Below are 255,510 nucleotides of genomic sequence, written 5' to 3' on the forward strand. Positions count from 1 at the left end.
CAGTTGTTTCTCATTCTGTTTTCAATAATCCCGTATTACATACTGGTTAGGGATTCCTTGGCTTCAGACACATGTTATTGAGATCTCGTGAACCACTATAACTAACAACCTTCTCCAGAAGATCAACGGGGAAATTGGAGCAGATTTTATGAGAACTTTGATATTAAAGTTCACTACTTTGGAATTGTCACTTACAAACTTTGTCTAGTGTACAAAAGACTCTTCTTAAGTGGTGCAAGTTGTATCAGGCATGAACATTCCAGAAGATGGGGGGAGGACAATTAATTACACATAAAATCTTCAGACTTTTTCTTCACTCTGTCTAAGAACTTCCTTCTTTCCCTTCCTTTTAGGTGTGTCCAAGAAAAGGGGTACAACTTGTAGTCCTAGGATTTCATGCATACCTCTCCAAAGCTTCAGATGTATAGTCATAGTTCCTTCAAAAGTTAAAATCTGCAATGTGACAGAAGGGTAAAATTATAAAATACATGGTGAGTAATCACATTAACTGCAAATTATTTAATTTACATTCAGTTCAGTTTATTGAAATTAAATTGTTTGACCCTCTCCAGTTTTTAGTCTCTGACTCAAACCCCAATCTACTCTCCTACCTCCAAATCTTGAAGCAATCAAGACGGTGATTGAACTGTTTCTCTTCTTTACTACTGACCCTGTTTCTTGAATCATCCCCTTTTTCTATAATTAGTAACAGTTAGTAGTAGCTTAATGCATACCACTATTTTCCATTTAAAATATATTTCCAAACTATCCAATCTGTACCATTCTGATAAGGATAGAAATTTTGTTGGATAATTCTCCATGACAGCCTTTCTAATCTAGTGCACTCTAGATGCAGTGGGATATAGCTCCCAGAATTCCTGTTTCATTTGATCATGGTGGCTGAGAATTATGGGAATCTGGAGGACACCAGGCTGGTGAAGTCTGTCAAATAAAGCATGCATGTTGGCTGATGCAACATTCTCTTTTTATCTTCCCCCAATTCTTCTTTATTTATATCCTCTTCTACTACTTAGAAGGAGCCTGATTATTGAACCACTGAAAGCATTCACTTTTGCAATTAATGCTGGATCAGCTACTGATAGTAGGTGGCAGAGTTATCTCTCTCCATTTTTATTTTTAAAAGTTCAAATTTTAACAACTTCATACCACGTGACAAGAGTTTTAAAATTAAAACATGACTGAATCTTTCGGAGTACTACTTTAGTAAGATTTCAGAGACAGTCAGTTCCTGTCAGAGAGAAAAAAGAGTGAATGGAAATTTACTGCATTTGTGTATGTGTGGTTGAAGTCGTAGCATCTGTTTGCATGGCTGCCTGTTAACATATATTGTGCACCCGTGCATGTGGATAGTATATCAGAGAAGTGCGAAATGACAACATTAAGATGGGGAAGAGTACAAACAGATGGTGTGTTCACTTCAACATGTTCTTTTCTCAAGCTTGGAAGAACAAATGCTGTTGAAATGTTGTAATTTGTTAAACTAGTTGAATTGTGTATACAAACCATCCAAAAACGGAAAGGACAAGTCTGAAAGCCATACTGGGACTGGTTAGGTATTGCCCAGAAAATAAATCCAGGAATTTCCTTTTAGCAATAAATTACAGTTCTTGCATGGCAGATTCATTCAAACTTGATCTCCCAAGTTTAGCATTTGTAAGTCATTACCAATAATAATTAGGATGTAGCCAAAGGTGATGTGAATAGATGGATGGGATATATCTGTTCGTGGCCTGGCATTTACTTAGGTCATTTTATTTATTTATTTATTTATTTGATTTATAGTACTGCCCCTCTCCCCTAATGGGGGACTCTGGTCATAAATATTCTTAGTTACATATAATTAAAATATAATAAGGGCATTTCCATGAATTGAAAAGTAGAACACTGGGCATATGTAAGTAACTTTGGCAATGCCACTTGAATTTGAAAACTGATGAATTTTTAAAAATAAATATATTTAATAAAGGGACAGCAATAACATTGATCATATAAAATAGCAATATAGTCTAACAATACATACACACTAGTAATTAAAAAATCTTGCGTGCTCAACAAATATCATTCCAGAAACAAGCTGATGTGTACAAAGAATATAAACAGGGACCACATTTTGATAAAAGTGTCTGATTGGTTTTGCCCAGTTACTGAATTGAGTTCATTTATACATTATTCCATGTTGTCAGTTACCCCACTGTTTTGATAACTGTTTCCAATGCTTCCAATACTTTACCACTTCTAACTTAGAATCTTCTGACCACCAATGGAAATTTTAATTTTGAAGCAGACACATCTTTGAACACTGCTTAGTGTAGCATGGAACATTGAATTACTTCACAGGGCAATTGTTGCCAATTCTAATCCCTCCCAAAGTGAAGTCATTATAAACAAATCGAGGTGAATATTCATAAAGCCAAGTTTGCTTTTATGCAATAGCAGTGGTAATTTCTGCACTAGTTGCTTTCTCCTTCAGAGCAAAATTGAACTTGATCCAGATTGCATTTGTTCCCATTGCTTTTTTGGGGTGTCCCACAAGTGATTTATGCTCAGTCCAGGAGAAATAGGTTGTTCAGAACTACCTGAGCACTTTTTCTGTCTGTTTCAAGCAGAAAATCATTCTTCTTTCTCTTTTGGGACTGCTTCTGAAGAATCTTTGAATAAATCCATACCAAATAATGTTGAAAAGAGATTTGTACTTCTGTGATTAACTTCTCTAACTTTACTTATAATGATTTTATAATTTATTCTGTGATAAAAGTAAAGCATCTTGTAATTTCAGTCTGTTGAATATTTCATCCCATGAATTATTGTGGAAGATAAGTGGATACACAGGGAAGAGAAAGTTGACTGCCAATGATCTGCCTCTGTCCTAGGGATTAAGGACCCCCAGCAGGCTTGTAATAAACACACACAAACTTTTCTTAACTTTAATTTGTTAATTTAATTTTTACAGGGACTCTGTCTTTGCATTTCTGTAGGTTGCTGTATATAGTCACACAATGTCTGCTGTAGCTGTGCTTCAAAAGCTGCACTGAGAACAAGGCACAGGAGATGCAGAAGTTGCTCCTGCATCAGAAGTTCTGGAGTCCTCACTTGGGCACTGAAAGGGAATTTGGGTCAGAAGAGGTCTCATTAAACTCAGGAGGATCTCCGTCTGAATCAACAGAGCTGCAAAGAAGCACAAGACTGAAATCCTAAATGTAATTATTTGCATGCACACCTTCAAGAAATAGCCATAACACATATCGTTATAAATATATTGCACAAGTGGACTTTAAAAAAAGCCAAGTGATATGTATGTATGTATGTATGTATGTATGTTTTAAATGTTATTGCTGGATTTAGAACCAGTAACCTTCTATGTGTCTGGCGTATATTATAACCATTATAACTATTACAGTATGCTGCTGTAATACTATTGGTAACAGGAGCTGCACAGAGACCTTGGAGAGCTGCAGGAAGTGACTATTAACCCAAGGAATGGGACTTCCCTGGCACTGCACGCTGTAGTCAATCGAAGTGTAGACATTTGCATGGAATAAATAAAGCAGAGCAGGTAAACTGGACAGCAACACTTGTACTGGCACATTCCGGAAAACATTATTTTCAAGCTGGGACAAGCAGAAAAACGTAGGCAGAGGGTGCATTCATGGTGGGCTAGGACACATAGAGGATGCCTGTCTCCATTCCTGCCCTCCAGGAATGGTCAGTGGCCCATATGATGAAGTGACTTGGCAATGCAGATACGCCTATGTTTTTATTTAGAGAAGCTTAAAAGGATAAAATGTACTTGCCACTTCAGGATTTAAATTTTGCTTCCTTTGACCATATAGATAATACACAAAGCTGGCATGCACACACATTCACTCACACATCCCCCAGAGAGTGAAATCCTACATCATATGAACAGAATTCACGTTGCAAAGCAGATATTTCCTCTTTCCTCTTCATTTCCCTTAGAACTCCTGATATTTTCTCCAGCTCAGCTTCAGAGAGTTCCCAATCCTATGAGTCAGTTTTTGAGGGTAGGGGAGTGGGGGAGAACATCCCCCTCTTCAGTTCTGTTAATAGGAAGCATGATAGCTAATTGAGGAGGAGCCAACTGAATACTGTCCTTTAAGATTAAATTTCAGACACACATACATATACACAGCATGGTTAAAAGCATATTAACTGTGCAGCAGAAATGGACAATGACCCTGTGATCTTTCTTTTTCATTCCATTTTATGTAGCTCTTCTCTCTGCTTTTCCCCCTTCCTTTCATCACAGCATCACTTGCACTAGAATTCAGCAAAGAACTGCATTACTTCATATAATTGCACAATGCCTATGTATCCTTTTGGGAAGAAACCCTGGAGCCTGTTGAGCAATATGTTAACCCTGGAGAGGAGGACTAATGAGAAGATACAGCGCATGGGTTAAGAGTCTGGGACAGGAATTACAGTAGATTCAGGCCTCAGTTTTGCTATTAAGATACTGGGTCATTGTTGGCAGCCTCTCAGCTTCCATTTCCATTTCTAATGGGAGTAAAATAATTAAATGAAAGTTCTGACCATTATTGGAAGGGAATACAGGAAGTGCCTTGGGCAATGAGGAAAGCAATATATTTGTATTATTTTGAGTCACAAGTAGAGGCCGATCATGCAGAACATTTTCTCCTTTGTTCCTGGAAGATCTGCTTCATGTTATATTAGAACTTTCTCAGATTGGCACCTTGTTTTAGAGAGAGGTAAATCTTCTGAGAGCCAGCTTGGTGTAATGGTTAAAGCATCAGGCTAGAAACTGAGAGACCATGAGTTTGAGACTGATTTGAAAATGGACTTAAAAACGACAGGCTACAAGAATGACCTAGGAAAAGATGTTACACTGGACATCCAAAAGAAACCAGCTGATTTCTTAATAATTAAAAGGGATATACAAATAACAAACCAAGAGAGTGACTTGGATAATCCTCCTATATTGGATTTACAAAAGAGGCTTGTTAAAGCTTTGAAGAATTTTGTGAGAAGGGACAAAGAAAAAATTAAAAGAAATCAAATCCTAGGACATTATTTGAAGAGACTAAAGATCAAGATTGCTGGAAGTAAAAGGAAGGAATGGACTTGATTTATTTGATCAAAGTTAAAATAGATATGTTGTTGGAGTCCTTGGTGCTCTCTGAGCTTTGTTGTTTTCTTGCAGATGTTTCATTGCCAGACTAGGCAACATCTTCAGTGCCAATATATGTTGCTATCTCAGGTAACCCTTAATGGACTTTTGCTGACATCAGGACTGAAATGTTGAGGCTTTAAGGATTTGTTTATAGATAAGAGATGGGATATGGGAAGAAGAGATCATTTGTTGTATTTTAAGAGGTGATACGTTACTAAAATTGTTTATACTTGTGATGAAGGGGGAAGTCATTTCTTTATATATTTCTTTTCTTTTTCCTTACTATATTCTTATTTTTCCTTCTTTTCTATTTTTTTCTTTTTTCTATTTTTCTTTTCTGCGCCTCTATTTTTCCTTTTTATTCTTTTATGTTTTTTAGTTTGTAGTAGTTTTTATTGTTGTAATTGTAATTTTTAATAAAATTATTATTTAAAAAAAGGAAAACCAAACTATTTCCTTCCTTAGCCTGTTGGGTAAACCTGACCATTGTGTTGTTGTTTATTCGTTTAGTCGCTTCCGACTCTTCGTGACTTCATGGACCAGCCCACGCCAGAGCTTCCTGTCGGTCGTCAACACCCCCAGCTCCCCCAGGGACGAGTCCGTCACCTCTAGAATATCATCCATCCATCTTGCCCTTGGTCGGCCCCTCTTCCTTTTGCCTTCCACTCTCCCCAGCATCAGCATCTTCTCCAGGGTGTCCTGTCTTCTCATTATGTGGCCAAAGTATTTCAGTTTTGCCTTTAATATCATTCCCTCAAGTGAGCAGTCTGGCTTTATTTCCTGGAGGATGGACTGGTTGGATCTTCTTGCAGTCCAAGGCACTCTCAGAATTTTCCTCCAACACCACAGTTCAAAAGCATCGATCTTCCTTCGCTCAGCCTTCCTTATGGTCCAGCTCTCACAGCCATATGTTACTACAGGGAACACCATTGCTTTAACTATGCGGGCCTTTGTTGTCAGTGTGATGTCTCTGCTCTTAACTATTTTATCGAGATTTGTCATTGCTCTTCTCCCAAGGATTAAGCGTCTTCTGATTTCCTGACTGCAGTCAGCATCTGCAGTAATCTTTGCACCTAGGAATACAAAGTCTTTCACTGCTTCTACATTTTCTCCCTCTATTTGCCAGTTATCAATCAAGCTGGTTGCCATAATCTTGGTTTTTTTGAGGTTTAGCTGCAAGCCAGCTTTTGCACTTTCTTCTTTCACCTTCATCATAAGGCTCCTCAGTTCCTCTTCGCTTTCAGCCATCAAAGTGGTATCATCTGCATATCTGAGATTGTTAATGTTTCTTCCAGAGATTTTAACTCCAGCCTTGGATTCCTCAAGGCCAGCTTGTCGCATGATGTGTTCTGCATACAAGTTGAATAGGTAGGGTGAGAGGATACAGCCCTGCCGTACTCCTTTCCCAATCTTAAACCAGTCCGTTGTTCCGTGGTCTGTTCTTACTGTTGCTACTTGGTCGTTATACAGATTCTTCAGGAGGCATACAAGATGACTTGGTATCCCCATACCGCTAAGAACTTGCCACAATTTGTTATGGTCCACACAGTCAAAGGCTTTAGAATAGTCAATAAAACAGTAATAGATGTTTTTCTGAAACTCCCTGGCTTTTTCCATTATCCAGCGGATATTGGCAATTTGGTCTCTAGTTCCTCTGCCTTTTCTAAACCCAGATTGTACATCTGGCAATTCTCGCTCCATGAATTGCTGAAGTCTACCTTGCAGGATCTTGAGCATTACCTTACTGGCATGTGAAATGAGTGCCACTGTTTGATAGTTTGAACATTCTTTAGTGTTTCCCTTTTTTGGTATGGGGATATAAATTGATTTTTTCCAATCTGATGGCCATTCTTGTGTTTTCCAAATTTGCTGGCATATAGCATGCATTACCTTGACAGCATCATCTTGCAAGATTTTGAACAGTTCAGCTGGGATGCCGTCGTCTCCTGTTGCCTTGTTATTAGCAATGCTTCTTAAGGCCCATTCAACCTCACTCTTCAGGATGTCTGGCTCTAGCTCACTGACCACACCGTCAAAGCTATCCCCGATATTGTTATCCTTCCTATACAGGTCTTCTGTATATTCTTGCCACCTTTTCTTGATCTCTTCTTCTTCTGTTAGGTCCTTGCCATCTTTGTTTTTGATCATACCCATTTTTGCCTGGAATTTACCTCCAATGTTTCTAATTTTCTGGAAGAGGTCTCTTGTCCTTCCTATTCTATTGTCTTCTTCCACTTCCGCGCATTGCTTGTTTAAAAATAATTCCTTATCTCTTCTGGCTAATCTCTGGAATTTTGCATTTAATTGGGCATATCTCCCCCTATCACTGTTGCCTTTTGCTTTCCTTCTTTCTTGGGCTACTTCTAGTGTCTCAGCAGACAGCCATTTTGCCTTCTTGGTTTTCTCTTTCTTTGGGATGTATTTTGTTGCCGCCTCCTGAACAATGCTGCCAACTTCTGTCCAGAGTTCTTCTGGGACCCTATCTACTAAGTCCAGTCCCTTAAATCGATTCCTCACCTCCACTGCATATTCGTTAGGAATATTAGTGAGCTCATATCTAGCTGATCTGTGGGTCTTCCGTAATCTCTTTAGTCTGATCCTAAATTGTGCAAGAAGAAGTTCGTGATCTGAACTACAGTCAGCTCCAGGCCTTGTTTTTACCGACTGTACAGATGTCCGCCACCTTTGGCTGCAAAGGATGTAGTCAATCTGATTTCGGTGTTGTCCATCTGGTGAAGTCCATGTATAAAGCCGTCTCTTAGGTTGTTGGAAGAGAGTGTTTGTTATGCAGAGTGAGTTGTCTTGGCAAAATTCTATCAGCCTATGTCCTGCTTCATTTTGTTCTCCCAGGCCATACTTACCTGTAATTCGAGGTGTCATTTGACTGCCCACCTTAGCATTCCAGTCTCCTGTGATGAAAAGAACATCTCTTTGAGGCGTGTTGTCCAGTAGGTGCTGCAGATCCTCATAGAACTGCTCTACTTCGGCTTCTTCAGCATTTGTGGTTGGGGCGTATATTTGGATCACTGTGATGTTAGATGGCTTGCCCTGAATTCGAATTGAGATCATTCTGTCGTTTTTTGGGTTGTATCCAAGCACTGCTTTAGCCACTTTACTATTAATTAGGAAGGCTACTCCATTTCTTCTGTGATCCTCTTGTCCACAGTAGTAGATCTGGTGGTCATTTGATGTGAAGTGGCCCATTCCAGTCCATTTCAGTTCACTGACACCCAGGATGTCTATCTTTAATCTTGACATCTCACCAATAACCACATCCAATTTGCCCTGGCTCATAGATCTTACATTCCAGGTTCCAATGGTGTGTTGATCCTTAGAACATCGGATTCGCCGTTCACCACCAGCACCGTCGGCCGCTAGCCGTCCTTTCGGCTTTGAGCTAGCTGCGTCATCACGTCTGGGGCTAGTTGAGCTCATCCTCTGTTCCTCCCCAGTAGCATTTTGACCATCTTCCGACCTGGGGGTCTCATCTTCCGATGGTATACCGACATATCTCTGGTTGTACTGATCCATTTAGTTTTCACGGCAAGAATACTGGGGTGGGTTGCCATTACCTTCCCCAGGGATCGCATTTGGTCTGACCTCTCTGTCATGACCTTCCCGTCTTGGGTGGCCCTTCACGGTTTAGCTCATGGCATCATTGAGGTGCTCAAGCTCCAGCACCACGACAAGGTAACGATCCTTTATAGTTCATCTGTTTGGCAAAGCATATTATCTGAATATAGCATTTTGTTTAGGTTTTAATGTATTGTTCATAGTTCAGCATGGTCAGCATAGTTCAGAATGTTGTGCAAACTGAGGCATTTATTTCAAGAAAGAAAATTAAAGATCCATGGCTTAGTTCAATACATGAACTTTGCAGGGAACTCTCCAAGATCTGAGACACCCAATTTTTCAAATCGGGCTGAAATCTCTTCTACTTGGAGACTGAATCTGGGATCACACACATTCAATGAAGGCATTCTAGCATTAAGCTAGGACCCAACCTAACAAGGTTGCCTCACGTTATCTAACGACTACTCCTACACTGCAAAAACAGCCTCACGTACAGCTTCTAGAGTTACAGTTAATCACCTTGTAATAAGAACTTGCATTCTAATTTAAACAAGTAGGATAATCTGGAACTGAATCCTTGCTGTATTCCCAGCTCTGGGTAAAGTAAAGCTTGTTTTTGCTTTCTTTATACCAAATAGATCTTATAGCAGTAAAACAAAGTGGTGTGTTTGGATAATGCTACGGAAACTCAAAGAATGTGCCAAACATGTATGGCATTACCAAGCTTGTAGAACCAATTTCTTCCAATAATTTTTTCTTAGGAGGTTCTACAGAATGAAATCCAAAGCCAAATCTGCTGCAGACCGCAGATCTCCAGCTAAACCAAGCTTAACGGCAGATGGGCACTAGAAAACTGAGTTTGAAGGCACACAAATCTGTATTTATCAAACCAAATGATCAAGAAAACTTGGGGGCAATTGTTTGTACAAGCTTGCTTGCTTGAGCTTGAAATGAAATTTCAAATGCCAGAGCCATGACCCAATGAAAAATTGGCTTGCCTTGTCCACCCAGTAGGCTTTCCAGTCTAAACCACCTAACAGCTGCTTCATGAAATGGAAGGAAATCATCAAAAGCAATGTGTTACAGGACATAGGATGGGAAGGCCAAAATTATGCTGGGCATAACAAGACCATATGTTGTTTAAATGAGTTTTACTGGATGACCCAAGTCAAGGGAAGAATTTGAACATTTAGCTTGTTCCTAAGCCTGATGTCATATTTAAATATGAGAGTTCTGTCTATTGTGTGTTCCATGGAGTCTGGCATGGATACAATTTGCTAATCTACTTTCTATAGAGTGACAATTACACTTCATATTATATAATCACACTCTTGTCTGCTTGCCTCAATTCCACATTTTTTCACAGGATCTTAACAAAAATGAAATTGAGGAGGTATTAGAGGTGGAACTGTTTCGTGTGGCCACCTGACTGTTCTTGAGAGTGGGAATCTAACCTGAGTAAGGATTAGTGAAGCAGGTTTTGTACTTATAACAGGAAGAAGATTGCTTTCCAGGTAAGTAAATTATTGGGATAGGCAAAGTGTAGCACCCAGGTAGCTACATCCTACCAGAAGGAGAGTCCAAGAGCATAAACTCCATGCACATGGGCTTGGGAGAAAAGGCAGAAGGGAGTGACCTCAGTTTAGCAAATTTAGGAATATAAAGCTAGAAGCAAAGACATCTCTGAGTTACCTCTTTTATTTCCAACTATCTTTCCATTTTTTAATGGTGAATGCATTATTTAATACAGCCAAAGGCAGCAACTTAAAATAGCCCTAATATAGCATTAAAATGTTCAGACAATAAACAATAGATGATAAAACAGAACTACATTAAAAAAAAACCCAGTGAAAGATTGCTAGCTACACAGGTAAATAGTTACAGTATGACCCTGACTTTTGCTCAGAAATAATTACTGCTGTTCAGTGTAACTTACTCCCTAAAACATAGCATAAAAGTGCAGTCATGCAGCTCGATTTTCGTGTATTTGTTTCCAAAAATAACCACAAACACACTCCCCTCACTGTGTATAATCAGGCTTCTGCTTCAATGAGCTTCTGTATGATTTGGATCCAGTCTTAAGCATACTTACCTGGAAGTTCACCATCTTGAACATTAGGAGACTGATTTTTGAGAAGACATACAGAGTCAGACTTTGAGCTTTACTTAAGCACATGTACAAGAAGTTAAATCTCATCTAGTTCACTGGACTTTCATTCTTAATAAACTTCCCATTTCATAAGGCAAAGTATAATGCCGCAATCTTGTGTACCTTCTTTTGAGCCAGATATACTTCTGACTAAATAGGCATTGAATCTGGCTGCATTGATTTCAAGAAAGTCTCAGTTCTATCTCAACACGCTGATCTTACGCTATCAAAAACTTTTGTGAAATTGGGTAGGAATGAAGTGAAATGGCAAATGATCTGCCTAATATTACTGTAATTGGGAAAGAAACTCACTCTAGCAGATGGCATAAAGAAAACATTTATTCTTATGTACAGGGAAATATATTCAAATATTGTAATAGAAAGTTTCCTCATTTCCCTTTCCACCTCAAACATCTCCTTCAATGGCATCAGAAATTTGCAGGACATTGTGATGATACTCTTTTAACCTGGACCTGGCTTAGAGGAGCTATTAACATTCTTCCAATTGATTTCCATTACATCAGGGCATCTTGCTCTGATAGCAGTGACAGCAGCTGCAATGCTTTCCTTTGTCTTGAAAGTGAAAGTATTACCCTTCAAGATGAACATTTCCACATGCAAATATACATCTTTCACATGCCAAAGGTCACAGAAGCCCCTTTCATTTCTCAGTACAGAAAGACATAGGCATATGGAAACATGTGCATATTTTGACTTTAATTTTTATTTACCATTTACTATTTTCTTTGTCAAATTCAGTGGTTTTTGGGTTTTGTGGGGGGTCTTTTTGGCAGAAAGTTTTGATAGAAAATTGGAGGTTCTGGGCTTGCATATTGCTTTTTCTTGTACTGGTCCACTGAAGCTGATAAACATGAAAGAACTGGAATGAAGCACAAACACAATGGAATATTGCACCTTACACAATATCCGAGGTGCAGTAGAGTATCAGTGACCAGTGTTCTGGCATATGAATCATTGCAGAACTTGTCCTCAAGTACAGCCGTATTAGTCTACAATTGCTACCGTATTATACTCCTTCTCAGAAGAGGTTTTCTGGTCAATTCAAAGAGCAGAGGGATCAAGAGAGGGACAGGAGTGCACATCCCGACTCTGCTGTTGACTTCACACACTTCCAGGAGAAATGCTAGAAGGGGAAATCCTTGCCTTCATCTGAATTGAATGCAACTCCTCCCTCCACTAGAGAACTGTGATCATCTGGAGATTTTTAAACACATTCTTTTGAACGCATGAGAAAGTATTTATTTATATGAAGAAGTTATATTTCACTTCAGATAAGTAGTAATAAAATCAAGACTGTTCCCTGCCTTCTGGCTTTCAATTTAAAATATACATATGATATCAAAGAAAAAGGCGAAAGGGGAGAGCATAGGAAAACTCAAGGCATCTGCCTTGGATGGGACAGGGACCCCAGATGCTTGTTGTGGTTCATAATACTTTGCTTAGTTTAATGTCCAACTTTGCAACAATTGATTAGTCATTTCCCAACAATTTCCAATCAAACAAATGGTAGCCACACAAAAATTATTTAAGACTTGGGTGAAAATCCCATGGCTGGCCTTGGTGATGGCTGGATTCAATGTATCTTTTCATTTCTAAGTAGTAGCCAGGGGCTCATGCAGGTCAGAAAAGTCAAAATGGCAGCCACAACTGCTTGATCAAAGCCTTAACCCCCTTTTTACATGCAAGACTGTGTTCCAATTTCAGGGTAGTGTGGAAATAACCTGTTCAAAAGCCAAATCAAGGATATATTGGAGCAATTCAGAGGGCCACTATTTTACACTAGAGATGATTCTAGGCACTGCCTACAGAAACCTTTTGACAGGTGTTCTGCTGATGGTGATCAGGCGATAAAGCTCAAGAGATCGTTCAAATGATGTGATTGCAGATGCCTTTATAACTTAGCTCTCTTCCTGCTGGAACTTTTAAAAGAATTAAAAATAAAAAGTGAAAGAAGTATTTGCTGGCAGGGAAATGTCAAGAGGAGGAATTAAAAACACCTCATTTCATAAGCTACAATGCTATTTCTTCTGGACTTGAGGCAGTTTGGTGTTTTAGAAAAGTAGATTGTACACAAGTACAGCCCACTTGTCCTCATACTGTGGGAGATAATATTGGTGCATATACAGTAATGTAATGGTCCTCTTCAAACTATGAAATCCAACTGCTTCTCTTCTTACCAAATAAACACTTCCACTTTTATTATCATGATCTCTTATAATGAAACTCCCATCACAACCCTAGAGCCTGAATGCTGCATTGCTACTACTACTATTACTATGTTGTTAAGATTTCTTTTTACACTGCATTGCATGAATTAGAGCTAAATATAACTGGGGAAAGAACTTGTACCGGCTTAGAACAAATATATTACTTTTTATACTTGAGCACACTGTAATTCCTGTTGGGTGTCAGGGATTTTCCTCTGCTTCTGATTAAACATGCCATCATCTCCCACAACTGAGTGTCCTTCAGGTGCAGAGGATACAATTCTCACTACTCCCTACTGGGGATGATGTGAGTTATAGTCCAACATTGTTGAAGAATACAGAATATGAGTTTTGTTGACCACCTTGGAGCAGTAACAGAGATTATCAAAATCTGCAAAGAGAGTATATAGGGTGGGCACTTATATACTGCCAACAAAGAGAAAAAACTTCACCCAAGAGAAGGGAAGTCATTTGTATTCGACAATTTCCATGTTTAGTTGCCTATTTAGTAATAATTATTACTTTTCCAAAAGAAACAGTGCACAGTTGGCCATAGTGGGTGAAGCTATAATTGGAAGATCTAGATGAATCATAGATTTGCAAGAGACAATTAAGTCCACTGAGTCCAAACTCTTATACAGGACAAGAATCCAATTAAAATATCCTCAACAATGGATGTCACTGTCCAACCTTCTGCTTAAATACAACCAGTGAAGGGGTGTCCACTACTTCTCCAGGCACTTGGAGTTGGCAGATTGCTGGGAAAGCCTTTGGCCCAGGAGAGATCAGAAAAGTCACACACCAGGCATTTCTATAAAAATAATTTATTTACAGAAAGCAAAATGAAAGCAAAACATATTTAAAAGTCTTGGGCTCTCAGTGAGAGCAGCTTGACTCTCTACATGTCTGCACAGAAGAGAAAAAGAAACTTAAACAAGTCCGGGCAAGTTCCTCCCCCCCAGGTGATGTAACCATTAACACGTGAAAAGGAGACAATTAAATTCAACCTCTTCACCCGGTCAAAATGATTAGTTACTATAGCAACCTTAATCTGTAGTAGGAAACATTAACACTTGGTACCTCTGTAAAATGGGTTTTGCTGTTAAGATGCTTTTCCTAACATTTAACTTCTGTAACTCTGGGAGATTAGAGAAAAGACTGTAGTGTTTTTCTGTGTGTGTCTTTCAGGTGTCTGAAGAACATTATCATATCAATCCTGGTCATCTTTTTTATGTTATATAATCACCAAGGGTATATAGATTAAATAAACAAATATTTCGTTGTGGCTAAACATTCTCTGTAACCTCAATCTCTCTTTGTATGATTTGTTTTCAATCCCCCGATCATCTTGTTTCTCTCCTTTGCACCTGACACTGGAATTGAAAACAATCCAAATGTGATGCCCTTCTTGGGAGATGACAAACAGAGAACAATTACTTCCCTTGATTGGGACATTATATTTCTTTTGATGCATCTAAAATTCCATTTATCTTCTTTGCAGGCATGTCACACTGCTGAATCAATTCAGTTTGTGATCCAGTACAAGTTCAAGACACTTTTCACCAAATAGAAGAATCCTTCTATTTGATTTCTTTTTCCCAAGTGACAAACTTATTTGTCTCTCTTAAATTCCATATAGTGATCAGATTTATATATATATTTGTCTTTTCCCTCCTCAGTTGCTTTTAGCTTCTTTTGCCTATACTACTTTCTCTTTTTCTGTACTTTGCATCATCTTGCATAACTGAAAGGAAGCAGCATGATGGATATGGATTATTGCATGAAGCATGATCATTATTTTTCATCTACTGGACATGTGACTTTTTAAGAGAAAAAAATGGGTTGAACTATTTGTTGAAAATGGAATGCTCAGAATGCACCACTGGTTTAAATGTTGTGGTCATGTTCCATTTTGGACTAAATTATTTTGCATATTAATATTCTGGAACACTTATTAGTTTCTTTTTTTGTTTTTGACTTAAATACCAATGATTTCAAAACCACTATGAGAAAGATGGAAATGAACATGCTACACTTCTAGATTGGGAAAAATACAGATAATACAAATCCCAAAGGACACACATTCTTCATCTGTTATTTATTGATCTGAAGAATTTTGATTTCTGTCTATAATTTGAATATACATTTTATCTGTAGGGATTCCATTTTGAGGAGCTATTTAGAAATTTGGAATGCATGTATTAGTTTATATACTTGATTTCCTTTTTTTTAATTGTTAAATCAAATGACCCAAATTTAATAATTGTATAACAGGACATACATTTATAGGTTAGCTTAGCTTAGCTTAGTGTATAAGAAATGCATGATTTATTGGTCTTTCCTTTCTGTCTTTGGTCGATGATAAAACTTTTTTTAAAAAAATAATAATCAGATTATTTAGGGCCACAGAGCTGTATGCAAAAAGACTTACAAAAATCAAGGTACATTCTCTACAGACTTCCAAAAGTTTTTGTTATAGCCTAATTTTTAATATGGCAGAAATAAAATACTTAGCTATTAACTATATTCAGTTTTAATTAAGTTACAGATTAGCTGTAAAAACTAATGTAAATTAATTTTTCGCTTAGATCCATTCAGTATTTTATGGCAGCAAATTACTCTAAATGCCATTGAAAAATAAAGGGCAGTCTCAGCATGGAAGAAGGCACACTCCTGATTCATGTAAATTGTTTCTCCAAAGAATGTCTGAACTTGGCCAGAAGACACTTCTTCAACAACTTTTCCAAAAACTAAATAATTGGTTCAGAAAATACAATCAATAGGTTTGTATTGAAATGTTTACCTAAAATACTGTGCTATCACTACATGGTGTCTTCTTTTTTCTTCAAACAGAGTGAAATTCCTTTTAACCTTTCTGTTCTTTTCAAAGTTCCAGACAGCCAAAGTGATTCAAATGTTCCATTTAGCTGTGATTTTCCAGATCTCATATTCTAAAGCAGTATTTCACTTGACAGAGGAAAAAGGTTAGCACAAAAAGGTCAAAAAGAATTGTGCTAGGTTTTGTGTCTCATCTATAAATCATTGCTTGTCCTGTTTAACTTTCCCCACTTCTTGTAAATGGTGCTTAGCATAAAATGAAACTCTAATATAAAAGGTACAACCAATAGCTGCATACACATAAGAAAATTATTTTGGGATATCATCATATTGATTACTCAGATAGGACTTTTCTCACCCAACAAAATTTTTTTCAAGCTGTGTTCATCAGAATGGCAAATAACCCAGTTGTAACTTCCAGGTGGCTTTCAAGGGCAGCCTTATGTGGAATACATTGCAGTAATCTAGTTGGGATGTGACTAAGACATGAATGGCTGTGAGCAAGACCTCCCAGTCCAGGAATGGGTGCAACTGGCACACAAGATGATTTATGGAAAGGTCTCACTGGCCACAGCTGCCATCTGCTCTTCTAGCAGGAGCCACAAGTCAAGGAGGACCCCCAAACTGCACACCAACTCTGTCCAAGGAGTGCTACTCGGTTGAGAGTCACAGATGACAACTCACTGGTTCTGGAAGGCCAAAATCTCAAAGCCATCCATCTGGCTAGGGTTTTGTTGTAGCTGGTTCCTCCCCATCCAGGCCCTTAAAGCCTCCAGGCCCTGGGCAATCAACTGGACAATCTCACCTGCTGTATAATTATCATCTGCATACTGATGATACCGCACCCCCATGCTGCCAAATGACCTCACCAAGACCTGCCCAACTCAGAGCAAATCTAAGTGACTTTGTCCAACAGATGCCAAGAATAGTCCTCACATCAGCCCTGCAGGCACTTCCATATTTCTCCTTACCCAGAAAGGATCAGGTCACCTGAAACAGGGCTGCTGGCTGCCTATCTGCAGACACAGTAAGAGAGGAGATGTAAGCTCTTTACCACCACAAGATAAGTCCTAATAAAGGTTCTCACCTGTGCCTGCTCTTTGTCTTCTTCCAGTGGCACTCTAGGGGTCTCTTGTGTTGTTTCATCTCCTGGAGATGCCCTGTAAATGATGGAACTCTACAGGAGCTACAATCACAGAGAATCTGCATAGGTGTGATCCAGTCCAAGGCTCTTGTCTCATGTTCATTCCAAGCTACAACCAGGACCTTGGGAATAATCTCAAGCTCCCTCTGAAACCCTACTGGGTTCATCAGTAACTCAGGGCAGGCAGACTAAGTAAGCCCTACCCCCCAGCCACAGAGTACAGGAGCTCAGGCATGTCAGCTACCACACTGCATGGAGACAGGTAAGTGAGCAGCAAGCCCAGCTGATCCTTATGCTCCCATTTCACAAAGAGGGTCTCACACCAAGCTATGTCTGGGGCAGCACCCCTAAAGGCCTCCAGAGACTCTCAAATAACAACAGCCATACCCCCACCCCACCCAAACTCAGGAGGGCATATTTCAGGGAGGAGAAACACCCACCCAGCCAACCAGCTTTCAATAATACAGGCCAGGTTGGCCCTGTCATCCATAACCAAATCATGGATGAGGAGAACTTTATTGCAGGCTAATCTGGCATTAGGTAGGAATAACTACAGTCCATGGCCTCCAAGGCTCTGGAGACCAGGCTTTGGGGCCGAGCACAGCGGACTGGAACCTGCCCTCTTTCTCCTGCCATATCTCCCCATGCCCATCACCACCTAAATGCTGCCAGCCACCCTTTTCCCCTGACTCCTTTCCCCCACCCCTCATCCCCCTCCAAGCAAGAAGGGCCCATCACAATCTGACTGAAACTCTCCAGTCACAGTGCAGGAGGGTACCCCAACCCAATCACCTGACCTTTCTGCCTCACACTGGGCAATTCCTCCCTTCCAAATCACACCCAGCTCAACGCCATCTGCATTCCCCAGCCACCCTGCTCTCACCCGTGTCGCAATGGGAAAACCTCACCCTCAAAAGGCCCAGCAGGCAGGACCTACCCCCACCCCAATTTCTTACCCAAGTGGAACAGGCCAGCCAGCCCCACCAAGCCACCACTCCAGAACAGCCTTAGCTGAAGGCAACAACCCAGTTCTCCTTCAAGCTGCCAGAGCCCCTGGTAGAATCCTCTTGAGTCTGCCCTACCATCCCAGTTACCAGGTGGAACCCAGTCCTGGTTCCTGGTTTCCAGTCCTGGACCCAATTCTGAGTAACAGGAAGAAGTCAATGGAGATGGCCAATATGACCACTCACCATGCATCCAGTTAAGCAGCAGCTGCAGGTCTCAGGTCAATTTTCTCACAGGACCACCAACTTGATCCCACTGCCACTACCCATCTGGCTTCTTACTGCCAGGATGCCATAGCCACAGCCACTCTGACATGTCCACCAAGTTCTGCCAGCTTTTGCTCTGTCCTCAGTACTAGCCTCACAATGAAGGATGAAAAGAGATCCTCCACTCCACTTCCTCCCCTGAGCTGCAGTATTTCCTGGCTCTGCCAGATACCACCCATCAGCTGAGCCAATATTAGCTGGTCTGCCGTGTTCCTTTGGTCCTCAGACACTGCCAGCTGTCTGCTTCTTCCCTATGAAGGTGCCAACCTCAAGGAAATTGCAGCTAGGATTTGCTGCCAACTGCCACATCACCTCTAGGAGGAAATTTTGACTTTGGCTCCTGCCATGTCAACACAGTCAGGAGCTCAGTAAGTTCCTGAAAATAGTTCTGACAAATGCCATCCCATCCAGAGAAGATGTTATCTTTATCATTCAGTGTTCCAACATTATCTGATAGCTGAACTCCTCAGACCCAGAAGAGTGTGAGACTTCAGAAAGTCCCACTGCATTTTAAGTATAAAATTAGTAGCAGGCAGGGATAAAGCTAAGGGATAGCTTGCCTTGCATAGGACTCAGTTACAGCCACAGACAAATGCTGAAACTCCTGAGAGTTTACCTAAACGATGAGCTTTGCAGTGATTCTTCAGGTACTTGACAATGCATTGCTGTGCCAGATCCAAGACCTTATTTGTAACTCTCCCATACTCCATGAGTATTCAATCCATAGCTGTCTTCCCCAGATTCCTAGCCAGGATAGGTTGGGTCCAATCTAACAATATATATTTATATATTATTCAAAATGTGTAATGACACTCAACGTTTTAAAGGAAGTTGTATTGATTTTATTTTGGATGCTCTACTCAGAATTTGGGGCTCTGTAATTATTTTTCAAAAGCTGCCAAGCGTATCTCTGGAGACTGGATATTGCTAAATCATCTGGGATTGCTGTCCATTATTAAAAGAAACAGAAAACAAAAAACAGCAAGCAGAATTGTGCAGCTTGACACAGCAGTATAATTTTGGAAGCATCCCACACAGACAGGCTACAGACTGCTTTGAAAATTAAATAAAATGCACACACACACACACACACACAAAACACTTCGTTTTCTTCACTTTTCTAAATAAACAGCATATGTGGTAGGTCTGCTATTATTCTCACTATACAGATGGAGAACAAATGTTGAAAGTGGATAAATAGTCCATAGGAGAACTGAGATCTGGAAACCTGGAAGACACATTCAACTCATTCTGTTGGGTTTTTGGTTTTGGTTTTTGTTCTTTGTACAGCCCTTTGTTTAGTCTGTTAGTTCTTAACATACAAATGAAATATTTTCCTGGAATATGTCAGCAAGCATTCAAACTGAATGAAAAATATTGTGACATCTAACCTTTCAAAACTAAGTCCATATTGTGGCAACATTATTATTTGTCCAGATGTTGAGTTTCCAGTGTAGGTATTATAATTTGACAAGTGAATGAGGACAACCCAAGGTTAAATATTTAGAATCAGATCAGAGTGACATCTACTGTCCGTGGTATGTGGTGAAGTCAAGAGTTCAGCTGTAAAACCCAAATCTAGGAGTTCTGGCTCACACATGAGATGAAGATAGCCCTTCCATATTTGCTGGATATGTATTCCTTTATGATTCGCTGAAAGTTCCAATAACTTGTTACAGAGCCATCAACATTCTGGAGCATTATTTCTGTCATAGCGATGGCGAGGGACTATAACTCAGCAATGGAGCACTTAATTTGTTTGAGAAATGTCCCTGGCCTCTTTAATTTAAAAGCTCATTGAAGGAGATTAAGTGAAATATCTCTAATGCAGACCCTGAAGGTAGGCAGTATTGACTTAGCTGGAAAGATATTTTGTTTTGGCAAGGTAGCTTTCTACGTATATTCCTAGCATTTCTGTAGATGCTCTATGACAGCAGTGTGAACTATTTTTGGCAAGCAGGTCACACGTTGATTTACAATGGCATGCCAGGGGATGCACTAAAACAGTGGGTTGGAACTGCCTTTAATTTAAATATAAATTCAATTGTATGAGATTTGAATTAATTAAAACAATTAATATGACTGTGACTCATGTATTTGTAATGTTTTCCTTCGGTCACATTAAAATTTGCAAATTGGCACCAACTTTTGGAAACACTTTAGAGTACTTACCCAGAAACTTTGGGCAATTATTAGATGATTGCACCTCTGACCAGTTTCATGTAAGCTTTCAAGTTTGCTTGGTCCGTTTTGTTTGCTTGCCTTCAGAAAGGGTTTGTACAGTATTTACTGATGCAAGGCTCACAGCAGCACATGTCAACTCTTTTAATAAACAAACAAAAGTGAAAGCTTACTAGTGCATTTGGCTAGCTAGCAATAAAACAGAGGTTTGAATGGAAGCATCCAGCAAAAATGCATGATCTCTGTACTGATCAAAACTGATGAACTAGAAACAGATAAAAAATAATTGATTAAAAATTGAAAAGAAATTTCCAGCATAACTCATTCTGCAAGTCAAGCAACACATGCAAATTTTTATGCCTGAAGAAATTAATTATAAAACACCCAGACGATTGAGTTTGACTTGCTTCTTCATTAACTTTTGATAAGATGTGGATGATAGACAGGAATTTTAAATGTCTACATGGCTTATGATCTGAAAGGAGTTCTGTGTATCCCTCCCTTTACTTTTCTAAGAAGCTCACTCCTAGTATCTGTGTATGTTCTCTGTCTCGTCTTGCTCTCCCTGTCCTAAAAAAGCAAAAGGCAAACCTGTAAATATGGGTGATATGCATCTCCTGGAGCCTGCTCTAATAACATTGCCAAATTTCAGTATATGACTTGCTGCCAAAAACAGGGAGCATTGTCTGGTTGGAGAAATAGACAGATGTATTTAACCACAGGATAGGCTGAACTCTGTCTATCATCTATCTATCATCTATCTCTCGTCTCTCTCCCTCCCTCCCTCCTTCCCTCCCTCCCTCTTTGTATCTGTATCTGTATCAATCTATCACATTTGGAAGCATACTGAAGATCGTGCCATAGTTGCTAAGAGCCAGTATGGCTTTCTGAAAAGCATGTCATGTGAGGCAAACCCCATTTCCTTCTTAAGGTAACCTCTTAAATGGGCAAGGGGAATGCTGTGGATATAATCTGATATCAGCAAAGACTTTGACAAGGTTCCATAGACATTCTCATTGACAAGCTGTGGTTTGATGGTACTAAGGTGGGTTTGCAAGTGGCTGGTTAACTGCACTCAGACATTCAGCATTAATACTTCCACACAGAATTGGAGATCAGTAATCAGTGGGGTTCTTCAGAGATCTCTCTTGGGGCCAGTATTGTTCTACATTAACAGGATTGGTGGGCTGTTTCTCTACTCTAATTTGGTTGCTATCTGCCCCATCTTCTATCTTGTTCCGATTAGATTGCAGTCTTGTTCTGTGATTCTGAGTGTTGGCCAGACTTCTGAATTTTATGTAGTTCACAAATTTGATAAGGAAATTTAGCAAATTTAGCTAGGAGGGTGAATGCAGTTCTGGGCTGCATTAAAATAATCACTGTATCAAAGATGAACTAAGTCCTTCTTCCCCTCTACTCTGCACTGGTGAGAACACACCTAGAGGAATGTGTATGATTCTGGATACCACATTTCCAGAAAGATATTGAAAGATTAGGACAGGTTCAGAAGAGAGCGGTGAAGATGATACAGGGACTTAAAGACATGCCCTATAAGCACAGGCTGAAGAGACTTGTTATGTTCTGTCTGAGAAAAGAAGACTGAGAGGAGACATGATATCAGTGTTCAGATTCATAAACAGGTTCCACGTGGAAGATGGTCAGGACCTGTTTTTCATTGCCAGAAATACTAGGGCAAGAAATAGTAAGTTACAACTACCTAGATTTCTTTCTAGATGAAGAAAACTTCCTGTGATAAAGTTTGTACAGTGGAAGGATCTGCCTATGAGTGTTGTAAGCTGTCCATTTCTGGAGTTAAAAAGAGACGCTGGACAGCCACCTCTTGAAGAGGGTTTTCCTGCACATTGTGATCCCTTCCAATAGATTCAGTGGAAAACTTCAATCCTATCCATGTATATGACAAACTGAAGCATTCTCCCTCCCTCAAAATATTAAGTGCACTCCCTGGCCACCAAAAGATGCTGTAAATTTCATTAAAACAAAATAGAGACCTAAAGCAGGTAGCTTCTCTAAATTCCAGAATTAGCTGACCAAGACAATTTGCTTCCTGAGGCTAATCTGCAAATGAAGCCCCAGTTACTCTTCTTTCCTTATTCCTCCTCCACTATTTTATAACTGCTATGGGGTGAACCATGGAGCTCTCCCCTTTATTTATAAACAAGGAGCAGATTGTTTAAGGCAAAAACAGGAGCATATCAAAGGGGTCAGCAAAGAAAGCAAGGGAAACCCTAACAAATAAGTTTGCATTTAGAGATTGGAAGCCGGGAAGAGCTTCATGATAATGAGAGTGAGGATGATCACACCTCCATCATATTCATAAATCAGAGCATGACCTTGAACGAGCTAGGACTTCTAATTTTGTAAAGCCATTTCTGGGCTTAGCACATAAATGGAAGACTATCATATGACATCAGGATTGTAGGCTAGACAGGGAAGTTAAAAACATCCCAGAAGAAGGCAACGTCCAACCAGTCTCACACCATGGCAGTCACCACTAATCATGTTGAGTTGTAGAGCTTGAAGAACTGAAATTGAAGAGTTGAAGAGCATGTTTATCTCCTTTACCGCCCATCTGCTCTTGGGGGGACATGGGCAGTAATAGAAATTTGAAAAATAATTTATATATATATATATATATATATATATATATATATATATATATATGATATGTATATAGCCACTTCTCAACCCCTTTCTGAAATCTGTTATAGGGCCTTTGAATTTGAGATTATATGAGGTAAAAATGTTTTCCCCCTTCCCCATGACTTTCTTTCTCCATAATATAGCCAGAATCTAACTCTCTTGGCACCTTTCCACTTTTTTAAAAGTACAAGCCTTTTTCTCCATCCAAATCCCCTTCATGTATTTTCCTCCCTTGATAATCTGCTTTTATTCAAGGACTGTGCAAAGAAGAGTGACAGAAAACTTGGTGTAGGTATAATTTCCCATTTAAACAAATAAACTGTCAAAAAGCAGAAAGCCTGTAATATGATTCAAAACCCTTGCTCCCCCTCTCCCTAAATAAAATATATCTCTGAAAATGCAAAGTTCTTGGCTTCAGTCACTGTTCTTCTCTAGGACAAATATTCCACCTCTATTTCCTGGAGGAACTGATAAAGAATTTGCATGTCTTACTGACAGATACAGCTCTTCTAGATATGAAAAAAGTAATTCTTTAGTATGAAGCATAAATACCACTGTCTTCTGAACAGAAGAGGAAGTTATCTGAAGGATAAGAAGATGTGCTCTAAAATTCACACAGGGTCCTTCAGTGGAAGATTCAGAAGGAGCCTACGCTATGGCACATTCACTTTTGGGGGCATGAAGAATTGTTTTGCTTTGCAACAAGGATAATTGACAGTCTGTCAATTCTGTCATGACGTTCTGTCATGCTGCCATAATGGATGGTTAGATTAATGCTTTTTTAAGTTTATGAGTCTCTAACTGCTGTTTCTCTGTGATATCATGATTTGGATTTAAAATAACTCTCTATAGCGCAATCAAATGGAAAGCATCTACATGTAGAAAGAGCCATGACATTGGCCCTGTCCTGAAGTAGCACAGGCTCTTGGAGAAAGAGAATCCAATGGAATCAAGGCTTCAAGGGCAGCACAGATGGGGGAAAGTACATTTCAGGGTGGGCAACTGTACCTGATGTTACATTTTTGGAAGAGAAATAATGAGTTACCTTTCGTTATCCTAAATGTGTCCATATGTGTAAGGAATGCCTAAGACCAAATAAAAGACTCAGACTCTAAATCAAGTTTAAGCTCTGGCTTTTATTCAGAATAGAATGCACACCAGTAAAAAGCTGAGAGTGAGGGAACTGTGCCAAAAGTTGAATTAAATAGTCTCGTGCCAAACAGCGCTCCACCCCCACACTCCCCGGGTGTGCCCCACGTGTTCCACGGAGTGACAGGCCATCAAGACTTGATAGGTGAGAGGTCGTCCAGCCCCATTCGCCCCGGGCATCGCCCTGTTTATCTTCCTGCAAGGTAATGGTCCATTACCGGGCGATTAGACCTCGATATTCCTCGAAAGCCCAGATGCGCCTTTCCGAACCTCGCCCTGATTCTCTCTTTATCAGGGGCGTCAATGGCCGATTACCGGGTGATGGGACCTTGTTTGTTCAGTAGATCTCCCAACCCCATTACCTTCTTTTGTCCGGTTTATCGCCCGCACCTCTCCAGCCATTGACACGCATCCGCGCTTTGTCATGCGAGCCGTTATGATGTCGCAAACATCGCAACGGCGATCATGACATACCGCCCCCCTGAAGAAAATCAAGCCAAGGGCTTGGAGGGATATGCAACGTGGAAGTTGCGGACTAGCTTGGGGGCCTGAATGTCACGGGCAGCGACCCACTTGGGGTGGGGAAAGTGTTTCCAGCGCACTAAGTATTGGAGAGAGCCACGAAGCTTGCGAGAGTTGAGAACCTCTTTGACTTCGAAGTGCTGCTGTCCGTCGATCATGACGGGTGGAGGGGGGGGGAGTGCATGGATGCCACCGGGAGGAGTCACTGGCCAGCTTGAGTAAGCTGCAGTGGAACACAGGGTGCAGCTGCTTCAAATTATGAGGCAGTTCCAAACGCACCGTGACCAGGTTCACAATTTGTGTAACCTGAAAGGGGCCAATAAATTTGAGGGCCAGTTTCTTGGAAGGCTGAGGGGACTTGATAAATTTAGTGGAGAGATAAACCAGGTCCCCTACTTGAAAAGGCGGCTGTTGGCGTCTGTGCTTGTCAGCCTGAAGTTTGTATGAGGTCTGTGCCTCATTGAGAGCGTCCTTAATGATGAGCCAGGAGTCTGCGAGTTTAGAACCCCAATCACAGGCCACCACTACTGGAGACGGGGGCTGTGGGAGCTTGGGAATGGGGATGAAGTCCCGACCTGATACCACCCTGAAGGGGGTTTGTCCCGTGCTTTGATGCACAGCGTTATTGTATGCAACCTCCGCGAAAGGAAGCAAATCCACCCAGTCATCCTGGTGGTAGTTGATGTAGGAGCGGAGGAATTGTTCAAGGGTGGCATTGAGGATCTCAGTAGATCCGTCAGTCTGGGGATGCCAGGAGGTTGACAATGCTTGCTCGGTGCCAATTAATTTCAAAAAAGCCCACCAAAACCGTGAGGTAAATTGTGTGCCCCTATCGGTCACCAAGCAAGAGGGGCAGCCGTGAAGGCGGTACACGTGCACCAAAAAGAGCTTCACCAGCTGTTGCGTCGATGAGATAGAGGCACAGGGGACAAAATGAGCTTGTTTGGAAAAGTAGTCTTTGACTACCCAAATGACTGTTTTCTTTTGACTGGGCAGTAAATCCATGATGAAATCCATAGAGATTTCATCCCAAGGGCATGAAGGGTTAGCCACGGGCTGCAGCAGCCCCTGGGGTTTACTGGACGGTCGCTTAGACATTGCGCAAACAGGGCAGGATGCCACATACGTTTTGACATCTTTCCTCAGTGAGGGCCACCAAAATTGGCGTCGGGTCAAGTGGAGGGATTTGAGGAACCTGAAATGACCAGCCTGTTTGCTGTCATGAGACCGGCTGAGGATAGTTGATTGTTGCGAGTCAGGGATGTATAAACGACCCTCCACCCAGGCGAGGTCTTGTTCCATGGAAACCTTGTCAGGGTTAGCAAGGAGCCAGGGATCAGACTTTAATGCGAGGGCAAAATCTGCACGCAACCCACCCGGCATCTGTGGTTGCCTGCGGCCCGGGGCGGGCTGCACCGGAGTCATTTGCAAGGGGAGGGAGGCTGTTCCTGAGCGTGGCTCCGGGTGACAGCGGCCAAACCCAATTGAGACTCAGAGAGCACAGTCCCCACAATGTCGGAGACAGGCTCCGCGTCCTGAGGCAGTCGGGAAAGTGCATCTGCCAAAAAATTCTTCTTCCCTGGAATAAACTTCAGCTGAAAGTTAAAACGGCTGAAAAATTGAGCCCAGCAAATCTGCTTAGGGCAGAGGTGCCTGGGTGTGCGGAGCACCTCAAGGTTGCAGTGGTCTGTCCAGACCTCAAAAGGGCAAGTTGCCTCTTCTAAAAGTGACACCAAGCCTCCAGTGCCACTTTTACTGCAAATGTCTCTTTTTCCCAGACATGCCAGTGCCTTTCCATCTCGGAAAATTTCCAGGAGAGATAGGCACAGGGCTTCAAGAGTCCGGCAGAATTCTTTTGTAATAGGACAGCCCCAATTGAAAAATCAGAGGCATCAGCCTGAACGACAAAAGGCCGTTCGGGGTTGGGATGGGATAAAATTGGCTCCGCTGTAATCCAGGCGCGACTTATGGAATTCGCACTTGGAAAGCTTAGCATAAAGTTTAGCGTGCCGGAGCTTGGTGAGAACCTGTCTTACCAATCTTTCGTGTTCTCTCTCAGTTTTGGAGTATATCAGGACATCGTCCAGATAAACCAGTACTCCTTTAAACAAATGGCCATGCAGAACCTCATTAATTAGTTGCATGAAAACCCCCGGGGCCTCTGCAAGACCAAAAGGCAGTACCTTATACTGGAAGGAACCCAAGGGACAGTTAAAAGCTGTTTTCCATTCGTCCCCCTCCCTGATGCGAATGTGGTAATATGCCTCGTGGAGATCAAGTTTGGAAAAAACCTTTCCAGTCGACAAGTGTGCCAACATGTCTTGCACGAGGGGAGGGGGTACTTGTTTGACAAGGAGGCTGAATTTAACCTGTGATAGTCTGTACACAGTCTTAGGATACCGTCCTTCTTCTCGTGGAACAGAACGGGCGCTCCAACCGGTGAGTTTGCCAGTTTGATGAAGCCCCACGCAAGGTTTTTATCGAGGAAGTCCCGCAACGCCGCCAATTCCTTTTGTGTCATTGGGTAAATTTTTGGCTTAGGCAATGGGACATGAGGGAGCAGTTCAATGGCACAGTCCGTCTTGCAATGGGGGGGTAACTGGTCTGCCTCCTCCTCCCTGAAGACGTCAGCGAAGTCTGCATATTGTTCCGGCAACCCCTCCATGGGGGAAGCGTGAACTTGAGGGTCGACAATCTCAGCCCTCCCTACAGTCAAAGTGAGGGATTTCCCCTTAGCAGGTGCCTGGTAGAACCCATCCTCAAACGTTATCGTACGGGTCCTCCAGTTAATGTAGGGATTGTGGTGAGTTAGCCAGGGGATTCCCAGAACCACTATAGGCTTGCCCACTGGGGTGACCACGAATTCTATGGTTTCCCTGTGCGTGCCCATTTGTAGGGTAATGTTCCTTGTACCCTGGGTGGCCGGCCCACCCCCCGCTGTGGAACCATCGAGTTGCTGGAAGATCAGTGGCTTCGGGAGAGGGAAACAGGGTAACTTTAGCACAGCGACTAGGTTGGGGTGGATCAGGCATCTGGAACACCCGGAGTCTACCCAAGCCCCAACTTCGATGGTCTTGGAGCAGTAGCTCAGTTCAATTTTTACGGCCAGGATGGGACAGTCCGCACTCACCCTGGTGGTATCGCACTCATTCTCCACCACCTGCCCAGTGGCGCTGTTTAGGGCAGGTGGAAGGCGTTTTCCGCTGGCTGCTTCAGGGCGGCCAACCTGTCCCCCGCGAGGTAGACATCCTCTTCTTTGTCCGGGGTTGCTAGTGCCCCTGTCAGCCATCAGGGAGGGTTGGGCGATTTCTGCAGAGCCTTCTGCGTCAGTCTAGGTGGGCGATCCGCTGTCCTAGCCTTGTGGCATTCTGCCGCACGGTGACCTGCCTTACCGCACTTGAGGCATTGCCCACGGGCAAAGCGATGTTGTCTTTCGGCGTCCCATGTCAGGCCCGACTGTGGCACTGGCCCTTTCCCGCTGGGAGGAAGCCTGTCTCTCTTAGTCGCCAGCATGAAGGTGCGCTGGGCATGTTCAGCCTTCCCAGCAAGACAGATCCAGTCATGCAGTGAGTCCGGATCGTCTCTGTACAGCGCCCATTGCAACACCTCTCGATTGAGGCCATCCTTAAACATATCGATCAGGGTGGCCTCCGACCATTCAGGGACCTTCCCTGCCAAGACCTTAAATTCCAGGGCGTAATCTGTGACCGATTTCTGCCCCTGATTAAGTTCTTTCAGAGCGCCTTTAGCCCTCTCTTTCGCCAGGGGGTCTTCAAAGTACCGCTTCAAGGCAGTCAGGAAGGTGTGGAAGGTAGCCAGGGCTGGGGCTCCGGACTCTGACATTTGTATGTACCAGTCCGCGGCTCTGCCCTTAAGTTTTGTGGCAATAGCCGAGATTTTAGCCCCTTCCAATGCAAAACAATGTCTGTATAGCTGGATGTAGTTTGTTGCATTAGTTAAAAAGAATGACAGGTTCGTGGGGTCACCATCAAATTTTACTGGAAAGTCTTTAGCGATCCCACCAACTGGAGAAACCCCAACCTGTGAGTGAGTAGGGGAAACCCCCACCGGAACAAAACCACAGGGCCCTGGGAAAAAGTCCTGTGCCTGGCCCCTTCCTCTCAGGGCCGGCGATAGGGTGGGTGGGATGCCAAGACCCCTCCCTGTACCCTGCGCAGCAGCACTCTTTGTGAGCTCACTCACCACAGTTGACATGGATCGCAGCATGTGTTCTAATGATTGCACCTTGGACTCCAGAGCCCTGATCCTGTCCGGTGTGATGGGATCATCCATCCTTGGTGTTGCCAGTTGTTGCCCAATTGGCAGTCCTGCGAATTCCCTCTCGGGTGTCTGGGGGTATTGGAGTCTCCAAGTGGTGTGGGATGTCCCCAGCCAGGGGTCCACTACACCGTCCCACCTGAAGTGTTGTTGACTCATGACTCCCTCTTCCATCAGGGCCCTCCACTCTGGGCTGGGGCTCCAGGATCCAAACTGGGGTGCGGTGTGGGTAGGGAGGGGGCTCGTGTCCCATCTCGGGAGCGCCGATTCCAGAAGCTGTCTGGTCGCCTCCCCCACTCGCGTTGAGTCCTTTGCGTCTCCGCTCTGAAGCGCCGACTCCAAGATCGTCCCCGGTTCAGTCATCGCTAGCTGCTTCTCTCACAAGAAAAATTTCCTGGTAGAGACTAGCGAGGTTCGTTCTTAAAGAGTCTCAGCTTTATGTAAGGAATGCCTAAGACCAAATAAAAGACTCAGACTCTAAATCAAGTTTAAGCTCTGGCTTTTATTTAGAATAGAATGCACACCAGTAAAAAGCTGAGAGTGAGGGAACTGTGCCAAAAGTTGAATTAGTCTCGCGCCAAACAGCGCTCCACCCCCACACTCCCCAGGTGTGCCCCACGAGTTCCACGGAGTGACAGGCCATCAAGACTTGATAGGTGAGAGGTCGTCCAGCCCCATTCGCCCCGGGCATTGCCCTGTTTATCTTCCTGCAAGGTAATGGTCCATTACCGAGCGATTAGACCTCGATATTGCTCAAAAGCCCAGACGCGCCTTTCCGAACCTCGCCCTGATCCTTTCTTTATCAGGGGCGTCAATGGCCAATTACCGGGTGATGGGACCTTGTTTGTTCAGTAGATCTCCCAACCCCATTACCTTCTTTTGCCCGGTTTATCGCCCGCACCTCTCCAGCCATTGACACGCATCCGCGCTTTGTCATGCGAGCCGTTACGATATCGCAAACATCGCAACGGTGATCATGACAATATGTGATAGGCAATGGCGAACACATTACTGGCTGGGAGATACCTTAGCTACCTTGGTCTCCTCAGGCCAGGCCTGATTCCAACTTCTGTAAGTCTCAGCACAGATCCTAGGTCCAAGGCCAACTCACTATTCCTGGGCTGGTTTCCTCTGAACATTGCTTTCAAATGACAGGAGAAACTCGTTTTATCAGGCAAAGAAAATCAACTGTATGTGATAGAATATTTTTAGGTCTAACATACCCAACAGCCAAATTCTCAAGTTTAATTCATACATCATTTAAGAACCAGGTCTGCATTTTATCTATTTTCTCTCCAATAACCCAAACAGGCAGAAACAGAGGAAAAGGGAACAGATGCTTCAGAAGAAATCATTAAGCCCATAGCATGATTATCAGCTTCACGCCTTTTTGCAAATCTTCAGAAGTTAGGGTCAGTAAAGGCAGTAGCTCAAATCTCCTCTGGCATGCACACACTAATCTTAATAGTTGCCCCTTTTCAGTACCTCTGCTTATCAGAACATACAATTCAGAAGCATAATCTTACGCTTAATCAATAATTCCAATCCATTCATCTTCAAGGTTGGAAAGCAAGAAAAGGTTTTAGAAAGTAAGCAAGAGGGGGAAAAAAAGGAAGAAAACATAAATATGAAACTGTTCTGAAGTAGGATAAGGCATAAATTGATAATGTGCTGTGAATCTGGAATTTAGAGATACAGCAAAAGGTAACTTTTATATTAAGCTTGGTCCATAATCACATTGACATCTGGTTGACAGCAAGAAGCCATTTCAAATAAGGAAACTTGCAATCAGTTAGGGAGGAGCAATCATTTAGGGAAGAGCAAAAAGGGCTAGATTCAGACGTATCAGTAATACATCAAGCCTGTAACCAGTGCAATAAAAGGCAGTGCTAGAGGTATCAGTAAATAACTTCCAGAAGCACAAACAACAGCAGATTCTGTCTTGAATACTGTTTGTTCTTCCACCTTGAGACATCCATGTGTTGAGTGCAAATATCTGCAGAGGAGAAGTCTATGCCTTAAGATCAAGGACTCTGATTGCATAAACTTCCTTAGGATTGTAGACTCCAATTTTCAGACCACTCTGTTAACACAGGGCCAAGGAAAAAGTATAATGGTCAGTGGTGCAATGCTGTTGCCTTTAGTCTTCATCAGCCTTTGGTATGTGTGATATATGCAGAGACTTTCTGTTTGGGTACAAACTACCTCAATACTACTTGTGCCCTCAAACTGCTAATCAGGTTTCATTGACGGGTGCTTTGTCAACTCTATTTTCAAGGTTTAACTTCGTCTTCCTCTCAGAATTTTATTTTTAGCAGATGGTCTTCTGTGTAGCAGGTGGTCCTATAGCTAGAAAGCTCTGTTTCATCATCCCTTCGTGCATGTAGTCTCACACCAATGTGCCAGTTCAACAGGTGACACTACAGATACCTCAGCAGTAAATTCTGTGCAAAGTGTGCATGAAGAGTATGACCCACCTGTATTTACAAGCCTCCCCTTAAGGGGAAACCCTGTTTTAGCCAAGTTCCCTTGTAAAAATTTTGTAGCTGCATTAAAAAAACATGTGCCTAGACCTCCCTTTCTTTTTACAAGGTATTGTGGGCAGTGTAAAAGATCTATGGAAAAGCAGGGCTCTTGTAGCAGGGTAGGCTTGCCTGAATGCCTTACCGCACCTGGTCGGGGGTCCTGGTCATCTCTCTCTCTCAAATGGACACTTCTCCCCTTTTCATCTTAGATATACAGACACTAAATGGGCTCTTGGGTAATGCAATTCCTTAAGACTTTTTCTGCCATCTTCTATTTCAAAAGCTAATACATAAAAAAGACAGGAACAATGTAGAACAAACAATAAAAGCTTAACCAAACAACATGAACAGCCTTCTGCAGTACTTGTGGTGCCAGAGTATCTCCTAGTTCCTCCTTATTCGGACATGCATGGATATCAACCTTTTAATATGTAAGGCAGCTTTTCTAGCAGAGTAACTAAATCAGAATTTTGAATTTTACACATTAGGTTAAAGCAACAAACAAACAATTTAAACGTTTTTCTGATATGGATTCTTTTATGCCTCTGTTTCTCGTTCGGAAATAAATATGTACCTTTTTATTAGAACTGTGCAGAGTGTCCAACTCACTTTGAGTTGTTCCAGAAATAGTCTGCCCTAACAAATCATTTTATAGCCATCACTGATAAAATATTAATACCAAAAAACAAACTTGCAAGTATCTTGGCTACAGGAGCACCCAGGGACTTACATATAATCCTAATGGGAGACCAGGATATTTGTTTTGTGTATGATATAAAGTTCAGTCTTTGAAATATGTAATGGCACTGTTATTCAATTTAAATTATTCCTGAAAACCTTTTCTGTGGCAGCAAAGAGCAATGCCATTAAAGATTTATTTACTTGCCATATCTATATCCTGCCTTTATTTTATTCAGCTCAAGCCGGCGTAGGTTCATTGCATTTTTTTATCTGAGTTTGGTCACTTTTTGTCCATTTCAGTTACCAGTGAGATCTACCTCTCCTCTTCCACCTTCAGTCTACAGGACTTGGCAATGCTGGAACTCTTCAAAATAGATTTCCTGATACATATAGGCCCATCTGGTGATGTTTTCAGAGAAATCTGTATTATCTGAATACTCCTCAAAAACCAGGGATGTTCTTACAGCCATTGCCCAAAGACTGGACTTTCGGGGGCTTTTTTGTGATCTGTTAGGTCCCCCGCCCCATGTGAATGAGAGACAGAGACCTATAGGTGACAAACCACTCCTATTTCTACCACTACCCACCCGGGGGTGGGGGGGAAGCCACCCAAAAAATTATACCACCAAAATTTGACAGTGAGAGAATTTCAAGTGTCCTATTCTCATTCCCTTTTGGAAAGAAAGGAACAAGTATCTCAAATTTGCTAAACTTGTTTTGTTCATCTTTTTTTCCTTATATTAACATGTATAAAAAACATACATCCATATTTATACATATACATATACTGAACATATACCAAGTAACAACACGATGGAGATTTTAATATCAAATAATTTAGCTTAAGACCAAAATCTTTATTTTAAAACAAATATCTTGATGTATACTCTTCCTTCTTTTTTTATTTCATTTCTAATGTTATATTTAATTCTGAAAAACGAGTCAAATAATCATAAAACTTGTAACATTAATATCTGAAATTGTATTTAATATTGATAAGATATCCATTTTTCTTTCTGGTATCTATATTCGATACTCTAAGTATCCAATAATAGAATATTAAGAATCTAGGTATAGATTCTAAATATTCTATTATTAGAATATTAAGAATCTATACCTAAATAATAGGATATTAAATATTAGAATATTGACTATTCTAATAATAGAATATTAAGAATCTAAATAATAGAATATTAAGAATCTAGGTATATTATATAAATATCATTGTACTGAAATAACATATTGTATCAGAGAAGATGGAGCATAGATGGTTTATATGGCTAGATTTAATAATATGTTAAAGGGTTGAACTATATTAAAACTTTATGGATATATTTTTAGTTTCTTCAGGTGTCACTCATTTAATCGCTACTGTATTCTGCAGACTCTCTTCTGATTTTATAAGCATTCATATCTTCTGGTTGTTATATTTCATCAATAAAATGTTTTTCAAAATGCATAGTCAAATGTATTTTTCATTTCTTTGAATATTTAGAACTTGCTAAAATCATATCAAGTATTATTCAGCTTCTGATAAATGTGTTTGTGTTCGAGGATAAAAGCTGAACAAAAGAAGTTTTACTCAGAGCCACACTCAGACATACAGTCAATAGATAACCATGCTGAATTTCAAACAGTAACCAGACATGTATGATTTATATTTACCTGCTACAAATTCTAAAAACAATTCCTTTAATAAGCAAAGTATATCTGTCTTGATTATAGACTGAATTTATTAACTGTGGAGTCCTTGTTGCTCTCAGGGCTTGATTGTTTGCTTGCAGATGTTTCATTGCCCAACTAGGTAGCATCATCAGTTACCTAGTTGGGTAATGAAATGTCTACAAGCAACCAACCAAGCTCAGAGAGCTAGATATATTCTCTTTTATTGAGTTTATTAAGAAAAAATACATTATTTTATTCTTGCCCTCCTTCTGAAGCCTGAATGCAAGGGCTATATTAAATTGTGGAATAAATAAATCTTCAGTCATGCATAATTAATACTCAATGATTTCATTTGACAGGTTTGACTTCACCCCCATGAGTTAAAATTTACATTTTTATTAAAAAAAATTCAGACACTTCTCAGGAAAGAAACAACTTCAGAGCTTTAACTAGTTTTTGTTTATTTGAAAGCCCATCCTACCAGACAAGCTGAATTCCAATTCTTTTTTAAAAGAGATATTAGCATTCAGGGGTCAGAATGTGAAGGGTTTTGACAGTCTTTTGACTCAGACAAGCTTTTACATGACAAGAGAGGCAGAATAATGTTTGAAAACTTGTTTATTTATTGTTAGCATTTAGATCTGTTTTATTTCCTTTTTCCAGACTTTGTTGTACCCTGCTTAGAGTTGGCCAGGAGTGAGGCAGGCTATAAATTTTGTAAACCAAATAGATTAATTCATTGACATTAACACAAATACATTAAGATTATCATTTCTATGAGCAATCAACATTGTGCAAGCATGGCTCTTTCATAAATTAGAATTTCCAACATGTGAAGGGTTATTTTTAATTATTATACATAGTTTTAAAATCTTTCAATCATGTTGTCTAGAATATTTCACAAAATGAATATAAAACGACAGAGCACATCTCTTTTCTCAATAGCAATATCAACTCCCCCTCTTCTGAGCTATTTCTCTGGGAGTTCTCTGCAAATGAGAAGATCCTCAAAGTTAGTACCTTGGTTGTAGAATGTCCTACCCAGAGAACTTGCCGGGCGCCTTGTGAATGCCATATTCAGTTAACTTTTTAAAAGATTTCCTACAATTTTAGGAGCTTCTGAAGATAGTCTGGACTGTGGTATTGGCTTTTTAAATTTTTAGATCTGTCATCTGGCTTTACAGATGTATGTCTTCTTTGTGGTTTATTGTGACTATTTTATATTTTTGTACAATTTTGTTTCTAAAAATATTACAAACACTGTTCAAAGAACTTTGGTGGAGAGTTATAAAAACACCATAGAATCAACAAAAAATAATGAAAGCCTACATCCATTTAGTTCGCGTAGACACTACATAAAGTCAGGTTGATAAATACAAAATATGCATCCTTTTATAGAATCTAATATCTCAGTTTTCATTTGATGAAAACTCAGATGTCTGGACCTAATGATTATAGGAAAAGTATTAGGAATCTAATAAAGTTGTAGAAACCAGAAAAACTCTTTGTGGAGCTTAGAAAGGTCAGGAAGCAGGAATTTTCATTTCTTCTTCGCCCTATCCTTGTTTGCTTCCTATGTGTACTTAATTTCTCCCTTCTCCAGCTTTCTCACTCATTCAACAATACCATCTTACCAATATTTCCTAAGTTCAGCTACTGCAAATAGATTTCAGCTTTCCGAACTGTGTGTCCTTAGATGTATTTGACTACAACTCTCATATTTTCCACCCAAAATGGTCTAATTTTGGTAATTTAGCATTGTGGGAATTGTAATCTGACAGGAAAGTACCAAACTGAGGAAGAGTAGAATAAGTAAACTCTAAATTCTGTTTAGAAATCAAAACCTCTACAGTTTTTCTACTACCAGAATGCAGACACTGTGAGAATATGCATTTTATTGCACAACCTGAGGGCCCAAGGTAAATTCTTTTATATGAGCTGAGGTGGACCCTGCAGATGCCAACTTGGAGGGAAGGAAACATGGAGTACATACAGCAGTACGCCAGTCTTAAACAAGCAGCTATCTCCCCCATTATGCACCTGACTGAATCTTCTACATCAAATATCTATCTACTAATTTATCTACCAATCTACCTAAGCCAAATGCAGGGACTGGATTAAGCCAGAACCTTACATCCACTCCTTGTTTAGTGACCAAGTTCCATTCCATCAACCAGGTTGTTAAGTAAAATGGTTGCTGTGTGTGTGTGTGTGTGTGTGAAAGAGAGAGAGAGAGAGAGAGTGAGATAGAGAGAGAGACTGTGAAGATCACTGGTTGGTGCCATCTCATGCAGATAAAGTTCTCTCATACAGCTATGCCAGCGTTACTCTCACTCTGGTGCACGTTGTTGTCAGGTGCAGAAATTTGGTTGTAAATGTGCTTATTGGTCAGAAAATGAATTTTGTATTACAATCATATTTGCAAATGGTTGCTAACCGGGGTAGTCACTAAACGAGGAGAGGTTGTATTTCTGACATGTACATGATTATATAGTGAGTTTTGAATACCTGATGTTCCACTTTTTTAAAAGTCTAACACTTTTTGAGGAGCAGGATATGAGAATATGAACTGCTAATTCACAAGGCTTCCTTTCTCTCCAAGATGCATTCTTTATTCCAGAATAAATGTAAGATGGCATTCAGTTCAACTTCTAGCAGCCTTTCTTTGATAAATGTAATAATTATATTCTTTCCCTCAGAAAAATGAAGACTTTTCTAAAGAAATTGTGATTATTTCCTTTTCCCTTCCACCATTCATTTCTCTGTCTCTCTCACACTTGTCACATTACTGCTCCTTGATTTAATTTTAAAAGGAGATCATGACAATTATCAGTTTTCAAACTCAGCAAAAGTATAAGCCTTGGAAATAGATCATTATAACATACAAATTGGCCTTCCCTGGACAACAATCTTGGCTCTGTTTATAAATATATACAAATAGTTGTCTCATGACTGCCTATTGAATGTCATGACTGTATAAAGTACTCAGTGGTTTTTTCAGACCTCAGTTGTGCAGAATTCCTTTAGAATATCAGCAGAAACTACTTTAAAAAATCAGTATTATCCCTATTAATATTTCTTTTATACACTTTGGAGAGGGGAAGAGAAGAAAACCTTAAGGCATTTATTGCAAAACAGGAATTCTGGCAAAAAATAAACCCAAGGAGCTGTTATAGAAAATATAATCTATTTTAAAACCACTTGTAAGATTTGAACATGTCATAGAATTTTCAAAGGCACTTTGGGATTCTATCATGCATCCTAATGTAAAAACTAGATGTTAATAAATTGTTAAGTAATTAGAGAAGACAAGCATGATGGAAATGTGGAAGCAAATATTCCAAAATGAATACCAGTTACGACAAAATAAGAGCTCTTAGTTCAGATCCATCCTCAAGGGCCACTTCTTTTTTGCTGCCTTTGGCTTAGAGCAGGGTTTCTCAACCAGGATTCTGTGAAGCCCTCGGGTTCCACGGGAGGTCACTCTCTTCCCTGGGAGACCACGATTTATTTAAAAAATTATTTCAAATTCAGGCAACTTCACATTAAAGAAGTAAGTTTCATTCTTTATTTTAGTTTAAGAGCACTGTTAATGAATATATACAGGCCTACACATGAAACAAATATAATAATTTTGTAACTTGTGGCCTGTATTTGAGCCTGAATGTGCAGGGCTTCCCCGAGACCTGAAAAATATTTCAAGGGTTCCTCCAGGGTCAAAAGGTTGAGAAAGGCTGGCTTAGAGGCTCAGCCCTTGACCTTTCTAAATATAGAATCAGGCCAAACATTTTCTGCTTCATCTCAGAGGCCAAACATTGTGCCTTTAGAGTTTTTTCCTTGAAACTCTAAAGGGGCAAAGTGCTTCTGTGACAGCCTCTTTCTCTGCCATTTCTTTGTTGGAGATGTTTTCTTTCTCAAAATAATCACTTATGTCAGGATCAAGGATCACCCCATCCACCCATAAATACCAGAAGACCACATTGTCTGGGCAGTACCATGTGTGGCCATCTTTTTAGAGACCGCCAGCAAGCTTAGTCCCTTTGGTAGGGTGTCGTGACATCAATTGCAGCTATGAGGGCAGAGCTTGCATCATGATGGCATGGCATTGCTTTTTGTCATTTTAACAAAAGCCTCCAATCCTGTTAAGCGCCTCTAATGTGTCGGAAACCATGACCATCACTTTTTGCCACTCTATAGCCAAGTGGTATTGGGGGGAGGAGTTCAAAAAAGCCAAAATGGCAGCCACACCATGCAATCAAAGTCTTGCCCCTTTTTTGCATGTGCTTCATTGCATGGTTGTGACCACCAACTTGACCTTCCCTGCAGATACCCCTGATGCAGCAGATGCCGTCCTCCTGTGCTGCTCTGCATCACTGCTGCTCCACCATTGTCCGTCTCTCTCTCTCTGTGGCACTTCTCATTGCTTTTTTGCCCTTTTCTCCCACTCTGTCCTTATTTTTCCTTTGTTTACCTGCTGTTGAGCAGAGAAAAGGAAGTGGTTTTGGCTGTTTTATTGCTGTGTTGTCCCCCACCCTTACTTTGCTGGGGCTTCTCCTCCCCCCAACAATAAAAGCAGCAAGAGGGGGACATTCCCTGCCCTCAGGGTGTAGCTGCAACAGGATGCAGCCAGACTGCTAAGGCCATCAAGTAGCCTCCAAGGACCAACTCAGAATTGCCCTGTTGCAGCTGCTGGTGGTGATTTTCTAAGCCATGCCCAATTATGTAAAAACACAATTCAGCTTACTCAAAAGTCAGGAGAGGGGAAATGATATGCTTACTTATTCTAGGCAGGCCCGCTTGATTTTGACCATAGCTGGAGCATAGGCTGGTCGCTTAACGTACTCCACAAATTTCCTATATGATTCCCTGCCTGGAAAATAAGCCCCCATGGGGTATGGATTTTGATGACAGTCTATGATGTCATTAAAGACAATCCATCCTCCCTCCCTGCATTGGGGAATGCTTTTCAGGGCTTTCAGAACCATTTCCCACCAAATTGTGGAAAAGATAGTGATGGGGAAATTTGTCATTGGCATAAAAGTTAACCAAGCGCTCCCCGTGGAAGTTACTTAGTGATGCCGTTGTTGTCACTGAGTCCAAATATAGGCTCAAGAGATCATATCAGGCAGAAAAGACTAAAGGTTTTGGTTCCATCGGGTTTGAGACCCTTATTCTATCTTTACCCCTGCAAGTTACTTTTTCAAATATGTATGTATGTATGTATGTATATGCATTTATGTATATATAATTGCTAATTGTGGGAATTGCATTGTATCTTGTTTTTCTCTAAAACAGTAAAACAGTCAGATTTATCTCACCCCAATAAGATACAGTTACATCTGATGTACACACCATGAATTTAACAGATGCATATTTAGGATAATATCTGGATCGAAACAATCAACACTACTGCTAGATGGCAGCACAGAGATACGTAACATTTAACCTTTTGCCACTATCTCATTGTCATCCAGATTTTTGCACTGACGGAATTCATAGCATAACTGTACTTAATTGCACAGCAATACAGCTTAGAACTGGATTCCTCTACAGTAGTATATTCCAGTAATTCACCTGTTTTTTAAAATTATTATTGAGAGTTCTAGAAAACAATAAAGTTCTACCAGCTGACTTTTGTATACAGTATATGACAGCACTGTACAAAAAAGGAGAAGGTTTTTTTTAATGGAAATCAGTAGCTCTATTATTTTGCTTTCCTACAGACATTTAGTCTGGGGCAGAAAAAAGCATATCTATGCTTGGTGTGTGATAGCAGCCAGAATAGTCTTTGTTAGACAATGGAAAGCAGTGCCCAAATTTGTAAAAGAAAAAATAAATGAGTAGCTAAATAAGATATGGAATCATCTTGAATTAAGTTAATTATCAGAAGACAACTAAGCAGCTGATTTGTTTGCCACACATGGAGAACAATAATTTGTTATGTTAGATTCTGCTTGATGACTACATCTGAATGTTCTTTTGGGTCTTTCTATTATGCATCATATATATTTAAATATTTAATTTGTGTTTTACTTTTTTGTACTTGAAAGACAAAGATGATCAGGTCAATCCTGTACAGTATAGATGAAAGGAGGTCCCACAGAGTTCACGGAGCATATTCTCAAATTAATGTATGTAGAACTGCAGCCTAAAAGAGTTTTCACTGATGTCTGTGGCCTGCCTCCATCCCCAACTTTATAAGAAAATAAGTTATCTAGCTGGAGAATTAGAAACACATTTTAAGAGATGGAAAGACTGACAAAATTCTGATGCACTGCTCATTAGAAATAGGTCATACACATTTGTCTCTTTTAAAAAATTTCATGAGTGCACATTTCAGTGTCAGAAAAAAGACTATCCTCTCTCTTGCTGAGATTACACATAATAATGTCTTCTCCAACTAACAGATAATTGTTGATTTATATTAGAGCAACGGTTGCCATCCTGCAACACATTTCTAGTGTCTTCTTAGAACTTTGGGATGTTTAATCAATGAATCAGTTAATATGCTGCCCCCTTGCCAAGCGATATCAAGAGTTAAAAACACACAGAAAGAGAAAACAGTAAAACAATAAAACTTATCTTAATAATAAAATAAAACATACTGTGCTCAGGTCCAGACACATGACTCATATCCTACAGCAGGCTTTCCTGTCTTCCTGGCCCAGCAACTTGGAGGACAACCTTAAGGGGCAGCAGGGATAAGCCGAACCCAATTGGAGGGGTGGTGGTTATTGTATAGGGCAAGCACACAAACACAAATACAAATCTTATTATGATCAGCCTGAATCAATATTTATTTTAAACTGGGATGTGGAAGAGAGCCGGGAATACTCTACATTCTTGGATTCCTTATTTTTCCTTATCCACCGCATCCCACCACACCTTGGAATCCAATCCCTCTTGGTTCCTTCTTCCTTGGATTCTAGTGTTCCATACTGCTCTGGTCCTTTCTACATAACCTTTGGAGTGCTTTTGAGCTCAAGGTCACCTGACTCCAGAAAGCACCAGCACCATATGGTAAGGGGGAAGGAAAGTGGGCCAGTGTTGAGAATACTGCCTATGTTCTCAGACTGGGGGGAAATGGATCAAGTTTATGGCTCCTAAGATGAAAAAGAGAGAGAGCTGACAGACAGACAGACAGATGATAGATATATTTGTGTACAAGTCAAGTCCCTTAGGCCAATCACAGTATGTTTTATTTTATTTTATTTTTTTCAGATAAAATATTTCTGTACTTAGGAATGTTCAATGGTCATTTGTCAAATGAGTAAAGAAGCATTTAGAAGAAAATGTTTAATGATAATTTATTAAATAAATTGTCCATGGGGCCAGACTTGTGGTATACCTGTTATATATCTGTTTAAAGGTTTAAACATTGGGTTTTCTCCATGGTTCTGTATCCCAGCAGGACCCTTCGATTGCTTTGATTCCACATCAAGGAAAAGAAAACCATGTGTTGGGTGCTCTTCACAATTTTAAGATAAGCAGAGTATTCATCCTATACATTGCTACCCATCTCTCCAGGTGAAGCACTGAATATATAGGAGATCCAGTTTCCTTGAAGCTCACCTTCTTGGCTGAGAAGCTTAAGGAAGAAGTAACAGTGACAGCCTTTGAAATCGTAGTAATTTTCCTTGGGAAACAAGGCAGAGACAACTACTTTTCTTTGCCTTAGTCAGCAGGCAACAGAGCTCTCTTGCCTCATGTTGTTCAGAAACAGAATGCATGCTGCTCTTTAGGAACTGCATGAAGAGACCTGTTCTGATATCAGTTTAAGTTCCTTGGCCACAGGAAACCCACTTCAAAGCTATTATCCTTTGGGCTGTGAGTCTTTGTGCATTAGACTGCTGCTGGCAGACCTGTGGCATGCAATGGTTTGGTGCCTCAGGGCAAAAGCTGTTATTGAGCACCCTCCCACCAGCACTTGTCTATGCATCCTCATTACTGCCATATCCCATTGAGGAATGATACCATTTCAGAATCTCTTCTGTCATTATCCTCATGACTCTTGTGCACAAAGCAGCCACTCACCAATATTGTGAGCGCCTTTTGTAAGTTATGAGATGCAACTGATTTTCGACACTGCTCTAAACCGCCTGTATTTTGCTGCTATTATCCTCTTTGGTTTTCTCAGTGAGGGACTGACAAGACCCCAAACATTCCGGAGTTGGTGATAAATGGCTGCAGCAGGTGCTTAAAGCATTGGAAGGGAAGAGAAGAGAGAGTTGCTAAACGAAGCTCACTGCTGGTACAAAAAAGACATTTGCATTTGGATGGAGTGTAATGTAGCATCACCCTATAGAAGCAAGAGAGACAGGAAGATATGCTTCTAGATTCAGCATTTTTTTTAATACTCTGGCAAAAGCCTATCAGAAAAATATAAATAAGTATGTGATTAGATGTGTTGGACTACCACTCTTAAAATTCATAGATAGCCTGATTATGGTATAGTCCTAGTTTAGTGACTGCCTCATTTAGCAACCATTCACAGTTATAATGGTGACGAAAAGGTAACTTTATGGCCAATCCTTGCATTTACAACCTTCGTAGGTCTGTAAAGCAAAGGAAAGCTGAAGTAAGATCAGAAGCACAGTTGCAGTTTCACTTAGCGACTGCTTCGCTTAATGACCAAGTTGCCTAGGACTATCTGTATTTCAACCCATCTGGAGAGTGCCAGATTGTGGATGGCCAAAAAAACATAATCCTCAAAAGGCAGGAATGAAAGGTTTGTAGCACATGAGATCTGATTCAGATCTTACTGCTGAAGGCTGGTTGGTTGCCACCAAATAGAACTTCTGTGCTGCCTCCTTCTTACAGCTACATCAGAGACTGGCAACCTCTCATAGATTGCAGGGAAGATTTTTCCTTGAAAGAGAGAGAGACGGAAACAGAGAAACAGAGAGATTCAGGAATGGGATATCTTTTTGTAGTCTATGGTTGTCTTCCTACCCAAAAATATTACATTGTTGATGTCTAAACTAGGTTGCATTCTTTAATTAATGTAATTATTTCTCATTTTCATATACCTTGAGAATCCAAAGACTCCTGGAACCTGACATCAGTGAAAGGCTTATATTGTATGCTTAAAAACAAAGAAAACCAGTATAAAAATAAAATCTGTTATAACTCTATTATGTACAAACCAGGCAGAGCTAATTGGCATCAGATAGCCTTAGCTTCCAAAGCCTTTTGGAAAAGCTCTGTCTTAAGCATGCTCTGAAACAGAGTCAGGATAACCCCCAATCTAATCATTGTAGAAAGCTGTTTTATAAGGTTATAAATTATAAATCCCTAAGCCACCATCACTAGGCAGCAAATATTGGTACCATGTTTGGTGTTTGTGGAATGGAATAGAATGGAAAGAAACTGAAGTCTGTAGGGAGAAAAAGAGTTTTTATTGATAGAATGATAAGCAAGGAGAATTCAGAAAAATAATGGGACTTGTTGAGAGATGTTTTATTTGACTCGGTAGGATTTTGATGCTTCTAGTATATTTTCTGAAGGACAAAGTGCAGCTTACAGGTTACAGTAAATAGGATAGAGGTTGTAGACGTGTGTGCTTTTTTCTGTACTGTTATCTATCTGACTTCCAGGTAACAAAAGAGGAAAATATGTGTATCTTAATGAGCAGCATGAAGAGTAGAGAGTTATGCAATTCTCAGCAACAAAGTGCAAAAATAATGACTTTTACTTCTGAAAAGCTTCCTATGCTTTCATCTGGTGATGAAACAAAGAAGGAAAAAAAGTGCAGGTTTTCCTAATACATTGATGTGATGGGAGTAAAACTTTTGGCTGCTGACTAGCTGTTTGCCATATAATTAATTTAAAAAGGTAGAAATCCTAATTATTATAAATAAGTTTACTTTAAAATAACTACAAGAAAAGTGGTAGACATATGGCAACTCCAAAATACAAAGTATACAAATACATTAAGAGAATCCAGATATAGTGCAATCCTGTGTATTTTTATTTGGACCCCTGCTGTATTTGAGCAGATTCCAGTTAGCTTCCATTAAGTAGGTATTACATGCAACACAGTGCTATCTACAGAATATGATTAAAATATGTGTATTATTATCTTACTATAGGCCTACTTGAATAGTACTCTGAACAGATAAAAAGAAGGAAGCTCAGTTGAATATTTAAGAGCCAGTGTTATGTTTAGCTTTAATATTGTATGAATTATGGCTACTAAATTCTTGGGAAAAAAACCTAATCTGTTTGAATAGGATCTGAAAGAATTATTCAGTACAGGTCAGGCCACTTATGGTACTCCAAATGTTCCTGAACTATGACTCCCAGAATCCTCTCTATCCGCCATGCTTCCTATAGATGCTGGGGCTTGTAATTCAGTAAAGCTGGAAGTTCCTCATATTACCTCTTCCTAATTTAATAGTTGAAAGAAGCAAAAGCATTAAAAAGAATTAAGCTGTAAGCAGAAGTGTTATCTATCTAAATCAAATCTTTATTACTATCATAGACCAGCATCAGGACTGTTATCTAAATTAGATGATAACCAGTTCCTATGCTAACTGATCTTATTAGCCATTCAAAAGTGAGAAGTATCAAAGTACTTAATAATCAGGATATACCAATATGTCTTAGAGAAACCAATATTAATTCAACAAAGATTTTTTTTAAAAAAACGAGAGAATAAACTTACACTTTGCAATTTCCAGACATTGTTTATAAACTGGCTGTATGTCTTCTTTGGCTTAAAGAGCATATTGCTGATGTGGTACGCAGATGGTAAAACATTTTTACAGGCTATATGAGTTAAGAAGCATCTTCTGCAATCCTAAACTCAATGGCCATACTTCTGGGTTGACGTACTGTAGTACATACACTCCTACTGAATAGGCACATGTATACATAAAAAAGCTGGAAGAAACTTTTGTTCTTAGACCATCATTTAAGACATCAGATTCTATTGAAAATGGTTAGGGTTAGATTAGGAAAGAGAAGAAGAGGACAACCAGCATCAAGGTGGATGGACTCAGTTACAGTGATGATGAGTGCACCATTGGGAGACTTGAAATGACAGGTTGGGGATAGATCTTCATGGAGAAGATCTATCTATGTGGTTGCTAGGAATCAAAAACGGCTTGATGGCATATAATCAGTCACTCCAGTTTCAAATAGACCAGAGTAGAGCTAGAAATAAACCAACTCAGCTTCCCAAATCAGCCAGCATAATGAAACTGGACTAATCTAAAGCTGCTTCTGAATTGTTGTATTTAAGTTCATTTTACAAAATTTAAATTGCTTACACTGTCAAAGGGAAAATAGTGACATGTAGCTGCTTAATCATGCTAATTGTTGAAGCATAGAAAACATGAATTAATTTGTAATGCATCTCAGTTTGAATGACCTAAATATTAAAGTCAATTAGATCAAAGTCAGGGGACTCATTATATACCTAGAAATTATGAGCACACTTGATTTGAGTTATGAATTTACTATTTTGGCAGCTTTGCTAGAATCAGCATCTTTTCTGAAAAGCAAGAGTAGCTATCTTGGCCTTATTGTGTAAGGGTGTTTGTGGGAGATAATGAATTTGGTTTATCTTTGCTGTCACTAACAAACAGATCAAGTCCTATCACTGAAGAGAATTCTGGAATATTAACAAAATATTGGCCACCCAGATTCTTTCTTATTTTGGGCTGTATTTGTGTGAGCCCTTTGAGGTAGTCCAGACAAGAAGCACAAACCATGAGTACTAACACTACCTTTATTGTTAGGTTACAGTAACAGAATCTTGCAAATCTGAAAGCATTTCTCCCCTCCTTTACTTTTATTTTCCAGAGAACTAGGAAGGGTCCCTTCTGAGATGCTTCCCATGACCCTTCTGCTGCGATAGGCTGAGATACCTTTTGCCTGACAGTTGTCTAGGCTGCAGCTCTTCCTCCTCTCTCCCAAGGTCATTCCCACATACCCTTACAATTTGGGAGCAAAGCAAGTTTTAGCTGTATCAGATAAGAATGTCTTGTGTAGCACTGACAGTTGGTTCAGTGGAATTGCTGTTGTGAAGATTTTGCTTTTAATATAGAATTATATTAAAGTAATTGAAATTATTTTATTAAAATATTGAGCTTCTCCTTCTAGCCCTCACTCAAGCTGAGAGGCACAGAGATTAGCTGATCTTAGAATTAGATGAGCCCCAATGCTTGAACTTGCAATCTCTGCTTGACTAAATGTCAGATGTAAATAATGTATGTGCATCTCCCTGCTCTTCAGACATCTGCAGCCTCTGAGACAGAGAAGCATAGTTTGCTTTCAAAATTTTTCTACCTTTTAAAGGGGACAAAATGGCAGCTTTCCACCAGACTTAACAATAACTGTGGATATACATATTTGGACCTATGGCTTAATTCAGCAGGGAGTAAGAGGGAAAGAACAAATTAACACTTCAGAGTCTCTGTCAGCCAGGGCTTTATGAGATCGACCCCTCTACAAAGATTTCACGTACTATCCTTACGACTGTCGGGATAAGAATAAGAATCTGACAGATGTGTTGAGTTATCTGTATCATTCAACCCAGCAATGTACATTCTGGAAACCCAGTAATTGGCTCCTTTCTTGTACAGGATGCTTGTCAGAGTGCATTTGCTATTCAGGGAATCTCAACTAAATAGCTTTATGAAGAGTGAATCCAACCAGATCCAAGAGACAGGAGCATAGACAGGAGTTCAATGGAACTTATTTTCTCTCCTGGAAAGGCTGCCAGATCTATTTCTTTTAAAGTAAATGTGAAAATGAAACACCTTGACCAGTACAAATTACGATTCAAACTGATTGTTGAGGACTATCAAAATTCTTCTGTCTCAAATTCCCAGTTTTGCAGCCTGGGGTGAAAAGGAAACTATAAGTGACAGGCATTTCAGAGAGCCAAACTCCTCTAATTGCATTATTTTCCCATAAAATTTGTTCACTGATTTTTAAAAACTCCAGATTGGTTTCAAGGATTGTGCCTGATGAATGATATATTGTTGTAAATTGTGGATGTGAATTTGTGTGGAGGGGAAAATGCACCTTGTGAAAACTGTTATTTTAAAGAGAATTATTTTAAAGGGAATTTATTTTAAAGAGGCTGCTGATCTATCCAACATTACGTTTCCCACAGAGAAAAATGGATGTTTTGAAAACTTCATGACATGACAGTAATACCATTCCTATTACTTTCCCCCCCGAGCTTGTCTTCAGAATTTTGTTTCTGGTTCTGGAAGTATTAGAAAGTAGCCATCACGACCTAGGCAAAAATACTTAGACTGTTCCAGTTAGGAATTTCCTATGGTAGGAACATTTCAGACTTTGCCTTCACCCTGCCAGTTTGTAAAAATGCCCTAGAAAGTAAATATTTGTATGTGGGAGTTGGATTAGCTAAGGAGTTGTTCTTCATCCACTGAATAATCATATCTTACAACAAAACCAAAGCAGAACTCGCTCATGCCATACCCATTTCTTTTGCAACATGCCTAATCGGCTTGAAATATGAATGAGCCAAAGGCATCGCTCATTAACCTCTGCAATTGAACATAATTTCTCCTTTGACTAAAGCTGGCCAGCTAGCCTTGAAAAGAAACACAGATAGATATACACATGCACATAGACAGTCATGTCCTGGGCTCCAGCTTTTTTCAGCCTGGTGCCTTCTAGATCTGTCACATTCACTCAAACCCCATCCTCCCCCAGGACTCACATAGCCATGCACTGCACACTTAAGTTTCTCCTACCCTGTGCTGATGCTGGGTGGATTCTAAACTGATTTAAAGAACTGATTGGCTACCAAGGCCCATCAGTGGATGGTTCCCTGACACTGTCCCCTGCCACGAAAACAGCTGCCAGTTGATTTCCTTTCTGTGGGCTGGTCTTACTGGACATATATACTTTTGTGTGCATGTGTATGCATGTGTACACACACACACACACATAAAATATGTATACAAAGATACGTATAGATATAGCTATATAGATATAGATATATACACACACAACACACACACACAGAATGTTAAAGCATCAAAATGCACATACTATATATGTAGGGATAACAATCAGCTTCAAATAAAAAAATCCTTTCTGGCATTTTCCTGAATAAAGTGTGCTGCAGCTTATAACAAACCTTTCTCAGCAATGTAATGGTTATAAACACTTGGCATGCAGAACTTCACTGGAAGAAAGCCCAGCAAGAACTTTTTTCAATTACTATTTTTCTTTCACTGAGCTTCTCACTTTAGTGGCTGTTTTAAAAATCAATGGTGCGCCATTTAATTATTTGTCCAGTCATTTGACATAGAAGCATTTCTCTTTTACCTTTCTGTCTCAAGTGATCAGGAAAACAGTGAAACAGTGGACTGGTGGACTTCTTTAAAAAGGGATGAAAAAGCCCAGCTTAAAACTAGGTCACTCAGGGAAAGAAAAACAACAACAACAACAACAACAACAACAATAATAGCGGCTGGATTTCAAACTGAGATGTTCAGTATATCAAGCAAGTGTTATAATCATTATACTACTGAGAAAAACCTGAAGCCAACCTTATTGAGCAAAGCTGGGACAACCCAATGGGAGGGCTTTCCTCCCACTGCACAGTAGCCAGTAAATGCAGAGCTTAGCCTAAAAGAAAATCAAGTACCACAGGCAAACCAAATGACAATACTTGAGCCAGGCACAAGCCGGGGGTGGGGGGAACCTCCTTTCAATTCAGAGTAAGAAGAAATAGATAGAGGTTGCATATGTGGTGGGTGGGTGTTGAAGAAAAAACTTGTATGAGACTTTATACCCCTTCTCCATCATTTGGTCAGTGGAGAGGTTATTTTTGCCTACTCAGTCAGGACACAAAGTAGAACAGTCTGCAAATGCTTTATTAAGGGTCTGCAGAGTTTGGTCAAGCACACTAGGTGACATTCACAGTGAAGACCCTGAGCACAGATACAAGCAAACTTTTATACTGTAGTCATTTTCACACAAAGAGTTATAGGTGCTACAACTGCATACCTTGATTATTCCATATTTGTTCATCTTCTAACTAATCTAGAAGTTCCCTGCTTATTGTTTATCTTGCCCATGCATAAGAAAGTATCTGTAATGTCATTATGACATATACAGTGGGTAACAATGGACATTTCCAGGTATCTACAACTTCTGCGTTGGTAAAACTAGTGTTTTTCTAAGACTGAGACTTTTTCCTGGAAGAGGGGAACTTGTGTTAACTGGCTGAGGAATTCTGGGAGTTGAAGTCCACGGATCTTGAAGTTGCTGAGGTTGAGAAACACTGCTCTAATATGCTCCCCTCTTTTCAAACAGATGATTGAAGGGAATGCGTTTAACTGAGGAAAAGGATTGGCAAAAATGCACCTCCTGCTTGGGCTCAGCATTAGAGTTTTTTTCTGCCTTTGCTAATTTTCCTTCTCCCTCTTGCTGCTTTTTATTTAATGAAGCTTAGTGAGTTCCCCCAAAGCCCTATTAATTTCCTTGTGCTAGTTCTGGAGAGAGATTATATACCTCACTCATCCTAAAAGGCCTCCTCTTCTTGGCCCCAGTTTGAGAAGCAGCAGCATTTCTCTAACTTACTCAGTGAAACAGATTAGCCTTGAAGGAAATAATACAAAACAACACACGCAACTCATTTGTGCTGATATACTGCAAAGGCAATGCAGACATAGTTTAAGATCTATGGCTTCTGCCATATTTATCTGGATTTGTACATGACACTGCTCGGATAACTCTATAGACATTCAGGAGTATAAACTATATATCTGATAAAGTCAAGGTTTCTGGTTTTTTTCCCTGTCAATTTGTTATAGCAGAGAGAAAGACTTAATTTTTTAAAAGTTCCTTGAGCTGATATGTCATGTAAGGAATATTTATATGTCTATTTATTTATTCATTCATTTATTTATTTATTAACCGTGTAGGCTTTGCGAAACCCTCATGGTGGCAGACTATTAAAAATCGTCTTTGAACCTTGAATTCAATCTAGAAAGATACCATTCCTTTTCTTTTCAAGACACAACAAACCTGACCTTTACTTTGCTTTGATGTTCTGTTTAATCCCTGGTAGTTAAATTCAAGGCCAAAGAAACCATGTCTTCACACAGGAACCACTCGTAATTCAGCTTTTAATAGTTAGCAAGACCTGCACACCAATAACATCCGGAAGGGTTAAACAGGTGTGTTAGGTTAATTTTTCAGCCTTGTAAACACTGACAGTGATGCACGTTTGAAGCTGAAAAGGTCAGTTTTCTTACTTGGCCTTTTGTGAAAGGTTCACTTTGTTGTAGCTCAGGAAAACAACTCAGACAGGGCTGCCATCAGTAGCTGCTCACAATCAGCCCCATCCCAGGATGGCAAGTTGCCAGGTATCTCTTAAGGCCAAATTAGATCTGAGCCACGTTTGTCTTCGCAATAAGAAAAAAATCAAACAGCAGCTGTTGGAGGGGTTCTAATAATGGTCAGGATTACAGCAAACAGGAATTCAGAGGAAGAGGAAATCTCACCCTGAGGCCAATGCAGAAACTGCTTTTCAGAGAGACCTAATTATATTACATGGAATTACGGTAATTATGTTACTCCTGTCTGGCTGCTTGGACCAAAAAGGAAGACAGGAGCACACAATGTGACTTTCTCCTTCCTCCCAGCATCTTAAAAAAACCACAAACCAACCAACTTCTTTTCATTTAAGACAATAGTAGAGGAATTGTTTATATCAGGTCTCTTGTATTACCAGCTCCACTTTGTCTAAAAGTAAGTGATCCCTTGAGTCTTTCCTAAGCAGATCTTAATGCTTTATTTTTAAAATTAATACTTACATTTTCTCATGATGGGAAAATGAATGCTAGCCACCCCCCGCCCCCCACCTGGGATAACTGACAGCTATGCTATTATACTGGATTCATTGTCATTATGCCCCTCCTTCCATATTAGAAAAAAATAACTTTCTTTGGGGTTTAACTGTTTAATAAATAGCCATCTATACATTTTATCTGTAATGCCTTGCCCATTCCCACTGCATCATCTTTGAGAACAATTTAAGAAAGGTCCAGAAATTCTAAAGGTTAATAACCCATTTAGATTCTGGAAGCTGGAACAGGTACTATGGAATCCTAATTATAGGCTGTATAAAACTATTCTGATTTGGTCAAACAGATTGACAGGGTGTAAAACAATACCTATCATTTATTCATCCAGCAAAGCTTAAGTAATGGATTTCTTCAAATAATTCATAAGTTCCCATAGATTGGTTTTCAAAACAAAGGTCTTCCCAATAACCTGGTTTATATATAACCTTTTCAGTTAGCCAGAGACAGACAGGACTGTTTCCTATTGGGGTAACTTATCACTATCATTTCATATTTCCTAGGAGCACAGTTCATAAAACCTGATGTAATCCTCTTGACTTTAACAGGACAACCTACAAGAAGGTAAGTGTTTATATAAATTGCTGCCTTCAGTTTCTTAAATGGTGCCCATGGATGAAATGTCCACTGGCTTAACTGGGAGAGCTTTCCCTCTAGCTTTCATACAAATGCTGAATTTTTGTTGCTGGCTGCATAAATTTCAGCCATGTAACTTATGTCTTACTACTGAAATCATGGCTTGCCAAGGAAGCAGCGGTGTCTGCAGGATCTTTGGTCAAAACGACAAAAGCAGCAGTGCTGCCATAATGCAAGTTTTGCCTCTTATGTAATGTCCCTGCAATATTATGACATATAAACAAAGGGGTGCAGTTTGCATTGCAATGGTATGGGGCTCTTTTGTTATTCACTGTGCCCACCCCCGACCTTCCTGCAGACATCCGGAAAGAAGAAAGGCTGGACTTTATGCTTGTTTTGTCATTTGCACCCCCCACCCAAACAATTCCTTCTGGACTCCTATTAATATTATTTTAGAAGGAGTAGTTTTACTTGTTATATCTTAGATGACTATTTATGAATTATTGTTATGTCGTTAACTGCTTGTTAACAAATGGGAAGATGGGATATAAATTGAAAAATAAAATAAAATGGAAAGCAGACAGCGTGTCACACTATTAACAGGAACTCTATATATAACACTGATGGCTATGCCTGTTGAGTTAGCCTATTATACTTTGATGTTTGGAGGATGCTGAAATATAATCCAGGAACTAGACTCTTTGGCTTCTCTACATAAAATGAGGATGAAGAGGGTAGGGATTGGCTACCTTGCCTTCCATAGAGACTTTAAAAAGTCTCTTTTGGTTGATCTCATAAAGATTGCACTAGATTTTCTCCAAATTTTGTGTTTATCCAGCCTACTAGCTTTACTGAAGAGGTCATGCAAACTCTTCTTATTAGTACGGGATACAGGCAAATGAAGTATTTATTTTTCTACCTATTTGTAAAATTTATCCAACCATTTGAAACTCTAGGTGCTTATAGCAATTAAGTGTTAAAAAGAAGATACAAACCAAAAATTATATTAAGATACAAAATTATTTGCATTTTAATCTAATATGACATTGCAACATTCAGAAGTGGTGTCATGATATGTCCATCTTCGAAGACCCTTAAGAAGAGCAATGTTTTTATCAGCTCCTGGAAGGTGGGATGTGGGATGGGGAATACATGCTTGTGGAGGTAAGCTCCAGAGCAGTGGGGGCTGCTATAGAGAAATGCAATATCTTCTGGTTGGTGGGGGGTCTCAACAGGTGCTCCCTAGTTTTCTGGGTAGGACAGGCAGAAACTATTGGGAATAGGTGATTTTTAAGATACCCAGGCCCTGAGACATATAGGGCTTTATAGGTAACAAGCAGTACCTTGAATTGCACTTGGAAACCTACTAGTAGCTCACATGGCAAAGGTGTAATGTGGCAGTACAGACAGCAACCATAAGTATGTATGCCACTGCATTCTGGAGCAGTGCTGAAGATTCTGGGTGAAATTTCAAGGACATCCTCATGTAGAACAAATTGCAGTAATCCAGAGATGACAAGGATATGAGTTTCAGTGCTTTCAATGCACCCTGTTCCAGGTAAGGCTGCAGCTGGTACACCAGCTGAGGTTGTGCAAAAGACACCTGGCTGTAGCTTCTACCTGCTCTTTGAGCAGGAATTGTGAGTCCAGGAGGACCCCCAGATTATGAATCTGCTCTTTCAGGGGGAGCATAACCCCATCAAGAGTCAAAGATGGGGCAGTCTTGGAATCAGCTGTGAATCAACAGCTACTCTTTCTCAGTTGGTTGACTCTGAGCCTTTTTCACCATCCAATTTGGTCCCTAGTTCCTCTGCCTTTTCTAAACCCAGCTTGAACATCTGGCAATTCTCGCTCCATGAATTGCTGAAGCCTACCTTGCAGGATCTTGAGCATTACCTTACTCGCATGTGAAAGCATATCAGCATATTAATGATACTTCACTCCAACCCAGAGGATGATTTCTCCCATTGGTTTCACGTAGATGTTGAACAGGATAGGTGAGAGGACTGAACTCTGAAGTACTCCATAATGAAGTGTCCAGGCAGGGCCACAACTGGAGGGGGCAAGCGGGGCATATGCCCCGAGCATCGTGTTGGGGAGCACCAAAATAGCACTGGAGGGTGCCAAAATGGGTGTGGAGTCCATGTTTGCTCTGGGTGACACAGACCCTAGTTGCGGGCCTGTGTCCAGGGGTCCAACCTCTCTTCCCTCCCACAAAAACCCTCTGGACTCATGCAATCAGGAAGGAGAGGAAATATCTCATCACTGTGCTTCCAATTCCTAGCCCTTGCAGAAGGTCCAGAAGGATACTCTGGTTGACAGTATCAAAAGCCATAAAAAGTTTTAGGAAGGCAAAGATGGTTGCACCACCTTTATCCAAGCTGTGTGAAAAGTCATCCATGAGTGCAACCAATGCAGTTTTTGTCCCATGCCTAGTTCTGAACCCAGACTGCCATAAATCCAAATAATCTGTATTGTTTAGAGCTCTCTGCAACTCCAGCTCCACCATGTTCTCAAGAGGACAATAGTTGTCCAGTTTTGGTGGATCCAGGCCTGGGCTATGGTTTCATGTAGCCCTCTGAGGAGTGGACAGACCTTTTTAAAGACTTCTGGTAGTACTCCTTCTCTCAGAGGCATATACCACAACACAGATCCATTCCTAGTCCTGCCCCTGACTGTTCAATTAGCTAGATGGGGCAGGGGTCCAGTCCATAAGTGGCAGAGCTAATATGCAGGGGATTCTGCTTATTTCCTTAGGATCCACAAGCTCAAAATCTCCCAAATAACACATTCACCTCTTTCATCTCAATACTGTAGATTCTGCCCATCCAGTTTCTAACTCAGAGTAGATGTGAGTGATTTTATCTGAGAAATGTTCAGCCAGATGATCACAACTTACATTGATTGGATTTTCTGGTACATCCTTCCCCAAAAGGATCTGGGACATTTTAAACAGTGTAGCTGGGACAGAATTTCATGGACACAATAAGGCAGAGAAGTAATTATGCTTTGCCACTCTTATTGCCACAGGACAGAGCTGAACCTGAACTCTTACTCACATCCAATCACATTTGTTTCTTGGTTTTCGCCAGTGTCAGTACCATGTGTCTCTGCACCTACTTTATTTCATGGAGCTTCTCAGTAAACCAAGGAGATGCACAGGATCAGTTGCAGGGGAGAGGCCACTCAGGGGCAGTCTTCTCAAGGGCACTAGTTACCACTGTATTCCTATGGTTAAAGAGGCACCTAACAGAAATGCCCACCAGGTTTTGGGGGAACTCCCCAAATGTTGCCCAGAAACCTGCTGGGTCCATCAGATATCTGGGGTGGATTATCTTGCAGTTCCTATAATAATGGACTGGAAAAGGCCCCCAGAACTAGATCATGACACATCTGCTCTGAGATAAATTCTAGATCTTGAGAGTGGCCAGCTACATGTATCAGGGCAGTGATATTGTGGGACATGTGGTTGTCATGGTGGCCATGAAGTTCCAAGCCACCTCGGATCCTGAGGAGGAAAGATTGAAATCACCTAGTACTGAGGCAAACACATCCACAACCACCACTACAGTGAGATCAAGCAACTTGATGAGGGATGCTGCCATGCAGCTGGGAGGATCCCCAGCTTCTCCTGTTGTCCTAGCATCATGTGCAAGGCCTTATAAGTGGCCTGTCATGTTCATCGTTTCAATGTTCTGTATACATCGTAACGTTTCGCATGTCACTTTTCTAACCCGTGTTTGCGGGTTGGAAATTTCCAGCCGTGCCAGGCTGTAATCTTCTTACTGCAACTGTGGAATGTATGTTTGGGTTATTGACTCTGTTCAAGGTTACTTTCTCAGGCCGATGTGGGTAACGGTTGTTAACACCTGGGAGGGGGTGGTTGCTAGGATTGCTAGGAGGGAGGAAGGGCGGGGCTGGTTTTGGAAGCAAGGGTTATTAGTTTGTATTTGGCGCACTTTTGCTCATTCTCAGCTTTCTTTGTATTTGCATACTATTCTTTCAATAAATCAGTTTTCATAAAAAATCCCCTTGTGAGACTGAGTATGTCAGAATAGACAATCATTACATGGCCACTTGGAGAACACTGTTCCTTGCATCAGCCAGGGTTCTCCTCTAAACAATTGCCACACCATATCCCGTCCCAAGGTTGGGATTTATGCAATAATACCACCTATGTCTGTCTCCTCATCCATGATTAATTGCGGATGAGGTTAGTTTTATTAACAATAGCCTAGCATTCAAGAGCATCAATTTTGTTGCCTGGTTCTTGAATTGAGATTGAGTTTCAAATCTCTCTTCTGCTGGAATGGCACCATACTTCCCCTTGCTGTCACTACTATTATTTCCCCCCCACATCCTCCCCCATCTGATATCTGCCCTCCCACCCTCCTATAGATCTAATGCCAATCTCAAAATCAACTCACACAGACAAATAGTTCTTTCTTTTGCCCTCCCAAATGGTAAATCATTAACAGCAATAAGCAGTGACAATAAGAAAAGCACTAATAGCAGTGGACCAATTCCCACTGACCTCTTTTCTCTCTTTTTAATATAATTTTATTAAGAATTTTAAACAGAAGATAAACAGAAGATAAAAACTAACAAGAACTAATATAAAGTAAAAAGGAAAGAGAAAGAAGTATCAAAAGTACATAAAGTAAAAATAGAAAGAAATAGAAGTTGCTTCCGATTTCCTTTACAGCAAATATAATTACAAATATTTCACACAAAAAGTCCAGTCAGCAATAAATGTAAATAATGGCTTCTCTCTAATGAAGGAAGTCAATTTAGCCATCTCTGCAAATTCCACCATCTTCACCAACCATTCCTCCATTGTGTGTAATGTTGAATCTTTCCGCTTTTGTGCATATAACAACCTCTCTGCAGTTATCATATATAAAAGCAAAGTTCCATGAGTTTTTGCCAGCTGTTTATCCATCAAGCCCAAAAGAAAAGCCTTCTTTTTAAGCTGGGCCCAGTCTTCAAGTAAAAAGGATATGTTTTCAGTGTTACCTTCTTCTACTGTCTCTACCTAATGAACTTTTATAACTGTTAATGGTTAGGAATAAACTGTCAGCTGTTTAGGCAACTACAAATACAACTCCAACCAATACTTTAGTAATAATGCACCAACAGCAACAGCTCATCCAATCAGCTAATGCCATCAAATTTGCATAAATATGGTGGATAACTGATATCAAATCTAATTGGTTGCAGCATTCTGAGGGCACATATTTGACCTACAGTATATATCTTTTCTCTAAACCCAGCTCCAGATTTCCCATGTTTAAATTTTTAGTTCAGAATGCCAAATCTATGATTCTCAATAGTCTGTTTTTCATCTAATTTGATCCTCCCCCTTTCCACATATTTTGCCCAACTCAGTCCACATGTCTGACAACTTGTTTATTGTAAGTTTTCCCAATCTTGCAAAAAGGTTGGTGTTCCTTGGAGACAAGTATATTGAGATGAACATTACAACACTGCAGCTGTTTCACGCAGTCACAAACCTATGTGTATGAGACCTTTTACATCACTTCATTTCCACTTTTCCCATCTCTTCTTTCTGCTTCCTCTATGGCCAATTAGTCAAAGTTTCCTGATTGTTCTTGACCTTTGGAGTTAGCAGAATCTGAAACAAGGCCATTATTCTTCAATTTTTAGCAACTGGATGCATTATTATATAACTGCCCAGTCAAATGTCAGCTTAACAGACTATTTTTAAAAAAATCTTAGCTCAAAATTAAGATCCATTCTAGATTTAACTACTACAACCTAAATGTCAGCTACCTTGCCCAAAGAAAGTTGGTATTGATATGGAGATGCTTTGATGAATCCCAGGCACACTGAAGTTTACAGATGTTGATTTGCATGCATGCGGTACAATACATAATTTATAATTACCAATGACAAGACTTTGCCTGCAGCTTTACAGCCCAAATAAAAAGGAAAACAGAAAAGGCTGATGCATGGGGTAAAAAAAACTCTCTCTGCAAATTATTACATCTGGTGCTGCTTTTGTTTTTAGTTGTTTTATTGAAAGAAATAAAACATTAAGAGAAATGTTAAAATAAACAGAGGAAAATAAACAAAGAACAAAAGCATTTTTTTCAAAAAAGAAAAAAGAAGCAAATGTGTGTGCATGTGTGATCTTAAGGGGAAAACAAGCATTGTAAACATTCAGTATTTCTACCCAGAATGATACACATATGAATAGAAGTAATTTAGTGGGAAGAATTTTGTTAATACTGTATAGCTACGAAATGGTCATCACATTTGAACAAACATATCCATTATTGTTGGGTTATTCAAAGTTATTTTCCACACTTTTCAATGCCACTGACCTGTACCTTGGTTTCCCAGTGTTTTGGAGTAACAAACCTAGCAGTTAACAAGAACAGAGTCCATTTCATATCTTGTGCTGCATCAGTTTAGAAAAAAAATGGGCAATAGAATAGTTGTTGCTCCTTAAAAAAAAAAAAGAGGGGTTGTTTGATTAGAGAAAAGACAATATCTAAGTTTATTGCTGACTGGAAACCGCTTATGGACTTTTTGCATAAAAAAGAAAACATGAACTTGATTTATGGTTTTGATGATTAGATAGGATAGATTATAGAAAGAAGAGACTCACAATGTAACTTTAGAGAAAGAGGTCAATTTATAATTGTGCTTATAACTTCTGTAAAGAAGATCAGAAACCACTCCTTTGTATCTTTTTTCTTTCTTTTCTATTTTTCTGCTACTCTTTTTCTTTTTTTAGTTTTTTCTTTTTAGCTCTATTTTAGTTAATATTAGTCTTATTTTTGTGTTAAAATGTTTCAGTAAAATTATATCCATATCTATATCTATATATAAATAGAGGGGTTGAATCCTACAAGTATCTGAAAGCCAAGATACTACCAAAGGTGCAGGACCAGTAATGTATGAAAAGAACCTGAGCTACAATTCATATAGCTATTTTGCAGATACAGATCTCTTCTTGGTCATGTGCATTGCCCCAGCTTCAGTTTACAATGTTACCATCCAAATGCAGAGATATTTATTCAGTTGTTTACTAATACATATACACCACCATGCTTCCCCAAACCCTGGACAGCTAACATGAACAATAGTGAACCACAGATTCATTGCTGTCTCTGTTCCAAATTGTACAATACATTTTAGGGCAATTTACTAGTTTTTTAGCTTTAATTTCCTTTCTCCCCTTTTTCTTTGGAAAGCAAATTGTGAACTTCCCTTTTGTGCAGACAGTCCTATTATTAAGCTGAATGACATTCAGAAATCTCTGGAGATAGAAGTCAGAGCGTAAGATTTTAATTCCACTTACACATTCATTTAATAATATGGTTAAGGCAGCCTGCACATACATAGTGGTGCTCATTTTTGTTACCATTTCATTGTGCTTGCATGATTGTTAAGCGAAGAAGCTCGATTATCACCTATGTGTGTACTGTCCTAGTTGTGCAACATTTGACACAAAGTTGGAGGCTTACTGCATCATGTGATTACAAAACCACCACCATTTTGTGTTTGCACAGGTTTTCTAACATATTTCCACATGTCAAGAATGTAAATATTTTTCAGTGAACATTTTTTGGCAAAGATATTCAAACCTTTGATGCATTTCTATGGGCAGATATTGGCAAAAGAATACCAGTGTTCATGAGGCTTTTTCCGATTAAACCCTAGATTTTTGAAAAAAGCACAGTTGTTCAAGGTTTTCACTTTAACAGCTAGAGCAATCAGTATATATTTTTTCTGTTGCATAGGTGTCTGAGATGTCTTGTGGCTGTTAAATTCATTATATTTCATAAGATCTATTGGTACAAAATACTACTAACATAATAGAAGTGTTAAATTCAAAATTTATTATAAAAGTAGGTGAAAGGTTATATCCCAATATTTAAATATTTCCCTCTATTTTAATTGTTGACACATAAAAGGTCCTATCTTCTTGCGTTATGACAGCTAAACATACTGAAGAGATTTTGGTGGTGGTATTTCATCAAAAGCTCCAATGGTACTTTTAAAGGAGGATTTATTTTTCCAGGCACTTTACTGATTTTGTGAATTAAATCAATATGATTGTTTCACTAACACAGTTGGGTTCTTAAACATCTCTGATGCATATGTGGTCAGGTGACAAAATTTTGTATGTTTAAAAAAGGGAGGAAGACCATCTCACTTTTCAGTCCAATAAAGGAATCGCAGTACAAACTTTCCAAATTCTGAGTGATTACAAACCCCACTTGGAAGCCCAGATGATCTCAGTGATGTTTTCCAGTTCTCAGGAAAGATTGACTTCAATCAAAGATTGCTGGGGGTATTTGAAATGGCCATTCACTCCATACCTTTTACCATTGGGAAAATCACAGGGCACACAAAGCAGAGCTGCCTCGTCTTCTACAGGAATATTTGTGTTCCATTATACAAGGACTTTTTGCCATCCTGTTTTGAAGCATAGCTGAACCTGCCAACAAGAGAGTTGCTAGGACTCAAGTGCTGGCATAGGATAGGAAGTGATTGATCTTATGGAAGTATGGGTGGGGACTGGAAGGCCATATCAGATGGGGGTTAGTAGTTGATTTAGTTATCAAACTGAGGATGAAATTAAATAAAACAAATAGCTTAACACCAAATAAAAGTTTAGACACACTCAGTACAAATATTTTGCATTTATTGAAATAATACAGTAAAAAAAAGGTCCTGAAGACCTGTTAATTGTAATTGATCCAGTTAAAGAGGCCACTGAAAATTATCTGCACATTTTCTAAATACACAAAATACCCCTTTTTATAAGTGGCTAGGAAAGTGAAATAAGGTTAATTTTGGTTCAATATGAATACAAAAAATGGCAAATAAATAGAAGTTAAAATGTAGATCTGCTACAATTGCAAAAGAACAGACAACTATTAAGTATATATAGGTAATCAGAGCACCTGTATTTTGAAGAAGATGCAATCCATTCCAGTGTTACGTATAATCTATGTGTTGCACAAATATATTATTTTTAAACAATAAAGGTGCTTTACCTGATATTAAAGCTGCTGGTGCTTATATTGGAACTAACTAGTTGTAAAACAACTGTCACAACAAAATACATGTAAAAAGCTGTAAACTCTTATGGTGTCCTTACACAAAAGGTCTTAATGTTCTTTTATTGTGGTTTGTTAAGAGCCCCAATGACCCTAGCCAACTTCATGACAATGAGGTGGGCAGGGGAAAGACGGAGTAAATGCAATTTGGAAAACACAATTCTGTGGTGTCAAATCAACCACTGCTTCTGACCATATATTACATATTCTTGTCAGATCAGTTAAAACATATAGTAGTGATCATGTATCTTTCTGGAGTTTGGCAGAAGGCCGGCATGGCATTTGATGGCGCAGAATTATCTTGCAATTTGTGTCCTGGAATTCAGAATTCAAAAGCCATAAGACTAGTTGTGACAGATTTAAGCTCTAAGTTTAAAATATGTATAACTTAAAGGCTGGGTTAAGTTTTCTGTGCACATCATTCTTATTATACTGTTTATCTACAGATTGTATTTTTTCTTTCCACCTTATACCTTCTCATACCTTATACCTTTCTGAATACTTTTTAAAAAAGAAAAATGTCCCGTTATTGCACGATAACAACTAACCTGACTGTTCTCTCTGAACTAGAATCTTTCTTGTATCAATAAATAATAGTAGCACTGACCTCCTTTCCTCGCTTTAAAGAGTTAATTTTCTCATCCAGACTTGTCCTCAGTTTCCACTGTTAAGGGCATTGCTACAAGGATTTTTCTCCCTTCCCTGATGTGCATGGCAGGCCTACTTCTGTGAAATGAACCAGTCTGCATTTTACCATCAGAACTGAAATCCCACCAAAGGTTTAACCCAGCTATTGATTCTAAAGCAGGGCTGCTGTGCCTTGCTTTCCAGAGGGACTTGTGACTGTGTCTTATTATCTTACGCAGTTTATCTACCTTTTAATGAAATGATATGTTAGATTTAGAACTAATTGGAGCTGTTTCCTTCAAAGTCTGTGCCAGGTTGCCTTATTTCTGGCTTTAGCTATTTTTTTTAATACATCTATCACATCTGTGACCACTAAAAATCAGAAAACTGTACACATTCAAGATTGGAATATGTACGTGACTATAGTAATATGCACGATGTACTCAATTGTAAATTTGTGGTGCAATAGCCTGAACAATAACATGTTTGCACTGTTCAATTGCTCCATACTCAACTGCACAAAGCAAGCTTGTTTAAAGGATCTAGATCACCCTTATTCTATCATCCTAATTTTTTTATAGCTTCCCTCTTGCCAGAAAAAAATATATTCTCTTCTGCTTACAAATACTAAAAGGTTGTCAAGAAAAACTGTCACCAGGGAGAGGGAATTCAACTTTCAGAACACAGTTTCTGCACATAATTCAGTGTTTCAAGAGCTAAAGTTTTAACATCTGAGGGGAGAAAAAGCCACAAACAAGTAAGAGTTCCATCTTAAAGTGCATGAAACAAAAGCTGTTAGAACTCAATGAAAATTTATGAGTTCCGAAAAGACCTACAATGTTCATAACAATTACTTTATAAAACTAAAAGTTGAAAAACTTTTAAGAAAAATCCAATAGTATGATTGTTTTCCCCCTGGAATCCTTGGGCCTTCTTGGATTATTTCTTTTGTTAAGGATCTTAACGTTAAGTTACAGTGTAGCACTAAAGTATCCTGCTTTGTATATTTTTGACTGATGAGAGATTATTGCTGCAATGGCATCTGCTTTTGTTATTCAAGACTGTGCCATCGTATGACCAAGGCCTACTCCTTATATTTAAAAAAAATGAAATTACAGGTGATATCAATAGATGTTTAAAATAGGATTTCAGAGTTGTTTCTTAAGACCCCTCCCAATTTTGACTGAGAATATGGCATAGGATGAAAAAGAATTATACCCCTCCCACTCAGTTTCCTGCTGAGCAGCCCTGCTCAGTTGCTGGGAACAAGAAGCAGTTTTGCAAGTAGAAGAGGACTTTTGAAGGGAAAGAATCCTCACTTTCACAGTCTCAACTCAGAATGGATTCCTCCTCCTATCCTGGCATCCTGCAAAAGCTAAAACCAGGTATCTGGGTTGTGAGAGAGTCCCACTGCAAATAGGGGGGAAAAGCTCTATTTTAAATTAAAGTCTACAAATTCCAGACAGTTAGAACAGTGTAGTTAAAGCTCCTCTTCATACTTTTAAAGAAAAAAAAATGTACTAAATCGTTTTTACCAGCTAGTAAAATATATAAAAATAGTACTGATAGAGGCCTGTAAATTGTTATTTACTACTTTCTTTCTGTAACCTAGGGCCAGTTTTATGCAGCCAAGCTTAACAACTGATGTAATCAGTTGATTAACCACTCCCAAAAACTTAGCAAACCAACTGAAATATTTCTACCAAACAAGCTTCATAACATTGCTGTTTCCAACCTCCTATAGTATCTGCGTCAATATTTTTTAAAAAAGCAAAAAATGTGGCATTTGTTAAATATAAATACCTTTACCCATAAATGAAAATACACCATAGTCCATAAAATACTTCAAAACTGGAAAGTTACTAAATAATCTTGTATGAGTGAAGACCTTTAATGGTTTCTTACCTCGTATTTTCATATACAAGGTTTACAGATCTTGTACTTCAGAATAATGTGCTTTTGATTCCCAAAATGGCAAGAGTCTTACCCTATTTGGATAATTTATTAAAAAACATAATTTTTGAAAATGAAACCAGTTATAGAGTGCAAATCAATTTCAAATTATTTCTTATGTGGCGTATCTTCAAAAGTTTTGGCTTTTAGTTGTAAAATATTAATTTGTTCACAATGTATTCGTTTCTTGCACTTTTAAATTGCGCTAACATTTATTGTTAAGAAACAACAGAAATGCTTATTTAATATTACATATTACCAGTAAGGGTGGAGGGCTTCTAACTTTATTCTTACAAGAACCACATCAATCCTGGAACAACAGATTTTCTAATTATGCAGAGAACTTTCACTTTACTCCATTAAGAAAGGAAATTGCTATATGCATTTGGTATGGATATGACTTTACCAACATAATAGTTTTACATGGTAGGTAAAACTAGTTTTACAAATTAAGTTACAAAGTAAGAGAGTAGTTTGTAAGAATGCGTGAAAAATATAATATTAATTCACTAAACTTATTTTCTGTGAATGAACCCTGACTACATTCCAATTTCTGATTTTAGCTGACCTCTGATTTTAGGACAGAGGACAGGCAGAACAAATGCCCAATGTTCTGGTATTACATGTTCAGAAAGGTTTTTCAGTGTGAGCAGCAGTTTGATATGAATTGCAAATTTTAACTGCTTACATAAATGAAATATAAATAGCAGTTATCCTTTACATTTGTACAAGAAGACCAGGACAAGGTGTCCTTCTAATCAATTTAAGACAAAGTGCTGTCTTTTTCCATGTTGAAAGACAGAATACATTCAGAAGACTTTAAGAATGGAACAATCTCTCCTATATAAAAATACTAACACTTAAAAGAAAAATTAAAACATCATGAATACAAGGAAATACATTCTTTACATTCTGTCCTGACATTTACACATTAGTGAATGCATAGACAAAAATGTGCAACTGGGCAATTTGTGGTGTTTTCCCCCTTGTGGTGTTAGGATTCAGTCCTTGTGCATTTTAATTAACAAAGGAATGCCAGTGATTAAAGGCACACTATTTTGGATCCCTTTAGGATCACAGTAATCATTTCCTACTTTTGCTGAATATTCTTTTTATGATCCATGTATGCCCATTAGTATATCTAGAAACTGCAACATTACATTTATTTCCCATTCCTTTTACCTTTTTACTGGATTCTGAACTATAACACAATCTTTGCATGTAAGGCAACAGTCACCTAATGTCCCTTGCATTATGTTACTAATAAGCCCATCTAAAATGAAGAACATTTCCTCCAATATGCTTTACTATTTTATTCTGATAATAAATGTTATCATGTAAATGACATCAATTTTTCTAGTCTAAAAGTAGAATACATCCTGCTCAACATCACCACTCTGTACTACCACAAAACACATGCACAAAAGGCTAAAGGTGCTCTTGCCAGAGAGATGAGCAAAACAGGTATGTTTTGCAATCACAGATTTCACCAACATCTTGGTCCTCCCCTACAAAAGGAAGTGATTTCCAGGAGCAAAACATCACATTGCTTCATCTTCATCCCTTGGGCTGGAAGTGACTGAATTGCTGATACAACATGACCATCATTTTGCTGCCTCTGAGGTATAATTTGAAACCCCTTGCAACAGAACCAATCAGCTATGGATTCAGGACATCAGGATGAACCCAGTAACTGGAAAAGAGTCATTCTCCTTGGGACCTCAGGAAGAATCCAGTCATTATTTTTGCTCATTATTGACTGACACTTCTCAGATTATCCCAGTATCAATTTAATAAAGCCTGGGGATACTTAGTTTAACTGGAAAAATGGGATCATATGCTGTTCAACTTTGTGGTTTTTAGTGGGCAAACTACTCTTTTCAAAAGATAGTAATTCCTTACTACAATTTTCTTCTCAGGGCCTTTTTTAAAAACACAACTGAGAAACTGATAGTAGATACAGTATGAACGTGTGTTTTTCTTCCTCCAGGGGCATACAGGATGGAAACATCAATTCACAAAGCTTCCAATCAGGTAATTCACTTTCCTTTTCCCTTACAAAATCAGTGCTACTGGTTACCTTAATCATAATGATTAATGATTAATCAGAATGATTGTATACTTCTATAGTCCATACTTCTGAAAGACAGTACTTCCCAGCCGGTGCATTACGTGTAACACTCACCTTTGGATTTATTTTTTCTCCTGCAAATAAAAGCTATACCATTAATGGATTTGTGCTTGCCAGTTCCTGGCAAATTGTGCCTTTCTCCTTGTTCAAAGATGAAAATAAATAATATCCAATATTAGAAACATTTACTGTATTGAAATGTCTTCAAAAAGCTTGTGCACAAATTCCTCATTCTGTAATCAAATCCTTACATCATGTTCTTGAATAAACACATATTCAAAACTGCATCAGCTGGTGATTTTGCGTGTGTGTGTTCTTTTTCAGAGCACTAGATTATATTATCCTTAAAAGATACACTGAAAACTGTGCCTTTAGCTTTAAGATGTGTGGGAATGGTTCATGAACCACTGGGCTTACACAAAGACTGTTGCAAGTGCATGGATTGAAAAGGAGAAACAAAGCCCCCAAAACCCTGTTTGGGGTTTATCATAGAAATATCTAAATGAGCCAGAATTCCCTAACTCTACACATATATTATGTGTTTATCTATTTACACAAAACCTATATGACAGCATCATTGTGACTATAAAGCATGTGGCAGAACACTCTGTCTTTAACATAGACATCTTGGCATTCTCCAGCCTGGGCACACTTGAATAAAACAGTTTTTTGATTTAAAAAAGGAATCCTAGAAGAATATTGGAAGAAATATGGTATAAATGTGTTGGATTTGTGACAGGAAAAATAATATTTTTCTGGAAAAAGAGGAGTCCTGTCCTTTGAGTCCTGTTAGTTTCTCATGATGTCACTTTCTTTTTCAGTGCAGACAGCTCTTTGTGAATCTCGCTGAATTTTGGTCTCATTTCAGGATTATAATCCCAACACCTCTGCATTATTTTATAGATGTCCTCTGGACACTTCTGAGGTGCTGACATTCGATAGCCTAGCATGTATTAAAAAAAAAAAGATTATTGGAAATGTAATTTGAGTGTTGAGAAATGAAAGTACAATTAAAAATTAGATGACCAAACCTACTTAGAACTGACTCCTATACAACATGATTTAAAAATAAAAATGTATATGACTGCCCAACTTATTTAAAAAAAAAAAAAAATTGAACGGGATCTTCTCTGTTGTAGCACCTGCCCCCTGGAACAGCCTCCCCACCTAAGATTTGTATGGTCCCAATCAGCTTGCTTTCTGCAAAGTGTTAAATACCTGGATGTTCCCCTGGGCATGAGGCCAGATGAGCCTGTTTTATGTGTTTGGGGGTTGCTGGAGCTGGGTTATGGGGCCCAAGCATGATTTATATTTATACAATTTTCTGCTGTTCATTTGGTGTTTATTGTAGTTTCTTATGGTTGTTCCTATGTTAACTGCTTGGACTCCCAAGTGCAGGTTGGGCAGTCATATACATTTTTATATAACAAATAAATAGGATAAATCATTAGTCAGCAGAGAATGTTACACTGTAAAGAGTAACTTGACCTAGCAGGGAGGCATATGCTATAACCTAGATCCCTTTCCCAGGATGAGCACCACCCTCACCTGGTTCACTAAGGATTTTAAATCATAATTACATATAGTCAGCAACCTAGAAGAAAATTGAAAAGGCAAAGAAAAGGGAGATGGAATGAAAAACACTTTTCTAAAGCAGTTGATCTCAGTCAATGGCTCCCTCCAGATCAAGATCTCCTGCAAGCACTTAGGCCAGAAGACATTTACACAGCCCAGATCTCAGTCCATAACATAAAACAGAGCTTATGAAGCAACTGGCCTCACTAACTCTGTATGGGCCCAGATTCAGTAGATTCCAGCCTAGTGGCTGTTGGATGGGGCTTTGCTTTTATTTGGCTTGCAGCCAGCTCCAGGGGAAAACCAGTGAGACAAGACAAAATGGAAACTGCCCTCCTCTCTCTTCCACCTAAGAGGGGAAATCCACAATTCTGACTGGCTCCTCAGCATCTGATTTTGTGGGGCTTCAGTTTTTTTACTTTGCACCTAAGGTGGTTCCTTCCATTGCTCTTATTTAACAATATTTAGGAATATGAACTTGTGTGTTTGCGCACATGTGTGTAAGAAATGGGGAGATGGAAGAAATGTGGATCAGGTGCAGTGTTTCAGATCTGAAGGCAAAATAGTGATTTGGAGCACACATAGATGTGCACATCACAGTTGTATGCAACTCCTTAAACCAAATCCATTTTTTTCCTGGGCCCATGCTATAGCTGCAGAAGTCAACTGCACAATCCTGAGGGGGAAAAATGCAGTGGTTTCTAGGAGTAGAAAACAAGTGCTATGTATGCACATCTGAAGCATCTTTTGGCCTGCATAACTGTTTTCTAATCTGCAGGTCATTTTAAGAGCCAGAGTCCACTTCATCAAATAATCTCCATGTAGTTCTGCTAAAAGGCTTGCAGATAGCTCAAGACATTAACCCTGAATGATGACTTTGTTATTGGATGCTGATTATCTGACATAATCAAATAGCAAAATGTATCATCTAGCATGAATACCTGCTATATCATTTCAGCTATGCTGAATTATCTCCTATTTGATGTTAGAACTTCACCCCAATTTATAAAAGCCATAGAAATAATCAGGTGGAATTACTTCACACGTATTCATTGCAAACACACACATGCAATTACCTTTCTCCACTTGTTCGCGTGCTTGCTGATTAGTCATGCCTGGATAAGGGCATACACCTAAGCTGAAGGTCTCCCAAAGGAAAATCCCATAACTCCATATATCACTCTCAGAAGTGTACCGTCCTGTTGATAAAAAGGTAGCAAGAGGATGGACAACAAAAATCCACGTAGAAAAGTAAGCAAAAAACAAAAGGCTCACCAGGCTGGGACTGTGGACCTTCAGAATTCTGCAGGAAGATGTGGGTTCTCCATCTGTGGAGGTTTTAACTAGGGGCTCAGGTCTTTTGGCTAATCATCATCATCATCATCATCCCATTATTATTTTGAATTTATCAATGTGGCCCTTTACATGTTGTACAGGCTGGCACTAGATGACCTTTGTGGTCCCTTCTGACTCTGTTACTCTATGACTGTGTTGTACTGAAGATGGTCCTCTTGCATACTCAGACTAGAGGCCAAGCATTTCCTGGTAAAACATTATTAGATATCAACAGCAAAATATGTCAAACATTTCTTTGTATCAACTTTGATTTTTTTACAGTACTCTCCATGAAGGAATTTACTCTCCAAGACAAGAAGCAATGATTGTCCCCTTCTTTCATAGAAGAGATACTTTGAGTCTCCAGAGCAAAGAAGAGCAGCACTGCAGGAACAGCCTAGAATCACATTATTTCCATGAATTATTTTGAAAATGGAACCCTACAGGTTCTGAGACTTTGGAATCTTGTTGTGCCCCATGTGCTCTTTTGCAAGCTGAAAATATTCACAAGTTGATTAGGATAGATCGCCCGCTGGAACAGTAATCAGGATTATCAATTTTTACGTATGGAGATTTAAACAGTTTTCAGAAATAACAAAGCCTAAATGGATGGATACAATTAATATGAAAGAGGTCCAATAATTCATACCAGTTTTTGAAAATCACTTCTGGGTTATTTTGGGAAGGTGTGGGGGTCAGTTCCAATTTCCCATTGCTAAATATTTAACTTACAATTTAAACCTGTGATATACAGGTCTAAATGAAATATACATAAATGATACTGATGGCCAGAGTTATATTAATTGTCCCAACCTCTTAAAGTTCTGTTTGCATTTAAACAACCCATGCTGCTTTAAATTAGGCTACCTGGTAAGTAGAGAGAAATTATGAGCATTCACTGTGCTGCTAGAAATACAGTTACTTTTGTAAGTACTCACTTTTATAGCGAGATGGGCAGTGTATAAATTTAATAATAAATAATAATAAATAATTAAGTCTACATCTCCTTCTGGACTTAACATCTAATAGTATAGCATCTTTTATTTAAAATATGCAGGAAGGTCAATTAGAAACAATTGTTTTGTTAAGAAAGAGTAAGTTATATGGAGTTAATTACCTTTCTCATTATAATATATGACAACCTTCCCAAGCTGGACTTCAATTCCCAGAAATCTCAAACACAGCAACCTTGAGGAGCACCCAGGGGAAGGCTGCTATATAGGCACCTTCAAAGGATGCTGGTACTAAAACTTTTATGGCATGTATTAAGGATACAGAAAATTGAGAAAGGTATGCTGAAAAAAATGAGACCATTAACAAAGGTGTGCCAAGAGCTTTTATGCAACTACAAAACATTGGTGTTTGGACTGGAGACAGTGTTTTATTCCAAATGTCATAAAAATAACTAGCCTAGTGTTGTGCGTAAGGTTTCAGTCATGCAGATATCAAATAAAATATGCATTTACAGTAAATGCCAATTCCTGTATATAATGTTTTGAAATGCCTCTTACAGTACTTACCCAGGGTACTGCTTCCTAAAGATATAAAACCAGAAAGGTGTGACAGACAGTTCTGACTTGCAAAAATATGTATATTTAAATAATTCCTGTGTTGGATTTTATGAAGGGATTGATCAGAAGTGCATGCTTCTTTCTTTATAAAAACACTAACCCCCCCACAGTAATGTAGGGAAATAGGCCCAAAGCAGATGCCTGTTCCTCAAACTCCCAACTAGAAATTAGGGCTGTTTCTTGGATTTGCACATCCTAATCACTGTTCACTTTCTCTCCCCTTTCTCTTGGGAGTGGGATTAAAAGTTTTAGCATTCCAAGTGGGTAAATGACTCAGTGTCTCCATTGCATTCTCAAAACTCATTTAACTGAGACAGTCATTAACCCAGTCACAGGCTGGACACCATCACACTAATGGCTATTTTGGGAGATACACCAATCAGTGCTGTGGAGGTGTATTCTATGACTGTCAACCAATGGCAATGAGTTTTGGAAAAGAGTTTTCAGTTACATTGACCACCAGAAGGTACTGTATGACTGGTTTTGTTGATGATATACACTACATAAAAAAAGATAACTATTCCGCCCTCCCCAGGAAGAGGGCTGTGTGGTAATCATATAAAACCCCGTATATGAGGGCATGACATAAAGTAACCCCTGTATCCTTCTCCTCTGAAAACTTAAGGAAAGGTGGACTGTATACCATTTTGATAGTGCTTTTAAGTTTTCAGTAAGTCTACACCTTCATCTAGCAAGATTGCCTGGGGTTCTAAGTCACAAGATACAAAGCTGATTAAGGGGGGATATTGACTAATAATCACCCCAATATAGTTGTAGGTTAAAACTACTACTTTCATGCCTCAACACTGCTTGAATTAGTGTGACATAGGTGGGAGTGCGTGTCTGCCCTACTCCCAGGCCAGTTGTGTGAATATAGGAAAAACAATAAAGGTGCCTGCCTTGGGGCCCCTCTGGACCTTCAATCTTTTTTTTAAAAAAAAGGTATTTATGCATGTATCCTTAGGCAGGGTCCTAACTGGCAGGGGCTGAACAATGGGTAAGGGTAGCAGAGTAGCAGGCAGAAACTTTTCTGACAGCTGTTTATTGTTCCACTACTGAAGAGGGTGACTCACGTTTATTGTAAACTGCCACTTCTATCGCTCCTAACCAGCGGACGTGTGGCTTCTGGGTCAAACGCAGGCATCCGAACAGACTACTGGTAAGTGACAGGAGCTGTCATTGCTACCACCATTGCTAATATAGATCCCCTGAAAGTGGCTGAGGAGAGCTCTTCCTCGTTTGCCATTGGCAACTCTCCTCCCCTCATGTGGCTCAGGTTTCTTATTGTGAGAGTGGTGGGGAAAAATAGGTCTATGGGATACTATCTCTTGCCTGCCACAGGGTGGGGGGCTCAATCCCTAAACTCTCAATCCCTTGGGCAGGGCTGGATTAAGGGGTCAGTGAGTGGGGGCCCCCAAAGGAGGGGGCCTCCCTCTCACAACAGTCCACTGCCTGCTGCCATTTCCAATCTCTTATGCCCGCTCTTTTTCTGCTCTTGGTTGAGTCACCAACTGTGCATATTCCAGCCTCCTTCTCTTGCAGTCTGAATCCATGAGGACAGGAAAGCAATGAAAAATGGGCAAGATGGTGGTGGGGCTGCAGAGACTGAGGACAGTGGGACAAAAGCACTGTTCTGCCAATTGTGGCCAAGGGACAAGGAGGAGACATTCTGCCTGCCTGCCAGCCCAGGGCCCGATGACTACCACCCAGATATGCCACTACTCCATTGCCCAAGCTGGCTTCCCCTGTCCCCCCTCCCCTCCCTCAAGAAGTGCATGTTGCCAGTGGCTCCCTTCCATTACTTGGTGGCAGGCCCAACTATCAGAGAACCCAGCAGCAGCAGCAGATCACACATTCTTGTCCTTCCATCTCATTTCATGCCTGTCATACCTGGGAAGCAGGAGGAGAATATCTGGACAAGTAGGTGCTATTCGAGAGGGTAGGTACAGGAGAGTGTGAGAAGGCATGTTGTCAGAGGTGATCCAGTTGACACTGTATTTGGATTTTCAAAAAGCTTTTGACAAAGTACCTCATCAAAAACTCCTCAGTAATTTTAATAGCTGCAGCTTAGGAAGACAGACCTCTTAGGGATAAGTAAGTACTTGGAAGAGAGAAAACAGTGGCTAAATAAAAATAGACCCTACAGTATTACTTCTAGAACTAGGAGATAATGGATTTTTTGGTTTATTTGTTATGTTCTGTGTAGCTGAAATGAATGTAATTGTTATAGCAGTTTGGTAGAAGCATAGAGGACAAAAAGCAAGGAAAGCAGCATTTCAAAAATAAAAACAACTTCCTGTCTACCAAGGGAAATGTGTTTTTTCTCTAAAGAAGAATGTGATTTTTATAAAAATAAGAAAGGGAAGTATTTTGCATCCAGTACATAGTTCCTAGATACACCTTTAATTTTTAGTTCAGGCTCTATGAGTCTTCCAGTTTGAATACCTAGTTTTAAATCTCATTTTGCAGGAATTCATCATCAGTTTCAACTGGTGTAAAAGGGAGGGGGAGCTTGAAGCCTGGTCTTTCAATAGGCTCCAATTTTTTAAAAATTTAAAGGTTTTGACTCCAAGGGCATTTAAGTATCTTTATGTCAGATCCCCCCAATCAAAGGTTTTACAAAACCCCTTATCAGAGCATCTATCATAATTTCCTTCTCCAAGGAATGGACTCCGTGTCGCCAGATGGGAGAGGGTGTGAAGTTGGAGTGTGAAGTGGTTTATTATGGCTATGGCGGACATCAAGGACATGGGGTTGAGATATGCCAGGAATACCATCTGGATGGGAGGGGGGTGACATGGTTTCATGGGAAAGGGGACTGACTAAGGGAATGTAGTTTTTAAAGTTAGGTTTGAGTGGGAACTCTTTATTTGCAGCTTGCCTTCTGTACCGTTCATTACGCTTCATTAAAACAGTTAAAGGAATCCCAGCCTCCTGACTGTGATTGTGTGAATGCTCGAATGATCAGGTGCTGACATTAAGCTGCGAATCAATCTTTTCAAAAACTCTTCCTGAGCAAGTAAATAAGCTGAGAGTTGACGAACCATGCCTAAGCATGGAAAATCCCAGGCTAAGCAGCCATCGCCTTTACTGTCATTGGAGAGGACAGTGCTGTATGCCAAAGTGAAGAAAAAATTGAGACGGAGGAGCAGGGACAGCGAGTGCGAGATGGAACCCCGGCTCAACACTACAGAGTTGGAAAGTGCGCTCCGCTCCCTCAATTTTGTGAGAGAGCCTCAGACGCCAAGCGTTATCATAGAAGAACCACAGATGGGTCCTTCCCAGCCCGGTGCCAGAGAGGAAGAGAGAAGAGCTCCTCCACCTGTGCAGGCACAAGTAAGGGTGCAGAGTCCGGGGTCGCATGGGACTATACCAGACCACAATTGAACTCTGCAAGAAATGTGGAGCCTGGAGGCGAGGATGTCTGCTGTGGAAGTGGTGTTGCAGCAGGTATCGAGAAAACTGGAGACCATGGCGTACCCCTTGGCAGAGATCTAAACTCAGCGATCCAGAGTGGCGTTGCCGGACTCACGAGGAAGACGCTGTACCCTAACCCCAACCTGGGATTTCGAATCCCCAGTGAGGCGCTGGTGGAGTAGAGGCCACCAAGAGAGCCAAGGCGACTGGGGGAGAGTTCTGCCCGGTGAGGTGACACCTGAAGGACAAGCGACCCTGAAGGACAAGCAAGTTAAGTTTGATGGAGATCCACGACAGTTGGTGTTCTTCTTGACCAATGTGTCCATATACATGAAGGAATATGGGACTTGCTTTCCCACCAAGTACAAGAAAGTGAGCCAGGTAGGCGCTAGGCTTCGGGGACCTAAGAATGGTTTATGCAACTGCACAATGCCATGGCCCTGGAGCTGAACAGCCTGCGAGACTTCATGAGGGCATTGAGAGACCGGTTCGAGGACCCACTCGACAAGATGAGGGTGAAGACGGGTATCCAGCAACTTAGGCAAGGGGGAAGAACCGTGGCAGAGTATGCCATGGAGTTCAAAGCTCTTGCCGGAAAAGTTATGGACTGGTTGGAAACCACTAAGATTGATTACTTCAAAGGGGGCTTGCAGCCAGAAATCCTGAGATGGGCACTCTGCTGCGGAGGACCCCCCCCCCCACTTTGAGAGAATGGATCTGCCTAGCAGGGAAGGTGGAGAATATCCAATACCAATTCCGTCGGCAACTCCGAGCGCAAATGATGGGAAAGAATACTGCAGCCCCAGGTCAATTTCCCTTCACTCAGCGAAAACCGTTCCATGACAAGGAGGACCTGAAAGACCGCCTAGGGAAAAGAGGCAGCTGTTTCAAATGCGGGAAGGACACCCACAGAGCAGGAGAATGCCCACGCGGGGAGTCCGACGCACCGAAAGGAGGAACCAAGCCGGCTAAGACCCCGCCAACCAGACACAAGGCAGCTGCTGCAACAGTGCTAGCCCAAAAGGTTCCAGAGGTGAAGTCCCTGATGGACTCTGGCGAAGACTCCAAACAGGAGGAACTGGAGCCAGTGGGAAATGAATTTCAACTGTTCTAAATCATGCCCGTGAGCAGGTGGAAACATGCCTACTTCGAAGATAGACGACAAAGACGACCCTTTGGTGAATGATGATTGCTCCACCTTGCTGGTGAAAGTAGAATTAAAAAACTTAAGAACCCAGCACAAAGCCAATCTGACAGCTATATTAGACTCGGGGTGTACAAAATGCTTAATACACCCCACCCTAATTGACACGCTGAACCTTAAAACCAAAAGACTTAACAATCCAATTATTTTCACCCAGATGGATGGTTCTATTGCCCACGGGGGTCTCGTTGAATTCCGAACTGAGACTTTGGCCATGAGGTTGGGGGGGCATAAAGAAACCTTGCAAATTATTGTAGCCCCTATCACCAACTATTCTGTCATCCTGGGACTCCTGTGGCTAAAGAGTACAAAACCACAAATCGACTGGGACTCAGGTGCTTTATTGTCTAACAATGGGGCTGGCAACCTCTTTACTGTACCACAAACACGGCAGAATGTAGCTGGCATTCTCCTCAACCACACCCCTCCGGCAGAACCTGTGGCACAGCCCGGCATTCCACCCGAGTATACTGACTTTCTGGATGTGTTCGATGAAAAAGAGTGTGACCAATTGCCTCCTCACAGGAAAACTGACTGTGCCACTGAAATTGACCCAAAGACTAAACTTCCCAAGCCAAAAATGTATGCTATGACAGAAACTGAGAAACAAGTTCTCAGAGAATTCACTGACAAAAACTTAGAGAGAGGGTTCATTGAGCCTGCCAATTCACCTTTGGCAGCCCCAGTACTCTTCCGGGCAAAAAAGGATGGCTCTGAGACTCTGCACGGATTACTGTGGAATAAATGCCATCTCAATAAACAATCAATACCCTCTCCCCTTAATGAAAGACATGCTATCACACCTATTGAAAGGAAAAGTATTCACCAAACTTGACCTCAGAGACGCCTACTTTAGAATTCAAATTTGGGAGGGGGATGAATGGAAAACAGCATTTAACTGCCCTCTAGGTCCCTATCAATACAAAGTCCTCCCATTAGGGTTGGCGGGGGCCCCTGGAGTATTTATGCAACATATCAATGAGGTCCTCCATGAACATTCGTACAAAGGGGTCCTAGTTTACTTGGATGACATTTTAATCTATTCTGACAACTTCAAAGACCACGTTCAGCTTGTCAAAAAAGTTCTTGCGAATACTGAGAGATGCTAAGCTGTATGCCAAGCTCTCTAAATGAGAGTTCCACAAGTCCCAGCTGGACTATTTGGGCTATCGTATTTCTTCCAAGGGCATCAAAATGGATCCTGCCAAAGTACAAGACATCATGGGGTGGGAACCCCCTTGCACCAGGAGGCAACTTCAAAGTTTCCTAGGCTTCGTGAATTTCTATAGAAATTTTATCCCCCAATTTGCTCAGATTGCTTTGCCCCTAACTGACTTGTTGAAAACTAGAGGGAGGGGGGAAACCCAGAAAGTTACCTCCCTAGGGGCTAGACTTGCCTGGACTTCTGATTGTCAAACTGCTTTTGACCGTTTAAAGCTTCTTTTTACTAGAGAACCCATTCTAGCTCACCCAGACCCAACTCGCCCCATTATTGTGCAGGCAGATGCTTCTGACTCAGCTATCGGGACAGTTTTGGTTCAAAAAGATGAAACCGGTTTTCCCTGCCCCTGCGCATACCTCTCACGCAAATTTTCAGACTCTGAGCACAACTGGCCCATTTGGGAAAAATAGGCTTTTGCTGTAAAAACTGCTCTCATACATTGGAGGCATTTGCTAGAGGGGGCTCATTATCCCTTTGAGGTTTGGATTGATCACAAAAACCTCCAAGCTTTACAAACCCCCAGGAAATTGAATGGCAAACAAATTCATTGGGCTCAATTTTTTAGCTGCTTTAACTTTACCCTGAATTTCCTTCCTGGCAAGAGGAATTTTTTTGCTGATGCACTTTCTCGCCTCCCGCAATATCACACTGCCCAAGCTCAAATTGTAAACACAGTTTTCTCTCAGAAGCAGCTTGGAATGGCTTGCGTAAAGCGCAAACAAGCAGTAGCCAGGAAAGTGAAAGTGCAGGCTGACCTAAAAGAGGAACTGCTTCAGGTGCTCCCTAACGATCCCTGGCTACAATGTAACAAAGCCCAATTAACTGAAGTTGACAATGCCTGGTATAGTAATGGCAAAATCTACGTGCCTGAATCTCTTCGCCAGACAATTTTACATCGCTCCCACAATATCAAATCTGCAGGGCATTTTGCCTTTACAAAAACTCTTCACTTGGTGAGGCACCAATTTTGGTGGCCCTCCCTTCGTGCTAATGTACAGTCCTACGTCACCTCATGCCATGTTTGTGCCCAGGCGAAGAGGAAGGGGGGGAACCGCAAGGACTTTTACAATCTGTAGCCTCCCCCAAGGCTCCATGGAAAGAAATTGCCATGGATTTTATTGTAGATTTACCTGAGAGTAAAAACAAGACTGTTATTTGGACTGTAATCGATTTGTTTTCCAAGCAAGCTCATTTTATACCTTGCACTAAAATCCCAACTGCTCAACAATTAGCCAAACTATTTCTCACTCATATCTATAAAATCCATGGGTGTCCCAAGTGTGTAATTTCAGATAGAGGCATCCAATTTACTTCCAAATTTTGGCGGGCATTTTTGAAATTAATTGGCGTCCAGCAATCCCTCAGCTCGAGCCATCCGCAGATGGACGGAGCGACTGAATGGGCTCAGTCTACTTTAGAGCAGTTCTTACGCTGCTACATTAGCTTTCAACAGGATGATTGGGTGGACCTCCTCCCTTTCGCTGAGGTTGCTTATAATAATGCAGTTCACCAAAGCACTGGCTTTTCCCCTTTTCATATTGTTTTATGGCCAGGACTTCGTTCCAATACCTGGACTTCAATTGCAATCCTTGCCTGCCTCCTCAGTAGCTCACTAGGCTGCCCAGATTGCCACTAATTGGCCGGTCATCCGCCAGGCATTAGATCACACCCATGAAACTCAGAAAAAATTTGCTCACTGGCACAGACGCCCAGAATGGAAATTTAAAGTTGGCAATCTTGTTTATCCCTCCACCAAATTTTTACGCTCACAACAACCCTCAAAGAAGCTTGCCCCTAAGTTTGCTGGATATTTCCCCATCACAAAAATTATTAATCTTGTAACTGTTCAATCTCAATTACCCCCCACCCTCAAATGGCTTCACCCTGTTTTTCATTGCAGCTTGCTTAAACCTGCACCGGAACGTTCTAAGTGGAATCAGCCTGCAGCAACCCCTCCACCCATCATGATCGATGGCCATCAACATTTTGAAGTTAAAGACATTCTGGACTCTCATTTTTTTTGCAAATCTTTACAGTATTTGATTCAATGGAAGCATTTTCCAGATCCTGAGTGGGTTAATGCATGTCATGTTAATGCTCCTATTTTAACCAAAAAGTTTCATGCAAAGTATTCTTCTAAGCCCTCTCCTTACTAACCTCATTGTTTAATTTTATGTGATATCTGACAGCCTCCTGACTGTGATTGTGTGAATGCTCAAATGATCAGGTGCTGACACTTTAAGTATTTTACTCATTCTGTATTAGGCAACCAATCTATGCTGGACAAAGAACTATAGCAGTATTATTTCCTTACCATAGTTCAAGGCCTCTGGGGCAGTCCATTTGATTGGAATTTGCTTTAATCCTGAAGATGAATATACTCCATCATCTTCTTGACGAGACATCCCAAAATCACTAATTTTCAGAACATTATTTTCACCTACTAGACAATTCCTTGCAGCAAGGTCCCTGTATTGGGAAAAAATACAGCCTTTATACCAACAAAATAGAAACAATATTTTTTATATTCAAAAGCTAAATGAGTTTAGGCCAATATAATCTGCTCATCCTTTCTGTACCAGGAAAAAAAAAAACAATTCACCAAGGAGGAAAAAAAATTCCAACTGCATTTTCTAGTTTTAAGACCATATTCTTAAGCTTTGGTTTATTGCTCATTTTAAGAAGTATCTAATCAAATGTATCAGAAAATACTGGAAGTGTACATTTTGATCTACAACTCTCACATTCCTTGGCAATGATTGTACCTGCTGGATCTGATGGAAGTTGATATTTAAAACATCTGGAGGGCACTAGGTTGAATCTCCCTTGGAAGAATAGTTTTGAATTACTGTCCAACACAGAAAATGCCATCTCTGATAGGGATTCATAACACATTTTTGTTACGAGTATACTCGACAAAAGGCCTTTCTAATAAAACTTTAAAAAGGCTTTTTCCTGATGCTGAAATTGTAGTAAAATAGCAAGTCTCCCTTGGGAAATGCTCCACAGGATATAAGCTTCAGATTATCTCCTGTATTATTTCCAATGGTGAAGGCACCCACATAAAGGTTTCAAATGATCCAACAGATACCTGAAACCTAAGCTATATTATTGGAAAGCCCCAATACTTTGAACTGAATCCTGAAGTGAATAGACAGCCAATGAAATTCTTCCAAAATTGGTGTGATTTGGTTTGAACACCTAGTCTCAGTAGTCTGCTAGCTACATTCTGACAAACTGAAGCTTTTAAATTGTTTTCAAATGCAGTTTCACATAGAGCGGATTGAAATAATCTAATCTGAAAGTCATCGAAGTAAGATAGCCAACAGTACACTTTTTCTGACAGGGAGGAACAGAAATTCACTCTGGTGTTCTGTAATACTGTATTTACTTGAAAGGAATTAAAGTCTGATTTTAAAATGATCCTTTAAAAAAATGATTAAACTGAAAAGAATATAAACATGTACAAAATTCTTGTGCAAACTTGTCCTACATTGCTAATCTAGGCTTGCTGATTCCAGCTAAATCAAATGTTGAAGATCTCCTTCCCCTTCAAATAAATGTGTACCTAAGTGTGTATCTATACACTGCTAGAGGCCACACTCCCCCCCCCCCAAAATCAGGGTCAAGACAAAAATAAAATAATTATTAATGGAATTAATAAACTGCTGATTAAAAGTTGTTACATTTAAAATAAAGCATCCCTACCATAAAAATAAATTGGTCTCCCACCTTCATGTATACACACAAATCATTCTCTTTCACACTCATACAGCCATGCCCCTTTCTCCAAAAGAGGAAGAAAAGGAGAAAGGGAAGAGGTAGCTGTATTAGGAAAGATCAAGACAGGATGGAGAAGAAGGAAAGCAAGAAAGACTGATGAAAACTCAACATATTATATATGATTGCCCTGCAATAACTCTCACTGAATTATTGAACTCAGTAATGCTTCTAGTCTTGTTCAACTATTATGAAATCTTGCAAAAGTCTACTTCAGTTCCAGGAGGAGGATGAAAGTATATTACCTGCACCTTTCCTTGTTGCCCTCATGCATAGAGAGGCCTATCTACAATGAGGAATAGAAGAGGGAGAAGCCACCACCACTTTTGCTTTTCTGAGAAGTAGAATCATCTTCCAAGCCTTTTTCCTTGTGGCCTTTTATCAGGGCAATCATAAAGGTTTCTATCCCAAAAGCATCTACATGATTGTATTATGCATAATTTGTCCTGTCAAGAGTTTTTTTTTTTAAACTGTGGGGGAGCAGAAATCTACTAAATAATGTCAATCAATCAATCAATCAAGAAATGTTTGGAACTGAAGCACAACACATTAAAAGCACATCATAGCAAAACCAAGAACCACTTTCAAAATGCACCTGAAATTCAAACAGACAACGATAAAGAATTATGGGAAAACATCCCTTCCTATATTTTAAAAAAATTAAACTATGCTGTCATCACTGAACCAGGACTATGTTCCTCAAGGTTGTGGCTTAGGATCATAGAAATTAATGTATTTTGATTATCAGAGCCTTGGAGGATCAACTTCCTATCTCTTTATTGCAGCTCTCACAAATTTAAATAATTGGAGAATTACGCTGCTGACAAGCAAAGCTAAAAAATAAATAGAAATTTGAAATCAGAGGCAGAAAGGATTGGTAAAGACTGCAGAAGAGAAACTCTTTTCAACTCAAATATCCTTAACAGCATTCCAAAAGAGCTTAATTCCCATTTATGAGCACAGCTGTCTAAAGGAAATATGTTAAATTATTTGTACAGAGAATTATAGTTATAGCTTTAACAGTAATTCCTAGAAAAAAAGATGAAGAATTTACTATTTACTTTCATCATCGACTTTGCTAATGTTACTAACCAACCTGCCTGTTAGTAACATTAGCAAAGTCGATGATGAAAGTAAATAGTATATAAATAGATGAATTATGTTTTTGAGAATTAAGATTTCTTTAAGGATTAAGATTATAAATTATACAGGCTTTTAAATGGAATTTTATTTATATGCAAGTTGAGTACAAGCCATAGATTTACTTTTTGTTTCTTAGGCATAAACTAAAGTCATTCTAATGAAAGGTGTTAAATTATACTAGTTTGAGCGATGATACTGAACTAACATTTTAAAAAACATGCACATTTTGAATGAAGGGATGGAACATTATTTCATGGTTATTAAAATACAATATTGGGTTGCTATGGATAAGCAAATTGCCCACTCAAAGGAAGATTTCATGACAGGCTCAAAAACTACAAAGAAATGTAAGAAAGTAAAACTGAAGCTTCAATTTTAGACAAAGCTATTATTCATTCATGACCCATACTACTCATTCATGACCCATATACCCATATTAATTAATCTTCTCTTTTACTTAGCCAGGAGAAGAGTAGTTTAATTATCTTGGAAGACTTCAGTGTGGATGTAAATTCAGTCATGTCGAGAGAGAATACAACTTCCACAGTATTCAGTAACAGATTTAAGCAATTCCAGGACATATTAGTGACACTATCTCATCTAAACAGAAGCAAGGTATACCTGCTAGAATCAGTACTGACTAGAAAATGGGCAAAGAATTTCCCTTGCCTTTTGGTACCTGAGGCAACATGGATGCTTACATCCAAGTGATATGGGATATTCATGCTAGAATCACAACTTCTGTAGTCAAGCCAAATTTAGAATCTGAAGCACTGCTTTTATACGTTTGCAAAGCAGCTCTAGGCTGGGATGATCCACAAAAAGAAGCTCCACAAAGAATACTGATGAACAATCTTCAGAGATTTTTTCAAACTAGGCTCTATTTTAAAAACAGAACAATTCTGCTTGGGTACATATCTTCCGTTTACATCATTTGTTTCATCTATTGAAACCCGTATTTTATTGTTGCCAACAGCAGATCTTATCTTTTCTAACACATCTTCATAGCAGGCAGAGATGTAATTTTTCCTTACAGTTGATTCATTTGGAATCGGGTGACTGGTGTACTTCTCCAAAAAATGCCTGAGGCTACCACTACCTAATTTCCTTAAGGGAATATTTGAAGTAACCATCATTGTACAGAGATCCTTACAAAATTCTGACTGGGTATTTGATGAACCTGCAGTTCAAGAAGCAGCTGTCTTGAAAAGGAGATGTTCCCTGTTCTCAGTGAAGGTAAATCTTGCTAAACAACTCTTGTGTTTCACGGTGTTACAATGCTGTTGAATATTAAAATGCTTTTGGGCCAATACCTTAACTTCACACAATTTACAAAACAAAACACCATCGCTACTGAAAATCTGCTCCCCAAATTCTTGAACAAGACGCTGTAATTTCACACTCACTGAACATCTGCTTTTAGGCATGTTGAAATCAGATTGCAGCTCTCACGTGATTCTACCACCTTGAACATACACACGAGTTGGGGAGCAAATGAGAAGAAAAAAAAAGAGCAAATTCTCACTCTTTTTTTCAGGCCTGGTCAGGGGAGAAGCCTCTGCCTGCTGAAGTCATTTTAAAAAAGGTTGCTCTCCCTCTTACACACACACACACACACACACACACAGAGCCCTGAGTTGGGGAGCAAATAAGAAAAAGGAGAAACAGGAAAATTCTCACTTTTTTTTCAGGCCTGGTCAGGGGATAAGCTTTTTCCCTTTCCCTCCCTCCTTCACACACACCCCAAAGTTGGGGAGCGAATAAGAAAAAGAAGAAAAAAACAGGCAAATTTTCACTTTCTTTGCTGACTTGAACTTGCTGGTTTATCAGGAGGGTTGCCAATGAACAAAATATGACCAAACTATGACATTTGTTACAAACTTAAGCAGAAATATGACATAACACCTTTAAAAAGTCAAAATATGACTTTTGAGGCAAAATAAAAAGCATATAATTCTCACCAGATTACTCTAAAACATGTTTTAACTTAATTATAAATTCAAATAAAGGTTCCAGAAAAAATATGACATGTCATAGAAATCCTCGCCCTAGTTATTACTAAAGGGACTGAAAGTTATCGAGGGAGGAGAGGATTGTTGGACCATTCCAGAAGAATATATTTATGACAGATAAATTCATAGAAGAGGATACTATTTCATCAGCCAGCAATATTATTATATGTGTATAAAATGGAGATATACTGAAGTAACCACAATGGAAGATAAAATAACGAGTACTTTTGCAGAATACTTTTATGGACTTTTTGCTGCAAACGGAAAGAGCTAACATGATGATTTTTCGATTGGACAATTGAAAAAGTGTTGAATAAGAGGATGAATAAATTATGGTTGTATTTAAGAGGGAGGGGGGATAATAATTTTGATTGTAACTGCTGTAATGAAGGTCTGAAGTCACTTCTTTAATTATCTTTTTCTCCCCTTTAACTGTATTGTTTCCTGTACTTTTTTCTTCTTTCCTTCTTTTATATATTTCTTTATTCAAGTAAACATTCTCAATAAAAATTATTTAAAGAGAGAGAGAGAGACAGACAGAGGTACGAGTAGTTCAGTAAATCCCCCCCCCCCCAAAAAAAAAACTTCCAGAGAAGCCATGTTTTTATTATCCAGAGAACATAAGTGGAGACCATCCTTTCCTCAGGAGGCAAGCTGTTCCATAGGAGGGGAGCTGCCAATGAGTATGCCTGCTGTCAAGCTCAAGCTCCATTCTGCCACACCACCTGTTAGGTGGGGACCCTTAGTAGGTGCTCTCCGGCCATCTGGAAAAACTATGTGGGAAAGGCAGTCTGTCTGACACTAGCCCCCAAGCCATACAGCATTTAAAGGTAGCAACCAGCACTCAGAAACACACTGGCAAACAATGCAGCTCCAGCAACAACAATTTAACATGGGAGACTAGCCAGTAAGTGTTCAGGCCACTCATTCTGGATAAGCTGAAGTTTCTGGGTGGTCTTCAAGGGCAACCCCATGCAAGCAAATTACAGAAATCTAATCAGACGATGACATAGGCATGAGTGATCATCCTCAGTACATCCTAATATAGGCAAGGTTGCAACTGGTATACGAAATGAAACTGGGCAAAGGCCTCCCTATCCACAACTTCTACCTCCTTGAGGGCAGGTTTGCAACCTGGAGGTCCTTGTGGATTCATGGTTCTGCTCAGGCATAATTATATTCGACACACCATTCCTTACCTGGGCCAAATCTACACAGCCTTCTTGCAATGGTGTAAAGATGGCCCACTGACTATTTTTTGAGTATATGTCCACTTGCCTCTGTCTGTATCTGTCTCTTCCTGCAGCTCAGAAAGCCTGAGGAAAGTTAAAATATTATGCTCCAGAACTGTTTTTCCTAATATCCTACCTCAAGATGGTGCATTCAAGTAATGTACATCAGGAGGTAGCCTGAAATGACATATTCTGTGACAGAAACTTGTGGTTCCAGTAGGTTCTGTTGGTGTCCTGTTGGGCCACATCCTTTAGCCTTCACCCACACTGCAAATCCTGTTTTGGCTACAAGGGAGATTGGAATTCTGGCTTCTGCAGCATTTCCGCTCCCCCCTTTCCTAAATGGTGTGGCCCAGTGGGTACCTCAGAGAATGCAAAGTCTTGAAATTGCCAAGCCTTTGCTTGGCTCACAGGCGTAACGCTTTTTTCAAACTCCAGCTCTTCAACAGCTGTCCATTATCTGCATCTCAAATACTTGTGACCAGGATAATTTTTTGCTGCCATCTAGTGGTCAGAATATTGAATTGTTAACCTACAGAGTGCAAAGCCCTGAAATTGACTAGCATGTCGCTGGCTTAACCTGCAAAACTGAAAGTGTACTTGAAAGAGGCAGCAGTTATACTCCTATAGACTGTGTTCTGGAATATCCTTCCTTATGACTGCTGTTCCAAGAAAGTCCTGGCTCCTTGCTTCTTCTCTTCATGTTGTGTTCTTAGGAGAGTTTACAACTCCCACACTGATCCTCACAACTAACCTCCATTCTCAGACTCCAGCTCTTCAGCAGCATTTATCCATTGACTACATCTTAACTGCACAAAACCAAACAACAGATGGTAGCCAAATGATGCCAAAAAAAGAAAAAAAGAAAAGAAAAGAAAGAAGCAAACTCTTGCTGCCACCTAGTGGTCATAAGGTCAAAAAGTAAATTATCTAAAGGATTAACAGTTCAAGATGTTAATGAGAAAACAGGAAAAAGGAAAAAAAATGCAGTGGATATCAATTGGAGGAGGCTTTTCACATGTTAGATGTCAATGAGTGACACTGAAATTTCAGATAAAGGAGCCACCAATCACGTTGGTTAGAATGTTGCCCATTAATGCTCTGTGAACAGAAGCTCAGCATAGATCTGTTCTGGATGCTTGCCATGAGCATGCTGTAGCAAGATTTTAGGTGGCATGATTTCCTGCTGACTCCAGTATGAAAGGGGACCATGGCAAAGCAGATATGTGGATATGGCTACTGTTCTGAGATCTAGAAATCTGTATCTCCAGCATATTTGTAGCATCATATGTCCTCAATCCATGCCCTCATATTTATTAGCACCTGCTAATTAAGGCAATATTTTGATGGCTGAAAGTGAGGAGGAACTGAGGAGCCTTATGATGAAGGTGAAAGAAGAAAGTGCAAAAGCTGGGTTGCAGTTAAACCTCAAAAAAAAAAAAAAAAGATTATGGCAACTAACTTGATTGATAACTGGCAAAATAGAAGGAGAAAACGTAGAGGCAGTGACAGACTTTGTATTTCTAGGTGCAAAGATTACTGCAGATGATGACTGCAATCAGGAAATCAGAAGACGCTTAATCCTTGGGAGAAGAGCAATGACAAATCTCAATAGTTAAGAGCAGAGACATCACACCGACAACAAAGGTCCACATAGTAAAAGCAATGGTGTTCCCCGTAGTAACATATGGCTGTGAGAGCTGGACCATAGGGAAGACTGAGCGAAGGAAGATCGATGCTTTTGAACTGTGGTGTTGGGGGAAAATTCTGAGAGTGCCTTGGACTGCAAGAAGATCAAACCAGTCCATCCTCCAGGAAATAAAGCCAGACTGCTCACTTGAGGGAATGATACTAAAGGCAAAACTGAAATACTTTGGCCACATAATGAGAAGACAGGACACCCTGGAGAAGATGCTGATGCTAGGGAGAGTGGAAGGCAAAAGGAAAGGGGCCGACCAAGGGCAAGGTGGATGGATGATATTCTAGAGGTGACGGACTTGACCTTGGGGGAGCTGGGGGTGCTGTCGACTGACAGGAAGCTCTGGCATGGGCTGGTCCATGAAGTCATGAAGAGTTGGAAGCAACTGAATGAATAAACAACAATTAAGGCCATGCTTCTCAGTTACACACTCCATAACAACAATGTAAAGGTATACGTTGTACCAGCTGTTCATACAATTAGAAGAGGATGCTATTACACTAGGAAGGTTAAAAAAGTATTCAAAAAATATTCTCAAACATTGGTATTATTCTTATGAATGAAGCAGTTGCTCCAGATAATGTATCTTAACATTTTCAAGTTTTTTGATGCAATTTTTATTACTCACTGTAATACATTTTTGTGTGTGTTCTCTCTCCACACATAAAAAATCTCTCTCAATTTTATATAATTTGTGTCCTGATTGTTGCAATATGCTGAATCAAAATGTAAGACTACATATGAATAGAGCTTTTTCCTATAATTTTTTTATCGTGAAAAAAAGGTCTGCAATTCAACTTCTTCTCTGTCTTAACACATTTCTTTCGTGCAGTTGGAAAACATGCTCTGTCTTCGCCCAATTTCAGTAATTCAGCTCTGTGTTTGATAAGACTTTATTTACAGTGGTATTATATTAAGACCTAATCACAGATATTGTGGATCTCTCTCCTTGCAGCAATGCCAGCTGAGTTATTTATTTATCTATCCAATTTATATGGCCACCCATCTACCTGAGAAACCCTGGTGGTAAATGAACAAGAACAAAGAATTACATTAAGACAAAAACCAACTAAAGCTATATTGAAGCTCAGTAAAAACACAAAGTTAGACACATGCACCCATGCAGAGCTTCCAAACTAATGTCCCAACCCCAACGGCTGAGGAAGAGCCACATCTTCATTGCCTTGCAAAGGCCAATAGAGAAGGTGCTGTCTGTATTTCAGGGGGGAAGCTGTTCAACAGGGCAGGCACCATAAGAATGAAAGCACATGTCTGGAGATCTGCTGGATTGCATTGTTTTATTAATGGTACCTGGAGCATACCCCCTCTGCCAGGTATGGAGGGCAGAGACCACTGGAGAGAGACAAATAACCTGGTCCCATGGTATGTCGGGCCTACAAAGGGACAACCAACACCTTGAATTGCACCCAGAAGCCTACTGCAGCTCACTTAGTGGTGTCACATGGGTGTACCACAGTGCACCCAAAACTGCACATGCCACTGCATTCCAGACCAGCTGAAGTTTCCAAATGTTCAAGGGCACCCCATCTACAGCACATTGCAACAGTTCAACTGAGAGGTGACTAAGATATGAATGACTGAGCAGTGCCTCACAGTTCAGGAATACACACAACTGGCACACAAGATATATTTATGCAAAAGCTCTCCTGGCTATGGCTACTACCTGCTCCTTGAGCAGGAGCTGTGAATCCAAGAGAACTCAGTTTGTGCACTGACTCTGACTGGGGAAGTGTAACCCCATTCAGGGTTAACAATGGATAGTAACTGGGTGCAGGGGAGACCTAAACCCCACAGCCACTAGGTCTTGTCAGGGTTGAGCCAAAGTTGGTTCTTCCCCATCCAGACCAGCACAGCCTCCAGGCACTGGAAAAGCACCTGAGCAGCATTATTTGGTTGGCCTGGGGCCAAGTTGTATAACTAGTATTGTTGGTACAGTATACCGATGATACTTGACCCCATGCTGATGGATAAACTCATGCAGCAGTTTCACGTAGATGTTAAATAGGAGTGGGGAGAGAGTAGAGCCCTGCAGCACCCTGCAAAGTAGGGCCTAGAACTGGACCTTCCACATCAACATCAACTGGAACCAGCTTCCAAGGAAAAAGGAGAACCACTGAAGAACGATAGTCCCACTCCCAATCCCTTCGACCAGTGATCAATGGTATTGAAAGCCACTGAGAATAACTCAGGGTCAGGATGCACTACCCTGAGCCTGCCAGAGATCATCAACAAGCATTATTAATGCCATTTCAGTGCTATACCCCAGCCTGAACTCCGACTGTCATAGGTCCAGATAATCTGCTTCCTCCAGGGCCCTTTGTAGCTATAGTTCTACCACCTTTTCAACAACTGTCCCTAAAAAGGGAAGGTTGGAGACTGGACAAAAGTTGTCCATTATGGTTGGGTCCAGTATAGTTGGGTCCAGCAATGGCCTCTTGAGGAGGGGTGAATCATTGCCTCCTTCAAGGAACCACTTCCTCCCTCAAATAGGCATTTATCACCACTTCAACCCAGTGACATGTCACCACTTGGGAGGCCAAGACCAACCAGGAGGAACATGGATCTAATACACAGGTGGCAGAGTTTAACTTCCCAAGCACTCTGTCCACTTCCTCAGCACTAAGTGGATTAAACTCCGCCCAAGTAACTTGATAATACTGGACACCAGCCACCTCTACAGGACCAGGACAGCTGCAGTTCCAACTCCAAGCTGATCTGAGTGACTACAGGTAGTCCCTGCTTACCAACCACTCGTTCAGCGACCATTCAAAGTTGCGATGGCACTGAATGAGTGGTACTTATGGTCGGTCCTCAAAGTTCTGGCTGTGGAGCACCCCCATGGTCACATGATCACGATTCAGCTGCTGTCAGCCTTACCAGGTAAACCAGACAGGAAACATGACCAGATAAGTTAATCCTACTTTATTGTACAATTCTTTTAACTCTAAAGTACAATTCTCCCGCCATCACCTTTACAGCCCAAGAAACTAGGGAGAGTCTCTCCTGAACCTCTTGCCCCACACACTATCCAGCTGCGGGCTATGCTGTCTCTCATCTGACTGTTCCCTAGGCAGCATCTCTTTGCCCCATCTCCCAAAGTCCTTCCCACATACCATTACAAGCACTTGGCAACCAGCTCACACTTACGATAGCTGCAGCAGCATCCCAAGGTCATGTGATTGCCATTTGCGACCTTCCCTGCCGGCTCCCCACAGGCAAAGTCAATGGGGAAGCCAGCAGGGAAGGATGCAAGTCTCTCTGGTAAGCCCGTCCCCCTCCATTCCTGCACACAATGCACCTTCCTTCCCTGGGCTTCCCTGAACTTGCACGCACACACCCACCAATGCTCTCCTTCCCCAGCTTACCTGCGCTCACGCACCCCCTGCAGCCCACTTCCCTGGCCTTCCTACGCTCACATGCACCCTGTGCATTCCTTCCTGGGCCTTCCTACACTTGCATGCATCCAGCGCCCTCTTTCCCAGGCCTTCCTGCACTTGCATGCACTCCATGCCCTCCTTCCCTGGCCTCCCTATGCTCACACTGCACCACAGCAACCCCCTTTCCTAACTTGGGCCTCCCCCCCCCAGCACCCCTGTGGTCCATACCTGGGACTCCTGCTGCTTCCTGCTTAATTACCCGTATGTCTAGGGTTACGGTGACAACTGGAACTGCCTGGATTGCCATCACTTAGCTATGCAGTCACATAACATTGCACTTTTCGACCAAATCGCTTAACGATGGCAATCCTGGTCCCAATTACCACTGTAACTTGAGGTCAGGATGCACTACAGGTAGTATATCCATCAGATGCACAGCATCATCCTCACAATGTCCCTGCAAGGGATCTGTTTACCACTAGGTAAAGCAGACCAAGGAACCAACTCCACAGGATTGCTAAAACTAAAAATACTTTTATTGAGATTGGCTATAACAACAGAATCTTGCAAGTCTGATTGTGGTGTACCTCCTCCTCCTCCTTATACTTCCATGAATTAGGAAAGTATCTGAGCTGCTTTACAATGAATGCTATCTGTCTGTTGTGGACTTGAAATATATTTTACCCCTTGTTGCTCTAGTAATGGATCTTTCATGTCTCCCTCAAGGTCCTCTTTCTTTACTCTTTATAGGATCCCCTGACTCCTCCTTACCCAGAAGGGACTGGGCAATCTGAAACAGATTTGCCAGGTGGTTATCTTCAGATGCAATATATTTGGAGATATACAGTAAGCATGTTTTGCCACCCTTTTCACCACAAGATAGTCCTTAACACAGGCTCTTACCTGGGTTCAGTCAGACTTGTTCTTCATCTTCCTCCAGTGGCACTGTAGGCATCTCTTGTGCTGCTTCATCTCTCAGAGCTGCTCCAAAAACCAAGGGACCCTCCAGGATCCACATGCACAGAGAGTCCTCATAGATGCAATCTGATTCAAGTCCCCACCACCTGCTCATTCCAAGCCGTGACTAAGGTTCTCAGCTGAACAATGCACTAGAGCTTCAGGAACAACCCCAAATGATCTCTGGAACTCAAGCAGGTCCATCAGACCAATCTAATAGGTCCCACCTCCCTGAGCAGGGGGCAGCCAGAGAATACTCCAAGGCTAACAGGGAGTGATCTGTCCATGACAGACAGCAACATCTGCCAACTCCACATCATGTTGCTGCTGCCTGGAGATAAAAAACAGCTCTAACATGTGACCTCCACTATGTGATAACTGTCAATTACCTGGATCAGGTCCATGGCAGCCATGGTGGCCATTAACTCCTGAGATACCTCTGACTCCTGGCCAATCAAAGGCAGGTTGAAGTCCCCCAGTACCATAAACCTGGGGAACTCCACCACCAGCTTGGCCATGAAATTAAGCAGCTCTGGCAGGGAGGCCATTGCTTTACAGGTGGTTTGTACATAAGCAGCAGTCCCATCTGATCCCTATGACCCAACCTCATAATTAGAGTTTCACATCTGGTTATCTGCAAAGCAGAGCTCCTAAAAGCCTCCAGAGTCTCCCAGTTGAGAATGGCAACACCCTTATCCCTACCTTGTAGTTTTGGCTAATGCCACACCTGAAACCCAGCTGGCATATTCCTGAGAGGTACCCCTCTCCCATGTACCCAGCCAGGTCTCATTATGCATGTCAGGTTGGCCCTCTCATCCACAATTACATCATGGATGAGGAAAGCTTTTTTGCAGACTGACCTAGCATTCGGCAGCAACAGGCAAAGCCTGAGGCCAGTAAAGTTCCAATGACCAGGCCGTAGGTAAAGCCCAGGGGCTGGAATGCAGTACCAGCACTAAGCACTGGGGGCACCTTATTTATTTATTTATTTTCTATAGCCACCCATCTCAACAAGTGACTCTGGGCAGCTTACAATCATAAAAACAATAAAACAGTTAAAATAATTAAAACAACCATACCTCCCCATCCCAGTCAAAACCACAGTGTCCCTGCATGCCCTTTCCCCTCTCATAGAACTCATCACCTCCATCTCTGACTCCCCAGGCCAAGGAGCCCCATCTCACAACACCATATCCTGGCAGAACAGCTGCCCAGCCCAGGCATCCAGGTGCTTCTGATCAGCACTCAGCGCCCTGGTACCAGGCCAGCCTCACTATCCCTGCACACTCTCATGTACTCCTTGTACATTCCCTAATCAGCCAGACACCTCCCACCCTCTACCCAGAAAGGGGCGCATGAGTCTGTCTCCCTTCCAAAACCTTGCCTTCAGACCCACTAATGCTCCACTCCTGAGCCCAAATACAGTCTTCTACCTCCTCAAAGACACAAGCAATATTAAACCAGGGCTGCTGTAAGCCACCAAGAGAACAAGCACAGCAAGTCCATAATCCTTGTGTTTCAGGATATCTATGCATTTATATCTTGGCTGATTAAGCTGAGGCATGACAAACCAAATGGAAAAAGAGTTCACAGTATGTTCACCTTGCAAGACAATCACGTAAAGTTGTAAGCTAATAATACCAGCCATCTTCATGTCCTACCAGCAATTATTTATATCAATCAATCAATCAACAGAATATTTCAGTGTTTATATTAAACTTCTGCTATGATTCTAGTACCCTCTTGTACTTATTTTGTAACAGGATAAACAGTTAATTACAGTATATCATTGCCTAATCATTGCTGTGCTAAATGAAAAGCTGTGATTATTTTGCCCTGTCTTTACATGATTATTTGTTTCTTTCTGAATTTAGGATAGCCAGTATTATACAGTATTCAAGCAACAATTATTCCTGAATATGATCTCTTATAATACACAAAACCTTTGTTGAATAAATTAAATTAAGTTGACAAATTTTCCATGGCAACAAGATATTTGTGGCTATATTAGTACAATAATAGTACAGAGAATAGTCCATTCTTTGTTTTGCTGCAATATTCACTTTAAAAAACCAGACACTGGAAACTTCAAGTACTTGTTTAACACTGTTTGCTGGCTGCAAAATAACTAAATGAAAAGTTCACTTTGTTGTCCACGCAAATACTAATTTTGTTGTTACTGTATAATGCTATGATACAGAAACTTGTTCAATCTTAAATCAGGAGGAAAACATGTTATCAACATTTGCATTATCCAAAAGTAGTAATATTTGCCTTCATTCAGAAATGAACTATTCTTTAAAAAGTAAAAAAATGAAAATAATACCATAGTTCTACTACAGACTAAAAAAAATGTTATTGTTAGCATGTGCCAGAATGTAATTCAGAAGAGAAACATAAATATTAAATAAATTTTGATGAACGCAAAAAATAAACTCACAACTTCAAAACAAGCATGACTTCATGTGGCTGTGATCTTCCTTCTCTACCTCAACAAACCATGTCAGCTAGAATCAAATGATAAATCTAAGTTCTGTTAAGAGACACTGCAATAGTCCACTAGGAAGCAGTGTGTTTTGCTTTCTCTGTACACAGTTGCAAATACTGTACTATATATTCATAAAAATATGAAGCTTTTGGAAAAAGCTTTGGGTGGAGGTTTTGGGACCATATGTAATAATAATGAAAACAGAGATATTATTTTAGGTGTATTACTATCAGGGTAGCAATGTGTGTATAGTTTATTTGTGTATAGTGCATTTAAATATAGTTTATTTGGAGTTATTCTTGGAGAGTCAGTTTGGTGTAGTGGTGAAGGTGCTGGTCTAGAAACCAGAAGACTAAATTCTAGGCCTCTCTTAGGCATTAAAGCCAGCTGGGAAGTCACTTTGGGCCAGTCACTCTCTCTCAGCCCAACCTACTTCACTGTGTTGTTGTGGTGGGGAAAATAGGAGGAGGAAGGAGTATTAGTTATGTTCCCCACCTTGAGTTGACCAAATATATATGAAAGGCAGGATCATCATCATTATCAATGCTGTGAATGAGTGACTTCCAGCCCATCCCACTGGGATCTAATTTGAAAAGCTAAGATAGCTGAAGACTACATCTCACACCCATATGGATTTGAGAAAAATCCAAAAAAGCTGCATAGTCATGGCTTCATCTACCTGATGTAAAATTGAGCAAGGAAAATAAAACCAAAAGGGAAACTGTTTCCAGCCATGGATATATTGGACATTGTACAAATAACCAGTTTTAATAGTTGAGGAATTTAAGAACCAAGAACTTAAGAAAACATTTTGTTAAGAGAAAATATTTGATTTAAAAATGTAATTCTCTTTGTATAACAAGAAATAAACACTACAAAGGATGCATTAAGCCTAATGATACATGGATTTAGAAAAAAAAAAGTTGCAAGTAAACTCAAATTCCCCAAAACAAGAACTTATAATCAGAATGCAGATAAACCTGACTAAAATACATAATTATATCTGGAATACATACAATAAGGTGCAGTTAGTGAAACTACATTAAGAAAACATAGTAATAATTCATTTGAGACTATACTTCAACTATTATGTTATCAGAAGCCAGGTATTTCTTACCACTTGTAAACAGAGAATCATTAGAATATTCAAATGTAACACTCTTCATAGTTCAGAGATTTCGTATTATAATTTGTAATTATACAAATATCCATTCTGGGGCATCCCTTTCCTCCATTTCCCTGCAGCAATTAAACATCAGCAAATCTGCTCTGGCAGATTCCCTAATTCCTTGGAGTAAATTGCTGGGTGAGGTGGGGATGGGGGCTCTGCAGACTACCAGAAGTTTGCATCACACAGTTCAACAATTTATTTCTTAATTAAAGCCATTAGAAAAGTGGCTAAAGCAAGCAAAACTGAGCTTATTCTGTAGTAATGTGATAATAAGAAACTTTTAACAGTAAAGATGGCATTTGGAACAGACAGACTTGCCAAATGGTTTGTAGATGGACTGCCTGTTTTCTATTGGAGTTGCTTTCATTCAAGTTTTCATTCTTTCATTATCATCATTTTTGCTTGAATGGAGGAAGCTGCTTTTCTTTTCTGTGCTACATTTCAATAATTGATGTATTGATTATGCTTTATGCATGCAGAGGCCTGAAAAGGAAACAGCAGGAGGACTGAAGTTGTAATTGAAATTATTCAACCCCCATTGCAAATCAGGTTGATTGTCAAAATGTACAGACTTTCAGCTGTTTGCAATGAACAAATCAAACAAAAGCAATTGAAATAGCTCAACACAACAAATGCTTCAAGTGGTCTCCCCAAATTCAACTGAAAATGCAACTTATAACGACTTCTCCAGTCTCAGAATTATTCAATCCCTTCATGGCAAGCATCTTCAGTACTTAGGAGAGCACCTTTTTGCTGTTATGACCTGCTGCAAATGAGATGCATAGCTAGACACCAGCTTCTGGCAGTGTTCCTGAGGGATCTTAGCCCATTCCTCATGAGCAATGGCCTCCAGTTCAGTAATATTCTTGGGTTTGCGTGCTGCAACCGCCTTCTTCAAATCCCACCAGAGATTTTCTATGGGGTTCAAGTCAGGTGACTGTGACGGCCACTGCAGAATCTTCCAGGACTTCTTCTGCATCCAAGCCTTAGTGGAATTTGAGGTATGCTCGGGATCATTGTCCTGTTGGAAGGTCCAATGACACCCAAGCTTCAGCTTCCTTACAGATGGCATGACGTTTTCTCCTAGGATTTGATACGTCAATGAATCCATCTTGCCATCCACACACTGCAGGTTTCCAGTGCCAGAGGATGCAAAGCAGCCCCAGAGCATCACCGAGCCACCACCACGCTTAACTGTAGGCAGAGTGTTCTTTTCAGCATATGCTTTATTCTTCTTCCTCCAGACATACCGCTGATCCATCGGGCCAAAAAATTCTAGTTTTGTTTCATCGCTCCATAGAACAGAATCCCAAAACTTCTGTGGCTGATTTATACAATTTTGAGCACAGTGGAGCTGACTTTTCTTGTGCTTTTGGGTCAGCAGTGGTATATGTCTTGGAGTTCTGGCATGGAAACCATCTGGGTTTAGTATGTGCCTTACTGTACTCACTGACACCTCAGTGCCTGTTGCCACCAAGTCTTGCTGCAGGTCTTTTGCAGTCATAGAGGGTTTCTCTCCATCTGCCTTCTCAGAAATCTGGTTCCAGCCATTGACAGCTTCCTTTTTCTGCCCTGTCCAGGTAGCGTAATGACTGTTCCTTTAACTTTGAACTTGCAAACTATGCTTCCAGCAGTGTCTCTAGGGAGTCCTTGGTGCTCTCTGAGCCTTGTTTTCTTGCAGACATTTCACTGCCAGACTAGGCAACATTTTCAGTGCAAAGGGGTAGTGGGCCTTGCTCTCAGTTTATATACCGTGGCTTGCCCTGCTTGTGCTGGTAGGGGTGTGGTTCTCTCCTTGGGAGTTGTTTGATTGGGCTGTTTGCTGTTTGGTTGATTGCCTGAGTTAATAGTCCCTTGATTAGGGTGTATTGTGCTGTGTGATTGTTCATCTTGTGTTAATCCTGGTGTTGATTTTTGCATATCTGGGTGTTGATTGCTGGCAAGGGAGTGTACTGGTCTTTTGGCTTTTCTATTGTCTCTTTTGAATGGTATGTAAATGTTGTTTACCTCTATGTGTCTGTTGATGGCTGCTTTGTCTGAGTGCCAGGCTTCCAGGAATTCTCTGGCGTTTTTGGATTTGGCTTGTTTAGGATGCTCAGTTTCCCAGTTGAAACTATGGTTAAGTCTGTCCATGTGTTGTGAGATTAAGGAGTTCTCATCGTGTCTTCTGACTGCTAGTTGGTGTTTGTGGATATGCTCTGCTAGTTTTCTGCCTGTCTGTCCTACATAGTGGCTGTTACCATCTTTGCACTGTATGTTGTAAATAACTCCTGTTTTTTCTTCTTGGGCTATTGGGTCTTTTGGGTTGCTTAATATGTTTTGAAGAGTTTTAGTTGGTTTATGTGCTACGGTGATGCCATGTGGTTGTAACAGTCTGTTGGTGGTTTCTGAGATGTTTCTGATGTATGGCAGTGTTATCCTTTTCATAGTTTCCATTGGTTGGGTTGTAGTGGACTGGGTGGTGAGGCACTTTTTGATAAAGTTGAGCAGTATCCATTTTGTTGGAAGATGCTGTACAGATGATCTTTTTCTTTTTTCTGATGTTCTGGGTTGCTGCAGTGTGTAAGTGCTCGTCTGAATAACGTTCTTACACAGCTTCTCTTGTGGGAAGTTGGATTGTTACTTTGGTAATGGAGCATTTGGTTGGTGTGGGCAGCCCAATCAAAGAACTCCCAAGGAGCGAACCACACCCCTACCAGCACAAGCAGGGCAAGCCACGGTATATAAACTGAGAGCAAGGCCCATGCCCCCTTTGCACTGAAGATGTTGCCTAGTCTGGCAATGAAACATCTGCAAGAAAAGAACAAGGCTCAGAGAGCACCAAGGACTCCACAGTTCAACCCTGAGCTACGAATATTTGCTTCGATTGGTGTCTCTAGAAACATTCTGTGCCTTTGTTATCTTTTTGTATCCTGTTCCTTGTTTGTGAAGGGCAACGGTCTCTTCTTTTACCTTTTTGGACAATTCTTTTGACATAGCCATATTTCTAACATGCAGTCAAACAGGACACTCAGCTAACCCCTAGCCAGTTCAGGTATTTCATGTGTTCCAGCTAAAGCACACCTGGTGCAACTAATGAAGCCCTTGATTAGTTGCATCCAGTATGCTTGAGACAACACCTGTTTTGCATACTGTATGTGTGCTGTTGTGACAGATTCTATTCAGGGGGTTGAATAATTTTGAGGCAGGAGAATTATAAGTTGCATTTTCAGTTGACTTTGGGGACACCACTTGAAGCATTCGCTGTGTTGAGCTACTTCAATTGCTTTTGTTTGATTTGTTCATTGAAAGCAGCTGAAAGTCTGTACCTTTTGACAATCAACCTGATTTGCAATGGGGGTTGAATAATTTCAATTACAACTGTAGGTGCACTAAAATTCACCTGTGCTGACACAGATAGCATTGGAAGCAGCAAATATCTAACTGCAATTTGCCAAACTTGTTCTCATCATGAGGAAATTACTATCTGACTTGACTCTGGAGAGCAAACAGCCCATATCAGTCTGATTATTTAGAGCAACAGTAACTAGCTGGGTTGTTATAGCAGGAGCCCTTCCATACCTGCTTACTCATAGCCTTGTGTATGCCTGTTAATGAATGAATGAGACTGAAGGAGTGAGCAGGGTGTTTAAAAGCATAAGAATAAGGTAAACTTAGGATCTTGCAAACGGAATGCAATGGGTAAACATTGCTTCTCTATATTGTTTGACGTATATTCTAAGTATATGGATGTTTCACGGGAGATTATTGTTGAATCTCCCAATGAATATTTTTCTAGAGGTCCCTGGCTTTGATTCAGGCCACACTGCCCAGATTATTTGGTTGCTGTTGGTTATGAAGAAAACTAAACTGTGGTGGATTTTGGCAAGAAAGTGAAAACTCGCTAGCCTACAAACTGAATTAGATGGTGACAATGAAATGCAAGTGTGGCTTTTCCAGACTAATGGGGACCAATCTCATTATGGGGCACCATGACTTACTTCACAGATGGAAAACAACTAGATATATTTGTAATTTTTCTTTTCTGGATGATATCAGAAGGTTACTTCTCTTCATTTCAACAACTTAATGCACAACATTTAAAGTGGACCAATTTGACTGTATTTTATAAGTAATTTCAGATATTCTGATTAATAGTCTTTGTAGCATACTGAATTATTTTCTGTCTTTTAGACTTTTTCTAATAGTTTATTTCCAATTTTTATACATACTATTTTAGTACATGTTTTATTTTTGGAAGTGTCGTAACAGAGTTTTTGTATCTATTTAAATGACAGGCTCCAAAACCTTCCTAACACTTGGTTTCATTTTAATCAAACATAGTAAATGGAAATTCTAGAATTAAAGAGTTTGTGTAGTTTAACTTACTCCAGATATGAGTTTACAATGCCATCAATACAGCTGTATTAAAAATACATCTAGAGTATATAAATGTAATATGTGGAAAAAATAATTATAAAGGGTTCCCTTTCTTATATCATTGTCAATATAGATTCTTTATCAGATCTAACATGTTTTCTCATAAAGATCTGACCATAAAGAGAAACCAGAAATTAATGTTATTTATTAAGATACACAAATGACCAATTTTTTTTTTAAGTTTTATTTAATGTGTAGACTCATATCTTCACAACTGCAGACAGCTTTTACGTAACTACTACTTATATCTCTTAGGAGAACCAAAGGTTAGAACCATTTTCAGTTGTGATTTAACAAAAACTCTGGAGTAATCCTAAAAAACACCCATCTTGACTTGAGAAATTCAAGGAGAATAACATAAGTAAGTTAAAGATTCATCTAGTACTAACCTCCTCAGAAAGTCTTTATAAGCCTTTTCCTAACAAGTGCTAAATAAACAAAATGGGAAACATTTGTTGAAGGACAGAAATATCTAATTGACAAATTCCAAGGTCAAGTAATCCATATATTTTATTTCAGTTCCATTTAGCACATTAACAAGCTGACACAAAAGCATTCTCAGATACTGTTAGGGGTGTTGTGAAATGAAAATTATTGAGTGAAGAATGGAAGTGTGTCATTACAAGAGATACAAACAATCAAAATATAAAAGAATCAGAGGTATTTTTGCTTTCAACAATTTCAAGATGCCTTTAATTCTAGAAGGAATGGAGTCTGAAACATTGCTATTTACTAATTTGATAAATATTATTTATTAATCTGCCTTTGTTGTAGAAGAAACAAACTAAACTTCTATTTAGACTATCATGGCTTATCAAAAATACTTAGATAAATGTGTAATCATTGGCCAGATGCCATAAAATAATTTAATCTACACAATATTAATTCAAATCTATGCCACTCATCAATTTGCTTATCTTATAAAGAATAAATTTGCACAATAGGTAGAATCAGACTAATCCATTTTGTGAAGCTTTACTCAGTGATAAAGCACTTGCAAAAAGAATCAGACCCCATCCTCATTATTACAGGTAAAATTGAGAAAGATTTCTACATGAAATTCTGAAGGGCCAATAACAGTTCCTGCAAACTAAGAGTAGGTGTCCTCCATTTGTCTTGAATTTAAAGAGTTCTACATAGCATAATACCAGATTGTCTGCCTATGATGTAAATATAGAATTAGGCACAAAAGTATTATAGTTTTTTGCATAGCCTATAAAAATAACAAGTAATATTTTTCTATTATGTTGCCTGACTACACACATTACTGAAGTTATGCAGAACATGCCTATATGGAAAATATAACTGAACTCCTAACATAAATTATTAAGATTCAGCCCTTATTTGGAAATGTAGATTGTCCCAATGAAATGCTGAATATGGATATGGACACTTGCATCTGAAATTTTATCTATATCTATATGGAAAAATTAAAAACTGAGATTTTTGGGATGCATCTATGTTTGTTAATCTAAGCACTAGTCAAAGAGTATTTGAACAATGGTTGAATATTGATTTTGTTAGCATGCAATATAAAAGCTGAACTGAAAATATCCACTAATTGTAATTAATTTCCTTGTTAAACTTGGAAGAACTGTTTGCAATACATTTTTGAATACATTGTTCACTCAAATTTAAAATAATTCAAATATTGCTGAGAAGTTACAAATTCCTCCCTCAAAAAGGAAACACACATACAGCATGGCTTATAAATATAAGAATGAAGTTTTGGTTTGGGTTTTATATCTGTAAGATTCTGTGTAAAGCAGAAAAACAAAATAGAGAGAGTATTGAATTTAATAATACAGCGTCCCCCTTTGGGAAAGATGGGCAGTGACAGAAATTTGAAAGATAGATAGATAGATAGATAGATAGATAGATAGATAGATAGATAGAAAAAGAAAGAAAGAAAGAAAGAAAGAAAGAAAGAAAGAAAGAAAGAAAGAAAGAAAAACTTCCAAAATGCTAAGACGAGGAGAGGAACAAGCTAGGAGGATTCCTGTATTTTGAAAGTGCTCCAGACAGAGAAGAGGGAAGCTTTACCTATAAGAGATTCAAAGACTTGTGATCAAACATCCTGCTGACCAGCTGAGACTGTCATTCTCTTGGCACAGGGGCAAGATCTCCTGGCTGCAGCACAAAATTTCAGAGTTTGGAAAGAAAAACCTACTCTAACAGTATTCCATATGGCATCTGTTGAAGACTGTGTAAGACAGACTTATGTACAGATTGTTGTATTTAGATCTATTTCGCAGGGACATGGTTATTTTTAGGTCTGCCATTCAGGGAAATCAGGGCAGAGGGGGCACACAAACAGCAAGAAATGCTGTGCTGCTGTTGGCAGCTTCCTTTTACATTTGTCGTAAGTACAGATTGGAGGCTTGAAGTAGAAGCATTTCCTGCATACTTGGATGAGTTCTGATTTGCAAGCCTATGAAGGAATTTCTTCTTTCTGTACTTGTTTGATGCCACAGACATGAGTATGTACATATTGCTGTTCTGAAGCTGTTCCACATATGTGGCATACTATGACACACCACTGTCATGAATTTCCATGTACGGCTTCCCAGATTTTACAAATTTTAAAGAAAAACAGCTCTTTGCCTCAAAAGGAGCTTCCCTGCAATGCTTTAAAGTGCAGAAAACCCAAGCTACCTCTTTGGGAAGGAGACAGATGGGTAACAAAGAGGAGCCATGTTAGACATTTTTTGGTTTCTTCCTTACATAATTCTTCCCAAAGTAGTAGATTAACACTGTTAACATCCTGAACAGCCTGTACAGTGGCAATAAAAATGCAGTCTTAAACTTTCTAATTCTAATTGATACACATTTCTGTAGTCTTTAATTCTTATATTCTTTAGTCTATACCTATGATGTTTTAACTGAACAATGTTGGAAAAAAGAGAATTATGTCTTTAGTAAGGCCTAAAGCACTGGTGGAAATTTGTGGCACTCAAGGCTTAAGATATCATCAAGTATTTCATGATAAAAATCTGGTAAAACTATGGTAACTAAGATTATCTCAGAATTAGGTGTCCACTTTCAAAATGGAAAAGCCAAGTTTAGTTCTGAAAAGGTTTAGGATTGTATTGTGACACGTTAAGACATGTTAAGGAAAACTGGTTAATAACCATTCGGTAAGTGGTTGGAATACGACAGCAAAATGAAGTATCAAAATCAGTACTGCCTTATTATGAGACAAATCTTAAAAGAAAATATTGTTAATACTGTAGCTGGAATGAATTACTGTATGTGTATCTTCTATGAGAAGCAATTCATAGTGTTAAATTAGGCTATTACAAAAAAAGGAACAACAGATTTATGAAATTGAAGAGTCTAGAGAAAACGTCTTATGAAAGACTCTTTCAGGAGCTGTGACATTTATCATAATGCAAAGTAACTGAATCTTTTATCACACTTAGAGAATCTATCCATCTCCTGTTCTCTGACCTTTAAACCATGATTATATGGAAATATCTCTTATTATTTTGATCCACTTTAGTTGTTTTCTTATAAATACTTTTAATAGGAATAAAAGAAAATAATATACTTACGCAAGTGTTAACCTTTACTTGAACTGTGTATTGTTATTCTGAGAAAGTATCCTCTCAAAGACAAAAATGTAACATGATTATTTTGTGTATAAGTAATCATACTGCATCAGTACCAATTACTTTGAAATATGACATCAAGGACAAGTTTTGGGTAAAACCCAAAGCAAGCCAAAGTAGTTAAATGCTGATTCATAGAATCCCAAGAGAGATGAAAGATAATCACAACTACCATGTATTTCTCATAATTACACTGCATCTTTTGTTGAAATTCCTTATTTCAACACTCTAAACACATTATGGTTTGGGCCACATCCTCCTAGCTTTCAAACATCCTGGAGAGTATTTAAGAACACTGACATCATGCTCTGACTGCTCCAATACAGCCCTTAGCATGATGGATTTGCTCTGGACTACATTATTATTGCTTGCCATTCTGCAGAAAATGCTTAAAATTTGCTTAGAAGATTTGGGATTTTCCTCATGAGCCTGTCATTCTGGGATTAATTTTCCCCAATCACAAACAATAAACTTTGCAACAAACTAAAGGATAATTAACCTGCTAAACAGAGTATAGCCATTCCACAGTGCCTGTTCCCTGCGCCTCACCACCATTCTATTGTGAGAGACAAACAAGGTCTGCATTATAAGTGATATATAATAATATGCAATGGTGTCTGACCAGACTTGGCTTTACCTTCCTATCAGGAAATAGGTAAACTTACGCTTGTAGTTGTGCCATATTCAGAGGGGGACAGAGCCTCCAGCTCTAGCAGGTTTAATTGTTTCAACACCACTGGGTTAGGTTCAGGAGCAAGTGGGAGTTTGTGGGCACGTAAAGAGTACTTTCTCTGAATCCAGTTGAAGGATTTGACTGATTTGATACTTAAAAAATCATTGTTATATTGGTGCACTTATTTAAAAAAACATGGTTTAATAATTCACACTACTACATAGTACATAATGGATGATGCAGTTTTCATACCAGATAGGTTATATACCTAATATGCTTTCATTCAGTCATGGATCTGCATTAAGGCTTTCTTCAGCCAAAGGGATTCTTATTAGTAGGATGTAAGATACCATAACTGAAAATCTGCCTGAACTAACTGAAAAATAATAGAAAAAATGATTAAGGCAGGAAGAAGTGAAAAGAAAATGGTATTCCAGAGAAGTTGCCCATTAATGGTCTCATGCTATTCTTGTCATGTTCACTGTTTCAATGTGCACTGTACATCGTAACGTTTCACATGCCATGGCGCTGACGCACGTTTCTGTTTGGGAGGGAGCTGCTGTGAAACCTTGTGCCAAGCTCTGTATCTATGTTCATTTCAATGGAATGCGTTTGGGTTATGTGCTCTGCTCAAGGACTTTTCCCGTGGACCATCAGAAGCCGTTAGGAGCACCTGGGATTGTGAGCTTGGGAAGATTCTATGGGGGGAGGGATCTCATTCGTACCGAGGGTTTTTAGTTTGCATTTGGCGCGCTTTTTTCCTTGTCAGGTTTCTTTGTGATCCTGCATACTATTCTTTAATAAATCGGATATCTTTGTGATCCTGCTCATGAGTCTGATGGTGTTCTAGAATAGGCAATCATTACAATTCTGCTCCCTCAGTGCCTCAAATGGTGGGGAACTAAGCACTACTACAAATGTATTAACAAAACCCCTCAATCTCATAATATTTACATAGACAAGCAGAGAGTTAAGGTTGAAGAAGAAGAAAAGAAAAAAGAAAAGAAAAGAAAGTGAAAGATACATAGATTATGTGAAATGTTTTGTTTACTGAGAATTTAAAGGAACATTGTTCCTTTCAAGGTTTGTTTAATATGTTTAACAATTCTCATTTTAAAGACACAACGATCTATAACATTGCAGTATCATTGTGACAAGTAACACTGAATCTATAACAAATGAACTGATATTGGATAACACTCATCTCTATAAAAGCCTTGGTCGATGACACTGTGAAATGAATTCTCTGCTTAATGTGCTTCAAAGCACAGAAGACAGCTTGAAAACCAATTGTTCAAATAAAAAAGTCACAAGAGCAGCTTGGAATCTTCCATACACTCCACATCTCTTGAACAATACATTTAGAGAAAATGGCGAAAACCCAAAGACATTCAGAGGCATAAAAATTATCTCTATGGCTACGTCTATACAGCCAACTGTCATCAAAGTATCCAGGTAAACTGAACTCTGTGAAACCTATTTAAATATTGCCCTTTTTAAATACTGCACTGTTCATTTACACTCAGATATTCAAAATTATCAGTGAATCTGAAATGCTATAATAAATAATTATTTAGTTATGAATTGTATAGGCAGCCCCAATCTGTTATGACTCTGGATGGCTTTTGGACTTATTTCCAATCCCTTTTAGCATTATGTTAGCTCTGCTTGTGTATATAATCCAATTATGGTAGATGCATATGTGTTTCCTGTGTTCGCACATGCACGTGAGGATTTAATCAGGGAAGGTGCATATGTGTTTTCTCTGTGCTCTGTGTATGTTTCTACTCCCCCCGCCCCATTTGGGCTGACTTACTGTATGTTCTATGTGTACACTGGGAATTACATCTGAGTCAGATGATCCAGAGACAGGATGGAGGGGGACTCAGAATGGAGCTGTTGGCAGCATCCCAAGCTGCTGCCTCTCCCAAAGGGATGCACTGGGGAAGTTTTTTCTGGATACGTTTTCTTCACAGCCCCCAGCAGGATCCAGCCAATTTTTGAACTGAAACTTTCTTTTGTCTGTTTCACCCATCACATCAAATTTGCTTCCATTCTGTTCTTTTTTGGGGGAGGTATCTTGCTGATGGGTGAGTCCCAATCTTTTAGAATAATTTATTTCCAACTGGAAAGAAAAGCTTACAATTCTTCAAAATGCTACTCTTAATGTAAATTATACTCAATATGACTACTATCTGTCACTACGGGATTTTCATACATAACAAGAAATTACATTATCTGAATCCCTTCCAACTTGTAAACATTCTTCCTGAACTATATGTCCCAAACCAGTCTACTTCAAATAAATTAATACACAATGACTTAAGCACTTACAATGAGTGAGAAAATGTGTGTGCATAGGTGGCAAGCCAGCAACCATTCCTATGATCAAAGTGGCATTTCTTTCCAAATCCACCATCATAAAAATGGTTATTGGGTCACTTATAAGCACAAATCCAGATTATGCTGCATTGCTTTAAATACTATATGCACACATTCACACAATTTAATTAAATGAACCAGCCCTCAGTTGTTGCTTCCCATAACATATTGCATTGATCAGCTGTTCAGCAATGCAACACTTCCTTGGGAAGAGTCGGACTCTCCTTTGCTGGAGAAGTTTAAGTAGAGGATAGATAACCACCTATCACAGATTCTTCCACTGAGCAGTGGATTGCACTAGATGATCTCCAAGGTACAACCCTTACGTTGCAACTCTTGCATTCTATGATCTATGAATACTGAAACCTAGAATACAGCTTGTTCTTAACAAAAGTTAAAAGGATATGTTAATTGTAAATCTATAAATGCCTTGCTTCTTGGTTGCCTAAAGCAAATGACAATTTGTTTCAGGCAACTAGGTGGAGATATTTTTAAAATGAGAAGAGTTAAGTTTGAGGAATGACTAAGACTGTAATAAAGTATTTCATTCTGTAAACAACAAACAAAACAGAGTTATATGAACAACTCTAGATAAGCCTGGAGGCTGTGCTGCCATTCTTTCAACTCCAAAGTCATAAATGAGTGAACGAAATAACTTTCTAACTCACCATAATTTAGCATAAGACCAAGTGTAAACGAACAGAATTTTAGCCATTATTTATTAAAACAAGCCAAGTTAAAGGACAGGAATATAAAGGTGGTTTCTCTTATGGAGTGGGCAGCCATAACCAATTTAATAAATGGAACTGAACTGAATAATAAACCATTGTTCAGATTTGGACTCAAAACCTCTGTATCTTTAGCAATTATTACAAAAGGTACAGGGGGACGGGAGAGCCCTAAGTTGATAGGAAACAGTGATATATGGCAGCATTATGGCTAAATGAGGCCATGGGTATGTTTTATTTTTTATCTAATTGAATAGACAGACATGAAGAAAATTATGGTAGCAAACATACATACATACATACCCACATACACACCCCATTGCTTGGTATGCTACAACTCAATTATATCCTTAGACCAGGTTTAATGTAACTCTGTTTTGTTTGTTGTTTACAGAGTGAAACACTTTATTAGTCTTAGTGATTCCTCAAACTTAGTCTTCTCATTTTAAAAATTTCTCCTGAAATTCTACTACAGGTAGTCCTCGCTTAACAACCATACGCTTAATGACAGTCTGAAGTTACAATAGCTTTGGAAAAAGTGCTTTACAACCTGTACTCATGTTTAAGACTGTCGCAAAATGTTGCACCACCCCCGCAGTCACATGATTGCAATTTGGGCACTTGGCAGCCAGCTTGCATTTACAACCAGTTGCAGCATCCTGTGGTCATATGATTGCGATTTGCAACTTTTGCCAGTTTCTGGCAAAAAAGTCCATTGGGGAAGCTGCATTCGCTTAATGACTGCAGTGATTTGCTTAATGACCCATGATTCACTTAAGGGCCATATAAAAATGGTTGCAAAATTGGGTCTGGCCTTGCGGTGACTTGCTTAATGACTGTACTGCTTATAAATCAGTTTTCCGATCCCTATTGTGGTCGTTAAGTGAGGCCTACTTGTAAAACAATTTTGTGTGATCTGTACAAATAAAAATGAGTTGCAATGAACTTTGGCTCCTACTTACCCTGTGTAAACAAAGGAATGTGAGTATTTGTCATGTTATCCAGATAATCTGAGAGTAATTTTAACACACTTTTGTTTAAAGCTAGTTAATTTCATCTGTAGTTTAGTAATTTGGTTTGTTTTAAACTAAACATAGTTAATGTTAGTTAGCTGACTGGAAAATTGCCAGGCAAAAGAAAAATGGAACAGAAAACAAGTGCATGTCCCAGCTGCTGTTTGTCCAGAGGCTCACAGCTTGGTTTTCTCCTACTCAATACATGTACAGCAGTGTTTCTCAACCTTGACAACTTTAAAACGGGTGGAATTCAACTCTCAAAATTCCCCAGCCAGCCATGGTGGAATTCTGGGAGTTGAAGTCCACCCGTTTTAAAGTTGTCAAGGCTGAGAAACACTGATGTAGAGCAACTATGTGTGCAAAGGATGGAGAAGCATGTTTGCTTAGAGCTGGGTCCAAATGTTCTTTCAAAATTCTCCATCAGAGAAAGTGGGTGGGCTATTTCTCTGCATTTCTCCAAATCAATGGAAATTTCTCCAGTTGTATCTTATGAGCAGAATTCTGATGGTATCATTATTATTCTATCATGGTATCTTCCCTTGGAATTTAATGGAAGCATGGGAAATTAGGCAAGCTGCAGGCTACTGGAGTGATTACTATACAATGAAAGACAGAACAATTTGCATATACAGTATACCCTGGATACCTTATAACAGAGTAGTGAAAAAATACCACACTCCATCTATGAGAAATTTTTTTTAAAAGAAGGAACACATTTTTAAATCCGCTTTCACCAAACGGATAGAGAAACAAATGTTCTGCCAGTACTATGTGAAGAGAACCATTTGATGGTGGGAGCACCAGACAGTTGTTGTCCAACTACTAGCTAATTCAGAGTTGCAGGTGGGGGTAAAGGCTGGTATCGAGAGCTCTCGTGAATCAATGGTTATTTTGGCACTATATTGCTGCATACTGTCAACATAGCACCTGTAATTATTTTGGAGGGTAACTGAGGCTATGAATGTATAGAATTGCCTTGACTGAATGGTAATCTTTTAAAATATGAGGGTGAAATGCTAATTAGATGTTGAGGATGTGCCGAAATGCACATGCTGCAGGCTTTCACTCTGATTAGATAATAAATGAGTGGGGCTCCTGCTGGAATGTGTCTTGGCAAGAAGCATAATGGGGAGAAGGAAAGAAGAATTGTTATTCCTATCAAAAAATGTTTACCAGGAAATCAGTCTTCAGAGAAGAAGATGTGAACATTTGGAAGCTATTCCACCTTCTGAAGCTGTATTCATTTCCTAGATATCAGTTGAGCCCCCTTGTTTACTGGTGTATCATTCAATATTAGGTTATTTCTTAGCAATACTGAAGCTATCTATGATCTCTGAGAGATGAGTCAATTTGATATATATTACCTAACAGAACAGGATGTAGTTGATTTCCCCTTGTTTTGCCTAGCTGGGTATTTGGTGCAGCTCTAACCTATGCTGGAGGGTCAGGTGGAGGATACTGCAGTCCACAGATGTTGAATTTTGCTCACAGGAAACTTCTTACTCTGGAACAGGCTTTGCCTTCCTGCAAATGGTTCTGGGTCATAGGAAGCACTGCAGATCGCTGCTGATGGACTGTTCACACTGATACCAAGATTGTTCTAATAGTGTTTGTGGATTTAATTGTGTCACTACTGTTCAAGTGACCTAAGTGGCTAAGAGCAGTTATTGTCAGTTCATGACAGTATGACATATATGATCTGTCCTATGGAGGGAATGTCGTGCTACATTAATCCATAAACCAGTGCCCTCAAGGTTGGACTACTGTAATGAACTATAGAGAAAAATCTGGAAGCTGTAGCTGGTGCACAAAGTAGAGCTAGGTTACTCAGCAGAGTCCCTGCAACTGTGGTGCCGACAGCTCTATACAGCTTGAGGATGAGCTACCAAGCCATGTTTAAGGTTCTGGTTGTTTGAGGCACCATCTTCTTCTGTATAAGTCTACCTGATCCTTACAAAGGTGTCTTGCTGATGATGCAATGGCTTGCTGACATTCATTAGTGGTGGTGTGGAGAAGTGCATTCTCTGTTGTGGTGCTCACAATATGGAATAATTTCCCTATTATGATTAGGGGGGTTCCTAGCTAGCATGTTTTTGCCATCAACTAAGGTTTTATCTGTTGCCTAGGCATTTTCTAAATTTTTCAGATTAATTACCACCTACCTTAACACTGCTGATAAAACAGTTTAATTTTAAAATATATAATACATGCGATTATTTTTTATAAACTGGTCTGAGATTTTTGATAATATCAAATCAGCATTTTAAAAAACCCAAATTTATTTATTTATTTATTTATTTATTAAATTTTATCGCCACCCATCTCCCCTCAATGGAGAGTGAATAAATGAATAAATGAACAAATAAAATAAAAACAATCCTGGCCATATGCCATGAGTGTGAGATTTTGTTGCAGCTCATTTCTGCTTATGTATTTTATACAAAACAAGAACATTTGACTCGTTCTTACCTGTGTATACAGTTTTTGGATTCAAGATACGCCATCCCAGCAGCAACGTCTAATGAGAATTTCACCAACTGTTTGATTTTTAGCTCATCTTTTTTCTTTCTTAAAAAGGAAAGGAAATCACCTCCTAGAGAAAGAGACAGATGGGCAATGAGACGTGACAGGGATGGTATTCCCATTTATCTCTCATTAGTGATGCTTGACTGAACAGGAGGCAGTGCACTCTCAGCTATGCCTTTCAACCAGTTTGAGGCTTGAGTAAAAAAGAAACAATGAAGATTATAGTTTCACCAATACTAAGATTTTTAAAACCATCTTAGATGTACCTCAGTCACAGGATGAACTCTGCATACTGCACAAAAGACTTAAGCAGAATCTTATGAGAATATGTCTCTGATGCATCCTATGCACATTTTTTATTTATAAAAATTCTATCCTGCTTTTTCATTATTGAAGTCAATTCCAAAGTTAGTAAAATTCATTTAAAACAGTTTACAGTAAGCTTAAAATCAACAACAATGCAGTAAAAACTCTTTTATAAAGCACAATTATAGATAACTTTTATAGATTTAAAGCACAATTTAAATCTAAATCTATTTAAATTTATAGATTTAAACCACAATATAGACTTAAAGCACAATTATAGATATCTAAGAGTTATCTATAATTGTTAGTTAACTGTAAAGAAATATAGAACATGGACAAGAATATCAGAACAGGTTAGAAAGACACAACAACTCTAGTTGACTGAAAGCTTGGATTAACAGGTGTGTCTTAAATTGAAGGTCAAAGCTTGAAAGACTTGGGGCCAATACAAACTGAACAAGGAGGGAATTCCTTAGGTGGGCAAATGTAATGAGAAGAGTCTCTTTCAGCTCACCAAATGCTAAACTTAGAAGATGTGACAGCGCAGGGCATCCCTACTACCTCTTATCTGATATATAGGTATGTATGGGAGAAAATGTTCTGCCAGACCATTATTCTGATTTATTATTGGACAACATGTGTTCTATTTGCATGATGTAATGGTAACAGCTCCATTTTTTAAGAAGGGCACATAACAGTTGGGGAGTTTGTGTTAAAATAATCCATGAAAACTAAGATGTGAAGGAATAGAAGCTGCTGCAAAGTATAGAATTGGAGCTTCTGTATTGTTGAAGTTAAAAGGCCTACAGGAAAGCATGCTCCAAGAAAAGTTGTAAGAGGAAATTATTGGGGTACAGGAAGAATATTTCTCATATCTACTGGAAACATCATAGATTGGAGCAGGAACTTTCTGCATGCAAAGCATGTACTCTAACCACCAAACTGTGATCCTTCCTATTTGATCAGGATGCAAAACCTCACACAGCTATTTTCATTTGTGCAGATGAGTTTGATTAAGACCCATTAGATCTGAGTTTGTGACACTGTATTGTGATACTGTATAGAGCACGATCTCCCTGGATGTCTGAACTTGTGTGTCTAAAATAACAATTTAAATGATAGCCTGAGCATTTATTTGCATTTTTATCCTACTGCGTTCCCTGAAAGCTCATTAAGAACAGAGGAAAAAACACTGATATGAGAATTATCAAATATAATTGTCAGGGTTTTACTTCAAAGAATCCATTTATTAATGTATGCCTAGAATGCAAGGTCTTACACCACTTGGCCCCAGGACAGATCGCTGCAAGGATGGGTGTACTGTAGCCTATATATGGTTTCCAGCACCTGTTGAGCCCCCAAGATTTCCTTTCTACTTTATTTTACAAATAAGAAGCAAAATAGTCTTCAGTGAGGCTTAAGGGTCTTATTTTACTTAAACTGCCAAAAAGGGAAAGAATTATAATTTTAGGTACCATATCTCCATGTTCTCTATAGCACCCAAAGGCTCCAAAATTAAATTAGAAATGCATTCCCTGAAGGAAAAAAGGGTACCTCCCTTGACTTAAAGGAACAACCTTTTTCTGTAGTACCTACAAATAAATATACATTTATTAGTAGGAATCAGAAAACCAGCATAGCCATTATTTGATTCTAAGCTACATTAATTCCACTGAATCTGTATCAGGTAATTTTTCATATACTGGCTCACTTATTTTAACACAAAACATTGCAATCTGCAGAGATGTGCTTATTTATTTTATGAAATTATTAAAGGATATGCTTATTAACAGCAGACTTTACATTTTTTGAACAACTGCCTTCATATAAAACTTGCATGACTGTGAGAGAGATTAGCTTAATTAAAATTCCTGAAATTTTTACCAAGTGTTCCAAAGAACCAGGCTTCCATATACAGAAAGACTGAAGAGGTGATGACTTAACTGCATGCTTTTCAATTAAAGCTTTCAAGAAAACAAACTGCCCTATTAAGCTCTTTGGTTGTTTTCTCACCTATATTGTCTACTAAAAATGATATGGTTCAAATTTACTACTTCAGTAATAGTGCTGTCACATTTATGAACCAGACTGAATAACACTGTAGAGTAGTAAATAATATTCAGCCCATCAATAGTCTCTTAAATAATAAAAAAATATCCAAAATGCTCTTACATGGCCTCAAGTGTTCAATTACGTGCATCTGTAGGAAATGGATGTGAAAATAAATGTTATAGTTGTAGATTGCATTTACATAACATATTACATGCTCTAATAGCCATAAACATGGTTATAGGCAAGACCCTAAAAATAAGTTATACATGGGATTAGATGAACTTACACAGATTTAGCATCTTGCTAATACACTCATATTACTCAAGGTGATTTACAATACTTAAAACAGCAAACTAAATCAGCAAAAATAAAACGTAATGAAGCCAGGCATAAGGGGTCCTACACCACTACCTTCTAACCACATGGCATTTGTTCTTTGATAAACTGAGGCATTCTTCTCAAGCTTTTGCATCAGTCCTGTTGAAAACTTTCCCAAGTTATCCTAAGTCCAAGTTCTATTTAAAATGTGTAACCAATTTGGCAGAACAATTTGGCAGATCTTTTTCTATTAAATACTGCTACACCCTCCTCATATCTGAGTGATGAGACATTCTAGCAATAGTGAGCCTTCTCTGACATTCCCCTCCCTCTCCAGCTCCCAGTGCCATCTTCCATTCTTTGTAAAGTGAGAAATATGGATGGATATGATCAGGAAAAGATATTCTCCTATTCAGCCAAAAGAAAAACTTCACTGGCTAAACAAAAATGATGGAAAGAGACTTTTCATCCATAAGACACTTATTTAACTCAGTATGTTAAAGATTCGATTTCTTGGGATAGGAAGCCATGACTTCCAAATATGTCAACAGGACAAATGCAGTTGTATGAGTAGAACGAATTACTTGGCTTAATTCCAACAGTAGCTGTCACCCACAAATCTTCACTTATCTAACCTCCAAAACAGTAGTCGCAAAAATAGTCATGGGTCCTGTTTTGTAAAAGTCCATATTCTGTAACTTCAAGTAAATATAAAGAAGATATGGAAAGAAGGTAACCCAAAAAATAATTAATAATTGGACAGTAGGCTGATTAGTCAGTCTATTTTTCAGTCTACTCTCCACAATCTACTTTATTATGACTAAACGTTCTATTACATTACTTCAGCAAAAGCGATCTGTACACATTTTTTTTAACCCAGTAAGGCATTTTTTTCTTGCTAGGGATGCATATGTGGCCATCTAAAAAATAGCATACCAACAGTGATATATCAAATGAAGGGCAAAGCACAGTGGCTTGGATCTTGTGACCATTAGTTAGATAGATATATTACTGGTTCAAAAATCATACTCAGAGAGGGCTGTCCAATGGAAAGAGGTATCAAATGAGGTGCCACAAGTATCAGCTCTGAGTTCTTTCCTCAATATTTTAATTAGTGTCTTGGATGAAGTAGAGTGAATGCTTTCAAATGGCACTAAAATTGGTGGGACAGCTAATACACTAGAAGACAGAAATAAAATCCAAAAAAATCTTGATAGATTAGAGAAATGGATAGAAAGTAAGAGACCAAATTTAGCAGCAATTAATTCAAAGTTCTTCAATTGAGAACACAAAAACTTCACTTAAGGACACAAAAATCAAAGTCACAGGTCTTAAAGGATGGAGCATATCTTGTTTGGAAATGGTACTTGTAAAAAAAAATGGAGTATTAAATTGGTTAGAAACTAAATATAAGCCAGAAATGTGATGTGACTATAAAAAAAGCAAATGCAATATTTAGGCTGTTTCAACAGAAGTATAATTTTGAAATCATAAAGTAATCATCTTGTTCTATTTTGCTTTGGTCAGACCCCACCTCAAGTACTGTGTTCAGTTCTGGGCACTACATTTGAAGGAGGATTGTAAGAAACTGGAATAGGTTTAGAAATGAGCAACAAGGATCATCTAGGGACTAGAAATTAAGTCCGATGAACAGAACACGAAGACTGAATGGATATGATAACACCCTTCAAATTTCTGAAATGCTTTTCAAGGTCAGCTCCATATAGAGTATGCTACAGTAATCCAAATGGGAGGTGACTAAGGCATGAATCATTGTGAACAAGGCCTCCTGGTCCAGAAATGGGCTCAATTGATGCACAGGGTGAACCTGTGCAAAGACCCCCCTAGCCACAGCTGCCACCTGATCTTTGAGCAGAAGCTGTGAGTCCAGGAGGGCCCCCAAATTCTGTATTGACTCTGACTGAGGAAATGCTGATAGAAATAATGTTACTAAGGTTTAACTAATGGTAAGAGATTACATTTGTAAATATATTCATATCTGTATTGGAGAAGGTCGGAAGTCACTTCTGTTTCTCTCTCTGTTCTGCACTTTTATAGTTTTTCTTTTTTCTTTAGCCCTGTATTCTGTCTGTTCTATATTCTATATTTTGTATTTTAATTACATTCTGAAAATTAATAACATTCTGAAGAGGAAAGACAATAAATTGTTACATGCAAGCAATTACAGTCTGGTTATAAAGTGAATAATCTTTACCCAGAGCAGAACTGCACACAAACATAGCAATAGGTGTTGCTTCAGAGCTTGTAATCATCATGCTGAGAATAAATAAGGATAGAGCAAACAAATCTGAACCAAAGACCACTGAAATTAATGCTTGCCACCAACTGATTTTGAAAAGAGTCTTTATGAGATTGTTCATTCCATTTCTAGAAATTGTTTATCAGAGATTTTAGGGGGAGAGCCACGTTAGCCAAAAATCAGAAAGAGTTTGATAGCATCTTTTAAAACTAATAATTTTTTATTTTAAGACATAAGCTTTCATGAGCTACAGCTCACTTCATGAGATGTGTGGAGTGGTTAACTGATACAGGACTTAAATACATAGGGATGAAGCAGTGGGAAAAGAAGGGAGGGGAAGACAGGGTGGTTCATTGAACATGCTCAATTGTGTTCACAGTCTTTTGTTGTTGTTACTTTGAAATCCGTAATGGAATGTCCTAAAAGGTTAAAATGCTCTGCTTTACTTTGTTCTTGACTAAATCCTAGTGTTAAATTTGTGCCCATTAATTCTTCTGTGCATCATCTGGCCGGTCTGTCCTACATAGTTCAGAGGGACCTTGTTAGCAGATGATGGCTTGTACACATTAGGGGAAGAGAATGTGAAGGTGTCTCTAGTCTCATGTGTGAAGTTGTTGGGCCCTGTGATGGTGCTGTTAGTATAAATGGAGGGTGGGGGATGGGATGCAAAGTAGACATCTGGGCTTGTTGCAGTGTCTGGTTCCTTTGTTAGTATCACTGTCCTGTTGTTTCTTGCTGCTTATGAGAATCTGCTACAAGTCTGAATGCAAGTACAGATCTACCACTAAGTGCCTGAAAAGTGTGGTGACCTTATCTGGGTTGTAGCTTTTTAATAATGCATTTGAGTGACTAGAACTGTGAGCTGAAGGTGACAGCCAGAGGTATTTTGGTTTGGTGGTCGATCTTTTAATAGATCCTCCCTGGGAATTGATCTGACTCTACGGATTTGTATATTGATTGCTGAGTGGGTAGTTCAGTTTCCTGAATGTCTGGTTTGATTCCAGGCAGTTGAGCACCTCTGTCTAGTGGATCAGAACAAATGTGATTGCAACACAGAGCCTGGCTACAGACAATAGATTAGGTGGTGTGTACTGGATGGAAGCAGGTAAGTTTACCAGAGGTTATCTTTGTATTTGTTTATCGAAGTGCTAGCATATTTGAGTGAACAATAAAATAAAATAATAATATGCAAATTATATATTCAAAGAGGAAGTATATTCAATTGTGTAATATTTTTAAAGGAAACCATTAACATTTTTTAAATTCCTAATGAATAGTGGCTAGTCAATAGAGAAGTTTTTCACAGAGCTTACTTTTAAATAATGTCAGTTTTCAAGATAGAACAGACATTAACTACAAAGAGTAGAAATAGAATTCAAAATCCACAGAACATAGCAGCAGAGAACATTCCTAAAAGGTACCAAATGGCTGGAAGAGTTAAATACAATGATTTAGAGTGAAATTAAGGGCTTTGATTAAAACAGTGCCAAGTCCAATAGGCTAAATCTCAAGGAAGTTAAGAACATAAGATTGGTGATGAGAATCAAAAATAATCAGGGAAATCATATTAATTAGCATGTTTTTCCTGTAGGAGAAATGTTTTCCTTGCAAAGAAACAGTTGTAGATATTCATTTAGCATAACTGAATGTTTACATACCATTTATTTATAATTCAAGTTGTCAAATAACAAAACTCTGCTAAAATAACATTTCTCACAAACTATCTTAAAATGCTGAATAAATGGGCTTTGGAAGAGCATACTAACCAAAACATTCTATTATATGAATCTTTAGCATAAAAGTTTCATTTCATAATTCCTAAAGCTGTTGAAGTCACAGGGCTGTGTTGCACTGATTTCCTGTGAAGTTCCCTTCAACCTGTTTTCGCAGCACTCACCGGGGTCTCTTTTTGATACCTTAAAGAATTAGGAAAGGCACACTGACCAACAATATAAAGAAATGGTTAACAACCCTTCAGCAATTCACCCCTACATCATCCCATCTAGCCTAAGCCAACAGCAGCAGGAACATGAGCAGTGCCTGCTACTATACTGGCTAGCCTGGAAAAAATTGAATTAAAGCAACCAAATCAAAACTCACAAAAGAACAACCCGCTTGCAGTGCTTGGAACAGCCAGAATATACTAAGCAATTCTACTTGAAGTAGTCAATTTGCTCCCAGAATACAAATGTTTTGTTTTCTGCTCGAAAAATTCGAAACAACTATTTCAGTATTGAACCGTTCCACACATCTTCTAATAGCAATATGGTGGACCACTGGCACTCACCCGGCACTCTCCAACCTAATCAGCCTTTGGGCTCCAATTCCTCTTACTACAAATAAAAATAGATGAATTGAGGTATTAATCTGTTGTTTTCAGCCCAACTGGCCAGGACTCCTGGATCTAGGCATGATAGCATCAAGTAAGTTGGTCAGCATATCAGCTTTCTAACTTTTGTAGGAGGACCGGCTGCAGGCTCTCAAATTCAGGAGAAAGTGGAGAATCTGTACAGAATGGAAACTATACAGAACTAAAAACTATTGGCCCACCCCTCTGAATGGCTTTATTAGACAAACAAAATAAAAAAGAACCAGGTCTGAGAAAGGAAGAACTGAGTTCCAGGCCGTGTATAAGAAATCAGTGGAACAGGAATATTTCATTCTCTTTTAATCATGTTTTATTGCATCGCATTTCACATCAGACTATCTTTTGTTTATGGCATAAATAACCTAGAGAAATAGGATTGATAGATATATAATAGCTAATCATTCATTCTTTACAGCTTGCAGAAAAGGCAGCCTAAAGAGAACAGTGTTTGAAGATGTTCATCAGTGCCCCTTGTATAATTTTTAAATGATATACCTGCCTTTTAAAAGATGTTTAAGAAGATTTATGTTTCAACATGTAAAATATTATTTGTTCTATACCATCACAAACTGGAAGCATTTAGGGGAGGAAAAGGGTAATTTATATCATGAAAGTGCTGAGTACAAGACATGATACCAACTGCTATTAGACCCTGATTATGCTCATCACTGTGACATGAATTAACACCTAATTGCTTATCCAGTAGAATAATACAAAGGGATTATTCTACTGGTAAACTCATACATTTATATCATCTATAGCAAAAGTTCTTGCAATCCATCTTCATATGGAATAGGGCACATTAATACTTCAAAGCTAAGCTAAGAGGATTTCACCAGAGCATTTTCATTCCATATCTCTAGCTGTGCAATTTCTTTACTACCCTCCGGGAAAAACAACAACCAAGTTTTAATACTATCATCATGTTACATTTATTGAGAATATATTGTATGTTGTGAAAACATCATCTACAGTATAACAGCAAGCAGTATGAATCTGAAATAGACTATGTGGAATAACAATCTATATTGTTTTTTAAATGAAACTAACTTGATAGAAGAAAAAAACAACCTCTATCAGAATCTGAACTTAACGGCTTAGGTCCAATTTTAATTAAAGTAATTCTATTAATGGAGCAAGGCTCTCTGTCCCACTTCAGGTCCATGAAAACTTCTTACCGAACGTTGAAGTTTTGTCTGAAACACTGTATGCATATTGTTTGTATGTGTGCACACATGCAGAGGGAAAGGGGGATGAACTAAAACCAGAGATACGTTGTATAAGCTAAAATGTTTTTCTCCTTGCACAAGGACTTTTAAATTAAACTAGATTAACCCATGACCCAATGGGTCATCCTTTCAGAGATATTTCTTTACCTAAACAGAGAAACAGAATGACTGTGGTCGGGCAAAAAAGCAGTGGGAGGGGGAGTGACTTCCAACTTCATGCCAGCTCCCCCACTGACTTTGCTTGTGGGAAGATGGCAGGGAATGTCGGAAATCACTCCTCCTCCTCGGCTGACCCATGGAACTGCATGTCACTTTGCTGGGGTGAGGGGGAACAAAGGGAGCTGCAGACCTCAAAGAAAAGTACAGCCCTGCTCCATATCCTGGCATGTCCCCAAGGGCCCCCTCCCTCCAGGGAAGAAAAGGGCTCACCTGTCAATGGCTGGGACCCCCAGCCAACCCTACCTCACCAGCAGGCATCCAAGTTGCTCCCTCGTCCTTCTCTTGCTGCCCACCACCATTAAGAGATTTCAAATTTCAGCCTTAGTTCCAAAGCAGCCAATTGCCACTCGCCCGTCGGGCCTTGCTGCCAGATGATTGGGCACAGGAACCAGAGAGAGGCAGGAAAGAGGGCAGGGATACACCACTCCTATCTGCCCTTGTGCCACACAACCTATGGCTTTCTGGGAAGTATAGTCAGAAGGCACAATGGTGCTGAAGTGGCTGCAACTTTGCCAAATTTCAATCCCACGGGAGTAATGGATCCTGGATTTTGGTTGCATTTTTTATGTTAGCCCGTCTGAGGTATGTTGATTCAAAAATTGTTGCCCTATGGTGCATCATTTCACCCAACTGAAGGTTACAAACAGACATGAGAGTTTTAGTTGCAAATGGATAGTCTATGCTTTACCACTATTATTATTACATTTGATGAACAAAGCAAAAATCAAATCATCCCTCTGTAGCTGCTGGAATTTCAAAAGGCATTGCAACTGAACTTTCCTGTCCTAACAAGCAGGAACCATGCTGAGACGAGGAATAAGTAGTGTTTTATTACTGCTACGTTAGACAGAAAATCCTAACAAACTGAAGAAGCGTGAGAAAACCCATACAGATAAACCCAAAAAGTCAAGGTGGGTTCGTTCTGTGTCTCTTTGAATGACTGCTCAATTCCTCCCTACTACGCATGCATTTCCCCCCCCAGATAGGGGCCCCCTCCTGCTCACCATTAGTGCTCATGACATTCCCCCCGCCACTACTGAATATTGAAGCATAAGGCAGAGAAGTCATGTTGCAGACCCTGTCCATGAGAGAGTGTTGATTGGCAGGGTCCAGGAAGAGGGCCTTCTCTGCCATAGTTCCCACCCTTTGAAATAAGCCACCCCTAGAGATGAGGCAAGCCCCTACCCTCCCAGCCTTTAGGAAGGGACTTAAGACGTGGCTGTGCCACCTTGCTTGGGGTAGAAGAGGAGATAGTTTGTCGTGGGGGTGGCTGGCGCCATAATACGGCCCCAGGGAATTTTAACATCTTACCATCTTGGGTTTTAGCTTTTTACTTATCTATTTTATAATATTTATATATTTCTAGAGTTTTGTTATATTGAATACTTACATTTTATAATGTTTTTAATTGATACAAATTGTTGTTTTAATGTATTGTAAGCCACCCAGGGTCGTGTTTGAGATGGGCAGTGGAAAAATGTGCTAAACAAACAAACAAACCAACAAATAAATAAATAAGTCTTCTAATACTGTACAGGTGTTTAAACCACAATGTTGGTCTAACATTTATATACACATAGCTATTTCTAACTGAACTCTTTCTAAGAAGTACTAGAGGGCTGAAGATACCAGCTGGCATTCTCACCCCTCCAGGTCAGCAGTGATTTATACTTTGGCTGGCAGAACTCATCTTTCCTCTGTCTTCAACTTCTGGGTATTTTTCTACAAAGGGTAGAAAAAGTCCCTCAACCCTCTTCATCTTTGTTTTGGACCTGCAACTATGGGAAACAAAGTTGCCAAGGAACACTTTAGGCATCTTCAACTCCCCTCAAACAAACAATATTATTTCAGTATAATACTGCCCAGCCCCCTTAGGCTCACCAGCCAACATTACTTATAAACTGGACCATAAGTCTTCAATAGCTAAGGCTGTCTAGCTCCATCTTAGGTTGCCAAGAAATCACGTAACACAATAAATTGCATTTTCTAGACCACAGTATTGTTTTTATTGTGCAAAATGTATTTGCTTCTTCAGAATGGTTTTTTAATTAAATAAACAGTGTTAAATGCAGTTTCCATCTTAAATGTGGTATTTGGCAACATAATGTTTTTCCCCCACTAACCCATATGAAAATAGAAATTCTACAGGACAGAATGGTGGGCAGCAGGCTGAGTAAAAAGATCAGTAAAAATTACAAGGAATTAATATGATAGTCCTAAAATGCAGAGATACTAGAATCACCTATTTAATTAGTATTAAACAGAAATGTGCAGCTCTATATAGGCTTTTGCCAGATAAGACTCACAGAAGCAATCAAAGAAAAAGTTGAAGAGATTTCTTTTGTTTGCATACTTGAACAGTAAATCCTCTTTACTTTTCCCTGTTCATCACTTTTCTATTGAATTACATTTAAAGTTATAAGTTTGTACGGTATTTTCTTTTTAAAAGATTTCTGTTCAGCTGCCAATTGTTACCTATTTGATAAATTCTTTTGATGCTATAAGGAATGGGCTCCTGCTGTGGATTCAGTCTCAGGTTTATCAACTAAACTTTATCAACCAGAATTAGGGAGTTATTCACTGAATACTAGGAACTCTCCAGGCAAGTCTTCAGCAATGCAGCATGTGCAAACCAATCAACTCCACATGCTTTCCTGTACAAAAATAGAATTTGCTATAAATGTAGAATCTTTTGTCAAACAGTAATTGCATAAGAAACAAGAAAAAAAAATTGATCAAACACAGTAACATGTATGGTTTGAATATTGCAGCTATAAAAAGCACTTGAAAGAGGTACATTGCAATGAGCATATCATTAAAACAGCCACATCATTGGCAAGGCTTTTGTAGCTAATTTGAAAACTGTTCCTAGCTGTGTGTGTACATGTGCATGCCCAGCCTTACTAAATATTAGTTTGGAAAATAAAAGAAAAAAATTCTGTGTCATATGTGAATATTTGTGAATCTGTTAAGATCAGCAATAGTAATATAGTTACAGGGAGTCCTCAGCTTACATCCATTCGTTCAGCGACCATTCAAAGTTACGGCAGTGCTGAAAAAGTGGATGTACGATTGGTCCCCAAAGTTGCAGCCATTGCAGCACCCCTGTGGTCATGTGACTGTGATCGGGGCACTTGGGTGCCTGGCTCATGATTATAATGTTGCAGGGAGCCACAGTTACATGATCACCATTTGTGACCTTCCTTGTTGGCTTTCCACAAGCAAAGTCAATGGGGAAGCTGGCAAGGAAGGCTGTATGTCGCTCCTGCCCACAGCATTTCACCTATGTGCAGTCTTTTCCGGCCCTCCCAAGTCCTCCGTTGACTCACGCACAGCCTATGCTGGGCCTCCAAGCCCTCCCTGGCTATCCTTGACTTGCCTGCAGCCTGTGTTAGGCCTCCCAAACGGTCCCCCAACTCACGCACAGCCTGTGCTGGCCTCCCAGGCCATCCCTGGCCTCCCTTGACTTTAATGCAGCCTACACTGGGCCTCGCAAACCTTCCTGGCCTCCCCACGGCACCCCAATGCTCCTTACCTAGGACTCCTGCTGCTTCCTGCATAACAACCCATGCATCTTGGGGTTACAACGGCAACTGGGACTGCCAGAATTGCCATCACTGATTCAGTCACATTACATCATGCTTTACAACTGCATTGCTTAGCAATGGCAGTCCTGATCCCAACTGCCATCATAACCCAAGGAATACCTGTACTACTGCAATATGCCACACATTTGTTTTTGCCCCCCACCCTGTCCCACCCCCAGCACATATTGTCTCTTAAGCCTTATAAGGATAAATCTTAGAAAACAATAGGTTAGTAACTGAGGTTGAAGCAGCATTTGTTAGAACAATTTTCTCCTAAGCCCAAAGGAAGAAGTATGTCCAAATAATGAGACAAAACATGTCATTGACCATCCACCTAAACTCTTTAAGATTTCCTTGACTTTAAATTTCTATATGAGATTTTGTTTTATGCATTAAATCAGTAGTTTGAAACCATTCAGTACAGACTTCCAAGTGAGAGAAAGGTGAGCTAAAGAGTGGAGACGACACTGCGACCAAGACCGATAGAAATTTGGTCCAACAGAACGTCTCCGGATAAGGAGAGGATGAGAGATCACCAGTTATGCTCTAGATGGCTGCTCCCCACGAGGAGATGGCAGGACAATAATCAATGTTTGGTATATTGTTTTCTGCTACAGCTTAAGGTTACTGTGGTAACAAATGATTTTGGCCAGGTGAAGAGGTTGAATTTAATTGTCCTCTTTTCAGGTGTTAATAGTTACATAGCCTGAAGTGAGGGCAGTTCACTTGTTAGTTTCAGTTCCTTCTCTTTAGGCTTGTAGAGACTAAGCAGCTCTCTGAGAGCCTGTGAAAATGCAAAGCCTGTAAATATGTTTTTATGCTTTCTGTAAATAAATTTATGTTTATAGAAATGCCTGGTGTGTGACTTTTCTGATCTCTCCTGGGCCAAATGCTTTCTAGCACTCTGCCAACAATAAACTTGTGGGTTTGAGCACCAGAAGATGGGGGAAGCCATCAAGCTCTCAACCACAGCGGAGCCTATTTGGACACCGGGTTCATCAAACCTCACTTTCTAAACACCTTTGGATTATAACTATTTTAAAGTTAAAAAAGATCTTCCAAGAACAAGTTTGAAAAACTACCGGGTAAGTGATCCTTCATTCCAGAATAAAGGAAAAAAATAATTAACCATTTAAAGAACTTAAAGAGTACAAAGTAAATGCCACAAAGCTAGACAAGAATTTAATTCAAGAATATCTGAAATGAACTAAGGGACCAGACAAATTTGAAATATCTGATTTAATATTTGACATAGTATTACTTTTGCTTTAAGACTTTTGAAATAATTAAAAACAAAACACTATCTTCATGGGAACATATTTTTTTTTTAGTCTTTCAGGAAAGAGATGATTGGCTGATTTTTCACAATAAAGAAGCAAAAGAATTTGAGACAGACTATGTGATTACAGAAAGGAGACACTAGAAGGGACTAAAGCTTCCTGGCAAAGGTAAAAAAAGAGAAGCCTGTTTTTACTTTTGAATTTAATGAGCAGCAGTGAAACTTGTAAAAATGACAGATAAAGGTATTTACACTGGAGACATTTCAAAGGAATTTTGAAGAAATGGGAAAGAAGCTTGCAGTTACAATGACAGCAACAATATCTGCTCATGCGAATTTACCAGAATAACCGCTAACTCACTTTTTCATTAAGTATTTTTCTTAATAATTAGTTAGAATTTGGTAGACATATTATATCTTGATTTCAGCAAAGCATATGAGAAAATATCTCATAACATTCTGATTAACAAGCCAGTGGACCAGAAGGCTTGCTTGCTTGCTTTATTTATTTATTTATTTATCCATCCATCCATCCATCCCTTTATTATTTTTATAAATAATTCAAGGTGGCAAAGATACCTAATACTCCTTCCTCCTCCTATTTTCCCCACAACAACAACCCTGTGAGGTGGGTTGGGCTGAGAGAGAGTGACTGGCTCAAGGTCACCTAGCTGGCTTTCATGCCTAAGGCAGGACTAGAACTCTCAGTCTCCTGGTTTCTAGCCCATTGTCTTAACCACTAGACAAAACTGGCTCTATTACATGGTAAAGTTGATATATAGTTGGCTCAAAAATCATGCTCAAAAGTGTTTGTCTTCAAACTTAGGGGAAGTATTGAATGGAGTACAAGGAAGTCCTATCCTGGACCTATTATTATCCAGTTTAGCCTTGGGCATTGGGGGAGTTATGTTTGGTCAATTTGTTTTAATCTTGTAAGCAGCCCAGAGTGACTTGCGTGAGATGGGCAGCTATATAAAAACCATAAATAAATAAATAAGGTTTATGAAAGATTTTGGGAAACAAGCCTGGGTGGAGTTCAGTTGGTGTAAGAGGAGGCAGTTCAGCCCAGATGTGCGGGTTATAGAAAGGAAATATTTCAAAGAAACTCCTCCTTAATTATCCTGTTGTAAGTCAGTCTGGGCATTTATTCCTATAGCTGTCCAGATTATATTTTTACTCCTGACTAGCATTAAAGATGCCTTCCTGAAATCCATGTGGTTCTTGCTTCTTGCTTCAGCAAAGGATCGTTACCTTGTCGTGGTGCTGGAGCTTGAGCACCTCAATGATGCCATGAGCTAAACCGTGAAGGGCCACCCAAGACGGGAAGGTCATGACAGAGAGGTCAGACCAAATGCGATCCCTGGGGAAGGTAATGGCAACCCACCCCAGTATTATACGCCCCAACCACAAATGCTGAAGAAGCTGAAGTAGAGCAGTTCTATGAGGATCTGCAGCACCTACTGGACAACACGCCTAAAAGAGATGTTATTTTCATCACAGGAGACTGGAATGCTAAGGTGGGCAGTCAAATGACACCTCGAATTACAGGTAAGTATGGCCTGGGAGAACAAAATGAAGCAGGACATAGGCTGATAGAATTTTGCCAAGACAACTCACTCTGCATAACAAACACTCTCTTCCAACAACCTAAGAGACGGCTTTATACATGGACTTCACCAGATGGACAACACCGAAATCAGATTGATTACATCCTTTGCAGCCAAAGGTGGCGGACATCTGTACAGTCGGTAAAAACAAGGCCTGGAGCTGACTGTAGTTCAGATCACGAACTTCTTCTTGCACAATTTAGGATCAGACTAAAGAGATTACGGAAGACCCACAGATCAGCTAGATATGAGCTCACTAATATTCCTAAGGAATATGCAGTGGAGGTGAGGAATCGATTTAAGGGACTGGACTTAGTAGATAGGGTCCCAGAAGAATTATGGATGGAAGTTGGCAGCATTGTTCAGGAGGCGGCAACAAAATACATCCCAAAGAAAGAGAAAACCAAGAAGGCAAAATGGCTGTCTGCTGAGACACTAGAAGTAGCCCAAGAAAGAAGGAAAGCAAAAGGCAACAGTGATAGGGGGAGATATGCCCAATTAAATGCAAAATTCCAGAGGTTAGCCAGAAGAGATAAGGAATTATTTTTAAACAAGCAATGCGCGGAAGTGGAAGAAGACAATAGAATAGGAAGGACAAGAGACCTCTTCCAGAAAATTAGAAACATTGGAGGTAAATTCCAGGCCAAAATGGGTATGATCAAAAACAAAGATGGCAAGGACCTAACAGAAGAAGAAGAGATCAAGAAAAGGTGGCAAGAATATACAGAAGACCTGTATAGGAAGGATAACAATATCGGGGATAGCTTTGACGGTGTGGTCAGTGAGCTAGAGCCAGACATCCTGAAGAGTGAGGTTGAGTGGGCCTTAAGAAGCATTGCTAATAACAAGGCAGCAGGAGACGACGGCATCCCAGCTGAACTGTTCAAAATCTTGCAAGATGATGCTGTCAAGGTAATGCATGCTATATGCCAGCAAATTTGGAAAACACAAGAATGGCCATCAGATTGGAAAAAATCAACTTATATCCCCATACCAAAAAAGGGAAACACTAAAGAATGTTCAAACTATCGAACAGTGGCACTCATTTCACATGCCAGTAAGGTAATGCTCAAGATCCTGCAAGGTAGACTTCAGCAATTCATGGAGCGAGAATTGCCAGATGTACAAGCTGGGTTTAGAAAAGGCAGAGGAACTAGAGACCAAATTGCCAATATCCGCTGGATAATGGAAAAAGCCAGGGAGTTTCAGAAAAACATCTATTTCTGTTTTATTGACTATACTAAAGCCTTTGACTGTGTGGACCATAACAAATTGTGGCAAGTTCTTAGCGGTATGGGGATACCAAATCATCTTGTCTGCCTCCTGAAGAATCTGTATAACGACCAAGTAGCAACAGTAAGAACAGACCACGGAACAACGGACTGGTTTAAGATTGGGAAAGGAGTACGGCAGGGCTGTATCCTCTCACCCTACCTATTCAACTTGTATGCAGAACACATCATGCGACAAGCTGGCCTTGAGGAATCCAAGGCTGGAGTTAAAATCTCTGGAAGAAACATTAACAATCTCAGATATGCAGATGATACCACTTTGATGGCTGAAAGTGAAGAGGAACTGAGGAGCCTTATGATGAAGGTGAAAGAAGAAAGTGCAAAAGCTGGCTTGCAGCTAAACCTCAAAAAAACCAAGACTATGGCAACCAGCTTGATTGATAACTGGCAAATAGAGGGAGAAAATGTAGAAGCAGTGAAAGACTTTGTATTCCTAGGTGCAAAGATTACTGCAGATGCTGACTGCAGTCAGGAAATCAGAAGACGCTTAATCCTTGGGAGAAGAGCAATGACCAATCTCGATAAAATAGTTAAGAGCAGAGACATCACACTGACAACAAAGGCCCGCATAGTTAAAGCAATGGTGTTCCCTGTAGTAACATATGGCTGCGAGAGCTGGACCATAAGGAAGGCTGAGCGAAGGAAGATCGATGCTTTTGAACTGTGGTGTTGGAGGAAAATTCTGAGAGTGCCTTGGACTGCAAGAAGATCCAACCAGTCCATCCTCCAGGAAATAAAGCCAGACTGCTCACTTGAGGGAATGATATTAAAGGCAAAACTGAAATACTTTGGCCACATAATGAGAAGACAGGACACCCTGGAGAAGATGCTGATGCTAGGGAGAGTGGAAGGCAAAAGGAAGAGGGGCCGACCAAAGGCAAGATGGATGGATGATATTCTAGAGGTGACGGACTCGTCCCTGGGGGAGCTGGGGGTGTTGACGACCGACAGGAAGCTCTGGCGTGGGCTGGTCCATGAAGTCACGAAGAGTCGGAAGCGACTAAACGAATAAACAACAACTTGCTTCTTGAGTTTGCCAGATATGTGAGGCTTGACAGAAGGGAATGCTTACAATTTGTAGATGACACAAAATTGGTGAGAGAGCTGGCAAATAACATTTGAAATCATCTTGACAAGTTAAAAAAAATGAAATGTAAACAAATAAACATAAAATTCTTCATTTGGAAATAAACATTAGATATGCAGTACAGGACATAGGATACTTGGCTAGTACTTGTACATTGGAATAATAGCTGACTCTAGGAGCTCAAAGCAGTGTACACAGAACACCTTTCTCCCATTTATTTGACCTACCTCTGAGGTACGTCAAGCTGAGATACTGGCCCAAAATCATCCAAAAAGATTCTATGGTTGAGAGTGGACTAATAAATGATTAACTTTCCTTAAATATTTGCTATATTTATAGGAATAAATCAGGTTACTAGAAGTATTTGTTTACCAAATGTAGACATTATGCATTCAACATTTTCTGAATGGATAAGAATCTAAATATTGATCCAGTTAAACTTTCCATTTTCTGAAAACACTATTCACATTTCATTCTTTTTTGGTTAAATATGTCTTTTGAACACACTAACAAATGGCACAGTGATGCAAGTGATCTAGGTGTTAACAGTTAACTCTGTATTTGAAATAAATGAACTGTTAAAAAGGCTGCAGAGCCTTCCTCCTCCTCTAGAGGACAAAGAAAAATTCTTTCAGCAAGATCATACATTTGTTTTTAGACAGAAATATTAAGTTCTGCTCTTCTCCAGTCTTAGTGCTAGAATAGTTTTGTTATAGAAGGAAAAGAGAAAATTTCTGTTATAATGCAAGTGCTTTTTGTCACTATCTGTGTTCAGCTGTATGTTACGTGTGTTTAAGCGTATGCATTCTCTCTCTTAAAACTAGGCAGATTTCAGGCTAATTGGATATTTTTTCTTCTTTTAGTAACTACAGCCTAAGATCTACTAACTAGAGTCAGATGTAAAAGCATATGAATTAGTATTATGTATTATTTATTAAATAATTTTAATAATTAAATAATTTATTAATTATTAAAGCAAGAGAGTTCCAGAAAATCATCTACTACTGCTTCATTGACTATACTAAAGCCTTTGATTGTGTGGATCACAACAAACTGTGGCAAATTCTTAAAGAGATGGGAGTACCAGATCACCTTACCTGTCTCCTGAGAAACCTGTACGCGGGTCAGGAAGCAACAGTCAGAGCCAGACATGGAACAACTGATTGGTTCAAAATTGAGAAAGGAGTACAACAAGGCTGTATTTTGGCAGAAAGTGAAGAGGAACTAAAGAGCCTCTTGATGAGGGTGAAAGAGGAGAGTGGAAAAGCTGGCTTGAAACTCAACATTAAAAAAAAAAACTAAGATCATGGCATCTGGCCCTATCACTTCCTGGCAAATAGAAGGGGAAGAAATGGAAGCAGTGACAGATTTTATTTTCTTGTGCTCCAAGATCACCACAGACAGGGACTGCAGCCATGAAATTAAAAGATGCTTGCTCCTTGGGAGGAAAGCTATGGCAAACCTAGACAGCATATTAAAAAGCAGAGACATCACTGTGCCGACAAAGGTCCGTATAATCAAAGCTATGGTTTTCCCAGTAGTGATGTATGGCTGTGAGAATTGGACCATAAGGAAGGCTGAGCACTAAAGAACTGATGCTTTCGAACTGTGCTGCTGAAGAAGACTCTTAAGAGTCCCTTGGACTGCAAGGAGGTCAAATCAGTCAATCCTACAGGAAATCAACCCTGACTGTTCATTGGAAGGACAAATACTGAAGCTGAAGCTCAAATACTTTGGCCACCTAATGCAAAGAGAGGACTCACTGGAAAAGACCCTGATGTTAGGAAAGACTGAAGGCAAAAGGAGAAGGGGACGGCAGAGGATGAGATGGTTAGATAGCATCACCGATGAAATGAACATGAATTTGAGTAAACTCCGGGAGAAAGTGGAGGACAGGAAGGCCTGGCATGCTATGGTCCATGGGGTCACGAAGAGTTGGACATGACGTAATGACTGACCAAAAAAACATTATTTATTTACTTATAAGTACTTAAAAACCACCTTTTATGATAAAAATCCTTCCAAAGCAGCTTATAATCAGTATAAACAATTTTATATAAAAATACAATAAATATTATTCAGAAGTAAAGACAGTTCTAGGATGCTTCCCACAAGGCAGATGGTAACAAGACCCTGTTGAGGGAAGGATCCAACTGGTCAAGCTTTCATGGTGGCTACTGCCTGCCTTTCTGCTCCCCAACCCTTCTCTTCAGGGATATTTCCTACAGGGAATTTGTAATAATGGACTTGAGGAAGTAGGAAGAAGAGTTTAGCTGAGGAGGCTTCTTTGATGTTTAATTTTTAAAAAATCCATGATGTCTTTGAACATATTCTGAGCCTAAGAATTTGTTTTCAGTATCTCAACTGAATTGCATTCTCAATGTATTTCATAAAAATACACCTGATTATCCTACACTTTCTTCTTTAGCATCCTAATTTAAGCAGACAAAATCATTTTGATGCCAATTGCTCAAGTCTATCATCAGACCACAATCTACCCTAAGTCTTTGTTGACAAAAGGACAGTCTAGTGTTTCATTGTTACAGAGAACACTACAAAGAACATTTCAAATGAATTTTTCAATACTGAATCCTAAAGCAGCTCTTTTGGAGGAAAAAAGAAAAGAGAGTCGATGCAGGCAACAGCCACCACTGTTTGTCAGAGTAATAACACCTATTGCCTCTGTAAAGTATATCAGAACAGGCTTGTATGCTCTGCCATTACTTGACAGAAAACATCAGCCAATAGAACATCTTTCTAACCTTGTTTTGTAAACTAGGACTCATAACAGGAATTAGGAACCAAATTCCCTGGAATGTGATATTTATTCTTAATGAATTCCTCAAAAACTGAACATTCTCTATGTCTGTAATGGAAGAAACATGTGACATTTCCATTTGAGTCAGTATTAAATATGCTCATGTACACAGAACTCAGGAGCTGGCCAGTCATACTCTTTTTAAAATATGGTTTTGCAAAAAATTAAGATAGCAAACTAAGCACAGACAGTAAACAAAGCTACTGCTTCACAGAAGAGAGCCTGAATTCAGTTGTCCATGTGTGTGAGAAAGACAGATATTAGATCATTAGCTTCAGTATCTGGAGGGACTAGATCAGCACAAATCATTTCCCACCACAGGTAGCCAAGAGAGAACACACAGAGAATAAAGGCTGCTGGGATTTTTCTTTTCCCCATATCAACTACATATACATCCTGCTGCTTTTTTTTAAGCGTACAAAGCAGAAAACAAGAAAGAACACCAATAAAATGCAATTTCACAATATTATTATAGGACTCTGGAAGAGAGCAGCTTTTGGCCTCCTCCCCCCACCTCCCAGTTCATGTAGGGAAAACCTCAAAGCCATTCCTATTAACATAATGACATTTTCTGAAGCAGCAGGTCTGGGAACAATCTGTTGCAGGCAGAAGGCAAGAAAGATAGGAGGAAAATCCTTCTCAGCTTGACAGTACTGTGAGCCAAAAGGTATTAAGAAAGGGCTCAGAAGTGAGTTGTTCTAAGCCACTATTATTTCACATAAAGACATCTTTAACTAATTGCATATCAGCCTTGAAAAGTTCGTACATTACTGAGCCTAAAAGGATTTTTTTCCCCTGTCCTCCTCTTACATGCACAGACACAGAGACAAAAGATCACTGCATAGGGGCTTTATTTAGTGGGAAACTTCTCTTTCTACAGGCACAACCTTTACCAGGAATCAGAGCTGGGTTGTTGTTGAAAATGGAAATGACTGATCTCAGGTTATGATTCATTTCATCAAATGCATTCTTTGATTCAATATATTTGACACTACAGTACTCATTATAAGGATACAGCTCCAGTTCCAAATAGCAAAGAAATAAATAGGTATAATAAAAGTAATGTGTGTGTCTTCAAGAGAGCTGATGACTGAGCTTGTTTTGGATGTGTTTTGAATCTACCTGACATTCACGAGATAGACTGCTATTTCCCTGACAGGGTATATACACATTCCTGTCTCAGGCAGGATCTGATTAAGGCATGGCTGGAGATCATGTAGGCAAGGATATTACCCAAAACTCCTTCACTTTCTGCTAGTTGGAAAAATATTTTGTCTCTTCTTGTTATGCAGAAGTGGCAGGATCAGCAGCTGAAAAACAGTGGGATTTAACCACCTCTCCTTTGCCTCAGATTTCAGGTAGAACAGGATTTTCCAGTTATAAACTGGCACAGAGATAACATTTATTCCAAGTCTAATCTATTCTCCAGAGGATGGTTATCTCATTCCTCTTAGAAAGTTAACTATTGTGCTATGTTAGTTAATACATGTCTCTGGTATTTAGACTCTTTGTACATGCTCAGTAAATTTTCTATTTATATGTAACATGGAACCTCTTTACAGCAGAATTCCCCTAAATAAGGAGCAAACCGACATCATCTGAAATTTCTGAACAATTCTGAAATGACTTGCCATAGATACAAGATGGGAGGAAGTCAGTATATGTAGTTTCTGAGATCACTTTAAATGGGTTCTCAGTGGCCTGTGAAACGGCTTAGGGAGAAATATGTACTATTCAAGCATATGGTGAAGTCCAGGGTAGGAGTGATATATGAAAATGCCGGAAAGAACTTGAAGTGTCTATAGCAGGTTGCACCATTCCTATCAGGTCTTCACCCAAGTCATGAAAAAGGAGTATACTACTTCATGAATATGGTACAATCAAGTAGAGTGAAGATATAACTGAACTGGTGAAACTTGTACAGTTCATAACTACAAGACCAGATCTATGTTCAAGCCTTTCTAATGGGACCCAAGATCACAGAGATATGGCCCAGGAGCTTGTAGAATCCCAACTCAGAGACTTAATACTCAAAGTATTTGTGAGGCAATAGGAAGACAGGCCAGTCAGGATTAACTTGGGGATTTTATCACATGCAGCATCAGCATACTTTATTCTATGCCATGTTACATTATTTATAATTTTAATTATTGGTTGTGTTTTTACTCTTCTTTTATTTTGTTTTAACTGTTAGCTGCCCAGTCATATATATGAGGCGGCCATATTAATTAATTAATTAATAAATTAATACATACCATATCAAACACTACTACTAATTAATTAATTAATACCATATCAAACACTACTACTAATTAATTAATTAATACCATATCAAACACTACTACATCTCAACTCTCCACCAGGCAGCAAGCTGTTGAGAAATAGAACATCCCAAGAGGGGCTGTCCCAAACTGAAAGCCCAAGTAAAGCAAATTGAGTCTCAAAGTTGTGAACCCGAGAAACCCTCTAATAAAACCTTTCCTACATTTAGCAATGGATACTATTCTTCCTAGGTAAGTGGATGGACAACTATGTAGCAGTAGCCTGAAGAGAAACTAGAGCCACATTCTCTATCATATACTCCTTCTCTGTTAAAGACCAACACTTGGTCAAGACACAGTAAGTGCAAATGCTGTTTGTCAAGAGCCAACCAGAAACATTACTTGTCCAGTAAGGCTGGAAAGGGGATTTGGAGTTTTCTCTCATGTAAGATTGTCCTTATGTCATGCTATTCAGGGAAGATTTAGCAAAGCACACATGGGAGAAGTTCCCATAGGAAAAAAGAACCAAAGAATCCTGACAGCAAGGAATTGCTCTTATCCTGACATCCCAGCGAAAGAAGACACCTGATAGTTATACCAGAATTATGCTAAGCTGTTTATATCACAGCGTGGAGTTCTAAATCTGCCCATCCACAGTACAGAGGTGAATGTGGGCCACTATGCTGAAAGCATGTTAACCAACATGATGCACAACTGTATTTGAACACATTTCTAATTCTGACCCCCTACCCATTTTTATGCCACAGAGTAAAACACTTTTATAAGAGTTTTAATACATGGTTCCTCCTGCATCTTAAAATCTCAACATTCATAAAGTTACTATAATTCTCATCTTCAGTAAAATGTTATTTTAAAAAAAACCCTCTTTCTTAATTCAGCTATCAAGGCTTTAAACAATGTGGAAACTATGAACAAAATAGACTCAGTTTAACTTCAGCCTTTTGTTTTTTGGTTGGTAAGTTTCCCTAGATACTGGCTGAACGTCTATGGCAATACTGAAGAACAGAGATATGGAAGTAGAAATTGGGAGAAAGATGCTGAAATGAGGTCTAAATATCACCAACATAAAAGGGAAGAGGTTAAAAAAAGCAAGATATCTACAAGAAGAAGAAAAAAAGGAATGATCGAATCAAGAGCAACAGAAGACTTGGTAAAATAACAGGGACTAGAAAATGGGGATTTGTAAATGTGCACATAAAAGTCTGAGATAGGAGAGCCTTCTCCCCACCCAGTATTTTACTAGGCTGTTATGTTATCATAATCTTCTACAGCTCCTGACTGGGAAATGTGCAGAAGATGCAAGGAAAGTTTGAAAATCCTAGCATTAGCATCATTGGAAAAGAAAGCAGGAAGATTGTATTTAAAATAACCCTTTTTGCTCTTTTTCTTAGGTTTCTACTTTCTTACCTACTATTAATATTGTTAGTGTAATAGATTCATTAAGTTTTCGCTTTGGGTTAAGAAAAAGCTGTTGACCTGGAGCTATGGGGGTTTTTTTAATTCGGTCTTTTCTATTATACATGGTGATATAATAATATCGAGACCCAGTTTGATGTAGTGGTTAAGGCATCAGGCTAGAAACTGGGAGTCCGGGAGTTCTAGTCCCACCTTGGCACAAAGCCAGCTGGGTGACCTTGGGCCAGTCGCTTTCTCTCAGCCCTAGAAAGGAGGAAATGGCAAACCACTTCTGAAAAACCTTGCCAGGAAAACAGCAGGGACTTGTCCAGGCAGTCTCTGAGAATCAGACACGATTGAACAGATAATAATAATAATAATAATAATAGTATGTATAATACTATTACCATGTATAATAAGACAAACAGGCAGAAGACTAGCAGACTGTATCCATGAACAGTCAGAAGACACAATGGGAACTCCTTAATCTCACAACATATGGACAGACTCAACCATAGTTTCAACTGGGAAACTGTGAGCATCCTAAACAAGCCAAATCCAAAAACGCCAGAGAATTCCTGGAAGCCTGGCACTCAGATAAAGCAGCTATCAACAGACACATAGAGGTAAACAACATTTACATACCATTCAAAAGAGACAATAGAAAAGCCAAAAGACCAGTACACTCCCTTGCCAGCAATCAACACCCAGATATGCAAAAATCAACACTAGGATTAACACCAGATGAACCATCAAACAGCACAATACACCCTAATCAAGGAACTATTAACTCAGGCAATCAACCAAGCAGCAAACAACAGCCCAATCAAGGAACTCTCAAGGAGAGAACAACACCCCTACCAGCACAAGCAGGGCAAGCCACGGTATATAAACTGAGCAAGGCCCACTTCCCCCTTGCACTGAAGATGTTGCCTAGTCTGGCAATGAAACATCTGCAAGAAAACAACAAGGCTCAGAGAGCACCAAGGACTCCACAGTTCAACCCTGAGCTACAAATATTCGCTTCAATTGGTAATGTATAGAATAGTAGTAGGAAGAGAATAATTAAGTAATTGTTATGTTGGGGGAGAAAGTGATTAGGTGATTTATACTTTTTCTTTTCTTTTAATATAAAGGGAGGAACAATGGTATTTAGTGATTTTTATAATGTGCTAAGGGGCTGACTTGTAGAAATAATGTGATTTTGGTTTAATTTAGAGTAAGGGATTGATTATGGAAAATTGCTGTATATCCTTGATGTTTAAAATCAGAAGTCACTTCTTTTTGTAATCTATTTAAAATTTTTCTTTTTTTTTTGTAGTTTTTTCTTTTTCTGTATCTTTTATCTTTTTCTGAAATTTAATAAAATTCTTAAAAAAAAAAAAAAAAGATCTTTGCATCAATGTTTAGCAAGAATATTGGATGATGTCTTGCCCAGTCAGCAGGATCTTTAAAATGACTAGTACATAAATTTCAATGCAGGAGATTGAAAACAAAACAAAACAAAACAAAAAACCCATATTAAAAAGACATTATATCCTCCGAGAGTATTGAGGTAAAGAGCTCAACATGTCTCATAGTACTGAATAGGATAACCAACCAGAGAGGAGCTTTTCATGTTTTCGTAGATTTAATGCATTCCAATTTAATAAATTTGTGTAATGTGCAAACTGAAGGACCTAGTTCCAATTATTAATGTGTATTCATTGTGATAATATTGAGACAGCTTATGCTTTCCTGTTCTCATTTGTTCTGGAATATTAAGCATGAAATGAAACACTGCAGCAACCATGCAAATAATCTGGAATAGCAAAGTATTCACAAATACTTAATGCCACATCAGCAGTATTTTGATGGATGAAATCAACAGGAATAAGGTTTGAAATATTGCAAGTTATAAGAAGTATCCTGGCATGATTTTAATAGTTATATGTTGGCACTAAAAAAAGCCAATGATTTACAAGGGATTAAATCTATATTACATTGTGTGAAAATATGCATTTAAAAGCAACAAATTAACAACTTAATTATTCTATTGGCTGAAATATAAAAGCACAGAAAAAAATGGCTTTAAAACAGACTCAAATATTTCAGTTGGCAGATTAACATTTCCACTTAATTTATGGTATCTGTTCCCTAGCCACACTGGCTAGGATTCCTGCACATGTTCTCAAAAAGTGCTGGCTAACACTGGATTCAAGAGTGACACTTTAAGAAAAGTTACTTCTTTTTGCCTGGTCTTTTACAAAGAAATGTAATTATCTATCATAATAAAGAGAATCTTAAAAAAAAAAATCAAACAGGTCAAATTTACAACATTATATGACTAATCTGCTTGAAGTGACTTTTGGCTACTCCAACTCTTGATAGCTCACCTGACTAGTATGCAGAGCCATGCCTGATATCATTTAACCCAGATTTCTAGTTGCAAAATGAGCAAAATTGCACCTTTTAGTTGCATGAACAGATTAAGAAGATCTGTTTTTCACAAATAATGAGAAAATAACCAGATGTCAATGATTCTAGATAGAGGTATTCAGAACAAAAAGAATATAATCCATACTTACTGTATTAAGGAAATCACTTTGTTCTCTACAAATTGAGCATTTCCAAATAACAACACAGGACTGAAGCTGAAGCAGTAATTGCACTAAACCCTGCTCTAGGAAGTCTTCTTAACTTCTGCAAGTGGAAGCAGCTCCTTTCCTAGCAACTGCGGTTTCCTGGTTTACTATGCTAGAACTCTTGCTCAAAAGTTTTTCCAGTTTTAGGATTGCTCCAAAATTCCTGGATGCAGTAGGCTTCCGGGGGAGGCATGGCAAACTTAAGATGGTTCTGACAACCACAGCAAAGACCAAGGAACTGGTGAGTAGGCCAGTTCCTTGGAACCTCTCTGGATAAGGAGAGGACAGGAGATTGCCCACATGTGCTCCGGACAGCTGCTCCTTGCAAGGAGACTGCAGGACAGCTATTTTCCGCCAATTTGAGCACTGGGAGATGATGGGATCAGCCATCTTGCCTGCAACCTTGGTGGAGCCTTTAAAGGACACTAAGTTTGCAAACCTCACTTTCAGAAATTGCCTATTAACCATCTTAAAGCTGTTAGAGACCTTTGGAACAACAAGTCTGAAAAGCCCTCATCAGGTGAGTTTATCTTGAACTCTGAACAAAAGAAAAATTAACTATAAGCTTAAGAACTTCAAGAATTTGAAATAAACAGCAAAAAGCTAAATATGATTTTGATCTAAGAAAGTTATAAATGGATTAAGGGTCCAGTTAAATTTTGAATATTGACTTTTACTATAAGATTTTGGAATTAACTATACAAAATAAACAGCTTCTCGTGGGAAACAGACTTACTTTGGCTATCCTGGCTACTGTAAGTCATAAAAAAGGTAAGTGATGATTTTAGAAACTGAACACTAGAGTGGACTAAAGATTCTAAGCAGAAGGAAAAAAAATATAAGCATGTTCTTGATGTCAGTTAATACTGTGACTTACAAAATGATACAAAACGTTGTAACATTGGAAATATTAAAGAAGATCTTTGAAGAATGGAGCCAGAAATTAGTAATGAAATTATCAACACTGTCAGTAATGATGTCTGCTTCTATGGATAGACTATGTCTAAAAGATGTTAATGAAAGAATGACAGATGTGGAACAAATTTTATCTGACGTGACAAAGTACCGAAAGTAGAACTACAAATGACAGGCTAAGAGAATGATTTGGAAAGGACACTTTACTGGATATACAAAAGAAACTGGATTTACACTGATAGGTTCTACTCTTTTATGTGGCATCTAATCTTGATTTCTGACCACATTTCACTTCTAGTTGTGTTTCTATCTTTTGTCTTATGTTGAAACTATCAATGTAAAACAAGCATGTACTGCATCCAGGAAATTTGAAGAGAATTTTTATTAACAATTTTAATTACAAGAGTAAAAACTAATACAAACTAAACTTAGAGAAAGATAAGAGAATGGAAGAAAAGAATAAAAAGTTAAGGGAAAAAGAAAAGGAAAGAATATGATATAATCTAACAAAGAAAGAGAAAATAAATATATAAAGAAGTTACTTCCAACCTTCATCACAACAAGTGATGAAGAACTGATCCTTTTTTTAATGTATGCTATCTTTAATAATACTGTTTTTTATTTGCAGGGAATTAATTATCTAATGACTTGTCTTTTATTCTAGACACTATATGATAATATGAGTTTCTGAATAACCCATATTGTCGTACCTATATACTTTGCTTCCCCTGACTAGAAAAAGAATGGTTGCCTACTTAGTGTTTAGGATGGCTAATTTTTAGAATTATAATTACTTTCCTATCTTGGTACTCATAAATCTGCAACCAAAGATACCAAATATAATTACAGATTTCTATATAATGTATTCTTGTTTAATATACCAGGCTAGCTACTAGTACACATTTTTGAGATTGAGAACGTTAAATGTGTACTGGCCAGGTTGCCTGAACATTTCAGGCAGGAATGGTAGGCCAACTCTTTGGAATGGCACTGGGCTGGAGAAAATTGCTTTTGAACATAAACTATAATTGGTATATTCTACTAATGCTGTTGTAAACTAATGCCTAAGACTCCTTCACTGGTTGAAGGATTAAATTACAGTAGCAATACAATCCAAAGGTGAAGAAAAATCCATAATGTGATGCAATGTGTTCCTGAAGGAGGGGGTGATATGGTGGATTTCGGCACTGCTGCTTATTCCCAGGAAGGATGGAGCACATTCCAAGGAGATAAGAGGACTCACAGTCTGGAGACTATTGCTGGGAAAGTTAAGAGGTTCAGGGTAGCTCTGCCCTAGAGTCTCCCAGGTTATTTACCCTTAGGTCAGTTAGAGTAGCTTTAGTCTGCCAAGATTCTGTCTGTATGGTGAAAGCAATAAAGAACTGGAGTCTGGAATACGCTGACTTGACATTGTTCTTGGGCTGGCCCCGACAATATAGAATCATCTTATGTGGCACTAAAATATTCAGTCACATAAATATTTTGGGTCACATATAAAATAAATTGATCTAAGTCTAAAAATATTAAATAAAGTCTAATTCTAAAACTTATCAAATAAATTAAACTAAGTCTATAAAATATTATTGAACTCTGATTCAATTGAGACACATTATGAAATACAACTCTACTTTTTAACTCTTTCTTCCCTTCACAGTTGCCAATTCACAAATTTGCAATGGTAGTTGAAGCTTTACGTGTCAGAACTACTCTGTCAAGTTTATAGTCCACATCTAATAACCACTACCCTCACCTCTCAGGTTTCTTGACCTCAATTTCCATAGCGTACAGTCCCCAAGCACTATTTCTGGGCACAAACAAAAGCAATCATGTAAGTTCAATGTCTTCTTGTTGTGCAACAGGATCAGTCCTACCAGGCATAACACTTCAGAAGCTGGGGGAGAAGACTTCACATATTGTGTCTTCCTGTACTCCCCTTTGCAGCTTTTAGTGCCTCCTTAGAAAAGACAAAGGAACCATCTGTGAAACATTTAGTGAAGTGAGAAGACTCTATGCTCATGAAACCAAAGATTTAAAGTGAGCTACTCTGACCATCTTTGGAAACAGAAGAGCAGTACTAGAAGACTGACCTAGCTCTCCATTGTATTAGTTTTGATCCTTCATGGATATTTTATTGTATTATACAAATATGAGTTTTCTAATTTTGATTTGTTGACTATGACCTGCAATGAATTATTTCCTGATAAAGTTTTTTGATACTTATTGTGGACCACTTTATGTATAGCACACAGTGGAAAAGCTACATTTGAACAAAAATTACCATCAGCCCTCAGAGGTTACTGCATTTAAATTACATAATCATTTAAACACCTGCTTTATGTAATGATTGCCTATTCCAATAAAAGGAGTCTCATCAGTAATTACTAGAGAAAACTAATTTATTGAATGAATAGTATGCAAAGTACGAAGAAAGCTGAGAATGAGCAAAAGCGCGCCAATTACAAACTTAAAAAGCCTTGCTCCCGTTGCGAACCCTCCCCTCAGGCTAGCATAGCAACCACCCACCCCAGATGCTAGCAACCGTTAGAATCGGCCTGAGAAAGTAACCTTGAACAGCAGAGATAACCCAAACATACATTCCAGAAGATCACAAGTCAGCACAAAGGAAATTTACCAGCGTGGCCAGGCAGGCACGCAACTGCAGATATGACATGTGAAACGTTACGAGGAACCATAAACATCGGAACGGGAACATGACACTTTACATCAAAGAACTAAATGAAATATCCATCTTGTGACTTCCAATTCTCTTTTCTTCTCTACATGAAATATTCTTTTTCTCCCTGGTCTGACCAAAAATATTTTAAGACAAATGCAGTTTAGCAAAAATACAACAATCTATTTTCCAAAGCTATGATTTCAAGAATCTGGTTTTGTTTGTAAAAGGGACACTTGCTTCATTAAGGATTATAAACAATATATCTTGCTTCCCATTATAACATGTGTATTGGTTGCAAAATGTACCAATATTTGCAAAAAACTCACATTACAAACACAAAATTCATGCATGGAAATCACCATGGGGAAAATATATGAAAACAATCTTGCAGTATAGCTTCTCTTAACTCTCATCCTTGGTTTTTTTAATGTGAACATGACACATTTAATCAATGTTATTTATTCATTTAATAGATATACTACAGTTTTCTTATTTACTTTTTTTCTTACGGATTCAATATTTATGAGTGATATGGATCAGAAGAGATTGTAAATTCTTCCATGTTCCAGAAGAATTTACAATGAGATACTGTATATGCAAGAGCTATAGTTTTGATACTACCTCCACCTCTTGGCAAAAGCAAAATATTAGCATGGTTTTGAATTTGCCTGAGCCACTTCTAATCCTTATAAATCACCATGTTTAAATTCAAAAGTGATGTAAGTAAAAAGCACAAGTTGAATGTCCAAGGCAACAAAATGCAAAAGAGAGGGGGAGAGAGAGAAAGAGAGAGAGAAAAGAGAAGTAGAAATGAAATATAAATATATTATTTACAATAAATAATGTTATAAACTAACATTACCTGGAACAAGCTCCATCACAATATAAATAGGCTGCCTTTGAGTGCATACTCCTATAAGTTTTACAATATTGGGATGGTCATATTGTTTGAGTATTCTGCAAAGGGGTGGAAAATTTCATTACATCAGTATATCATTCTGTAACTGCTCTTTAATTTCTAAGAAAAAAAATCCCATGGCCCAGTATATGTAATATTCAGATTAGTTCAACCAAATTTTATTAAAACATAAAAGACACAATTTGCATGTTTGAAATTGCATACTTTTAATGAAAAGGGATTTGTTGACTGCCGTTTCTTTTAATAAATACTGCTCAAATACAAGTACTGTATATTCAAATTAATGTTAACAGAAAGCAAGCTTTCATAACTTAAGAATAGTCAGAAAACTAAGGAACAGATCTAAAAGCTTCTAGGAATCAAAACTCAATCTGATTATTTTGTACTTCTACAAACTATTTTGGAGGTTATTTTGTACTTCTACAAATACCCTACATCATCTTAACAGATATTCCTAGCAATTTTTGAGATATGTATAAGGAAAGGCAATATTAGTCTTTAATTTTATGGCAAAACTGTTCCAGCATGTACGTGGATTCACAGACAAATGTGGCATGTCATTAACCACCATTTTACAACAATCTGGAAAGCTCAAGTGTTTAGTGATGACCTATCTTCAAGTTCTTAAAAATTGTACTTGCTGGACCAAGATATAAGAGGAGGGGAAAATCCTTGAACAAGAACTAGAAAACACCAACATCTGAATATTTGTACAAAGAGTGTTCAGACAGTGGTCTTCAAGAGGCACAGTTAAGGTAAATCGTTGTTTTTTACAACTACTTGAAGGCCTGCCTCTGCCTTCATCCTTTTTATTCACAGATAGTAAAGAAACAGACCCCATCAGCATGCCCTCTCTTTTATTCTTGACAGAATTCCCCCAACAAGTACCCAACCAGCCACAGACTTGTTTCACCACAAATTCTATGGGCGTCTGGTCTGTATATTCCAACTATGGCTGCTAGGTATAAGACAGAGAATTTTTGCCTTGCTACTCTTGCTGTGAGAGCCAGTTTGGTCTAGTGATTAAAAGCACCAGGCTAGCAACCAAGGGACTGTAAGTTCTAGACTTGCCTTGGGCATGAAGCCAGCTGAGTGACTTTGGGCCAGTCATTCTCTCTCAGTCCTAGAAAGAAGACAATGGCAAACCACTTGAGAAAATGTTGCCAAGAAAACTGCATGGACTTGTCCAGCCAGCTGCCAGGAGTCAAGACTGACTTGAAGGTACAAATAGACCCGAAGAAAAAGCCTCTTGGTGTAGGCAAGGAATATTGGCATTTGGACGCTACCATGCAGAACAGCCAACTACTGCCAAAGATAATGTGGCTGTTCCTTCTTAGTAGCCAATCTTTTTAAGTGCCATGTGAAACCTTTACATCATGCTGTTCAGCATGCTCAGCCTAATCTTGAAATGCAAAATAAATAACTCAAATACAAAAAATGTAAATAAAAAGTTCAAGACCAAGTGAAAATGGCAGAATTACAATTTCCCTCTCTATTGCAGTTTGCTTCAGCATGAAAGATTTCTCCCCAATTCTTTAGAGTATCATTTTAGAAATATCTTGCTTATGAAAACAGCAAAGATCTAAAGGTATTTACTTTCTGTACAGAAAAAATCTAGGATAACTTCCTTATTGCTGATTTCTCTGCCCTGCCCTGCCCCCATCCCAGCAATTTAATTCAAGATATTTTCAATGATAGAACAGTTTCTAGTTCCACCTATTATTACAATAGTTTAGTTAACGTGAAACATTTTCCAGTCCATACTTATTAATCTATTAAAGGGTGTCTATAAACTATTTGAAATCTTTATAATATACAGCATATTTTTCCCAAAACGTTTTTCCCCAAAGAGACGTCATTCAAGTGATTTCTACATTATTATCAATGTAAGAACATCAACACTATTAACTTGAAATACATTTTGAAGTGGAAAATACTTTCAGCTACTAAATGATGCTGTTTTAAAACTACATATTTTGACATCTGATGGATCCAAAATGTTTTTTTTTACCACTTACCTGGCCTCTGATAAAAACTTTATTTTCAGTTCTTGAGGAAGATCTTCTTTACATGTTTTTACAGCAACAGGAGTTTTATCTTTTAATGTTCCCTTATAGACTTCACCAAAGTTACCCTAAAGTTGTAAATGTTATAAGTTGTCAGTGAACAAAATCATGTTCTACAATGCATAAAATATCAGAAAACTTTAACCCAATGCAGTCATATTAATATTCTTATATAAGGTCATGGTGACTTAGAGAACTAGATATTGTTTGTAACATAGGAAGAAGTGGAGTGCAGCAGGGTCTGCAGGGGACAAGGGGAGTCAGGCTGACAACAGTAGCATTATAATCTTTTTCTGTGTGTGTGGCAAATCTCACACATGCCCCAAAGGGGTGGAGCTCATATTGCGACATTATGTTTCCCTTGCCACCCTGAATGTTAGTATTTCTCAAAAAAGATAATCAAATTGTCAGAACAGTGATTAGTCAGGTGCCATATAGTCCCACCATAGGCATGAAGCCAGCTGGGTGACCATAGGCCAGTCACTCTCTCTTGGCCCTAGGAAGCAGGTATGATTATGATATAAATTTAAATATTCCTTTTGTATTTTTATTTTATTTTATTTTATTTATATATATATATATATATATATATATATATATATATAAAATAAAAATACAAAAAGAATATTTAAATATATCACGTTTTAATAATATTTACTTTCCCTGACATATTCTCACGAGTACAACTATATATTTAATATAAACATCATAATGGCAATGATACAATAAATTAGAAATATTAATGGTATGTATAAACTTGCATATGACATAATATTTCACCAACTTCTGGAGTGAGACATATTATGTAAGAAGTCAGAATTAGCATCCTTCAGCTTACTTCAGTATTTCTAATTTTTACTAAGTACTTTGTGTCATTTTCACAAAAACATGTTGAAAGAAAAGGTAGTAAGACTTCAATACCTTTTCACTTAAAAAGTCATTCTCTGAACTGTCATCCAAAACTCTTCAAATGACTTTTTAAAAGTGTTTCAATGTGGTGACTGAATAAATATTTACCAACATCTCTTCATTCAATAATAGAGCATTGAATGAATTCAAAAACCAGTCATACATATACAGTACAAGCCTTCTCTTAGTTTGAAGAAATATACTTCTCAAACTGAAGTGGCAGCATTTTCAAGTTATTTAAAGTAACAACTGTGAACTGAGAAAAACTGTAACCTTCATTCTTGTCTTTTGCCTTATTTATATATTCCATTAGTGTTATGAATTTATCCAAACAGTTATTTTTGGTTCCTTCAAGTCAAAATTTATTTTTTTAGTTTTGCCTTCATTTTTTAAAACAGGTATCAGACATAGTTTTCTGTGTTCCCTTAAGGGAACAGTTTAATTTGTTTAAAACCATGAATAAATCTTCAAGGTGACTCAATTTCATATGCTAATCTATACTTCTGAAGAAGTGAACGTCATTTCATCTGTAGGTTCATATAGACTTCTCTGTATCAGGCCTCCTGATAACCAACAAGCTTCCATAGGTCATAATAAAATTGTTTGTAGGTCTTATTTCATCACACAGGATAACAAACAGTAGTGAATTAAGGACACTGATATTATGAAGTTGATGGTTTTGACAGGATTGTTAGCTCTTTATGTAATTCAGCAGTTACTGTTTTGCTTATCAATTTTTTTTTGACAGTACTTCTGGTGCATCAGGCAGTATCTGTCTTGTATACACGTAGGATGAGATTAGTGCAAATTTGAATGCGATATTAGTGAAAATTTACACTGATGCCAAGTCACATTAACCCAAAATTCAGTTAATGCGAGGCTAGCGTGTGCGCAATTGAGGCTAGCACATGTGCAATTGCGGTTGGTATATTAGACGCTGCTAATCTTCCTGTGTACAAAATGGAGAAGATTCCATCAGAGGAAAACAGCACATGTTTAAAAAAGAAGAAGCTTGTCATTATATTAGATCAAAAATTTGATGCAGTTGAATGACGTGAATGCAGACATAGCAACACTACAATAGGACAAGATGTTGGAATGCCTGAACCAGAGTAGAAATTTTTTGTTTTTATTTTACTTTCTATAACTATTCTGTGACTTTGTTAACCATAAATTTTAAAAAGTTATTTTTATCCTTTACTGTAATATTTCATTAATATACAAATAAAGATGTATGTTTAAAATTTTTCATTGACTATTTCTGTCAAGCTGGAACCAATTACCATGTTTTCCATAGAAATATCACTTTGAATACAGGTAGTGCTCACTTAACAACCATTTGTTTTAATGACAGGGCTAAAAAAAGTTACTTACGACCTGTCCTTGAAGTTATGATCTTTGCACCACCCCCACAGTCACGTGATCATGATTTTGGGCGCTTGGCAACTGGTTCACATTTACAACTGGTTGCAGTGTCCTGTGGTCATGTGATCGTGATGTGATCTTCCCAGCCTGCTCCCAACAAGCCAAATCAATAGGGAACCATTGATTCGCTTAATGACTGCAGTGATTTGCTTAACAACCACAGTAAAAGTGGTTGTAAAATTGGGTCTGGTCATGTGATGCCTCACCTAATGACTGCATCACTTTGTGACCAAAATTCCAGTCCCAACTGCAGTTACTAAGCAAGGACTACCTATAGTGCATATTCGAATTATGCGACTATTTCGTGGGATTTATTAATTGCACTAATCAAACTAATACTACTTGCTTCATTTTGTAACTAATTTTACCCCTCACATTAGCTGCTTCCTCAGGAAAAACTGAAACACAGCCTGACATTTTAAAACCAGCACTTGAGAAAAAAAATCTGACAATGTTGAAAATATTGCTATACCGACTGTATGTTTCTTCAGTTCAAGATAGTTCCTGGGTTTTCTTTAATTTCTTCTTCAATTCCATCAAGATATTATAGATTAAAAGCTGTGCTCTTTCAACCCAGAAGCAAACTGGTAACCAGTGTAGCTCACAGAGCAGAGTTGTAACATGTACTAATCTAGGTGCACATATAACTGCTGTGCCGTCACATTCTGCACCAGCTGAAGCTTCTGGATGCTCTTCAAGGACAGCCACATGTAGAATATGGTACAGTAATCCATGCGGGAGGTGACTAGGGTGGGAGTGACTGAGTGTAGGGCCTCCTGGTCCAGGAATGGGTGCAACTGGTGCACAATCCAAAGTTGTGCAAACACCCTCCTAGTTCAGAGGGATACCACGGTCAATGGTATTTAAGGCTACCAATGAGGTCAAGTAGAGAAAGAATGGATGCACTACCCCCATCCCACATCCACCAGAGTCATCTAAAAGTGTGAGCAATGCTGTTCCAGTCCCATACCCAGACCTGAAACCCAGCTGAAAGGGGTCCAGATAATCTGCTTCATTCAGGAACCTCTGAAGCTGCTGTGCAACCACCTTCTTAACAACCTTCCCTAAAAAGGGAAGATTGGATACTGGATGAAAATTGTCCAGTACGGTCAGGTCTAAGCAAGGGCTTCTTGAGGATAAGCAATAGTGTACTTTTAGTATTTATTCTGCCAAAATAAAAAATGCTTCTATTGCTGTATGCAATTAATAGCAGCCATATCAAAATAATAGTTTGTGTTCAGTAACTGACATACTATAAACTAAGAGGTTACATATGTTTTAATATGAATTTTGTACTATTTATTTTATTTAGGAAAATGTGTACCCTGTTTACTTGTCATGAAAGCATAGCAAAATGCTTTCAGTAAAATGTATAAACTGATAAACTGAAGATTAAAAACAACTAAAAGCAACTCTGCTTTTCAAATTCTACTTTATCACCTGACTGCAAAACCAGATGCAACCCATTACTAAGGCATATGCCTTAGTCATGTTCCCCAATATTGTATAGTGGAAGGAGACTTATGATACAAAGTAACTGTATTCAGCATTTCTTCACTATTTTCCATGCATTAAATGTTGTAGCCAAGGCAATGTCATAGGACCAGATATATGCAATAAACCTTTAAAATGCACTACTGGGACTAACTGATGAGATTTAATACTAAAATGTTAGCAAAATGAGATCAAACATTACCTTTCCCTCAAAATAGAGAAATCTGGCAATGAACTGATGAAAATAAATTAGTCAGAATTGACTGGAGTGGCATAGAAATCCAGTAAAGCAAGGAAGCAAATAAATAAATTTTCAGTCATTAATTTCAATGAATGTTTATCAAAATTGATATTAACATTCTGTCTCAGTGTACCTCATACTATATCATGATAAGTTCTACGGTTCATAGATGCAGATCTATGGCAATATGTAGACCACATAGTGTCCTCCATGATCTGTGCTCAAATCTGCTGTGAATCCCTACAGTCCTGTCTTGCTTGATCGCTCCTGACTTCTCACTGTTGTAGCTGATATTCTGCAAAGACCCCAAACCAAAGAGACGTATTGGAGCATAAACTAAAACAGGTGATCCATCATGCACTGAGAAGGCTTAATAACTACTATATCTTGTAAGAAGAAGACGTTTCCCAATGAGGTTTAATATTCAGGGTTTTCCCCATTGTTTAAATAATTACTTACTTTGCCAAGTAATTCTCCCAGAGTGACATCTTCATGATTGAGAATCCATTTTTTATCCTGTAACAATAAACATTAATATTTAGTTTTTAAAAAGTCAATTATTTCTTATTTATATCACTGGATTTCTTGCAGAAGTATGATTCAGTGAAACTAGACAACCACATACTGAAAACTTTTAATCAACTCCAAGAGGAAGATGGTCTTGTGAAATTGGTTATTAAAATGATGGCAAATTTCTAACCAAATGCTTTGGCTTGATATAATACCTATATATCCATATTATCTTTGATATATGAATACATCTATCAATTTTTAAAGATTACTGAGAACAAAACAAAAAACTTTACTCTATTACAAATAAAAAGGCCAAATGTTTATAATACTCATGTACTGACTATATGCTTGCAATTACTGTTATGTACTTGATGTAAACTTTTCAAAGACCCTTTCAACAAATTTTACTGAAAGAGCATTTTAGAGATTTTATGTACATTTTAGTCGAAAGAAACATTCCCACTGCTAGAAAGATTTAAGTGAACATATATCTGCCTAAAAGAACTTTTAGTTTTATTATCTTTTAGCTATGTATCTTTACTGAAATTCCTCTTATAGATCAGACCACAGAAATATAAACTGAGTGAATAAACAAGGAAACACTGTCTTCACACTCATAGTTAGCACTGAAGCAACCTGCACTGGAAAAACCAGCATCAATTCTTATATGGGATCCTGGGAAAATATTATTTAAAAAACCCCAAAGTATCCAGTTTTAAACTGTATACCAAATAAATGGCAGAATTAACTTTGGATGCAATCTCAACATCCAAGTCAACTTTCAGCAGCTGGTATATAGACAATACAGGTTCCATGGGTATGATTCTTAAAGAGCTGCCCCTACACTGATCACCTCATAAAAAATGTTACTCATAGGACAGGCTATCTGATTTTAATTGAATGCACTACAGAGAAGCAGGTTATCATAAGGGTTAAAAACAGCAGTCTCATTTCAAAATTATTTGCTATCAGGAGGGAATAAGGTAATTTGCATTAAGCAGAAGAATAGCACAAGGTCTTTTATTAGGTATAGTTGAAAAGACTTCTCACTGAATATATGCTTCCTGGTATAAAGGAGTAATAGTAAGGGAAAACGGTTAGACAATCCTGGAGATAAACTAAATCAGTGCACTCAGATTAAAGCAACAACTTTAGGAAGATTTGAAGCAATATTAGCAATATTTATTATCCCAATTCTTTAAAAAGAAAAAATAGCATTTCTTCAATCACTGATAAGGAACGATGGCAGATAAATATGTTCATTACTCCTTTTCTAGTCCTTTGCCAGTTTCTTTTAATTCCTATTAATTTAATTCTTATTTCTGATATATATTTATCTAATTTAAATCCTGACATTTGCTATATAATTAAAATCAGAGCAAAATTAAAATCAGTGACTTGAATGTCAGTTTAAGCAATAATTAAACACTTGGTAAAAGAGATGGATTTCTGCCATTTTCCTAAATACTAGGAGAGTAGGTGGGCAAGGGTACCTGCTTAGAAAATGCATTTCATAGGCACACAGGAAAAGGCCCTCTTCCATGTACAGATAAGCAAGCTTCTGGAAGCAAGGGAATCTCCGGATGGGTCTCTCCTGCTGATCTAAATAACTGGACAGATTAAAAGCAGCAGAGATAGTCCCTTAGATAACCAGGTCCTAAGTCATTTAGAGTGTTGAAGGTCAACACTAGCATCTTAAATTGTGCCTGGTGAGTGATTGGCAATTGGTGAATCTAATCAAATACATAACTTGTACCAGACAACAGCTGGTCATTTTGCACTAATAACCATTTCTGGACATTTTTCAAGGGCAGCCCCACATAAGGCACATTGCAATAGTCCATATAAGGTGTAACCAAGGCACGGATAACAATGGCCAAGTCAGACTAGCTCAGGAAGAATCAGAGTTGGCATATTAACCATAGTTATGGAAAGATGTTCCTTGCCATAGCCTTCATGTGCAAATCCAATAACAACTGGGGGCCAAGGAGCAGTCCCATACTGAGAACCTATCCTTTTGGGGGAAAGATAAACTTTATCCAACACAAGCTTCACCTCTGTCTTGAGTCCAGCTTTCCCATTACCAACAGCATTGCTGTTTTGTCTGGATTTAATTTTAGTCCTCATCCAATCCATTATTGAGTTTAAACAATGGCTTCCTTTGAATTGTATGATAACGAACAACAGAAGGGGGTGTTATCAGTATACTCATGACACCCATTCCAAAGCTGATGACCATATCCAGAGGTTTCTAGGTGCATCCCAACAGGAAGGACCAGTTCCCTCCAGCAGTCTGGTCTGGGGAGAACCTGGCAAATTCCACCAGCACCCTACTTGCCATCGCCACAAACCCTCACCAACATACTAAAAATAACCCACACTCAGAGCTTATCAATAAATGCAGCCATGCCTGGTGCCATGATGAAAAAAATATATACATGTAAGAAGAAAACAAGTACTAGAATAAAAGATTGTAAGTTTTCATGCGTTTCCACATTTTAAATCAGTGTTGAATGGTTTAAAATGTTTGTTTTAAAAGCACTGGGAAGATGACATTTTAAAGACCTCTTCATGAGAGATACTGTATATCTGATGTATAATTCTTCAGAGCAATAATTAAACAATTTTATACTATAAACTGCAATCCAGTAAGCTGTCAGAAGATAATACAACTATTTATACTAGTACATTAGTCATTACTTTTGCTGCTGTTCTGAAGCCTTTTCATGCAATTGATTTATGATATAAGCTTTCCACGTTTGTTAAAAGTCAACAGTTTCAGTTCCAGATATTTCTTTGCAAAAACTTCATCAGCTTCTTCAGTAATACATTCAAGATGCTTTTTAAAAAAAATTCTAATGCTGACCTAGAACACTCTAAACGTCTTTGGAAAAAGTAACAACTGGCTCTTCCCTCAGCCATTGGAATAGCAAGATTGGAACCTGGGGGATTGTACAGTCAGATATTGTTGATTGGGTGCTGGGTTTTTTGTTTGTTCGTTGGATGGATTGTTTTATTGTTGTGTTTTGATTATTGCTGTTAGCTGCCTAGGGTTGTGTTTCACAAGATGGATGGCCATATAAATCTTTTTTATAAATAAATAAATAAATAAAATTTTTGTATATGTGAATGTTGCTGCATATTTTCAAGTAATTTTCAACAGTAAATGAATGGTCTATAAATTAATTATCCATGAGTTACATTGAATAAGGTGCCTATTTATTCATAATTTGATTTTAGGTATCAAAAATTATATTGTAGACTTTTTTTTAAGAGTACATATGTTATCCCAAGGCAACATAATATCCCCTCTTCCATCATAATTTCTAGAAATAAGAACATTTACACATTCCATACTTGCTATTTTTCCAGTTTCTCTACTTTCATTCCATAAGCCAATATTCCCAAGCTTATTTTTCAAAAGTTTAATATAGCCACAAAATATTATCTGGACCCCAGAATTGGGTACAAGTTTGAACATATGCTGATGTTATAATTTTCATTTAGCACATTCTAAGTTAACAGAAGAGCACAAACAATGGTCCATCATTAGTCAGACAATTTATTCCTCCATCTGGTCAGAAACAAGTTTTTGTTATGGAGAAACATGTAGCTAATTGAGGACACCAGCTGTTAGAAAGGCAAGAGACTAGCTCAGGGATGGGCTGGAATGGGATGAAAAGAACAAATTAGTAGTAAATGAACAAAATTATGACATCATCCTATAGAACCCCCTTCTATTGAAAGTATAACTATTACTGAAGCACAACAACAAAAAAGGAAGGCAAGACAGATGACAATTTTTTGCCAGTAAAATGGGAGGAAATTAACTACTGGAAAACTATAAAGGGAAGAAAACATAAATGGACAATAGACTGGCTGGATTCACATTAAGGCAGACTATAGTTTTGAGGGTTTTGTTCACTTTAATATGTAAATATGGGCATGATGGCTTGTGAACTATGACTTATGGCTTGGTGTTATGTGTAAAACTATTTGTGTGTAACTATTAGCTATTTAATATTGAAAACAAAGAAAAAACCAAGGAATAAAAGATAAAATCAAATTTATGCCTGTTGTGAACTAGATGGATGGCAATATAGTAGGAAGAGTAATGATAAATGAAGAAGTCTGTGGGAAAAAATAAAACCTGCAGTCTTAATTATACAGATTTACCAAGTGAAATACAAGCCATGAAAGTGGGGGTGAAGGATTCAAAGTCCTTCCTCACAGCATCCTTCTGCTGCTTATCTCAGGTGAGTCACCTGGTTAGAAATGAAGCCATCTTAAAAATCCCTTTCCAGATTTCAGCCCCTTCCTCCACTTCATGCTTTCCTCTGACTGATGAATTCCCCTCATATCAGGGATCCCGCACCATATGGTTTCCTTTCCTTGGGCACGACTTTCGAGGACTGGTGAAAAAAACACACCACAGTTCTTCCTATTACTTCAGCCAGAGAGGGAAACTGGTAAATTCTTTTATCAATTTTACACAGCTAAAAAACACATAAAAACAAAAAGAGATCCATTGTTTTCATGCTTCATTTTGTACTTGCTGATTTTAAAAAAAAAATCTTTTATGTTCCACTGGTGAACCTGTTTAAAAAAATGCCAGTGGATATCAGCAATAATTCACATTGAGGAGAAGTGGGTATTCCTATTGGAGTGGAGGTGTTTGCCTACCAGGAGATGAAGCATGGCGGATAAACAGGACAGCACTGCTTGAACCAGCAGAAGCTGGAAGATACTACTTTTAATACTGAAGGAAGACAGAGGGCTGCTGCCTTTGTGGTGGGCTGGGGATATAGAGGATGACACGTTCCTGTTCTTCAGAAATGAACAGCGGCCTGTATTTGAGGTGGAGCAAGCCAGTTGTGCGGATCAGCCCTCAATTAACTGACCTGCTTCACCTTTTGCTGCCAAAGATGGAGCAAAAACATCCACAGTAGTTTCTGATGCTCCAAACTATTCAGGTGGCTTTCCCCACACTCTGGAGAGGCTTTGGGTGGAAAGAAAAGACAATGATAAAAGGCAAGTTCCTTTCTGCGAGTTTTTTTCCATGTAGATTTATTTGAATTAAGACATAATTTCTTCATCATATAAAAGCTAAATTTACCTTTGCAGAAGTTGATGGAATATTTTAGAATTCCCTATCCTATATAAAAGCCAATGGGATGTAATAGCAATGATACATACATCAATCAGAGGTGAACAAACCCTACAATAGAAAGGTTTATTGTGGAAGTTTCCACCCAGTTCCTAACTGCTCTTCAGCTAATCCAATTTTATAATTACTACCACTCACTCTGAAAACAGTCTAGACACTTGCATTTGTTCTCTTTAATTCAGGCATCATATACCACATCTCACCAAGTTCATATAGCTAGCCTTTCCAATTGTATGAACTGTTATCATTGCATTATATATCTATTCTAGCAATGTTGCCATCAGTGCTGTTAGAATTAGTTTGATGTTAATCTGTAGCATGATACATTTTAGTTACATATACTGTATTTCAGCCAAATTGTGGTAAAATTCAATGCAATTTATAATTCTTTTGAAACCTTTCTTCTAACAAACATTTAATCCTGTTATCTCAAGAGGCTTCACATTATATTACAGAATATGTTCAACTGAAAAGAAAAGGGAAAGAAGATAATACAAAGAAACACATGAAGACTCTTTTTAGTTAGAACCAGTATGTTATCTTTTTTCTTCCGAAAGATAATTTTTAAAAGGTGCAGAAAGAGATATTTGCTTTTACATGTAACTGAAAGGTAGGAGGACAATAAGTTACCTTATGCCAGGAGAAAAATGCATAATGAATAAGGATGGGAGGGGAAAAAATTATCTCATTTTCAATATTGGAAACAACAAATGTTTTTCTATTGGAACATTACAAAACTAAGCCTGCCTGCCTACCTTCCATCCACCCACCCTAGTGTTTATGTTTTTCTTCATGTATAGGATGGTCTGCTGTATAATTCTTCAGGCATTACTCCAATTTAGGCATGGGCCCAAAACAAAGATCAATGTTTATATACCCCTTGGCTGCCATCTTGACTTTTTTGATCCCCCTCCCCTGGACATTCCTGGGAACATAGTATTTCCTTTGGGACCCACAAGATTGTGGGACCCCAAACTTGTCTCTGGGGAAGGTAATTTTAAGGGTATCCCTTTCTCAAACTCCAGAATTGTCAGACAACATAAACAATGTTACTGGCAAAAAATCCTAAAATGAATTAAGGGCAAATGTTTAAACCTTTAACTGGTTAAAGATGAAGGTTTCAACACGTTGATATCACTTTCCCTGGCATGCTTAAGTCAGCCCAAACATTTAGAGTTTGTGTGTGTGTATATGTGAACTTTTCTTCTAATATGCATTTTTGTACAATTAATTTCTGCCTCGTTGCTGGACAAAAGTCTTCAATGCAGTGGGGGTTTGTATGCATTTTACCCTAGTTAAACATTTCCACTTTTTGTTTCTTTGTCTTTTAAGCCCTAATATATGTATTACTAAATTTTTAAAGAAGGAAAAATATTTTTGATTCTACCACACTAGATTTTTATTCATAGGTACATGGTATGGAGAAAGTTTTAGAATGGAAAATTTACAGAACATGGAAAACGATTGCAAAGTAGTTTCATACCAAAATCAAGTCAATTATCTCTGTAAAATCCATGAGAAATACAGATTTGAATATATCAATTATAATTTTTATACAGGCTTCTAATTATACTAATTCGCTAAAGAGCAATGCCAAAGAATCACAAGACAATTAAGGTTTTGTTGTTGTTGTTGTGATGCCTTGCCACCTGAGATCAGATTGCCCCCAAACTTGGTCTTCTAGAAAGCGTTGAAAACGCGGTGTTTGCCTAGACAGGGGGGTTGTGAAGTTAGTGAAACCTGGGTGAGTTGGTATTACATTGTTTTTTACTCTCAGCTGCTGTTTTTCTTTTAACTTAAACATTTAGAATTGTATGTTTTAAGATTTTATATTGTGGTTTCCACTTATACTTTGCTCACTGCCCAGAGTCACTGTGAAGGGAGGGACAGTTATATAAATTGAAATGAATAAATAAATGAATTCAGTAACTAATAATAAAGGTCAGTGATTACAGTCGTTCAAGTAATGGGTTGGATGCCCATCTTCTAGTCATTCTACCTGATGAAAATCTTGTATCTTTTCTTCTCCTTTCAGCAAGATTTTCATAGCATTGTAGAATCTTGGCTACATAATTCAGAGAACTAAGCCACATATAAGCTTCTCTTCAGATATAGAGTAAATCTGCTTTTTTGAGTAATTCGGCACCTATTAAACAGAAGATGGCCTATCTTTACCATCATGATTTTATATGATTTTACAATCATGACAAAAGTGCCCCAAAATTAATACCTTTATATAGAAACATATATTTAAGAAATAAGGGGGAGATTAAAAAAAAAAGACAGGGAAGTCTTTGTTAACAGGGGACAAGGAAATGAATAGGAGTGAAACAGCAGCCTTCCCCAACCAGATGTTCTGGGACCACAACTCCCAAAATTTCCATCAAGTATGTAATAAATTGGGATTACAATTGTAGAAGTTTTAAGTTCAAAACATGTGGAGAGTACTAGATTGGGGAAGGCTAGAACAGTGACAAGCTAGATAATGTATGATAATGAATGATTGATAATGTATTTAAAACAGAACATTTCAGTGTAAGTGCCTCTTAGCTCTCTAATTTTAGTTGTTACATTTTGATAAAATTATCCTACTTACAAGCATTCATAAATCATTTATGTGTCTCCTTGGTATTATGATTATCATCTGTACAGAAGTGTAAGACCATAATCTAAACAGCTTTATCTGGCAAAGTGCCTTTCAGGTGTGTTCTTCCATACCTTCCATTTAATGGCCATGCTGCTTGGGCACAAAACTATACTAGGAACACCAGTTCTTTATCACCATTAAAGTTTCATATATCACCAGGCCATAATACAATTTTCTCGTATCTCAGAATGCTGCATGAATCTGGTTGCTACAAGCCATGAATCATGGCTTAAGTAACCAAGGTTTAAATGACAAACAAATCATGATTGTATAATGTGCAAACTCAGCAGTTCTGTATATAGTTTTCATTCAGTTTTTGAGGACAATTAATAGAACTAGCTTCATCAAATCCCCTATTAACGCAATTTTTGTTGGATTATATCAGAGAAGCCTCCAAAAGAGAAAAGAGATCCAGTAAAATACAACTCTAGTGACCATATTCAACTGGCTGAAAGTGTCCTGGTTATGACAAAGAGGTAGAACTCCAGACATCCTAAAGGCACAGGACAATTTGCCATGGACATAATCTGAGCTGGTATAAGAGATAAATGCTACTGGACAAGAGACCAGTTCAACAGAGAATTGTCAAATCAATCCAATGTAGTATCAGCTGACTTCAGGCAGATAAACTTACATGGTAAGGGGACTACTAACAAGTTGAAAAGCAAAATAAAAAGGTTTAGATCTCTCTAGAATACTTTGTAGTTACTGTACCTTGCAAAAGTATGTAGAGCTAGGAAAAAAAGGCAGAAATTAGTAGTCCAAATGATCACAGTATTGGCAATTCTCCTTTGAGGAAAAGTTACAATATTTAGCTTTTCTTTATTTTGTTAGAAAAAGGGTGTGAAGAGTAAGATATGATAGAAATTTATAAAATTATGCATAGTGTGAGTTTTTTTCCTCCACTTCTCAAAATACTGGAACCCAGGATTGCAGAATGAAGCTAAATAGTGGCCACAGTGAATATCATCTAAATTAAATCTGTGAATTTTAAAGTATATACATATGTGCTATAAAGGAAAGTCCATAGTATGTCTTTCTCAAGTGCGAATTTGTCCATAGAATTCTACATGAAGTGAGCATGAAATGGAAGTCAAGTCACCACTTTTAAAGTGGTGACATGTGCACGCGTGCACACACACGAATATGAATGAAGTGACATCTACTCCAGCATTCTGTTCCCTGAGTGGTCTAACAGATGCTGATTGAGAGCACCCAGGCAGAACACAAATTTAATAGTATGTTACTCATGTTCCTCATCAGCTCATGTCAAGAAGCTTAAGGTGAATGGTCTCTCAGATTGAACTTGAGTCCTAGTGACTACAGAAATGTCTGTATAATTTCTTGGCAAAAAAACTCCTTCACACAGCAGTTATTTAACCTGTGGATTTCTTTTTCACAAGGTATAATAATGACCACCAACATATATACCTTTCGGAGATTAGACAAATTAATAAAGGATAAGGCAATCAATGGCTACTTGTCAAAATGATTATATGGTACTAAAGTTACCGCAGCACATGGCAGCACCTAGCAAACCTTGGCTGGTCTTGAAAAGCTGAGGAGAGTTGGACCTCATTAATACTTGAATAGGAAGCCACAAGGAAATACAGGACTCTAGGTTAGGCTGAGATGTTGTAAACACTTTGCAGAAAAAGGCAATAGCAACTCACTTTTGCATTTTTGCCAAGAAATTATACAGACATTTCTGCAGTCACTAGGACTCAAGTTCAATCTGAGAGACCATTCACCTTAAGCTTCTTGACATGAGCTGATGAGGAACATGAGTAACATACTATTAAATTTGTGTTCTGCCTGGGTGCTCTCCGTCAGCATCTGTTAGACCACTCAGGGAACAGAATGCTGGAGTAGATGTCACTTCATTCATATTCATGTGTGCGTGTGTGTGTGCGCGCGTGCACATGTCACCACTTTAATCACTTGACTTCCATTTCATGCTCACTTCATGTAGAATTCTATGGACAAATTTGCACTTGAGAAAGACATATTATGGACTTTCCTTTATAGCACATATGTATATATTTTAAAATTCACAGATGCAAATGCTTTTGTTTCATTTGTTGTTGTTTATTCATTCAGTCGCTTCCGACTCTTCGTGACTTCATGGACCAGCCCACGCCAGAGCTTCCTGTCGGTCGTCAACACCCCCAGCTCCCCCAGGGACAAGTCCGTCACCTCTAGAATATCATCCATCCACCTTGCCCTTGGTCGGCCCCTCTTCCTTTTGCCCTCCACTCTTCCTAGTATCAGCATCTTCTCCAGGGTGTCCTGTCTTCTCATTGCATGGCCAAAGTATTTCAGTTTTGCCTTGAATATCATTCCCTCGAGTGAGCAGTCTGGCTTTATTTCCTGGAGATGGACTGGTTGGATCTTCTGGCAGTCCAAGGCACTCTCAGAATTTTCCTCCAACACCACAGTTCAAAAGCCTCGATCTTCCTTCTCTCAGTCTTCCTTATGGTCCAGCTCTCACAGCCATATGTTACTACGGGGAACACCATTGCTTTAACTATGCGGACCTTTGTTGTCAGTGTGATGTCTCTGCTCTTAACTATTTTATCGAGATTGGTCATTGCTCTTCTCCCAAGGATTAAGTGTCTTCTGATTTCCTGACTGCAGTCAGCATCTGCAGTAATCTTCGCACCTAGAAATACAAAGTCTTTCACTGCTTCTACATTTTCTCCCTCTATTTGCCAGTTATCGATCAAGCTGGTTGCCATAATCTTGGTTTTTTTGAGGTTTAGTTGCAAGCCAGCTTTTGCACTTTCTTCTTTCACCTTCATCATAAGGCTCCTCAGTTCCTCTTCGCTTTCAGCCATCAAAGTGGTATCATCTGCATATCTGAGATTGTTAATGTTTCTTCCAGCGATTTTAACTCCAGCCTTGGATTTCATAGATAACTTTTACACTCTGGAAATTTATCTTGAAATGAAAATAGTATTTTTCAATACATTCCATTTTAAGTTTCCACATCAAAGTACTCAATTCTTCAGCTGTATTGAATTGTATAATCAATGGGAACACAGCAACAGTGTTATCTATACTAGCATAGAACAGCATTTCTGACAGGTTAAAATAGAAGGGAGCTTCAAGTGAAACATTCTTCACTTTCTAAGTTCTATTTTTTTTTCATTCTGTATTAAGCCAGCAGAAGACATAATGCTATAACTTGCAAAGCAACTGTCAAATTCAGATTAAGGGGTTCAAAGCTTTGAAGTTACTTACAAAGCAGGGCTAGCAATATAAATTTTTTTATATATAATTGGCCTCTAAACCTTTCTTAATTCCATCTTTTTTTGTTGCACTTGTATATTAAAGACCATTTGTTCTGTCTTCTTCACTCCTTCAACAAACCACGGCCATTCATTAAACCCCCAAGCCAGCTTCTTATCTAAACATTTAGGAGTTACAGATATTTGGTCACATGAGGAATTTGTGACAAGACCAAAGCACTTCCCTCCTTGCAGGCAACACATCATAGGCCTGTGTGTGGTAGCTCGGCTTTGCCTCAGAGATGTGCTTTGTGACAAATGGATGTTGCAACAGTCCTCCTGGAGGTAAAGAGACAATGTGACTTGCCTGAGTGAGTTGTCTTTATCACCTCGACACTTCAATCAGTAATTCCAACAGGAGTTAGTCAGAGCAAATAAAGCATTGGAATGCAGCCATTTTACTTTACTCTTAAAAGGATGGGAGCTGTATTACTTCAAGAAGCAGCTTCAAGGGAATGCTTCATTTGAATGTTTATCAAAGAGACTGGAAATAGACAAGCATATACAGTACATCTGCTAGAAAGGACAGACCTCATGCATTTTGTTCCTGCCTGCCAAAGAATTAAAAACACATTGGAAAAGCCAGTCCTTCTATAAATTCATTTAATGGGGAAAAAGATTGCTATGCAATTCCAAATTTGGAAAATGTTTAAGCTTTACCAGGTATTATGAGTTCTTCCTACTGAACATTGTTTTTATACTGATCACTGAACTTGAACACAGTGAATGAATTGCATATCAGGGCGTATATACTTAATGAAAACAAAGTCCAGACCCTCAACTGGGGGGGGCAAGCGGGGCATGTGCCCCGGGGGGCCATGCTGGGGGGGCACCAAAATGGGCATGGAATCCACATTTGCCCCGGGTGACACAGACCCTAGTTGTGGCCCTGACAAAGTCACTACATAAACTTACGGCTTTGTCCACCTCCAATATGACTGTTCCATGCCACTATGTGGAAAGTGCAGAAATCCTCTGCACTTGTAAGGAATTTTAGGATTCAGTTGCTGCTTTGTCCACTTGAACTGTTTTTGGATGATCCATGTAGAGACAAAAAGTCTTAAATTTTCCATCAGGGAAACCCCAGTAGATGGGAAGCTGAAATATAGTCTTGTTCTTTCTGTGCTTGTCAATTATGATGAACATTCAATACTCTTTTCTGGCCACCCTACTTCAGAGACAATTTTCTCATCTAAAAGAATCACTTTTCTTGAAAAAAAGATGTATTGTTTTTAGGACCCTGTATTCAAGCAGGTAGCTTGAAACAGAAATATAATTTTGGGGGGTAGAAATTTGAGAGCATATCTGGCCATTGGTTTAATGCGCTTTCCCATTAATTACAACAATGGTAATCAGTCAGTCAATCCAGGAATTTACTGGAGACCAAAACAGGAGGCAAAATTTAGCTATTCCATAAGGATGGTTCACATGAAATGAATGTTAAAAAAGTCTCAGGTGATATAAGTTCAATCTCTAATATTTATTAAAAACAGGTGGGTGGGAAGGACTATTATGCTTAAAACAAAAGAGGGCAGTCAAAGGGAATTCTAAGTTTAGAGATACTAAAAATTCTGCTACCGGGTCCCTTATGCCGAACATCATAGCAAAATATACCCTATTTGAATTCAACAGATTTTCTAAAACATGGGTTCAAATAGTCCTTCAGGTAACATGAAATTGTATAACCAAATTATACAAGGATTTAAAATTCTAAACCAGCATTTTAAATCTGTTTTAAATAAACATAAAGCCAATGCAGCACCTGACACAAATGTAATATATCATGATCAAAATACTTGTCTCTGGAAACACCTACATTACATTCTAATGAATATTCTACATTAACTTAAATTTCTTTATGGCAACAAACTTCTTTAAATCTATCTTTAGTCTACTCCAAATATAACAGGGATATGTGTGACAAGAGCCACATCTGCTCCTGACAAGTAGGAATGCAGCTGGCATTCCTAGCCATCAGCCACTGCATCTTCATAGAAAGTCCCGGAAAAAATCCAGACGGCATAACTGGCTTTTCTGGAAAAGGAAGCAAATCCCCATTCAAAAAGTTTTAATTGAATAGTTTTATTGAAACTATTAATAGTTAACAAAGAAGAAGGTATTCGTATTGTATGTATCCCATGAAAGAATCTAACTAAATATTTTCAAATTCCTTTTTACTCTAATTAATTGTTAAATAAATTGATTAGTCTGATTTTATGAGCATGATCACAAGGTAGCTGCTTGAAGAATTTATAAAAGGAAATCCAGTTGAAATAAACACTTAAAGGAATATTTTTATAACCAGAAATTATAAAAAACACATTCAGTATTCTTTACAGTATTTCATTGGTCTACATATTATTTCCAAATGCAGATCTATAATATTTTCCCGCTGACATGGTTAATATATGTTCACATATTGCTGAAATAGTTCCTGCTAGTCACAGTTCATTATGAGGTTCCAGACTCTTTTGCTAAAAAAATCAACTTTCCTAACAGTATTTCCAGAAGTTTCACTTTTTCAAGAAAAGTAGTAATTTTCAAAAGGGTTTTTTTTTGCAGAATGCTAACAATATAACACTCCAACCAATAAATTAAAGCTTTAGATTAATTCTTAGGTGAATTAATGTAGTGAACATTGAAAAGGAAAAGCTTCAAAAACAGAGAGCTGAAAATAGTAGAATTTGAAAGGTTGACTGTTTCATTACCAAGAGAGCTAACATGGCACTCTTGTAAAAACCAGACATTTCTTATTTAAAATGTTTATTACAAGAATGGCATGAAAAAAACATTTAAGATAAAGCTGACATTATTACTGCAACTAGAGTAACATTCATAAAGTATAGTTTTAGTCCACAAGGTAAATTACTAAGCTATTGCTGCCCCCGCAAATAGCCTCTTCCATAACTTACCCCCCCACTCCCTCCTAATTCAAGTAGCCTGGCCACACCTGTGTTCGTATTCTAATAGTCTAATAATAAATACGTATTATTTGGAAAAATACATTTATGCACATCACTGTGAAGAAATGTGGTAACCTGACTTTTGGGAAATAGAGAAGGATAGAATATCCATTTATGAACACCCAAAGCTTATGAAAAGCCAAAGGAAAAAACTTCTCAAAATGAAGAGTAATATTACAGGTAGTTCTCATCTAGTAACTGTGACTGAGACTGGCTTCTCCCCTTGCTATCCAAAGTCCTTCCCACATCTTCATCCCACCAAACTGGCTCCCCATAATTCATCCCAGATAATTCTCCACCCACTCTTTGGCTACCCCAGTGTTGCATCCAAGTCTCTGCCCTCAGCAAAGAAGATTGCCCAGAAATGCAGTATACTCAGTCTACTTAAAATTTTAAGAACATACCTGAGTTCACATAACTCTTTGAAAGAATAAAGGTAAGTGTTTTACTTGAGTTTAAACGAAATATGCAAGTAAGATCAAGTATTCATATAAACAGGAGAAATACACAATACCATATAGCCTACTCTCAAAAAACAAACAAAAAACAAAATTCAAGTTTTTCTCCATAGGTATTAAATACACATACCTTAACAACAGGATTCAGCAGAATAACGCCTGATTTCTTTGTAATCACGTGTTTTGTTGTATAATGATATTCTATAAGCTGAGGAATTGTTGAAAACCCTGTTCCTTCAAATCTGTATTGATTCTATAGGAGAAAATTGAGGAAGAAATACAACAGTTAAGCAACAGGCGCTCTTTCCATGAATAAAATAACGTCTGACTTTCACCACTGTTTCATGCAACAAGTTGTCTTCTAAGAGCCTCTACAAAAGAATACTGAGATGATTCACTAAACTGTAGTTATTTGGATAATATATATATACAATGTATGGCTTGGCTTGCTAAACCGTAGTTCAGCATCTGGGAATAAATAGGAACATAAACTAATAATTGCTTCCTTTAACATCTTCATCCCTCTCTTCACCAGTGTTCAGATGCTAGTTTATTTAAGTTACAAATGCTTATTCTCGTTATATCCAACATGGGAATCATGGCTAATATACATTTGTGTTGTTGTTTATTCGTTCAGTTGCTTCTGACTCTTTGTGATTTCATGGACCAGCCCACACCATAATTTACTAAATAAGATTGCAAACCTAATTCAAAACAAAAAAATTATTTATAGCTTGCTCAAGCAAGATTACCAAATCAGGACATATATAGCCAAACTGAACTACTGCGAAAGTAATTTAATTATAAATGCATTGCCACACCACAAAAAGGAGAAGTAAATTATTAATTGAACAGTTTTTGAGCAAATTGCGATAAATAAATGCTATCCCTTATGAACAGAAAAGTATTAAACTGTCATCAGTGACAAGAAGCTATGTTCAACATATGCCCTGAAATACTTCCAGATTTAACAAGAAAATATTTCACAATAGAATCCTAAGCCATGGAATAAAAATTAGAATGGGGCAACAACTACTGTTGGACCTATTTTCTAATAGTTGTTTTTAAAAATAAAAACAAAACAAATCTCTCCTTTTGAACATATCTGAAATATACCTTTTATCCCTGAAGTATTTCAACAGGATGTAAATGGATATTGGCCATATATGGAATGTAGCAAAATGAGAATATAATCATAGAAAAATAGCTAGTGAGCTTTTAAACAGTCTAATATTCTATTCCTCTGAAACACATAGTGATGAATCATAGGAAATTGGACAATCAAAGTAAATAGTGGGGCTTTTCTTCCCACTGAAATCAAAACTTGGTTGCTTTCATAAGTCTTGTTCTGCAATATTAGGTTATAAAAAACAATGTGGAGCTCAAACAGAAGAATATATACATATAACTTGCTTTTCTGTAGTGATTCTGGTCATATACAATTGTCTTTAACTGCTGTTGCTCTGTAAATACTAACAGTAGCTCACACAAATGCTTTTACTGATAAAGGCTTTTGAGATAATGTCTGAGCACAGGTTTTAAAAAATCTTCACTGACACCCCACATATAAGCTGATTATACAGTAATTATTACACCAAAAAACTTCAGATTGCTAAATATATCTTGTAGTGTACTCCTGGAGGTTTTCAAGCCACATAAGATTAACAATCTTTATTGAGCACTATAAGTATCTGCTTTCATTGCAGAGCTAGAAAATTTTGAAAGGGAACATCTATTGCTTTAAAGATCACAACATTTAAAATTGTCCAGTCTCAATTTTTAAAAAATCATTTCAATTCTTCCACAATAACTCTTCCAAATAGGGAGGGGGTTTGTTGTTACCTGTCTTCTTGGTTTTTAAAATTATTTTTGTTATACTGAAATTTAAGACAGATAAAAAGAATGCAACACTGATAATATACTCAGAGTAAAAAAATATACATGATCTGAGTAAAATGAACTAAAATTCAAATAGAAAAGAAAAGAGAGAAATACTTGGTGTGTCATTAAATCTTGACCACATAGAAACATATTGTTCCAGCTTCTAATCTTTACCATAGAAAAACATTTTAAAAATTGATAGAGAACACAATAGGAGATTGAATCTACTCTTTAATATTTGGATTGTAGATTTCTTTCCAGCTCAGGGGGATAATTCCTTTTGCCTAACTCCAAACTCAATAGGGCCAGAGTTCATAATAAAAAGTGAATTTTCACTTGTTAATAGTATGGTTCATCATCGTATTTACACCTTAAACTGCTATGGTTTCCCCCAGGATTAACACATGAAATCAAAATGTATCTAGTTACATGTCTAATTATAGGTCTTGTAATACTGCTTTAGAATTAGGAATTACATTTGGAGGCTTTTAAAGTATTTGCGTAGAATTTGATTCAGACAGAGACTGTGGCAGTCTTTAGAGAGTCCTTTTATACCATTCTGGGGAAGGTAAAACGACAATATGGTACTTCTTTGTATGAATCCTGCCCCCCCCCACCCCGCCCAGACCTCCTACTTCCGTAGTGGTTTGAAATTGTATCCTTATACCATAACATTACTATTTAACTTTTTAAAAACAGGGAGATGTGATTTTCCACTTCTTACTATAATGTTTTATTTGGCCCTTAATTTGAATTAAATGCAATAATCTCCATGTTCACAATCAGTAATGAAAATTAAAATTAGGAACAAAGTATAAACAAATATCAACTTCTTCCAATCTTTTAAAAAGTATGCTATAGATTCCTAATTCTTTACCAACTCTATTATCCTTCTCTAGTTGGTATTTAACAGCTTTAAAACATTATTTCCAAAAATATATATCTATATATATTTTAAGATATATACACCATATCTTTTTATCTTCACATGACAATTCCAAAAGTAAAACCCCTCAGCACTTGCTCTTTCTCTGGAAGAGATAATTTTAACTTTAATTTTAACTCTTGCACTGCTTTTTTTTTTTCCTATTATTATAAAAACTATTATACTTTTTCCCATGGCCTACCATCTTTATGACCATATTGTCTATAAAGCAGGCAGTAATCCAATCCCATCATTTCATATAATCTCCATCCATACTTTATTCAGCAAACATTATTTCCCACTCTTTATCTTTTTAATCTTTCCTGTTTAGCCTTTTATGAAGTAAATGCCTTTTTTTTTACCTCTGCGTGTTCCTTTGAATTTCATAATTGGTTGAATGATTTATTTCCACTGCTAACAAGTTTGTGTGAAAATGTGAACTAATCATTCCCCAAATTAGAAATATTTATTCCACAATTCAATGAACCAATGGTGACTATATCTATTGTGTGTATATCATAGCTTTATGAAAAGTTGGCTGGCCATATTAGGACCTGCATGTATCTAAAATCAGCATTAAATCCTCGTACCACAGTCTCAAGGTTTTTTTTTTTTTAGGAGAAGGAGCTTGTTTGAATAATTAACTTCCCCATCCTCCCTTTTACTAGTAGTATACTTCTGAAGAACAGCAACAGCTTGTGCAAAACTCTGCAATCTGGAAACAGAATGTGCCAGTGTTCCTGAGAACATTCTGCTTTATATTTATTCTTTCATTCATTCCATTTATATAATGTGTAGTCAACTACAGACTCATTGCAGTTTACAGCATCGACAGTAAAACACTCATAATATATAATCAACAATTTAACAGTCCGCAGTAACATAAAAACTTAACATAAAATATAAAAAAACAAACTCAGCCATTTAGCAGTAATACATACATCTACTACTACTCCTGCTACTAAAGATGGTGACAACATAGAAACTCACCAAATTTTGTCCAGAAGAGCTCCATTTTGAGGAACATTCTAATAGATGGGGCAAGCCTTAATTCTAAGGGGAGGCTATTCCACAGGAGGCTGCAATACAAAAGTAGTGCCTCCTGGCCTCAGTTGCCCTCACTTCTTTGGAAGTGGGGTACAATCAAGAGTTTCTTCTGGCATGAACATATTGGTTTGGCCAATTCAAATAGGAAGAGATGGTCCTGGGGGTACCCAGGCACCAAGCCACATAGGCTTTACAGGACAAAACTCCGAATTGCATTCAAAAACCTACTGGCAACCAATTAGGGCCTGAAGCACAGGTATTCTTGGAGGTAACACCCAGCAGTTACTGGGAAGTTACATTTTGTACCAACTGCAGTTTCTGAATGGTCTTGAAAGGCAGCCCCTTGTAGAATACACTGCAGTAATCTTATTGCATAGTGATGCTTTGCAATTGTAACATGTCAATTTGCCTGTTTTGGGAGTCCATCCTCATTTTCAGAAAGCACTACACAAGGTTTTAGACATGGAATTCAAGAATCACTGGAAGGACCACTTCTGGAAAAATAATAAACTACCCCGCCCCTCCAAAAAATTAGATCAGTGCATTTCAGAATAAAAGTGGCAATTGGCAATCACACAATTCTAAAGATCTTTAATTAGAAATTAACAAGAGAACAAAGAACATTCCTATGTGCCAGAGTGTTCAAAGGTTGATAGATCACTATAGAAACCTATTGAATTCTAGGTCAAATGCACTGAATAGTATCTGTGGCTCTTACAGAGGTAGATAATGATTTCTTAGCTTTAAGAAGCAAGTAGGTAACATAATACACAAGCGGTGCATTATTCTTTAGCTATCTAACTATAATTTAAACCTAATTATGTAGCTATTGAAAAGCAAGTGCACTTCAATCACTTAAAAAAAATCAGTGTCAAACTTACATCAGCATACTGAATGATAAAGTGTCTCCGTTGCCCATCTGAAAACACAGAAAGGACGTATTCACCAGGCTTCCCATGACTTTCTCTCACCAAAAAATCTCCTTGCTGTTTTAATAGCTCTTGAGCTTCTATTCTTGGGATTGCGCCATGATACCAATCTTGTTCTGCCAGGGGTTTTTCACTGGCTGATATTACATCAAAAAACTAGGAAAAATATGAAGAAGAAAGATCAATATAATTTTGAATATGAGAGTCAATTTAGTGTAGTGGCAAAAGGCACTGGGCTAAAACGGGAAGACTGTGAGATCTAATCCTGCCTTAGGCATGAAACCAGCTGGGTGACTTTGAGTCAGTCACCTTTCGCAGCCCTAGAAAGTTGGCAATGGCAAACCCTTTCCAAAAAAATGTTTCAAGACGACTACATGGATTTGTCCAGGAAGCCACCAGGAGTCAAGAAAACCTCAAAGGCACACACAAAAAGTCTAAATATAGATTTTACTGTATGAATTATATTTTCATTTAAAATACAATAGGAAATAATGCATTTACAACTCTCTAAAATTATGCATTAATTAACAGGGCTGTGCAAAGTATTCAAAAGAGGAACTTCTCAGAACGTCAGCACAGGGAAACTTCCCTCCTCAAAGCACTGACGCAGCCACATCCTTTGAAAGATTTCCCGTCTGTCCTTGCCTGTATACACATGAATGATTGATCTGCTGGTAGTCCTGGATTATAAACATATGCTCTGGTGAGTATGGTAGTAAAAGGTACCCCTCCATGCACATGTGAGCTGCATTCGCTATCAATCCTATGAGATGTCCCCCACCCCCACCCCACTACACGTGAACTGATGAAAGTGCCCTTGTAAGAAAACATTTGCAGCAAGCTGAATCGATTCTGAATTAGATGACAGGGTGAGGAATCAGACAGGAATTAGTAGCCCAGTAAACCACATTGTTTATATTCACTGGCCAGATCAAAAAGATAGTATAGCTAGCGTGTTGATCTAGTAGGAAGGGATAATGAGAAGGTCACCCAGATGGGTTTATCAAAAACATTCCAATGTCATGCTGTTTTTTATTCTGTGTCTGCCTTGTCTTTGTCTTGCCTTTCAATGTAGTAGGCCACAGGTATACAAGCTGTGGTTCTGCTTTTGCTCAGGGCTGCTCAGCAAGCTGCCAATACTTTGCTGCAAGCTCAATGTACACTGTTGTTTGCATTCTTAATATCTTCTTCAAAGTGATTTGGTTGTTTAGATTAGCCAGGTTTTGGCCACAACATGAGTTAAAATTAGCATAAGCTATCTGAGAACAAGCTGCTCCCATTCACATTTGCCTATAATGTATCACATCTAGGTAAGTCAATTATTTAATAAGAAGTGAGAGATATGACAGATAAAGGCTGAGATTGGAAAATGATGATGTAACCTTATCTGCATGATTTTTTTAAAACTGAAAGCTATGAAGAAACCACAGGTTTCATTAATTTAGAAGAGTTAACAGTCAAATAAAGCAGTGCTACAAACTGACAAGCAGGTCAATGACTAAAAGAAGCACCAAATGGACCAATAAATGCATATGGCATGGCTTTTTTTTTGATATCTCACCATCATTTTTGTTTCTAACCCCATTAGCCTCAGGTGTACCTTTGCATTTTGATGCTTGCCATTAGGTTGAAAACTTGACCCTAGGTAACTCTATGGACTCCTTCCCTGGGACAGACAATTTTTAAAACTCTTATGATACCTGGACTTTGATGACTTGCTTGACCACAACAAAATCAACCAATTTCCATATAGTTAGGCTTAATCCAGACTTTGCCTATTAAATGAATGAGTGTGCACCTGTCTGTTGCGAGTTCAAACATCTGAATTCTTTAACAGTGGGTTTCATCAATTGCAGACTGCCAGGAAGTACAATTCTCAATATAGGAAGCATTATAAACATTAATCAATCATCCTGCAGCAAATAACAGAAAATTATACAGAAAATAGTGAAAGCAAAGTATTTTCTTAATAAAGACATAAGAATACATTACCTGCCCACTTACCGATGAAGAGCCTAACATAGACTTTGGTGATCTTATCATTCCAGCAATGGAATGTCGAATAGTATCAAACCTGGAAACTTTATCTTTTTTATCCTAGGAAAGAAAGAGAAGAAGAAATAGTCCAACAGAAAATAAACCAGAGATTCTTAGCAGATTAAATAGTCACTGCTATATAAAATTTCAATTTTACTCAATCAAGCATGAATGAAAAGGGCTTCCTTGTCTGTTTTTTTTAATAAGAATTTTATTAGATTTTAGATAAAGATAAAAACTACAGAAAAACAAAAAACTACAAAGAATAAAAAAACTAAAAAAGAGTGAAAACACAAGATTTTTTTTTTTAAAAAGTTACAGAAAGAGGCGACTTCCGACTTTTAACAGCACGGATATACAACCATCTCCATAATCAATCCCTTACTCTATATTAAACCAAAATCACATTATTTCTATACATCATTCCATTGGCACAATATAAAAGTCACTAAATACAATTGCTCCCTCCCCTTATGTTAAAAAAAAGAAAAACAAAAGTTATATAAACCTCCTAATCAACTCCCCCCCCCCCCAAGGTTAACATTTATTTAATTACAACCTTCCTACCACTATCGTCATGAGTACTGATGGCGAGCAAGAGGGGGCCTCTATCCAGGGGGGAAAACGCATGCGTAGTACTGAGGAATTAAACAGCCATTCAAAGAGACAAAGATCAGACCAGCCTTAACATTCGGAGTTTATCTGTCTGGGTTTTTCCCACACTTCTTCAGTTTGTTAGGATTCTGTTAGGATTCTGTTTGTTAGGATTAGCACTAATAAACACTAGAGACCTACTCCTCGTCTCAGCATGATTTCTGACTGTTAGGACAACTATTCTCTTCAGGAAATGATCATTACCTTGCCATGGTGCTGGAGCTTGAGAACCTCAATGATGCCATGAGCTAAACTGTGAAGGGCCACCCAAGACGGGAAGGTCATGACAGAGAGGTCAGACTAAATGCGATCCCTGGGGAAGGTAATGGCAACCCACCCCAGTATTCTTGCCGTGAAAACTAAATGGATCAGTACAACCAGAGATGTGTCGGTGTGGTCAGTGAGCTAGAGCCAGACATCCTGAAGAGTGAGGCTGAATTGGCCTTAAGAAGCATTGCTAATAACAAGGCAGCAGGAGACGACAGCATCCCAGCTGAACTGTTCAAAATCTTGCAAGATGATGCTGTCAAGGTAATGCATGCTATATACCAGCAAATTTGGAAAACACAGGAATGGCCATCAGATTGGAAAAAATCAACTTATATCCCCATACCAAAAAAGGGAAACACTAAAGAATGTTCAAACTATCAAACAGTGGCACTCATTTCACATGCCAGTAAGGTAATGCTGAAGATCCTGCAAGGTAGACTTCAGCAATTCATGGAGCGAGAATTGCCAGATGCACAAGCTGGGTTTAGAAAAGTCAGAGGAACTAGTGACCAAATTGCCAATATCCGCTGGATAATGGAAAAAGCCAGGGAGTTTCAGAAAAACATCTAGTTCTGTTTTATTGACTATTCTAAAGCCTTTGACTGTGTGGACCATAACAAATTGTGGCAAGTTCTTAGCGGTATGGGGATACCAAGTCATCTTGTCTGCCTCCTGAAGAATCTGTATAACGACCAAGTAGCAACAGTAAGAACAGACCACGGAACAACAGACTGGTTTAAGATTGGGAAAGGAGTACAGCAGGGCTGTATACTCTCACCCTACCTATTCAACTTGTACGCAGAACACATCATGCGACATGCTGGGCTTGAGGAATCCAAGGCTGGAGTTAAAATCGCCGGAAGAAACGTTAACTATCTCAGATATGCAGATGATACCACTTTGATGGCTGAAAGCGAAGAGGAACTGAGGAGCCTTATGATGAAGGTGAAAGAAGAAAGTGCAAAAGCTGGCTTGCAGCTAAACCTCAAAAAAACCAAGATTATGGCAACCAGCTTGATTGATAACTGGCAAATAGAGGGAGAAAACGTAGAAGCAGTGAAAGACTTCGTATTTCTAGGTGCGAAGATTACTGCAGATGCTGACTGCAGTCAGGAAATCAGAAGACGCTTAATCCTTGGGAGAAGAGCAATGACAAATCTCGATAAAATAGTTAAGAGCAGAGACATCACACTGACAACAAAGGTCCACATAGTTAAAGCAATGGTATTCCCAGTAGTAAGATATGGCTGCGAGAGCTGGACCATAAGGAAGGCTGAGAGAAGGAAGATCGATGCTTTGGAACTGTGATGTTGGAGTAAAATTCTGAGAGTGCCTTGGACTGCAAGAAGATCAAACCAGTCCATCCTCCAGGAAATAAAGCCAGACTGCTCACTTGAGGGAATGATATTAAAGGCAAAACTGAAATACTTTGGCCACATAATGAGAAGACAGGACACCCTGGAGAAGATGCTGATGCTAGGGAGAGTGGAAGGCAAAAGGAAGAGGGGCCGACCAAGGGCAAGATGGATGGATGATATTCTAGAGGTGATGGACTCATCCCTGGGGGAGATGGGGGTGTTGACGACCGACAGGAAGCTCTGGCGTGGGCTGATCCATGAAGTCACGAAGAGTCGGAAGCGACGGAAAGAATAAACAACAAACCACTATTCTATACATTCCTGTCTACTATAATAAAGATAAAACTAAAAACATGCAAATTATCTGCCATTCTAATAATACAACAATTACAATAATCTTAATCATATTAAACCTAAAACCAAACATTTATTTATTATTTCTTATACACATGCACACACAGACATACCTAAATAATCTTAATCCAAACCATTAAAGATAAGTGAAGTCAACCAAACCTTAAAAGCAATCCAAACAAATATTTTAAAACCCTTACCCCACTTCAGAATAAACCAAAGCATTTACATGTCTCCACAATACACAAAGAGCTTCTTTCATAAAGAAATCAAACAGCCCAACTGCCCCCCAAAAAACTCAGACTTCTCTTCAAAGTCAATTTCACTCATAGTTTGCAACTTGATCCCTCTCTTCAATCTCTTCAACTCGACCAATCTTCATCCAGTATTTCAACAAAAGCCCCAATCTCACTATTAAGAGACATTTCTATCACTATTAAGCTCTTCAATTTCCTCCATGACATCCCCAGCCAGATGACACATTTCAAACCTTGCTCTTTCTACGATTATTTATTTTATTTATTTTTCAAATTTCTATCACTGCCAATCTCTCCCAAAAAGGGGACTCTGGGCGGTTTACAATAAAATCAAAATTAAAAACATATAAATTACAATACATTAAAACAATAAATAAAGATAAAATAGGTATAAAATCCAACTGGTGAAGATCTTACTTGATGGGGAGAGATCTACGGTACTAGCCACCCCCAAGAACTGGTGCCCCTCCCACACCAAGCGAGGCAGCAGAACCAGGTTTTCAAGTTCTTCCAGGCCATGTCATGAGTACTGATGGCGAGCAGGAGGGGGCCCCTATCCAGGAGGGAAAACGCATGCGTAGTACTGAGGAGTTGAGCAGCCATTCAAAGAGACACAGATCAGACCCGCCTTAACTTTTGGGGTTTATCTGTCTGGGTTTTTCCCACGCGTCTTCAGTTTGTTAGGATTTTCTGTCTGATGTAGCAGTAATAAACACTAGAGACCTATTCCTTGTCTCAGCATGGTTCCTGGCTGTTAGGACAGGCCGGGAGCAAAGGGGCCTGTCTCACCTCCGGGGGCAGAATGTTCCAGAGGGCGGGTGCCACTGCAGAGAACGCCCACCTCCTGGACCCTGCCAGGTGGAATTCCCTTATCGGTGGGGTTCGTAGCATGCCCTTTCTGCATGACTGGGTGGGACGGGTCGATATTAAGGGGATGTCTTATACAATGTCTTGAATATCCCGTGTAGGAGCTTGGCAGGAATCAGAAAGTATCTGTTTAATGTCTTGAAGAAAGTCAGAAAAAGTCTGATTGAAATCCTCCATGTCTCATGCAGTAGATTATGGTGCCCCCTAGGTACTTAACCAGTGAAAGTGGGAGATATTAGAAGAATTTCTGGAATGTTTTTACACCAGTGAAAGTAAGCTAACAGCCAGTTCCCCAGGGAAAGTAGCAGCAGAAAGCTGAGAGTTCAAAATAACAGATTCAATGTGTAGGAAAATGCTAAAATCTTCAAATTTAATATGAAAATAATAACAGGGAGACGATTACATAGTCTCAACCTTCCTTAATATTTGGATGGAAAGTAGAATCCAAAACTTTTTTTAAAAAAAGAATTAATCACAAAAATAACAATAAGCACCAAGAGAGCAGTTTCTCCTTGCTGTAGAAAGCCTCTCTTAGGGTACACATTCTTAAAAAAAAAAAATTGGGTGATTTAGAAATGGGGTGGCTGGACTTTTCCAAGCTACAGCACAGCTTGGAAAAGATGACACTTCAGCCTCCCAGCAGCTCTTAACAGTCAATCATGAACGTTGTTTACGATCTCCTGGCTGCAAGCCGCCATCCTGGAGAACAAATAGGGTGATTCTGAACGATCTCCTTTCCCAGTAAAACGCTCCTGGGCTTTAGGAAAAACCTGCCTGAGCCTCCCAAAAAACTGTTGCGATGTCAGTTCTGCCCAGAGTCCGCGAGCACAGCTGTTCAGTCTGCCATGTCTTCACTGAAAGTCCCCTTGTCTCAGTTTTTATCTGAAAATATTAGTACTTTTGAATAGTTTTGCACAAGAAGGGACAATGCCTATTAAAAAATAAAATGTTTTTCATATTTTGTCAAAACTTTCCCAATCTATAATCCTGATATCTTTTTCTTTTAAAAAACTTAATGTATTTTATTAAATGAAACTACATATATTTTACTTTCATTTTTCTACTTCTTTCCTCACCATTTTGCATCTTCCTGGGAAGTTTTCCTTGGCACTTTTCCACCACAACAAAACAATGCAACAAGTTTAAATGGGAAAAACAACACATTTATAGAACTCTCGAAGAAGAGATGGTCTATTTGTAGCATTCCGAAACCTGGTAGATTAAACTCAGGAGCAGAACAAAGACTGAACAGTGTAACTTATTCAGAAGAAAGAGGTCATACAAAAGGGAAGGAGCAGTGGAATTATATGTGAAGTGCATGCCTACATTGAGATCCAGGAATTTGAGCACGAGGTCCAAAAGAAAGCATCTGGGTAAGAATACAAGGAAAGGGAAAATTACAAAGATATTATTGGGATATTATTGCTGTAGACTGCTAACTCAGATAGAATATTTGGATAATGCCCTCCTGGACCAGGGAAGAGAGACATAGTAATAATGGGAGATTTCAACTACCTGGACATCTGTTGGAAAACTAACTTAGCTGAAATTGTAAGAACGCTAAAATTCCTATGGGGTCTTGCTGACTATTTCATTTTCCAGAAGGTTGGAGATGAAACAAAGGGATTAGATCTCTCAGGTCTATCTTAACAGTGATGAGCTGGCTGAAGAAGTAGAAGCAGGAGAAACCTTGTAAGGAAGTGACATCATTCTGAGGTTTGTGATAGAGAGGTCTGGAGTAGAAGTAGGAGGCATGTGGTTGTACTGGCTCTCCTTTCTTCAGAGCTAGTTCCAGTCAGTTTGGGGGTGGGGGGAGAGAACAGATCCAGCTCTAGGCTTTTACTCTGTGTGGTGTCACAGGGTTCAATTCTCTCCCCTCTAGTTAACTCTACATGAAGCCACTGGGTAAACTCATCCAGTGATATCAAGTTAGGTATCATCAATACACTGATGATATTCTGCTACACATCTCAGCCTCATTGCTGTTAATGTTCTGTCTCAAGCTGTGGGGGATCTAGGCAAAGGTAAAGGTTTCCCTTGACATTAAGTCCAGTCATGTCCGACTCTAGGGGGCGGTGCTCATCTCCATTTCAAAGTCGAAGAGCCGGCGTCTGTCTGTAGACAGTTCCGTGGTCATGTGGCCGGCATGACTACACGGAACACTGTTACCTGCCCACCAAAGCGGTACCTATTAATCTACTCACATTTGCATGTTTTCGAACTGCTAGGTTGGCAGGAGCTGGGACTAGCAACGGGAGCTCACCCCGTCACGTGAATTCGAACCGCCGACCTTCCGATTGGCAAGCTCAGCAGCTCAGCGGTTTAACCCGCAGCACCACCGCGTCCCTGTGGGGGATCTTCATGAAGAGAAATACGCTCAGGCCTAACCCTAGCAAAACAAGTGGCTTTGGGGTTTTGAACCACACAAGCCTCAGAGATTTTCCTACACTGCCCCAAGTCAGAACTGGTGCTCAACCAGGAGTCGTCCTGGATTCATGGCTCCGGCTCGAGGAGCAAGAGGCAGCTACGGCTAAGAGGATCTGCACAAACCTATCGTGTACCAGTTGTGTCCATTCCTGGATTAGAAGGTCCTGCTCAGTCACTTATGCTTGGTGACCTCTCACTTGCAATGTACTTTATATAGGGCTGCCCTTGAATACTATTCAAAAGGTACAACTGGTCCAGAATGCAGCACACAAGTAGTTATGGGAACACCTTGATATGCCCACGTAACACCACTACTGGGCAACTTATCTGTTTGGCTTCTGGGTGCAGTTCAAGGTGCTAGTTGTCAAGTATAAAGCCCTTCATGACACAAGATGAGGATACTTGAGGGACTGCCTGTCTCCAATTATCTGCTCACCCAAACAAGATCAGACACGGTTAGCATGATCCAGATCTTGTCTATTAAATAGTACCACCCTATGGGACCCAGAAAGTGTTCGTTCTCTGTTGCTGTGCCTGGCCTATGAAACAGCATATCCCCAGAGATCCTGCTGGCCTTTAGAATGGCCCTGAACATCTGGCTCTTTCCTTGGGCATTGGGCCATGATGTGTGACATGTCCATATGTGTTAATACGTGTTCTGTGATTTATTGTGTGCGGTACTATAGGTGTCAGGTGTGTTTCTACATGTTTGTTTGATTTTTACTGCTGATGTTTTTCTGGGTTGTTTTTAACGTTGTAAGCAACTCAGAGTCACTTGATGAGTAGGCCACCATATCAATGGAATAAATAAATTCAGAGAATAGTCCCACAAACACATGAATTTCAGGAGAGCCAATTTCAGCAAGCTTAGAAAAGTACTAATGATGGTACTTTGGACAGAAAACTTCAGGAGAAAGGGAACACGGAAGAGGTGGAAACTTTTTAGGAATAATATATTAGAAGTATTATTGCAAACTATACAAAAAATAGAGGCAGCTTAGGAAACCACTGTGGATGCATAGGGAAGCTTATGATTGAGCTAAGAGTAAGAAGGCACATATACAAGAAATGTAATATGGGTGCAATCACCAAAGAGATTTACCAGCAAGTAGCTAATATCTGCTAAAGTAAGCTGAAAGGCTAAAACACATTAGGAATAGACTCACAAGAGAAACCGAAGGAAAACACATGTTTAATTTCCAGTTTTCCCTAGAGTTAAGCAGTGACAAGTGTTAATAACGTCACTGTGCAAAAGGAATATGAATATATATGAGTTGTTGAATCCCAAGGTGTGCAGAGGTACAAAAATATTCTGACAAAGACTTCAGGGAAATACAAAGACAGTTTGTTTGGTGCAGGTAAAATACTGACTAAATCATAGCAGGTGGAAAGTAGGTGAACAGAATGGTCTATTTGGAACACTAATCAAAACCACTTCAAATTAAAACAGTTGCTGCATATTCCATTTGCTCCTTCATTTTCAATACTCAGTTCTGAGCTATAACAGTCTATATATTTACATACACAGGAACCGGAACAGCCCCTCTGCTTCCCTCAAGAAAGAGTCCCTGAATCACTATCTTTACTGTTGCAACGTCCCACAATCTATTGAAAAGTCTGTCTGGTCACTCCACCACCACTTTTTACTGGGGATGTGTTGGGGAGGGGGGATGAAGAACCTCCTCTCCGCACCTTTCTCTTAAGAGGTGTGTGGGATTTCTTCTCTCATTTGTTGTGATTCTGTAATGGCAGACTGGTTGGGGTGTGGGGTTGGCTAAATTTTCTAACAAAAATGTATCTACTAATTTAAGAAAAGGATACAAGTTGTCTATTGTGTACATTAGGGTTCAAGAGCTAATTAAAGACTGAAGGCAACTGGGAAGTACCGTAAGTCCTGCTTCTTACCTCAAAACTAATCTTCCAGCATGAAGGAAGGAAGGAAGGAAATGCAGATAGAACAAAATAGGATTAAGGATACGGCTCAGATCAATCCATGCTATAGAGACCTAATTTTCAACTACTTCCACATTTTTATATGTGGATATTTCCTACAGATTTTCCAAATCTTTTCCATTAAGATGTCTCCCAGTGGTAGAAGGCAAAAGTACCAAGGCAAAATGAAGCTGGCCCCCTCCCCTTTGAAAAACTCCCCTGAGAAGGAAGTCTTCCTAATCCTGATTAGTTTTCCCAGACTCTGCTGGATTCTACTATCTACACTGGCAAGTTAATTTTGATTAACTTCTTTCGTAACTCAACCTTTAGGAGTGTTTTCTTACATTTCACCAGATGAATTTACTGATTAAATAGTGGAAATGGTTTATCATCCACACATAAAGTTTGCAAAACCAACCCATAACGGTCCAATGGATTGTTATTCTTGGTATCATCTCTTAACAATTGTATCCACAGACTAACTTTAACAGTAACTGAATATCTCTTCTGTGTCACCAGACACTGTCCATAAATAATGAATGTTCTCATATGCACAGTCAAGTGTTGGGGCTATAGCACACTACTTCCTTCTCTTCCCTAGATATGCAAAATGAGCCAAGAAATCACATCTTTTACTAATTTACATATGAGGGTATTCACCTCCATGACTTGCTATCTCAGTGTTCATCTGAATTCACCAAAGATCAATGCAAGCTGGATGATAGTAAATAATTGATCAATATAGTAGAGATATTCTTTATTTGATATTTAAAGTAAACTTCAAGTAGAACATAAGAAACCAACATGAAAAAGAAAGTATCAGACACAAAGCAGGATAGATGCAAATGTAGCATCTGCACCAAAGAAAAATTGAGTTAGCCATTATAAAACATTTTAGCTAGTATTTGATCAATTGATATAAAAATGGTCATAAATAAAATATCTGGTTCCTTTAAAACACTCTTTAGACAACAAAGCATATCTTCTTGAAATTGCAGTCTGTCCAATAATAAAACAGGCTACTCAGAGTACCCTGGCAGGGTGATTTTATATCAGTGGATTAAACGGCTACTTTAAAAAAAAACTGATCACTACATTACCATGGATACGGTGTCTAATTTTGCTCCTAGGTCTGCCAGGATTTGGGATTATCAGCATATTTCACGCACCTCAATAATAACAAGAAAAAGGGCCTTTTTCAGATAAATGAGTTATGGGGATTAGCAGCAGCTAAATGAGTGCTTCTCATATCACTGAGGGGGAAGGGACAAGAATGTCTGCATTCTGATGATTTTCCCCCAAACTAGTTCAAATAATGCATTAAATTTTATGTTCACTACCATTCTATTTCTTAACTGTTCCTTGCAGAACAGATGACTATAATAATATTCTTAACCCCTGTATTTTGTCTGGATTCCTTTAATATATACATTTACTGCCTTTTAAGATATTAATATTTACCTACTTCTGTATTTTTCAAAACCAGAAAGCAGAGATGTTGACAAGGGAAGAAATGTTATTAGAGTTTTGCTAAATTTAAGATGGACAGCAGCAGCAGCAGCTGCCAAAACTACTAGCAAATGCATGAAATGGATTGCTTTCATGTTTGAGCAAGCATATTAGTTAGAACAACCTAGAAAACAGGCAAATATATCTCAATGTTCTGACCTAAAAATTCTCTAGAAGTGGGGAGACAATTTATATTCTTATAACACTTGCCATCTGCTTTTGAACACCACCACATCAACACATTTGATATTTATATGTGTATATTATGTGTGTCCTGTTCAGACTATGCAGCCATGCAAGGTTTTAAAAAACACACTTAATTAAATAACTATTTACAATAGTTAAGTCCTTGAATACGAAGACTCAAATCAAAAAGCCCAACTGGACATAGAAGGCAGCGACACAGGACTCTCTCACTGGAAGGGAAGGCTGGAAACTACTGGAACACAGTGCGCTGGAAGCAAGAGATCTCGAACTGGAACGGGAGGCTGGAGCGGTTCTGGCACTGGATTACTGGCAATCTGAAACTGGATTGAGACTGGACACAGCAACTAGAGCTTGGAAACAGGACTTGAACTCGGAACAAGGCTCGGCTCGGCTAAAAGACTTGGACTAGGCAAAATTCTCAGGACTGGAGTCTTGGAGCAGGACTCAGAACTTGAAGCAAGGCTGGGATCTGGAAGCAAGGCTGGACTCGGCTGGAAGCCCCAGACTAGGCTGAATTCTCTGGGCTGGAAACTTGGAGCAAGCTTGGAACCTTGGATCAAGGCTAGAATTGGCTGGGAGCCCTGGACTAGACTGAATTCTCTGGGCTGGGAACTTGAGGTAAGGCTGGAGACTGGAAGCAAGGCTGGACTCGGCTGGAAGCCCTGAAGTGGCCAGGCACCCAGATTCTGAACAAGATAGTTGTGAAAATCCAAAACATGGCTGAGCCTGCAAAGCACAGTTGCACAGGACTGTGGACAAATGGTGGCACGGAAGCCTCTCGGCTTAACTATGCTGCTGAGGAGATTGCGGAGTTTCAAGGCTGGATGCAAGGTGGAGGCTGCTGGGTTCGGCTGACACTAGTTCCTTGGTTGCAGCAGATGCAAGATTCAATTCCTCTTTGGAGTGGAACTCAGGGGCTGATTCTTCTTCGGCAACAGACGCTGCCTCCGACGCCAGTAAGGACTCTTCTTCTGAAGCTGCAGGCTTAGAGGATCGGTTGTCTCCAGCAGCCCGGTCTCCACATGGCTGCCTTTTATGCCGTTCCTTGGCGTGCTTGGAGTCTCCTGTAGCCAATCGGGCTGCTTTCTCCTGCCTGTGCTTTTCAGCTTGTCGTTGGTGCGCACTGATTGGTGTATTTAAATCCTCCTCCAAATCTTGCCCAATCAGCACCGTGGATTCTTCCTGTGCTGCTGGCTCAGCCTGGAGTTTTGTTTTCCCAGTTTCGGACCAGTAAGTTTCCAATTCCTCCTCTGACTCTGAAAGAGTTTCACTTTCCGAGTCAGAAGCAGGCTTGGTTCTGACAATATGCAATGCATATTGATATTTGAGACATTTGAAATAATTAACTTCATTTAATATAGTAATAAAGATATAGATAAGCCAAGTAACTGCCTTAGAAGACAGCTTTACATAGAAAGTCTTATAAGCATCAGAAAGGACAGTGAAATATAAGTCAAACAGAGGAGGTGGAATTTCAACGTCTTCAAAAGTACATCTTTCAGGTGTTTATGAAACTGTACAAGGCATAAATGTAAGAAAATTATCAAAGGAAAAATATAAAACTAAGCAATTTATATGAAATAGGGTTGCCTTGGACCACCAAACATTGGTAATGGCAATTCTTATTATGATTCTCTGATACAAAATGTTTGCTTTACCTTTCTAGAAAATATATACACACCCATATCTATAGACTCATTTTGTATTGGATTCTTATTATCACTATTCCAATGATGTGGAAAAAGATGTTACACTGGACATACAAATGAAACTGGTTGATGTCTTAATAATTAAAAAGGGATATACAAATAACAAACCAAAAGAGTGACCTGGATAACTCTCCTACATTGGATTTACAAAAGAAAATTGTTAAAGCTTTGAAGAATTTTGTGGGAAGGGACAAAGAAAAAATGAAAAGAAATGAAGTCCTAGGACATTATTTGAAGGGATTAAATATCAAGATTGTTAAAAGTAAAGGGAAGGAATATAAAGTTGGTTTATTTGATCAAGGTTAAAATAAATGTGTTATCTCTGGGAACCCTTAACGGACTTTTGCTGATCAGGACTGAAATGATGAGGCTTTAAGGATTTGTTTACAGGTAAGAGTTGGGATATGGGAAGACGAGATCATTTATTGTATTTTTAAAGAAGGTGATAAGTTACTAAAATTGTTTATATTTGTGATAAGGAGGAAGTCATTTCTGTATATATTTTTCTTTTTCTTTACTATATTCTTATTTTTCTTTTCTATTTTTCTTTCTATTTTTTCTGCACATTCTATATTTTATTTTATTCTTTTATTCATTTAGTTTGTATTAGTTTTTATCTTTTTAATTGTAATTTTAAATAACATTACTATAAAAAAAGAAAAAATCTAGCTCATTGAAGATTTGAAATGAACACAGTTTGTATATAGCAGTCAAACTAGGTTATAAAACAAAACATAAATGAACCACAGCATTCTTCTTGACTTTTAACATAGCATTTGCTCACACATTTTTCCTCACAGGGGAGGAACAAGTTAGGAAACACACTGTATTAATTTACTTCCTAGCACCAACTCAGCTTCCTTCCCAGATGTTCCTGGAGGGACATCAAGCCAGAGAACAATTTGTGTCTGTTTTTTGGGGGGGGAGGGAACACATTACTAACTTCCTGGTGTTCACCAGAGATTTATTCAATAGTTCTTTGGATATGTGGGCAGTGGATTAAGTGGAGGAGAAAAAGATATTTAAATTGGAGGGGTTTACTGAAGAGTAAACAGATTATCTAATTAGTCCTTTAACTTGGGAGATTCTACATCAGTATTAGTAGCTTAAATGGATTATGAAGTTCTCTTCGTCATGCCAAGAGAAAGGGGAGAGTTGGAAAAGGAATAACTGGCTGGCAATGTAGCTGATTGCAAGAAAAAAAACAAAGTTCAAAGGAAGTTTGGTCTTAACTCAAGTAATCTCAGAATTCCCAAAATAGGGAGATTGATTTCCATCCCTCAAACCACACTTGTGCCAGGTCTGAAAAATAATTGTCTTTAACTCTAATCTACCTATTTCATACAAATATTGTAAAAAAGCAGAATGGTTTTTCAGGAAATTTCCAGATGGCACTCATTCTCAGTCTCGATTGAGTCACGAAAAATATTCAGGATGCTGAGAAGATAATGTTCCTAAAACCAACTGTTAGCTATTTTAAAAAGCAGCTTTGAAAGAATATGCTTGCCAAATATGCAAAAAATCTAATATCCAATAAAAGGTTTTGAAATAGATTTATAATAATGCATTAGATTGCAAGAAAAAGTTTTCAGCTTATATAGTAAAATTGGGCAATCAAAATAGTTCTATTTCTGGACAGGACAGTAAATAAGTGGGGCCTACAATCAATTGTTCCAAATGAACTTGGAATGTTCAACCCTAACACTCCAAGTTCCACCCAAATAGAATACTATAAGCTGAAGGAAGTCAATTCATTTCATGTAAACATCCTGCCTTTTAGTTTTTCTTTTTCAACAAATACTTCTTTTGTGAACTTGTTGTTCTGCAGTCCCTTTTCTTAAACCATTTTTTATGCTTTTGCCTATCTCATATGCCACACTGATCAAAGAAAAAGTAGGTATGTATATGATCATCATTGTAAGTCATAAATAACTCTGAATTTCAATATATATATATAATAAAATGCTGAACAAAAGTCAGCATTTTCTTTAATATTTCTTAAAATATTTTGCCCAAGATAGCATTAGATAGCTAATAAGTTACAGAAAGCTTAGGCATTTTGAACAATTGCTACATACAGTAGCAACTGTTCATAAATCCTGTTTCACGTTAGACAACGAAACTATTCCCAGATAATCAAAACAAAATAATTATATAAAATGAAATTATGTTAAGGCTTAATAAGTTTCAAATTTAGGCAATTCTTTTTTCATATATGTGCATGAGATTGAGGCCAAATTTGATCTGTCACTTTATTTTACATTCTTTGTCTCCTAACTATAAAATATATTTAAATCATAGATTGCTCAGATTTTTTTCCAGAAACTCAAATGACTATGCACAGCAAACAGGGAGCCAGTATGTTTACTGAAGGAAATGGAGTCCTTCTTTCCAGTATCACCTCTGCACAAACGCTATGGAAGAAACTGATAGCCTAGTCTCAAAAGAACTGTATCTGCTACAAAGGCAGTAACTCATTACAATTCTGGGCACACCACATAAACGGCATCATTTAAGTTTGAATTGAGTATTAGGGCTTTTGAACCTAGAGGTACTTTTGAAATGTTGTATGTTATAAGTGCTCTAACAAAATACTTCCATGAAATACCTGCACGTTTACAAAATGAATGCTATAGTGGCACAAAACCTCAATCTATCAGAAATGAAACAAGTAAGACTGCACCATACCACCTCTTCTACAATTTTAGCTCATCTTTGCCTCCCCTCAACTGGGCTGAAGTGATCTTACTTTCTAAGAATGTCTAAGGGCTCTGTGAGATCCAGGGACAGTCTTGTAAATATCAACTCACACTATTCTTTTCTTTTACAACGATTATTTCATTATTTAAGTCAGAAATCAACGAAAGCTGAGAAAGAGCAGGGTAGTTTAAAATGTAAGAAACCTCTTCACAGAGGTTTCCAGGACTGCTAAAGACACTACAAACAATTGGAGAAAGTGCAGGATTGCACAATGACAAGATATGCTTGTACGCAAACATCTACTAGCTACTTTGTTATAATAAAGTATATCCTGAGTTTTTCAGCCCTGTGATCCAAGAAATTGCAAATAAAATTTGCAGCCCTCTCAATAATTTTTTGCATGCAGTTTCTTACTTCAGCCCCATACAAAATGTCAAAAAGAAACAGATTAGAAATATCAGTATGGTATTAATTCTGATGCAAATTAAAAGGCAGAATTTGCATGATCTAACTAAGACTAAAGATCCAGTTAAGAGTAATAGATGGATATGTATAGAACTTGGTTCATATGACAAATCATACAACAATTAAAACTGTTTTACAGTAATTTTGCTCCAAAATTATGGTATAATTGACCACAGTAAAGAATTACTGTAGCACAATGAAATCTTCAACTCAGAATGCTAAAAAATCTATGCAAGATTCCTAAAAAAGAGAACTGCTAATTGTTTACCTGCAAACTAGCTCACTTAACATCACAGCATGAAAGTTAACATCAACTTGCCTTCCTGGTTTCTAAATCCAATTAACCTGATAGTTCAATCCTGATAAATTGTAAAAACAAGGATTTATAGTTAATTAGTTTACATTTTTATTTAAATGGCACTGCTAATTTGCCAACAGTTCCCAAAAGCATTTCACAGTTCAGTTTCTCAGTGTAATCTCATATATGACAGAGCACAAACAAGCTTTAAACTACAAAGTTGACTTAATATATCATATATGCTACAAGTAGAATATGTTATTAATAGCAGATGAATTACTGAAATGAGTATCTACAAACAGTATAGGTGATATGGCATTGAAACTCATCCTAAGGTTACTGGAGAAAGAAGGATAATAAAATTCAACAAAATAGATGTTCTCTTACTTGGAAATTCAATCTGGATTCTGCCTAACAAAGATACTATGGTCATTTCTTCACTAGCCCGGTGGATTTCAGTTAAGAAAGAAGATAAGTGCAAAGGGAATTTTATCCCATACATTTGTCTTTTTAACACAGTTCCTTAAGAACCAAGAAAACAAAACATATGATACTACATAGTATATACCTGGTATAATTCAGTCATATTGTCCAAGCTGGCCAGGAAAAATATGATTGTAAGTCCAACACACTTGGAGAACACCAACAGGTATAAACACTACTGTAAGTTTTCACATGACAGAGCTCATTTAGACTGCCATTTCATCATGAATACAGTAATTTGGGTTCTAAAACACAAACATTTATGCCATACTATACTAATCCATCTTTACAGAATAGATTCATACAGCTATCTTCCTAATTTTTCTTTCAATACAATAGTCATGCAAAAGAACTTCCCATTTCTTTTTTTTTTTCTCCCAATCTTTCAAAATATTCCCTGATGAGTCCTTCAAATCTTTGGAACAGACACTGGGAAAGTTCAGGGGATTCCAATTTTGCCTGCAGTGTTCATTTGACTAGTGGATACCATCATAAGATCTAATACAGGTATCATACATAAACAAACAAAATATGTCATTTTTAACCCTTACATTTATTTATTTATACGCACACACTTAACTATGCATAAGAGTGACATGATTCAGTCTCCTTTTATACTATCTGTAATTTATTAAATAGAGATATTTTCAAAATTAAATGTGAATACTACAAAATCTATTGATCAAGTTCTAAAAAAATATTTTCAACTTGAAAAACCATATAGCTAAGTAGAGACTCTGCAAATATTGTGCTTTCAATTTACCTAGCAGCCCAGTACCCAAAATTCCTATCAAAAGGAACAAAAATATCTAGAACTCTGACTGAATTTACCCTGATCAGCTTTTGGTACAACAGAGGAGAAAATGCACTTTTAAGCAATTAAGCTCTTACATTAACTGTATTAAAGAATAAATCTTATCCTTTCATAAATTGAAACAGAAAGAAATATGCAATTTTAATAGATTGAAACAAGATAGATACTTCTAGTAGGTAGCCAACAGAATTTATGAATGCATACTTAATCAACAGGTATATAACAAGTATTTTTAAAGTCTGTATGTGTAATGTTTTGTTATGCTGTAATTTCATAGTCTTCAGTGGAGAATCTTAAACTGCAGGCCATGTTGAAATGAGAAACTTAAGAATGCAAGCTACTAATGCTTATGTATTGTGGTGATGTTATAACAGTAGGATACTTTATGAAATATTCAAATACTAGGCATTATAATTTCAAATCCTAAAATGGGAAACAAATTTAATCTGGGATTTTAATCTATAAATTATAATTCATTTCAGTCATGAAGTCTTACATTTTATGCATCAACCAGATTTTGCTATACAATATTTTTCAGCTTAGGTATAAGCCCATAAAATGGAATGGTGAATTATTTCCTATCTCTACTATTAGTCTGTTCGAAACATCTATCCGTCAGGCACCAGTGGCAGTACCTATTATGATCGTGTTAGAATTGTATGTATTACGTGCATCCATATGATTATTTCTGATACCTTAATTTCCTTACAGTAGATACCATAGGAACTAGGATGACACATCATGCTTGACCATAATGTGGTTTGTATAGTATTGGCTCTGCACAATCTATGAACCTAATCACTGTAGATGGAAACTACACTTTATGACTCAACATTTCATGTGGATCCAGCTTTTGGCTTATTCAACTAACCATGAATAACCATGGCTTTCTCTGGCCAATATTCTCTCCCTGAAAGGGAGAAAAATATCAGAACATACTTATTAAAAATATTCTGAATTGATGCTATGCAAATCTGTTAGGTTAACATCAGTTCCACAGCAATCCTAGTAGCAACTGAATTACCTAAATGCATCATTAAAAAAAACAACACAAGAAACCAGGAAACCACTTTATAAATCTACGCAAAAAATTATTTTACCATTCTGTATTATTGTGAGGGCTATACTGGGCAAGGTTAGAAACAAAGGACCCGAAAGCAAACTGTGTAGTCTGTTAAAATAACAATACCAACTAGCAACCTCTCCACTCACCAACAAACAAACAGGAGAAATTTTAAAGGAATTGTCTTCCTTTAAAAAATACACTCTTACCTTAACTTTTGTGGATGCTGTATGTGAAGAAAGTGGCAGGGATTTTGAGGTAACTGAAGAAACCATAGGTTCAACCTTTTCACATGTAGTAGAGAGTCCAGGATCTGGTTTGTCACGTAATGCTGAGCATTTGTTGCATTTTTGGGCCATAATGAATACCAGTACTGAGCCAAAAATATATGACCTGTCAGTATGCTAAACAGATTGACCCAAGAATGAAACAGTATCTAGTTGTGGCATAACAATCTAGAACTCCAAAAACAATTTTGTTCAGCAATTAGCTGAATAATTAGCTGGCATACTACCTTCAACCCAGAATGTGTTTCATCCCATAGGCTGGCAAGCTGGGTTACTCTTTGCTACATAACAAGACGTTGCAAGGCGTCACATTTATTTTTTGTATTTATTTATAGGCCCTCTACAAGCCCTCGTACCATAAAAGTTAGCAACTATTTACTTCCATTGTTATTCATAAGTAAACTCTTTGACAGTACTCAAGGTACCACTGAAATGATTCCATTTTGTTAAGCAAGCAAGCAACCATGGAGCAGCTGTTTCAGCCTCCACTCTTTAGCTTCCAATTACTGAACTGACAGAACACCCCTGAAGCTGGCAGTTTCCCTGTGTCACTTTGAATACGAGAATTCTGCAGGTGAGAATGCTTAGAACACTTGCATGCATTCTGCCGTGATGAATAATGCTGTAGTGCCACAGCACATCCTAAAGAAAACAGCTTAAGGAATCATTGTAATCAGTACAGTTAAAGACAAAGTAATATCCAGCATTAAGCAACTGTACCAACTGTATTCAGAAATAGCAGCTGAAACCATGTCTTGATACACCATGGAATTAACCTGCAGCAATGTCTCTTCCAAATTTAGTAAGCTGTTACCAATGGCCCCACTCTCACTGGCCATTTCCTTGCCTATACCTTTTAAGACCAACCCCAATTTATCAAGGATAAAGCAAGCAGAGATTGCTGCTCCTTTTACTGCTTACTCATTTGGAAAGGGCACAGAACAGCAGCACCAGGAGGCTTCACAGAATAGCAGGGAGAATCCTACTAAACAGAAGATATCTTGAGACAATACTTTCAGCCCTGCTAGACCAGACCAGACCAGAAAATCAACTCCATAGGAAGGGTAAAACTACTTTTATTGAGATTGGCTGTAACAACAGAATCTTGCAACCTCTTCCTCCTTCTTATACTCCAGTGACTCAGGGAAGCATCTGTCTAAACCAATTCCAAATGTTTTAATTCTAGATTACAAAATGCTTCAGCCCCTTTTGCCTAGGCAACAAAGCCTGCATATCTCTGTTAAGGTCATCTTTTTTACTCTTTACAACTACACGCTGACAAACCACCATGTCCTGCTGGGATCCACTCAAGAATTCTGAAAGAACTCAAATGTGAAATTACTGACCTCATAGGAAAAGTATGAAAACTGTCCCTCCTATCAGGCTCAGTGGCAGAGGATTGGAAGGATGCCAGTGTTACACTAGTTTTTAAAAGGGACTCAGGGTGGATCTGGGAAATTATAGCCTGGGCTGTTTAATGTCTGTTCAAGGCAAAGTGGTATGCATGATAATCAAGAAAAAGGGAGTTTCATAAATTCATGGAAGGCAGATTTATCAAAGGCTATCTATTTTGAAGACTCAATGCAATATGTCTCCAAATGCCAGTCCTAGGAGAATAATGGTGGGAGAAGGGTATGTCTCCATCTCCCGATTGTGAGTGTTCTAGAAGCATCTCGCTAACCACTGTGAGAAACACAGTGCAAGTCTAAGATGTAGACAAAGTATGAAGACCCAGTAATTTTTCCCCAAAACTAAAATTACACACTGACCCATTGAAGTTGTTAACTGAAGTTGAAATGTTTGTCTGAATACTTACACAATAAGTGCCATTAATATATTTAGGGTTACAACTGCACCAAATCATGAAAAAAAGCTGCTATCTGAAGCAGGGTAGATGGACTCAATTATTGTATGGTGATTTATATTATAAAAAATGTTTTAAATCAAATTTTGAAATATATTTCTTGAATTAGTATGTTTGTTTGTTTTAACAAATGAAACGTACTACTTGCAAATAAATACCAGTAGATCTTTCTTAATGATGGTAATTGGGATCAGCAACAATGTCGCTGTGTGTTCTGGTTAGACTATGAGGCGACCAGGAAAGTAAAATGGAAATCTTTATTTACGATACAACTATATACAATCAGTAATTGTCTCTTGAATAGTAGTAGTTCAGTTCAATTCAAGCCCAATCAGGCAATGGCAGAGTGCCTGGCAAGACAGCGAAGCCAGGTTCAGCTGGAGAACACCGCATTGCGGCTGGACTGGACTCGACTGGGAATCGCAGCAAGGCGGCTAGGCAGGACTCGACTGGAGGCCGTGGCAAGGAGGCAAGACAGGACTCGGCAGGAACTGGCAGCAAGGCGACTGGGCTATGTGACTGGAGTTCGCGGCCAGGTGGCACAACGGAGCTCAGCTGGTGATGGCGACAAGGTGACTGAACCAGCCTCGGCTGGAGAACACGGTAGGACTGCAAGGCAAAACTCGGCTACGGATCACAATGAGGCGACAAGGCTAGGCTCGACTGGACTCTGGCAAGGTGACAAGACTGGACTCAGCTGGACCTCATGGCAGGGTGGAAAGACTTGACTCGACTGGGTTTTGTGATGAGACAGCAGGACTTGACCGGTCTGGCCTTCATGGCAAGGCAGCAAGACTCGATTCGATAGAGCTCTGGGGCAAGGCGGCAGGACTCGACTCAGCTGGGCTTTGTGGCAGGATGGCAAGGCAAGACTCGGCTGGATCTTGTGGAGAGGCAGCAAGGCTAGGCTGGACTGGGGCTCGCTGCAAGGCAGCAAGGCAAGGTTCAGAAGGTTGGCAAGGCTCTGGTTCAGTAGCGGCTACAGGACAGGGCTGAGAATGGTTCCGGCTTCTCTTCTCTGTTGGAAGCTGTTGGCTCAGCAGAACGTTTGTCTCTGTGAGCCCAGTCCTTGCGCTGGCTCCTTTTTATTTTGTTCCCTTCACGCAGTTTTTCCTCCAGAGCCAATCGAGCTTTTTTTGCTTGGAGCACCTTTCAGCTCAACTTTCCCTTGCATTGATTGGTGGCTTTGAATCCAGCTCCTGGTTTTGTCCAATCAGCTGCTTAGGACTTTCCCGCTCTGCTGAGTCACTCTGAGTTTCGATTTCCCTGTTTTGCCTAGCACAGGTTTCAATTTCCCCTTCCTCAGCCTCAGAGTCAGACTCAGCCCTTACACTGAGCGATGTGGTTGTAAAACGCGATGTCACATGACCACTCCGACTTACAACAGCAGTTGTGGCAGTTCCAGATGCCATCGTTTAGGTGAATCCCACACAGTCACAGTGTCCCATGGTCACGTGATTGCCATTTGCAACCTGCTGGCTTCCCCATTGACTTTGCTTTTTGGAAGCCGGCTATGAAGGTTGCAAATGGCGATCACGTGACCACAGGATGCTGCGACTGTTGTAATTGTGACCTGATTGCCAAACACCTGAATCACAATCACATGACCACAGGGACACTGCGACTGATGCAACTACAAGGAATGGTTTTAAGTCCCTTCAGCACTGTCATTTTTAAACAGTCACTGAATGAGTGAGCACTGAATGAGGACTACCTTTAGAACCCTTACACAACTAAGTGCAATCATGCAGCCCACATACATTTTCCACTGCAGAGTAATACTTAATTTGAGACAAGAGAAAGATTTCATTTTGGCACTCAGTGTATATGTGCAAATATGCTAAGCTCCATCACATGTTTAACAGTTGACACTACAATCCTATGTACATTGGTCTGGAAGCAAACACTATTGAACAAACAGATTTAATTATGGGTCAACATGCGTAGAATCTGTGTGTAATCATTCAGAAGTTCCCAGAAGCACGGTCTGTTGGCCGTGGTTTTATACTCCATTAGGAAGGAATATCCATGCTGCTTGGCAGAAATAAAATTAAGCATTTAAAATGAATCCATCATTAATTTATCATGAAATATCATGATTCACAAAGTCTCACTGCAGCATAGAGAGACAGCACTAGGAGTAGAATCTGCTGCTGCCATCCACCATTAAGAGTTCATTCAGAAAAGTTGTATATTGATAAAAGTTAATTTTAAAATGTAAGAGAGGTTTTATTAAAAAGTTCTAATAAGGAATAAAATAGGAAAAACTGTGTATTGGAGAGAGCTATGTCAAATTACTTGAAAAGTAGAATATAATTTACACAAAATATGCAGAAAATTGTAATATAGCAACTGTAATTCTTTCAGTTTTTTTCCTTTGTGTGAAATGATTGCTGGGAAGTTAGAATGGAATGATACATGAGACTATGCAAAATTGACAAAGACTGAATTAGCATGTGCCTAGTCATGAATAATCATAATCTCAGAATTAAATATAATTCAGTGCTGAGGAGTTGGAGAGTGTAGTGTTAACTGTACAAAATCTCCTTTATGAGTTCAGAAGGGATCCTGATGAGGCATAAAACAGCATAAACTGGATGCCAGTATCTGCACCAATATAAATGACCTGCTCTTCAATGCTGATCAAATATCTGTATCTTGTATTTCACCCTGAATGAAACTAAGTATCACAAAGAATTGTCTGAGAAAAGCAAGCGATGGTTCCCAACATTGTGCGATGGGCTATTAGCCTCAAGGTACATCCTACAGGAATTCCATCTCCCTGACCAGATGCTCCATCTGACAATCTGCCAATGTTGAGTGCAGCTGGGTGACCACAATAGCTCTGGGTGGTTTCCTGAATGCTCTTAAGAGTTTCCCATTTTGTTAGTTGGCTGGCTCTGGCTGATTTATGGAATAAGGAGAAAGCTTGTTGCACTATTCCTCCAAAGTACTACGATCTTTAAAGCACTAAGCAACTTAAGACCTGACTTTCTGTGGGACCACCTGTCTTTATACAAATCTGTCTGGCTATTAAGTTCTGCAGGAGAATCCCTTCTAAAGATATCCCTCCTGTGAAAGACTTGCCCATCTGGCAAACAGGAGAGAGTATTCTCCTTGTTGTTCCCAGGCAATGAGATGTTCTTCCTCTGGTTTGCCCTATACTTTCAGTGTTTAGAAAGTCTGTAAACAGGCATCTCTTTTATTCCATTTTAACTTGTTAATTGATTTTAGTATAAGTAGTATCTACTATAATCTCTAATCTTTTGCATTTTAAAAAATCTTGTTAACAGCTCTGCTTTTCTGAACAAAAGGCAAGATACAGATCAAATAAATAATAAATTAAAATATCTTTCAAACTAATGCAAAGCCTTTTGAACATAATATTGGCAGGGAGTGGAGTCTTGAAATTTCTCCCAGTCCTGCCCCCCGCAACTCCAAGGAAAATCTATTGCATTGGTGATAACTTTTTTCTATCTGAATTATTGGCCAAATATAACAGTAATCTTCATAATAAGCCCCAGTAAAATTAACTTTGAGATAAAACACCAATTTGAAAAGCACTGGTTGATGAAGCAACGTCATGGGAAATTCTATAGCACATCAACTGCCATATCTGCACACTTGCTAGGACATAGGAAGCAAAGCAGAGATTAAGTCAGGGACGGAGATCAGCATTCTTCACATTTTCCCCTTTTTCTCCTTCTCTCCTCATTGATGATAAACTGAAGGAAAAACCACAGAGTAGTTTGGAGCTTATTTGGGAGTATGCCAGAAAACAAAGAGCCTTGGATCCTTATTGAACCAGTTTCTCTGACATGACTCTGGAATACTTAGGTTTGAATTCCCATTGCTATAAGAATACAGCTAGTGGTGAGGCTTTCCACCACTACACAGTATGACAGTTGACATTCCCGTACCAGAAGAGGAGCAGTTCTACCACATTCTATGGCCTCTCATTCACTCACCAAGAAAACACTGAATTGCTTCTGTCCTAAACTCTGAAGATTTGTAGGACAGTGTTCTGTGATGACTGAAAAGGAGGCAGATGTGATATCAGGACAACTGTATGTGATTATGTCTCAACGCTAACCATATTATATCATAGCCAAGCTCTGCCGTTTATAATTTGGTCACCTAATTGTGGTTTAATACAAAAGCAAGCAGAGGGTAGATTGGGATACATTGGCAGAACTCAGAAGATTAGTGAGGATTTGCATTGGGCTCTACTGGTAGAATTCAAAAGATTAGTAAGGATTTCTTGCTGCTAATTATTGAACAGTTGGAAAAACGGAAGTCCTTTTTTAATTTTTAGTTGAAATAGGGCTACTAAAATGAAGAAAATACAAGTTGGTCTGCTGATAAGAAGATTTATGCACAAAGCAATCTTGTGTGGGGTCCAATTCTGTGTTTAAAAAAGAACAGAAAAAATAATTGAAATTGTGCTCCGAGGCATCTTGCTCATGAATTCTATGACCACAATGTAAGCCACTATTTTTATCTGGCATTTTCTATGATATTTTATAAGTAGATTCTTTTCACAGATAATTTTTTGTTCTATAAACCATTTTGTGAATAAATACATTCAAAATTATTCCAAAACCATACCTTTAAGCTGGGAATGAGCTCCATCTACTGGTGAACTGATTCAGAATAAATACAAAATAAAGAATTTTGTAACCTAACATTCTATTAAAACTCGAGCTTTTTAGCTTCTTACAAAATTTATGACAAGCTGACATGCATATACAATACACACACATACAATACAATTTGTTTGTAGTACATAAGTACTAAAACACAAGCAGTAATAATTTTGGATATACTTTTACACTGTTTCCTCCTATATGTATTAGAACCTTTGTTGTTGTATGGTGTCACCAGAATGACCTGGTAACCTCAATTTTATCTCATGTCTCCTGGCTTTGTCTCATCTCTAGCCCAGGATTTATGATGCCTTTCCCTACTGCTTCTGTACCACACAATAACAACCAGCTGCAAACTGATGCTAGAAGAATGTGGGGTTATTCTAGCATCTTTCCAATGCCTCAGCAAGATCTCCTTTCCATGAAGGTATGCTACTGGATAAAAGCTCTTGATCTTATTTACATTCTAGGAAAAGAAGCAATGTTTATAACAACAGAACAGTAATGAAACCCGTAAGTGTCTGTTCATAGTTACACTGAAAAAGGAGGAAGCAGCATACTCATCCAAGGCTTCCATAATGTAACATTAAACCATAGCTTATCAGTGTGAAGCTGGCTATTCTGTAGCATCACTTTTAAAAAAAAATTTCCATACTAGATCCAAAGTGTTCCTTCCATTCACAGGAGATACTGAAATTCCAATTTGGGGAGAAAGGGAGAATTTCTCTCAATCTTTCCCCAGTTGTTTCTACCCATCCTATCCAATCTGGCAGGAGGGGCATGCTCCGAGTCACCTTGGCTAAGGAGTGTTGGCTGATGGGGCCAGAAGAGTCTTTTCTGCTGCAATCCTGCCCTGTGGAACATCATCCCTCTGGAGATCACATTGGCCCCCCACCCTGCTGGTCTTTTGAAAGGCCTTAAAGACCTGGTTCTGTGCTTGGGCCTGGGGCCCCAAGTGCGTGAAAGAGCCCATCTCCTGGCTATTTTAATGGTTGTTGTGGTTTTTCTTGGCTGCTATGTATTTTAATTTTTGTATATATCTGTTTTCTACTTGTGTTTTAATACTGTTAACTATCCAGACTTATTTATTGAGATGGGCGGCCATATAAATTGTAGATTTTCCCTTTCCTCTACAGATCTTTTCTGTAGTTGCTGTAATATAAATGGGACAACTTTATTCCTTGAAATGCAAGCTGCCCACTTCATTGTAATTTCAGAGAGTAGTGAAATTCTTTAGTTTAAAAGAACATTTGACTGTTAATGATACTATTGGACTTATCTTGCTTTTTGTTGCTGTTGTTGTTTTTCCTTTATATTCTGTTTGGTTGAGATTGTTTTGTATGTTTTTAATGTGGATTTGATTTTATGGAAGATGGGAGGCCAGCTGAGTTTGCTTATGCTTCGGTATGTTATTTGATGGCAGTAAACTGCTGGAGTCCTGGGATATGGGCAGTATAAGGAAGGGAGGGAAAGACAGAGATCAAGCAGATGAATTTACAATTTAAACAATTTACAAGAACTAACAGTTCAGATTTTGCTATGAAACTTAACAGTGTACTATTTTCACCTATTATAATTCCAAATAAGTCTTGCATCCTAGTTAATGAATTTTAGTATTTAAATCTTCAATATAGCTTCAGGAGAAAATAGTAAAGATCATTCAGCTAACTGTCAGTAAAACTGTATTGTTTTACTACAAAACTGTAAATATTTATTCTGGGTTGCTATCGCTGATTATATCTGTCCTCCTAGGAGGATAAGGATGAATCTGATTCAAGAGGGAGGGCTGCCTAGCAATCCTGGAAGTATAGCCTGACTTCATTGTGATGATCTTGCCAAATCTCTAAAGCTGAGCTTTAAACTATTTCTTTGTTAACTATTTGTTAGCAATACTGCTTTGGAATTAACTATGCAAAAGTCAACCCTGCCAGAAAAACTAAGTTACCAAAAGGATAATATCAGGACAGAATGCTGACAGAAACTGGCCAACTCTCTTTGGAGTTTCTGAAATCATTCTGCCATGGCCAGATGGCCAGTTGAATGTACCACCAGAAGAAATTACAGGGAGAGAGTTCCAAAGGCAGCTTGCAGAAATATACAACATCTTTTGACCATTTCTAAAGCATATCTGGACCTTTTGGTTTCTAGACATAAATAAATCTTGATTTGCTTGGACAGTGTATCATTCTAGGTTCAAAACTTAAAGGCTTTCTGCATATCAAATCTTGTTCTTCAAGCTTACCAAAATCAGCCTATTTTGAAGAAAGCATGCTGTTAATAATTACTAGTCACCAATTTTTATTTCACTTGTTTCACTGGAGATATAATGATACTATATATACAAATTCACTGAAAGTTAAAACAACTTTCAATCAACTATTTCCCTTTAAAAAAACCCTAAAGAAATACAAATGACGTTACTACTGTATTTTAAATCTGTGAATCCAATTCTGTAAGAGGAAACAAAAGGAAAAACCAGGGTTTTAGCAAGGATCTTAAAATTTCATTTTGTTATGCAATCAGAAGTACAGCAACCATTATAAATATATATAAATTTCTTTCCCCTGCAGTGCTTCTGCCCTGAAGGTTAATAAATGTTAACTGAATATTTTATAGGAGAAAAGGTCAGCTCAAACTCTTTACATTTTTTTTTCCAATTTCATCTGAAACTACATCTCCTCAAAGAACTAAGGGTCGTATACAAAAGGTTATACCCAATGGCAGATGATAGAAGGTGAGACCACTCCTTCAATGGAATCAATTTTTAATGTCCATTATTCTTTGCAGCAGATCTGGACAGTGTAGGAGATGTTAAAGAGCAAGTTCCATTAAAGTTCAAAGCTGTCTACAGAGCTGAACCATTATATTTTTTCCACCACCCTGCCAGTTGTTAGCTTTTTACAGGTAGTTCTCAACTTACAATGACAATTGGGATTGGAATCCCTGCAGTCCTGGTTGCTGTCATTAACTGAATCCCACAATCATTAGGTGAGGCAACTTCCTGCTGGTTTCCCTCAACCAGAGTCAGTGGGGAAGCCGGCAGGAAGTTGCAAGTCCCAGGCTGTCAGGGAGGTAAGTGGCAGCTGCTGGGTGGGGGAGGGAGTGAGGGGGTGTGCGGGGGAGGCACAGTGAGGGTTGAGGACGGGGTGTAAGGGTGCAAGGGGGTGTGCGAGAGGTGTGGCACAGGTCGAGCAGGATGTGAGGGGCATGGTGCGGGTTGGGGACGGTGCACAAGGTTGTGCACAAGAGGCGTGGTATGGGTTGGGGAGGGTACGCGAGAGGTGTGGCATGGGGAGGGTGTGTGAGAGGCGCAGGTCACAGAGGGTGCATGAGAAGCACAGCACAGGTCAGGGAGGGTGAGAGCGGGTGAGTGATGTGTGGTGTGGGTTGTGTGCATGGAGGATGTGCAAGAGGTGCAGTGTGGGTTGGAAAGGGTGCATGGAGGGTGTGAAGGGTTGCGTGAGAGGTGTAGCACAGGCTGGGGAGGGTGTGTGAAGCACAAATCAGGGAGGGAAATTTCTTTCTGGGGAAGCTGGCAGGGAAGGTTGCAAATGGTGATCACGGGGCGCTGCAACTGGTTGTATGAACCAGTTGCCAAGTGCCCAGATTGCAATCATGTGGCCATGGGGGTGTTGGGATGGCTGGAACTCCAAGGACGGGTCATAACCAACATTTGTTCAGCGCCATCATAACTTTGAATGGTTGCTGAACAAATAGTCGTAGGTTGAAGACTCCCTGTAAATGGCCAAAACCATATTTATTTATTTTATCCAATTTTATCACCACCCATCTCCCCCACAAGGAGGGGCCATATGCAAGCTGAATAGCACAAGAATATGAGCTTGAATTTAGATCCATTCTTCATTAATCCAGTGCATGCTAAACTTGCATTACAGAGAGAGTAAATGAATGTGACCCTCCTTCGATCAGGCCCTAATCCTCCAATTGATTTAAAACCCAACAATTTATTGGGTTTTACACATGTACATTCCATTCCATTGATTTTAAGTTGATCATGAACAATGTTCCCTCTAATTTCTGACACACAGTGTGCAGAAAAAAACTTTTGTGCAGCTTTACCCAATACACCACAATACGAGTATATAAGTTAACTGCAAATACATGTAATAGTGACATGTTAAAATGTTTACATGTTTCTTAGTTGAAGTATAGGAAGTAGAAAGTATAAGAGTGTATCACATAAACACATACAAGTTGTGAATTCAAGTCAGTTTTTATTCCAAGCAATTTTCCCCTGGAGTTTTCTTGACAGCATTTTTCAGAAACAGTTTGCCAATTCCTTCTTCCTAGGGCTGAGAGAAGTGACTGGCTCAAGGTCACCCAGCTGGCTTTGTGCCTAAGGCAGCACCAACTCACAGACTTCTGGTTTCTAACCTGGTGTCTTAATCACTACATCAAACTAGCTCTACACATATATGCTCACAGATTATAATATAAAATTGCTAGTCACTGATAACTGATACTTGCCTTAAATATTTTTAAGCATTTTAATTTTAATTTGATATTGTTATGGAAGAAAAATTAAAAAGCAGAAAAAAATAAAGGCAGTATACAAAAAGCATTTAGATAGCCTCCTCTCTTTCATTGTTTTCCCATTCTTTCCTTCTTCTCCTGTTGTATTCTGAATTTACTTAATCTTAATTAACCAATAATTTATTCCTGAAAATGTATTCCCCTAGCTCAGCATTTTTCTTCTTCTTTTTTCCCCTACCTATGCTAGGTGTTGAGAATACCACGGACAGCCAAAAAAACGAACAAATGGATCACAGAAAAAGTCAAACCAGAATTTTCACCTGAGACACAAACAACCAGCCCCAAATTTTCATTTTATGGACATATTATGAGAAGACCCACTTCCCGGAGAAGTCAATAATGCTGGGAAAGGAAGCATGAGAGAAAACAACAACAACTAGCAACAAGGTGGATGGACTTGATTACAACAGTGATAGGTACACCATTGGGAGATGTGTAGTGTCAGGCTGGGGATAGATCATCCTAGAGAAGGTCTATCTATGTGGTCGCCAAGAGTCAACACCACCTTGATAGGACCAAATCAGTTTCTACTTTCAGCACAGGAAGTCAGCAATTATAGCTTAGTTGGGATTAGTTTATTAATCTCAAGCATGTCATTTTTTTTAGCTATCCATACATTTGAATCCATTTTAAAGCCAATGAAAACAGTGCCAAGATCCTCAATAAACAGTGTTTTAAGTTAATCAATGTTACAGTAATTTTCAGGAAAAAATGAATACCTTACAATGTACTAAAGGTAGTCCTTGCTTACCAACCACTCATTCAGTTGCCAAAGTTACAACGGTGCTGAACAAGGGGGACTTACGACCAGTCCTTGAAGTTGCGGCCACTGCAGTGTCCTCGCAGTCACGTGATCATGATTTGGACACTTGGCAACCGGCTCACAGTTACGATGGTTGCAGCATCCCACGGTCACATGATCGCCATTTGCAATCCTCCCTGCCACCTTCCCACAAGCAAAGTCAATGGGGAAGCCAGCAGAGAAGGTTGCAAGTTGCTCTGGTAAGTTGCTCCCACTGCTTTTTCTCCTGAGGAGCCCCCGGGCAGCAGGGCAAGTGTGGGTCCTGGGTGGCTGCCCACCTGGCTGCATGTCATGAGTGCCGTTGAGCTAAAGTCATCAGCGCAATGGCACACATGACAATGACAAGGAAATAGGTGAAGGGGTACAAGATAAGTAGCCATCAACCCACAACGACTAACGGCTAACAAACAATAGCTAAACGGATCACGGAGCCACCCAAGCCATCAGCGGCAATACAACGGGGATCGCCCAGCTGAAAGCAATCAGCAGAGGAATGGGAAACCTGATGATGGGCGATCCGGAAACCCTCACCCACCGGCAGGGCAACGTATTGGACAAAGGGGAGTGACGTGACCGTGAGCGAGGGGGCGCTGACCGGCGCGGGGTATTTAAACCCCGCACCGGCGCGCTCCTGTCACTCTCAGCTTTTTTCTACCAACGCTGTACCTGCCCTGCAAATAAACCAGAGCCTGATCCGCAAACCAGTGTCTGAGTGTTATTCAGAGGTAGGCAGCGCATGACACTGCACTCATGCCACACTGCCCACGCCCCAGCACCACATCCCCTGGCCACGCCGCACTCATGCCCCCACTACACTGCATCCACCCTGGCTGTGCCACACTCACACTGCAGCACACTGGTCCCCCACCTGGTTGCACAAATTCCAGTCTCAATTACCGTTGTTAAGTGAGGACTACCTGTATATCCTTTGCTTTTGGTTATTAACAGTACAATTCTTCTTAAAGCAACATTAGCAACACTGTCCTAACATAAATAAATGTAAAATTTACCATGGAAGAGACTGATCTGGCATCCTCCTCATAATTTACAACAGGCGGGGGCTCTTTCCCATCATTTTCTTGCACTTTTTGTTGAAGAAGTTCCTTCTGGGCTGCAAATTTCACTTCAGTGCATTTCAACTGCTGAACAGTTTGCTTTAATTCTTCAAGGGCTTGCTTCTGGCTTAGCAGAAGCACAATGCTGAAAAGAATGGCAGCAAAATTACTCTAAAAGCAAAATGGAAGCATTTATTTCATTTCTCAAGACCATATCCAACCATCTATCTTTAGCAGATTTAAGATCATATAAATATGGGGTAGGGATTAACTTCACTGATGGAGTCTAGTGGCTATAATTGTCAACCTGTTTTTCCCCCCTCATAAAAAGCTTTATTCATAGAGCCTGATCTGAGGAAGACAGGTACAAATCCATCACTACTTTTAAATTCTCTTCTTTAAGTTCAAATTGTAGAGACAGAGTCATAGTATGTAAAAGGTGTTCCCCCATACCTGCAACCTTGTGTGTAAACATGAATGTTTCATACAGGTACTCCTCCCTTAATGACCACAATTAGGCCTGGTCATTAAGTGAAACATCATGTGACCTCACCAGACTTATGTCACTGCTGCTGTGGTCATTAAGCAAATCACCCATGGTCATTAAGTGAGACATCACGTGATCACAACTTGCAATTTTACTCCATTGACTCTGCTTGTCAGAAGCCAGCTGTGAAGTGCTCAAATGGTGATCACATGACCGCGAGATGGTTCAACAGTCATAAATGCCTGCTGGTTGCGAAGAGCCCAAATTTCAATCATGTGACCACAGGGACACTGTGGCGGTCATTAATGTGAGGACCGGTTATAATGTTACTTTTTCAGCACCATCATAACTTCAAATAATTACTAAACTGGGCAGTAGTTAAGTGAGGACTACCTGCAAAGCATATTCACTATAGCTTCACACAGTGTATGTATGTCACTTTAACTACAGGTACAAGAACAGAACAGGAATCTGTTTAGGCTACATTTAACAAATTAATGTGGAGGAAGAAGTTAATAAGGAACAGTCTAAAGAAGAAATCCTTGTAAATTTCCAGAATTCCATATACAGGTAGTCCTTGCTTAATGACCATTCGTTTAGCAATGGTTCAGACTTACAACAGTGCTGAAAAAACCGACTTGTGACTGGTCCTCACACTTACAACCATCACAATATCCTGTGGTCACGTGACTGCCATTTTCAACCTTCCCAGCCAGCTTCTGACAAGCAAAATCAATGGGGAACTGAATGATTCATTTAATGACCACATGGTTCGCTTAATAACTGTTTTATTCTCTTAATGGCCGCCACAAAACAGGTCATAAAATTGGGTTGGATTCGCTTAATGTTTCACTTAGCATCCAAAATTCTGGTCCTGCTTCTGGTTGTTAAGCAAGGACTACCTGTAACTGAATTAAAGAAATAAAGAGTCATCACACTCAATGGAAGGAATAGAAAATAAAATATACCATTACAGATATCACTCAGTAAACAATAAAAGTATTAAAAGAAAAATACTGAAAAGTAATGCTAGAAGTACTACATTATTTTTAAAAAAGTTTTACAATAGCTCATAAAATCAGCTATTAAATATAGCCTATAATACTGGGCTTACAAAGAGGGCAATGAAGCATGATCTTAATAAATGACTTAAAGATCTCACTTTCATTCAAGAATCTTATATGAATAACTTGAAAAATTTAGATATAATACATTTCCATGTCTGTCATTTACTCACTCAGATTTTCTTTCACAGATCTTAGAAGACTCTTCAATCTTCTTTTCTAATTCTAGAACTAATTCCTCCTTGTTTAGAAGCATCTGCTGTGTCTGAATCAGTTCTTCTACTACAGTTTTCAACCTATGATTTGAATAACAAATATAATTTGTGACCATTTAGCATCACTGTCTCTTTGTTTTCCTCAATGAATTTTTTTTCTTTCCTCCTCCTCCTCCTCCTCCTCAGTTTCTCTTTTTATTATTTACTATTATTATTAATTGTATTATATATGTTAGTAAACTGCTTAGAGTCTGATTAAATTAAGGAAGTCTATAAATTTCATAAGCAAAATGGAAGCTAAAAAGGATTTATACTTTATATTTATGTGGAATCTTTTCAGACCATCAAAGTCCATCAACATTTATATTATATACTACTTTTCAAAAAATCAAATACTTTTGATAGAAAAGAAGTACAATAACAGGAACAATAGTATGCTACTCTTATTGACAGAAGTAGAATTAAACTAGAATTTAATGAAATGGTTTCCATTTTGAGATTATACTGCTTCTAATACATTTTAAAATAACATAAATGCAATAAAGCTCTACAAATAAAATAAAATTTATACTACATATAAAAACATTCTTCTTTAGCTCATTGCATTTATTTATATGCTGCTGGGACTTTTATTTTGTGATGGACTAATTAGTTCATTCAAATATAGCAGAATTAATTTGCTGTAGGGATGGCAAAAAACAGTTTAGAAACTTGCTATCTGAAAACCATAACTGTCCTAAAGTAATATAAGCTCATTAATTCTTAGTGCCCGGTTTAAAAATGTGCATTGCCCTTTTAAGATGTTTATACCCTCCTGAGAACATTTTGAATACTGAACTACAGCCCAAGAATAATAACCTTTCACTAACAATGTTCATACTAACACTGTAGTATCACTTACAATGTTCCACAGAGATGAAGGAGTTGGAAGATTCACTAAGTCAACTAACTGCACTGAGGCACATTAATTTTCCCCAAACTGTCCAATAGCAGGATTCAAGTTATCATCTATTATCTTAAAAATCTGAATAACACAGTAGCACAGAACAATGTCAAATGTAACAGAACAGATTAATTTACTGGATTTCTTAACTTACTACTTCCAATTTTCTCTGCTTTCACTATTCATCAACAGAGGGATCACAACTAAAAATTCATATAACAGAACTTTTCCAGAGAACAAACGATCCTTCATTTTCTTTTTTATGCTACACACATTTTATTTCAAAGCAACTAGGCACAGTGCAATATCTCATTCCTCATAAAACAGAACAGAGAAAAGACAAATCCTGATGGATATTTTACATGGAAGTCTTACAGTTTACAGCATTTCTTTTTATTACAAGACATTATGACCACAGTGGCAAGACCTTTTAAGAATTAAGTCTTGTATTGAAAGTTGTGAGAAGAAGTTAATTTCCCTTGCAAACAGGAAACTATTAATTTTTCTTTTCAGGTATTTCACATCAGCGACAAGTTCATCAACTGCCTTTTACATCTTTTGGGGGTTTGTGGTCAACCCTGCTGAAGGTAAGGAAATGAGAAACCTTCTTACATGAAGAGAAGCAAGCTCTGCTCATGCATAAGGGAAACGCAAGGTGCTATAACAAAGATTACCATCTCCACGCAAAGATACATTTTCTGACATAGGATTATTAGTCCCATGGGGGAAGGGGAATAAAATTAACGAACATGTTTACTTTTTTTCACAGTATTTATATACTTTCCCAATCCTCAGACCCTAGGTGGTCTACAATTCAAAATTTAATAACCCAAACCCTCCCTCCCTCATCTACATTAAAACAATCATAGCTCCAAACTAGATAGTTGCCTATCGTTTCTCATTCTGGACCAAAGGCTTGTTGAACAAGAACAGTTTTTAGTGACTTCCAAAGTATCAGAAGAGACGGTACCAAACACATCTCTGGGCAGGCTGCCACAGAAATTTTTGGCCCACATCCTTCCTCTTGTGGCAGTAGAACCTTTAGGTATGCTCTCTAGAGATATGGGCTAGAAAGGCAAAAGAGAGAGAGAGAGACAGACAGACAGACAGAGTGCAAAGATCACTGGTTGATGCCATCTCATTCTGATAAAGTTCTCTCATACAGTGTATTGTGCTTGACGAGGAGTGGCTATATCTTTGTCATAAAATATTTTACATTACATGGATCTTATCCGATTCTTACGACCTTACGTTGCCAAAGTTGAAAGGGAAAAAAGGAGGCTAAATTACTTACATGTTTTGTAAACTTTCAGCTGTCAAATTATTCCACATAATCTCATTAGCTTGAAGATTTTCATTTTCTTCCAATAAAGATGTATCAAACTCTATTTCTTGTTTTTCAATATCTGATGTCCTTTAGTGAAAGAAAACAAATGTTTATGTAAAATATTTAATAATACAAATGTAAGGTATTTCTTTTTTAAAACCACCTGGCTGCAATTTTTAAAGAACCTACTCAAAGAAGAGTTGATAAGCTCCTAGGCCTAATATTCCTCTGGCTAATGTCAGCATGGATATAAGATTACCACCAAGAAAGATGTTAATTAAAAATTGTGCCTGCAGTAAGTAACAAGCCTCCATCAGAGATCACTGTATTAGGCAGGCTAGCTATAAGATGACGACTTAGCCCTGGAAGTTATAATAATTTAAGATTAGCTGAATAACCCCTACCACTTTACAGTTACACTATACTTTCTGGCCTAACTATGACATACCATGTAAATGTTTAATATCTACTTGCATTTTATTTCTCTTCTCCCCCACACCCCCTGCAAGTTCTTTGTTCTATCTTGTCATGGTCTTTTAAACCATATATTCTCTGCTCAACTTTCTAATCAATACCCTAATTTTCCAAAAATATGACAGTTCCGGATATATAATCAAAGCACAGAATCCTCCACCTTAGCCTGCTAGAATAGATCACATTTAGTTTTTTCAAATGATAAGAAGTCAGCTGGCAGTATAGCTTCAGTATATTAAAGTTCTGTTACCTCTTCTGTGAAGTTCCAATCACAAAAAAAGATTTCTAGAATGGAATTGCAGCTGCAGAAGGAAAGAATTATTGAAGAACCAGACTCCTTCTAAATTGACTACAACTAAACAAAGCACCCTATTCTTGCTAGAAAAGTTCTCCCATTCTAAATTAAAACTGACTTTCTTCAAATACACACTTTTATCATTGTAAAATAAAAAGTAAATTCTGTAAATCAATAAAAATGTAGTAGTAGCCATGAATAAGATTGTGTCTTTGAGGTGTATATTTTATTATATATTTTAATAATTATTTCCTTAAAATAGTAAACAAGTAAAAACAGTGAATTTTATTTAATTGCTAAAGTTAAAATGCTTCAAGTAATAATTATACTGTTGAACAGTCCTGCACATTCTTTTAGAATCTATGCATCAGTAACGGTAACCCCAAAACTTTCTAATCTGTAAGTATGTATGTCTTATGCTAGGAAGAAAAATCTCACCCAAGAAGAACTAGGAAGAATGTTATCAAAAGAGGAAATTTCTGCAGATTACAATAATAGAAGTACTGCACAGATTAAACTGTCTACACAGATTACTACATCTGATGTAAATATGTGCATTAATTTATGTGAAAGAGCTCCTTGTAACAGTTGGGCAATTTAAATCACACAAATCGCTATAACTATTAAGTACAGTTACTTCTGTAAGGGCAGTCACTACTTGCTGCATTGTTAAGAACATACTTAATCTGCAGTAAAACACCACCATGACAAATATTTTACCTGTGAGCTTCTATGAAACTACTGTACTCTGAACCAGGGTCTAATTGTTCAACAGACATCTGGATCTCTTTATGAACATTCACTAGTTCTTCAGTTACAAGACTGGTGATCTGACTGTATTCTTCTAAGATTCCTTTCCTGAAGAAAAACAGGAATTACTATGAAAACAAATTCAAAACGTATTTTAAATAATGTATGAAGTACAAACATAGAATCAGGGTGGTTTAAAGCCATGCAATCCAGTTCCCAGTTCTGTGCAGGAAAAGAAGTTAGTATCTTTACAACAGATGGTTGTCCAGCCTCTTTTTGAACCCATCTCTTTAATATATTCTAGTCAAACTGTTTTTTCTGTTGCAGATTTTTTTTAACATTCAGTAGAAACTGCCTCGCAACTCACGTTTACTAGTTCACATCCTGCCTTCTGGATGACAGAGACAAGTCTTGGCTGCCATCTGTGTAACATCCTCTCAGGTATCCAAAGAGTGCTGTTATCTATTCTCCAGACAGAATATTCCCAGTTCTTTCAACTTCTTTTCATAGGGTTTAATATTCTGTTCTGTGATCACCCTTGATGGCCTTCTCTGTACTTGATCAAACTTGTCTCAGTTTTATTTAAAATGTGATATCCCAGACTTCTGCATGCCAATCTGAGCCTGCATTAGAGGACTATTCAAATGACCAGGATACTTGGTGGTACAAGTAGTCCATTCCTCATGAAACTCTTATTTCAACTATTTAGATTTGAGTTTTGAGCTCATCTGCCCACTAGTGCCTAGCATCTAGTAACTTTATGATGCTTAATCAGATGTAAGGCCAAATGAATTAATAGGCTTTACTCCCAGGGAGGTGTTCACTGTGGTTAGAACCTTAGGAAGAAAAATAGGAGATCTGAACAATATTTTTATTGTACTTTTTTTGCTCAGTTCCTTTTTTTCTAAGGAATACTGATGAATTGAGAGATGACTTAATATGTAATATTTCTTCTACCTCTCTTATTCCTCTTTAACCCAAAAGTTTTTTGCTCAAAAAGGGAAAATTGTCAGTACACATAATCATACAATTCCTGTTTCTATGCACATAGTCTATGATGCAAGGATATGTGGCTCTGGAATGCAAAGTCAGTATCAAGAGGAATAAACAAAGCATCCTTGATTTTCTTATGAAGCTACACAAAGAAAGAGAAGTAACTTAAAACAAAGTAGCAGCTCTTCAGAAATCAGAGTGGGATGACAGGACCCACTGAGAAAAAATCCCCACACAAATCCAACAGGAACAAATGGGAACTTTCCATCAGGGTAAGATTAAAGTTAGTTATAGACTAAGCTCTGGTCTTATGCTCCATCAGCATCCTTCCCTATGTAGTACTTCTGCTAAGGAGTCTACCTACATTTTGGACATTGTCTTTAATGTCTGCCAAGGCACCATTACATACCTGACTCTCAATTTTTTAAAAAAAATTACTATAATTTTAAATGAAAAGCTCACATCTACAACACAGGAGTGCCAGCTCCACATAATCTTTACTTCCAAGAGTATCAATGGATCCATACTTTCTTAAAAAAAAAAAAAAAACTGGTGGATAACTGCAGATCAGTGCTTTGATAGCAGGTGTCCCCATTTATTAAGAAAAATATAAAGATACACTGGAGAGGTAACGATGGAAAAAAAATTCTCAATGCTTTGCCTCCTGGAAAATGGGACTGATTGATTGAATTATTAATTTGATTTTTATCCCAATTTTTCTACAGGAGCTCAAGGCAGTGTACATAATGTTCCCTGTCCCCTGTTTTTCCCCACAATAGCAGTCCTGTAAGATGGGTTGGGCTGAGAGAGACTGATCCAAAATCACCCAGTGAGCTTCTGTGGCTGAAGGTAGACTAGAACCTGGGTCTCCTGCTCCTAGTCTAACACCCATGGCAATTATTTTGTGAGAGTACCTCAAAGATGCTTTTGACATTCCAAATGTGCTCAGAGACTCTAAAAATTCAGTGATCCTTATTATAACTTGCATATCTAATATTCCCAGAGGTCTTACTCATTGCACTGCATAAGAAACAGATTTCACAGATTTAAGTTAGTTTTCCTCTACTGAACTCCCATTAATTCTTCTCCTTGATACTTTTGAGATCCACTATATCTCAATACCATTCTTCCTTTTTCTCTCTGCAACATACCACCCATATTGCTACTTCCTTACCCCACTAGCAAGCTAATCAATCTGTCACTTTAAGACATTTTGGGGTAATCATATAGTGAATCTTTTGTCAATAATGTACACAAAAATTTTTGTCAATACTGTACACTTTGCTCTAGAAAATGGAATGAGATAGCTTCCAGAACAGAGAATTAACAAAAAAAGGTTTTGTGCCTTTTCTCCCCACAGTACATGAAAAGCATAATGTGTGAATTAGCAACAGTAAGTTATACTTTCAGTGCATATTGAATTTGCAAAATACTATTGGGATTACAAAAATCACTGTACAATGCACCTACATGCTGCTGTTTCTCCAATGATGATCCAGGAACGCCAGAGGATGTTGTTGTTGTTAATTCGTTCAGTCGCTTCCGACTCTTCGTGACTTCATGGACCAGCCCACGCCAGAGCTTCCTGTCGGTCGTCAACACCCCCAGCTCCCCCAGGAACAAGTCTGTCACCTCTAGAATATCATCCATCCATCTTGCCCTTGGTCGGCCCCTCTTCCTTTTGCCTTCCACTCTCCCTAGCATCAGCATCTTCTCCAGGGTGTCCTGTCTTCTCATTATGTGGCCAAAGTATTTCAGTTTTGCCTTTAATATCATTCCCTCAAGTGAGCAGTCTGGCTTTATTTCCTGGAGGATGGACTGGTTTGATCTTCTGGCAGTCCAAGGCACTCTCAGAATTTTCCTCCAACACCACAGTTCAAAAGCATCGATCTTCCTTCTCTCAGCCTTCCTTATGGTCCAGCTCTCGCAGCCATATCTTACTACTGGGAATACCATTGCTTTAACTATGCGGACCTTTGTTGTCAGTGTGATGTCTCTGCTCTTAACTATTTTATCGAGATTTGTCATTGCTCTTCTCCCAAGGATTAAGCGTCTGCTGATTTCCTGACTGCAGTCAGCATCTGCAGTAATCTTTGCACCTAGAAATAAAAAGTCTTTCACTGCTTCTACATTTTCTCCCTCTGTTTGCCAGTTATCAGTCAAGCTGGTTGCCATAAACTGGGTTTTTTGAGGTTTAGCTGCAAGCCAGCTTTTGCACTTTCTTCTTTCACCTTCATCATAAGGCTCCTCAGTTCCTCTTCGCTTTCAGCCATCAAAGTGGTATCATCTGCATATCTGAGATTATTAATGTTTCTTCCAGAGATTTTAACTCCAGCCTTGGATTCCTCAAGCCCAGCAGGTCGCATGATGTGTTCTGCGTACAAGTTGAATAGGTAGGGTGAGAGTATACAGCCCTGCCATACTCCTTTCCCAATCTTAAACCAGTCCATTGTTCCATGGTCTGTTCTTACTGTTGCTACTTGGTCGTTATACAGATTCTTCAGGAGGCATACAAGATGACTTGGTATCCCCATACCACTAAGAACTTGCCACAATTTGTGATGGTCCACACAGTCAAAGGCTTTAGAATAGTCAATAAAACAGAAATAGATGTTTTTCTGAAAATCCCTGGCTTTTTCCATTATCCAGCGGATATTGGCAATTTGGTCCCTAGTTCCTCTGCCTTTTCTAAACCCAGCTTGTACATCTGGCAATTCTCGCTCCATGAATTGCTGAAGTCTACCTTGCAGGATCTTCAGCATTACCTTACTGGCATGTGAAATGAGTGCCACTGTTCAATAGTTTGAACATTCTTTAGTGTTTCCCTTTTTTGGTAAGTTGATTTTTTCCAATCTGATGGCCATTCTTGTGTTTTCCAAATTTGCTGGCATATAGCATGCATTACCTTGACAGCATCATCTTGCAAGATTTTGAACAGTTCAGCTGGGATGCCGTCGTCTCCTGCTGCCTTGTTATTAGCAATGCTTCTTAAGGCCCATTCAGCCTCACTCTTCAGGATGTCTGGCTCTAGCTCACTGACCACACCGTCAAAGCTATCCCCGATATTGTTATCCTTCCTATACAGGACTTCCGTATATTCTTGCCACCTTTTCTTGATCTCTTCTTCTGTTAGGTCCTTGCCATCTGTTTTTGATCATACCCATTTTGGCCTGGAATTTACCTCCAATGTTTCTAATTTTCTGGAAGAGGTCTCTTGTCCTTCCTATTCTATTGTCTTCTTCCACTTCCACGCATTGCTTGTTTAAAAATAATTCCTTATCTCTTCTGGCTAACCTCTGGAATTTTGCATTTAATTGGGCATATCTCCCCCTATCACTGTTGCCTTTTGCTTTCCTTCTTTCTTGGGCTACTTCTAGTGTCTCAGCAGACAGCCATTTTGCCTTCTTGGTTTTCTCTTTCTTTGGGATGTATTTTGTTGCCGCCTGCTGAACAACGTTGCGAACTTCTGTCCATAGTTCTTCCGGGACCCTATCTACTAAGTCCAGTCCCTTAAATCTATTCTTCACCTCCACTGCATATTCCTTAGGAATATTAGTGAGCTCATATCTAGCTGATCTGTGGGTCTTCCCTAATCTCTTTAGTCTGATCCTAAATTGTGCAAGAAGAAGTTTGTGATCGGAACTACAGTCAGCTCCAGGTCTTGTTTTTACCAACTGTATAGATGTCCACCACCTTTGGCTGCAAAGGATGTAGTCAATCTGATTTCGGTGTTGTCCATCTGGTGAAGTCCATGTATAAAGCCGTCTCTTAGGTTGTTGAAAGAGAGTGTTTGTTATGCAGAGTGAGTTGTCTTGGCAACATTCTATCAGCCTATGTCCTGCTTCGTTTTGTTCTCCCAGGCCATACTTACCTGTAATTCCAGGTGTCGTTTGACTGACCACCTCAGCATTCCAGTCTCCCGTGATGAAAATAACATCTCTTTTAGGCGTGTTGTCCAGTAGGTGCTGCCGATCCTCATAGAACTGCTCTACTTCAGCTTCTTCAGCATCTGTGGTTGGGGCGTATATTTGGATCACTGTGATGTTAGATGGTTTGCCCTGAATTCGAATTGAGATCATTCTATCGTTTTTTGGATTGTATCCAAGCACTGCTTTAGCCACTTGACTATTAATTATGAGGCTACTCCATTTCTTCTGTGGTCCTCTTGTCCACAGTAGTAGATCTGGTGGTCATTTGATGTGAAGTGGCCCATTCCAGTCCATTCCAGTTCACTGACACCCAAAATGTCTATCTTTAATCTTGACATCTCACCAATAACCACATGCAATTTGCCCTGGCTCATAGATCTTACGTTCCAGGTTCCAATGGTGCGTTGATCCTTAGAACATCGGATTCGCCGTTCACCACCAGCACCGTCGGCTACTAGCCGTCCTTTCGGCTTTGAGCTAGCTGCGTCATCACCTCTGGGGCTAGCTGAACTCATCCTCTGTTCCTCCCCAGTAGCATTTTGACCATCTTCCGACCTGGGGGTCTCATCTTCCGATGGTATACCGACATATCTCTGGTTGTACTGATCCATTTATTTTTCACGGCAAGAATACTGGGGTGGGTTGCCATTACCTTCCCCAGGGATCGCATTTAGTCTGACCTCTCTGTCATGACCTTCCCGTCTTGGGTGGCCCTTCACGGTTTAGCTCATGGCATCACTGAGGTGCTCAAGCTCCAGCACCATGACAAGGTAACGATCCTTTGCTGAAGCCAGAGGATATTAGTACAGTAAATAAATATTGGCCAAACTATTAGGGAAATATATGCTAAATGCTCTGGAATGTATGCACTAGAAACTTTACTCATTTCCCATAAATACATTTTAATCAAGAGCATAATATATTTTTAAAGTGTCTAAAACATTTCCTATTTTGAGGGAAACTTCCAAACATAATTATCATGCCTACTTGTTCAAAGTAAGTCACAAATATTAATGAACCTTTTAGATATCTTGGGCAAGGAAACAGTTACTTCACAATATTTTAGTTAGTGTAATCCACCTATTTATAATTGTTCTTCCTCACATTACTTATAAACAGCTTCTCTTCCTCTATTTGAACTGGAAAAAATAGTTCAAGTGTACAGTGAAACCTGCTCTATTTCTCTTCTGTTGTTTTTCAGACCACAGATGAACAACTGAGTGAATCTACAGTATCTAACTTATCTTTCCTCTCATCTGACTGTTGTTATTGTTGCACTGAAGGGGAAACTAGATGAATGAATAACCCCTTAACTCATAAAAATTGATAGTAATTTACCCAGTGTAATCTATCCTAACTATGAGACTTAGTGCAGTTTCAGCACAATGACTTGGAAAAAATGTGAGAGAAAGAATACAATTGTATTCAACATACATCATTATGTTCGTGCAACATGATATTTTTCAAGACATTTTAGAAGATATATTAATCAATCCAGACATAAACATGGTCACAAACATGAAAAATAGCCAGTGGCCTAAAAATGACAGGTATCTCTTTATGGTTTCTGAAGAACTCAATTTTTATGGTTTCTGAAGAACCCAAGATTTTAAAAAATTTCAAAATATATAATACAAATTTTCATAATACATAATGGAAAAATATGGGGCAAGGGTACAATAAGTATCCTTTTATTTCATAAAAACAAGTCCAATAAACAAACAAATACAACTTCTGCTATTACAAATTAATCACTAGACAATTCAAAGCTCTGAACAGGTAAGGACATTAAGCAATGAAGCTATGCTTTTTTATTGTCAAAATAAAAAGAAATTTAGGCACAAAATAAGGTGTCCCCTGTTTTGGGAATTGCAAATATGGGTTTCAATTAAAAAAAAATTAAAAAGCACAGCTGTAATGGGTCTCAGAATATCTATTAGCATTTTATTCTTTGTTTGAACAGGGGACAATCTGATTTCAGTTATACTAAAAATAAAGTTGGGATGACTACCGAAATCCATCATATAATTTGAATAGCCAAAAACAGTCCAGAAGGCAATCATCATTACTTAAAAGATTCCCAATAATATATTTTAGATTATTTATTTATTTGATATACTGCTGATTATATGAAAGTCTTTCAGGGGTTTACAATAAAAGAAATTAAAATGAAGACATACTGTAAAAACATTTAAATTTGTGATTAACACAAAGAAGTAAAACAAATTGAATAATTAAATTTAACAATTAAAATCAGCAGTTTGCAAATTATGTTTTTTTAAGGCTCTTTTAAAAAGCTAATAAAGACGTCAGGCCTCTCAGTTTGGCTAGTAGTGTGTTCCAAAGAGCTGGGGCAGAAACAGAGAACACTTATCCCAGAGTTACTACCCAATGGGCTTGTGGCAACTATAGACAAACATCCTCAGATGATCTCAGTAATTGCGGACATTCATTCAGAATGAGATATTCTTTCTAATACAGTAACCTGGACCTCAGCCATGAAGTGCTTTAATAATCAGCCCTTTGTATTTGCTTGGAAATGGATCGGCAGCCACTGCAGTTCTTTAATTATAGGTGTAACATGGATTATTCATATTCTTCCAGGGTACAACCTAGCTATCTTATTTTGTACCAACTGAAGTTTCCAATCAAAAGACAAAGACAACTCCATGTACAGTACGTAAGTATAGTCAAACCTGTAGGTTACCAGCAAGTGTTGCAAAACTGTATGGTTACTATTTTCTAGAAACAGACATATTTGGTGTATCAACCAAAGCTGACAAAAGGCACTTCTGGATATTTCCTCAGCCTGGGTAACTAAAGACAAACTGGATCTAGAAAAACTTACAAACTGTACTTGTTACTTCTGGGAGAACGTAATATCATTCAGAACAGGCAGCTGTACCACTGCTCTAGAATTATGACCCTTCACTGCCTCCATCTTGTCTAATCAGCTTCAATTTGTCATTCCTTATCCAGTCCACTACTGACTATAGGTAGAAATTCAGGAGATCATTTACTAAAGTTATCACAGAGAAATATATTTATTTATAGGCTGCTTTAATCACAGTTGATACTGAGCGGCATACATAGCTGGGTTTCATCAGCATATTGACAGCACCCAATGATCTCTATGTGTACCTTCATGTAGGTATTAAAAAGCACTGGAGGTACAACAGAGTTCTGAAGGATTCCACATAATAGCTTCCATTTCAAGAATAACCAAAAGTCATATTCTCTCAACCCTCATACAAGGATACACATTTTTAAAGATTTTTTTTATCCACCTTTATTATTTTTATAAATAACTCAAGACAGCAAACATACCTAATACTCCTTTCTCCTCTTATTTTCCCCACAGCAACCCTGTGAAGTAGGTTGACCAAGGCATTCTCAAACCCACGGTCAATTCAGGACTATCAGTGCTGAGAAGCCACCACATTTAGCCACCTTTCCCACACACTGTAGGTTAGAAATTTCTGTCCTGAAATTTCTGACAGATCCAGAGCAAGCTTCTTAAGAATAACTGCCACCTTTAAACAGGGAGGCATCCATAATATTAACTAAGGAATCTTGAATAACCTCCCAGTTAGAAGTTACCAGCCACGTTGGACAAGAATCCAGACTACAAATTGCAGAGCATACCTTTTCAAGAAACTGTAATTGATTATAAAATGACAAAAGTTGTCCCTAAACATCCCCATAGCTGACTATATGTCAAAGGTAGTATCCAGTCCAAACTGAATATGAAATATTTTATTCAGAAAAATCTCACTGAAAGGATTACAACAATCTTCTGAGGATTCTATAGTGGAATACTAGGCATGGATACAAATCACCCCCAATACATGCACACATATTAGTTCAGCAGGCTGCATCTTGCAGATTCAGCATGTGTAGAAAAAAACTATCCTTTTGAATACATATTGCAATACCATAAGCTTTCAAATGGGCTTTATGTTGTACTTTATCAGATTCAAGTCAGATTTACTTCCACTTGTACAGTACTCTAGCCATCTATCTTGCTGCTTCAGCTCCCACAGTTTATTCATGTGCAACAGGATCACCTTTGAAGCAAGCTGGAAAGGGCACTTAGGCAAAATTATGTTGACCACCCTAACAAGCTCCCTACTCCAGGTAGTAATAACAGCATGAACAGAATCAGCCCTTGGCCCTTCCAAGGCCTCTTGGAATCCAACTGGATCCAATAACTTTTCTGGGTGGATCAATCTAGGTGTTTATTGTCTCCATGGAGGTGAGATACAGGTACTAATTCACCCTTAATCAGGTAGTGATCCATCCACGAGAATGGGCAAACCAGCTACAGAACTCCCTGATCAAAACAAAATACCAGACTGTGTGACTTGTATCATGTGTTAACGTTACAGCCAACTCCCAAGTCATTCCAGACAAACAAGTTTCAATATGGATACTGAAATTCGCAGAATTAAGGTGTGACCTTAAGTTAGAAGTCTCCAACACTATCAACAAGAGCAGGCCTGTCAGCTCAGTCAGGGATTCTGTTAAGTAGCAAGCTAAGTAGAATGCTAACTGAACCCCCAATTTACTCCTAGTCTAAAGATATACATACAAGCAAAATGGAACAGTTCTCTCACAGGTAGCCTGGAGCTGTTATTCTTACAGATCACAGCCATACCACCTCCCATCCTGCTTCTCCTGGCTTGCTTTGCCACAAGGTACCCAGCCACGAGAAGCTGGGTCCACTCTGGCCCATGTGGCTCTCCCTGCCATATCTCTGTTACACAAGCCAAGTCAGCTAACTCATCCATGATGAAATTGTGGATGATCTCATTCTTATTTTGGACCAATCTGGCACAAAAGATGAAAAATACCAGGTTCTTTAAGGGTCTGGAACCAAGGCCTGAGAGCTCACAAGGATGTCAGGATAGAGAACAGCTCATATATTTCTATTCTCTCTTCCCCTGTAACAGACTGCCAGCCTGCTGACATTCAATCTTTTATTCTTCACCCCATCTATGATTGCTGCCCCAAGACCCATAGATGATGTGCCCACATGTACTTTAACAGATCAATTAAATAGTTAAGATAGACAGACAGACAAAAATTGCCACCAAAAATAAATAGCAGCTAGGGCAACAGAAAAAGCAAAAATAACAAAATAAAATTATAAATCAGAAGCCAAGAAGAATGAAACTATTCTCACTGCTATAAGAAAAACAAAAGTACCAGCTATGAAAAGCATTCCTTCTACAATGGGACACCCACATGAGGGCTTTGGTTAGTATTGGTAAAGTTTCTAATTCCAATTGTGATTCACCATTTTTCTGTAGAAGATGAAATATCAATACCCTCTGATGTTGATTTCTAAGTAAGGTTTGTACCTGACATACAAAGTTTCAAACACTACAGAAGACTGCTCCTTGACTTGTACTGCTGTAAATTTTTTGTACTAGATAGAAATATCACATGTATAAGCTTAGGACACGGCTATTCATTTCTAAAAATGTAAAATGTAAAATGATAAAATAGCTAGACTACACATGCTTTTATGAAGCAAAACACTACATCTTACAGTCCTTTAATCATTTCTTCTTGCATCTTCTGTAAAGAGTCAAGGAACAAAGGAAGTGTAGCATCATAATACTGGTGCTGATGTAACTGTGCTCCTTTCAGTGCCAACACGTATTGATTGTGCAACATGTGGAGTTTCATTGTGGCTTTATCATAACGATCTTTGGCTTTTTCAGTTTCTTTTCCTGAAAGAAAAGGGGGGAGGGGGAGAAAGGAAGAAAATGCATAATTTTCCAGACTGAATGCCAAAAAAAAGGGGGGGGGAATAAATCTTAATCATCTCAACTCTTAATCATCTTAATGAACAAACTCAACCTCAGTTTCAACTGGGAAACTATGAGCACCCTAGACCAAGCCAAATCCAAAAATGCTACAGAATTCCTGGAAGCTTAGCATTCACAGACAAATCAGAGATCAACAGACACAGAAATAAACCATATTTACACAGCATTCAAAGGGGACAATAAAAAAGCTAAGGAAGGAGAGTAGAACTCATCCCCTCCAGCAGCCAACATCTAGATAAGCAAGGATTAACACCAGACAAACAATCAAGCAGAAAACAATACCCTAATCAAGGAACATGGAGAAAACCACACCCCCACCAACACTGGCAGGGCAAGCTACTGTATATACCAGGGAGCAAACCCCACACTCACTCGCACTGATGATGTTACCTAGCCGGGTAATGAAACATCTGCAAGCAAACAACCAAGCTCAGAGAGCACCAAGGACTCCACAGTTCAACCCTGTGTATTCTCTTCTATTGGAACAATAATATTTCTTAAATATTCGAAACTGTTCTCTTCTTCACATCCCAGTATAATTACTGTATAATGTGACAAACAAATTAAAAATAAGATATATGCATTCTAACGAAGCCAAACATAATGGTAATTTTATGCCACTGCTATTAGCCTATATATACCCACATCTATAAACCTTTATTTAAAAAAAAAGGATTAGGAGATAGTACTAATCATAATCCTTTTCTTTAAACAAAGGTTTGCAATGCTGTTTGTATTTTCTCAATAAAGACACTGTGAAAATACAAATTCTGAAAGTCACTTTAAAACCCATTACAGTACTGATATATTAAGGATATTAAATCACATCAAATCTTTGTTACAGTCAAAGACTAGCATAAGTTAAGGATATAATGTTCCAACATTTATGTTCAAAATTAAGTATGAATAGACCATTTTCAGTTTAAATTAACATTTCTAAATTGATTTAGAAAATAACTTATGTTGTGAATAATATTTTAAAAAACCCATGAATACAGAATCTGGACACAAATTTTATTCTCTGTTAAACATAACAGATTCATATAACTGAGTACACTATAAATTTAAAATTGAATACAAATGTGTTTCTGGTTATATGAGGTCATATGGGTCAGAGAACACTATCTACTGCAAAGAGCTATAATTCTTTAAATCCCTGAGTTCTGAGTCATTATCTAAATAATATAAAATGGATTAGGATTTGGATGCACTTAGAAAAGATAATTCTGCCTCAGAGCAGCACAAAATATGAGAAAATTGTAAAATATCTAGATGGAAAACTGAGTTTTAAGAGACTACTTTGGGGGGGGGGTGCCTTTGAATTAGTGTTAACTTCTGGTGACTGCCTGGACAAGTACCTGCAGTTCTCTTGGCAAGGTTTACCTTTGCCCCCTTCCTAGGGCTGAGAGAGAGTGACTGGCCCAAGGTTACTCAGCTGGCTTTGTGCCTAAGGCAGGACTGGAACTCATGGTCTCCTGGTTTCTAGCCTGGTGCCCTAACCACAACACTAAACTGGCTCCCCAAGAGACTCCACACAGAAAGAGAAAAAAGAATGTTTGGGACTGGATTGTGAAGGTTTAAAGAAACTAAGCAAATTTTATTTCATTTTGTAAAATGTATATGTTGTACTGTACATTTATAAACCAAATAGTAAGAAAAATATTATCAAACGCTCAAGCCTGGATCTGGGGCATAAGGAGATGTAGTCCCACTGATGAATGACCAACTCCAAAGGAGAGTGCATTCTTGCTGGTTGTGCTGAACATCTCAGAGACATTACTATGGTATCCTTCTGGGACACTGTCTAATATAGATTCCCAGGCACTGTTTTGGAATAGTTTGCAAAAGTGTTATTTACTTGAATGATCACAGAAAATGATGCTGGAAAAAACACTGCTGAGGTCTTCTGGGCACTGGTTTATCAGTCACTCAAAGCTGATTCTACATCTGGAGCCACTGTCTAGACATAATGATCAGCAGACACTATTCTTTTCATGAAGGGTGAAATAGCACCCAGTTAAACTCAAGATTGTTACAGGGAACAACTGTTATTTCTTCTAAATTCTGGGTTTGTTCCAACCCAGAATTTATAGAGTCATTATGATTACAGTGGCATAGAAATATTTGTAATAAAGGATGAAATATGCTTAGTTACACTTAATAAATCAAAGCAGGCCCACAAATTATGTGTTGAAGTTTCACCAAGTTAGGATCAAATGTCAGCAACACGGTAGGTCAGTCAAGAGCTAGACAATTTTAAATGGTGGTAACAGGATTAGGAATCAGCAATATTTCTGGTTTTCAGTAAAGCGTATAAGCATAGTTACCTCTGAAAACTTCATTTTACAGGAAATTCAAATTTTAGTAACACCAATAATAGCTCTTTCTCTTCCCTAATATTGAAAAAGGTCATATTTACTTTTTAGAAAAGTAAAACGAAGTGCCTCCATTATTTTCTTCTTTCTTAAATCATTTGCACTCTGTACTGAAGCACACCTAAATTTTGCCATTATGATCACATTAGAATGTGAAGTTGACAAAAAATGTAAGAGAAACCAAAGTTTGAGATGACAAACCTTCTCAAGTGCACATACAGACACAATATGATTATTCTAAACACATAAAACAACACTTTACTTGTGCAGTGACTGAATCTAACGAGGCTCCAGAATAAACAAGACCGCAATAATCAACCTATTTTGCAGGCCTTATGCCATTTTAAAACAGCTTTAAGCCTATTTTCCAAAAGAGATATAACCACATAATTATATTTTCTTTCTTTCTCTGTATCTCAAAAGCAAAGAAACAGTTGAATCATTATGTATAACCCCACAGTGCAACAATTACCGTAACGTATAAAAAGCTGCAAACCCTGCAAATGTAGAGACAATTAAAAAAAAAAATCAGGACGAGGAAACATGAGCAATTCTTTTAGGAAAATTCTAATTCAACTGTTCCCAATGTTATAAACAATTTACACGAACTCTCAGGGACTCTGATTTCACCCACTATTGTAAATCTACAGGTAGTCTTCACTTAAGGACCATTCGTTCAGCGACCGTTCGAAATTACGACAGTGCTAAAAAAATGGCCTTATAACCTTATGACTCTTGCAGCACCCCCACAGTCATGTGATCAAAATTTGGGTGCTTGGCAGCCTGCCCGCATTTATGATTGCGGGGGTGTTTCAACTCACCCTACCCACCTATCTCCTCCCATCTCTGCCCTTTAGAAAGACCTGCACCCTGCCTTGCAGGGCAGCAAGCCAAGCCACGCCACATGATGCCGCTGTCCCAGCTGCAACCTGTGAGGCCCCTGTCCCGTTCCAGCCGTGCTGCGTGAGGCCATAGCAAGCTCCAGCCTCCCCAGCCTGCATTCCTTCACCCGTCTGCCTCCTCTCCCGGTTCCCCGCGCCTACCTTTCACCTTTTTCGCCCAGCCACCATGGACGAAGCAGAAGCGCCTGGCTGCCTTTGCTGAGTCCTTTTCGGACCCAGCTTCTCCAGTGAATGTTTCTTTCATGTGGCTCCCTTCAGAACACTGTTTTCAGAAGCTTACGCTATCCTCTCAGAGCCTCTGGAGACCTCTGAGCTCTCCAAAGAGCTCCGTTCACCAGAGAAGCTGGGTCCGAAAAGAACTCAGCAAAGGCAGCCAGGCACTTCTGCTTCACCCGCAGCAGCTGGGTGAAAAAGTTGAAAGGTAGGTGCGGGGAACTGGGAGAAGAGGCAGATGGGTGCAGGAATGCAGGCTGGGGAGGCTGGAGCTTGCTATGATAGCCCCATGCAGCACAGCTGGGATGGGACGCTGGCACAGCTGGGACGGGATGCCAGCCTAGCACAGTGAGGCTGGGCTTGCTGCCCTGCAAGGCAGGGTGCAGGGATTCCAGAAGGGCAGAGATGGGGGGGAGATAGGTGGGTGGGGAGAATTGAAGGCAGTGTTTGGGGCTGGGAGGAACAAAGCCCAGAATGGCTTGGATTGGGATGGGCGCTCAGGCTAACAATGGGTAAAATTCACTTAACAATGGCAGGGCGAATTGCCAGGATTGCTGTTGCTAAGCAATGCCATCTTGCTTTACAACAGCATGGCTTGGCGATGGAAATTCCAGGCTCAATTACTGTTGTTAAGTGAAGACTACCTGTATTTCATATCCACTACTTTGGTTCTGTACAAAGTTCTTATAATGTCTATTATTAAACAAATTCAAAATTTTTACTTATTTTGATTAATAATCAGTTCTTGAACTAGAACAAAAGATATAATTAAGCAGAGAAACCTAGAATGGTCAGTTAAATTTAGCATTTCATCATTTCCCTCCAGCAGTTTTAAATCATTCCATATCTTTTTTAAACATATTTCACCTCTGTAGCAATAATTCAGAAGCAGTGCTTTGAATGTTAACCTCTACTACTACAATGATAGCATTATGTATAGGAATTGCCTATTTTGTTCTAATTGTTGAAAGAATGCACACCAGTGAAAGGTCAGTTTGGCTGGAACAGTAATATTGTATACTGCCCAGACAAGGGATAGATAACCCTTTTAGTAACAGAGTACTAACTTTAAGGAGTTGAGTGCTACAGTAAGCAGAATATTGCTCCAAAGTGGGAAACGTCAGAATATTCCTTTTTATTCCTGTTTCTTGTAGGTGTAGAAACAGGAATTTTTTGCTATACATATACAGCAGTATATACTTATATAGCAGTAAGTATGGTAAATATATTGCAGCACTGCAGAACAGAATTCATGCTTTTTCTCCTTAAAATTATATGACTCTACCACTGATTTTCTGAAACTGAGCCAATGAAAGTTGCTGGTAACCTCAGTCAAGCTTGGGAGGCTATAAAAAGGGAATACGGGACCACAAATGGCCCTAGGGCTACCTGCTGCTTAACTCTAGAGGCAGAGGCATAGAGCACTAAGACATGAAAAATAAAATGGGAAGTGATCTCAGTTGTTAAGGTAAGGACAAAGGGAGGAAACAGAATATAGTCAGTTGCAATAAAGATACTCAAAGATGAAGAATACTCACACGCAAAATGTAATACAGGTACTCATTTAATGACCACTCATTTAGCCACCATTCAAAGTTAAGATGGCGCTGAACGAGGGGGACTTATGACAGGTCCTTGTAGTTGCGGCCATTGCAGCATCCCCGTGGTCACATGATTGTGATTCAGGTGTTTGGCAATCAGCCTGCAATTACATTGCAATGTCCCGCAGTCATGTGATCGCCATTTGCAACCTTTACTGCTGGCTACCAGTAAGCAAAGTCAATGGGGAAGCCAGCAGGAAGTTGCAAATGGCAATCGCATGACTGTGGGATGCTGCGACCATGCGGGATTGGCCTAATGACAGTAACTGGGACTTCCAGAACTGCTGTCATAAATTGGTGCAGTCATGTAATGCCACATTTTATGACTGTGTTGCTTAGTGACATTCCCGGTCCCAATTACCATCAATAAGCAAGGACTACCTATAGAACTAAATCAGTTTCTCCTACTTGCACAACTTCTTGTAGAACGCTCTTGAGAACTGCTGCAGAACTCCCTACTGTAACACCATAAGGAGTACTTGTACAAACATTGGTTAACATACGTTATTAGTATTGCCTCACAAACTGTTGAGGGTATCCTACAAAATTTCTGAAAAAGACCTATACAATGAAACAGTAGATTGCTTACATTCTCCTAAAGAAAGTCAAAGGTTTACTAGCCATTTTCTTACAAGGAAGGCAACCAGAAAGCTAGGAGAACTTGTAAAGTGGGGAGGCAGTTGCCAAGTGGACTGAGGGGGGAAAAAAGGAAAGGAAAAGGAAAAAACTAATGTTTTTTTACATAAAACAGAGAATGCTAACCCTTGTGAGAAAGTAAACTATAATTCCATGAAAAGGCATGGAGTTTTATTGATGTTAACTCTTGAAAAAGAAATTTCTATTGTATACTATTATTCATACAGTATTACTGCAAAATTTTTAATTGTTCATAATCAACAGGGAGTAAATGAGAGATAGAATGCAAAACCCATTGATATACTATGCTACCAGGAAAAGAATCAATGAGAGAACAATTTAAGAACTCTTAAGTTTATTATTTAGGTGTAGTGGAAACAAGATTTTAAAGCATATTACTTCGGCACATATAACATTAAGCTATAATACTTGAAACTGTGTCATTTATAAAACATAGTTTGTCATTTAGCATTATGTGTCAGTCCAGTTACTGACCTGTTCAGCAAACAATGGTTATAATAGCTAATGGCTTTTTGTATTGCACAGGTGGGACAGGATGTATATTCAGCCTTTTGCAAAGGAACTCAAGGTGGCATACTTAGGCCTTCTTCCTCCCATTCAGTTCCATCTAACTAACCAGTACTGTGGCCACCACTTTTATTGCTTCCATAGAACTTATCATGTTCAAAGGTCTGCATGTAACTTAAAAAGCTTAAACCAAATCTAAATAATACTTCTAATTCTTCTATGGCCATTATAATCTTACCTTTAGATAATGCCTCCTTGTATTTCTCTTTGGCAGAGTTCACTTCTTTAATTAATTGTCTATAACTAGATTTTAATTTTTCCAATTCAGTTTTTGTAACCTATCAAAAAACATGAACAGAAAAGAAATTGGCATATCAGTACATGCTATGAGGATTTACACATTACCTACAGAACCAAGCTAAAGCATGGAGCAATCTATGTAGAGCACTATTAAGCAGAAGCATTCTGAGTGCAACATTAGAATAATTCCATGGATCACCTTTTTGAGACAAAAGACCACAAGAATGATTTGGTTAGGAAACAACACTCTTCAACAGGGGCCCGTCTGTATATTCTCAGTAAAAGAAGCTACATTAGGGGTAAAGTTCCCTTTTCAGAGAAAACTGAATTCTCTCGTTTTGAAAAATGTAAGTTATAAAAACATAATTTGATTTTTTCTTGCTATATAGCCTAGAAATGCTGCAATTTGCCATGACAACTTGCTATAAGTAATAACATATCAGAATTACTTGGAAGTAATACTCCATTTCCATTTTTAACTTACCAAAGGAATTGTTATTTTTGTACATAATTTCCACAAAGGTTTATCCATTTGTTTTTAACTAAAATTTGGAAGTTAACAAGAAGAACTGGCAGTCAGAGAGAAAAATAAGAACATACTTTCAGTGAATGAAATGTGTATAATCATTTAAAATGTAATTTTAAATTATACCTTGAACATCTCTGCCTCAATTTGCTGGTGAACACCTACATAACTCTTCTTTATCTGCTGTTTGTCTTTAATCATCACAGTAAGTCTATGTAATGGCCCAGCATTCAAGTCTTCTGCATGTGTCTTCATGATCTTGCTAAGCTGCTCCGTTTGTTGCACAATGAGCAACCATGACTTAAAGAGAGATGAGAACTGATTTATTATTGGCTTAGAAACCAAAGACACAAGTGTAAACTTTCTAAAGATAAGAGATGTTTAAGTAGTTATTGGCAGAGATCACTTTACAGTAGGACTACACTTAGGAATTAAGTATAAATAGCAATTCAAATAAAGGGACATAAATACAACATATTTCAGTGTACATAAACAAGCACACTATTCTTTTTTATAAGAATTTTATTAAGTTTAAAGCAAAGATAAAAACTACAGAAAAACAAAAAAACTACAAAGAAAAAAAGAAAAAAACTAAAACGTGTGGAAACACAAGTGAAAAAATTTTCAAAGTTACAAAGAGGTGACTTCCAACTTTTAACAGCAAGGATACACAAACATTTCAAAATCAATCCCTTAACTCTATATAAAACTAAAATCACATTTCTATAAATCATTCCATTGGCACATTGTAAAATTTTTTATGATTTTTATTTATTTTCTATCCCACCTTTATTATTTTTATAAAAAAACTTAAGGTGGCGAACATACCTAATAGTCCTTCCTCCTCCTCTTTTCCCCACAACCACCACCCTGTGAAGTGAGTTGGGCTGAGAGAGAGTGACTGGCCCAAGGTCATCCAGTCAGCTTTCATGCCTAAGGCAGGACTAGAACTCTCAGTCTCCTGGTTTCTAGCCCATTGCCTTAACTACTAAATCACTAAATACAGGTAATCCCTCCCCTTACATAAGAAGAAAAAAAAGGAAAATTTATATAAACCTCCTAATCAACTCCCCACCCCACAGATAACATTTATTTCCTTCCTACTACTATTCTATACATTCCTATCTACTATAATAAAGATCAAACTAAAAAACATATAAAATTGTCTGCCATTGTGCTTGATAATACAACAGTTTAATAAACTTAATCATATTAAACCCAAAACTGTCCAAATACACATTTATTATTTTTTATTATACCTTAATAATCTTAATCCCCTTTGTTAAAGATAAATTAAATCAGCCAAACCCTAAAAGCAATCCAGATATTCTTAAACCCTTATCCCACTTCAAAATAAACCAGAGCATTTACATATCCTCACAATGAGCACAGAGCTTTTTTCTTTAAAAAGTTGAACAGCCCAACTGCCCCCCTCAAAAACTCTGACTTCTCTTCAGGAGATGACCCATACATCCCTTCTTTTCCATGGCATTCCACCAGAAGATCAATTTCACTTGTGGATTGCAACTCACTCTTGTCCTGTTCGGAGTATGTAGCCAGGCAAGGTCTTATAAAACTCTATATTAAATAACTATTTACAATAATTAAGTCGTTGAATACGAAGACTCGAATCAAGACGCCCAACTGGGCACAACAGACAGCGAAACAGGACTCTCACTGGACAGATAGACTGGATGCAACTGGAATGCAGTGTGCTGGAGGCAACAGATCTTGAACTGGAACAGTGTGCTGGAGCTGTTCTGACGCTGGATCACTGGCAATCTGGAACTGGGTTGGGTCTGGACATAGCAACTGGAGCTTTGAAGCAGGACTTGAACTCGAGACAAGGCTAGACTCGGCTGGAAGACCTGGACTAGGTGGAATTCTCAGGACTGAAAACTTGGAGCAAGACTCGGGACAAGGCTGGACTCAGCTGACAGCCCCAGGTTAGGCTGGACTCTCTGGACTAGAGGTTTGGAGCAAGGCTGGAAACTGGAAGCAAGGCTGCACTCACCTGGAAGCCCTGGACTAGGCTGAACTCTCTGGACTGGAGGCTTGAGGCAAGGCTTGGAACTTGGATCGAGGCAGGACTCGATTGGAAGCCCCAGACTAGACTGGATTCTCTGAACAGAGGGTTTGGAGCAAGACTTGGAGCTCGGACTGGACTGGCAACCAGATCCTAAACAAGATAGTTGTGAAATCCCTGGACATGACTGAGTGGACAAAGCATCGCTGTTCCAGACCGGGAGCCAACAGCGACACTGGAGATTCAGAGTGTGACTACACTGCTGGGGAGATCACGGAGTTGGATGCAAGGTGGTGGCTGCTGAGTGCGGCTGATGCTGATTCCTTGGTTGCAGCAGACACAGGATTCAATCCCTCCTCGTAGGGAAGTGAAGGCGTTAGTTCCTCTTCGGCAACAGACGCTGTCTCCGACATCGGTAGGGACTCTTCTTCCAAAGCTGCAGGCTTGGAGGATCAGTTGTCTCCAGCAGCTCGCTCTTCGCACGGCTGCCTTTTATTCTGGTCTTTGGCACGCTTGGAGTCTCCTGTAGCCAATCGGGCTGCTTTCTCCTTCGTGTGCTTTTCAGCTCATCTTTGGCGCACACTGATTGGAGGATTCAAATCCTCCCCCGAATCTTGCCCAATCAGCGCCATGGATTCTTCCCACGCCGCTGACTCATTCTGGAGTTTTGTTTTCCTGATTTCAGCCCGGTAAGTTTCCAATTCCTCCTCTGACTCAGAAAGAATTTTACTTTTCGAGTCAGAAGCAGGTGAGGTAGGCTTGATTCTGACAGCTCTCTCCCTTAAATCTCTCCAATTCGACTATCCAATCTTCATCCAGCATTTCAACAAAAATCCCGATCTCACTCTTAGAAGAAACATTTCTATCACTGTTGAATTCCTGAGTTTCATTCACAACATCCCCAACCAGATGACACATTTTAGACCTCATATTTTCTACAATGTCCTGAATGTCTTGCATAAAAACTTGGTAGGGTTTAGGAAAATGCTAGTATCTTCAAATTTAGTACAAAAATAATAACAGGGAGACAATTATTTACTCTCAATCCTCCTTAATATTTGGAGGGAAAACCAAGTCCAAAACTTAGAATTTAAAAAAAAAATAATCCCAAAAATAACGATAAGCACCAAGACAGCCTGTTTCTCCTTGTTGTAGAAAGCCTCTCTTAGGGTACGCGCACTTAAAAGAAATATAAATTGGGTGATTTAGAAATGCGGTGGCCGGTCTTAGTGTCCCTTTAAGGCTACAGTGCAGTTTAGAAAATGGTGACATCTCAGCCTCCCAGCTAGCTCTTACCAGTCGAACAGTGTTTGCGATCTTCTGGCTGCAAGTAGCCATTCGGAGGACAGATGGAGTAATTTCATGTGCTTTCCTTTTTTTGGAAAAACACTCCTGGGCTTCAGGAAAAACCTGCCTGAGCCCAACAAACTGCTGTGTTGTCAGTTCTGCCCGCTGAGCCCACGGGCACAGCTGTTCAGGCTGCCATGTCCTCACTGGAAGTACACAAGCACACTATTCTATATAAACGTGGAATAAAAACTGAGAGCAATTCTCAAAGCAACTGAGATACGATTACTTACACTGTATTGTAATATGTATTTATTTTCTATCGCCCACTTTATTTTTATAAATAATTCAAGGTGGTGAACATACCTAATATTCCTTCCTCCTCCTATTTTCCCGACAACAACTCTGTGAGGTGAGTTGGGCCGAGAGAAAGTGACTTGCCCAAGGTCACCCAGCCGGCTTTCATGCCTAAGGCAGGACTAGAACTCACAGACTCCTGGTTTCTAGCCCGTTGCCTTAACCACTAGACCAAACTTGGGGTAATATATATTTAGAACAGAATTCTTTAAGTTTTAATGTCTTAAAGTAATCTTGGTTCATAAAATAAACCACATACTGTATGAAAGAGAGATCAGAATAAGTAAAATCTGAAGAGTCCAATTAATTTTCAAAATAGACTCCCCAAAATAGCTAAAGAAAAAAAGGCAAAGATGTTCTAAAGAAACTGTCATCCTTAACTCTGAAAATCACCACTAAAGTTTACTTTGTTGGCCACAAATTGAAATATGCCCAACTAAAATGGTTTATTCTATTTCAATGCACATTATCAACATACAGGCAATCCTTGTTTAATAACCACTCGTTCAGTCACCATTTAAAGTTGGCGCTGATTGAGTGGTACTTATGACTGGTCCTCGAAATTCTAGCTGGCCCAGCACCCCCACGGTCACATGATTGTAATCTGAGAGTTTGGCAACCGGCTCTCACTTACAAAGGTTGAAGCGCCCCACGGTCATGTGATCACCATTTGCAACCTTCCCTGCCAGCTTGCCACAAGCAAAGTCAACAGGGAAATCAGCAAGGAAGGTCACAAGTCGCTCCAGTAAGTCGCTTACACTCTCCCCCATCCAGTGTCAACCACCCCGACCCTGCTATGCTCATGCTGGCCACCCACACACCCCAGCAGCAGCCATGCCTGGCCACACCTGTACCTCACTGGCCACACGTGCACCCTCCCCTGCCCAGCAGTAGCTACTTACTTCCCGCCAGCCTGCTTGCAAACCACCTGGGAGTTGCTTAATGACCCATGTTCCTCAGTTAACAATGGCAACAGGGAGTGCTTGGATTGCTGCTACTAAGCAAATCAGTCATATGATGTCACACTTTACAACTGCATTGCTTAGCAACAGAAATTCCAGTCCCAGTTACGATCGTTAAGCGAGGACTACCTATATGACCTTGTTAGCTCCATTTCAAATACCTTAAAAATGCCCATTAAGACCAAGACCAAAAGATTTACTTCTAAATGTCAAGACTGTAAAAATTACAGTTGCAGCGTGCATTCTGACATGCAAAGAGCAAAAATGGAATGTGCAATCATCCATGTCCTCCCCATTCACACACGTTAATTTGTTAGGAGAGTTTCTATACCTAACAAATATGAAGATGAGAGTCTAGATATTAATTAAAATGATTTTACATATGAAAGCATATTACTGAAACTATGAATACAAAAATAAATACACTTCACTATGTCAAAAGATACTGATATTCAGTTTTAAATAGAAAGTCCAAAAGTGGTTTCCAAGTAGAAACAAAGTTAGATGAATTATTTTCTTTAATCAATACAGTCAGTTTCACCATCTCTGCCAGCTTCATTAATTTCACCATCCATTCTTCCACTGTAGGATTTTGTAAGTCCTTCCATCTTTGTGCACATAAAAGTCTTGCTGCTGTTGTCATATATACAAACAGAGTCCCAAATTTTCTTTCAAACTGTTTAACCATCAAGCCTAAAACAAAAACTTCTGGTTTCAACTGTATGTTAACCTTAAGAACCTTTTGAATTAAAGTACATATCTGACCCCAATAAGTCTTAATTTTCTTACAAGTCCACCAGAGATAAAAAGTACCTTCATCTTGAGAACATTTCCAACATATATTTGTCATTCCCTTATACATCTTTGACTATTTGTCAGGTGTTAAGTATCAATGATACATCATCTTATAAAAATTCTTTCAAATTATAATTCAACATAAATTTCAAACCTTTGCTCCACATGTTTTCCCATTGATCAAGCATGATACTGTAACCAAAATTCTTTGCCCATTTAATCATATCTTCTTTACCAGCTTCTGACAAGCAAAGTCAATGGGGAAGCCAGCAGGTCACAAATGGCAAACACGTGACATGCTCATTTAACAACCTGTGATTTGCTTAACGACAGCAACTGGAATTGCTGTTGCTAAGAATTGCCGGAATTTCTGTTGCTAAGTGGCATAGTCACACGATGTCACACTTTAAAACTGCATCACTTAACAATGGAACTTCGAGTTCCAACTGCTGTCGTTAACTGAGAAGTACGTGCAATTAATTCAATAAAACAGGAACATGAATTATTGGGCCAAAAATTAGAAGGGAAGTATATGCAAAATGATTTATCTCAAAGAAGTTCACAAAACAAATCAAGTCCCCATACAGAACCTGTACGCCAAACCATTAAGTAGTTTAACATCAAGATAAACAAATTATGTTTATTCAAGTCTACAGAACTCAATAGAAACAGTAAGTTATATGCTTACAACTACGGTCTTAAAGTTACTCTGTGTTAACCATAAAGTTTATAAATTTGCAGATCATCATATTTAAAAAGTTTACTTACTTTAAATTTTACAATATTATTTTCTTACCTTTGATACATTACTAACATAATCCAGTTGTGAGGTACTCTCTTTATCAACCTGATTGCAAAGGTTCTGTAAAGTGGATGCATATTCTTTGTCACTTTTTATTCTCATGGCCATAAATTTCTTCACTGTTTCCAGTAGCCGTAACTCCCAATCTTGCAGTTTTAGCAAAGCTTCATGGGAATACTTCAAATCACTTCCAAACCCCATCTTTTTTCTTAAGGCACTAGATTTATCAAGAGCCAGTAGTGAAAATTATTTTTGCCAGCACATCTGTAAACATAACAAAATAATGACAAAGGTTGTTATTAAGATTATGATTACTTTTTATATGTAACTCAAGGAGGCGAACATACCTAATACTCTTGTCTCCTATTTTTCCCACAACAACCCTGTGAGGTGGGCTGGACTGAGAGAGTGTGACTGACCCAAAGTCTCCCAGCTGGCTTTTATGCCTAAGGGAGGCCTAGAACTCACAGTCCCCTGGTTTCTTGGCCTGCAACTTAACCACTACACCAAACTGGCTGTATATTTTACTGCATTTACAGACATAAGCATTCCCAAAGAAGAGCTAAGCACATTTATGGAGAAGGGACAAGCAATTCTTTTTTTCATTCACATAGCTGCAGAGTGAACTAACCATGGAGTAAAAGATCAAGTCCTTTTCTTCATCATCAGATCTGACTGGAGGGGCTTTACAGTGGAGAGTCCTTGTGTTGACCTTTCCCTCTCGACCCTCCCAATGGTTGATTTACAAACTGCTTTAACACATAATATAGTTTACTTAGCAACTGTGCAAACCAAGCCAAAATGGTATGTGAATGATAATCAAACAACTGTTGCTTAATGAACGATGGTTAAAAGAAATCTGATTTAGTGTGATAAATTAAGCCAACCACTGTTATAAGATGGCATTCAGAAGTGCTCCAGAAAGCAACTGATCTTAGACAAATAAAATATTTTTAAAATTCCCTATAGGTTTTTCCAAGATAATTTTTACCAAAGATACAATAAAGTTAACTATTCAAGATGCTTCCTTAAAAAAAAAGTTTCTTCCTTTACAGTAAATGTTTGGGTTTCTTTATAGATCTATAAAATGAACAAGGGAAAGGTCAAAGAAAGCAGAACATTGTTCTAAAGCATTTCTCCATTTTGATACAAGGCAAACCTAGGTCCCCATCTCTTTAATGGAATCGCAGTATAAATCTCTGATTCTTATTTCTCTTCTGAGTAGCTAAAAGCAACCTTTTGCATGGTGTTATGGTTCTCCTAAATGTGCGGTAGGAGAAATGCTCAGCTTAGAATCTGATTTGTCTTCCTGCAGAACTAGTACACAACAGTTTATAATATTGAATACCCCACAATCAGTAGAGTGAATTGAACGTACATCACATAATGTAAAATGACAAAATTCTTATAAAGTAGTCAAAACCAAGATAAAAGCCGAAGTCAGAATTAAAGTCAAAACAGCATATAAAACTGATTTGAAGCCATATAGCCCAAACTACATGCAAACAAAAGCTTGCAACTTATTTGCATACAAAACTACAGTTCATTTATTGTGCTAATCTATAAAATTCATTTGGGGGGCTTTTCCCCTTACATTTTTACTAGAATTTGGAACTAACTCTGCAAAATCTATGGCCAAAATTCTCAGGATACAGACAAGGCAGTTATTTGTAAAGCTGATCTTTCCAATCCTGCTGCTTCTCAAACTTTTTTAAAAATCTGAAACAGGACTTATCTGAGTTTTGGACAATACCAAAATACTATATAGAAGCACTTTTTTACCAGAAAGGTTTAAGCCATGTTTTCCATGGTGCTGGATGGCCATTCTAAAGGTATCCCATCAGCCCCAATTAACTTGGCATTGAATCCATGAAAATTATATTGTTGTATTTATGATGATTAAAAAGGAGTCAGAGAAAGATTTTTTGCTCCAGTCGTTATTCGGATCAGCAACTTTTAGTTATTTAATAGGCCTAAGATAGACATTGTTTTGAAAGCTGCAATTTTCTTAAATATCATTACTGATGTAAGACCTTCAGTGAATAATTTTGAATGTATACATACACACAAACATGTATCACATGTAATTATTTGACTAACAAAGTTGTTTTCATTTGAAGACAAAAGCAGTGACAATTGAACTATATTATATTACAAATATTTCTTCAGAACAATGCCAGAGTTGCACAGAACAATGCCAAAATTGCAATCAATAATATTCCTCACTATGCCAATAATGTATGGGTTATTCTTCTGTTTTAAACATATAGATTATAGAGAACAAAGTACTGCTCATACAGGAACATCTGTAAGTTGGCTGTAAATATCTTCTACTAGCAAGACTCATACATGTATGAGGTGATAAAAAGAGTGAAAGATTTTACCAGAACAGTGAGAGACAACTCAAATGAAAAGTAACACTGACACATCCTCAAAGGGTTTTCTGGGAAAGCCACATGTTTATTTATAAACATATATGGGTAAATGCCCTAGACAGAGCATGCTATAAATTTTAATGAAAATCATATTCTCTAGGTAAACTTGATAACAGAAAGGCAAAATATACATGTACCTTTTATAAAAGTTATTGTTCTGACATTCTTCCCTTTCCAACATTCACTCCTTGGTTTCTGGCTTAGCTCTTCCAGATTCCCCGTACTTTAGTAAACCTATGTAAAACAAAAGTTATATGATCCAGTTGACAAACCATACAATGTCACGGTTCTTGAATAGGGAGCCACATATTATGAAATACTGACTTCCTTACCTACCAAGTCTACATATTAGCAGAGGCATTTACATCTGGGGCATTTATTTCAGGTAGGACATTTACGGAACAGCTCCTAATCTTCTTTAATATATTGCTCTGGCTGAGAATCATATCCACGAGCACACTAAATTCTCTGTAACTACCTCTCACCCATGCTTACAAACTGCTTCCCAGCCAAAATTGGGCCAAAGCATCTAACACAGCCAAAATTAAAAGGGAAGTGCTCAGACTGACATGCAAAATCTGGTGAATCCTTAAAATTGTAATTCCAAATACCATTCATTATAAAAGAGTTAAATGAAAATGCCCCAGGAACCAATTCCCATAATCTTGTAACATCATTACAAATATATAAAAACACAATAGTATTGTATCAAATCACAGAACAAATCAATCCAGAGTTCACACTTGAGGTACGAATGACCAGCCTCAAATTACCATAATTTGAACACATTATGCAGAGAGCTAGCTCTCTTGAGAAGCATATAGTGCTAGGAAAGGTGGAAGGAAAGAGAAAAAGAGGACAACTAGCAGCAAGATGAATGGACTCAACTACAGCAGCAATAAGTGCAACATTGGAAGACCAGGTTAAGGACATATTATCCTGGAGAAGGTCTATCTACATGGTCACTTTGACAGGATGGCACATAATCATTAAATTGTATTAAATCCTATGACAATACCTTTGTGATCTATTCTCTAAGGGAAAAGTCAGTAGTATTGAACTAAAGTTCCATACAAAAGAGAAAAATATCACCCACATTTCTCACTTCAGTAATCTCAGGTGGTGATGAATCGCCAAGGCAACTGTCCCTATTTGTATAAACCTGCAATAATACATCATTTCTGAATACATAGGTATTATCAAAACTTAGACTATACCCATCTGAGAATACATTTTGTGAAATCAGTAAGACTTACTCTTGAATAGACACATACCGAATTGTATTATGCGGGCACAGCCACCTGATTGAAGTAAATGTGTGATGGGGCATACAATCTATTGATTTTCCCTTTTTGAGTTCATAGGCAGACTTAGAGTTTCCTCTTCCTGCTTTCCACTTGTCATCTAAGGCTAATGTTTTCTGAAATACCAACCTCAGCCCCAAACGTGATGTAGCAGGCTAAGGTCACCAGTCTTTTGTCATAGCCCTAAGAGTTATAACATTAGGGCAACTTATTTTCTGCCACTTAAGTTGAAACAGATGGGGGGGGGAGGAAATAGCAAGCATTGCTCCTTATTTGCAACATGCTGGTTTTTAACAGCAAGGTTTTAAGGCTTTTCCAGATGTTCTTAAATACTATAGCTCCAAAAGCAGGTATTTAGGTTATTTGCTGCAGTACATCAGCAAGGATTTCTGACTCTAATTGTTCAAAAATAAGTATCCCTACATTATACTGCCGCATGGAAGAATGTAAGCTTTTTTCAGGACTTATAATAAAAAAAACGCATGACCCAGAATTCTTTAACTCTAAGATACAGCACTTAACTCAAATTAATGATCTAAGGGTTCTACTAAAACCAACTGTAGGTTGGCTTTCATATTCGTATGTAAACATTGGGGTTCAAAGCATCACTTTAAGCCATAATGTACTTTGCTGTTTGGGGTTAGTACCACATGTGAATCAAACTACTGTGACTTGTAAACTATGAATTATGGGCTAGTTTTGTGAACTCAGCCACCATATCTTGCTAAAGCAAGCCATGGCTTAGTTGATGTGTGAGTTAAGACTGTATGGCATTTCAGATTTAAAGGCAAAAAGGTACATCAGAGAATGCAAGGGTAGCACCTGTTTGTAACTCCTTAAAGCATCTACTCCAAGTGTACAAATCCAGTGTATTTTATTTATATTGTTGGTCCTTTACTGATGGAACTATAATTTAGTATTAGCAGTGTTTATAAGGGGAGACTCATTTGATTTGATTTAGCTAACCATCTACTTATCAGTCTAAAAGGAAGTGATACTGTAAATTCTTCGAAGTCATCTCTTTCACTGACATAACTGAGGAATTTCATTTATACATGTGAACAGTTGTATGCCACCTACTCACAAAACTCTTAGCAGCTTATAATATAACAGCATAAATACAAAAATAAATAAAAACACACATCAATCTATTATTGCTGCCCAGTTAAGTTTCACTCTATTCCCCAAAGATCCTGCATCCATTTTAAGGGGTGTAATGTATAAGCAAAACAAGTCAAGAAAAACTACTGAAAACCAGAATTTGCTGTTAGTAGAAATGTTGGTTCTGCAAAACTCAACATTCTAATAATCTAGTTAATTTCAAATATTCTGGACTGTCACCATTTTAGCATTACGCACTAAAAATGGACTCATCATTCAAAGTAGCATATAAAACTTCTAACGGATGGAAAAGGGGAAACTGATACAGGAGGAGAAAGAATAGCTGCTGTTATCTAGCCAAAACAAGATTTAGGAATTCACTTCAGAGGTTGTAGTGTACATGCTTTGAAAAAATGGTTGGGATGTGCAGTTCAAACCCATTTACCTTGAGGCACCTCCATTGAGTTCTGTGATGCTTATTCCAATAAAAGATTGCATTTGATGGTACAGGTAGTCTTCACTTAACAACTGGCCGCTTAAAGGCTGTTCAAAGTTACAATGGTACCCCAAAAGTAGATTTCCGACGGAGGCCCGAAATTATGACCCTCACAACGCCTCTGCAATCACATGACCAAAATTTGGCCATCCCGGAAGTTATTTAGGGTTATTTAGGGTCACATGTCCGCCCTTTGGAACCAGGAAGTCCTCCAGGCTTATGACGCTGGATTTCGGAGGCAGCAGACCCAGTCACATGGTTGCACTACTTACTGTGATTTAGCAGCCGGCAGAGAGAGCCTTGTGTGTGTGCCTTATAGTACTATACAGGAAGGGTAAGTACTTTTTCTATGCAATACTGTACTTATGCTTGCCTTTAATTTTTTTCCCAGATTTTGTTTAACTTAAGTAGAGATTTGTATGGTGCCATGCATGTTCCATCCTCTGCCTGTCTGATTTTTAATTATATTTAACAATACTGAATGCTGATTTACTGTTTTTAAAACAGTTTTACAAAAATCAGATTTATATACAGTACTGTACAAAAACAAGCATAAGTACTACTGTTCTACAGTACAGTACTAAACAGGTTTAAAGGTATAGTATTGTACAGTACTGTACCTCTAAACCTGTTTAGTACTGTACTGTAGAACAAAGATTCCAATGAAGACCTTACAGTAAGTTTTTAATAATCAACCAGTAATATTAGTTGAAAATAACAGTAATATGAACTGAAAATACTACTACTGTAGCCACAGAAGCATTTCCATAGTCATGTTTTGGTGGAAAACTTTTGACTATCACACTCCGCCTCCCACAATACTGCAAAGTAACTCCTGGCTCACTTAACAACTGCATTGTTCGCTTAATAACCAAAGGAAACCACCAGCCCCTATCTTGAATCACTTAATGACCGCTGTGACTTATTTAACACCTGCAGCAAAAAAAGGCTGTAAAAATGAGTCTGGCTCACTTAACAACCATTATGACTTACAACCAAAAATCTGGGCTCAATTGTGGTTGTTAAGAGAAGACTACCTGTAACTGCTTCCTCTCTAGAAAGCAGCTCTCTATAATTTCTTTAAAGAAGTTAGTTTTCTGGAGATGACTTTTTTTCTTTTAATCATCCCTGGTGGCCTGCCCCGTTAAAAAAAATTGCAGAAATCCAGAATTTATCCTAGGTAAATCACCTGAGCCCTAGCTTTAAAAAAAAAAAAAAATAGCTCACTCTATGTTTAAATGATCCTTTCAATTTCTCACCATATCTTTCCCTACTTTGGGAGCTTCAGTTCATCCATTTCAAGAGGAAATGAGTAAGAGCTCCATTGTAAACTAAAAGCCCAAATTGTACCTTTTCTACCTATCAACTCAAGTTTAAAAAGAAAAAGCTGCACAAAACTTTCTAATTACTATCTAATGACACAGCTCTTATCACTAAACATACATGAAGTAACTACATAGAGGCACTGACTAATGCTGTCTGTAACTGCAAAAGAAAACAGATCACCTATCCAGATTTTTTTAATCTTCAGCAGCTGGGTGTGACTTGTAATTAGGGGAGTGAAGAAATTTATTTCTCCAACATTTTGTTCACTGTTGACAAAGTAAACTGTAAGGATCTCTTCATGGCAGAACACTTGAGGTATATAAGTACAGCGGAGGCACTTATATCTTTATCTGTTAATACAGAATAGGTAACATCTGTGAGCTCGAAGTACTGACTACTACAAATGTGTTTTACTCAAAAGTAAATGCTGTTGTTTTCAATATTATTTATTCTAAAGTGTATATAAGACCGTAGCCATAAACATAAATTCTGAAAATATAGTTTGGTGACACATAGAGACACTACAATGAAAATAACTTCTTCTTCTTATTATTATTATTATTCTTATTATTATTATATTTGGGATAGATGGCAGACAGCAGATTTAGGAGTTTACAGAGTAGTAACAAAGAGGAAGAGAAAAATATAATTTCTCGAATCTATTTCCCCCCACTCCTCTTGCTAGAACAATTCCAACTAATTTCTTTCTTCTGATTCACAGACTTTTTTATGCCAAGAAAGCACAAGCATCTAAGTAATTACATTTGGGTAAGCAAAGTGAATTCATCTGTTTGGACATGCAAGGGAGGGGAGATAACTTTGTTGCCTTACAGCTTTCTACTCTAGAGTTGAAAGTCATCTGAAGAAGTATTTCAGGGACAACTACTGATATGAATAAGTCTGGGGAAATAAAAAATGGAAATAAAATGCTTTCATCTGGAATGGAATAACATGACACACCAGGAACTATTATTCTGAAATAACTGATATTATTCATAGGGTGGTTGTTGAAGTGAAAAAGTAGTGGAGATATAAATCTAATCAATAAGTAATCAATAAATAAGCCCCAGTATGCTCAGTAGGATTTATTTCTGGATACATACATACTGGATTGTACCACAGTTAACATAACTAGCCTAGTCTTTTCCTTTAAAAAGAAAAAGACTTCAAGTGGAATGTTCAAAAGTCTCTAAACAGATTGCAAGCTTACTTGCTGAATAATTCTCCAACTAATAGAGTAAACCAAAAACAAACAAAAAGGAGTAGTGATATTTAAGGCAAATCTGCTTAAAATGTTACACCTAGGCAAGATAGCCAGTTTGGTCTAGTGGTTAAGGCAACGGGCTAGAAACCAGGAGTCTGTGAGTTCTAGTCCCAACCTTAGGCATGAAAGCCAGCTGGGTGACCTTGGCCCAGTCACTCTCTCTCAGCCCAACTCACCTCACAGGGCTGTTGTTGTGGGGAGAGGAGGAAGGAGTATTTGGTATGTCCACCACCTTGAGTTATTTATGAAAATAATAAAGGTGGTATAGAAAATAAATAAATAAACCTTGAATGACGTCAGAAACTTACTAGGTTCAGCCCTGGTTAATAAATGGATGAGGAACTACCTGAGAATTCCAGGGCTGTTGGCTATGGGGAAGATCAAAAAACATACCAAAGAAAGATAATAGCAAACTATTCCCATGAGAAAATTGCATGGTTGCAGTCATATACAATGGTTGTAATCTTATCTCTGAACACACTTATTGTATCTGAAAACACTTGAAAAAATATTTATTGAAGCCCACTCTTTATTTAGACAGAAAAGCAGATTAATGAGAAGTTATTGAATAGTATTTTTTTTGTCCTAGGGCAGAAAGTTGAAGACAAAGAACAAAAATGTTCAATACTACCTCTAGCCAGCGAGTATACAAGAGAAGACAGAGGATTCTATTTCTCAATAATCTTCCCTGATAATCATAGAGGGAATAAAATCTAAAGCACAATAGAAGCTGCCTCTACCTTGCAGCATGGGAAGTTCAGCTCAAAAACTGGAATTTACCCCATTCTCTGGGCTCTTCCTTTGAAGGAGTTGGTGGTAAGCATTGCGCCCAACTAGCTAAATCTTCCTTGTTACTCCAATGAAAGCAGTCAAAAGAGTGGGCAGAAATGCTACTTTGTTGAGTTTCTATCTGCACAATTATTTAGAACTTTAGAAAAGGGTCCTACCAATATGCTAGTAACAGCTCCATTAATCTGTGATGTCGAATTCTAAGGAAGGTTTCAGTACTCTTGAATACTGCCTAGGTTCAGTAATGGGTTAGATGATGGGGAAAAAAAAACAGCTGAAATTATATCCAGACAAAATGTAAGTGCTGATGGGACTGTATTCTCCTTGAATGAGCAAGTCTGAAGCCCAGGAATGCTCCTTGGTTTTCAGTGTGTTAGGTTCTTAGGAGGAACTATGGCAAAGAGTATATTTGCATAATTTATTTAATAATAATTTGTATGCTGCATACTCACTAGACTACTTAGAAAAAACTACATTAATATCATGCAACTCCTTTCATTGCTGTCACTTGTTTATTTATTTGTCATACTTATATAGTCACCCATCTCACAATCAAGTGACTCTGGGTGGCGTACAACAAAGTTGTACACCACCAAACAAAATATACAAATTAATATTAATATTAAAAACTGTAAAATTATAAAAGGCACAAAACTGAAAACAGAATAAAAGATTAGGCAAAGAGGAGGTGTTAATTACACAGGAGCCATGTCAATATTTCACCCGTCCCCTGGGGTCCCCAGGCCTGCTGACACAACTATGTCTTGAGGTACCTCCAGAAAGCTAAAAGGGACGAGGCCCACCTCACCTCGGGCAGAAGGATGTTCCACAAAGTGAGGGCCATAGCAGAAAAGGCCCACTGCCTAAGGCCTGCCAAATGAAACTCCCTAGTCAATGGGACCCACAGCATGCCCTCACTGCTGGATGCGGTGGGACAACAGATACAATCAGGGAGAGGTTAATAAGAATCTCCCATTCTAAAAGCCCTATGAAAGTCTTGTAACACAACTGTGCACAAGGCACAATTATGCTTAGCACACCAATTGCAACTGTTCCTAGGTTGGTCAGTTTTCACAACAGTAACTCAGGCTTTGCAGTTTCACTGTTGCAGTATGTTCAATCTACAGCTTCCAAGCAGCTTTTGAGAGTAACCTGAACTGATGAAAATGCAGCAGGTAGGTTGTTATTCAGTGCCCATACTGGGATCCCGTGAAGTCCATGTTAAAAGGATTGCACCAATAGCCCCCTGCTTTCCAGGTATTATTCAGTGTTAGCGTTAACTTTCACAGCCTAAACAGTCTAGGGTTTGATTATCTGAGATATACCATTTCCTGTTATTAGCAACTAATAACTAGAGAAGAAACCCTTTTGAAGATGCTTCTACTTTCAGATTAGGCACTCAGGGGATAGACTTCTCCTCTATCATTCTAGGCTATAGAATTCATTGACTCAGGACTTCTACCCCTTATATTTTCAAAAGTTCATGGGAGACACTTTATCTCTTTAGGCAGCCATTAAACAACAATTTAGCATTCCACTTTATTTTCTATTTTTGTTCTCTTTGTATTTGTTAACCACTTTGTTGAATTTAATAGAAAAATTGGATATAAACTGAGTAAGCAATTGTAATATTAAGAAATATAATGTATTCCCTGCTTGCCACTTTTTCCTGATCTAACACCCTCCCTCCTATCATATTGCAACCCATCCTTAAGGGAAAAAAAATTGTCCTGTTATGTGTATCATTTATATTTCCCGCAATTTTCAAATTCCTCCAGTTCCTTATATTGGAACTTGTATCAACTTTTTGAGTATTTAAATTCCTTGATTCATATACTCTAAACCAAAGGTTAGAAGCCTGTAGCTCTTACAGAAACATATTTAGCTCATGCAACCATATTTTGACTCCACAGCCAATATGAATTATTACAATCTATAATTAAGATCAGGAAATATTTAGTTAACAACCATTTCTCTAATTAGCTAATTTTCTCATAACCAACAATTTCCAGCAAGAAAACGAAGTATAGCCTCAAACAACTTCACGCTAAACTGGGAAGAGAAGATGCATGCAGAGAATATACTTGCTCCTTTCTTGGCTTGACCTCCCAAACTACCCCAGAGATTTAAGTGTTGTTTATTACATAATTAGAGTAACGAAAGAGCCAGTACAAGTGTCTGTGCACACTTTTACTCAAAACAGTTTGCTTTGCCATTTTTCTATATAACATGTATTCACTTTTATTAAGCACTGAGACAAACTGACATCATGATATTTACATGTATTAGGCTATGTATACTACAATGTATAATTTACTGAAAAGTTATTAGCCCAACTGCAGTGTCGGCTTACTCAACAAATTACAAACACTGTGGCTTAATACAACTTGGAAACACCCCCCACCCCTTTGATATGAAGACTGAATGGTTCCTAAAATACATTTTGTCAAACCCCCCCTCCCTCAAAAAAAACTATTGACTTAACATACAGTAAGGGAATATGCTGGAATGCATTGATAAGCTAACTTACAAAAGGGACCTTAGTTACTGAAATATTATTTCAATTTGGACAAAAGCATAGAATCTCAGGTGGCCTTTCTCTGAACCCATTCATTAATAATCTAAGATTAAACTGAAATCAGTTGTTCACTGATCTAAGAGCTACACATTTAGGTCAATGAGTTCTCCTCTTGAGATCATGCTCTCAGACAAAAAGAAGTCTATTTCATTTTCCATAAATTGTTTGCCTGCCCTGATCTATCTCCCAGGTTCTTTGGATAGGTTGATGGTGTTCTAAAGCTACATCTTCCCTAAAGATCTGAACCCAGAATACAAACTCTGTTGCCAAACAAAGCAAATTAAAATGCATGAATTCTCACTATTCAACAGTAATTACCACTTTAATTATTGAGTATATAAAATTCAGGAAGCAACTCTATCCTCTGCCAATTTAGCATTTGTAGTCTCATCAGCTACAACTAAAAACATATCATAAAGCAAGACCTTGTATATAACTTGGCTCCATGTAAGATAAGTGTATGTAGAGTCACAAACATAATTTGTGGATTTAAAAATAGCAGGTTCCAATTAAATAGAAGTTGAGCAGCTGAAGATGAATTGACAACTGCTCAGTTAGACCCTCAGTTAGGGTTAGAACCCTAACTGTAACACTCCCATCTAGTTACATTTTTGTTTAAACCCCTACAATTTAAAAAAGAAAAAATACAGTAATTTTTCAAAAATGTTCTAAAATCAGAACATCACCTTTAGTTCCACAACTAAAACTGAGTTTCATGAGAAGGATTGCAACTTCAACCATCAGCTGCAAAGTTCAATTAGGGTGCTGGGAAATGACCATTTCTCATGTTTCTGTATCCTCCTGTGTGGAGGCAAATGAAGATACAGGTAGTTCTTGAGTTACAAGGGCAATTGGGAACTGTGATGTCACGTGACCATGTCACTTAGCAACAGCAATCCATGCAGTCATCGCCATCATTAAATGAGGATCATGGGTTGTTAAGTGAGCACCTCCTTGCAACTTCCTGCCAGCTTCCAACAACCAAGGTTGGGGAAGCCAGCAGGAAGTTGCAAGTCCCAGGTGGCTTGCAAGCAGGCCAACAGGCAGATAAGTGGCTGATGGGAGAGGGAGCGAGGAGGTGCGTGTGTGGCCAGGGAGGCATGAGCGCAGTGGGGTTTGGAGTGATTGCTGCCAGGTGTGCAAGTGGCAGGGGAGGCACAGCATGAGCACGGCAAGGCTTGGGGTGGCTGCTGCTGTGTGGGAGAGCGAGCGAGGTGTGTGGGTGGCCAGGGAGGTATTGTACGAATGCGGCGGGGCTTGGTTGATTTTGCTTGTGGGAAGCTGGCAGGGAAGGTTACAGATCATGATCACATGTCTGCAGGACACTGAAACTGTCATAAGTGCAAGCCTGCTGACAAGAGCCCAGATTGTGATCACATGATCAGTTGTAACCACCACTCATTCAACACTATCATAACTTTGATCGCTTAACCAACAACTTTGGTTGTTAACCAAGGACTACCTGTATAACATACCTTCCTCTAATTCCCTGGAAAGTAGCACAACAAAAGTTGTGGTTAAGGCAACTGGCTAGAAACCAAGAGACCGAGAGTTCTAGTCCCTCCTTAGGCATGAAAGCCGGCTGGGTGACCTTGGGCCAGTCACTCTCCCTCAGCCCAACTCACCTCACAGGGTTGTTGTTGTGGGGAAAAGAGGAGGGAGGAGTATTAGGTATGTTTGCCGCTTTGAGTTATTTATAAAAAATACAAGCGGGATAGAAAAAATTAAACTCATGCACAGATGCCCCCACAGCTACAGAAAGACACATAATTAAAGTGCATATTAACTTACATTAAACAAAACAAATGGGAAGAAATTTTGAGACATTTTGAGAAAGGTTTAGGACTAGAAACAGGAATACAATTTAAAATGAGAAAATCCCTTAGATTCTGATATATTTCCTGTCTTAGTTCTTAACCCTACTCCCATATGATTATATTTATGCAGCTGGATCAACCATGCATACAAGTTCGCACAATTCTGTACTTTTAATGTTTTAAAACATGGTTGTCTGTAATTTACATTCTACCACTCAGTCTGGTAATGATAAGGAACAACACCCTAAATAAAGTTGTCAACAAAGGTTCACTTTTTTATATTATGATTTTATTGTAAGACTCTTACATGATCAGTAAAGAAAATTCCAATGGAGAAAAACATTAAAATGTATGAAGTTGCCCAATACAGAATCAGGCCATTATTTATTTATTATATTTATATATCATATTATCCCACCTAGCTCTATGTTGTATTCATGGATGGACAACAGTTTTCCAGGTTTCAGATATCAGTTCTATTAGACTTCCTAAAGTTGCTGGGGACTGAACTGTATTTCAAGAATTACTAATCAACGGCTCTACTATCCTCATGCACTTAAGAGTATTTTTCTATACTTTTCCATGAAGCCAATACAAGATCCAACATTCATTCCTCCAAACTCTGCTTCTAATAAGTAGAAAATGTTTATTATTCTAACAACATATATCTTAACAATTAAGTGCTTGCCATATTAATAAAGATGTCATTCAGGGCCATTTTTCTGGGATCCCATGTCTGACCTCCACAGCTGCAATACACTCCCAGAAGAGATACATTTGGTTTAAGGACCCATACATTTTAAAGCAGCTTCCCCCTTCCAAATACATGTTACAAATCGTGTGTGTGTGTATACACACAGACAGACACACATTGAATATCAATATCACAAAGGCATTAAGTGCAAGCCAGTTCAAAATTGGCTGGAAATCTATCTGCTAATGTAATCACTTTTACCCCACCAAACTTTTGTAATAGTACAAAAACAAAGTTTTATGGGTAAATAACAGCTCCTAATAGCTGATGTTCTTGTATCTATTCACCCAACTTATACAATCCAAGCATTAAGACGTAATGTTTCTGCTAGGCCAAGTATTAAAATATGAAGTGTTAGACTGCTACCTTCAACATATAATGGCCTCTGAGGAGACCTGAGAAACTTGGGTTTTTAAATAGTTCCAACCTTCTACTATTGCACACAGCAAAAGTAATTTAATACAGCTTGTCTATTTAACTTCACGTTGTGCACGTGGATTTTTTCTTCAGTATTCTTTCCCTTAAAAAAAAACCCAACTGCCTCCTTGACAAGTGAAACAGTTGGAGCCAAGAAAGCAGCTTTACAACATATTAAATATTATACAAGTGAAAAGGAATCTGGGTCTCTTCGTATACAGAATTCTGCCATCACACCTTTCAAGTGCCAGAGTTATCCCTTAAAGCAAGCCATGGTGGGTAACGACGAACAGGGCAAGCGCACATCAGCAAAAGGACAGAGACGGGGAGGAAGCTCCGACGCCCGTGCAAATCGAAAGCTCGAAAAATTCCTCCCAGCGAGTCCCAAGTGACCCGGTCGAGGAAACGGAGGATGACCGGGTGGCGGAGGAGGCAGGAGAGCCGCCGGCCCAGGAAGGCAGGCCAAACAGTAGACGCCAGCCCGCGTCCTCCCAAGATGACCGGGGGACCACGTCCGGGCAGCACCGTGCTGCCCAAGCAAGCCCCGGTGCTGGCCGCAACAGCAGCTGCGCCTCCCTTCTGCCTCGCTTCCTTCCTTTATCCTCGAAAGCGATCCCGGCGCCGCCCCCGCCCACCCGTCGGGCCTAGGCGCCCGCACCTCTCACAAGCCTAGCACCCCTTCAAGGGGCCCCAGGCCCCTGCCGCGCACCCTCCGTCCGCCCAGCCGCGGTCAAGCACAAAGCCCCACCGGCGGCACAACAAACCCCAAGCGCAACATCCACCTACCTGACAAGCTGAGCCCCTCCACCACAATACGCCTGCCACCCGCCCCGCCTATGTCACGGGCGGACGCCCCGGCGAATCCGCGCTTACTTCTCCCGCCGGCGACAGCCAATCGGCTCCAAAGCAGATCAACCCCGACAGCCAATCCACACGCCTTCCAGCCCTCTCGGCTATGGGGGAGGCAACTGGCCAGTAAACCAATGAATGGAGGCGAAAGTGGTGTCCTCGGTCCTCAAAGCGGAAAGGCTATTGGTTGAATCGCGTGGATGGGGTGGGCCAACGAGTGGGGTTTGAATTGATTTCCTCTCCTCGAGTAAGGAGGAGTGAGTTTAGTATCCCATCAAGGAAAACACGGGTGGGACGTGGGAGCAGAGGGATGGGTATGGGAATATATGGTTCTTTCTGCTATAACCCTGATTATATAGTAAACTGGATGTTTCGGGCGTAGCTCATCAGTGGTTTTCCTTCTAAAATCTGCAGTATTAGAATGAGCCTCATTTGAATTCAGCGGGACACCCTTCTGTGTCCCAGTATAAATCCGCTGAAGACTACGACTTAATTTTTCAAAAAGCCCTCATAGTTTGGAATGGGCTGTTTTGTGTATATGGTTTCACTAGCATGCAGTTGAAAAAGACGGTTTCTAAGGGTCAGGCCATGACTGCAAATTACATCAGGAAGGAAACTAGAGCAGCAGCCCAATGTTCTGTAGTTTTGTCATCTACAAACATAACTCCCAAATAACCTTTTTTTTCAATCCGTTCAATCATGTCTGATTCTCGGGGACTGTCTGGACAAGTCCCTGCAGTTTTCTTTGCAAGGTTTTTCAGAAGTGGTTTGCCCTTGCCTGCTTCCTAGGCTGAGAGAGAGTGACTGGCCCAAGGTCACCCAGCTGGCTTTGTGCCTAAGGTGGGTCTAGAGCTCATGGTCTCCTGGTTTCTAGCCTAGTGCCTTAACCACTACACCAAACTGGCTCTCAGCCTATAATATTAAGCTATTAGTCACAGTGAAAATACAGTTTGTAGGACTGGGCCCAAGTGTACCAGAACAACATAAAGTTGATATTGAACTTCATTTTCTTTCACATCTCAGACAAAATAATCTATTCATGTGATAGAATTACAGCGATGGGTAGCAAACGCAAAGTGTTATTTCCAAGGTAACTAAGCTGAACTGATGTCTCCAGTCTTCTGTGTGTTACTTCCATAATGAGAATAAAGATTTCTAATCTCTCTTGAGCAATTGCAAATGAATATATGTGAAAATGAGACCCATATAAATCTGCCTCCAAAGAAAATCATTAGAATTGGGTACCTCAGGGAAAAGAAACATTGCACAGAAAAATGTTTATTATACAGATTCATAGCATCTAGTTTTACTGCTATATTCCCACCAATTGAAGGTTGGTCAATATAATAAAGATACATGCTACAGCACTACTTCTTTTACATTTAAAGTATTGATATCATTGGAGGTGGAAGCAAGCAGAACATAGGATGTACTTGGCAATACATTCAAGAATCAGATACCTCCTGTCAGCCCCACTAGGTAGACCAGACCAGAAAATCAACTCCACAGGAAGACTAGAACTGTACTTTTTTTGAGAAAGGCTATAATAACAGAACCTTGTAAGTCTGATTGTGCTATTCCTCCACTCATTCTTATTCCCCAGCGAATAAGGGAGATGTCTGCTTGACCTACTTCTAAATATTGCTTCCCAGAATTTAAGAAAGTGTTTCAGCCTAGGTAACAGATCTTTCATCTTTCTGTCACATTTCTTGCACATCTCCCTTATTCCCTACACTATTATAGTCGTATTCTAGCCAGAGGAGATTAAATCAGAACTATCGTAGTAAATAGGTCCACTAATAGACACACACACCCCTCTAAGTTTTGTTTAAGAGTTTTGATGGGTATATTATCCCGTCTGGAAGCATTACCAGATTTTACTTTTGAAATACTGTTAAGGGCAACAATCTTTTCCTCAGACACTGGTTCCCACTGTGGAATGGTAAGCAGCTTTGATCTGATGTTGTCTGCTATATTCACAATAGACTGTTCCTGCTCCATAAAAGATTATTTGAAATATTTTTCCCAGATTTCTGATGGCATGCAGCAATCTGGGACAGAGGTAGCAATGAAAGCCCTAGAAATTAAATTCCAAAATGTTGTACAAAGAAGCATTTATTTATAATCAGCAGGAGTTTTTCTCTGCTTTCTGCTGCTTCTGGTGTATTAGTATATTATAGTATTTCTTCAATTCATAGTAACTTGAGAGGGACTGCTGTAAATTAGATTTTCTGTAATGCCAGGTATAAAGTTCTTAATTCCTTCTTAGTAAAGACACAATCTGCATCAAACTAGTTGGAAGTAGCACTCAGCTAGGTATTTCTTTGATTTGAAGATATTGATGCTCCAGATTCTAAAGTTTTACTAATTAAATTAGTTAGGATGTTAAAGGTATTTATTATTTTTTTCTGTAAAACTGCTATCTCCTATTATACATGATCTAAAATTTAAGGCTTGAATAGAGTTTACCAGTACAGTGAAATAACTAATTAAGTGTTCGGCCCAAGCAATCCTCAATTTGTAATTGCCTTCTTGACAAACATCAGCAGAGTAATATTGGATCAAAGCAACATCTTTATCATTAGTTAGCAAACTTAAAATTATAGGTTGATGGGAACTATCTGATCTGAAGTTGATGTTAAATGAGCTGACCACAGGAAATAAGTAGATATTAGTAAATATTAGACATTAATCTAGCACACTTGTTCCCTGCCCACAAGTAAACATACTGTAAATATATCAGGATAATCTTGGCCATTGTGCCATTTAAAATTATTAAATTTAACTTATTACAAAAACTAGCTAAACAAGAGCTGACATAGTTGATGCCCTGTAGATTATTTTTCGTATGATCCACTTACCCAAGTTACTACAGATAAATAAGGGAATTTGGTTATTAGCTTCATTATTAGAACAATTCCGGCATTTAAATCAACCAAAATTGCAAAATACATATGAAGGCATTTTAAGAGCACTTCATATATATATATTTATATATATATATACACACACACACACACACACACACATACATACATACACACACACACACACATACATACACACATACACATACACACACACATACACATACAGTGTGTGTGTGTGTATACACACACACACAGTATATACTGTATATATATATATATATTATATTATATATGTGTGTATATATATATATCCAAATCTATCTAGATTTGTTTAATTTGGGATCTTGTTTTAACTAGTGGAAGATAATTATTTATGATAATTACAGTAAATTAAAGTGCTTTAGTTTGAATAGGATTGTCATGGCATATTGTTCATCGTGCCCTACTAAGGATGTCCCTGCCTGTAAAGCAGTTGAAACAAGACTGCTAAGCCTGCATTATTATGCCAAGGAAGGCTAAAACTACTTTTACTAAGATTGGCTATAATAACAGGTGTGATTGCGCTCTACCTCTCCTCCATCTTATGCTTCAGTGAATTAGCCTAAGCCACTTCCAGATGTGATCTTCTTGTTCTGGACTTAAAAATGTTTCAGCCACTTTTGCCTAGGTAACCGTTCCTGCATATTTCCATCAAGGTCATCCTTTTTACTCCCTATACCAGGCCATGTTCCAGAAATAGTCAACCTACATCAATGCAATTTTATAATTTTGCCTTATCAAGAATGGCACAATGATTGCTGTTTCTAAAGTAGTTCACCAGTGGGTTTTGAATAGACTTGGAATCTTCACTTATAAAGGCCATTGTTTGAATTATAACCTAGCCCATTGGCCTCCAAGTATCTCATTTGTTGCCAATTTGAAGCAGATTTAATATTAGTAAATATATTCAGCAATCTCTTTGCTTCAGGCTTCTGGTGGGAATGGACTGAAGGGCTGTGCCTGCTGATTCAGCAGGCGGAGCTGACAAGGCGGTAACTTTTTTCAAGCTCAGGCAGGTATTCCTGAAGCCCAGAAAGTTCTCTGGATCAGGGAGAATACCTGGAATCTGATGGAGTTTTTAAAGGTTAATAAAAGAACTCCAAGCAGCTAACAACAATCTTGCAGAGTAGAAGCGTGAACCAAAACTTGCACATTTAAGCTTAATTATGTTCAGAAAATAAATTCAGTCTTCAAACAGTAGTTAGATGAAGAAAATGTATAGAACATGTTGTTTATTCGTTTAGTCGCTTCCGACTCTTCATGACTTCACGGACCAGCCCACGCCAGAGCTTCCTGTCAGTTGTCAACACCCCAGCTCCCCCAGGGATGAGTCCATCACCTCTAGAATATCATCCATCCATCTTGCCCTTGGTCGGCCGCTCTTCCTTTTGCCTTCCACTTTCCCTAGCATCAGCATCTTCTCCAGGGTGTTCTGTCTTCTCATTATGTGGCCAAAGTATTTCAGTTTTGCCTTTAATATCATTCCCTCAAGTGAGCAATCTGGCTTTATTTCCTGGAGGATGGACTGGTTGGATCTTCTTGCAGTCCAAGGCACTCTCAGAATTTTCCTCCAACACCACAGTTCAAAAGCATCGATCTTCCTTCTCTCAGCCTTCCTTATGGTCCAGCTCTTGCAGCCATATGTTACTACGGGGAACACCATTGCTTTCACTATGCGGACCTTTGTTGTCAGTGTGATGTCTCTGCTCTTAACTATTTTATCGAGATTTGTCATTGCTCTTCTCCCAAGGATTAAGTGTCTGCTGATTTCCTGACTGCAGTCAGCATCTGCAGTAATCTTCGCACCTAGAAATACAAAGTCTTTCACTGCTTCTACATTTTCTCCCTCTATTTGCCAGTTATCAATCAAGCTGGTTGCCATAATCTTGGGTTTTTTGAGGTTTAGCTGCAAGCCAGCTTTTGCACTTTCTTCTTTCACCTTCATCATAAGGCTCCTCAGTTCCTCTTCGCTTTCAGCCATCAAAGTGGTATCATCTGCATATCTGAGATGGTTAATGTTTCCTCCAGCGATTTTAACTCCAGCCTTGGATTCCTCAAGCCCAGCATGTCGCATGATGTGTTCTGCATACAAGTTGAATAGGTAGGGTGAGAGTATACAGCCCTGCCGTACTCCTTTCCCAATCTTAAACCAGTCCGTTGTTCCGTGGTCTGTTCTTACTGTTGCTACTTGGTCGTTATACAGATTCTTCAGGAAGCATACAAGATGACTTGGTATCCCCATACCACTAAGAACTTGCCACAATTTGTTATGATCCACACAGTCAAAGGCTTTAGAATAGTCAATAAAACAGAAATAGATGTTTTTCTGAAACTCCCTGGCTTTTTCCATTATCCAGCGGATATTGGCAATTTGGTCCCTAGTTCCTCTGCCTTTTCTAAACCCAGCTTGTACATCTGGCAATTCTCGCTCCATGAATTGCTGAAGTCTACCTTGCAGGATCTTGAGCATTACCTTACTGGCATGTGAAAGGAGTGCCACTGTTCGATAGTTTGAACATTCTTTAGTGTTTCCCTTTTTTGGTATGGGGATATAAGTTGATTTTTTCCAATCTGATGGCCATTCCTGTGTTTTCCAAATTTGCTGGCATATAGCATGCATTACCTTGACAGCATCATCTCGCAAGATTTTGAACAGTTCAGCTGGGATGCCGTCGTCTCCTGCTGCCTTGTTATTAGCAATGCTTCTTAAGGCCCACTCAACCTCACTCTTCAGGATGTCTGGCTCTAGCTCACTGACCACACCGTCAAAGCTATCCCCGATATTGTTATCCTTCCTATACAGGTCTTCTGTATATTCTTGCCACCTTTTCTTGATCTCTTCTTCTTCTGTTAGGTCCTTGCCATCTTTGTTTTTGATCATATCCATTTTTGCCTGGAATTTACCTCCAATATTTCTAATTTTCTGGAAGAGGTCTCTTGTCCTTCCTATTCTATTGTCTTCTTCCACTTCCGCGCATTGCTTGTTTAAAAATAATTCCTCATCTCTTCTGGCTAACCTCTGGAATTTTGCATTTAATTGGGCATATCTCCCCCTATCACTGTTGCCTTTTGCTTTCCTTCTTTCTTGGGCTACTTCTAGTGTCTCAGCAGACAGCCATTTTGCCTTCTTGGTTTTCTCTTTCTTTGGGATGTATTTTGTTGCCGCCTCCTGAACAACGTTGCGAACTCCTGTCCATAGTTCTTCCGGGACCCTATCTACTAAGTCCAGTCCCTTAAATCTATTCTTCACCTCCACTGCATATTCCTTAGGAATATTAGTGAGCTCATATCTAGCTGATCTGTGGGTCTTCCCTAATCTCTTTAGTCTGATCCTAAATTGTGCAATAAGAAGCTTGTGATCTGAACTACAGTCAGCTCCAGGTCTTGTTTTTACCGACTGTATAGATGTCCGCCACCTTTGGCTGCAAAGGATGTAGTCAATCTGATTTCGGTGTTGTCCATCTGGTGAAGTCCATGTATAAAGCCATCTCTTAGGTTGTTGGAAGAGAGTGTTTGTTATGCAGAGTGAGTTGTCTTGGCAACATTCTATCAGCCTGTGTCCTGCTTCGTTTTGTTCTCCCAGGCCATGCTTACCTGTAATTCCAGGTGTCGTTTGACTGCCCACCTTAGCATTCCAGTCTCCTGTGATGAAAATAACATCTCTTTTAGGCGTGTTGTCCAGTAGGTGCTGCTGATCCTCATAGAACCGCTCTACTTCAGCTTCTTCAGCATCTGTGGTTGGGGCGTATATTTGGATCACTGTGATGTTAGATGGCTTGCCCTGAATTCGAATTGAGATCATTCTATCGTTTTTTGGATTGTATCCAAGCACTGCTTTAGCCACTTTACTATTAATTATGAAGGCTACTCCATTTCTTCTGTGGTCCTCTTGTCCACAGTAGTAGATCTGGTGGTCATTTGATGTGAAGTGGCCCATTCCAGTCCATTTCAGTTCACTGATGCCCAAAATGTCTATCTTTAATCTTGACATCTCACCAATAACCACATCCAATTTGCCCTGGCTCATAGATCTTACATTCCAGGTTCCAATGGTGCGTTGATCCTTAGAACATCGGATTCACCATTCACCACCAGCACCGTCTGCCGCTAGCCGTCCTTTCGGCTTTGAGCTAGCTGTGTCATCACGTCTGGGGCTAGTTGAGCTCATCCTCATCCCGTCTTGGGTGGCCCTTCATGGTTTAGCTCATGGCATCATTGAGGTGCTCAAGGTCCAGCACCATGACAAGGTAATGATCCTTTGCTGAAGGTATAGAAGATAGCTTACATTTATTCAGTAGATCTGGATACAAGTAGATTCATAGTAGAATATACTTAATCGTCGCTGGTTCTTTGCAGACATTTTTATGGAAATAGAAATGTCTGCATGCAAGCAAGATGAAAGGACGAGAGCTGCATTCTGCAGCATCTCCTGTTTGCAGGTGTGCCTAAGGGTAATGGAGATTGTTGATCCCCAAACCCAAGGAGGAGGAGGAAGTGGAAATCAGATGACCCATGTAACTTCCCACAAGCACAATAGAGATGAGTTTACTACAGAAACCCCCTTTTTATGCTTATGAGACAATGCTGAGTTGACCCCCTGATAATTCCAACAGAATCATCCCATCTGTACTCCCGATGGCTGCTTGCAGCCAGAAGATCACAAAGAGCATTTTGCGTTCAACTGGTAAGAGCCAGCTGGGAGGCAGGCACATCATCACTTTCCAAGCCATGCTGTAGCCTTAAAGGGACACTAAGACCGTCCACCCTATTTCTAAATCACCATTATTTTTTTTAAAGTATATGAAGAGGCAGAGGAACTAGAGATCAGATTGCCAACATTCGCTGGATCATGGAGAAAGCAAGAGAGTTCCAGAAAAGCATCTACTTCTGTGGCAAATTCTTAAAGAAATGTGAGTACCGGACCACCTTACCTGTCTCCTGAGAAACCTGTATGCGGGCCAGGAAGCAACAGTTAGAACTGGACATGGAACAACTGATAGTTCAAAATTGGGAAAGGAGTATGACAAGGCTGTATTTTGTCACCCTGCTTATTTAACTTATATGCAGGGTGTTGTTGTTGTTGTTTATTCGTTTAGTCACTTCCGAGTCTTTGTGACTTCATGGACCAGCCCACGCCAGAGCTTCATGTCAGTCGTCAACACCCCCAGCTCCCCCAGGGACGAGTCCGTCACCTCTAGAATATCATCCATCCACCTTGCCCTTGGTCGGCCCCTCTTCCTTTTGCCTTCCACTCTCCCTAGCATCAGCATCTTCTCCAGGGTGTCCTGTCTTCTCATTATGTGGCCAAAGTATTTCAGTTTTGCCTTTAATATCATTCCCTCAAGTGAGCAGTCTGGCTTTATTTCCTGGAGGATGGACTGGTTTGATCTTCTTGCAGTCCAAGGCACTCTCAGAATTTTCCTCCAACACCACAGTTCAAAAGCATCGATCTTCCTTCTCTCAGCCTTCCTTATGGTCCAGCTCTTGCAGCCATATGTTACTACGGGGAACACCATTGCTTTCACTATGCGGACCTTTGTTGTCAGTGTGATGTCTCTGCTCTTAACTATTTTATCGAGATTTGTCATTGCTCTTCTCCCAAGGATTAAGCGTCTTCTGATTTCCTGACCGCAGTCAGCATCTGCAGTAAATATGCAGGGTACATCATGAGAAATGCCGGGCTGGATGAATCACAAGCCGGAATTATGATTGCTGGGAGAAATATCAACAACCTCAGATATGCAGACGATACCACCCTAATGGCAGAAAGTGAAGAGGAACTAAAGAGCCTCTTGATGAGGGTGAAAGAGGAGAGTGGAAAAGCTGGCTTGAAACTCAACATTAAAAAAAAACTAAGATCATGGCATCTGGTCCCATCTCTTCCTGGCAAATAGAAGGGGAAGAAATGGAAGCAGTGACAGATTTTATTTCTTGGGCTCCAAGATCACCGCAGACAGGGACTGCAGCCATGAAATTAAAAGACACTTGCTCCTTGGGAGGAAAGCTATGGCAAACCTAGAAAGCATATTAAAAAGCAAAGACATCACCTTGCCAACAAAGATCCATATAATCAAACCTATGGTTTTCCAGTAGTAATGTATGGCTGTGAGAGTTGGACCATAAGGAAGGCTGAGCACTGAAGAATTGATGCTTTCGAGCTGTGGTGCTGGAGAAGACTCTTAAGAGTCCCTTGGACTGCAAGGAGGTCAAATCAGTCAATCCTACAGGAAATCAACCCTGACTGTTCATTGGAAGGACAGAACTGAAGCTGAAGCTCAAATACTTTGGCCACCTAATGCAAAGAGAGGACTCACTGGCAAAGACCCTGATGCTAGGAAAGACTGAAGGCAAAAGGAGAAGGGGACGGCAGAGAATGAGATGGTTTGATAGCATCACCGATGCAATGAACGCCAACTAGCAGTCAGAAGACACGATGAAAACTCCTTAATCTCACAACACATGGACAGACTCAACCATAGTTTCATTTGGAAAACTGAGCATTCTAGACCAAGCTAAAACACTAGGGAATTCCTGGAAGCTTGGCATTCAGACAAATCAGCCATCAGTAGACACATAAACCACATATACACACCATTCAAAAGAGACAATACAAAAGCTAAGAAGAAAACAAAAAGACCAGAACACCTCCTTTCTGGCAGCCAATGCCCAGATAAGCAAGGATTAACACCAGACAAACAATCAAGCAGAAAACAATATCCTAATCAAGGAACTACCAAGGAGAAAACCACACCCCTACCAGCAGTGGCAGGGCAAGCTACTGTATATAAACAGGGAGCAAACCCCACACTCAGTAGCACTGATGATGTTACCTAGTCAGGTAATGAAATGTCTGCAAGCAAACAACCAACCTCAGAGAGCACCAAGGACTCCACAGTTCAACCCTGAGCTACATATACAGTATTCTCTTCTATTGAAGAAACAATACCTCAGTCAGGTCAAGCAGGACAAGCTACCATATATAGATAGCCAGCAAACTTTACTCCCCATGCATTGATGATATTACCTACCCTGGTAATGAAATGTCTGCAAGAAGAAAAGCAAGCTCAAAGAACACCAAGAAGCCAACTGGTTAAGGTGTTTTCAGGTTGCAGTAACCCTTCAAAAACATGGAAAAACAAATCTAGTCAAAGATGAGAGCTGGACAAATTCGTAAACCTCAGATAACTATGACTGGAAGTTCTTCAATTCATATATTTATATTTATATTTTAAAGACCATTTTATCTGCTACTCTTCATCTGCCTGTGATCCACAGACCATTTTGGTATTTCTAAACTACCAGTTTCACTGTTCTGCTATATTGTAAAAAATTCTGGGGACTGTACTTTGGTGAGAGTATTGAGAATTCTAATTTCCTGCCTGTTCCATCAAATGCTTCCCCAAAACAATTTCATAAAGAGAGGACTTTGAACAACCAGCTGAGGGCTATAATGTAAATATCTCTTTGATGACTCTTCCTGCTCAGAACAATCAAGGAATTAAGGTAGGTTTTATTTCTGCAAATCTTACTGCTACTTCCTCATTGTGTCCATTGCCCAATATGTGCTTCACCATTGTCCTTTAGTATGAATTTTCCCCCTTTTATATTAGCATATAAAATTTATTATGCAAAAAATTATGTTAATTTCCCAGGTCCACACTGTCATATCAGGCAGGTAGAATTAATCCTCTTGCTTGGAAAACTTAAAAGCTTTAGTTGCAGGGCAGACCACTACTTTACATTCCATTATTCGAAACAACAGACTTTGAAGACAATTATATGCCTGGAAGGTGAGTATAAATATAAGATGCGGAATACCTCATTATCACTCCTACAAGACAGTAAAACACACATTAAATTCCACCATAATATAATCTTCTGGATATATTAAGAGTGCTATTATGCACATGGAAGTAATGTGCAAAAAATATTAATAGAAAAATGATTCTTGTAAGGAATAAAACATAATAAGCTCATTAATGCCCAGGAAATATAATTCCCACAAACAGCAAAAAGGGAAATCTTTAGAGTGCTCAATTTAGGAATGGCAACTTTGATACTCCCACAACATCTGATGCAGTATATTATTAAAATATATACAGCATTTCTAATATGAAGAGAAGAATTCTGGTTTACACCCACTGGCAAAGTACACAAAATGTGCCCATCCAAGATAGCAGCAAACTCAAAATAGGTACATGTTATGTGGCCGATTGGGAGAGTAACACCCACGATCCTGATTTTCTCCTCTTCAGATTCCAATCACAAACATGTGATAAGTGTTGGAATTATCAGTGTTCAACTCAGCATTGTCTCATAAGCATAGTAAGGGGGCTTATCTGGTAGGTGTGTCTCTGTTGTGCTTGTGGGATGTCACATGGGTCACCTGATTTCCTCTTCCTCCTCCTTGAGTCTGGGAGATTTATCAGTCTCCATCTTTATCTCATGGGCAGACATGCAGGCAGGAGGGCTGCGTAATGCAGGCCTCATCCTCTAACATCTCACTTGCACACAGACTTTCTATTCCACATAGAAAGTGTCTACAAAGAATCAGTGATGAAGTGCCTTTCTACTATGAACCTACCTATGTCCAGATCTGCTGAATAAAGTAAGCTATCTCTACTTTTCTTCTAACTGCTGTGTGAAGACTGAACTCATTTCTGAACGCAAGTAAGCTTAATGTGCAAGTTCTCTTTTTTTGGTCCATGCTTCTACTCTTCAAGATTGCTGTTAGCTGCTTGGACTTCTTTTATTAACATTTAAAAACTCCATCAATAAGAAAGCAATGAGGTACCTCTTCTGGCTCAGATAAAGGGAAGGTGTGTGTGGACTGCAGGTGTTGTGTCTGCAGAAGAGGACTGACTGGTGGCATGGAGGAGAATAAACAATTGTGAACCTACTATTTTTTTACAACAACACTGCCCTGCACACACTGTCTGCCCTACATCAAACAAGGTGTTATGAATGTTGGCTAATATTGTGCCCAAATCTGCCTTCTAATTCATGACAATATTCTTCCTCTTGGTAGGTTTTTGCTGTTACTTCTCTTTCTCTGAGTGTTTTACTATTTCATTGGATGATGTTTTGAGTTTGTTTTGTCATCCTGTTATACATCTGTCCATTACCCAGCAGCTTCCCTGGTTGCCCCTCTCCTCAATTTAAAAAACCCCAGGGGAGGAACTTATTTATGTACTTATTTTACAAT

The 255,510-nt window shown here is 38.8% G+C and overlaps 1 protein-coding gene across 2 annotated transcripts; it reads right to left on the reverse strand.

Annotated features, from left to right (window-relative positions):
* Nucleotides 1-63,070: 63,070 nt before the first annotated feature.
* FER (FER tyrosine kinase) lies at nt 63,071-243,399 on the reverse strand. Of its 2 annotated transcripts, none has more exons than XM_063295348.1 (20): nt 243,334-243,399; nt 230,839-230,935; nt 228,261-228,530; nt 222,164-222,337; nt 221,450-221,549; nt 214,674-214,857; nt 204,168-204,305; nt 202,646-202,765; nt 200,367-200,489; nt 198,598-198,787; nt 168,035-168,127; nt 165,983-166,186; nt 161,379-161,501; nt 146,670-146,726; nt 142,094-142,209; nt 140,019-140,113; nt 108,785-108,908; nt 77,921-78,075; nt 67,934-68,056; nt 63,071-66,225 (listed from the first exon to the last, which is right to left on the reverse strand). In XM_063295348.1, the coding sequence occupies exons 3-20, from the start codon at nt 228,465-228,467 to the stop codon at nt 66,080-66,082; spliced, it is 2,472 nt and encodes an 823-aa protein (XP_063151418.1). In that variant the 5' UTR covers nt 228,468-228,530; nt 230,839-230,935; nt 243,334-243,399; the 3' UTR covers nt 63,071-66,079. The 2 variants fall into 2 exon arrangements, with proteins under 2 accessions (XP_063151418.1, XP_063151417.1); XM_063295347.1 differs by having other exon boundaries at nt 168,023-168,127.
* Between the last annotated feature and the right edge of the window lie 12,111 nt (nt 243,400-255,510).

This window comes from Candoia aspera, chromosome 2, assembly GCF_035149785.1.
Source record: "Candoia aspera isolate rCanAsp1 chromosome 2, rCanAsp1.hap2, whole genome shotgun sequence".
Lineage (NCBI taxonomy): Eukaryota > Metazoa > Chordata > Lepidosauria > Squamata > Boidae > Candoia > Candoia aspera.

Bases quoted from the DNA above. Each gene is read 5' to 3' on its own strand.
- FER (XM_063295347.1), bottom strand. From the start codon at position 228,467: ATGGGGTTTGGAAGTGATTTGAAGTATTCCCATGAAGCTTTGCTAAAA. The intron at 200,490-202,645 runs GTAAGTAATTTA...TTCAAATCATAG, and splicing joins GCTGAAAGTTTACAAAACAT to GTTGAAAACTGTAGTAGAAG. The intron at 66,226-67,933 runs GTAATTGCATGT...AATACATGCTAG, and splicing joins ACGCGAACAAGTGGAGAAAG to GCTATCGAATGTCAGCACCT.